Source organism: Erithacus rubecula (assembly GCF_903797595.1).
Source record: "Erithacus rubecula genome assembly, chromosome: 16".
Classification (NCBI taxonomy): Eukaryota; Metazoa; Chordata; class Aves; order Passeriformes; family Muscicapidae; genus Erithacus; species Erithacus rubecula.
Window position 1 is genome coordinate 1,919,541 of NC_136668.1, and position 284,359 is coordinate 2,203,899.

The 284,359-nt window shown below is 54.0% G+C and overlaps 8 protein-coding genes and 20 pseudogenes across 28 annotated transcripts in view; all 28 read right to left on the bottom strand.

Annotated features, from left to right (window-relative positions):
* Nucleotides 1-11,292: 11,292 nt before the first annotated feature.
* LOC306808875 (uncharacterized protein) lies at nt 11,293-122,483 on the bottom strand. Its single transcript, XM_079319887.1, is given in 8 exon segments — nt 11,293-13,726; nt 17,769-17,857; nt 33,560-33,618; nt 106,445-109,257; nt 113,902-113,926; nt 115,523-118,003; nt 119,664-120,418; nt 120,421-122,483. Coding segments are annotated over 8 exon segments (8,157 nt in total). The 5' UTR covers nt 122,129-122,483; the 3' UTR covers nt 11,293-13,499.
* LOC306808659 (protocadherin gamma-B5 pseudogene) lies at nt 53,847-55,969 on the bottom strand (annotated as a pseudogene). The gene has a single exon. The product of its transcript is annotated as a protocadherin gamma-B5 pseudogene (transcript).
* LOC306808786 (protocadherin gamma-B5 pseudogene) lies at nt 63,451-66,628 on the bottom strand (annotated as a pseudogene). The gene has a single exon. The product of its transcript is annotated as a protocadherin gamma-B5 pseudogene (transcript).
* On the bottom strand, nt 73,261-76,105 carry LOC306808784 (protocadherin gamma-B5 pseudogene; annotated as a pseudogene). Its single transcript has one exon. The product of its transcript is annotated as a protocadherin gamma-B5 pseudogene (transcript).
* On the bottom strand, nt 75,844-85,654 carry LOC306808862 (uncharacterized protein; the record flags this gene model as incomplete). Its single annotated transcript, XM_079319882.1, has 3 exons — nt 83,078-85,654; nt 79,139-81,798; nt 75,844-76,141 (listed from the first exon to the last, which is right to left on the bottom strand). The coding sequence occupies exons 1-3, from the start codon at nt 85,526-85,528 to the stop codon at nt 75,844-75,846; spliced, it is 5,409 nt and encodes a 1,802-aa protein (XP_079176008.1). The 5' UTR covers nt 85,529-85,654.
* Nucleotides 88,175-104,543, bottom strand: LOC306808863 (protocadherin gamma-A10 pseudogene; annotated as a pseudogene). The gene is made up of 3 exons (XR_013777839.1): nt 103,401-104,543; nt 89,042-90,364; nt 88,175-88,186 (listed from the first exon to the last, which is right to left on the bottom strand). The product of XR_013777839.1 is annotated as a protocadherin gamma-A10 pseudogene (transcript).
* LOC306808864 (protocadherin gamma-B5 pseudogene) lies at nt 91,557-95,553 on the bottom strand (annotated as a pseudogene). Its single transcript has 3 exons — nt 92,964-95,553; nt 92,642-92,655; nt 91,557-91,797 (listed from the first exon to the last, which is right to left on the bottom strand). The product of its transcript is annotated as a protocadherin gamma-B5 pseudogene (transcript).
* On the bottom strand, nt 98,924-103,394 carry LOC306808865 (protocadherin gamma-A2 pseudogene; annotated as a pseudogene). Its single transcript has 2 exons — nt 102,078-103,394; nt 98,924-98,947 (listed from the first exon to the last, which is right to left on the bottom strand). The product of its transcript is annotated as a protocadherin gamma-A2 pseudogene (transcript).
* A 6-nt stretch (nt 122,484-122,489) lies between the features above and the next one.
* LOC306808876 (protocadherin gamma-A12 pseudogene) lies at nt 122,490-128,138 on the bottom strand (annotated as a pseudogene). Its single transcript has 2 exons — nt 125,673-128,138; nt 122,490-122,525 (listed from the first exon to the last, which is right to left on the bottom strand). The product of its transcript is annotated as a protocadherin gamma-A12 pseudogene (transcript).
* A 328-nt stretch (nt 128,139-128,466) lies between these two features.
* On the bottom strand, nt 128,467-132,482 carry LOC306808877 (protocadherin gamma-B5 pseudogene; annotated as a pseudogene). The gene is made up of 2 exons: nt 129,990-132,482; nt 128,467-128,667 (listed from the first exon to the last, which is right to left on the bottom strand). The product of its transcript is annotated as a protocadherin gamma-B5 pseudogene (transcript).
* Nucleotides 132,483-132,571: 89 nt separating this feature from the next.
* Nucleotides 132,572-141,512, bottom strand: LOC306808878 (protocadherin gamma-A5 pseudogene; annotated as a pseudogene). Its single transcript has 2 exons — nt 139,047-141,512; nt 132,572-132,811 (listed from the first exon to the last, which is right to left on the bottom strand). The product of its transcript is annotated as a protocadherin gamma-A5 pseudogene (transcript).
* Nucleotides 141,513-141,703: 191 nt separating this feature from the next.
* Nucleotides 141,704-146,614, bottom strand: LOC306808879 (protocadherin gamma-B5 pseudogene; annotated as a pseudogene). Its single transcript has 2 exons — nt 143,665-146,614; nt 141,704-141,847 (listed from the first exon to the last, which is right to left on the bottom strand). The product of its transcript is annotated as a protocadherin gamma-B5 pseudogene (transcript).
* A 2,212-nt stretch (nt 146,615-148,826) lies between these two features.
* LOC306808880 (uncharacterized protein) lies at nt 148,827-166,568 on the bottom strand (the record flags this gene model as incomplete). Its single annotated transcript, XM_079319888.1, has 5 exons — nt 163,905-166,568; nt 156,134-158,944; nt 154,697-154,878; nt 152,105-154,601; nt 148,827-148,835 (listed from the first exon to the last, which is right to left on the bottom strand). Exons 1-5 carry the CDS (start codon nt 166,395-166,397, stop codon nt 148,827-148,829), a joined length of 7,992 nt encoding a protein of 2,663 aa, XP_079176014.1. The 5' UTR covers nt 166,398-166,568.
* On the bottom strand, nt 166,550-171,102 carry LOC306808881 (protocadherin gamma-B5 pseudogene; annotated as a pseudogene). Its single transcript has 3 exons — nt 168,523-171,102; nt 167,008-167,020; nt 166,550-166,692 (listed from the first exon to the last, which is right to left on the bottom strand). The product of its transcript is annotated as a protocadherin gamma-B5 pseudogene (transcript).
* Nucleotides 171,103-176,284: 5,182 nt separating this feature from the next.
* On the bottom strand, nt 176,285-193,580 carry LOC306808882 (uncharacterized protein; the record flags this gene model as incomplete). The annotated part of the gene is made up of 4 exons (XM_079319889.1): nt 190,922-193,580; nt 182,469-184,616; nt 177,488-178,009; nt 176,285-176,302 (listed from the first exon to the last, which is right to left on the bottom strand). The coding sequence occupies exons 1-4, from the start codon at nt 193,385-193,387 to the stop codon at nt 176,285-176,287; spliced, it is 5,154 nt and encodes a 1,717-aa protein (XP_079176015.1). The 5' UTR covers nt 193,388-193,580.
* A 2,956-nt stretch (nt 193,581-196,536) lies between these two features.
* On the bottom strand, nt 196,537-199,344 carry LOC306808883 (protocadherin gamma-B5-like; the record flags this gene model as incomplete). Its single annotated transcript, XM_079319890.1, is given in 2 exon segments — nt 196,537-197,290; nt 197,292-199,344. Coding segments are annotated over 2 exon segments (2,472 nt in total). The 5' UTR covers nt 199,010-199,344.
* Nucleotides 199,345-202,902: 3,558 nt separating this feature from the next.
* Nucleotides 202,903-235,432, bottom strand: LOC306808787 (protocadherin gamma-A5-like). The gene is made up of 2 exons (XM_079319765.1): nt 232,956-235,432; nt 202,903-202,973 (listed from the first exon to the last, which is right to left on the bottom strand). The coding sequence occupies exons 1-2, from the start codon at nt 235,419-235,421 to the stop codon at nt 202,968-202,970; spliced, it is 2,472 nt and encodes an 823-aa protein (XP_079175891.1). The 5' UTR covers nt 235,422-235,432; the 3' UTR covers nt 202,903-202,967.
* Nucleotides 205,378-208,876, bottom strand: LOC306808866 (protocadherin gamma-A5 pseudogene; annotated as a pseudogene). The gene has a single exon. The product of its transcript is annotated as a protocadherin gamma-A5 pseudogene (transcript).
* LOC306808867 (protocadherin gamma-A2 pseudogene) lies at nt 212,478-221,822 on the bottom strand (annotated as a pseudogene). Its single transcript has 2 exons — nt 218,913-221,822; nt 212,478-212,732 (listed from the first exon to the last, which is right to left on the bottom strand). The product of its transcript is annotated as a protocadherin gamma-A2 pseudogene (transcript).
* Nucleotides 235,433-237,866: 2,434 nt separating the features above from the next.
* LOC306808884 (protocadherin gamma-B1 pseudogene) lies at nt 237,867-240,525 on the bottom strand (annotated as a pseudogene). The gene has a single exon. The product of its transcript is annotated as a protocadherin gamma-B1 pseudogene (transcript).
* Nucleotides 240,489-245,626, bottom strand: LOC306808885 (protocadherin gamma-A12 pseudogene; annotated as a pseudogene). The gene is made up of 2 exons: nt 242,609-245,626; nt 240,489-240,677 (listed from the first exon to the last, which is right to left on the bottom strand). The product of its transcript is annotated as a protocadherin gamma-A12 pseudogene (transcript).
* A 3,402-nt stretch (nt 245,627-249,028) lies between these two features.
* Nucleotides 249,029-251,563, bottom strand: LOC306808792 (protocadherin beta-15 pseudogene; annotated as a pseudogene). The gene has a single exon. The product of its transcript is annotated as a protocadherin beta-15 pseudogene (transcript).
* A 2,094-nt stretch (nt 251,564-253,657) lies between these two features.
* Nucleotides 253,658-256,370, bottom strand: LOC306808886 (protocadherin beta-15 pseudogene; annotated as a pseudogene). Its single transcript has one exon. The product of its transcript is annotated as a protocadherin beta-15 pseudogene (transcript).
* Nucleotides 256,371-258,920: 2,550 nt separating this feature from the next.
* Nucleotides 258,921-261,510, bottom strand: LOC306808887 (protocadherin beta-15-like; the record flags this gene model as incomplete). The annotated part of the gene is given in 3 exon segments (XM_079319891.1): nt 258,921-260,036; nt 260,038-260,082; nt 260,084-261,510. Coding segments are annotated over 3 exon segments (2,445 nt in total). The 5' UTR covers nt 261,368-261,510.
* A 2,326-nt stretch (nt 261,511-263,836) lies between these two features.
* On the bottom strand, nt 263,837-271,228 carry LOC306808806 (protocadherin beta-15-like; the record flags this gene model as incomplete). Its single annotated transcript, XM_079319793.1, is given in 3 exon segments — nt 263,837-265,737; nt 270,645-271,068; nt 271,070-271,228. Coding segments are annotated over 3 exon segments (2,439 nt in total). The 5' UTR covers nt 271,184-271,228.
* Nucleotides 271,229-273,440: 2,212 nt separating this feature from the next.
* On the bottom strand, nt 273,441-275,886 carry LOC306808888 (protocadherin beta-15 pseudogene; annotated as a pseudogene). The gene has a single exon. The product of its transcript is annotated as a protocadherin beta-15 pseudogene (transcript).
* Nucleotides 275,887-278,340: 2,454 nt separating this feature from the next.
* LOC306808889 (protocadherin beta-15 pseudogene) lies at nt 278,341-280,788 on the bottom strand (annotated as a pseudogene). Its single transcript has one exon. The product of its transcript is annotated as a protocadherin beta-15 pseudogene (transcript).
* A 2,255-nt stretch (nt 280,789-283,043) lies between these two features.
* The window catches only part of LOC306808890 (protocadherin beta-15 pseudogene), a 2,543-nt pseudogene continuing 1,227 nt past the window's right edge, over nt 283,044-284,359 (bottom strand). The window contains exon 1 of the transcript in view: nt 283,044-284,359. This exon is cut by the window's right edge and continues 1,227 nt beyond it. The product of the transcript in view is annotated as a protocadherin beta-15 pseudogene (transcript).

Here is a 284,359-nt window from a genome sequence, read left to right on the forward strand (position 1 = left end):
CAGGATGCACAGGGAACACAATGGGATGCACAGGGAATTCACAGGATGTACTAGGAATGCACAGCATGCACTGGGGAGCTCTCCTTTTGGAACCTTAAAGTCTGGGAATTTTAAACTTTCTGTGTTTTCTGACCCCTTGGAGAACACTGCTTTTGACTTAAGGCCTTGGAGAAGGCTTCCAAATTTGAGTAATAAAGTTAAAATCACTGGTGTGTAATTAGAATAGAAGTGTGTGATTTCACATAGTGAAGGGTTTTAAATTTGAGGGTTTAGAATACAGTAGTAAGTATAGAACAAGATGGATATTCTTAAGCATCGTCCCTTTCTTCCTTCTCATTCCTTCCTCTTCATGATTTCAGGTAGTAGTTTTTGGTTAGATAGAAAGTACTGCAGTGGGGCTCCTAGGTGTTAGGTTATTGAGTCAAAAGTATAAATAATATAGATGTTAGCTTTTAATTGAGTAGTTAGGCTTCAAAAGACCTAGAACTTAAAGACAGAAGAACTAGATACATCCCCATTCTCTCACTTTTGGCTTGATGGCTAAAAGTGCTGAAAAACTCTCTGTACTTTAAATAAGATTTAATAATCAACCGAGTCCAAACAAGAAATCCACATCTTGAGCTTTCAATCCTGACTCAAATTAAAGACAAAAAAAAAAAAAATCCTAACCACTATCACTGTCCCAGATCAGAGGGTGCCAATGCCTTTTCTCCAGGTCCATTCCAGTCCTATTTCCTCCTCCACATTCCCAGCTCTTACCCAGGCTGGGATCAGCCTGCCTCACATCAGGGAGGTGACAGCAGCCAGGCTCTGTGCCGGTCCCAGGTGATGCTGGATCCCTCCATTACCTCAGGTTATAAATATATGAAATCAGAACAAGAAAAGAACTCAAAATATGTAAAACACAAGCTGGGGCAGAGCTGTTTTCACTGTTAACTCCACCAGGAGCCAGAACACTGTAAGATCAGACCTGGAGTCCCCAGGTGTCACCCCAGCACCGAGTGATGTGGCTTTGCCCTGTCCCTGCCTTTCTGCCCAGAACCACAGATGATTTTCCTCTCCTTGGCTGAAGCCTTTGACCCTCCAGCTGCTGGGATAGACCCAGAGAGCTAAAAATGCACAAACCCTGCTGCAAACAGCCCCAAGAGCCAGAAGGGAAATAAAACACTCTTCCCAACCATGCACAGGCCCCAGAGTGAAACTTTATTTTACTTACTGGAAGCTCATTGGGTGCAGCAGCTTTCTGCCTTTTAATGTCCAGGGATGCTCCATTCCTTGTCACCTCGCTGGCTTTGCTGAAAACAAGGTGATGGTAAAAATGGGGGGAGAAGCTTGCCCAGGCCAATTCTGGCACAGACCTTGCCCAGGGGCAGCCTGGGCTGGGGGAGCCACTAGATCTGGGGACACTGGGGGCACTGGGGGCACTGGGGACACTGGGGAGCACAGACACTCCCACCACGGGGTCAGGCCTGCAAAGTTCACCATGTTCAGGGTTCAGCATCCCCCTGTTTTCACCCCAACCCCAGAGAACCCCAGAGCTCACAAGGGCAGCACTATGACCCAGATAGGTTTGGGTTTTGGGGGGACATTAAAGCTCACCTTGTCCTGACCCCTCAACCATGGGCAGGGACACCTTCCACTGAGCAGATTACTCCCAGCGTTTATATTAATTTAAGATCTCAATAGCAGCAATAATTCAATTTTTTTCATAGAATTTGGGGCATTCCTGGGGCACGTTATCACACTGCGGGGTGGAAGCTCGAACAAAAAGCTGAGCGAGCCGAGCACGGCGTGTCCCCTGTCCCCTCCCGGCACGTGGCAGGGCCAGCGTCCCCTCCCGGCGGTGACAGCGCCCGGAGATGCTCTTTGTGCCGGGCACAAAGCTCCCGACGCTCCCTCTGCCATCCCAGGGGCTGCGGCTCCAGCGGAGCCTGAACGCGAAACAGCGAGCGAGCAAGGATGAGCCCTTGGGAGGAGGTGGGGGGCGTTCCTGTGCTGGAAAAGGGAAAGAGAGAGAAATTTTGGTTTTAGAGGGAGGAATTTGCTGTGCTTCAGCCTCTGGCCACAGTGCAGGGACTCCCTGCTGGAAGCTGAGCGAGCCACAGCTCCCGTGTCGCTGCAGGGTGTGGGATGGAGCACTGGACACAGGATGTGACCCCTCCCCATCCCTTCAGGAAGGGGTGAGGGAGTTAAGAAGTGCATGAGGTGCACGGGGGATGCACAGGATACACAGGGAATGCACGGGATGCACAGGGAATACATGAGATGCACAGAGGATGCACGGGATGCACAGGGTAGGACAATTAAGGCATTGGTCCCACTGCTTTCCCAGCACCTGGGGTGTGACAGGGCTCCTGGTGGGGCCAGGAGCTGTGCCACCCTCATGGCAAGGTGCCAGTGCTGCTCAGGGCAGGCAGGAGCTGCCAAATGCCCTGGAAAGCTTCAAAATGAGAGAGAAAATGGGATATGTGAGCTGAATCCAGGCCAGCCTGGAGCTGTGCCTGGGAGTTTGCATTTCCTTGTACCAGCTCCTTTCTTTTCGTGGCTCTGCAGCTGTGGGAAAGGGATGCTCTGAGAGCACGGCGAGAGCTTTTATGTAAAAAAGATGGAGAAATAAATACGATTTTTGGTACAAAAATGTGATTTTTTTTTTTTTTTCTCCATATCATAGTTTTGCTGGTGCAGAGCAGAACCCAGAGCCTTGTGGCACTGAGCTGCAGCACCCAGACTGGAGGGGGCAGCTGGAGCAGCAGCACAGTGGTGGTGGGCTGGGCACTGCCACCACATCCCTGGACAAGGCTGGAAATCCATTCCCTGCCCCAAAAATCCACCTTGGCACAGCAGGTGTGGTGCCTCAGAGGCTCTGGGGGATGGAGGTGTCCTCTTTCCCCCTGCCCACATGTCACCAGGGCTGAAAGGCGGGTGGGTGGCAAGAGGGGGGGACAGGAGCCACCCGTGCTGTCCAGCCACTTGTCATTGCCCAGGGACAAAGCAGCAAGCAGAGCCCTGCTCACAGCACTGGAGCCTTCGTGTCCCCCAGGGTGTGCACAGCTGTGTGACAGCTCTGGGACAGCAGTGTCCCTCCTGGGGACACCCCCTGCCCTTGCAGTCACACCAGGAGCAGCAGCCCAGCCCTGGCTGAGTTTGGAGGTCAAAGCAGCCAGAACTGGGCCAGGCTGCAGCTCCCTGCTGCTCTGCTGGGATGAAGGACATCTTCTCCCAGATGGCCACTTTGGCAGGACAAAGGCTGGTCCAGGTGGCACTGGCTTGGTGGCACGGGAGGGGTTTGTCCTTGGGAGTGGTTCTGAGCACAGGGACATCCCAGCCCGGGCTGTGCCCCTGCTCTGGGGCTCAGTGCTCAGTTTTGCTGCCCAAATCCTGCTGGCACCTCACCTTGGGTGCTCCAAGGGGTGCCCAGTCCCTCCTTCTGGCCAACCCCAAACCCCTCCTACCCAGCCAGAGCTTCTTTGCCCTCTGTCTGAGGTGGGCAGCACCCCTGTCCCCCCTCCCTGACACCAGATCCGTGTCCCAAAATGTCCCTGCCTCTTCCCCAGCCCCTTTCCCGCCCGAGGTGTCCCTGTTCTGCAGAGCTGTGGGATGGAGCCAGCTGAGCAGTACTGGCTCCATGAGGCTTTCAGGAGAGGGTCCCCACAGGCATGGACACACAGGGACTGCTGGGATAATTTAAAAACCAGGGCAGAGACCTGATTATTGCCCTAGTTTGCATCAAAATCTCAGTTTGGGTTTTTTTAAGCAGGCTTTTGATGAGCTTGTCAATGACAAGTTGCTAATTGAGGAGTGGGAGGCCCACAGTGCCCTGTGAAAAGATGAGAGAAAAAAAAGCCAGGATAAAAATAATTGTTTAAACCTGGCACTAGGCCTGGCTGCAGGGACCAGGGGGATGGAGGGAAACCAGGCTGGGGTGGCCTCAGAGAGACCTCGGGGGTGGGGCTCAGTCAGGGGGTGGGGACACCCCAAATCTCTGCAGGGGCTGGGAGAGACCCCATGAGCCTCATCACCCTGGGGTGCTGCAGCAGTGGGGGACTCTTGGTCTCTAACAACATCAGGCACCCCCAGCACTGTGTACAGCTCCAGGCTCCACATTTTTTATTCCACATCCCCCCAGTATATCCACTGATTTATAAATTCCCTACACGCACTGCTGGGCTGAGAAGTACACTTAAAGACAAGCTAAAACATGAGGTAAAAAAGGATGGGGGAGAGATGAAAAAACACCATTTAAAAATATTTTTGAAGTTATTAATGGTACAAAGCATATTTTCTTCCTGCACCCTTGTGGATTATCTCTTGCACTGGGTTGAAAGGAGCCAGCCTGGTCCCCTCCCCTGGCACCCACCAGTCCTTCCTCCATTCCCCTCTTTCCCTGCACAAAGCAGCTTTGTGTCCCTCTTCCTGTCCCTCTGCTCCCATCTGGCCACTGTCCCTCCCTGGCACCCATCCCATCTCTCTCTGCAGCACAAGGACCCTCCTCCTCCATTTATCTGGGGGAGTCCCAGCCCCCCCAGCAGCTCACAGGGCCCCCCATTCTGGGGTGACGGGGAGGATGGCAGGGTCCCCACCCCCACCCTGGGGACCAGCAGTGCAGGTGGCACTGGAGCAAGGGGTGGCACTGCACCCCAAAACCCTCTGGAGTCTTTGGGGGGCTCTTTTCCTCCTGCACCCCTTGGCTGCTCTCCCTTCCCTGTGCCAGGCTGTGTCACTGCTCCTCTGAAATCCCAAATCAAATCCCACCCTGTGGGAGAGGAGGGGAGGCATCCAGGACATGTCTGGGAACCCAGACTGGCAGTGGCACCCAAACCTTGGCCAGCAGGATGTGCTGGGCTCTGTGTCACCCACATCCCTGTCCCCCATGACAGGAACACACCCCAGCACTGCAGGATCCATTTCCTTTTTGTGCTCCCAGAGACCCTGGAAAAGCTTGGGGTGGTTTGGCTCAGCTGAGCCAAAACAAAAACAAGGGTCAGTGAGAGCTCAAAACCACAGTTTTAGACATAATACAATATGGTAAAATAATATCAAAATATAGTTAAAATATGGTGAGAATATTGCTTGCATTTTTCAGATAGAACAGATATGTGTAGATTGTACATAAATTTGCGTACTAAAAATCTAGAATTCTAATAGGTTAAGAAGAAATGCTTCAGATTAATATTTTTAGCTTCTTGGGAAATTTATAAATAAGAATCCTGCATTGGTGAGAGATGCTCTCCTCTCTCTCTCTCTTCATCCACCATCAACATCATCATCACTACCACCACATGAGCAAGAAGAAGAGGAAGAAGAAAAGAACAAAAGAAGAAAATACCAAGGAGCATCTGAGGGGGCCAAAACCCCCCTCCCCAAACTGGGCATGGCCACTTTTGTCATGTGCCAAAGGGAGAAGGGTCAGGCAGGAAGAACCTGGACCTTGCCAGAGAAGCATTTTGGCTTTTCTTGGCTTTTTTGGGGGGTGAGGGTTTTGCAGAGTTCTGCCTTTGCCCCAACTCCCTGTGTTTAATAGGGGCTGGAGGTATCCATGTGGGAATTAATCCTGCCTGGCTCTGTACTTCCAATGACTCCCCAGGGAGGGTTTGGGGGGACAGCCCTGGGTTCTGGGGGAGCAGAGGGATGCTCCTGCCTACAAAGGTGCTGTAGGTTGCAATAGAGGATGTGAGCAGCAGTGTGTATTCTATCACTGCCTGTTGAAATCAAGTGGGGCAGTGCCCCGATCTCCTGGCACATATTCTCTGCTAATGGGCCATCTTTAAACCAGCTGGGCAATCATCTTTATCTTCCCACAGCCCATCCTCCCTCCAGGAGATATCTCCTGTTCATGGCCATTGAGTCCCAGTGCATGACTGATAAAATTCTATCATCCCACTGGGAGATGCTCCAGCCAGGGCAGGAGCCAAGCCTTTCCCACCCAGAGAAAAACTGAGATTTTGGACACCAAGGAACCTTCTTTCCACTGGATTGCAGAGGAAAACCAGACCCTTCCACATCATCCCTGGAGCTTCAGAGGAAGCCGCACCTTCTCCAGGAGCACAGCTCCAGCTGAACCACATCTGCCCCTGCAGGAGGATGCAGCCACCATGGAATGGGACTGCTGCCACCACCCTGACTGACTGATGGGTGTCAGCTTGGATTCTGACTCTGGCAGGGTTGGGATTGTTCTTTGTAATACTGCATTTCTATTTTAATGTTCCTAGTAAAGAACTGTTATTCCTATTCCCCATATCTTTGCCTGAGAGCCCCTTAATTTCAAAATTATAATAATTTGGAGGGAGGGGGTTACATTCTCTATTTCGAAGAGAGGTTCCTGCCTTTCTTAGCACACATCTGTCCTTCAAACCAGGACAAGAGGCAGCAGCAGCCCCTGGCACCAGGCACATGGGCTGGCTCAATGACAGTGACAGTGACCCTGGCAAGTGCCACCCCCAGCACTGCAGGGGCCACAGCGAGTTTCAGCAGAGTGTGGGGAGCTCAGGAGAGGGGACACACACAGGGGTGTGTTGGGAAGGATCAGGATTTGACAGGAAGGTCTCACAGATATGACAGAAAGATCTTTAAATGTAGAATCTGAAGAAATAGAAATGAAAGCTGGTTTTGATATAGAAGAAAGAATTGCTGAACCAGTCTTATATATAACTAGAAAGCAAAGGGTAAAGTGAGTGGAAGTGGTTTTTATGGCTTGGAACAAGGATAAATTCCACCTCAAACTAAAGATGTTTTTACCAAGCAAAAAGATTTCACAAGCAACAGGAAAGTCAATGTTGTAAGTAGTAAAAAGACCTCAAAATTTTCCACTGCAAAGAAACTGAAAAAACAACTTTCAGCTTAAACTGTAACTAACTTTTGTGATTGGAAAATAGTAACAAGAATTTGGTAATGTTAGTAGTTATGATAGGCTATAGGTAATAGTAAAAGTATTGATTGGTTGTCATGTAATAGAATGTTCAGCAAAGGAAGGTAAATAACGCATTGGAATGAGAACTAGAGGGGCTTCAGACGAGCTACAGCTGATGCTGAGCACTGAGGGCTGGGATCTTGTCACCCATGACCAGTGAATTGCTGTATCCTCTGGGTACAATAAACAGCATTTTAAATAATAAATAAATTGCTGTATCCTCTGGATACAATAAACAGCATCCCAAGAGCCATCTGGAAACCCACATCCCTCGTTTAGGCTCTTAGAAGGGTAAAAGCTGAGCCCTTCCAGCCCCTCTGTGTCCTAGCAGATGTGCCCAGAATCTTTGGTTTGCCCTCATCCCTCCCGGCATCGCTCTCCTGCTCTGCCTCTCCTCCCTGCCCTCCCTTCTTCCATGACCTCTGGCTGCTTCCCTGGCACTGATCTCCTCGGGCACCCGAGGGCTGGGATGAGGGGGGACAGACAGATAGACAGACAGACAGAGTGTTCTCCTAGCAGCTCACAGCACAGGCCACCACAAGGTCACACGGGCTGCAAAAGGGCAAAATCCCCACCACATCCTCTTTTGTCCAGCGAGTGGCTGCGGGCTGATCCTGCTCCTCCACGTGAAGGACGAGCCTTGGCAGCACCCGGGTCCCGAGGGGGCCGGCCAAGGGCCAGCAGGGCTCTGCTCCACCCGCTCCTGCCCCGCGGTCACAGGGTCCCACCAGAAAAGGGCAGATTTTATTCCATCTACGCACGCTTTGTTATTGTTATAAATGATAATAAACCACAGCGCCGGGAAGTGGAGTTAAGGAGCAGGAAGGGATGTGGAGGATGGTGAAACACTTCTTGCTTTCCCCACCCCCTACCCCGGGAATGTGAGACGTGAGAGGAATCAGCTGTGTGTGGGGAAATAAGATCCCAAAATCCCAGGGGGTGTCATGGAGGGGAGCAGGGCAGGGCTGCTGTGGATATCCCCTCGCCTTGCACACCCCTGGATCCCTTTAGGATGTTTTATATCCCAAGTATTGCCATTTCCAGGTGCTTTTTGATGGCATTGGCTGCCCTCCCTTGTGAGGTATTTATGGGAGAGAAGCCCCTGCGCCTCCAGCTTCCCGGGGTGGCTTTCTGCTCTGGGCAGGCTCCAGCTCCAGTGTCCGTGTCAGACCCAGGGTGACCTCCCGGTGCCTTTGGGGACCCAAAGAAAGGGGTGAGAGAGAGCTACATGAAAACTCGGCTTTTTTGGTGATTTCCATCCTCCCCCCTGCTTTGCTGAGTGAAGTCGACTGGAGGAGCTGCTGATGTGACTCAGCCCATGACCACAGCCTGATGGAGATTCCAGGCTTACCACCATGGGCCAAGTGACAGCTCAGCTCAGACCACAGATCCAGTGGAAAACTGACTTGGCTCCAGTTTGGTTGTTTGTTTAGTTGGTGGGGGTTTTTTTTTGGTTTTGTTGGTTTTGGGTTGTTTTTTTTTTTGTTTGTTTGGTTGGTTGGTTGGGTTTGGTTTTTGTTTTGTTTTAATATTTATTATTTTCTGTTGAGTTTTGGTTGATTTTCAAGGTCATTTGGGGAAAAACAAAACAATACTGCTGCAAACAAGGGCTCCACAAGTGGTGGCAGGGGACCAGCACTACCTGTGGTATATGGATGCTCCAGCTCTGCCAGGAGCAGGAAGTGAGCTGGGAACAAACCCCAGAGGAGGAATGAAGGAGTCCCTACCACTGTGGGACCTGTTCCTGTACCCACAAGAGCTTCCAGCCTGCTGCCTGTGAAGTCTGAAGGTTCCCTGAATTCCGCGAGGTCCCATGCTGTGAATGTACCCGGGACAATGACAGGGAGGGGCGGGAGAGGTGCTGAGCTAACCCCAGCGGCGAGGGAAAAGGAGATGGGAAGGGGATGAGCAGCAGCAGGAGGGCACCAGGATGGAGGAGAATCCAAGCCCCTCCCTGGCTTTTGAAGGATGCTCAGAGCACCCCAGCATCTGGAACATCTGGAGCTGGCTGGGCATCTCAGAGTTTGCTGGTGAATCACCCACCTGCTCTGAGGGGGACACTCATCCCGCACAGCCAGCACCGGGCACAGAGGCTGTAACCCGCAGCCCCCTCCAGACAGAGCCTTCCGAGAGTGAAAAACCTCCCGCACCCAGGTCACCCTTCCCTGCAGCGATGCCACGAACCCCGCGATGTCCCCAGCGCCTGCCGGGGGCTCTGTCCTCTCTCGCTCCTTGTGTCCTTTTGTCAGGACTGTGACTCTGGCTCTGTTTCTGTTCCATCCTTTCCCCGTGTCACCGCCTCAGCTCGGGAATTCCCCCAGCTCGTCACGCCGCACTGAACACGTCCCCGCTCCCGCCTGTCCCCTCTAATTAGTGCGGCTGACCGGGTTTCCTTCATCACTGCTAATTGGCCAGGTCTGTGTTTGCGGCTTCCCCTTCCTGGCTCTCGCCGTGCCCTGGGGTAATTGCAGCGCAAGAGAGAAGAGAAATGAAATGGAACTCGATGTGCCCCCTCTCACTGCGCTGATCCCGACACCAACACCCGCAGCTGGGACGCGGGGACACCGCGGGTGTCACCGGCGAGGCTGCGCCTCCTCAAGCCAAACCCACCCCTGGAGTTCTGCAAAGCCCCTTTGCTCGCCACCAGTGGTGACTGTCACCCACCTGGGAACCCGCTCGTTTGTCCATTCACCCTCAGCACTCAGCTCCTGGTGCTGTCTGGAAAGGCTGAGCTGGAGCAGAGAGCAGCCAGAGCAAAAGGAATAAAATCTGTATTTATTGAAAGGATCCACCTTGGGCAGTGCAAGAGACCGGCCGGGGCTGCACCCAAATCAAATCCCAGATGGATCCTGGGCACCAGTTTTACACTTTTATCAGTTTTGATTCATCTCCACACTGGGGTCAATGATCCAAGCACAGCCCCAGGCTATGCAGTCTCAGCCCCTGACTTTGCCCCTTTCCCTCGCTGCTGTTTCTGATTTTTGGGTACCAGTTGTCCTTGATTCTCTGGCTAGAAAGGAATTGTTTTATCCAACTCCCCTGTGAAGAGAACTCACTGACACCTAATATGAAGTGTCAGAGTTACACACTGAACAGCAGAGATTCTGTAAAATATAAAAGGCATCACCAGCCAAGAGGGCAGTGATGCCCTGTGCCCTGGGGTGAAGCCACCCCGGCCAGGACAGGTGCTGGGGACAGCCCCCGGGTGGCTGGAAGTGCTTAGCCCTGCTCTGCATTAGCTGCGGGTCGATGGGATTGATCCCCCCCATCCCCCTGGAGCTGTCCCTGATGCACTCCAGGTGATCCAGCACGGGAGACACACCAGCTCCGGGGCTGAGAGCAGAGGACACGATGTCACAGGGACCCCAGAGCAGCAAATCCCTGCCCTGTCACTGCCCGGACCACCGTGGCCTCCCCTGTGACCTGTCCCAAACGAGGATGCTCTGGTTAGACCCTCCGTGTGTGTGTGACCAGGGCTGTCACCACGTGAGGGGGGAGGCTGGATCTGTGGAATGCAGGGGAATTTGGGGAGAGCAATGTCCCTCTGAGAGGTGTACAGGGATTTTCAGGGGTCTCTGTGCGACTGGATGGGGGTTTGGTGTGCTATGGGGCGCTGGGGGATTTGGGAAGGGCAAGGGGGGCTCAGGGGGCAGAACCGGGGCGGGTTTGGGGAGCCACAGAGATGCACCTGGACAGAGACCTGGGTGCGGACAGATGGGAATACAGGGATGGGGCTGTGCCCTGCACACCTGGAGCCTCCTGTGCTCTGCTAACGGGGGCACCTGCCCCAATCCTCAATCCCGAGTTCTGACTGTCTGCCTGTCTCCTGGGACTGCTCTGTCCCCGCCTCCTCCACCCTCCCCCTCACATCTGGCCAGCAGCAGCTGATTTTTTCCTCCAGGGTTGCGACACCCTGAGCCACGGGATGTTTTTCCTCCGCTGTGTTGGATCCCTGCAGGGAGAGGGTGGGAGGATTGTCTTGGCCGGGGAGCTCCGGTCACAATGTCTGAATGTTCCACCCACCGTTCCCAAGCGCGCAGAGGGGACACCACGGAAAGCTAAATCGGGGTTGGAGAAGGGAGAGTGGAAGGGAATGATGGGGAAGGGTGATGGAATCCCAGCTGGGTCTGGTGTTTCCGATCCTCCAGGGCTGGGAAACAGCGACCAGATCCCTGCTGGTGATGGAGAGGGGCAGTTGGATCCTCTCGGGGCTGTAGCTACCGACCCCATCACGCCCTCAGTCATGACCCACAGCCGTGTCATCCTCCACTCAGAGGTGGACCAGAGGATGGAGGTGCCCCAAGAGCATCCCCACTGCTGGAGCACTCCCTGTCAGCAGCACCCCATCTGTACCTCCCTTTTCCCATCAGAATAAATACCATCCATTCAGAAGAAACCATTTTATTATTTTTTTTTTCCCAAAGAAAAAAAGCAATATAAATATTAGAGTATAAAACTTGCGTGTAACACATCGACATTGGTCTATATGGGTATAAGAAGGATATAAGCATATATATAATATATAAGTATAATTCAATATTAGACACATTGAAAGGGCAAACGTGTTTCATTTCACGTACACTCGGAGCACAGACCACATGGAAAGAAGATACAGAGAAAATTGAAAATACTGATGTCCACAAGTTAGTTACCGCGATTAAAAATAACACGCCACTAAATACACGACACTCACTAGGCTACCTCAGATTGCAGATTAAAAAGAAAAATATAAAGACTACGATTCAGCTACAGCATTTCTAGAGGAGGGGCAGGTGGCAGCTGCAGGGGACAGGGTGGGACCCGCTCCCAGTGCAGCCAGTGCCGGAGGTGGCAGGATCCGGATGGAACACGGAGGATGCTCCTGCTGCCCTGGGGCTGGGGAGGGGCAGGGGTGGGGAGAGCCTGGGTGAAAGGGCTGGATCTGCTCAGGTGAGTTACGTGTTAGTGATTAGAAAAGGAAAAAAAAAACAACACACACACCCCCGGGAAACTCGGTGCGGCCCCTTCCCGGGCACCGCAGAGCTCCTCTCCTGGCTCTGGCTACACAAAGCCCCCATCTGCCTCCCCGGGGGCTCAGAGCTGCTTTGCTATGGGAAGCTGGCCTGGTGCTTTGGTGATGGGCACATGGAGAGACTCTAATCCTCATGCTCCAATTCTCCCCACAGGGTGCAAAGCCCAAAGCCAGCAGGATCATCCCCTCCTCTGGGCTGGCCCCACATTGTCTCACCTGACACTCCCCCAATTACTGCCCCCCATTTTGCAGCGTCACCCCCTGCTCTTGGCTCCTTTGTCCGGATCTGGTCCCCAAAGGCCACCAAAACAGCCATCACCTACTCATTCACCACCTCCACCCCAAAGCCATGCACCGGCGGCTCCGCGCATCCCACCCCAAGAGCCGCTTTGTAGAACCGCCCCACCACCCCAAACAGCCTTTGGGGCCCAAACTAGAAGCAACAATGAGTTCCCCCCAGCCCGCCTGAGCCATCCCACCCCCTCCCACCCCTTCCCCAGGGCAGCCCCGGCACGAAGCGCGGGCGCTGCCGGCGCGTTCGCCGTGGGCATGCGAGGATTTGTGCGGGTCCGTGGAGCTACTGCGCTAGTGCAGGTGTGAGGTGAGGGACGTGCATGCAGACACCGTGTGCAGACAGTGAAGCCTCGTCCCCGTGTCCCCCTGGGCGAGGGGGACCCGGCCAGGCCTGGCCGCTGGGGGGAGCGAGGCTCTCTTAGCCTTAATTCCATAAGAACATCGACTGTACATATAAATATTTACTGCAAAAGAAGGTTTGAGATGTGTCTGCTCTTCGGAGACCCCTAGAACCGCCGGGGCAGCTGCTGCACACCTCGGCGTGCTCCTCGTGGAATTCCCTGCCTCTCACACAGCAGGAGGGCTTTTTCCTTATCTTATTTCAGGCCATTAGTGGTTACACTTTAAAAAGACAAATAAACAAAAAAAATGTTTAGGATGCAGCTTTGCCATATTCTCTTTGACTCATGCAATATAAACAATTTTTTTTTTTTCCTGATGACAGGTAAGCAGGAACTGAAGCACTCCCTACCAACTTCAAAATTCCAAAATCCATTGCTATCATTGGCTGGGGGTGAATTTTACGAATGGAAAATTTAAGAGCAAAGAACTGGAGAGTGGGCTCTGAGCTAAGAACTTCCTTTTCCTTTCCAAAAAAACAGCTGAAGGGCTATAAATTAAAAGATTCACATTAAAATTATTTACACTGGGCAAAGCCGAGCACAAGCCTTGTGCCTTTCCTCGGACTAGCTGGGAGCAAATCAGATCCAAAGACATGGCAAAAGACCTTCCGCCCTTGCATATGCTAATACCCGAGGGATTGTATAAAACATTATTCACAGGGCACTTGTTTGCGTTTGCTTTAGATTCCGGATTGGTTTCCATCACGAGACCTGAGAGCAGCGAGCCCCTGCTCTCAGCTCTGATGATGACGAGATACATTCGCAGCATTTCCTACTTTTGCACCACAAAAAAATTTCACATTCGTCCTCCGGCCTGGGCTGTGGTTTTGGGGGGAGTGCTGGAGCCGGCTGCCCTGTAGCTCTAAGGTCTCCTTTTTCTTCTTCACTACTTCTTCTCCTTCTTCCCGGATTTTTTCTTGTTGCCTCCGGCGGGGGCGGCGTTCTTGGCGTCGCGCTTGCCGGCGGCGTTGGTGAGGGTGGCGTTGCTGCCCGGGATGTAGACGTTCTGCCGGTAGTCGGGGACGTGCTGCAGGGTGAACTGGGGGCCGTAGCGGGCACTCAGCCCCATCGTGCCATTGCCACCACCCAGGGTCGAGTTACCATCGGCAGCTTCTGTGGGGAACACCGGGAAAGGAGGAAAGAGAAGAGCAGGATGTTAAAACCCAGCTGGAGACCCCCCACCCCAAGCCAGCAGCCCCACAGGGTGTCAAACCCAAACCATCACCCTTCAGCTCCCCACAGGGCTGTCCTGGCACAGAACCCCTCCCCCCGAGAATGCCCTTTACAAACATATTGTGCAGTCACCATTAGTGATGCATTAAAGGAAATCCAATATTTATTTATTTTTCCGCCGCATTTAAAACCCTGCCCGCGGTATTTTTTCTCCAGCCAGGTTTATTCAGGGAGCGGGACACAGGAGATGAGAAAGAAAACCCCTCCCCTGCAATACCACAAAATGGCTCTAGGAAGCCGAGCACGAAGGAAATCAATGCCAGAGCGTGTCTGATGGTCCAGATCTGGGAGCAGGGGGAGGGGAAGGCAGATTCATTCCTGTCGCTATGCAAAGCTTCAGCACGGAGCGAGGAGGGGCACAGGCTCCCCCCGGAACGCTGGGGCTCTGCTGGATGCTGGAGACCAGATGGAGACAGGGGGGATGCGTGGAGGCAGGGGGAGAAATGAGCACGGGGGGCTGGCAGGGCTCGGGGGATGCTGTTGCCATGAGCTCGGTCTGCTCCACTGCAGCTGCCTGTGAGAGGCTCGGGGTGGGATCCTCGCACAGCCCTGCCCAGAAATGGTTTGCTGAAACTCAGCCTTTGTACGAAAGACTGTGGCTCCCACCTCAATCTTTAACTGCTCGTGGCTGGGGCCAGGCTCTCCTGGAGGATGGGGACACCCAGCAAGGGCACCCAAGGCAGAGCCCAAGGGTGCTGCTCCCTCCTTGCACAGGCAGAGATTGTGAGAACAAAGAAAAACAATGAGCAGAGGTTGTGGGCTGGGTCCCTTCGGGTTTCTCCTCACTCCAGACCAGCTCTGTGCATGCCTCTGGGTTGCCTTTGCTTTTCCCTAAGCAGATGGAGGTGGCTAAGCCAGCCAGAAAGCTGGACAAAAAGCTGGCCCACATCCCACCATCGCCCTGAATGATGGCTGTGTACACATTCCCTTTGCAGGGGTCGGAAGGATGAAGCAACTGCAGTTTTGAAAAGTTGCAGCTGCTCTGTTGGAGCGGGAGGGGAGGAAAACACAGAGAGGCCAGAAACACCGGGGTGGGGGTGAACAAACACAGCGTCCCAGCGCGGGGAAATGCCTTTCACTTCCTGCTCTGGAAGCATTCACCACAGGAGAGTGGTGGACTTCCTCCAGAGTCCCCATGAAATGGGTACCAGTCCTAGCAGGGCTGGGAGGACCCAGTGCTGGGGAGATGTGGCTGTAATTAGTGATATTTATTGCTAATCCTCACTCGCCTAAGCAGCAGCTTATTTCATTAGCAACCAACTCAAGCCCACACCTATGGAGCTGTTAGAAATTATAACCAAGGGATGGGATGACTGGAGATGTGCAGGTAGCATCTCACAGGTGGACTAGAGCCTCCATCCACGGCAGAATTGTTATTTCTGGATTGTCCCAGCCCAGTGGGTGGACTTGGGCACCTTCTCCTCCCTGGGTATTGCTGCCCTGGCCCATCCCAGGGCTCTGAGCAGTGAGGGGCTGGGGGCTGTCAGCAGCACCCAAGTCCCCATGAATTAATTTGCAGTCTCAGCACACTTCCACCAGGGAGAACAAGGAGAAAAGGCACTGGTGAAGTTCCCAGCCTGCCAGGCAGTCCCGGGTAAGGGCGCCCGGCTGTTTCTAGGTAACACTGACATTAAGGCTGAAAAGAAGAGAGAACAGGAACAATGGAGGGTTATAAATGGGCACCGAGGCGCTCTTGCCAAGCAAAGCACTCCAGCTCTTGTTGCTGCAAAGGTCGCACTCAGCCTCAACCAGCAGCCTGTCATTATCCCAAACAGCCCTGAGGAGGAAAACAGGAATTTGGGCTTTGGCAAAAATAACCAGCGAGTGGCTCCATCGCCCCGCGGGCAGAGGGGAGGCAGGGGGCAGCCCCAGAGCATGTGTTGCTGCAGCTGCTGGAGGGGTTTTTAGGGCACCCAATATAGCTGTGTGTCCCTGCCTGGGGGACAAGGACTGCCCCGGGTGCCTTTCTGTCTGCTCCCCCACCGTCCCGTGGCACGTCTCTGAATTCTCGCTGGGAGCCAGAGTATTTTAAGGACAGGATGTCTGTCCTTGTGTCTGGCGTCCTGGAGCATCTGTGCTCCTTGGGCTGTCCTAGCAGCTGCCTCTGCCCATTCAGATCGCTCAAAACTGGTTTTTCATATGCTCCCAGTTGCAGAGCAGCAAGATCCAGAGGAAGTGTGGCTGGGAACGGAGACAGAACCCTACAGCAAAATCAAGGTCCAGGGGGAAAATCAGATCCCCAGATGACTTGAGATGGTAATTTAACCATTGGGAAAGGGATTTAATCCTCTAAGGACTGGATGGTGCAGGCTTGGCCTGGCACTGAGGCCAAGGAAAACCACTGATCCAGAGTAAGGATGCATCCAAGGCATCACGTGTGTCACTGTGTCCATCCGGGGCTCAAACACAGCTCAGTGGGTGACAGGGAAAGCTAAGGATTATTTTAAAGGCCAGGAAATCACACCCAGGGATGGGTAGCACAAAGCTTAATGGGCAATTAGCGCTGCCCCTAATCAAAGCATGCTCCAATCAACACTATTGGCTGAAAGAGAGAGCAGAAAGGGAGGACAGAGTGAGGGTGACACGAAAACACTGCGCTGGGGGAAAAAAATCTTGTGCTGTGGCCCCATCCACACATGCAGGACAGAAAGGGCTTGCAGAGGATGGATAAGGGAAAGCCACGATCTGCAGGAGGGATTTGATTTGCATCACCCCCTGGAGCCGTGGGAGAGGGTAGGACCGTGCGAGGCTGGGGGATTGGGGCAGGTTTGCTGCAGCAGGGCCCGGGGCTCCGTGAAAGTCAGTGCTTAACCTGAAGGGACCCGCTTAGCTCTGATCCTGGGGATTGCTGGAGCAGCAGCCAGAAAAACAGCTTTATTTACCAGCAAGGAAACCGGATCTGGAGACACTGGGTGATGACAACCACATGCAACCCCAAGGGCTATTTTTCCGTGGTCGTTTTTCAGAGCAAAGACACATTTTCACATTGTTTCTTTCTCTTGAGTGTAAACAATTCCCTGGGCCCAGACCTTCGTCCCCCTCCCCAGCCACGGCAGCTGTCTCCTGGTGTCTGCAGAGCAGCAAAGTTCAGCTGCAGCAGCTTTCCAAGAAAGCAACACCAAAGCCATTCCTCCTCCCTCAGATTCCTTCTCTCCCCACAGCTCAAAGGAAACATCCCAAGCATTTTGCACGGGGTTTTATGGCTGTGCTGCTATTTTTAAGTCAAGGGGAGAAAGACTTGGAAGTATTTATAAATAAAGGCTCTATGAAAACCAGGCTCTTTATCCATAGTGTTGCACAGAGTGAGAATTGTCCTTGTTTCTTGCAAAGCCACGGACACTGGGGGTGTGTGGGAACATCCCACCCAGCCATAAACCAGAACAATCCGACCCAAAATGACCCCAAACCACCCTCCTGTGACTACAACTTCCAGTGGGGGAAACCTTGGTGAGTCCGTGGCTCAGCAGAGGAATTCTGCACACAAGGTTTTTTGGGAATATTGAGTCAGGCATTTGCTGTTTCCCTGCTCCAGCCTCCAGCCACACACAGACTTCCAGCCTTCCTTCCTTTCTCCTCACCTTCCAGCAAGTTAAATTTACTGTGACTTTCTGGAACCAAGTAGTGGATATAACATCATCTCCAGACTGGCTCTTTCGTGTAACACAAGCACAGCACAGCCAGGTGGTGTTTCAGTACAAAGCAAAGAGAGTTTGGGTGGAAGAGGTGCCCCTGCCTACAGGAACCTACAGGATCCTTCCTGACCCCTCTCAGTATTTTTCCACCAGCTTTTGGATCTGTGCAAGCAGAACTTTTGCAGCTAACCCAGTTAAGTCTGTCCCACAGCATCTTCTCTATCAGCATGACCCCGAGATGGCCCCACAGAGCAGGAGCCAGGGTTTTCCCAGGAGTGATGGACACCAACCATTGGCTGAAGCCAGGATCATGGCTTGGAGCATCTCCGTGTCAAACTGGTTGTTGGGCCAGGCTCCAGCTTCCTCTCCATTCTGGGAGCTGTGGGAAAAGAAAACAAACAGTAAGTTACTCCAGTTCAGTCAGGAGGAGTGGGTTGGACCAGTGCATGCTTTAAATCCTCCTAAACAGCACTCAGGAGCCAAGAGCCTTTCAGAGGTGTCCATCCCTCACCAGGCTCTTGAAGAAAAATCACAAAAGCACTTGGGGACTCAGTGGTGCTTCTAGCAGCTCCTTCCACTCCTGCTGCATTCAGAGGCTACAGCCAAGCATCTCATCTCCTCAAAATCCCACCAATGTGGATTCACAGAATGATTTGGGTCAGAAGAGAACTTGAAAATCATCTATTTCCAGCCCCCTGCCATGGGATATAAAGTAATCCATTGCCAAAATTACAGTGTAATATAAAACCTGAAGTCCTAAAGGCCCAGAGGTGCAGATTCACCCTTGTAGGACCAGATTCTGTGTCCTTCTGCAGGCTGGGAGTGGATGCACCTCTCAAGTTCTTCCAGGTTACAACTCCATTTTGCAGCTTCCTTCACGCGATGGAGGGTGAGAAAACCCCATGGTGTGCTGAGATTTGGGAACACCACGGAGCAGCTGCCTGGCACCACAGAATTTACTCTGAAAAGAGCCCAAGATCAGTGCTGGGGAGGCTGGAGCAGCAGGGAGAGGAGAGCAGGGAGTATTTGGGCATCTCCTTCAGTTCCCCTTGGCTGCTGGGGGTGCTGAGCACCACAGATCTGCCTGGGAAAGCTCGGGGCTTTGACAGGCTTTGGCTGAGGAGATTTTGTGGCCAAGGCTACAATCATTGCTCTATGTGCAGGCTAACAAGCCCTGCTTTCATGTCTGCCAGGTGTCAGCTGTGCTCAGCCACCCCTCAGTGCCCAGGGCTGTGATCCCAGAGCCCCTCCAGAGCCTCCACACTTCCTGAACACCTCAGCAGCATCCTGGGGTCCCCTCTGCTCTGTCCCTGAATGCCCTCACCACTCAGATCACCACTGTCTCCTCTCCCAGTGCCTGCTCTGACTACCCACAGCCCTCTCCATCCATTGGAATGCCAGGATTTACCCCTTGGCTGTGTGCTGGCTGCCTTGGCATCAGGCTGCCCTGCTCTTGCAGCTGGGAGCTCTCCTGAAGTGAGACAGGGGAGGATGGGGGCTTGGAAAGCCCTTCCCATGAAGAGACACTTCCCCATTTCCCAGGAACGTGTTCAAAGCACCAGGCTACAAGGCACAGAAGTGGCCTCCTCCACCACTGTGGTCCCAGCCCTTATACCCAGGAGTTGCCAGACCCCAACACCCTGCTCAGACCTCAAAACTCTGCCAGATCCCAAAACCCCACTCAGAACTCAAGACCCTGCTCACACCCCTATGCCCTGCTCAGACACCAACACCCTGCTCAGACCTCAACATTCTGTTCAGACCCCAACATCCTGCTAAGATCCCAAAATACTGTTTAGACCCCAAAACTCTGCCAGACCCCAACGCCCTTCCCAGATCCCAACACCCTGCTCAGACCTCAAAACTCTGCTCAGTGTTGGAGTCAGTGAGTTGGGGGTCTTTGAATTTTCAACAGAGAAATTAGAGTGTAGGGATTGAATTAAAGCTTGTGCATAGATTGAAGTATATTTAGTCACCCACACATAAGGTAGAGGTGTAAGTTTAAGTTTTAGAATAAGTAAGTTTAGTATGAGCTTTAGTGTTTTTAGTAAGTGAAAAGTTTAAATACTAAAGTAGAAGTGAGAGTTTTAGTGAAGGCTGAAAAACATTCATGTTTTCAGTAGAGGCTCTAGGACTGTAGTTGTAGATAGCACTTAGACATAATAGTTACAGTAAGAATATTGTTTACATTTTTCAGATAGAACAAGATAAGCTGTATGCATAGTTTATACATAACTTAGCATGTTAAAAAACTAAAATTTTAATAAGTTAAGAAGTGGTAGTCTGAGTTTGCGTCAGCTTGTTAAAAAGATTTTATGTAAGAGTTAGTATTGGGGAGAGTTAGTGTCTTCTCTGCTTTTTTGCTATTGCTTTTTTCTGCTTTTGTTCGTTGTCAACACTTGAGAAGAAAATAGGAGCTGCTGTAGCAACATTGGCTTTACTGGGACTTCTGCAAACAGTTTTTGTTTCTATTTGAGACTTTAAGCTAAAACTTAACAGGGACTTTAATGTCTGTGACTGTGCTTTTTGAGGCTGATGTGCTTCTGCAATAAACAGCTTTTTAGCAACCATTAGCTGCTTTGCTCATTTTAGAAGATAACAAAGTTGGTGCCTAGAGCACCGGAGGTCGTGACCCCACACTCGTCTGTGCACAGGGTGCCCAGAGAAGCTGTCCAAGGATCCCTGGAAGTGTCCCAGGCCAAGGTGGACAGGGCTTGGAGCAGCCTGGGATAGTGTAATGTGTCCCTGCTCATTGCACGGGGTGAAATGAGATGCCTGTGAGGTCATTTCCAACCCAAACCACTCTGAAATTCTGAATATACATCCAACCTCCCTTTGAAACACCATACCTGACCGTAAGGATGCTGTGCAGACACTCCCAGGTGCTCTGCAGAAAATCTGGTCTTTAACAACTTATCCATAGACGTGCAGGACCTGAGCCAGGAGCACAGGACCATCCCTCCCCTGCTGCATCCCGTGCCTGATCCACCCCCAGCCGGGCGCAGGGCGCTGCTCTCACGCCAGTTAATCTTTAGAGGATGCAAATAACCACGAACGGAGCAGAAGCTGCCCCGGCACGACCCTGCCGCAGCACCCTGAAATACCTGCCGAGTGTCCCAGCGCCCCTGGGCACTATTCCCAGCCCTCCTGCCTGCCCTGCAGGGTAGCACGCTTTCAAAAAATCCACAAGTGAGGCGTGCTCGCCTCCCAGATTGATTCCTGCCGGTGCTTTTGCCGAGACTCCGCCGGTGCTCGGCGCTCGGTGCCGTGCCAGGACAAGGTGGGGACAGCCCTGGGGCTGCAGTGACCTGTTAATGTCACAGCCAGGGCTGGGAATAGAGCCCCGGGCTAGATCCAATAAAGGACTTAGGAACCTGAACTCCATTGCAAACCACAACCCATTCAGCCACCCGTTAACCCTAGCAGCTCCTGCCCCACCCCCAGCTGGAAGATGAGGTTTCCAGGTTTTTCAGGGCTTCGGGAAAGCTGCTCAGAAATATCCCTGAGCCTCCCAGCCGCTGATCCTGGCTCTGGGAGCTGCACTAACATGATGGTGGCACCCAGAGATGGGGAGAGGCAAAGCACAAGAAAGTGCCAAATAAATTTTGGGTGTTTTTGTAAATTGTAATATTCCGGTGGTTTGAACTCTATTTTGAAATCAGAGGCTCAGGTTCAGCTCCCTCTTTGATGTGGCAGTGCCAGCATCACATTTTCCACCTCCCAAAAGAACTCTTCCCTCCTCAGGCAATTCCTTCAGGCTTCCCTGTACAGAAATTCTTCCTGCCTCCTGTCACAGCCTCCGTGCCCTATGAAAATGGGAATGCACAGAAGGAAAGGCTCATGGTGTGGTCAGGAAATTCACCTGAACCAGAACTCCTGACCCCACCAAGCTCCCTCCCCATCCCAATAACCCTTGGCCCAGGGCTGTGGAAGCAGACAGGAAAGCTGGCTCCACTGGGCACCAGACTTGGCCAGGAATGGGTTGGAATGGGAGGGATGAAGGCTCTGGGCAATCCCTGCAGCCTGGGAGGGGTTTGAGTGGCACAGTCCAACCCTCCCAGTGCCCAAGAAACATGGATCTTGCTCAGGTTGTTTTGAGCTCCTGGTTTAGAGCTGTGTGTCCCAGGGACAGAGAACTGTGCATCACCAGCTCAGGATGGGCAGCAATTCAGACCCTTTTCCTTCCTTATGGCTTTAGTGAGGGATGAACACATGAACTCCTGGCATGAGCCTCACCAGCCCCTCCATTACCCCACTGTCTGGGGTAAACCAAAGCCCTACACCCCCTTAATTCCCTGTGAGATCACAAAAAGACTGGAAGAGGGGCATAAATCATGGAATCCTACAATGGTTTAGGTTGGAAGGGTCCTTAAGGGTCCTGCAGTGCTCCTAGGTCCCACACTTCCAAGCAGAAAGAATTCTCTCAGCCTTTCCCACCTTCCTGCCATATGGTCCTGCTTTTGTTGCAGTGAAGAGCCCAAAACTGGGCACAGTGCTCCAGGTGTAGATCTCTGAGTGCCACAGGAGAAATGAGGGCAACTTCTTGTCCTGCAGGCTACAACCTGACCAGCAAAACCTTGCTCCATCACAGCAAGATTCATGTTCAACCTGACACCCCTATGTCCTTTTATTCACCCTTACTGCACCCAGTGTTCCCGAATTTTGCACAAAGCTGCATGCCTGCTCTTCATGACGCCACGTAGCAAAGCTATTTTAGAATTGCCTTAGCATTGCAAAAAAAAAAAAAAAAAAAAAAGGTATTGAACTCACTTTTCTAAGCAGGAAATTGAAGTGTCTCAATTACTTGCAGCGCAATCATCCAGAATTCAGAGGCACAGAAAAAAAACCCGAGGGCTGTAATCTAAAAACATCCAAAAATAACTCCTCACAGAGGAGAATGCACACAGCTGATGGCCAGACCTGGCTGCCTTCCACGCCCATAGGATGGGGCTGTGAGTCACAGCTGTGAATCACCGACTCAATAATGAGCAGCCTTCCCTGCCCGGGGAGGGCACACCCCTGAACCCCCCCTGAACCCCCCTTCCCACTGCTCCCCATTCGTCCCCGGCTTTGGATGCTGCTGCAGGGAGCCTGCCCGGAACGGGAGGGCTGGATTCTATGGAAATACTCCAAGGGCTCGCTGGTTTTAATACAAATGCTGTTGATTCAATCGGCTGTTTTTCTAAAAACCCATCCCCCAAAAGATAGATTTTTTTTCTCTCTCTCTGTTCAGTTCTACTCTACACTTCAAAGCTTAGAAAAGAGCTGGCTTTCATTTTTGGGAATGCTTCCAGCATAGCTAGAAGTGGAGAGAAGGAATCAAAGCCACATTTGAGACAAGGCCAGGGGTGCAGCATCTTCAGGGGCTCAGGGCAGGGTGGACACGGAGCCGTGTCAGGAGAGGAAGGTACAGCTTCTGGAGCTGCCTTCAACATGGAAATCATGGAATAACCAGACAAAAAAGGCTTTTCTGGCACTTCATCCATCTGCATCCCAACCGTGCCCCATTACTGAGAGCTGCCACAAGCACCCACACCGGGGGGGCACTTGGCTGCTTTGCTCATCAGCTAATTTGCAGCAACCTCAGCCATCAGGTCCCTGTTCATCTTCCACTCCCAGCACAAAATTATTCCGCTTCGAGCACAGAATTATTCATTTCCTTGCGGGGTTGCCATGGAGCTCGTCACTATGGCAGCCAAAGGCCTCGCAAACATTTATTTGCACAATCGCCCGACGGATTCCTGAAAAATTGTTTTCCTTGCTCTGCAGCTGGAAACACGAGTCGCAGCAGCGCCACAACAAGCTGGGAGAGTTCATTGTGCCAGAGCAGCCCCAGGGGATGGAGAGGGCAGCTCAGTGCCCCGAGGACGAGACCTCGGCACTCCGAGGCGCTGGCAGGGCTGTGGGCAATGCCCGGGACGGGGATTTTCCCGGGACCCACTCAGCATCCTCTCTCCTCTCTTATTCGGGGTTTTCTGGCTCCTATTTCTGGCAGTGCCCTCTCCCAACCCGTGGTCCCGGCTGCTCCACTCGGGGCAAGGGGATGTGACTGGGATGTACTTCTCCTCCTTTCACCCCCATTTACACGCCAGCCCTGGATGCTGTTCCCAATTTCCCGGGCAGCACCCAGCCCCCGGAGCCGGGGCTATCTTCAAACCCGTTTCTCCAGCCCCATTCCCGAGCGGCCCCTGCTCGCCTCAGGCTGCCCCCCTGCACTTCTCCTTCCTCCCCATCCCCCTCGCTGCCTCCCACACACGGCTCCAGCCGGAGGCAGCAGCAGCAGCAAAATCTCAGCCCGAACATTCCCAGGCTGGCAAAGTGACAAGTGGGAGGGAGCAGATCTGTCCCTGTCGGTGCTGAGCCTCCGCTGTGCTCGAGGCGTACGGGGACACAGCCCGAGCCCTGGGGACACAGCCCCGAGCTTTGGGGACACAGCCCCTAGCCCTGAGGACACAGCCCGAGCCTTGGGGACACAGCCCCGAGCCTTGGGGACACAGCCCCGAGCCCTGGGGACACAGCCCGAGCCCTGGAGACATAGCCCGAGCTTTGGAGACACAGCCCGAGCCCTGGGGACACAGCCCCGAGCTTTGGGGACACAGCCCGAGCCCTGGGGACACAGCCCCGAGCTTTGGGGACACAGCCCGAGCCCTGGAGACATAGCCCGAGCTTTGGGGACACAGCCCCGAGCCCTGGGGACACAGCCCCGAGCCTTGGGGACACAGCCCCGAGCCCTGGGGACACAGCCCGAGCCCTGGGGACATAGCCCGAGCTTTGGAGACACAGCCCCGAGCCCTGAGGACACAGCCCCGAGCTTTGGAGACACAGCCCGAGCCCTGAGGACACAGCCCCGAGCTTTGGGGACACAGCCCCGAGCCCTGAGGACACATCCCCGAGCTTTGGGGACACAGCCCCGAGCCCTGGGGACACAGCCCCGAGCCCTGGGGACACAGCCCTGAGCCCTGGGGACACAGCCCGAGCCCTGGGGACAACACAGCCCCGAGCCCTGGGGACAACACAGCCCCGAGCCCTGGGGACACAGCCCCGAGCTTTGGGGACACAGCCCGAGCCCTGGGGACACAGCCCCGAGCTTTGGGGACACAGCCCGAGCCCTGGAGACATAGCCCGAGCTTTGGGGACACAGCCCCGAGCCCTGGGGACACAGCCCCGAGCCTTGGGGACACAGCCCCGAGCCCTGGGGACACAGCCCGAGCCCTGGGGACATAGCCCGAGCTTTGGAGACACAGCCCCGAGCCCTGAGGACACAGCCCCGAGCTTTGGAGACACAGCCCGAGCCCTGAGGACACAGCCCCGAGCTTTGGGGACACAGCCCCGAGCCCTGAGGACACATCCCCGAGCTTTGGGGACACAGCCCCGAGCCCTGGGGACACAGCCCCGAGCCCTGGGGACACAGCCCTGAGCCCTGGGGACACAGCCCGAGCCCTGGGGACAACACAGCCCCGAGCCCTGGGGACAACACAGCCCCGAGCCCTGGGGACACAGCCCCGAGCTTTGGGGACACAGCCCCGAGCCCTGGGGACACAGCCCCGAGCCCTGGGGACACAGCCCGAGCCCTGGGGACAACACAGCCCCGAGCCCTGGGGACACAGCCCTGACCCCTGGGGACACAGCCCTGAGCCCTGGGGACACAGCCCCGAGCCTTGGGGACAGAGCCCGAGCCCTGGGGACACAGCCCCGAACCCTGGGGACAACAACCCCGAGCCTTGGGGACACAGCCCCGAGCCTTGGGGACACAGCCCGAGCTTTGGGGACACAGCCCGAGCCCTGGGGACACAGCCCCGAGCCCTCGGGACACAGCCCCGAGCCCTGGGGACACAGCCCCGAGCTTTGGGGACACAGCCCCGAGCCCTGGGGACACAGCCCCGAGCCTTGGGGACACAGCCCGAGCTTTCGGGACACAGCCCCGAGCCTTGGGGACACAGCCCCGAGCCCTGTGGACACAGCCCCGAGCCCTGGGGGCACAGCCCAGGGCGAGCATCCCCCTGTCCTACTTCCCACGCCAGCATCCCGCAGCCCACCACCCTCCCCCAGCCTCCGAAAAAAAAAAAAAAAAGTAAAACACGGGATCAGCTCCAGAACTGCCACAATTTCCCATCTTCCCTTCCCTGACAGAGGATGCTGCCGGCCCTTCCCCCACACTCCCTCGGCTCCACGCATTCCCGTCCACTTCTGTAATGCAATTACGAGGCCTGGAGGGAGCCTGGATGAAGCCCAGCTTTAAGATCATGACTTTGCAAAGATGCAATTGAAAATGTTAGCAAGGAAGTGTGAGTGGGGGGTGGGGAAGGCTTTTCTTCCAGCCTGTGGAGCTGCTGGGTTGCTGCTCTGCTGGATAAAGGCAGAACAAAAACCCCACAATGTTCCTAAAAGTGGGATCAGGGCAGTGTTTCCTTCCCTGGAACTCTTCTAACATTCCTGAAGGACACAGAGCCCAGACCAATAATTGTTCCCCCCAGGCCATCCTGCCACCACCCGTGTCCCAGACATGCCAGGAAGGATATTTTGAGAAATTCTTTGGAAAGGTTATTGTGCCTGTTTTTCAGATCCATCTCTGCAGCCGGCCATGGCATGTGCTCAGCTGCACAGGAAGCAGATGGAGAGAGAAAAATTAAACCAATACATGTAGCACCTGTTAAATTACCTAAAATAGCTTTTCTATACATAAAACCGGTGATGAAACCCCTGATATTCTTGGGGGCTCTCCACAATGAGAAACACTCCCATCACTTGGTTATTGCCTTTTCTTTTTACAGCTTTTGTCCCACTTGGCAGGACCTGGAGGGTTCAGACTTTAAGGACCATGACAAATGCAAATAAAGGGTATATGGGCCCAAAATGGTCCATAATAAGGGAAGGAAATAGTTTTAAAGGGCTACTTGAGGTAGAAAGAAGCCCAAATACTGAATCTGCTGGGATGGACAGGACACATCTCTACAAAAACCTTCAGCTTCCAATCCCTTGATCAGATCAGCTCTGCAGGAAGAGGGAGAGGAGTTATCCAGGGACAAGTCCCAGCATCAAAACAGCTCCTGCCTGCCCCAGCAACCCAAATCCACTCCAGAACTGCACCACGAGGCTGCAGCCCCTGCTCAGAGCATAGGCAGGCTCTGAGCAGCCTCACAGTCCTTTAAAAGCAGTGTTTTGTGTGCAGGGTTGATAGGAAACCCCAGTAATTAAATCAGAGAATTGCTAGGTTGGAAAAGTCCTCTGAGATCATTGAGTCCTACCATTAATCCAGCACTGACAACTTCAGCATGAACCCAAGCATCAGGTGCAACATCTGCACAACTTTTAAATCTCCTCAGGGATAGAGACTCCACCACTGCCCTGGCAGTCTGTTCCAACACCTGAGCACCCTTTCAGGGAAGAAATTGTCCCTGATATTCAATCTAAACCTCCCCTGGTGCAATCTGAGGTCTTTTCCTCATCCTGTTCCCTGTTCCCAGAGCCCGACCCCCCCGGCTGTCCCCTCCTGGCAGGGAGTTGTGCAGAGCCACAAGGGCCCCTGAGCCTCCTTTGCTCCAGCCTGAGCCCCTGCCCAGCTCCCTCAGCCTCTCCTGGGGCTCCATTCCCTGCCCTGGACACGCTCCAGCCCATAAGTTGTCTTCAATCTTTTCTATTTCACAACCCACCAGGTCAAACCTGACAGGTGAAACAGCCTGGCCCCTCCTGGGCTTCTGTGGTTCCCTTCAAGGTGTTTGCTGAGCCAAAGCCACACAAACAGGCTGGGAACTGGTGTGGCCTTCATCAACCCACAAACCACCACTCCAAATATCCCCAAAGAGGCAACTTCTCTCACAGGCTCCCCAGGACATGGCAGAAATTACTGATTTGAGCTGTTCAGCCCCAAGGATTTGGCAGGGGGAAATCCTGTGAGAATCAGAGCTCCTCCACTGGCACAACTCCTCCTGCACTCAGAGATTCACAGCCCACATTAAAGCCCAGCAGCTCTCACTCTTAGGAGAACAATGTCACTTAGATTATGGTTACTCCTTCAAAGTGATGCTCCCTAATAGATTTTCAGAGGCTGCTGTGTTTTTTCAGGCTGCAGGGCTCCACTCACACCTTCCCCAGGCCTTGGGGAGGCAGCTGAGAGCAGCTCCACCCTCCACATGCTGCAAGAGTTGTGGAGGAATCACTACTACTGAATACTGAACAGGCAAACAAACACAATCCAGTCAGAAGAAGGAGGGATTTTAGCCCAGAGACTGTTACAACTTTATAATTCACCTGCAAAACATGTGGGACCACACTTGGCAAAGCAAATACTACTGCTGGCTTCACCCTGGGGTGCATTTGGGATGGCAATGGGAGTGAGAATTGTAATTATTTCCTACACTTCCCCCAGCAGCACTTTCCTCTGCTGCTCCTTATTGCTCCTGTCACTGAGAAGCTGCAGCCTGTCCAGCAGCCATGCCTGGCATCTCCACATGCCCATTTCCACATTTTCCATGAATGAGCAGAAAATCCATCATTGTTAATCTGCACAGCCCCACTGGTGCTTGGTAGCACCCGCTCCTGGATCCACTACACCACGACACAGACTCACAGCGTAAATTCCTCAGCGTTTACAATGCCCACAGACACTCCTGTGGCTCCTGGGTCTGCCATTATTTATTTTTAGGAAGGATGTGGGCAAAGCCTGCAGCTGTGGCCAGTTGTCCTTCTGGTGGTATCCACCCCCGTGCTGTGTAAGCCCAGGAATGTTGTATTTCCCTCTCGGCCCAGACACACAGGTGGGGTCAGTGTCCTGGCACACTGTCATGTATTAATTTTCATCTTTTTTTTAACTCTCCTGTCAGAGTCAGGATTGAAGCACGAGAGATGGAGTTTTATGTTGGGACTTGGTTGTTTATTAATTCTTACCTATAGTACAGTGAGTGCCACAGCACTTGTAGCTAACAAGCTAAAAATGAAGAAATGGTGACGTATTTCATTTGTTACAAGTTCTTTTAAGGCCTAATTGTCCAATTAAAAGCTAACATCTGTATTATTTATACTTTTGACCTGATGACCAAACATCCATGACCTGCAGTGTTCTTTATCCAATTTAAAAATACCACCTAAACCCAAGAAGAACAAGAAGAAAGAAAAACTAACACCCTAAAATGTCCATCTTGTCCCATACCTATCACTATATTCTAAAAACCCCAAACTCCAAACCCTTCACTACGTGATATCACACACCTCTATTCAAACTGCACACCAGTGATTCCAGTGCTATCATTCTATTTTGGAAGCCTTCTCCAAGGCCTTAAGTCAAAAGCAGTGTTACCTGGAGGGTCTGTATCTGCCTGCACAGAAAATTCCAAACTCCCATGTTTCAGGGCTCCAACAGTCATGCACCCCAAAAACACATCACAAGCCCCTCCTTGGCAATACCTGCATGCTTTGAGCCACAAGAACACCCCTGAGAGCTCCAAACTTATTCTTTATTCCTCTCCCCAGGCCCCAGCACACACAGGCAGCCTGTTGATAGACCAACTCTTGAAGTTCTTGTATGAAAACAAAACAAAGAATGAAAAAAAATTTTAAAATCCGATTTTCCTTCCTGGCTGTCTCTTGCTGCAGAATCTCCACTATCAGCCCCAAGTGCTGTGGGAGGGGGGATGAAGCTGGGGCCAGACAGGGCAGATGTGATGCTGTTTGATAAACAAGGGAAGCCAAGTGAACATCACCATTGGCTGTGCTCAGCCAGGGAGGGGAAACCTGGCTAGCAACAGCTTCAGGAAGCATTAACAAAGGGGGATTTGGGATTGGAGAAAAGGAATGGAAGGGGGGTGTGAAATGGCAACTCTGCATATTCTCCACACGCTGTGCTCCTCCCTCGCTGGAGTTGCCATGGATTCTTACACTGCTTCCCACCCCTGTGAGTCCCCTGCTGCTGTCTCTGGGGTGTTTCCTGCCCGGCATCTCCTCCCAGCCCATCCACAAAGCCCAAAGCTGCCCTCAATCCTGCCATGAGATGCCTCCCAGGCCTGTCTCATCTCCTCATGCCCACCTGTGAGCAGCACAGAGCCCTCCCCATCCTCCAGGAAGGAAATCCTGACTCCAGCCCGGTGTTTTCCTGAACAAATCATCACACAGACACCAAAACAAAGAGCATCCAGGCTCAGGCAGCACCATGAACAGGCAGAGCACAACAATGAAAACAAACCAGAACAACAAGAGGGATCCTTAGCACCAGCCCCAGTCCCTGCACTCTCCTCCCAAACACCTCCAGCCTCCCCCCCAGTGAAACCCCACAGCGATGATCCCACAGGGATATGCTGAGGTGCTGCTGGACCATTCATTTACTCCACTTTGGCCAATTCATCACCATAATCTGCGCTGCAGCCACTGATCTGATTTATCTGGGAATGGCATCTGCTGCTCAGAATCAGTCTGGCTTCATTTACATTTGCCCAGAGACAGCATGGGTGTGGGTTTTTTTGTTGTTTTTTTTTTTTTTAAGAAACCAACCACAAACATCATTAAATTAATCATCCTATCCTCCTATTTCTCCCAAACAAGATTAATTCCGTTTTGCTCAAGTCTGCCTCGCTACCACATTTTCAGAGCATATTGTCTGAGCTCCTCTCTCCTGAGCATGTGCACCAGAGCTCTCCCGTGTTTCAGAACAAAGAGCAGATTCCCTTTGTTGTCCTGGAGCAGCAGGGATGTACAAGATCCCTGCCTCATTGAGCTTCCCCTGTTCTGCCTGGATCCAGGTGCCCAGAGCCATGAGGGATTTGTTGTGATGGGCTGGCCTATGTGAGAAAAGACAGGATTGTTTCTTCCTCAGCTCCCATGGAGACAGCAAGGGAGAAATCCCAGCATGGGCTCTTGTTTCTGGCTTAGGGTCCGTGCCAGGCTCGCCCCATGCTCCATCCAAACCCCTGTCCTAAGCTGCTGTGTCTTTATTGTTCTTTAATTTGGGTCAAATAGAGTTAAGAGCACGTCCCTTTGTTTTTATTTTCAGCTAAAAGGAGGGCTGTGCTCCCCTAGCAGAGCCCTGCAGTTCAGAGAGCTCGTGGTGCTACAGAGCTTCACCTGTCAGCAGGAGACACGTTTGTACAGGTTTAACAGCAGGGAGAGAACAGTGAGCTGGGCTCAGGAAGCTGCTCTTGCCCCCTCTTTAATGCCTGTACTACCAAGCAGTGCCTGGGGAATTCTCACACCAGGCATCAAAACGCTGGGAAGAGCACGGGAACAGCACAATGGGGAGTGGGCTGCTTTCCAGGAGCTGCCTGTTTGATCAGCAGGGAGATGTCAGGGCTGGGCACTGAACATATGAGAGCACTTTCTATTTCCATCCTTTAATAGTTTGCATTAAAAACATCCCCCTTCATTTAACTTAAATCAGGATGAAAGAAACGGGAAAAAAAATCTGCAAGAGCCGTTTTGTTGCAAATGTGGACACAGGCAAGTGGGGGAAACCAGCAGGAATTTAAATCCACTGAGTTTTCCCAGTTATTTCAGCAGCAGCCTGTGCTTGGCAAAGTCTCTTTCCAAAGTCAGGGTTCAGCCCATGGTATGGAAATGGCTCAGGGCAACCTGGTCCAGGACAAGGTGTCCCTGCTCATGGCAGGGGTGGAATTGGACGAGCTCTAAGGTCCCTTCCAACCCAAACCATTCTGTGATGGAAGAGCAGCTGTTTCAGGGACTGTCCTGGGCACTCAGGTCACAGCAGTGATATCACAGAACATCCTTCAGCTCCCCACAAACAGGCTGAGGCTGCCTTTCCTCCTGCCCTTTCTCTTCCCACGCCACAAGCTGCTGCTGCCTCTGAGGCACTGGGAAGGGGATGGAGCTTGAGAAGAGATCCAGGCAGCGGCTGGGAGCTGGGCTGAGTGTCACTGTCCCATGACCTGAGAAAAGTCCCTGTCACTGAGCTGAGGGGGGCTGGACTGCATCAGCTCTGTGCCCTGCAGAGCCCCAGCACGATGCTGGAAGAGGGAGCAGCAGAGCCTGCTCTGATGGGGCTCATTTGCTGCCTCCTCACAGCAAAACAATTACAGCAGCTGCAGAGCACTTCTGCATTAACAGGGCTTTGTTAATTGTCATTTGAACTAGAGCGGAAATGCTTAGAAAGATTTTCCTTGATTAAAATGTTGTCAGTGATGGGGAACTCAACAGACCTCTGAGAAAACTATTGCAGCTATAGCTTTGCTTCAAGTCCAAGGCCAGTTTCTACTATGAACACTTTATCTAATTACATCAAACCCTCACTCCATTTTAGCTTTATCAGCTGGAATAGCAAAGTTTAATCACTTCAACAAGTTGCCTATAGCAATCTCTTAATTTTCTGATAAGATAAATTATTGAGCCAGACCCAGCGAAAGTCAGGCACGAGCAGCTGCTGCAGATGTTTAATTGCAAGCCCTGACACCAAAATCCAGCACCCACTACTCCCATGTTGCTATTTTAACCTCCACAGGAGCTGCCCAAATGGCCTCCAGAAATGGCAAAGCACAGATACAGAGCCTGAGGCAGCCAGATGAGGAAGACAACACCCAAATTTACTCCTGATTTTTCAGGGAGTATAACCCTCAGGTCTGCCCCAAAAGATAGAATCTTTTCACATATAAATTACCCTGGAGCCAGTCTCTTCATACACAGCAACCTCTGGTTGAGGTATTCACAGAGAAAGGTGGAACTCTGTCAAAATTCTCTCTTTCAAGGGAGTTCACCCTCTGAAGGGGATCCCTGTTCCTGCTCACAGGAAAAGATGGGAGGGGCAAAGAACAACATTTTGTTGTCAGTGACAAGCAAACCTTGGTGGGCCAGAGGCCAAGAGAGCACCAAGAGCAGGGCACTGACTTGGGAGGTCCCTGCTCTGCTGCTGGGGCTTCTTTTCTGACCTCACACACACCTCACACAGAGAGCTGTGGAATCTCCCTCTCTGGGGATATTCCAGAACTGCCTGGATGTAAATGGGTTAACTGCACCACCTTATTAGTGGCTTGTATTTGTTTTGGGTTGTTTTTTTTTTCTTTACTCAGAATCAGGATTCAAAACACGAAGGAAATTAATTGCTCGTGGTCGGATGTGGTTGTTTATTAAATCTTATCTAAAGTACAGAGAGTTTTGCAACACTTCTGGATAGCAGCTAAAAGTGAGCAAAATGGAGGTGAATTTAGTTAGTTACAAGGGTTTTTAAAGCTAAACAGTCAAATAAAGGACTAACATTTGTATTATTTATACTTTTGACCTAATAACCCAATACCTGTGACCCACAGTGTTGTACTAACTATCCAACCAAAAACTACTACTTGGAATCATGAAGAAGAAGGATGAAGACAGAAAGAGAGAACACCCAAGAAAATTCATGTTGTCCCATAGTTATCACTATATTCTAAAAACCCCAAATTCAAAACTTTTCACAATGTGATACTACACACTTCTATTCTAACTACACACCAGTGATTTTAACTCCATCACTTAAATTTGGAAGCTTCTCTATACCCTCAAGTCAAAAGCAGTATTCTCCTGGGGGGTCAGTGTCAGAAAGCACAGAAAGCTCAAAACTCCCAGGCTTCAGGGTTTCAACATCTGGACACAGTCCTGTGCTGTGTGCTTTGGGATGGCCCTGCTGAGCAGAGAGGAGGGGCAAGGTGAAGCTCTGAGGCTCCCTGACCCATCCTGTGGTTCTGTGAACAAATCTCACCAGCACAGAGCTCAAGGTGTCACAGCTGATAAAGAGAGTGATTTCCAGTGGCCTCCGTGAAGGGAGAGGAATTAAGATTTTTGACTCAGGACAGAATTTACCTGCTCAGAATCTGCTTTAGCAAAGAGGCTTTTCTCTGTGAAACCCAGTGTCCAGTCCTTCAACCATCTCCTGACTTCACCTGGAATTCTTTCCAGTTCCTGAGGTGCAGACACCAAACTCTGACACACCACTGCCAAAAGCAGCTGTCACACCCCCACCAAACACAGCTGACACAGGAGCAGCCCTATTTCTGCCTCCATCAATGGCAGGGACACTGTCAGAGCTGCCACTCTTGGACTTTCCAGCACTGAAACTGGCACACAGAGAAAAGAAACCTTCACCACACAAATAAATGAAGGTATAGCCACTTACCCACTTGTTCCAGGTCTCTGGGTCTGAGAGAAGCGCCAGTCTGTGTTAGGCTGAGCTTGCTGCAAAGAAAAAGAAGAGTTTTAATACCTCCATTCTTGCCTTTGAAAATGATCCTGGATTATTTCAGTCTGGAATATCAGCATGTTCTGTCCAAGTGAAGCAAATCAATTAGAACAAAGAGAAAGCTCCCCCCTTCCCCTTTCTTGAGTATTTCTGAAGCAGCATGAATACCAAAAAGCATGACAAAAACTGTTCAGAGAATAATCTTCCAAAGCAGCTCAGGAAACCAGGCTGTGAAAGAAATGAAGCATGAAATAAACTGATAAGGGCATGAATTCAGCAGGAGCAGTGGTACCACAGTAATGAGCTTGGAGGAGGAAGGGGGGTGTGAGGGGGTGGCAGAGTTAATTGATACTGAGAAAGATGCTCTTAATACTCTAAGGTAAAATGGTAACAGACCTTCCTAATCTCTCCTTCTTCTGTCCTTAAAAAGGCCTGCCTGAGATCTTGCTCTCATGCTTTGTGGCTGAATGACTTCTCCTAGCTGCTGTGGCCTTGGAGCACTACAATATTTTTTCTGTCCACAGAGAAAAGAATAAACTTCCGGCAGCAAGAGGAAAAAGCATTATTTGTTTAGGAGACACAATAACCTTCAGACACAGCAGCACACTTTGGAACCTCATCAATAAGCCCCCATATCGCTCTCTGCCCGTGTTGTTTTACAAGCAGACAATGAACATTTTGTAAATAAGGAAGGACATGGAGCAAGCTTGTATATTCCTGTTTGAATCATGCCTTTGTGGAAAGCACTAAATAGCACAACTGTTTCTGTCAGGAAAATACACACACTTCCGAAAATCATGATCATCTTAATTAACTCCAGAGCGATGACATACTACCTGGAAAGGACAACACTTCCCTCAGCTATTTCAGGAAGGAGCAGTTCATAGTGGAACATCAGTTTTATAGGATTATTCTGCTTGTACATGCAATTACTAAGGAAAAGTGAAGACGAGTAGAGCTGACCTAGATTTTTATTTAGTAGATGTGCTCTCACTAATTTCTCTGCAGCTTTGATGATGCTCATGGAAGAAGATATTAGAATAAATTACTCCCCTAAAATAGATGCCCCACTGGTCCCCATGCTGCATGCAAATGAAGCTGTTTCAAGACTTGCCCTCCATATTTCAGATATGCATTTTTGCACACACTGACACACAATACTGCACAAGACAAGCCCTCCCCAATTTTTTGAATAGCCCTTCCATTTTCTGAATTCCTGTTGTAATTACCATTTTCAAATTTAGGGCAGGCATTTGTGACACAAAATTGCTTTACTTTTTATATCCCAAAGTTATAAAAGCTCTAGCTAAACACAGTCACCTACATCTATATTTAGGCATCTGAGTACAAACAACTCAAATTTTCAAAGCTTGCTGCTCCTCAACCTCTGCAAGCCCAAGGGCACATAAGGTCACCAGGATCTTTGTGAATAATGTCACTCCTGACATTTCAGTATTTTAGTGCTGAATACCGAATTCAGCTCCTTGCTCAACATGACCAAGCTGCAAAATGATCCCTTGCCGAGGCACAGCCAGTAATTAATAACACTTGGGGTTTGAGAAAGGAGAAATTTCTACAATGCACCTCTAAAACTGAGCAAAAGAGACACAGGCAGACTTTCAGATAACCTCCTCCGCACCACAGCTCATGTGCTGTGCAGGAAAAAGGAGTTTAACAGAACCAAGAAGTTAAATGCAAAAAAAAAAATCTTCTCCTGACCACACTAGGATCACTTGAAACAGAAGCAAGAAGGAGCGGGGCCAAGGGGAAACTCTCCACTGCTACAAACACAGAGTCATTGATTCCACAACTCTGCCCAGCCCCTTCCCCCACCTTCACCAAGCCAAGCCAAAACTTTCACCTGCCACCTCCCAGGAGATGACAGTGACACGTGTTCCCTGAGGTCACCGTCCTGGGAGGAAGGACAGATGGAGAACAGCCAGCTGGCCCGGATATGACAAACTGTTGCACTCAGCAGAGAGGACAGTAAGAAACTCTTACCCCATCACAGGGACTCGCTAAGGTGCTGGTCACCTGCTCATAGGCAGCCACGGTCTCTGCAGTGCTGGAATGGCTGAAGGGCTTTACAAAGAGGAAATCGCTCTGCTCAGACATGGGTGAGAAACAAGAGGTGTAATTCTGTGCCTGGGAGGTCAAGCCCGCTCCTCCCACGTCCAGGTACTTGATGAAGCCATCTGGCTTCATCTGCCCTCGGAAATGGGAGGCGGGTTTGCGGCCAGTCCCTCGGCAGCAACCCGCCAATGTCCAGCTGGCACTGCCAGCTTTGAGGCAGCGGGCAGCCACCAGCCCGAACATCACACAGGACACCAGGGAGATGGACACCAAGGAGATGATGAGGTAAAGAGTTAGGTTGGTGTCCTCGGGAGAAGACGGGGGGAGGTCCAAGGACTTGGAGAAGTCCTGCACGCTGTTCTCCTCCCGAGAAATGACTATAACCACGGAGGACGAGAGAGACGGCGTGCCATTGTCCCTGACTTCCACCACCAGCCTGTGGGAATCTTCTGACTCCCTGAGAGCCTGTGCAAGCCTTATCTCTCCAGAGCGGCGTTCCACTTGGAAAGGCAAAGCCTCAGCAGACTGCTGCAGCTGGTAGGACAACCAGGCATTATGGCCACTGTCAGCATCAACTGCTACGATTTTAGTTACCAGATAGCCAGGCTCTGCCAAGGCTGGGATGGCTTGGTGGAAGGCAGAACCCTTGGGGACAGATGGGTAAACAATGCTGGGAGCATTGTCATTTTCATCCAGGACAAACACATGGACCACAGCAGTGCTACTCAGAGCAGGAGACCCAGCATCCTTCACCTCCACAGGCACCTGGAACACCTTGTCCTGCTCGTAATCCAGAGCTCGCACGGTGTAGATGGTGCCATTGTCCTGGTCGATTCGGAAGTAGGTTGAGATAGGTACATCCTGCATCCCATTGTCCAGGATGGAGTAAGACAGCTTGGCATTGCTACCCTCATCAGGATCTGATGCTGACACTGTAAACACAGAAGTTCCAGGGAGGGAGTTTTCCTGAACGTGAGCTGTATCAAAAGGGCTGGAGAAATTCGGCGCGTTATCATTCACATCAGCGATGCGGAGATAAAAGGTTTTTTGTGTGGCCCTCTGGGGGGACCCTGAATCCACAGCCCTCACTGTGATGTTGTATCCACTGGCTTTCTCCCGATCAAGGGGACCGCTGGTGACCAGCGAGAAATGCTCTTTAAAAGATGACACTAATTTGAACGGGAGCTCTTTTGCTATCTGCAGATGGACCTGCCCGTTGTCACCGGAATCGCTGTCCTTCACACCGATGAGGGCGATCACCGTGCCCGGGGCTGCATCCTCCTGCACTGGGCTGGAGACAGAGGTCAGCAGGATCTCTGGGCTGTTATCATTGATATCAATTAATTCCACTCGCAGGTGACAGTGGCCTTCCATGGCTGGGGATCCCTTGTCCCTGGCTCGAACCGCAATTTCATAAGCACTGGATTCCTCATAATCCAGTGGGGCTTTGGTTCTGATCTCCCCTGTACGAGCATCTAAGGAGAACAGTTTGGTGAATTTACCTGGTGCATTATTGCTGGTTTTGAAAGAATATTCCACATCCCCATTGGGACCTTCATCCAGGTCGGTGACATTCAGCTTGGTGACCAGAGTGCCCACTGGCACATTCTCCTCCAGAAGCACCTTGGATATGGGTGGGTCACAGACAGGAGGGTTGTCATTTGCATCCAAGACATGGATGGTAACTCTGGCAGTGCCAGATTTCACAGGATTCCCTCCATCCAGGGCTGTCAGTGTCAGATGATGAACAGGCACTTTCTCTCTATCCAGGGCTTTTTCAAGTACAATCTCGGGCATTTTAACACCATCTCCTCTCACATTGATGCTCAGGGCAAAATGCTTGCTGGGGCTGAGCTCGTAGGTGGAGATGGAGTTGGAGCCCATATCCGGGTCTTCTGCTACCTCCAAGGGCAGCCGAGTCCCAGGGTTGGCTACCTCAGTGATCTCCAACAGCACCTCTGGCTTGGGGAACTGGGGCGCGTTGTCATTCACGTCGAGGACATCCACCTCAATACGGTGGAGCTGGAGGGGATTCTCCATGACGAGCTGGAGGTGCAGAGAGCACGTGGGGCTCTGCCCACACAGTGCCTCCCGGTCCAGCCTGCTGTCCAGGAGCAGCACACCGGCCGCCAGGTCCACCTGGAAGTGCCGCTGCCCCCCCTCGCTCACCAGGCGCAGGTTGCGGGCGGCCAGGCTCCGCACCTCCACCCCTAAGTCCTTGGCCAGGTCGCCCACAGAGAAGCCCGGCTCGCGATCCTCGGGCACGGAGTAGTGGAGCTGGGCGCAGCTGGGAGCCGGCAGGCAGAAGAGGGCTGCAAGCAGCAGCGGGAGCTGCCATGGCAAACTCTGTCCCGCCAGCATCCCGTGCCGAGTGTGCGAACGGAGCAGCGCGGAGAGCAGCGGCGGCGGCTCCGCGCAGCCTCCCCCTCCTCCCCGCCCCCGAAGCCGGCCCCGGCAGCCGGAACCCCTGAGTCCCGGCGGGGTCCGAGCGGGTCGTGCAGGGAGGAAGCCGCCGCCGGAGCCGCCGGAGCCGGACGGGGAGGGATGGAGGAGGCGGGGGAGGGGGTGAGCGCAGCCCGGCCGGCTGAACCGCTTCTCGATACGCAAAGACACACAAAGTCGGCGAGCGGAGGGGATGGACCGAGTGACAGTTTTACGTCTCTCCACAGCCCCCTCCTCCTCCTCCTCCTTTTTCTCTCCCTCCTCCTCCCCTTCTCCATCTCACCGCCTTCCCCAAAATACGCACGGCGTAGCCCCCCCGCTTCCCCCGCTGCCTCCACTCCGCCCCCGCAGCGCCGGGAGGGCGCCGGGGACTCCCGGCAGCGGGAACTCCGCTCCGCCCCGCCCGGCTGCTGGCACCGAGCACCGGCGGACACCCCATCCCCAAAGCCGGCCGGTTCGGTGCCGAGCCCCGCGAACACCGGGTTGTGATGAGGCTGGAGACCGCACCCACGAGCTCACCTCGCCGCACAGGGTGGGATCCGCGGAGGGTTTCACAAACATGAATTCGCTGATATCCGAGACTGGCGAAAAGCAGGAGCGGTAACGAGGGGCAGGGGGTGCCGTTGCTGTCACCTGCACGCCCATCACAGTGTCCCCTTTCTTAGGCTCATAGTGCAAGTGCCCAAAGATGTGGCTGGGAGGAGGCTGAAGCGTGTTCACGCTCTCCACGCAGCAGCCCTGGTTGGCAGGAGCAGAGCCCCGCCGGAGCCACCGAATGCCCAGCGCTGCCAGTCCCACCAGCGAGACGCTGGAGATGAGGACGAGGGACACAATCAGATAAAGCGTAATAGGAGGCAAGCCCCCACCATCAGCGGCCCGAGCCTCGGAGCCCTGCAGGGCCTCTGGACCCTTCTCCTCCACCAGCACCACCAGTGTGACCGCTGTGGAGAGCGGGGGCTCCCCAGCGTCCCGGACCACCACCAGCAGTTCGTGCTCAGAGGGGTCCGTCTCCTGCAGAGCCCGCGTGATCCGGATCTCCCCGGAACGCAGGGCCACGCTGAAAAGCCCCAGGTCTGTGGCTTCCACGAGGTTGTAGGACAGCCAGGCATTGCGCCCCGAGTCCGCATCTATTGCCACCACCTTGGTGATGAGGGCAGGAGGGACGATGGAAGGGGAAATTCGGAACTGAGTAGCAGAGTCCTCCCCAGCCCTGGGGAAATGCACCCGTGGGGCGTTGTCGTTCTGGTCCACCACAAAAACATGAACCAGTGTTCTGTTCCTCAGGGCCGGGGAGCCACCATCAGAGACCTCCACATGGAACTGGAGATAGGTGGTTTGCTCATAGTCAAAAGGAAATTTGGCAGTGACCTGCCCATTCGTGGGATGTATCGAGAGATAGCGAGTAGGATCCAGGCCTGGATCTGTCCCACCAGCTCGCAGGATGGAATAGGACAGGCGGGAATTCTGCTCCGAGTCCGGGTCGGCAGCAGAGACTGTTACCAGCACACTGCCCACTGGGTTGTTTTCTGCCACCAGCACTTCATAGGACGCTTGCTCAAACTGGGGAGCGTTGTCATTGACATCTATCAGGGTGATTGGCAAGATGGTGTGGCGGGAGAGAGGGGGATTGCCCAGGTCTGAGGCAGAGACGGTGACATTGTAGTAGGCAACGTGCTCCCGGTCCAAACGGGTGCTGGTGAGCAGCGAGTACTGGTGTTCGTAGTCCTTACGCAGCTGGAAGGGAAGATCTGGAGACACGTGACACAGGACCTTGCCCTGCTCGCCAGAGTCCCTGTCTCTGACGTGTATCACGGCCACCACTGTGCCCGGCAGGGCGTCCTCGCTCAGGGTGCTCGAGAAGGAGGTAAGAATGACCTCAGGGGCGTTGTCATTGACATCGGTGATTTCCACCACCACGCTGCAGTGCTCCTCCATTGTGGGCGACCCCATGTCCTTGGCCTCCACTTCGATCTCGTACACTGTCGCCTCCTCAAAGTCCAGGTTGCCCTGGACTCGAATCTCTCCAGTTTGCTCATCGATGGCAAAGATCTGGCGTAAGGCAGCCGAGTTATGGCTGCTGAGGGAGTAGCGGATGTCTCCGTTGGGTCCTTCGTCCACATCAGTGGCATTTAACTTCACCACGAGGGTGCCCAGCGGCGAGTTCTCCACCAAGCGTGCTCCGTAGGATGGTCTGTCAAAGACGGGGTGGTTGTCATTGGCATCCAGGACCTGAATAGTGATGCGTATCTTGCTGGACTGTGGGGGAGAGCCCCCATCCTCAGCAGTCAGGACCAGGTAGTGGAAAGCTCTGAATTCCCGGTCCAGAGCCCGCTCCAGCACCAGCTCAGGGAACTTCCCACCATCAGTACGGGCCTTCACGTTGAGGTTGAAGTTGTCATTGGCACTCAGGTGATAGGTCTGCAAGGTGTTGGTGCCCACGTCGGGGTCCTGGGCTGGCTGGATGGGGAAGCGGGCACCCAGAGACGCCAGCTCGTAGATGCGCAAGGAAACCTCATCGCTGGGGAACTCTGGGGGGTTGTCATTGATATCCAGGATCTCCACCTCGATACGGTAAAACTCCACTGGGTTCTCGATGGCAAGTTTCAAGTGGAGGAAGCAGCGTGGGTTCTGCCCGCAGAGCTGCTCCCGGTCTATCCTCTCGCTGACCATAATAACCCCAGTGTTCACATTGACAGAGAAGTACTGGGAATCCGAATCCGACAGTACCTGCAGATTAGCTGCCGCCAGTTTGGCCACATCCGTGCCCAGGTCCTTGGCGATATTGCCCACAAAGGCACCCCGTGTGAGCTCCTCAGGGATGCTGTATCGGATCTGAGCAGATGAGCTGTGCAAGAACAAGCAGAAGGAGAAGACACGCGGCAGCCCCAGGGACCGGCGCGCCTGCCCTACCCTCGGCATCCTTGCCGGGTGGCCGGCCGGGGAGCGATGCCCTCGGCGCCGGGGGCCGCGCTCAGCGCTCGCCGCTCCCATTCATTGTTTGGGGCGGACGCGGCTCGGCGGGGCGGGGGGAGCGCGGCCGCGCAGCCGCCCCGCCATTGGCTGCGGGCGCGGCGGCGCCGCTCCAATCGCCGCGCTCCTTCCCCAGGACAGCAACACCGGCGCCAATCACGGCCCGCGCACCGGCGCCGCGCGCCGCGCACCGGAGCGGCCGCGCCGCGCCCCCCGCGGGGCCCGCACCGCCGGACCCCGCCCCGGCATCGCCGCTCACCTGGCCGCGGTCCCGCAGCGTGCCGGCGGCGGGCAGGAAAGCCCCGCTCTCCCTCGGCAGCGTGGCGGGGGTCGGGCAGGGCCGCAGGAAGGTGAAGTCGCTCCGCTCGGAGCCGGGGGAGTAGCAGGTGCTGTAGCGCTGGGATGGGGACTCGGTGGGTCGCAGTGTGACCTCCATGTACTTAAGGGTGCCGTCGGAGCTGAGCTGCAGCTTGGGGCTGGAGTGCTTGCAGAAGTCCCGGGAGGGCGACTCGCTGAGCCAGCAGCAGCAGTAGGGTGAAACGGCGGCTCGGCCCTTGCGCCGAAGGCACCGGGCGGCCAGGAGGGTGACAGTGGCCAGTGCCACCGTGCTAACGGCTGCCAGCGCGATGATCAGGTAGAAGGTCAGGTCCGGCTTCTCCTTGGCACCAGCCAGGAAATCCTGAGGCTTGAAGCTCTCCTCCAGGGCTGCCTCCTCCAGGGCCACGGTGATGGTGGCAGTGGTGGAGAGTGGGGGGTCACCGTTGTCCGTCACCAGGACAACGATCTGCTGCACGGCCATGTCGCTGTCCTGGAAGACACGAGCCGTCCGCACCTCCCCTGTGTACAGCGACACATGGAACAAGGAGGGGTCGGTGGACTGGGGCAACAGCCGGTATGAGAGCCAGGCGTTGTGCCCAGCATCTGCATCCACTGCTGTCACCTTGGCCACCAGGTAGCCCGGTGGGGCAGACAGCGGGACCCTCTGGGGTGCCGGCACATCGCTGTCACTGCCAGGGTACAAGATGGTGGGGGGATGGTCATTCTGGTCCAGGACAAAGATGTAGACGGTAACATTGGCATAGAGCGGGGGGGACCCCGAGTCCCTCACTACCACGGACACCGGCAGAACCTGCAGCAGCTCGAAGTCGAAGGTGCGCTGAGCATAGAGATTACCATTGTCAGGGTTGATGTGGACAAAGGAAGAGATGGGCGCATTCTGCACTTGGCCACTCTCTACGGAGTAAACAAGCCGGGAATTATCCCCGTCGTCAGGATCTGAGGCAGACACGGTGCACAGCAGGGAGCCAGGCGGGTTGTTCTCCTGGAGAAAGGCGTCGTAGGAGGGCTGCGAGAAGCGTGGGGGGTTGTCATTCACATCAGATATATTGAGGAGCAGCGTGAGTGTGGTGGTGAGGGCAGGAGAGCCACCATCCTGAGCGATCAGCTCCACTGCGTACTGTGAGGTAGACTCTCGGTCCAGGCTCTTCTGGGTGACCAGGGAGAAGTGGTTCTGAAGGGACCTGATGGCAAAAGGCACATCGGGGGAGATGTCCAGGCTCACATGCCCGTTGGCCCCTGAGTCTCGGTCCCGTACGTTGAAGAGCCCCACAACAGTCTCCGGTGGGGTGTCTTCTGGCACCGGATTCAACAGGGAGGTGAGCAGCACCTCCGGGGGGTTGTCATTGGCATCCTCCACTTGCACCTGCAGCACACAGTTGCCCTCCATCTCTGGGACCCCTCCATCGTGGGCTCGCACATAGATCTCGTAGAAACGTGATTCCTCAAAGTCCAGGGCCCCGCTCACACGGACCTCGCCGGAGTGGGGATCTAGAGCAAAGAGCCTCCGCACCGAGTCGGAGGTGTGAACCCCGAAGGAGTACTGTATCTCCCCATTGGGACCCTCATCGGGGTCGGACGCATTGACCCGGAGGAGCACAGCCCCCACAGGTGTGTTTTCCGGGACTTTCACCCTGTATGTGGTGTGGTCGAAGGTGGGAGCGTTGTCGTTGACATCCAGGACCTGGATCGTTATCTGTGCCGTGCCCGAGCGTGCTGGGCTTCCCCCGTCCACAGCTGTCAGCACCAGCTGCACCTCTGGCTGCTCTTCCCGGTCCAGCGCGCGCTCCAGCACCAGCTCCGGGAAGAGTTTGCCATCCGGCTGCTGTTTGACATCCAGAGAGAAGTGGGAGTTGGGGCTCAGCCGGTAGGAGCTCACAGCATTGCTGCCCACGTCGGGGTCCTGCGCGCTCTCCAGGGGGAAGCGCGCAGCCACCGTGGCAGACTCGGCGATGCGCAGGGTGCGGTGGGCAGTGGGGAAGCTCGGGGAATTGTCATTCAGATCCAGGATCTCCACTTCCAGGCGGAAGAGCTGCAGGGGGTTCTCTGTCACCACCTGCACCGACAGCACGCAGCTGGCAGCTGCTCCGCACAGACGCTCGCGGTCCAGCCGCTGGCTCACCACCAGCGTGCCGCTGTCCAGGCGCACGGCGAAGTAGCGCAAGCTCTCCTCTGAGCCCAGGCGCAGCCTGCGACCTGGCAGCTCCTCCACCTTCAAGCCCAGGTCCCGGGCCACGTTCCCCACCACGGTTCCCAACTCTGACTCCTCAACCACCGAGTAGTGGATCTGCCCGGAGACCCAGCCCCAGCCGCAGAGCAAAAACAAACTCAGTACTTGCCATTTCCAGGCGGATCGCTGGAGGCTGACACTCTCCATGTCCGTGCGCATCCGGCCCGGGACACAGCAGGCACTGAGGAACTGCGAATAAATCCCGGGGTCTCTCTTCCACGGCTTAGAAAACAGCTCCGGGGCTCCGGCAGGCTGCGGCTCCAACTGTCAGCCTCCAAGCAGAGGGGGTGGGCTGGGGGAGGGGAACTGAATCACAGCCCCAGCGCGGAGGTGGGAGGGGGGGGGGGGAGAAGAAGCCGATTTCCCCCCCTCCCTTCAGATCAGCGCCCAATTGGCCGAGAGCTCCATCCCCTCTCGGCCAGCAGTGGCTCCGGAGGTGCGGGAAGCAGGGGCCTGAGCCGGCAACAGTGGGGCTGCCACCCCCGGCCTCCCCTCTGCCAGCCTGACTCACTTGCTCCGACAGCTCGCTTTGCGTTCACAGGGAAACTGCACGTCCTGGCAGCCTGGAAGCAAGGTACAAGCCCTCCCTGTGTGCTCCCCCTCCACAATGGTGGCTTCACATCATACCCACAGACAAAGGGCAGCTGTCATGAACACAGGCCAAAGGACTTTTCATGCCCGATGAAAAGGTGCTTGTTAGAGCCCCGAGGTGCCAGGGGCTCTTCTCTCACCCCTCTTCTTTCCCTCAGCTATTGCTTTGGCTGCTGCCTGCACCCCATGATTGCCTCTCTGAGTGAGGCATCACTGCCACCAGTATGACCACCAGCCAGGAGACCTTGCACTGAGAGGGGGATGCCCCCCCTGCCAGCCCACGGTGGGAGTAGGAGGCTGAAGGTGGAAAAGCGAAGACAGGTGAGCCATTCAAAGCCAAAATACAATTGCACTCAATGCACACCTGACTGGAAGCCACCTCCTCACCCTGGGGTGAGGAAGGGGTCAGACTTCACAGTACCCAAATCACTGCAAACACACAGAGCCAGACAATAAGGCCACTAGATCACCACAGGATCACACCACCGGGTCGGGATGTCAGAGTGGGAAGGAAGCCCAAGCCTCCCAGCTGGCAGACACACACACACTGATACTCTGGCAGGGCCAGCCTTGCAGTCAGTCTCTTGAGGGCAGGAGCAGGGCTCTTAGACTCCCCAGGGGGAACACAGTAATGTCCTGCTCTCCCTGACCCAGACAATATCGGCAAGCTGCAGATTTTTAGTTCAATTTGCATCCCTGCAGAAGCCTTGTGCAGTCATAGAGTTGCAGAACGACCTGGGTTGGAAGGCACCTTATAGATCATCTCGTTCTGACCTCCTGCCATGGGCAGGGACACCTGCACTAGACCAGGTTGCTCAGAGCTCAATCCAGCCCAGCCTTTAACACTTGCAGGGATGCAGCAGCCACAGCTTCTCTAGGCAACCCATACCAGTGCCTCACCGCCCTGATAAGGAAGAATTTTTATACCTGTTATCTAATCTAAACCTTCTGTCAGTTTTAAACCATTCCTTCTTTTTCTGTCACTGCATGCTGCTGTAAAAAGTCCCTCTCTGTCTCCTGTCCTCAATCATTGAAGGCCACCCTGACCCTGCCCTGGGTGCACACAGACCCTGAGGGCTGGGGGCTGCAGTGGTGTGGCAGACAGGGGACCCAGCACCAGCCTGGGATCCTGCCTGTCCCTACCACCTGGACACCAGAGGTGGGGTGTAGGTGAGAGAGGCTGATGCCCGGCACGGTGGGTGGTAACAGGGACAGCATCCTTCTGGCGAGGACAGGGACAGCGAAGGTGCTGCAGCCGAGGGTCCTCCCTCCCGTCTGCAGCACCTCCCTGACCATTCTGAGAGCCGTGAGGCGGGACCACCCTGCTGCCAGTCAGGGAGAGACACCGGGAGGAACCTTAGGAATGGTGAGAACACTGCCCGGGTCCCACCTACTGCCGGCTCCGGAGGAGGGGGGGAGGCATGCTTAAAGAGACAATGCAGGAAAACACCGGACTAGGGATTCCTCAGCACACAGAGACCAGTTCCTTCTTGTACATACTCATTCCCCCAGGGCTCCTGACGGTGCCACCAGCAGGAAGCTGTCACAGTAATCTTGGCTGTGGAATGTGCCCTGTCCCCATCCCAGGCCAGTCCGAAACAGCACAGCTGGGTGCCAGAGCTTTCCACTGGCACTACACGGTGCTGCACCCCTGGGAATGGGTTTGATGCTGCTGCAGAAGTCCCCTGCAAAGCCCACACAGCCTGGGAGAATCCACTCAGTGTTCTGAGACGCCTCAGCCTCCAAGGAGCTGGAGCAAGGGCTTTACATGGGAATCCTGCTGCTGTTTGGGTCTGTCAAACCTGGGATGGGGACAGTGTGACAAGGCAGGAAGGGTTTGGGGTGTCTAAGATAGAGAAGGAGATGTTGCTTATTCCACAGGGTCAGAGCTCACTCTGTGGAAAGGCACCAAACCAGACAACCAAGGGATCACTGAAAATCCCGCAGGGTAGGATTCCTCATGGATCCCTGCAGGGTAGGATCCCTATCCTCAGGGTAGGATCTGCAGGACACATCACCTGCTGCAGACAGGGCCAACACCCTTCCCACTGCATCACTTTTGAGGGCTGGGTGTGCCCTGCAGAGCAAGGAGGTGTAAAGCCTTTGCAGGCTTGACACTGTTGTCACCACAAAGACTGAAAATCCAGGACCCAGAGCCAGCCCAGCTGATTCCTCACTGCCAGCATCTTTCCAGTGCAGTACTGGAGAAAAGGAAGGAATCATGGCTGGGGCTCAGGCTTGCTGCCCTCCTTCCACCCCCAAAGGAGGTGATTTGACACTCTCAAATAATTTATTGCCCTCACCACCAGAGGTATCTTGCCAGCACGTTTTGGTGGAGGGGACATCCTTGTCCCCAGCCTTAGCACAGCCCACACAATGCAGAGGAACACTTGCTCCTGCAGCTGCTGCAGCCATTCTCACCTGCCACAAATCAGAAGTGCTGAGTCTGAGCAGTGACGCAAGCAGGGGGGAAAAAAAAAAAAAGGCATAAAATAATTCTGAGAGGTTTCTGCCTCCGTCTGTGATTTGGCCACACTGAGCAGGCAGCACACGCAGCCTCACAGCCATGAACAGCTTCCGCTGCACCTCACTTCCTTCTGCTCTGAGGAACCGGTCGCTCCTACCCACTGCCTCCCAGGAAGGACAAATCACCAGCACCAACGACCTTGGAAATCCACCTGATCCACACTCCCCCTCCACTGGGTCCACTACCTGGCCTCACCTCTGAAGACTGAAGCATTCTGTGATTGAAAGCTTTCAAATTAAGCAGCACAATTCCCATCGGGAGAGAAGCACAGAAGCTGCTGCCATGCGCAAACGCCTTCCAGCCTGCAGTTTGTTCGGTCAGGACATCAGACATCACCCAGACAGCATATTACGACTCATGCAGAGCTTTCTAAAGGGTTTTTGAACAACATCTGAGTGGAGGAATCACCACCCTGCTCAGAGCCAAAGTCCAGCTCAGCAGAGCCCTGCAAGCAACTGGAGCAGTCTGCAATCCCACCCCCTCCCCCAAAGCGAACCTCAGCACAGAACTTCCATGGAAATAAAACCAGAACCGTTCAAGAGTCAAACACAAGGAGCAGCAGAGATGGGAAGGACTGCTTTGTGACCATGGTCTGTCTGTCCAGCAGCATCCTTCAGCTTTGCATGCTGCACTGTGAGAGGAGACACCGATCCCCAGCTCCCAGCCCCATCTACATCAGCACCTCGCCAGCCCCCACCGAGTCACGACGCACAGAGATTACGTTCCCCCGCAGTGCAAGTGCTCCCCTTGGCTCTCCTTTTGCAAAGGGAAGGAAATACCATGAACAACAAACTTAGTGCCAAGGATTAACAAGTGTTTTCAAGCTGACCTCAGCCTCCACCGGTTACTCATGCAAGGCGTGCCCAAAACTGTGTCCAAAAGACGCATCATTGACAAAAGGAACAAACTGACTCACTTGATCCTGCTCACCACACTGCAAAAGTCATCAGCCCTCAGGATGGCTCATTTGACTCCAAAGAACACCTGTTCAGCTGGAGCTGAACTCTTTAGGGGCGTGGCACGACTGGATATCCCTCCCAGCCCCGACACGCAACCACAAGCAAACAGCACAAACGAACCGTGGCTCTGCCCAGCGCTGGGACATGCCAAGGAAGGAGCTACATTACCTCAGCAGGTGTGGGGAGCCGGCTGGCAGTGCCCACAATCTGGTGGTACAGCCCTGGCTCACCATTCCTGATGGTGCCCTGGCGGCTCCCCAAGGGGCTGGAAGTGAAGGGCTTTTTACACAGGAGGTCACTCTGGCGAGAGTCTGTGGTGAGATAGACCTGGTGGTAGAAGCTGGGTGGTGTGAAGCCACCCCGCACGGCATCGATGTGGTGGAAGGGCCCTGGTGTCCTGTACGTAGTACTCCTGGAGCTGTTGTACAGCTCTTTTGACTTCCTCCACTTGTAGCACTTGAAGATGCCCACGGACAACATGGTGATGAAGAAGGCTGCTGACACCAAAATCACAGCCAGGATGAGATAGAAAGTCACATGTCTCCTGGGATCACTGGCAGGGGCCACATCAGTGAGGTCAGTGAGCACCTCTTTGACCATCTCAGCCACAGAGATGGAGATGGTGGCACTGGTGGACAGCACAGGCTCCCCATGGTCTTTCAGCAGGATGATTAAGGTGTGCTCGGGAGCATCATCCTCGCGGAGCTGGCGGGCCGTGAAGATCTCCCCGTTGTGCAGCCCCACCTTGAAGAGGCTGGGGTCAGTGGCCTGCAACAGGGTGTAGGAGATCCAGGCATTGTACCCTGCATCCGCATCCACCGCCACCACCTTGGTGACCATGTGCCCGGCAGGAGTGCCTGGTGCCACCACATCAGTGTAGCTGGCGGTGCTGTTGGGGTGAGGGTACAACACCGTTGGGGCATTGTCATTGAGGTCAGTGACAAAGACACTGACTGACACATTAGTGGCCAGAGGCGGAAAGCCGCCATCCTGGACCTGCACCATCATGCTGAACTCCACCTGGTCCTCATGGTCCAGGGAGGTGAGCAGGTAGAGGGTGCCATTCTCCCGGTTGATGGAGAAGAGGTGGCCAAAAGCGGTGTCACCCTGCAAAAGGGTGTAGGAGAGGTGGGCATTGCGCCCGAGGTCCGGATCCGTGGCGCTCACGTTAAGGATGGGGATGCCGGGCACGTTGTTCTCTGGAACATAGACATCATAGGAGTCCTGGGATGCCTTGGGGGCGTTGTCATTGACATCTGACACCTGCACCAGGATGTGTTTTACTGCAGACAGGGGTGGTGAGCCTGAGTCCTTGGCTGTGATAGTGATGTTGTACTCTGCTGCCTTTTCCCTGTCCAGAGCTCCTTCTGTTTTCAATGTGTAGTAATTTTTGAGGGAGGAGCTGAGCATGAACGGGATCCCAGGGGAAATAAAGCAGTTCACCAGGCCGTTGTCATGGGAGTCCAAGTCTGTTACACTCAGCAGAGCTACGACTGTCCCTGGGGCTGCATCTTCAGGCACAGGGCTGTACACAGAAGTCACTGTCACCTCTGGAGCATTGTCATTCACATCCACGACTTCCACCAGCACTTTGCAATGAGCCACACCAGGAACGGCTCCCTTGTCTTTAGCCTGTAAGTAAATCTCGTACAACTTTGCTTCCTCATAGTCCAGCTGTCCCTTGACCCTCAACTCCCCTGTGGCTGAGTCCAGAGCAAAGAGTTCTCGTACCTTGGCGGGGGTGTGGCTGCTGAAGGAGTAGACGATGTCTCCGTTGGGCCCATCATCCAGATCATAGGCACTGATCCTGGCGACCAGGGTACCGCTGGGCGTGTTCTCCCTCACACTCGCCTTGTAGGTGGACTGGTTGAAGACCGGGGCATTATCGTTGGCATCTACAACGTCAATGTGGATCTGCACGTGAGCCGACCGTGGTGGGCTGCCTCCATCCAGCGCGGTCAAGACCAAATTCAGCTCCCTTTGCTCCTCCCTATCTAGTTCCTTCTCTAACACTAGTTCCGCATACTTGCTGCCATCCACCCTCGTCTGCACGTCGAGCGCAAAGTTCGGGTTGGCGCTGAGCTGGTAGGTCTGCAAAGAGTTAACTCCCACATCGGGATCTTGCGCGCTCTCTAGCGGGAAGCGCGCTCCGGCAGCCACCGACTCACTGATTTCCAGCCTCGCCTGGCTGCTGGGAAAAGCCGGGTCGTTGTCATTGATGTCCTGGATCTCTACGGTGCCGCTGTACAGCTCGAGCGGGTTTTCCACCACGATCTCAAAGCTGAGGGAGCAGGGAGAGAGCGCGCCGCAAAGCTCCTCCCGGTCTATCCTCTCGTTCACCAGCAGCGCCCCGCTCTTCAGATCCACCCCGAAGTACTTCTTGTTGCCGCCGGACACCACCCGCAATCGGCGCCCCGGCAGCCGCCCGAGGTCCAGCGCCAGGTCCGCTACCACATTCCCCACCGCGGAGCCTCTCCGCGCCTCCTCGGGGATCGCATAGCGAATCGCGGCGGAAACCCAGTCGAAAACGCCGAACAAAAGCAAGAGGCTCAGTACCTGCCCCGTCGTCACCCCGCGGCTCCTTACAGCAACGCCGTTCATCGCACAGGACGGCCGCGCTCTCCGCTTCACCCCCGCCCCGGCTAGAAACTCTCAGCTCGCCCCGTCATGCCGCTGCCCAGCGGCCCCGGGAAGCGGCGGCGGCGGCGAGGAGCCGGGCATCGCTCGGCGGGCTCGGCGGTGACTCACTCACAGAGTCTCTGTGAGACCGTCTGCGCCTCATCCCGGCTCCGAGCGGGGCCGGGCCGCCAGTTCCCCCCCGCTCCATCATTGGCCGACAGCGGCACACAGAGTCCCGGCCAATAACTGCACAGAGCGCAGGGCGCCGAGCCCCGCCGCCACCGAGCCCCGCCGGAGGCAGCGCGGCCACCGAGGACAGCGGGGCTCGAGAGGGGCAGAACTGAAGGGAGAGCGCGGCCCGGAGAGAAACCCCGCTATAACAACAGCCGGGCGCGGGGAGCGCTGGTATAGGCAGGGTAGATCGGGCACAGGGTGTGTGGGCAGGAAGCTGTAAAAATTGGCATAGATAGTGACGCCAAAAGGGGCGATACGGAGACGTGGAGTGTTTGGGGTGCGTGTCCCGGGAATACCTCGCTGGAATGAGGCAGCGGGAATAAGGGGAAGTGGAGAGGGCGGGATGATTCTCCAGGATCGCAGGTGCCAGGGAGAGCTTGGCACGATGCGCCAGCTCCCAGTGTTTCTCAGGACCTTTAAGATGCGGTTCTCCCACCCAAATGCTTCCTGGGAGGCCCCTTTCAAGGCGTCGGGATGACGCTGCTGCGTAGCCTGCAAAGCGACACTAATTTCGTGCTGCCGAATTACGAGCAGCTCCTCCGGCCGCAACACAGAGTGTCACCGCGGGGCGGCTCCCGCCGCTAGATTTCCAGGAGCATCGCCCCTCCTGCGGGATCCCCACCGCCACCACTATTCCAGCACGCGTCTGCCCCGAAAAACCGCAGAAATCTCTGTTTAATATACCCTCCTACTCTCGCCATCTCCAGGGTTGCTCCCCAGTACTTTTTTCCACCAGACAGACTAAGGGAAATCGCGCTCTGCGACCTGCGGTGCAGGTTCACCGGGGTGGGAACCGATCCCGTTCCTGTGCAGCAAGAGCCTGGCAGGTCACAGCATCGGCAGTGCCTGGTCGGAAACCTGCCCTTGGGTTGTTGTTGCTGTCATCAACAACTCCTGCTAGTGCTAGCAAGTTGAGTTTTCCGACTTTCCACCCACTCATAAGGATAAAATAACAGAAATTCCGGCATTTGTCACCCGCAGAACTGCTCGGCTGTCATGGGGTAATGAAAAGGGGACAACGAAGCTTGATAAGGGAGCACCAGGAGCTCTGTGAAAACCCAGCTGTGCTACAGAGCCCAGATGTCATCCCACAGCCGACATTGATAAGGAAATGACGACGACGTCCGGCAAAAATCGGACTGGAAATCAGCGCCCACTCGTTCATTCACTCACAGAGGCTCTCAAAACCTTGCAGAACTGGCTGGGAAAGTTGCGGTGGGTTATTACCCCCTAATTGTGGTGGCTGAGCTCGTAGGGGCTGCAAAATCACCCGCACCAGCGCTGGACAGTGACATTCGCCAGAGCGAGAGGGATCTCGACTCTGCGTGTCCTCGCCCCGCACAATCCTAAAAGCTGCCATGTGCACATGGGATCCGCCCAGAGACGCAGTAGTTCTGCGCTTACATGAAGAGTCGGCAATATCAAAAGAATCTGTGCAATCTGTCCTATCTACATGCTCAACTATTTCCTTTTCTCGTGATTAATCGCTGTCAAAAGATAAACTTTATAAGAGCTACTTATCATTCTTATCACCTGTCGCAGAATGTGATAAAAGTTCACATAGCATTCACATGTGATAGGGTTTCACACAGATAAAATCCAATATTAGTAATCTAAAGTTCCCAAAGCACTTATTTTCTCACAGAAAACCAAGTCTGAATTTTCTTTCTTTCTTACATATAATCTAAAACCAAGAAAATCCACAGCTCTCTTCCACCCAAATTTTGAAATAGCGACTTATTTCTCTGAAATAAACTGAATCCTTTTTCCAATCACTGTAAGCTCTGAATCTTTTTTCCGATCACTGCCCATTTCAGGCTTTTCCTACACGCGATTTACCACACAATTTCTAGAACGTGAGGACCTCATTTCTCAAATGATTTCCCTTCCTATGAGTGCACACATCACTCGTACGAGAGTACCTTCTCCGTTTAATGTCAGCAGTAATGGGATGGCCAAGCAGCGGAGGCATGAGTAGAAAAGAGATCTCGGGAAAGGCATGGAAGACAGAACAGCTCCATCTACCGTGTCTCGATTAATTTGGAGACATTATATCGCCTCCACCTAAATGAGAAGCCTGAATATTGCAGACGACGCTTCAGAGCGCCTGAAAGCGCCATTTTGAGGGAGAGGAGTGGAAGAGTAAAACAGCTAAGGGGGAAGATGCCTTCCCCTGCACCAGGAATTCCTTCGGGGACGGGTTCAAGCCAAATCCCAGCCTGAGCCGCTCATTTCAGCATTTTTCTCGACTCCGCTGAGGCTCCAAAGAAGCCGGCGGCAGCAGGAAACAAAAAAGCTCCTTCTGCTTGTTGCCAGGCTTGGAGCTACACGGAAGCAGCAGATCCGGCTGTACAGAGAGTGGGAAAAAGGTGAGTTACAGGTGTACACAACACCTTCTGTTAGAGGACTTGAAAGCGCTAAAGAACCGAGCTTGCCAGAAAAGGAGAGAGCTACAGCGTGGCTGCCCCCTCTGAGTAAACGCCGGGATAGATCACACATCATTATCACATGAAAGTGCCCAAATGTGGCTGAGGCAATTAGTGACCACTAAACCAAGGAGAAAGGGTTGTCTCAGCTTCAGATTCCACGACACTTTTGTTCCTGCTGCACATCAGCAGTCCAGCTCGGTGAAACTCGCATCTGTCTGTCCTTCTTCAGGATAGACAAAAATATTGACAATATTCGCGTGGATCCTCGGGGAAAATCAGCAATTTGCGGATAAAGCTTGGCAGGTCAAAAGGATGAGTCAGGATCTCACATACACACCCACTCATTCACATCCCCACGCCCCGGAGTTATTGAGCAGTGCGCCGTCACGTTCAGATCGGACGGTTCCCCACTGATCACCGCCAGCAGAACAAGGAAAAAAAAAAAGATTCACAAAAACGCACGGAGAGGGACCGTAGGACAGAAGCTCACCTGTGCCGAGCTCCCGGGACTAGGAGGGTCCTGCCCAGAATGAGTGCCTGAGCCGGGATCAGCGGACTGGAGACCGGCAGGCAAGGGTGCCGCCCCTGGTCTCAGGAACGTGAAATCCTTCTGCCCCGACTCGGAGGCTAAACATACCTCGTAGGAATACGGCAAAGGCAGCGTGCTACTGCAATAGCTGTACGGTGCTTTTGAGCCCAAGGTGGAATACAGTTCCTTATCAGAAGTTATAAAAATGGGAGGCTTCCTCGACTGTCGACATTTAAAGAAAAAAACAAAAATGACCGTGGAAACGAATAATAAAGACACGATGGAGAGCGACACAACAAGAATAAGATTCACATCAGACATCAGCTCAGACACAGAGTCTCTGTCGCTCAGCTCCGGCAGCGCCTCCTGCAAGCTCTCGGCCAGCACCACGTGCAGCGTGGCCGTGGCCGACAGCGCCGGCTGCCCGTGGTCCTTCACCACGGCCACCACTCGCTGCTTGGCCGCGTCCCGCTCGGACATGGCGCGCGCCGTGCGCACCTCGCCGCTGTGCAGCCCCACGCGGAACAGCGCCGGCTCCGACGCCTGCACCAGCTCGTACGACAGCCACGCGTTGCGCCCCGCGTCCGCGTCCACCGCCACCACCTTGGCCACCAGGTAGCCGGCCTCGGCCGAGCGCGGCACCACCTCGAACGCCGCCGCTGCCGGACCCTCTCCCGCCGCGCCCGCCGCGCCGCCGCCGGCCAGAGCACCCGCGGCGCGTTGTCGTTGCGGTCCAGCACGAAGACGCGCACCGTGGCCGTGGAGCTGCGCGCCGGCGCGCCGCCGTCCTGCGCTCGCACCGCCACCCAGAACTCGCGGCACTGCTCGTAGTCCAAGGAGCGCTGCGCGTACAGCGCGCCGCTCCGCGCCTCCACCGACACGAGCGGCGCCGCGCCCGCCGCGCCCGCGCTGCCGCCCGCCAGCCAGTAGCTCACGCGCCCGTTGGCGCCCGCGTCCGCGTCCCGCGCCTGCACGCGCAGCACCAGCGCGCCCGCCGCGTTGTTCTCCGCCACGTACGCGCTGTACGCCGCCTCCTCGAACACCGGCGCGTTGTCGTTCACGTCCGACACCTCCAGCACCAGCTCCGTGCTGCTCCACAGCGCCGGCCTGCCCCGGTCCCGGGCCACCACCGTCACGCGCTGCTCGGACGCCTGCTCGCGGTCCAGCGCGCTCGCCGTCACCACCTTGTACGAGCCGCCCGACAACGCGATGATCGACAGCGGCGCCTCTCCCGACAGCTCGCACGACACCTGACCGTTCTCACCGGAGTCCAGATCGTTCACATTCAGCAGGGCCACCACGGTGCCGGCCGGCGAATCCTCGGACACGGGGCTTGACAGAGACAGAACCGTGATCTCGGGAGCGTTGTCGTTCACGTCCAGCACTTCCACCTCCACCTTGCAGTGCGCAGCCAAACCGCCTCCATCCCTCGCCTCCACCAGCAACGTGTACCCTCGCGTGTCCTCAAAATCCAGGCCCTGCTGCAGACTAATCATCCCGCTCTCTGCATCCACCAAAAACTTCTGAATCACCTTGCCCGGCATTTTCCCGAAGCCGTAGGTGATGCGGGCATTGGTGCCGGCATCATCATCGGAGGCAGAGATATTCAGCACCGTCGAACCCGGGACAGCGTCCTCGCGCAGGCTGACGCGGTACCGATTCTGCGCGAACACGGGTGGGTTGTCATTGGCGTCGGTGACGTTTATCCACAGCTGGGCGGTGCCAGACCGGGGCGGGTCTCCGCCATCCACCGCAGTCAGCATGAGACGCAGACTGCTCTCGCTCTCCCGATCCAGCGCGCGTCTCAGCACCAACTCCGCGAACTTTCTGTCTTCCTGGCTCTCCTTCACCTCCACAGAGAAGTATCCGTTGGCCTCCAGCTTGTAGTCCTGAAGCGAGTTACTGCCCACGTCTGCGTCTTCGGCCACATCCACGGAAAAACGGGCGCCGGGAGGCGTAGACTCAATGATATCGAAATAGATATTTTCCTTAAGAAAGCGCGGCGCGTTGTCATTCACGTCCTCGATGGCCACCTCGACGCGGAAAAGGTTCAGCGGGTTGTGCACCAGCACCTCGAAGCTGACAGAACAGGTCGCCGACTCGCCGCACATCTCCTCCCGGTCCAGCCTCTCGTTCACGTACAGGTTCCCGTTCTCCTCATTCGCTGTGAAGTATTTCAGCTGCTTCTTGCCGGCAGACGCCACTTGCAGCTTGCGCGCCGGCAGCTCGTCCGCGCTGAGCCCCAGGTCCCGCGCCAGCGGCCCCACGAGCGAGCCTCTGCCCAGCTCCTCGGGGATGGCGTAGCGGACCCGCTCGGCCGCCGCCCGCCACCACACGCACAGCAGCACCGCGCCCAGCAGCGCTCGCCCGCCGCCCGGCCCGAGCCTCTGCCGCCGCCTCACCGCCATTCTCTGCCGCCACAGCTCGCCGCGCTCCTGCCTCCTGCCGCTGCCCTGCCTCCCTTGCAGCCGCTCTCGCCACACCGCACGCACCGCTCACAGGCAGCGCAGCCAGCCCGCTCGGGCCGCCTCGGACGCCGCCGCTCCCCGCCAAGGGCCGCCTCTCGCCGCCTCTCGCCGCCTCTCGCTGCCGCTGCCGCTGTGTCCGGCGCCGGGCGAGCGAGCAGCCTGCGGGGGCAGGACGCTGCGGCGGCGGCGGCTCCAGCGCCGCTCGGCGGCGGCCAACAGCGACACCCGGAGGCGCCGCCGCGCCACTGCAGCCGCCGCACGGCCGCGCTCAAGGGGTCTCCCGCCGGCTGGCAGCTCACATCCATCAGATACCGAAAAGCGCGAGTCAGAGTTCAATTTGGCGAGTTTTTTTCATACCCCTGAAAAAGGGACTCGAGGTGCTCTGTCCCGAAGCAAAAATGCAGAGTCTGTCTGGGGAACGTTTAGTGGAGTAGTGGAGGATCACGCAGACTTCGTACAAGTCAGCACAGGTGAGTACTGGCAAGTAGAAGCAGCTACTTTGCATTAAATACTTTGCAGATTCCTCTCCTTTCTATTTCTGCTGTGGGCTCTCTTTACCCAGTTCCTTTATTTCATTTCTACCCTCTCTGTAAAGCATTGTCTACGAAATACTTGAGAAGAGATGCCTGTGTAGAAGAGAGGCACCAGAAGCAACATTTTCTTTCCGGAGATTCTTGTTTATGTCCCTTTTATTTTATATCCCTCGCACAGTAACTGTGACTGAGCGGAAATGGCAAATCTTATTGTCTAGAACAGCATTATCTTTACACGTTACGAATCATGGAGATTACCACAACTTATTGTCATAGAACTGGGAAGAATGACCTCTTAAAGCATTTCTTCGAAACGTTTTTTTCAGTGAACGGCATAAGTAAGTAGTTCTAAGAACGTGGACAGACTGTAAAAAGCTATAATTGCTCGCAGGATACTTCAGTTACAGCGCGCTGGATATTTAACTCAGAGAATTCTTTAAAAGGAGAGCTCTTACTCGTGCTGATGCCCGAGGCATACATGAAATGTCAGCTACCTTTGCCAGGACAGAGACTTTGAGATAAAAAACGACCCAAAAAAAAGTCACAATAAGGAATCTTAAAAGGGCAAATCTAGAGAAGGCAGTTCACCCAGAGCTCAAACACACTGACGGGTCCTGTACTACCATAAAACACTGAACGCTCCCGACGTGGTATGGTCAGAAGACAGAAATGATAAAACACTCTTGAGAGCAACGCCTATGAAAAAATACTTGATCCACCTCGGTGCCTGTTTGTACTGACCCCACCTCTCTGCAACAACCAAAGGAAATCACGAAATAAATACTCTTCACAAAAAGCTCACGTTTCATGACCTTGTAGAGAGCAGGACACGTTATGATCAGCTGAACCCTTCCAAGCGCTGCACAAAACAGGTTTTGGGAAACCGCAGCAGGTATTTCCAACACTCCTATTGCTCAAGAAAGAACTCCATTAATTTTTACTGTGCCCATTAACAGAGTCCTGGTGATAACTCGGTTCCCAATTATGCACTCTTGCCATGTCTCGATAGAAACAAAGACGGAAACGACAAGATTTTGATTTTATCTCCCAAGCTTCTTCTACTGTAGCTGTTATTAGGAAACGATCATTCAGCCTCAACATTGCTGTGAAAACAGGATCTGATGCAGCCACACTCCGGCTTAGTGACGAAGTTTTAAATAGAATCTCGCCGTTTCTCACCCTTTGTTGCATTACATAAATTAGACACTGTTTGGTTGGTTTTCTTTTTTTCAAATCATTAACGTTAATTGAAAACTCGTGTTGTATCGTGTTGTACGATAACTGTGATAAATACAGAAACGGATTACTAAGTTTTGGAAAAAACCTTCAAGGAATAAACAGTTCACGATGAAAATACCTGTGAATGTCTAAGAGTCCAGAACTGTAAGCAACGCTGTGATCAAGAAATGAACATTGGCAAACGAACTTTCGGCACATTAGGACCTACTGTCGCTACACCCTTGGCTACAACAACATTTGTATTTACATCTCTCTGAAAAAGGCGCAACGGCCAAGAATAAAATAGACAAAAATTGCCCATGGAACAGACATAATCCTTCAGAAATCAACTTTTGTTTTGGAGAGGAGGCTTCTCGTGGACAATCGGGTTATTCTGACAAAATCACTCACACCGATTTTAAACACTTGGCATGGAAGCATCAAGAGCTGCTACACGAGAGAACGATACAGAACAAGATTTAAGGCGATGTAAAAAGCACAAACGAGCAACCCTTCACACATGCGTATCTCGACTTTCCTTGGGGTGCCAGATCGTCTGTAACGAATCTGAGCAGAAATCTCGACAATGCGCTCTAATTTATTGGTATTAACCCGTAGTTTGAAGGAATAAAAAGAGGCAAATGATTTCTAATCTCAACCTTCTGTCTGGGAACATGCAATTCTTTGACTCCATCTTTGCAGGAACACAGTAATAACGCACACACGAGGTGAGAAACCTGTCGTAACACTTATATTTCAGATTTAACAATCTCAAAAACGAGCGATTGCGCTACTCTTCCACCATCTCTACTCCCTTCCGAGTGTGAAGCTCACTTTTTACTCAACCAAAAAATCTCTCGCAAGCTAAATCGAAGAATGGTTGGGAATGCATTCCCGGAAAACACAGTGCTACACAAAGCTGGCATTACTGCAACTACTGGATAAGGAACACGCTGTATGAGGCACTTTCAGAAGTAAAAAAAGTAACAAACCCAAAACAAAACAGGCAAACACGGATCCGCGTTCAATTTCAAACAATGGCTTATATTTCTTCTAAATATATTTCAAGGAAAGGAATATGGAAAGAGTGATAATTAAGTATACCAAAGACAGACTTAAGAAAAGTGCCGCTGTTAAAAAATTGCTACCACAGTGCAGTTCATACTCTGTTTTCAACGATAATATAATAATAATATAAATACATTATTATAATTATATATATTATATTATATATGTTTTATATATTATATACTATATATATAAAATATATATTATAATATAATATAAATAATAAGTCATTTAAAAAGAAAAACATAAGATCAACTGGCACTATATCCACGAACAACTAATGATGTGGGGGCGTAGGGGTGAAAGGAAAAAATAAGCCTTAACATTGTATACAAAGCTAAAAATACTATTGGGAACTTAAAATTTCTAGACGAGAACACAAATGTCCAGTCATAGAACTCAAGCACGTGCGTTGTCAAAAACAGACCTCAAAATGCAAACAAAGCAAAATCTCACTTTTCTAAAACGCAATACAATAGAATAGCAGACCGAATACGGGCGAGATAACCGGAATTAAATAAACTGGACTAATACAAGCAACAGGTCTCAACCACAGAATCTCCAGCAGAGAAGAGCCTGAATTCTCCTGAACGGCTCACAACACCGTAACACTGAGATCCCACTTCTATGTTCAACTCCCTGCAGCAAGAGGCAGCAGGACATTGATCACTGAGGCTGTCACTTACTTGTGAGCATATTTACCTACTCAGAAAATAGATCATCGGGTAAAAGGACAGGGAAGCAGAAGAAAGGAACGCGGACAGCATGAGACCTGAGGGACTCACCGCAGGAACGGCGGGATCCACGGGGAGGGCGCCGGCAGGGTCCTCGTCCCCCAGCAGCGGCGCGGGCTCGTCGGGCAGCGGCCGGGCCGGGAGGGTGTCGCAGCAGCTGCCGCTGGCCGAGAAGCGCAGCTGGCTCTTGCGCGAGTCGGCCGTGAGCGACACGTCGTGCGAGTAGGACTGCAGGAAGGCGCGCACGCCGTCGATGCCCACGAAGTGCGAGACGGGCACGCCGCGCAAGGCGCCGCCGGCGGGCGGCAGCAGCTGCTGGCGGCGCCAGCGGCGCAGGCGCAGCGCCAGCAGCAGCAGCAGGAAGGCGACGAAGAGGCAGGAGACGGCGGCCACGGCCAGCACGAGCCAGCGCGTCAGGCTCACGGCCTCAGGCTCGCCCGGCGCCGCCGCCTCGTCGGCCGCGCTGCCCAGCTCGGCCAGCAGCTCGGCCACGCTCTCGGCCAGCACCACGCTCAGCGTGGCCGTGGCCGACAGCGCCGGCCGCCCGTGGTCCTTCACCACCACCACCAGGCTCTGGCGCGCCGCGTCGCGGGCCAGCGGCGAGCGCGCCGTGCGCACCTCGCCGCTGTGCAGCCCCACGCGGAACAGCCCCGGCTCCGTGGCCTTGGCCAGCTCGTACGACAGCCACGCGTTCTGACCCGCGTCCGCGTCCACCGCCACCACCTTGGCCACCAGCGCGCCCGCCTCCGACCAGCGCGGCGCCAGCTCCACGCCCGACCACGCGCCGCCCGAGCCCGAGCCCGCCCGCAGCGCGGCCGGCGGCGGGTACAGCACCTGCGGCGCGTTGTCGTTCTCGTCCACGACCAGCAGCAGCACCGACACGTTGCTGCTCAGCGCCGGCGCGCCGCCGTCCTCCGCACGCACCCACAGCCGCAGCTCGCGCACCTGCTCGTAGTCCAAGGAGCGCAGCGCGTACAGCGCGCCCGTCTCCGCCTGCACCGACACGTACGACGACAGCGGCGCGCCCCGCACCCGCCCCTCCGACAGCCGGTAGCGCACGCGCGCGTTCTGCCCCCAGTCCGCGTCCGTCGCGCGCACCGTCAGCACCAGCGCGCCCGCCGCGTTGTTCTCCGCCAGCCGCGCGCTGTAGCGCTCCTCCGCGAACACCGGCGCGTTGTCGTTCACGTCCAGCACGCGCAGCGCCAGCACCGCGCTGCTCTGCAGCGCCGGCGACCCGCCGTCGGCCGCCCGCACCGTCACGTTGTACTCCGACACTTGCTCTCGGTCCAGCTCTCTCGCTGTCACCACGCGATAGTAATCATTAAAAGACTTCTCCAGCCGGAACGGGCCATCCCCTTCAAGCGAACAACGCACCTCGCCGTTAGCCCCGGAGTCGTGGTCCTGCACGTACAGCAGGGCGACCACAGTCCCCGATGTGGCGTCTTCAGAGATCTCACTTAGCGCAGACCGCACAGAAATCACCGGTGCATTATCGTTCATGTCTGTGACAGCGATCGCGACTTTGGCAGTGTCGAAAAGACCCCCGCCATCCCTTGCCTGAACATCCAGCTCGTAGGCATGGCCTTCCTCGAAGTCCAGGCTCTTCAACAGAGTGATCGCTCCACTCTCAGATTCCAGATGGAAAATAGTTGGCTCCGCCTCTTTCTTCAACGAGTATTTAATTTTCCTGTTCACCCCCTCGTCGGCGTCGGTGGCTGTGACGGTGACGAGTGTTGAGCCCACGGGCACGTCCTCGGGCACACGCACCGTGTACTCCGCCTGGCTGAACACCGGCGCGTTGTCGTTCGCGTCCAGCACCGTCACGCGGATCCGAGCCGTCCCCGTCCGTGCCGGATCGCCGCCGTCCATCGCCCTCAGCACCAGCTCGTGAAACGCCGCCTCCTCCCGGTCCAGCGCCTTCGCCAGCACCAGCTCGGGACGCTGATCGCCGCCGGGGCCCGCTTGCACGGCCAGCGAGAAGTGCTCGTCACCGCTCAGCTCGTAGCTCTGCAGGGAATTACGGCCTGAGTCAGGATCGTAAGCTCTGGCGAGGGGGAACCTTGAACCTGGTGCTGTCGTCTCGCTAATCATCTCCTCAACCTCACTTTCTTTGAAGCTGGGGGGGTTATCGTTAATGTCCGCGATCTCCACTTCGATTCGGTAAACCTGCATTTCGCCCTCCACTATCAGCTCACAGCGCAGCACGCATTTCTCCAGCACCCGGCACTGCTGCTCTCTGTCGATCCTCTCCGCCGTCACTAAATGTCCCGTCTTCCCTTGAAGACCGAAATACTGAGTGCTACCTTCGGAGACAATCCGGGCACCGCGATGGATGAGCTCCGGCAGCTGCAGTCCCAGGTCCTTGGCCACGTCGCCCACGAACGAGCCCTTGGGCATCTCCTCAGGCACCGAGTAGCGCAGCTGCCCCCACGCCGCCTCCCACGCCGCCAGCAGCATCACCCAGAGCAGAGCTCGCTGCCGCCGCCCCCAGCGTCTCCCCGCCGTGCACATCTTTGTAGTGCCACCGCTCCTCCGTCTGCAGCTCCTTGCCGCCAACCCAGACACCTCCGGCTCCGACTCCGCTCCCACCTTTTGCACCTTATTTCAGCCACCGGCTCCTTTGTCTTGCTACAGAACGGTTCCGCACCGCGGACACGCCCGCAGACCTCCCGCCGGCCGAGCCGGGCACGGAACAAGTGAGTGATCGAGCGGGTCCGCAGCGGGCGGGGCTGCAGCGCTCCGAGCTTCCTCTCGCTCCTCTCGGTCAACAGCGGCGCCCGCAGCCTCCTCCCGGCACTGCAGCACCGAGCGCTGCCCGCCCTGCCTCGCCCACGGGCGGCTCGCGGGGCGGGACATAACCGCTAAGACATCGCTCTTCGCCCAGCGCGGAGCTCCCGCTTTGGCTTTTGACCACCTAATCTCTGGTTTCATCCTATACCGATTACGGGCGGACAGAAGTTACACGCCTCCTGTGATTATGCTAATTCTGCCGTCTGGGATAAGGAATTTATCATGATCGTGTAACAGGGATGGAAGCATTTCTCAATATAACGTCTGGGATGTCACGAGGTTTACTGCTTACATCCGAAAGCACAAACTCCTCCAACCATTACAGTTTTTACCCGGCTCGTGCGCGAAGAACAGCCTTTCAGCAGATTAAAACAGTGTTATGGAATAGAAAAACTAACAGTCACCGTGTTCACAATGGTCACCGAGTAGGGCGGTCGTTGCAGTTTTCCTGCACGTCAAACACCACTCTGAATAACTCTGCATTATTCACCGTCCTCCAATGACGACTTCGCAATTTTCCATCACAATCTTACTCGATACAGACATGACAGTGATCACTCTCATGACTCAGTACTTCCACACAGGGTTTTTTAAAACCCTAAATTAAATTGAACCCTATAGTATTCCAAAAGCAGTCTTCACTTAAAGAATTGGTTTGGTCAACCGACCAGAAGGTCCAAATACAGACCTTCGACAAAAAAATGTCAAGGAAAACCCTCAATACCAAGCCAAATATGCACATCACATCCTACACAATAAAGATCTCCCGCTTTCGTTAATAAGAAACAACAAGTAGGAAAACATAATTTTCTTAAAGAAAATCTTTCAGATAAACCCCAATATGAATCGAATGTGATTCAAAACTGTTGAACGCTAAGAACCTCACACTGAGCCTAAAAATCTTAGAGCTGATGAGTCAGCAATTGCGCGTTCGCAACACTTGATGCAACAAGACACACGAGAAGCGATTATTTCACGTAATGGGAAAAAATACAACAACCAATAGACTCGGAGAAGAAAAACCACAAAAGCTCGCAGCCACAAGCGTTACTTAAATTCGCAGAAGGAAGGAATTCGCTTAACAAACCTGAGTGGTGTCCAGGTCGGCGGGTGGCTCTCCAGCCACGGAGCTACTACCCAGGCTCGGTTTCTCGCAGTCATCCCCGCCCAGAAGCTCCTCCGCCGACAGCACGGGCACCGGCGGCGGCGGCCAAGCGGCCTCGGGCGCGGCGCGGGCCGGCGCCGCCACGCACAGGTTGTAGGAGTAGGGCAAGGTGCCCTCGCAGAAGTCGGCCGGGAAGGCGGCGCCGGCCAGCGAGAAGCGCTGCGCGCCCAGGCAGCGCAGCACGGCGGGCGGCCCGGCCCGGCGCAGCCGCGCCAGCACGGCCAGCGCCACGCTCAGCACCAAGAGCGCCGACAGCAGCGCCAGCGCCAGCACCAGGTAGAACTGCAGCTCGGCCGCCGCCGCCGCCTCGGCGCCCGCCGGCCGCTCGCTCAGCTCCGGCAGCGCCTCCTGCAAGCTCTCGGCCAGCACCACGTGCAGCGTGGCCGTGGCCGACAGCGCCGGCTGCCCGTGGTCCTTCACCACGGCCACCACTCGCTGCTTGGCCGCGTCCCGCTCGGACACGGCGCGCGCCGTGCGCACCTCGCCGCTGTGCAGCCCCACGCGGAACAGCGCCGGCTCCGACGCCTGCACCAGCTCGTACGACAGCCACGCGTTGCGCCCCGCGTCCGCGTCCACCGCCACCACCTTGGCCACCAGGTAGCCGGCCTCGGCCGAGCGCGGCACCACCTCGAACGCCGCCGCTGCCGGACCCTCTCCCGCCGCCGCCGCCGCGCCGCCCGCGCCCGCCGCCGGCCAGAGCACCCGCGGCGCGTTGTCGTTGCGGTCCAGCACGAAGACGCGCACCGTGGCCGTGGAGCTGCGCGCCGGCGCGCCGCCGTCCTGCGCCCGCACCGCCACCCAGAACTCGCGGCACTGCTCGTAGTCCAAGGAGCGCTGCGCGTACAGCGCGCCGCTCCGCGCCTCCACCGACACGAGCGGCGCCGCGCCCGCCGCGCCCGCGCTGCCGCCCGCCAGCCAGTAGCTCACGCGCCCGTTGGCGCCCGCGTCCGCGTCCCGCGCCTGCACGCGCAGCACCAGCGCGCCCGCCGCGTTGTTCTCCGCCACGTACGCGCTGTACGCCGCCTCCTCGAACACCGGCGCGTTGTCGTTCACGTCCGACACCTCCAGCACCAGCTCCGTGCTGCTCCACAGCGCCGGCCTGCCCCGGTCCCGGGCCACCACCGTCACGCGCTGCTCGGACGCCTGCTCGCGGTCCAGCGCGCTCGCCGTCACCACCTTGTACGAGCCGCCCGGCGACGCCACGATCGACAGCGGCGCCTCGCCCGACAGCTCGCACGACACCTGACCGTTCTCACCCGAGTCTCTGTCCCGCACTTTCACCACGGCCACCACGGTGCCGACTGGAGCATCCTCGGACACGGGGCTTGACAGAGACAGAACCGTGATCTCGGGTGGGTTGTCATTCTCGTCGGTGATGTCGATATGCACTTCGCTGTGGTCCGTAAGCCCGCCGCCGTCTGCTGCTTCCAGGCTGAAGATATATTTACTATTCTCTTCGAAATCGAGAGGTCCCGCTGTCCTTACTTCTCCGCTCTCACTGTCGATAGCGAACAATGCCCTGATGGAGTCCGGGACGCTGCCAAAAGAGTAGGACACTCGTCCGTTCGAGCCTGCATCTGCATCTGTCGCCCTTACCCGCACCACCAGCGACTCCACTGGAAGATTCTCGGCTACTCTCGCCTCGTAGACGCTTTTACTGAACACGGGCGGGTTGTCGTTGGCATCTGTCACGTTAATCCGAACCTGGACAGTGCCAGACTTCGCGGGGTCCCCACTGTCGATTGCCGTCAGCAACAACTCAAAGGAACTCTGCTTCTCACGGTCCAACACTCTTTCCAATACCAATTCCGGCTGCTTCCTTCCACCCGGCATTTCCTTCATTGACAGTGAGAATGACGGGTTGCTGGATAGTTGGTAAGTGAGCAGCGAATTCCTTCCTGCGTCTGCGTCTCGGGCCATCTCCAGGGGAAATCGACCACCGGGAGGGATTAATTCCCCTATCTCCAGGTCCAGAATAGCCTTGCTGAAGACCGGGGAGTTGTCATTCACGTCCTCGACCGCCACCTCGACGTAGAAAACGTTCAGAGGGTTGTGCACCAGCACCTCGAAGCTGACAGAACAGGTCGCCGACTCGCCGCACATCTCCTCCCGGTCCAGCCTCTCGTTCACGTACAGGTTCCCGTTCTCCTCATTCACTGTGAAGTATTGCTTCTCCTCGCTCAGCCGCAGCTTGCGCGCCGGCAGCTCGTCCGCGCTGAGCCCCAGGTCCCGCGCCAGCGGCCCCACGAGCGAGCCTCTGCCCAGCTCCTCGGGGATGGCGTAGCGGACCCGCTCGGCCGCCGCCCGCCACCACACGCACAGCAGCACCGCGCCCAGCAGCGCTCGCCCGCCGCCCGGCCCGAGCCTCTGCCGCCGCCTCACCGCCATTCTCTGCCGCCACAGCTCGCCGCGCTCCTGCCTCCTGCCGCTGCCCTGCCTCCCTTGCAGCCGCTCTCGCCACACACCGCACGCACCGCTCACAGGCAGCGCAGCCAGCCCGCTCGGGCCGCCTCGGACGCCGCTGCTCCCCGCCAAGGGCCGCCTCTCGCCGCCTCTCGCTGCCGCTGCCGCTGTGTCCGGCGCCGGGCGAGCGAGCAGCCTGCGGGGGCAGGACGCTGCGGCGGCGGCGGCTCCAGCGCCGCTCGGCGGCGGCCAACAGCGACACCCGGAGGCGCCGCCGCGCCACTGCAGCCGCCGCACGGCCGCGCTCAAGGGGGCCCGGCTTTGGGCGGGGCTCAGCGCCCGCACCGGATCCGGGATCGCTCCTCCACTGCAAACCGCGAGCCCAGATCCTGTATCTCGGTGTGACTCCAAAGGCGTTTTTAACTGAGGTGCTCTGTCAAGCGCTTTTTAGTCATCTCTTTAATCACATTGAATAGTCATGACTAAGTATTCGTTGCAGAGCAATACGGAAAGGATCTCAGCTGCTTTTTATTAAATCGTTTTGGAAGAGCAAGAAAATATATTCTGGAAATGGATTCTTTAAGCTCTCCGTCATCTATCTTCAATTCCAGTTTTGTTACATGGGATAGATTAACCTGCAAAAAGGATCAGCTTAAAGCGAAGTTTAGAGCTAGGACAGAATAACACTATTTTTCTCTGATCCATCTATGTTCCTTATTTTTTGTCTCCATACTGGAGAGCCTGATAGTAGGAAAATGAAAAGGCATTTTTGTGTCTTTCATAGAGACAAGAAAATATGTTTAACATTGGAATTACAAAGCCGTTACATCCCAGCAATATATTTAATTATTGCTGGATGCGTGCCATTTAATTTCAGCAAAGGAAACTATTGTCACAGTGGGAAAATGGGACAGGCCTGGACACCAGGCATAAAATCTAACCTTTTCCCAAAAACCTCATTTGCACGCCTATTTCCCTGGATCAGAGCCAGTCCCTCTGCCCACTCACAATGCACTCCAAGGCTTCAGACACGCCCAACTTGGGTCGCGTATTTTGACAACGCTCTTAGAAAAGTCATCACAATGTATAAATTGGTATTTGCTCTCCTGTCACTTGTTTTAGATACATAACAAATAAAGTTGTCTCATACTGAGTACACCAGAAAGTCACAGAGAACCTCAAACCTCACACCCCAGCCATAGTCATTCACTTGGACCATGAAAAAAGGAAAAAACTTGGAACCACAGGCGAGGGTCTCATCTAATCACAAGGAAAAATGACAATTTATACATCTCTTTCATATATTTCAAACCATAGCACAGTTATCTCCTACCCTGGCCCTGTCTCTGCATACACGGAGTTCTCTCAGTCATCACAGACCATAAATGCAAATTCTGAAGGCAGACACTATTAAAAGTTGCTCTCACCACTTCACAGATCCCAAGGATCACAATATGAATACATGCACAGTGTTTTTTCTGCTCATCACAATAACTTCAACTATTCAGAAATGTTGTAAAGGCTAAAGACATCAGTAATTCAATTTCTGATTGAGTCACCAAAGTATCACTCAAAGGTAACATCCTCTTTCTCCAGCACACGGGTTCATTGGATGGTGTGTCACTCTCCTACTCTGAATGCAAGGTTTTCATCTGTGCCCAAGAATTACCATTCACGGAAAACATCATCAAACAGAAAACCGAAATGGTGAATACACAAACTGGACCTTTGTGTCCAAATTATAGGATATCAAATATTGAAGACACCTTTAGACAATTTTCAGCAGGTCATGAGTAAACACATGAATCAAAAAAACACAGGCCTGGTCTCCAACATTACCTTCTCACAAACAAGTCTGTCCTCAGTCCAAAGAGACTCCACCAAAAGGAAAGTTCCTCACACACTTTCCCATTGCTGGAAAATCTTTAACTTCTCAGCCTCAGTACGTGACAAGGATGAGAATTTATTCCAGTAACTTGTTAAAAACTCTGCTATTAAAACGAGTGAGGCAAGAGGTTTACATCTGCAGAAAGGAAGGGATCAACACAGACTCTTGATGATGATGGCACTAAGCTCAGTCACAGAGTCCAGGGACTTAGCTGGCAATGATTAAAGAGTTGCCTCCACCCAAAATTCCCTTTATGCCACTTGCCATAAAAACTTAATTAAACCATTCATATAAAAAACCACAACAACCTGCAAACACACAGGAGGAAGCTCCCAGGGGCGCCCACACATCTGAACTAAGATCTGTTAGGACAAACTGACCATGTTAGCAGAAAGTCACATTACACAGAATAGGGCTGAATACTGAACAAAGAAGAGAGAAAAAAGCGTTTCTTCTGCTTCAACAAACCTACAAACACAGGCTACAGGACTCTTGTCTCCAGCCCTGCAAAATTCCACGGTATTCCCTAACCCTCATACTTTACAATACCATGTAATCAAACCCCAGACAAAACATATTTAACATCCACCACCACCACCCACGGACATTTACCAGGAAGGGGAATTCGTGTTCTCTGCAAGGTTCAACAGACTGACATTTTAGATAAAACCAACAGTAGTAGGTACAAGAGAAGGGTATCTAGGGAGTAAAACGTCCACTCAACACTCACAAACGTGGTCAGACCAATGGCCACGCCCACAGGTCCTTTCTTTGTACAGTAAAAGGAAAAAAATGCCTGGAACAAAACTATGGGTCTCATACAAAAAAACAAAAAAAAAAACCAAAAAAAAAAAAAAAAAAACAAACAAAAAAAACCCAAAAAAAACCAAACAAAAAAAACGCAGCAAAATTTAGTCTCCCCTGTATCTGCACAGATTTTTCATCCTGCACAAACATTACGCAACACGAAATCCACACCTGCAGTCACATTTGAAAGAAAAGCGCTACCAAAACCTCTCACTGTCTATGAATGATCACTGATACCCAAAACAAATGAGCGCTACTAACTAAAATAAAGTGTTCTCAAGCACATCAGACATATGCAGCTCTAACAGCACCCAGTCACCCCAGTAACTGCTCATCCTACCTGAGCACATGGCTACCCAGAACATAGATGATTCTCAAAGTCTAAACTGATGTGACACGGGGCCACTCAGTGTTATTTCAAAAGAACTCCAACCTACTCATGAACATGTGCTATCAGGTAAAGACCTGACCCTGCAAAATTCGAAAATTCCAAATGCATGTAATGCAACACATCCACTGAAAATACGAAATGCTGAGAGGATTACACGTCTTGGACGACATAAAGCAGAAAAGAAAAGCTACTTGATAAAAACACAAAGAACCAACCTCCGCCAAAGAGCAACCTCGTTTCTAGTACCTCACTCAAGTCAAATTGAAAAGCGACTTAACGGCCACCCGTCTGCAGCAAAAGAAAGCAGAAAACAGCGTCCAGATAAACGGAGCTTTACTTTATATGTCTGCACATCTTTCAACGCAATACACGGACCACGAGAAGAAATGAGAGTAAGCACTGAAGACAAGCGCCGCAAAAATAATTTGGACCCAGAAACTCACCGAGGGAGCAGCGGGATCCACGGGGAGGACGCCGGCAGGATCCTCGTCGCCGAGCAGCGGCGCGGGCTCGTCGGGCAGCGGCCGGGCCGGGAGGGTGTCGCAGCAGCTGCCGCTGGCCGAGAAGCGCAGCTGGCTCTTGCGCGAGTCGGCCGTGAGCGACACGTCGTGCGAGTAGGACTGCAGGAAGGCGCGCACGCCGTCGATGCCCACGAAGTGCGAGACGGGCACGCCGCGCAAGGCGCCGCCGGCGGGCGGCAGCAGCTGCTGGCGGCGCCAGCGGCGCAGGCGCAGCGCCAGCAGCAGCAGCAGGAAGGCGACGAAGAGGCAGGAGACGGCGGCCACGGCCAGCACGAGCCAGCGCGTCAGGCTCACGGCCTCAGGCTCGCCCGGCGCCGCCGCCTCGTCGGCCGCGCTGCCCAGCTCGGCCAGCAGCTCGGCCACGCTCTCGGCCAGCACCACGCTCAGCGTGGCCGTGGCCGACAGCGCCGGCCGCCCGTGGTCCTTCACCACCACCACCAGGCTCTGGCGCGCCGCGTCGCGGGCCAGCGGCGAGCGCGCCGTGCGCACCTCGCCGCTGTGCAGCCCCACGCGGAACAGCCCCGGCTCCGTGGCCTTGGCCAGCTCGTACGACAGCCACGCGTTCTGACCCGCGTCCGCGTCCACCGCCACCACCTTGGCCACCAGCGCGCCCGCCTCCGACCAGCGCGGCGCCAGCTCCACGCCCGACCACGCGCCGCCCGAGCCCGAGCCCGCCCGCAGCGCGGCCGGCGGCGGGTACAGCACCTGCGGCGCGTTGTCGTTCTCGTCCACGACCAGCAGCAGCACCGACACGTTGCTGCTCAGCGCCGGCGCGCCGCCGTCCTCCGCACGCACCCACAGCCGCAGCTCGCGCACCTGCTCGTAGTCCAAGGAGCGCAGCGCGTACAGCGCGCCCGTCTCCGCCTGCACCGACACGTACGACGACAGCGGCGCGCCCCGCACCCGCCCCTCCGACAGCCGGTAGCGCACGCGCGCGTTCTGCCCCCAGTCCGCGTCCGTCGCGCGCACCGTCAGCACCAGCGCGCCCGCCGCGTTGTTCTCCGCCAGCCGCGCGCTGTAGCGCTCCTCCGCGAACACCGGCGCGTTGTCGTTCACGTCCAGCACGCGCAGCGCCAGCACCGCGCTGCTCTGCAGCGCCGGCGACCCGCCGTCGGCCGCCCGCACCGTCACGTTGTACTCGGACACCTGCTCTCGGTCCAGCTCTTTCGCTGTTACGACTCGGTAGTAATCGTCAAAGGATTTCTCTAGCCGGAACGGGCCATCCCCTTCGAGCGAGCAGCGCACCTCGCCATTCGCTCCTGAGTCATCGTCCTCCACGTGGATTAGAGCGACCACGGTCCCAGACGGGGCATCCTCAGAGATCTCACTGAGCGCCGACCTCACCGATATCTCGGGTGCATTATCGTTTACGTCTGTGACGGATACAGTGACTTTGGCAGTGTCGAAAAGGCCTCCGCCATCCCTTGCCTGCACCTCCACTTCGTAAGAGTCGACTTCGTCAAAGTCCAGGCTTCGAAACACACTGATCGCTCCACTCTCAGAGTCCAGATGGAAGGTATTCGATGCCATGTCGGACACTTTTTTCAACGAGTATTTCACGTTCCCGTTCTGACCCTCGTCTGGGTCGGCGGCCGTGACGGTAACGAGTGTTGAGCCCACGGGCACGTCCTCGGGCACACGCACCGTGTACTCCGCCTGGCTGAACACCGGCGCGTTGTCGTTCGCGTCCAGCACCGTCACTCGGATCCGAGCCGTGCCCGTCCGTGCCGGATCGCCGCCGTCCATCGCCCTCAGCACCAGCTCGTGAAACGCCGCCTCCTCCCGGTCCAGCGCCTTCGCCAGCACCAGCTCAGGACGCTGATCGCCGCCGGGGCCCGCCTGCACGGCCAGCGAGAAGTGCTCGTCACCGCTCAGCTCGTAGCTCTGCAGGGAATTCCGGCCCGTGTCGGGGTCGTGAGCACCTGTCAGGGGAAACCGTGACCCTGGAGCTGTCGTCTCGGTTATTCTCTCTTCAAGTTCAATTTCCTTGAAGCTGGGGGCGTTGTCGTTAATGTCCGTGATTTCCACCTGGACACCGTACACCTGCATCTGTCCCTCCACTATCAGCTCACAGCGCAATACGCATTTCTCCACCAGCCGACAAAGCTGTTCTCTGTCGATCCTCTCCGCAATCACTAAATGTCCCGTCTTCTCGTGAAGACCGAAATACTGCGTCCTACCTTTGTTCAGGATACGCATTTTGTGATCGCTGAGCTCCGGCAGCTGCAGCCCCAGGTCCTTCGCCACGTCGCCCACGAACGAGCCCTTGGGCATCTCCTCGGGCACTGAGTAGCGCAGATGCCCCCACGCCGCCTCCCACGCCGCCAACAGCATCACCCAGAGCAGAGCTCGCTGCCGCCGCCCCCAGCGTTTTCCCGCCGCGCACATCTCCGCCTTGGCACCGCTCCTCCCTCTGCAGGTCTTCACCGCTAAGCCAGACACCTCCGGCTCCGACTCTGCTCCCACCTTCTCCACGGTATTTCAGCCACCTACTCCTCTGTCTTGCTACAGAACGGTTCCGCACCGCGGACACGCCCGCAGACCTCCCGCCGGCCGAGCCGGGCACGGAACAAGTGAGTGATCGAGCGGGTCCGCAGCGGGCGGGGCTGCAGCGCTCCGAGCTTCCTCTCGCTCCTCTCGGTCAACAGCGGCGCCCGCAGCCTCCTCCCGGCACTGCAGCACCGAGCGCTGCCCGCCCTGCCTCGCCCACGGGCGGCTCGCGGGGCGGGACATAACCGCTAAGACATCGCTCTTCGCCCAGCGCGGAGCTCCCGCTTTGGCTTTTAACCGCCTAATCTCTGGTTTCATTCTATACCGATTACGAGCGGACAGAAGTAACACGCCTCCTGTGATTATGCTAATTCTACCGTCTGGGATAACGAATTTATCATGATCGTGTAACAGGGATGGAAGCATTTCTCAATATAACGTCTGGGGTGTCACGAGGTTTACTGCATACATCCGAAAGCACAAACTGCTTCAATCATTACAGTTTTTACACGGTTTGTGCGTGAAGACCAGCCTTTCAGCAGATTAAAATAGTGCTACGAAATAAAAAAGGTAACAGTCACCGTGTTCACAATGGAAACCGAATCCATTGCAGGGGCAGTCGTTGCAATTTTGCACCTGCACGTCAGACACTACTCTGAATAACTCCGCATTACTCCCCATTCTCCAATCACGACATCGCAATTTTCCATTTCAATCTTACTCCATACAGGCATGACAGTGCTCACACTGATGAATTAGCAGGACCACACATGGTTTTTTTTAAATCCTAAAGTAAATCGAATACTACAGTATTCCAACAGCATCCTTCACTTAAAGAAGGAGTTTACTCCACCGATCAGAAGGTCCAAATAAAGACTTTCGACAAAAAACTGTCAAGAAGGAAAACTTTCCATACCAAGCCCAACATGCAAATCTCATCCTAAACAATAAAAATCTGCCTCTTTCGTTAATAGCAAGAAACAAGTAGGAAAACATAATTTTCCTAAAAATAATCTTTCAGACGAACCAGAATGTGTCATTAATCGAATGTGATTCAAAACTGTTGAATGTTAAGAATCTCCCACTGAGCCTCGCAATCTTACAGCTGATTAAAATTGCCCGTTCGCAACACTTGAAAGCACGAGAGGCGATTATTTCACTTCATGGGAAAAAATACAACTATAGACTCAAAGAAGAAAAACCACAAAAGCTCACTCCCACCATCGTTACTTAAATTCGCAGAAGGAAGGAATTCGCTTTACAAACCTGAGTTGCGTCCGGATCGGCGGGCGGCTCTCCAGCCACGGAGCTACTACCCAGGCTCGGTTTCTCGCAGTAATCACCGCCCAGAAGCTCCTCCGCCGACAGCACGGGCACCGGCGGCGGCGGCCAAGCGGCCTCGGGCGCGGCGCGGGCCGGCGCCGCCACGCACAGGTTGTAGGAGTAGGGCAAGGTGCCCTCGCAGAAGTCGGCCGGGAAGGCGGCGCCGGCCAGCGAGAAGCGCTGCGCGCCCAGGCAGCGCAGCACGGCGGGCGGCCCGGCCCGGCGCAGCCGCGCCAGCACGGCCAGCGCCACGCTCAGCACCAAGAGCGCCGACAGCAGCGCCAGCGCCAGCACCAGGTAGAACTGCAGCTCGGCCGCCGCCGCCGCCTCGGCGCCCGCCGGCCGCTCGCTCAGCTCCGGCAGCGCCTCCTGCAAGCTCTCGGCCAGCACCACGTGCAGCGTGGCCGTGGCCGACAGCGCCGGCTGCCCGTGGTCCTTCACCACGGCCACCACTCGCTGCTTGGCCGCGTCCCGCTCGGACACGGCGCGCGCCGTGCGCACCTCGCCGCTGTGCAGCCCCACGCGGAACAGCGCCGGCTCCGACGCCTGCACCAGCTCGTACGACAGCCACGCGTTGCGCCCCGCGTCCGCGTCCACCGCCACCACCTTGGCCACCAGGTAGCCGGCCTCGGCCGAGCGCGGCACCACCTCGAACGCCGCCGCTGCCGGACCCTCTCCCGCCGCCGCCGCCGCCGCCGGCCAGAGCACCCGCGGCGCGTTGTCGTTGCGGTCCAGCACGAAGACGCGCACCGTGGCCGTGGAGCTGCGCGCCGGCGCGCCGCCGTCCTGCGCCCGCACCGCCACCCAGAACTCGCGGCACTGCTCGTAGTCCAAGGAGCGCTGCGCGTACAGCGCGCCGCTCCGCGCCTCCACCGACACGAGCGGCGCCGCGCCCGCCGCGCCCGCGCTGCCGCCCGCCAGCCAGTAGCTCACGCGCCCGTTGGCGCCCGCGTCCGCGTCCCGCGCCTGCACGCGCAGCACCAGCGCGCCCGCCGCGTTGTTCTCCGCCACGTACGCGCTGTACGCCGCCTCCTCGAACACCGGCGCGTTGTCATTCACGTCCGACACCTCCAGCACCAGCTCCGTGCTGCTCCACAGCGCCGGCCTGCCCCGGTCCCGGGCCACCACCGTCACGCGCTGCTCGGACGCCTGCTCGCGGTCCAGCGCGCTCGCCGTCACCACCTTGTATGAGCCGCCCGGCGACGCCACGATCGACAGCGGCGCCTCCCCCGACAGCTCGCACGACACCTGACCGTTCTCGCCGGAGTCTCTATCCCGCACTTTCAGCAAGGCCACCACGGTGCCTGCCGGGGCATCCTCGGGCACCGGGCTCGACAGAGATACAATAGTGATCTCTGGCGCGTTGTCATTCTCGTCGGTGATGTCGATCTGCACTTCGCAGTGACCGGTTAGCCCGCCTCCGTCCTTCGCCTCCACCCCGAAGATGTATTTGCTCTTCTCTTCGAAATCGAGAGTACCCTCGGACCTGATCTCACCACTCTCTCTGCCGACAGTGAATAATCTGCGAATTCCGTTTGGGACGTTTCCGAAGGAGTAGAAAACTCGCCCATTGGAGCCTACATCTGCATCCGTGGCAACCACCTGTAGCACCAGCGAACCCGCCGGAAGATTCTCCGGCACTCGCTCCTCGTAGATGGTTTTGCTGAACACGGGCTGGTTATCATTTGCATCTGTGACGTTGATGCGAACCTGGACTGAACCGGACCTCGGAGGTTCCCCTCCATCTACCGCCGTCAACAACAACTCAAAGGAGCTTTGCTTCTCCCGGTCCAATGCTTTCTCCAGCATTAATTCAGGCTGCTTCTTTCCTCCCGGCTTCTCGTCGAAGATGAGAGAGAAGGACGGATTGCTGTCGAGCTGGTAAGTCAGCTGGGAGTTACTTCCTACGTCTGCGTCTAGGGCCATCTCAAGGGGAAAACGAGCACCCGGAACCGTCAACTCTATAATTTCCAGTTCCAAAGTAGCCTTGCTAAATACTGGGGAGTTGTCATTCACGTCCTCGATGGCCACTTCGACGCGGAAAATGTTCAGAGGGTTGTGAACCACCGCCTCGAAGCTGACAGAACAGGTCGCCGATTCGCCGCACATCTCCTCCCGGTCCAGCCTCTCGTTCACGTACAGGTTCCCGTTCTCCCCATTCACTGTGAAGTATTGCTTCTCCTCGCTCAGCCGCAGCCTGCGCGCCGGCAGCTCGTCCGCGCTGAGCCCCAGGTCCCGCGCCAGCGGCCCCACGAGCGAGCCTCTGCCCAGCTCCTCGGGGATGGCGTAGCGGACCCGCTCGGCCGCCGCCCGCCACCACACGCACAGCAGCACCGCGCCCAGCAGCGCTCGCCCGCCGCCCGGCCCGAGCCTCTGCCGCCGCCTCACCGCCATTCTCTGCCGCCACAGCTCGCCGCGCTCCTGCCTCCTGCCGCTGCCCTGCCTCCCTTGCAGCCGCTCTCGCCACACACCGCACGCACCGCTCACAGGCAGCGCAGCCAGCCCGCTCGGGCCGCCTCGGACGCCGCTGCTCCCCGCCAAGGGCCGCCTCTCGCCGCCTCTCGCCGCCTCTCGCTGCCGCTGCCGCTGTGTCCGGCGCCGGGCGAGCGAGCAGCCTGCGGGGGCAGGACGCTGCGGCGGCGGCGGCTCCAGCGCCGCTCGGCGGCGGCCAACAGCGACACCCGGAGGCGCCGCCGCGCCACTGCAGCCGCCGCACGGCCGCGCTCAAGGGGGCCCGGCTTTGGGCGGGGCTCAGCGCCCGCACCGAATCCGGGGGCTCGCCTCCACAGCAAACAGGGATGAGAGATCCACGAACCCGGTGTGCCTCAAAAGGCTTTTCTAACTGAGATGATCTGTCGAGAGCTTTTCGGTCACATCACATTGAACAGACATAATTAAACATTCGCGGCAGTGCAACACAGAAAGGATCTCGGCGACTTTCACTAAAATTGTTATGTAAGAGCAACAAACTCAATTATGGAAAGGGATGAACTCTTGAGCCTTTAACCTCTCTGTCATCTATTTGAATTCTGCTTTGCTTACATGGGATAGATTAACCTATAAAAAGAATCAGCCTAAAGCAAAGTTTAGATCTCTGTGCTAAGATAGAATAGCATTATTTTTCTCTGATTCATGTTCATTCCTTATTTTCTATATTCATACTAGAGAACCTGAAAGTGGGAAAATAAAAAGTCATTTTTGTGCCTTTCATAGAACCAAGTGAAAGATCGTTCATATTGGAATTAAATCTACTCCGCCCCAGCAATATTACTTATTATTGCTGGATGACTCTCGTTTAATTTCAGCGAAAGGAAATTAGGATCACAGAGAGGGAAAAGGCACAGGTCTGGATGCAAGGCATCTAAAATCTAGCCACTTCTGAAAAAAACTCTTTTGCACACCTATTTCTCTGGATCAAAGCCAATCCCCCTGCCTACTCTCAACGCACTCCAAGGTTTCTGACACACCTGATTTGGGTCACGTACTTAGACAACACTCCTGAAAAAAACCACAATGTTTAAATTCGTATTTGTTATTCTGTCAGTGCTAGAAGGTACTCAACAAATAAAATTGTCGTGTACTGAGTACACAGAAAGGTTACACAGAACCTCAAACCACACACACCAGCCACAGTCATTCCCTTGGACTATGAAGAAAGGAAAAAACTGGAAACACCAGTGGGGTTCTCATCTAACCACAAAGGAAAATGAAACTTTATAAACCTCTTTTATCCATTTCAAACTATATCACAGTAAATTCCTACACTGGCCATGTCTATGGAAACACTTATCTATGTCATCACACAACAAGTAAGCAAATTTTGGAGACAGACATTACTAAGATTGGCTCTCACCACTTCTCAGATCCCACGGATCACAACACAACTTCATGCGCAGCAAATTTTCTGCTCATCACACTAACTTCAACTATTCTGTAATGTTGTAAAGACTAAAGATATCTGCAGTTCAGTTTGCGATCCAGTCACCAAAGTGTCACTCAAAGGTAGCATCATCTTTCTCCAGCACACGAGTTCTTTGGAAAGTGTGTCACTCTCTTACTGAAAGCAAGGTTTTCATCTGTGCCCAAGAATTACCATTCACAGAATACATCATCAAACAGGAAAGTTAAATGGTGGACACACAAACTGTCCATTAGAGTCCAAATAATGGGATACCAAATAACAAAAACACTTTAGAAAACTTTAGGAAGGTCAGGAGTAAACACATTAATCAAACAAACACATCTGTTCTCTCCAACATTACCTTCTCACAAACAAGTCTGTCCTCAGTCCAAAGAGACTCAGCAAAAGAATAGTTCCTCACACAGCTTCCCATTTCAGTGGATAATATTTCACTTCTCAACCTCAGTAAAAGAGTGAGGCAAGACGTTTAAAGTCTGCAGAAAGGAGGGGATCAACACAGACTCTTGATGATGATGGCACTAAGGTCAGGCACAGAGTTCAGGGATTTAGCAGGTCGTGAATACAGAGATGGCTTCACCCAAAATTCCCTTATCCACAGGCCATATGAACCTAATTAAACCATTCATTTTAAAACCACAGTAACCTGCAAACACACAGGAAGCTCCCAGGGCTCCCCACACAGCTCAAGTAAGATCTGTTAGGACAAACTGATCATGTCAGAAGAATGATGATCAAACTGCAAAAAATAGGACTGAACACTGAACAAGGAAGAGAACAAACAGTGTCTCTCCTATTTCAAAAGACCTCCACACACAGGCCACAGAACTCTTGTCTCCACGATGTGCTCTGTGCACATTCCACGATGTGCTCTGACCCTCATAATCTGCAAGAACATGTAATCAAACCCCAGGCAAAACAACTTTAACATCCAGCACCATCGGACCTTGTACATTTACCAGAAAGGGGAGTTGGAATTCTATGCAAGGTGCACTACCCTGACATTTCAAATTATCCCACCAGTAGTAGGTACAAGAGAAGGGTCTCCAGGGGGTAAAACGGCCACATGCCCACAGGTCATCAATGTAATTCCTTTATACATTATAAAAGGAAAAAATGACAGAAACAACAACTGTGGGTCTCAAAGAACAACAAAGTCAAACTGAGCTTCTAAACCATCCGTACACATTTTGGAATTTTCGAAAAAAAAAAAAAAATCGCAGTAATTTTTACTCAGCCCTGTATCTGCGCCAAGAGATTTTTCAACCTGGCCAAACATTACACACAAGGAAAGCTCCATTCGCAGTCAGACTCCTTAGAAAGAAAAGCAGTACACACGACTTTTCATTGTCTGAGAACGATCACAGACACCCAAAGGACATGTCCGCAACTAAATAAAATAAACCACTCTCAAGTGCATAAGCGACACGCACCTCTAAATGTACCCAGTCATCACAATAACTGCTCATCCTACTTCAGCACATAGAACTTGGAAGGTACATAGTAATCAAAGTCTAAACTGATGTTACACAAGGGGCCATGAAGTGTTGCTTCAAAAGAACTTCAAACTACTCATGCAGACGAGCTGTCAAAGCAACAGCTGACCCCACAAACAATGTAAATACCACTTTCATATAATACAACACAACAACTGGAACTATTAAATGCTGAGACAAATTACACTTCTCAGAGGAAATGAAGCAGAATGCAAAAGAAACATGATAAAAACGCAAAGAAACAGCCTCAAGCCAAGATCAAATTCCATTCCTCTACCGCGATCAACTTAAGTCAGAAAAAGGAGCCAACCTCCCCGAAACAAGAAGAACCAGTAGACAGAGTTCAGATAAACGTGGATTTACCGCCAATGTCTGCAAATAATTCTATGCACTGCACGGACCATGAGAAGAAAAGAGAGTAGAGCAGCGAAGAGAAGCGCCGCACAAAGAATTTGGATCCAAAAACTCACCGAGGGAGAAGCGGGATCCAAGGGGAGGGCGCCGGCAGGGTCCTCGTCCCCCAGCAGCGGCGCGGGCTCGTCGGGCAGCGGCCGGGCCGGGAGGGTGTCGCAGCAGCTGCCGCTGGCCGAGAAGCGCAGCTGGCTCTTGCGCGAGTCGGCCGTGAGCGACACGTCGTGCGAGTAGGACTGCAGGAAGGCGCGCACGCCGTCGATGCCCACGAAGTGCGAGACGGGCACGCCGCGCAAGGCGCCGCCGGCGGGCGGCAGCAGCTGCTGGCGGCGCCAGCGGCGCAGGCGCAGCGCCAGCAGCAGCAGCAGGAAGGCGACGAAGAGGCAGGAGACGGCGGCCACGGCCAGCACGAGCCAGCGCGTCAGGCTCACGGCCTCAGGCTCGCCCGGCGCCGCCGCCTCGTCGGCCGCGCTGCCCAGCTCGGCCAGCAGCTCGGCCACGCTCTCGGCCAGCACCACGCTCAGCGTGGCCGTGGCCGACAGCGCCGGCCGCCCGTGGTCCTTCACCACCACCACCAGGCTCTGGCGCGCCGCGTCGCGGGCCAGCGGCGAGCGCGCCGTGCGCACCTCGCCGCTGTGCAGCCCCACGCGGAACAGCCCCGGCTCCGTGGCCTTGGCCAGCTCGTACGACAGCCACGCGTTCTGACCCGCGTCCGCGTCCACCGCCACCACCTTGGCCACCAGCGCGCCCGCCTCCGACCAGCGCGGCGCCAGCTCCACGCCCGACCACGCGCCGCCCGAGCCCGAGCCCGCCCGCAGCGCGGCCGGCGGCGGGTACAGCACCTGCGGCGCGTTGTCGTTCTCGTCCACGACCAGCAGCAGCACCGACACGTTGCTGCTCAGCGCCGGCGCGCCGCCGTCCTCCGCACGCACCCACAGCCGCAGCTCGCGCACCTGCTCGTAGTCCAAGGAGCGCAGCGCGTACAGCGCGCCCGTCTCCGCCTGCACCGACACGTACGACGACAGCGGCGCGCCCCGCACCCGCCCCTCCGACAGCCGGTAGCGCACGCGCGCGTTCTGCCCCCAGTCCGCGTCCGTCGCGCGCACCGTCAGCACCAGCGCGCCCGCCGCGTTGTTCTCCGCCAGCCGCGCGCTGTAGCGCTCCTCCGCGAACACCGGCGCGTTGTCGTTCACGTCCAGCACGCGCAGCGCCAGCACCGCGCTGCTCTGCAGCGCCGGCCACCCGCCGTCGGTCGCCCGCACCGTCACGTTGTACTCGGACACCTGCTCTCGGTCCAGCTCTCTCGCTGTCACCACGCGAAAATAATCGTCAAAAGATTTCTCTAGCCGGAATGGGACATCACCGTCGAGCGAGCAGCGCACTTCACCGTTGGCCCCTGAGTCCCGATCCTGCAGGTCCAGCAAGGCCACCACAGTCCCCGATGGGACGTCTTCTGAGATCTCACTTAACGCAGACCGCACAGAAATCACCGGTGCATTATCGTTTATGTCTGTGACAGCGATCGCGACTTTGGCAGTGTCGAAAAGGCCCCCGCCATCCCTTGCCTGAACATCCAGCTCGTAGGCATGGCCTTCCTCGAAGTCCAGGCTCTTCAACAGAGTGATCACTCCACTCTCAGATTCCAGATGGAAAATAGCTGGCTCTTCCTCTTTCTTCAACGAGTATTTAATTTCCCCGTTCACCCCCTCGTCGGCGTCCGTGGCCGTGACGGTGACGAGGGTGGAGCCCACAGGCACGTCCTCGGGCACACGCACCGTGTACTCCGCCTGGCTGAACACCGGCGCGTTGTCGTTCGCGTCCAGCACCGTCACTCGGATCCGAGCCGTGCCCGTCCGTGCCGGATCGCCGCCGTCCATCGCCCTCAGCACCAGCTCGTGAAACGCCGCCTCCTCCCGGTCCAGCGCCTTCGCCAGCACCAGCTCGGGACGCTGATCGCCGCCGGGTCCCGCCTGCACTGCCAGCGAGAAGTGCTCGTCACCGCTCAGTTCGTAGCTCTGCAGAGAATTACGGCCCGAGTCAGGATCGTAAGCTCTGGCGAGGGGGAACCTTGAACCTGGTGCTGTCGTCTCGCTAATCCTTTCCTCATACTCACTTTCCTTGAAGCTGGGCACGTTGTCGTTAATGTCCGTGATCTCCACTTCGATTCGGTAAACCTGCATTTCGCCCTCCACTATCAGCTCACAGCGCAGCACGCATTTCTCCACCACCCGGCACTGCTGCTCTCTGTCGATCCTCTCCGCCGTTACTAAATGTCCCGTCTTCCCGTGAAGACCGAAATACTGCGTCCTATCTCTTCCTGTAATGCGGACACCGCGATGGATGAGCTCCGGCAGCTGCAGCCCCAGGTCCTTGGCCACGTCGCCCACGAACGAGCCCTTGGGCATCTCCTCGGGTATTGAGTAGCGCAGCTGCCCCCACGCCGCCTCCCACGCCGCCAGCAGCATCACCGAGAGCAGAGCTCGCTGCCGCCGGCCCCAGCGCCTCCCCGCCGCGCACATCTCCGCAGTGGCACCGCTCCTCCCTCTGCAGCTCCTCGCCGCCAACCCAGACACCTCGGGCTCCGACTCTGCTCCCACCTTCTCCACGGTATTTCAGCCACCGGCTCCTTTGTCTTGCTACAGAACGGTTCCACACCGCGGACACGATCGCAGACCTCCCGGCGGTCCAGCCGCACACCGAGTGAGCGAGTGATCGCGCGGGTCCGCAGCGGGCGGGGCTGCAGCGCTCCGAGCTTCCTCTCGCTCCTCTCGGTCAACAGCGGCGCCCGCAGCCTCCTCCCGGCACTGCAGCACCGAGCGCTGCCCGCCCTGCCTCGCCCACGGGCGGCTCGCGGGGCGGGACGTTAAGTCCTGGGACTTAACGCTTTTAGCCGAGCGCGGACCTTCCTCTTTTACTTTTGACCCCCTGATCTCTGGATTCATCCTCCACCGGTGAAGAGCGGACAGAAATAACACGTTTCTGTGATTATGCTATTTCTACCGCCTGGGAAAATGTTTTTAATATGATCACGCAACAGGGATACAACCGTCTCTCAATATAACATCTGGGGTGTCACGAGTTTTACTGCACATATCCGAAAGTGCAAACTCCTCCGACCATTACAGTTTTACCCGGATCGTGCGTGAAAAACAGCCTTTCAGCAGATTAAAATAGTGTTATGAATAGATGAACTTAAATCGCCGTGTTCACAATGGTCACCGAATCCAGCACTGCAGGGGCGGTCGTTGGAATTTTGCACCTGCACATCAAACACCACTCTGAATAACTCTGCTTTACGCCCCATTCTCCAATCACCACATCGCAATTTTCCATTATAATCTTACTCCATACAGGCATGACAGTGCTCACGCTGATGAATTGGCACTTCCACACAGGCTTTTTTTAAAATCCGAAATTAACCCGACACAGTACTGTAAGCATTCCAAAAGCAGCCTACACTTAAAGAAGGAGTTTAGTCCACCGATCAGAAGGTCCAAATACAGACCTCCGACCAAAAACTGTCAAGAAGGAAAACTCTCCACACCAAGCCTATCAGGTACATCTCAACCGACACAATAAAGATCTGCCTCCTTCGCAAATTACAAGTAACAAGTAGGAAAACATAATTTTCCTTAAAAAAATCTTTCAGATTAACCGGAATGTGATTCAAAACTGTTGAACGGTACAAACCTCCAAGTGAGCCTCCCAACCTTACAGTTGATGAGTCAGGAATTGCCCGTTCGCAACACTAGATGCAACAAGACACACGAGAAGCGATTGTTTCACTTCATGGGAAAAAACATACAACAGACTCAGAGAAGAAAATCCACAATGCTTCGCTCTCACTAATGTTACTTAAATTCGCAGAAGGAAGGAATTCGCTTTACAAACCTGAGTTGCGTCCGGGTCGGCGGGCGGCTCTCCAGCCACGGAGCTACTACCCAGGCTCGGTTTCTCGGAATCATCCCCGACCAGAAGCTCTTCCGCCGACAGCACGGGCACCGGCGGCGGCGGCCAAGCGGCCTCGGGCGCGGCGCGGGCCGGCGCCGCCACGCACAGGTTGTAGGAGTAGGGCAAGGTGCCCTCGCAGAAGTCGGCCGGGAAGGCGGCGCCGGCCAGCGAGAAGCGCTGCGCGCCCAGGCAGCGCAGCACGGCGGGCGGCCCGGCCCGGCGCAGCCGCGCCAGCACGGCCAGCGCCACGCTCAGCACCAAGAGCGCCGACAGCAGCGCCAGCGCCAGCACCAGGTAGAACTGCAGCTCGGCCGCCGCCGCCGCCTCGGCGCCCGCCGGCCGCTCGCTCAGCTCCGGCAGCGCCTCCTGCAAGCTCTCGGCCAGCACCACGTGCAGCGTGGCCGTGGCCGACAGCGCCGGCTGCCCGTGGTCCTTCACCACGGCCACCACTCGCTGCTTGGCCGCGTCCCGCTCGGACACGGCGCGCGCCGTGCGCACCTCGCCGCTGTGCAGCCCCACGCGGAACAGCGCCGGCTCCGACGCCTGCACCAGCTCGTACGACAGCCACGCGTTGCGCCCCGCGTCCGCGTCCACCGCCACCACCTTGGCCACCAGGTAGCCGGCCTCGGCCGAGCGCGGCACCACCTCGAACGCCGCCGCTGCCGGACCCTCTCCCGCCGCCGCCGCCGCCGCCGGCCAGAGCACCCGCGGCGCGTTGTCGTTGCGGTCCAGCACGAAGACGCGCACCGTGGCCGTGGAGCTGCGCGCCGGCGCGCCGCCGTCCTGCGCCCGCACCGCCACCCAGAACTCGCGGCACTGCTCGTAGTCCAAGGAGCGCTGCGCGTACAGCGCGCCGCTCCGCGCCTCCACCGACACGAGCGGCGCCGCGCCCGCCGCGCCCGCGCTGCCGCCCGCCAGCCAGTAGCTCACGCGCCCGTTGGCGCCCGCGTCCGCGTCCCGCGCCTGCACGCGCAGCACCAGCGCGCCCGCCGCGTTGTTCTCCGCCACGTACGCGCTGTACGCCGCCTCCTCGAACACCGGCGCGTTGTCGTTCACGTCCGACACCTCCAGCACCAGCTCCGTGCTGCTCCACAGCGCCGGCCTGCCCCGGTCCCGGGCCACCACCGTCACGCGCTGCTCGGACGCCTGCTCGCGGTCCAGCGCGCTCGCCGTCACCACCTTGTACGAGCCGCCCGGCGACGCCACGATCGACAGCGGCGCCTCGCCCGACAGCTCGCACGACACCTGACCGTTCTCGCCCGAGTCCCGGTCCCGCAATTTCAGCAGGGCCACCACGGTGCCAACTGGTGCGTCCTCAGGCACGGGACTCGACAGCGACAGAACCGCGATCTCGGGTGCGTTGTCGTTCTCGTCGGTGATGTCGATCTGCACTTCGCAGTGATCGGTAAGTCCGCCGCCGTCCGTAGCATCTAAACCAAAAATGTATGCATTTTCCTCCTCGAAATCGAGGGCACCCGCTGTCCTTATCTCGCCGCTCTCGCTGTCGATCGTAAACAACAAGCGGACTCCATCCGGGACGTTGCCGAAGGAGTAGGAGACTCGACCATTGGAGCCCGCGTCTGCATCTGTGGCCCGCACCTGCAGTACCAGCGATCCCGCCGGAAGATTCTCTGCCACTCGAGCCTCGTAGACGCCTTTACTGAATACAGGTGAGTTGTCATTTGCATCTGTCACGTTGATGCGAACCTGGACAGTCCCGGACCTCGCGGGGTCCCCGCCGTCCACTGCTGTCAACACCAGTTCAAAGGAACTCTGCTTCTCCCGGTCCAAGGCTCTCTCTAGCACTAATTCCGGCTGCTTCTTTCCACCCGGCTTTTCCTTCATTGACAGTGAAAACGACGGATCGCTGGTGAGTCGATAAGTCACCAAGGAGTTGCTTCCCACGTCCGCGTCTCGGGCCATCTCCAGGGGAAAACGGGAATCGGGAACCGCCCATTCTCCTATCTCGAGGTCCAGAGCGGCTTTACTGAACACGGGGGAGTTGTCATTCACGTCCTCGATGGCCACTTCAACGTGGAAAATGTTCAGAGGGTTGTGCACCAGCGCCTCGAAGCTGACGGAGCAGGTTGCAGATGAGCCGCACATCTCCTCCCGGTCCAGCCTCTCGTTCACGTACAGGTTCCCGTTCTCCTCATTCACTGTGAAGTATTGCTTCTCCTCGCTCAGCTGCAGCCTGCGCGCCGGCAGCTCGTCCGCGCTGAGCCCCAGGTCCCGCGCCAGCGGCCCCACGAGCGAGCCTCTGCCCAGCTCCTCGGGGATGGCGTAGCGGACCCGCTCGGCCGCCGCCCGCCACCACACGCACAGCAGCACCGCGCCCAGCAGCGCTCGCCCGCCGCCCGGCCCGAGCCTCTGCCGCCGCCTCACCGCCATTCTCTGCCGCCACAGCTCGCCGCGCTCCTGCCTCCTGCCGCTGCCCTGCCTCCCTTGCAGCCGCTCTCGCCACACACCGCACGCACCGCTCACAGGCAGCGCAGCCAGCCCGCTCGGGCCGCCTCGGACGCCGCTGTTCCCCGCCAAGGGCCGCCTCTCGCCGCCTCTCGCCGCCTCTCGCTGCCGCTGCCGCTGTGTCCGGCGCCGGGCGAGCGAGCAGCCTGCGGGGGCAGGACGCTGCGGCGGCGGCGGCTCCAGCGCCGCTCGGCGGCGGCCAACAGCGACACCCGGAGGCGCCGCCGCGCCACTGCAGCCGCCGCACGGCCGCGCTCAAGGGGGCCCGGCTTTGGGCGGGGCTCAGCGCCCGCACCGAATCCGGGGGCTCGCCTCCACTGCAAACAGCGAGCGCCGATGCAGATATTTAATGTTACTCTGTTTGAGATGTGCTTTTGGGTACATTCAGTTAATCTCGTTTAGTCCCACTCAATTATGAGACTTACGAATTTGTGGGAAGAACAATAAGGAATGGAACTCAGCTTCTCTTCAAAAAATCGAGGTTCAAATATAAGAGTATGTGTTCTATGACGCTATACAATGGGATGACTTTGGGAGCCTATCAGCTCTCCATCACGTATCTTGAATTCTACTCCCCTTACACAAGATAAATTAACCTGAGAAAGAGATCAGTCTAAAGCAATGTTTAGAGCTTTATGCTAAGAATTAATAACTTTAATGATTTTTTTCTGAATCACGAAATTTCTTCTTTTTTGTCTCTGTACTGGAGAACCGGACAGATAAAAAGTGCAAAGCTATTTCTGACTCTATTTTAAAACCAAATAAAGGTGTTTCACAGTGGAATTATAAACCATTCTATCCAAGCAACACAGTTCATTATTGCTGGGTGACTGTCATTTACTTTCAGCAAAGGGATCGCATGGAAAAAAATGGCACAACCCTTAACCCCAGACATGAAATCTAACTATTTTCCAAACAAAACCCGTTTGACACACCAATTTCCAGTCTCTCAATCTACTCGAACTGCATTGTAAGTCTACAGACACACCCAATTTAGCATGGGTATTTAGACTGTGCTCCTGAAACCACCACAATGTATAATTTCATATTTCTTATGCTGTCACTTGTAGAAGATAGACAACAAAGCAAACTGTCTTCTACCACGTACACAGGACCTCAAATCATCCACCCCAGCCACAGTGATTCCCTTGGACCATGAAAAATGAAACAACTTGGAACCACAGGTGTGGGTCCCATTTAAATACCAGGATAAATGGAACTTCAAACATCACTTTTATCCATTTCAAACCATACCACAGTAAACTGCTACACTGGCCCTGTCTCTGCATAGACAGAGTTCTCTGTGGCATCACACAACAAAAAATCAAATTATGGACACTATTAAAAGTTGCTCTCACCACTTCTCAAATCCCAAGGAACACAGCAATAATGTACGTACAGTTTTTTCTCTGCTCATCACAATACTTTCAACTATTCTTAAAAGTTGAAAAGTCTCTATGACATCAGTAATTCATTTCCTGGTCCAGTCACCAAAGTATCACTCAAAGGTAACATCATCTTTCTCCAGCACACGGGTTCTTTGGAGAGTGCACCACTCTCCAACTTTGAATGCAAGGTTTTCATCTGTGCCCAAGAATTACCATTCACAGAAAACATCATCAAACAGGAAAGTGAAATGATGAACACAAAAACTGTCCCTTTGAGTCCAAATTATGTGATATCAAAAAAAAGAAGATAAGACAAATTTCAGCAGGTCATGAGAAAACATATGAATCAAAAAAAACACAGGCCTTGTCTCCAACATTACCTTCTCACAAGTAAGTCTCTCCTCAGTCCAAAGAGACTCTACTAAATAAAAGGTCCTCACACAGCTTCCCATTGCTGTGGGTAATATTTCACTTCTCAGTCAGAGAATGTGAAACCGTGAGAATTTCTTCCAGCAATACTTCAAAAAACACTCCTATTAAAAGAAGTGATGCAAGAGGTTTACATCTGCAGAAAAGAAGTGATCAACATAGACTCTTGATGATGATGATGATGGCACTAAGGTCAGGCGCAGAGCTCAGGGACTTAGTTGGCAATGCCTCCACCCAAATTTCCTTTACGACACTGTCCATAAGAACGTAATGAAACCACACTTTAAAAAAACCAGAACAACCTGCAAACACACTGAGAAAAATCCCAGGGCTCCTCACTCAGCTCAAGTAAAATCATTTAGAACAAACTTATCATGGTAGAAGAAAATCACATTGCACAGAATAGGACTGCACACTGAACAAGGAAAAGAGCAAACACTGTCTCTTGTCTTTCACCAAACCTCCATACTCAGGCCAGAGGATTCTTGTCTCCAGCCCTGCACAGTTGCACGGTATTCTCAGACCCTCATAATCTGCAAGAACGTGTAATCAAATCCCACATAAAACATCTTCAATATCCACCACCATCAGCTCATTTACCAGTAAGGGGAGTTGGATTTCTCTGCAAGGATCAATAGGCTGACATTACATATTAAACCAACAGTAGTAGGCACAAGAGAAGGGTATATAGGTAGCAAAACGCCCAGAAAATACCAACACAAGAACTTTCAGCAATGGCCACGCCCACACATCGTCAATGAAATTCCTTTGAACAGCAAGAAAAGAAAAAATGCCTGGAACCACAAGTGTGGTCTCATAGAACAACCAGGACAAACTATATTTCTACACCATCTTTTCACCTTCTCGAATTTAAAAAGAAAAAAAACTGCAGCAGATTTTTATTCTCCCCTGTATCTGCAAAAAGAGATTTTTCACCCTGCCCAAATGTTATGCAACACAATAGCTACATCTGCAGGCAGTTCCCAGTGAAAGAACAGCAGTACACAGAACCTGTCACTGTCTGAAATCGATCACTGATACCCAAAGGAAATGTCTGCTACTAACTAAAAATACACTCGACAGATCACGCGATACACATCTCTAACAAGGACCCAGTCATTACAGTTACTGCGCATTCTACTTCAGCTCGTTCCTAACTTCGTAGGTACGTATGATTCTACCACTGGGGCCATTAAGTGTTGTTTCAAAAGAACTTCAACCTGCTCATGCACATGTGCTCTACGGGAAACACCCGACCCTGCAAACGATGTAAATTCCACTTGCATGTAATGCAACACATCCACTAAAAATAAGTAATACTGGGAGGAATTCTTAAGGCATAAAAAGGAGGAACAAAATGTGAGCTGTTAAAAATACAAAGAACCAACCTCCACTCAAGAGCAACCTTCCATCTCCGACTGTGACCATCAAATTTAAGACTGAACACGAATCCCATGTGCAATAGCCCGAAACAAGAAACAGCAGAACACAGAGTGCCGAGAGTAGGACTTGCACTCCATCACTGCAAATCTTGCAACGCAATACGTGGACCACGAGAAAAAAATGTGAGTAGAACACCGAAGAGAAGCGCCGCACAAAGAATTTGGATCCAAAAACTCACCGAGGGAGAAGCGGGATTCTCGGGGAGGGCGCCGGCAGGGTCCTCGTCCCCCAGCAGCGGCGCGGGCTCGTCGGGCAGCGGCCGGGCCGGGAGGGTGTCGCAGCAGCTGCCGCTGGCCGAGAAGCGCAGCTGGCTCTTGCGCGAGTCGGCCGTGAGCGACACGTCGTGCGAGTAGGACTGCAGGAAGGCGCGCACGCCGTCGATGCCCACGAAGTGCGAGACGGGCACGCCGCGCAAGGCGCCGCCGGCGGGCGGCAGCAGCTGCTGGCGGCGCCAGCGGCGCAGGCGCAGCGCCAGCAGCAGCAGCAGGAAGGCGACGAAGAGGCAGGAGACGGCGGCCACGGCCAGCACGAGCCAGCGCGTCAGGCTCACGGCCTCAGGCTCGCCCGGCGCCGCCGCCTCGTCGGCCGCGCTGCCCAGCTCGGCCAGCAGCTCGGCCACGCTCTCGGCCAGCACCACGCTCAGCGTGGCCGTGGCCGACAGCGCCGGCCGCCCGTGGTCCTTCACCACCACCACCAGGCTCTGGCGCGCCGCGTCGCGGGCCAGCGGCGAGCGCGCCGTGCGCACCTCGCCGCTGTGCAGCCCCACGCGGAACAGCCCCGGCTCCGTGGCCTTGGCCAGCTCGTACGACAGCCACGCGTTCTGACCCGCGTCCGCGTCCACCGCCACCACCTTGGCCACCAGCGCGCCCGCCTCCGACCAGCGCGGCGCCAGCTCCACGCCCGACCACGCGCCGCCCGAGCCCGAGCCCGCCCGCAGCGCGGCCGGCGGCGGGTACAGCACCTGCGGCGCGTTGTCGTTCTCGTCCACGACCAGCAGCAGCACCGACACGTTGCTGCTCAGCGCCGGCGCGCCGCCGTCCTCCGCACGCACCCACAGCCGCAGCTCGCGCACCTGCTCGTAGTCCAAGGAGCGCAGCGCGTACAGCGCGCCCGTCTCCGCCTGCACCGACACGTACGACGACAGCGGCGCGCCCCGCACCCGCCCCTCCGACAGCCGGTAGCGCACGCGCGCGTTCTGCCCCCAGTCCGCGTCCGTCGCGCGCACCGTCAGCACCAGCGCGCCCGCCGCGTTGTTCTCCGCCAGCCGCGCGCTGTAGCGCTCCTCCGCGAACACCGGCGCGTTGTCGTTCACGTCCAGCACGCGCAGCGCCAGCACCGCGCTGCTCTGCAGCGCCGGCCACCCGCCGTCGGTCGCCCGCACCGTCACGTTGTACTCCGACACCTGCTCTCGGTCCAGCTCTCTCGCTGTCACCACTCTGTAGTAGCTGCCGTGGGAGCTCTGCAGCCGGAACGGGACATCTCCGTCGAGCGAGCAGCGCACCTCTCCATTAGCTCCGGAGTCCCGGTCCTGCACATGTAGGAGGGCTACAACCGTCCCCGACGGAGCATCCTCGGATATTTCGCTTATCGCCGACCTCACCGAAATCTCTGGCGTGTTGTCGTTGACGTCTGTTACGGAGATAGTAACTTTGGTCCTATCAAAAAGGGCTCCACCATCATGTGCCTGCACCTCCAGTTCGTAGGAGTCGCCTCCCTCGAAGTCCAGACTTCTCAATAGCGTTATCTCTCCTGTCTCATAATCCAGAACGAAAATATTCGACACTTTTTTAAAAGAGTATTTAATTTCCCCGTTCAACCCCTCGTCGGCGTCGGTGGCCGTGACGGTGACGAGGACGGAGCCCACTGACACGTCCTCAGGCACACGCACCGTGTACTCCGCCTGGCTGAACACCGGCGCGTTGTCGTTCGCGTCCAGCACCGTCACGCGGATCCGAGCCGTGCCCGTCCGTGCCGGATCGCCGCCGTCCATCGCCCTCAGCACCAGCTCGTGAAACGCCGCCTCCTCCCGGTCCAGCGCCTTCGCCAGCACCAGCTCGGGACGCTGATCGCCGCCGGGTCCCGCCTGCACGGCCAGCGAGAAGTGCTCGTCACCGCTCAGCTCGTAGCTCTGCAGGGAATTCGGGCCCGAGTCCAGGTCAAGAGCGTCTGGCAGAGGAAACCGCGCTCCCGGGGTTGTTGTCTCACTCATTCTAACTCCTCTTTCTGCCTCTGGGAAGCTGGGCGCATTGTCGTTAATGTCTGTGATTTCCACTTCGATTTCATAAAACTTCATTTCCCCCTCCACTATTAGCTCACAGCGCAGCACGCATTTCTCCAGCACCAGCGGGCAAAGCTGCTCTCTGTCGATCCTCTCCGCCGTTACTAAATGTCCCGTCTTCCCGTGAAGACCGAAATACTGCGTACTACCTTCAGACACCACTCGGTCGCCGCGATCGCTCAGCGCCAGCAGCTGCAGTCCCAGGTCCTTGGCCACGTCGCCCACGAACGAGCCCTTGGGCATCTCCTCGGGTATTGAGTAGCGCAGCTGCCCCCACGCCGCCTCCCACGCCGCCAGCAGCATCACCCAGAGCAGAGCTCGCTGCCGCCGGCCCCAGCGCCTCCCCGCCGCGCACATCGCCGCCGCGGCACTGCCGGCACCGCAGGAACGCGAGCAGCTCCCCACCACCGACTTGCTATCCGACCTCCTTCACCCAGATGCTTCTGCCGTCCCCTCCGTCTCGCTCAGCCCGGTTCCGCACAGCGAGGATGATCGCAGACCACCCGCCGCTGATCCAGTCAGTTAGCCGGGAACCGATGGAGTCGTTAGCAGCGGGCGGGGCTGCAGCGATCCGAGCTTCCTCTCGCTCCTCTCGGTCAACAGCGGCGCCCGCAGCCTCCTCCCGGCACTGCAGCACCGAGCGCTGCCCGCCCTGCCTGGTCCACGGACAACTGCCGGGGTGGTTCCGTAGCCAGACACAGTTTGCTTTTCCCTTGCTGATCTCTTCTTGATGCTCCAGTTGATGACGAGCAGGGAAAAGCAATACGTCTCTCGTGGTTTTCTTATTTCCAGCACAAGGGAAATTGTTTTATTTTAGTGATATCACAAGGAAATATATCTCTCTTAATATTACATTCTGAAAACCATTACTTGGATTGCATGAGTACCGAAGCACAAATCCCCCCACAAAGCTTTTATACTACTCGTGTTTGAAGAACTCTTTGCTTAGCCTTTCCACAGAACAAAACAGTGTTATGGTCTAGGGAAACTACTGGTGAACAGTCGCAATCCCCGCATTTCACATTGCAGGGACGGTTCTTACTTTGCACCCGCACATCCGATTACCATAAAAAAGTTTGTATTGCTCCCCATTCTCTGGCTACGATTTCGGAATTCTTCGTTAAAAGCTTACTTAGCACAATACCGAAGGTGAACCAACAGAGAACCCTACTCTGAGGACTCAGTCAAGAAGATTTTTAAGATTCTAAATTCACCCAACTGGGTAGAGTAAGCTTTTCTACAGCAGCCATCACACAAAAGACGGGAATAAACACGCCGTGGTGGAAATTCCTAACGAAATTAACAGAGCCATATACAACATTCCCATTAGAGTCTAACACCGTAAAAACATTTACTAGCTAAGTTTTCTCCACCAACTAAATGCCAAAAAAGTGTCGGGAAGGAAAGTTCTCAAATCCAAGCTCCTCATCTTCTCGTTCTACACAATAAGGATCCGCCTCTTACTGCCACAAAGCAATTCAGATAATTTAATTTTCTTACGGAAAGCCATTAATCTGAGTCAGGATATGGGGTGAACGAAAGGAGTTTAAAAGCCCTACGTACATTCTATGCAACAGAAATAGAAAAGGAAGAACGTGCCAATGACCATACATGTCTAAAAGCTGATTTGCCTGAAACTGCAAACAGTTCAGGTTGGAAGAACAGAAAAATATTAGACATGGAACTATTTAATGTGTTTACAGGAAGCACAAATGGGCAATAAAAGACTCAGGAAAAAAAAAAAGCAGCCGTCATGAGAGTACTACCTGTATCACACCATTGAGGAAGGGGTCAAAGGGGAAAAGGGCGCGGCTTTACAGACCTGCGTTGCGTCCTGGCCGGTGGACGGATCTCCCGTCAAGGACCTGCAGTTCGGACTCAACTTCTCACACGAATCGGCGCCCAGAAGCTCCTCCGCCGACAGCACGGGCACCGGCGGCGGCGGCGGCCAAGCGGCCTCGGGCGCGGCGCGGGCCGGCGCCGCCACGCACAGGTTGTAGGAGTAGGGCAAGGTGCCCTCGCAGAAGTCGGCCGGGAAGGCGGCGCCGGCCAGCGAGAAGCGCTGCGCGCCCAGGCAGCGCAGCACGGCGGGCGGCCCGGCCCGGCGCAGCCGCGCCAGCACGGCCAGCGCCACGCTCAGCACCAAGAGCGCCGACAGCAGCGCCAGCGCCAGCACCAGGTAGAACTGCAGCTCGGCCGCCGCCGCCGCCTCGGCGCCCGCCGGCCGCTCGCTCAGCTCCGGCAGCGCCTCCTGCAAGCTCTCGGCCAGCACCACGTGCAGCGTGGCCGTGGCCGACAGCGCCGGCTGCCCGTGGTCCTTCACCACGGCCACCACTCGCTGCTTGGCCGCGTCCCGCTCGGACACGGCGCGCGCCGTGCGCACCTCGCCGCTGTGCAGCCCCACGCGGAACAGCGCCGGCTCCGACGCCTGCACCAGCTCGTACGACAGCCACGCGTTGCGCCCCGCGTCCGCGTCCACCGCCACCACCTTGGCCACCAGGTAGCCGGCCTCGGCCGAGCGCGGCACCACCTCGAACGCCGCCGCTGCCGGACCCTCTCCCGCCGCCGCCGCCGCCGCCGCGCCGCCCGCGCCCGCCGCCGGCCAGAGCACCCGCGGCGCGTTGTCGTTGCGGTCCAGCACGAAGACGCGCACCGTGGCCGTGGAGCTGCGCGCCGGCGCGCCGCCGTCCTGCGCCCGCACCGCCACCCAGAACTCGCGGCACTGCTCGTAGTCCAAGGAGCGCTGCGCGTACAGCGCGCCGCTCCGCGCCTCCACCGACACGAGCGGCGCCGCGCCCGCCGCGCCCGCGCTGCCGCCCGCCAGCCAGTAGCTCACGCGCCCGTTGGCGCCCGCGTCCGCGTCCCGCGCCTGCACGCGCAGCACCAGCGCGCCCGCCGCGTTGTTCTCCGCCACGTACGCGCTGTACGCCGCCTCCTCGAACACCGGCGCGTTGTCGTTCACGTCCGACACCTCCAGCACCAGCTCCGTGCTGCTCCACAGCGCCGGCCTGCCCCGGTCCCGGGCCACCACCGTCACGCGCTGCTCGGACGCCTGCTCGCGGTCCAGCGCGCTCGCCGTCACCACCTTGTACGAGCCTCCCGGCGACGCCACGATCGACAGCGGCGCCTCGCCCGACAGCTCGCACGACACCTGACCGTTCTCGCCGGAATCTGGGTCGTCCACGTTCAGTACGGCCACCACGGTGCCGACTGGCGCGTCTTCGGGCACCGGGCTCGACAGAGATAGAATGTTGATCTCGGGCGCGTTGTCGTTCTCGTCGGTGATGTCGATCTGCACTTCGCAGTGATCGGTGAGCCCGCCGCCGTCTGTTGCTTCTAAGCCAAAAACGTATTTATTTTCCTCCTCGAAGTCGAGTGGACCCACAGTCCTGACCTCGCCACTCTCGCTGTCGACAGTGAACAACAAGAGAACTCCATTCGGAACATTGCCGAAGGAGTAGGAGACTCGCCCGTTGGTTCCCGTGTCCGCATCTGTCGCCTGCACCCGCAACACAAGAGATCCCACCGGCAGATTCTCTGCCACTCGCGCTTCGTAGACGCCTTTGCTGAACACGGGTGGGTTGTCATTTGCATCTGTCACGTTGATGCGAACCTGGACAGTCCCGGACCTCGCGGGCTCCCCGCCGTCCACTGCTGCTAGCGTCAACTCAAAGGAACTCTGCTTCTCTCGGTCCAACGCTCTCTCTAGCACTAATTCGGGCTGCTTCTTTCCACCTGGCTTTTCTTTCATTGACAATGAAAATGATGGATCGCTGGTGAGCTGGTAGGTCAGCAAGGAATTCCTTCCTACATCCGCGTCTCGGGCCATCTCCAGGGGAAAACGAGCACCGGCTTGGATTAATTCACCTATCTCGAGGTCTAGAGCAGATCGACTGAAGACCGGGGAGTTGTCGTTCACGTCCTCGATGGCCACGTCTACGCGGAAAACGTTCAGCGGGTTGTGCACTAGCACTTCGAAGCTGACAGTACACGTTGCAGATGCGCCGCACATCTCCTCCCGGTCCAGCCTCTCGTTCACGTACAGGTTCCCGTTCTCCTCATTCACTGTGAAGTATTTCAGCTGCTTCTTGCCGGCAGACGCCAGCTGCAGCTTGCGCGCCGGCAGCTCGTCCGCGCTGAGCCCCAGGTCCCGCGCCAGCGGCCCCACGAGCGAGCCTCTGCCCAGCTCCTCGGGGATGGCGTAGCGGACCCGCTCGGCCGCCGCCCGCCACCACACGCACAGCAGCACCGCGCCCAGCAGCGCTCGCCCGCCGCCCGGCCCGAGCCTCTGCCGCCGCCTCACCGCCATTCTCTGCCGCCACAGCTCGCCGCGCTCCTGCCTCCTGCCGCTGCCCTGCCTCCCTTGCAGCCGCTCTCGCCACACACCGCACGCACCGCTCACAGGCAGCGCAGCCAGCCCGGTCGGGCCGCCTCGGACGCCGCTGCTCCCCGCCAAGGGCCGCCTCTCGCCGCCTCTCGCTGCCGCTGCCGCTGTGTCCGGCGCCGGGCGAGCGAGCAGCCTGCGGGGGCAGGACGCTGCGGCGGCGGCGGCTCCAGCGCCGCTCGGCGGCGGCCAACAGCGACACCCGGAGGCGCCGCCGCGCCACTGCAGCCGCCGCACGGCCGCGCTCAAGGGGGCCCGGCTTTGGGCGGGGCTCAGCGCCCGCACCGGATCCGGGATCGCTCCTCCACTGCAAACCACGAACAAAGAAACACTGGCTAATTTCGACTCCAAGGCATTTCTATCTGACATGTGCAGTCGGATGCTTTTAGGGCATTTGTGTGAGTCACACCGAAGGGTCGCAAGCAAATATTAATGGCAGGGCAGTAAAGAAAGGAATCCGGCTGCTCCTTACAAAATAAATGTACATCTAGTGAGCAGAAAACGATAATATAGGGAAGATTTGAAGAGTTTTCTCGCACTTCGTCACATAATGATTTTTTCCTTTCATTATCTGGGATGAATTTCACTGGGATATAGATCAACCTAAAGCAATGCAATAAAACCCCAATGGAAGGATAGCTGAATAACATATATGCTACTCTTTATGACTCATTGAAGTTGCTTATTCTGCATCTGCATATCTGAGTTTCTGACAAGAGAAAGCGCAAACCAATGCTGGGTCCTTCATACAGCTAAACAGTGTTTTCAGTTTCCAACACAAACTTTTCTTTAAAGGTCATTTAATCCACACCTCTGCCATAAACAGGAATACTTTCTGATAGACTTGAATGTTGGAGGCATATCCAAAACTGCTCTGAGCAAAACGTTCCATATTCTGACAAACCACACTGTAAAGCATTCTTCTAATCAAAACCTCCTTTCTTTCTAGTTAAAATGCTTGTGTGCTGTCCTATGACCACTGGCCTTGGTAAAAACTGCTTTGTTCATATTTCCTATAAGCTTATGAGTAAATTAAAACAGAAAAACCAATACTTTGGAAAGTCTGAACGCAGATATTTTTCTCCAGGCTTGAAGAAATAAACTCCTTCAGTCCTTCTGCATCACAGATGCGTTCCAACCATTAAACCACTTCCATGACCCATCTGGGAACACTAGCGCGCACAATTGGGATATTGGCCCAAGAAATTCATGCACTCTATGGTCTCACAAAAAGATTAGAGAGGGGGTGAAGAACCTCCCTGGACCTGCTGGTCCGAGTCCTTGTTATGCAGTGTAGAACACATTTTGAGCAGCAGGTGCCCATTTGCAGTTCAAGTCCCGTCTTATCACCCACCAAGAACCCAAAGTACTCCTCTGCAAAGCTGTTCCCTAAACCCTGCTCTCTGTTTAAACTGAGGATCGCATTGCACTAAGCCATGTGCAGGACCTTTCCCTTTACCCTGTTCAAATCCATGATGTTTGCCTGGGATCACTTCTCCAGCCCATCCCTCGTTGGTATCTTTTCTTCTCTTGAATCAATTCAAATTTGTGTTGCTACAAATTTTCTGAAGGTGCACTCAATCCCATTGTCCATGAAGGTACTAAAATGATCACTACTGGAAAGTACTGGTCCCAGGAAGGACCCTTGAGGGACAACACAAGATACTGATTTCCATCTGCACATTGAGCCACTGTCTGTGACTCTTTGGCGGTGACTCTCCAGCCTGTTCCTCAGCCATTTCACAGCCTCCAGATGATTGCCCAGAATGTTCTTCTGGGTGATGATGTGGGGGACACTGCACACGTTCTCCCAGTGGCCCCTGGACTGTTCATGGAAACCTTGACTGGGCTGGGTGGCCGCTCTGCACTTGGAGGACTGCAGCAGAGATGCTTCTGCTCTATTACACTACACAAAAAAATATTGCTGGGTGAGCATAAATGTGCTTAGGGAACCTTCTTTACAGCTGTAAACATCACAGGTGTGTGTGTGGGAACTGCACCTGAACTCTGACAATTAAGACAGAGGAGACCTTCCTCATAAGATCAGACACATGGAGCTTGAGCTCATGACACCAAGCAATGCAAGAAACAGATTGAAATATAGAGATGCAATAACATCCTGTAGGCCTCAACTGCTCTACAGAAGCATCTCAAATCACACCACACTCCATGAGGCACAGGCTTGTGTTATCTGTGACACACGATGAGCAAGGGAATGCACGAGTTCTTCTCCAGCCTCACACACTGAGCTCCCCTGCCTTCTTTTCCTTCTCTGCCATGCAACTGGAAGGTTTTGCTTGTGTCTCCTCACCAGTCACAGTTATCATGAAATGATAATGCACTACAGGCACACCCAGAAGAGAGGTGCATTTGCTCACCACAATTATGATAGGGAACTGAAGGATTCTAAAGCACACAAATGATAAACAACCATACTAAAAGATCAGCAGATATACAAGGGAGAATAGCTCATCAAACCATGGGCTTAAAGGGAATCTCCTCCCTATCTTCATCACACACTATTTTCCACAAAGATGCAATGTCTGCTAAAGGTGTGTTTACATCTATTTCTCCCAAGAGTAACAGAACACAGAGTCACTGTCATATCTCCTGTCTCCCACTAGAACAAGAGCAAGCGACAATAACACACCACACATGGGCAAAAATGGTAGGTTGCTAATAATAGTAAATATACCCACGTACAGAATAAATCACAGAAAAACACAGTGAAGAAAAAAACCCTGCAGATAAACCTAAAACATGAATCAGAGAAGGCAAAGAAGCATTAGAACAAGTTATGAGAGGTGCCCAGAGTGAAGTCTTCTAGGCCTTGATTTCAGACCTTAAAATTCATCCCTGAGATTGCCTGGAAGTCACTGAGGTCTCAAGCTGTAATGAAGGCCCTAAAGACTTACACTGAAGAACAGGATAGGAGAGCTCATTTGAAGAAAGAATCATTCCCCTCTTCATCAACGATTTCTACTGTGTGGCCTGCACAACTTGGACAATCATTAAACTACCATTTTCAAGAGATTCTCATCGGCATCCTTCTCAAGTTAAATTTTGTCATGAGTTACACTGGATTCTCTTACATTTTCTGTTTCCTATTCTTCCTATTACCTACACACATACAATTGTTTCCAAGGTGGCAAGGAAAGGATTTGCTGCAAAACAACACTCACTGCTTCAAATTTAAAAACACTGACCAGGACAGTGTAAAGGAGCTGCAACCTTCCTGGAAACAAAGGCTAGATTGGAAGTGAAATTACAACACAGGAGAAAATCTACATCCCAATGTTGCAAAAAGATACAGCTGTATAATGGAGGTTTCACACAGGACTAATTATCTGTTTTAGACAATAATTAGGGCTCTATATGAAAAGTTACAGTGGAAAATGCTACTCTTGGAAGACTGTCATTGTCTGTAATGAGAGAGAAAACAGAATCAGAACAGAACACAAATGGTACTGGCCTTGGCACCAAGCATGAAATCACATCATTTCTCAGCCAAACCCACACCGAGTCACCGATTTTCCTGACACAGAACAGAGTTCTCACCCTCCTCACTCTGCATTCACAGCCTTTAGTTTCACCATCAACATATTCCAAGAGTTTGGCTGTACATTGTCCATAAAGAAAAGAACACCTCGGGGAAACATATATTTATGAAGTGGTATTTGTTTAATGAAATATTCAAGGTCAGACTGAGTGGGGCATTGAGGAACCTGGTCAAGTGAAGATGTCCCTGCCAATGGCAGAGCAGTTGTTACAGGATGATCTTTAAGGTCCTTTTCAATACAAATCTTTCTATGATGTTGTGTTTCTACGAGTCTATGATTATACGTACAGCTCCAAGGCATGTATGAAACATTCCATCCCTATGGGATAAAAATGCTTTGGAGTTGGCAGAACTGCCAGGCACAATGAGGACCAACTTTACTCCTACACAAATAAACAAGCAACAAGCAAACAAACAACCCAACACAACCAAAACCTCAAAAAAAACCAAAAAAAAAAAAAAAAAAAAAAAAACCAACCAAAACCCCACAGCCCAAAAAAAAAAAAAAAAAAAAAAAACCAAAAAAACTCTTAAAAACCCCCCAAAAATAAAATCCAACCTTAATCAATCCAGCAAAGAATGGGAAAACACCAACTGGGTATCAATCATGGACTCGCATTTCAAATTTTGCCAACTGTAGTGTACACACACCATAGGAAACTCGATTGCAACTGATACACAGGAGGCCTCACACAGGAGCTCACTACATAGACCACACACAGTCATTTCCTTGTACGGGAAGAGAAAGAAAAAGCTTTGAACCACAGCTATGAGCCTCATCTCACTACTCTAGGACAAACAGACACAATTCATTCTTTCATTTAGAGATATATCACAGTGAAATCCAGCACCAGCCCTGGCTCTGGCTCTGGATAGACAGACTTCTCTCTGTCCAAACATAACATGAAAGCAAATTTTGCATACAGACAGCATTAGAAGAAAAGCTCTGTGCACAGCTTCTCTCATCCCAACCATCACAATTAAGATTTTGCTGTTCCTCCCCATTATATGAAAAAGCAGAAAGTGTTTTATAGGCCATAAATTCACAGCTCTGTCCACGACTCAGCCATCCAAGCATCAGCCCAAACGCAGCATCCCCATTCTTCAGCACATGGACTCCTCACAACATGTGTGACTGCCATTCTTCATGCAAAAGAACATAGAACCCAAACTAGGCCATGCGAATCCAAACCACACAATATAAAGTAATAAAACTCCTCTGGAATAATTTTCATAAGGCCAGCAGCAACCCTAGGGATGAACAAAACTCATGCCAGGTCTGCACCAGCACTTCCTCACACACCACACCGACAACACTTCCCCTTAACAATTCACAGCTCACATGGTTATCACAGACCTCTAGAATTTAGAGAGACTCCAGCAAAAGGAAGGTTGTCCAGGCAATATTTCCTTACCATGCATATTTGATATCTTGCCCTAGCCATGCAAAACAAAAAAACGTTTCTTACAGAGACATTTTAAAGAAACATGTCTATGAAGATCTCTCTCTTCAGACCTATAAAGAGGAAAGAACCATCTTCAGATCATCAGATGAGTGAGACAGAAACTGAAGATCTGCAGAATTCAAGAGCTCACAACACTCTTCTGGGTTATAGCACTCAGAGCAGATGACTAATAACGTTGTTTATAGAGACTGATTACATAGCTTGCTCTTTCAATATGGCACCTTGCACAAGCACAAAATTAAAATTTTAGGTTAAAACATTATGATGACATGCAAATAATTAGCAAGGACCTCCCAGAGTTCTCCCAGCTGCTGGAATACAGATCTTCTAGACAATTTAAGAAGAAAAACCTCACATTGCTTCATAGTAGACCTAGGATCTGTACAGGGAACAGAGGAAAACATTCCCTTGAGCCTTCCAGCAGACATTCACACAAAGCTCACAGGACTCAAATTTCCAACCCTTCACATCATCCCTGGTGTTCTTTTACCCATATATCCTATAAACATGTGACAGTCGAGGCACAGTTCTTCAGATCATTTTTCTTCCCCCCACCAGTTCCACACAGATATCTTTACAACTCTGCACCATGGAAGCTACACTTGCCTGCTCACTGAAATTGTGTGAAGAGACTTCATAGGTCTGAAAGGAAAAGGTGAGCAGACTTCCAGGAGACACTGAGCCAGGGAATATGTGCACTGGGGGAATTCAGCCCGCCTTAGAATTCCCACTGCACCTTGAATCTCCCTGTCTAGGTAATTCCCTTGTCATGCTAAGTACTTAATGGTCAAGGCTCATCCAGCTGCATTGGACATAACTGTACCATAAAACCAAAAAAGAGACAAAGAAGTGTCGTCATTTTTCCTGCACATGCAGCCACCCACAGGTTTGCAAAGAGTCACAACTTCAAGATGGTCCTTCATCTTCTCAATAAGCAAACAGAAATCATCAAGGACCACTTGTTGTCTGGCCCAATCCATTGCTGGGAACAAAGATCAAAGCATGGATGACGCAGAGACTTTTCCTGCTGACCTCCACTATCCATCATGAAGAACGATATAGGCAGAGAACAACATTCACAGAAGTTCCACGCAAAGCCATCACCGTATTCTTTGACCCACCCAACTTATTCAATCACATGTGCTGCAAAAAAGGTGAATTTCTTACTAACGCAATACATCAAATAAGAAGATCTAATACTAACAGGAACACAGCTGCTACACCGCACAGGAGACATACCGGAAGAATACCTGGGACCTGATCAATACCCAAACTTCTGACCTAACGAAGAGCCTGCCAACAGCCTTCTCCCTACTTCCTAATTCAGTAACTGCAAGGCTGAGTACAGACCCCATGTCCACGAAATGGCAGCAAAAGGATCAATCCTTCAGGACGTCACCGAAGGAAAATTTTAGCTTGCTTCTAAGCAAAACCTCCCTCCTACGCAAGCCACACAACAGGCAGGGGAAAGTAGAGGGCAGCATCAGGGGAAACCGTCGTGGAGAAAATCTGAACACTGCAACTCACCGAGGGAGGGGTGGAATCCACAGGGAGGGCGCCGGCAGGATCCTCGTCCCCCAGCAGCGGCGCGGGCTCGTCGGGCAGCGGCCGGGCCGGGAGGGTGTCGCAGCAGCTGCCGCTGGCCGAGAAGCGCAGCTGGCTCTTGCACGAGTCGGCCGTGAGCGACACGTCGTGCGAGTAGGACTGCAGGAAGGCGCGCACGCCGTCGATGCCCACGAAGTGCGAGACGGGCACGCCGCGCAAGGCGCCGCCGGCGGGCGGCAGCAGCTGCTGGCGGCGCCAGCGGCGCAGGCGCAGCGCCAGCAGCAGCAGCAGGAAGGCGACGAAGAGGCAGGAGACGGCGGCCACGGCCAGCACGAGCCAGCGCGTCAGGCTCACGGCCTCAGGCTCGCCCGGCGCCGCCGCCTCGTCGGCCGCGCTGCCCAGCTCGGCCAGCAGCTCGGCCACGCTCTCGGCCAGCACCACGCTCAGCGTGGCCGTGGCCGACAGCGCCGGCCGCCCGTGGTCCTTCACCACCACCACCAGGCTCTGGCGCGCCGCGTCGCGGGCCAGCGGCGAGCGCGCCGTGCGCACCTCGCCGCTGTGCAGCCCCACGCGGAACAGCCCCGGCTCCGTGGCCTTGGCCAGCTCGTACGACAGCCACGCGTTCTGACCCGCGTCCGCGTCCACCGCCACCACCTTGGCCACCAGCGCGCCCGCCTCCGACCAGCGCGGCGCCAGCTCCACGCCCGACCACGCGCCGCCCGAGCCCGAGCCCACCCGCAGCGCGGCCGGCGGCGGGTACAGCACCTGCGGCGCGTTGTCGTTCTCGTCCACGACCAGCAGCAGCACCGACACGTTGCTGCTCAGCGCCGGCGCGCCGCCGTCCTCCGCACGCACCCACAGCCGCAGCTCGCGCACCTGCTCGTAGTCCAAGGAGCGCAGCGCGTACAGCGCGCCCGTCTCCGCCTGCACCGACACGTACGACGACAGCGGCGCGCCCCGCACCCGCCCCTCCGACAGCCGGTAGCGCACGCGCGCGTTCTGCCCCCAGTCCGCGTCCGTCGCGCGCACCGTCAGCACCAGCGCGCCCGCCGCGTTGTTCTCCGCCAGCCGCGCGCTGTAGCGCTCCTCCGCGAACACCGGCGCGTTGTCGTTCACGTCCAGCACGCGCAGCGCCAGCACCGCGCTGCTCTGCAGCGCCGGCGACCCGCCGTCGGCCGCCCGCACCGTCACGTTGTACTCCGACACCTGCTCTCGGTCCAGCTCTCTCGCTGTCACCACGCGATAGTAATCATTAAAAGACTTCTCCAGCCGGAATGGGACGTCCTCTCCCAGCAAGCAGCGCACCTCGCCGTTGGCTCCCGAGTCGCCATCCTGCACATGCAGGAGGGCCACAACTGTCCCCGGCGGGGAATCCTCGGAGATTGCACTCACAGCGGAGGATACTGTCAGTTCGGGGGAATTGTCATTGACATCTGTCACAAAGATCGCCACTTTGGACGTGTCAAAAACCTCTCCTCCGTCATATGCTTGCACCTCCAGTTCGTGGGAGGAGCTCTCCTCGAAATCCAAGTCATCTTTAACAGTTATTACTCCTGTCTCAGAGTCCAGATAAAAGAGTTCCATGGCTCGGTCTGAAATTTTATGGAAGCTGTATTTCACCTGCCCGTTCAGACCCTCGTCGGCATCCGTGGCCGTGACGGTGACGAGGACGGAGCCCACGGGCACGTCCTCGGGCACACGCACCGTGTACTCCGCCTGGCTGAACACCGGCGCGTTGTCGTTCGCGTCCAGCACCGTCACTCGGATCCGAGCCGTGCCCGTCCGTGCCGGATCGCCGCCGTCCATCGCCCTCAGCACCAGCTCGTGAAACGCCGCCTCCTCCCGGTCCAGCGCCTTCGCCAGCACCAGCTCGGGACGCTGATCGCCGCCGGGGCCCGCCTGCACTGCCAGCGAGAAGTGCTCGTCGCCGCTCAGCTCGTAGCTCTGCAGGGAATTTCGGTCTGAGTCCGGGTCCCGAGCCTCAGCAAGGGGAAACCTCGACCCCGGGGCTGTGGTCTCGCTAAGTCTCAATTCTTTTTCTGCCTGTCGAAAGCTAGGGGCGTTATCGTTAATGTCTGTGATCTCCACTTCGATTCCGTAAACCTGCATCTGTCCCTCCACTATCAGCTCACAGCGCAACACGCATTTTTCCACCAGCAGGCAAAGCTGATCTCTGTCGATCCTCTCCGCCGTCACTAAATGTTCCGTCTTCCCGTGCAGAACGAAATACTGACTCCTACCTTTGTTCAAGATGCGCATTCTGCGATCGCTCAGCTCCGGCATCTGCAGTCCCAGGTCCTTAACCACGTCGCCCACGAACGAGCCCTTGGGCATCTCCTCAGGCACCGAGTAGCGCAGCTGCCCCCACGCCGCCTCCCACGCCGCCAGCAGCGCTCCCAACACCAGAAGTCTCTCCCGCCGCCCACAGCGTCTTCCTCCCATGCACATCTCGGTCGCGATAGGGTCGATCCTGCTCCAGTTTCCGCTCTCTTCGGCTTCCCCCTATCAGCCGCTGCCGCCGGCCACTCTGTCTCACCGCAGCATGGCTCCCCACCGAGAGGTCCACCGCAGTCCGTCCACCGGCGTGCCAAAGAGAGTGATCGCGCGGGTCCGCAGCGGGCGGGGCTGCAGCGCTCCGAGCTTCCTCTCGCTCCTCTCGGTCAACAGCGGCGCCCGCAGCCAAATCCCGGCACTGCAGCACCGAGCGCTGTGGCCCTTTCCTGCTACATGCAGGGGAAAGTCGCTACGGGGACGTAGTTTTCCGTCCAGCTCCGATCTCCTGCCTCCGCATTTCTCCCGCCGTTCCCTGCCTTGATTCTCCAGGGCATCAAGCTCGGGAGGAAGGCAGAGGCATTCCCTGGCTGTGGTACTTTAACCACACGGAAAACTAATCACTCACTAATCGCATTATAGATAAATTGAAACACATTATTCGTATTTTACCCTTTATCTTTTTCTTAGTCTTCCTCTTCTTGTTTAAAAGGATCTACAACTATAGTCTCAGCGAGAAAACGGAAAGATACCACATCCCGAAAAAACACAGTTGTCAGCTTCATTAACACAAGTGGGACGAGAACAACTGCATGATTCCTTAAATCAGGAACCTAATTGCTACAGGATTATTACACGTTCAAATAAAGATGCAGCTTAAAATCTCAACGGAAAGTTTAAGGCTCCAAATCTTTGATATCACTTCCTAAGATAAACCGAATGTTTCCTTAGCTCATGCAGATTTACATTTAATCAAGACATTCTAGGTTTCCTTTTTTTTCCCCAAAATTATTTACTAAAGCATTGAAGATCGTAAGTAAACTATCCATGTAAGTATTTCTCAATCCCGTTGGTAGGATATATTTTCAAGAAAAGAGTTAGATAAACACACTACCAAAGCACAGGTCTTAAATCTCTGCTGACCACTAATCAATATACAGATACCTACATCGTCGTCTGGACAATCTTTCTGATATGATCTCTTCGTATCTCAGATGTCCACCCTAGTCAAGAGACTGGAAAATATTTACTGTTCTCCATGTACCCGAGTTCTCCTAAATCCCCCAAATCTCTATGTAAAAAAGATAGAGAAAAAGTCTATGAAACAGAAATTATTCATCACTCTCACCAGTGTACGAAATAAAGACCATGAAGAGCAAAACACAACGAACTGCCAGCATAAAAGTAGCCATCTAGTCCCACTACCGTAATCCCCCACAAAACGGGCAAAAATCTCTGTGTTTCCTAAGTTTGGAGAATGGAACTGTCCACATCCATTTCCTTTCTAAACCAAACAGGGACTAAGTTTAAGGAACAGGTTTGCATAAAGCTAGACACGAGTTCCAAGCACACCCTTTCTGAACAAATCAGTCAGAAAGGAAAAAGCTCCAACATCAAGCATCTGTGCTCTGTATTTCCTCCTCGACAAAGTCTTGTGGAATCAGTTGTTCCCCCTCCATAGAACAGCAATCTACTTTCAGTACTTCAAGTCTGGAAGACATTACCTCTCTGCTGAAGTTGAAACTTTGAACAAGGAGGAATCAAGTCTATCCAACTCTCCTCCATACATAGACTCCGGGACAGACCATTCCTCATTTCCATCCACCACGGAGCCAGGAAAGTGCAACTGACAAACACAAGACACCAGGAAACATGGCAAACCACGGCTACTACCAAAAAGGGGAACTGTAGCCAGAGCAACACAGTTGCATCTCTTACCAAGGAGAAATCAAAAATTTCCGCGGCTGAGTAGAGACGCAAATAAGGACTCCCACCTAATACCACCCAGAGAAAACCAGGGCTAAAATGCCAAATTTCCGGAAAGCCGTAAATAGAGGACGACTTCATGCTTTACAGACCTGCGGTGCGTCGGGGTCAGCGGGCACCTCTCCCTCGACAGCGCTGCAGTTTAGGTTCGGTTTCTCACAGCAATCACCGCCCAGAAGCTCCTCCGCCGACAGCACGGGCACCGGCGGCGGCGGCCAAGCCGCCTCGGGCGCGGCGCGGGCCGGCGCCGCCACGCACAGGTTGTAGGAGTAGGGCAAGGTGCCCTCGCAGAAGTCGGCCGGGAAGGCGGCGCCGGCCAGCGAGAAGCGCTGCGCGCCCAGGCAGCGCAGCACGGCGGGCGGCCCGGCCCGGCGCAGCCGCGCCAGCACGGCCAGCGCCACGCTCAGCACCAAGAGCGCCGACAGCAGCGCCAGCGCCAGCACCAGGTAGAACTGCAGCTCGGCCGCCGCCGCCGCCTCGGCGCCCGCCGGCCGCTCGCTCAGCTCCGGCAGCGCCTCCTGCAAGCTCTCGGCCAGCACCACGTGCAGCGTGGCCGTGGCCGACAGCGCCGGCTGCCCGTGGTCCTTCACCACGGCCACCACTCGCTGCTTGGCCGCGTCCCGCTCGGACACGGCGCGCGCCGTGCGCACCTCGCCGCTGTGCAGCCCCACGCGGAACAGCGCCGGCTCCGACGCCTGCACCAGCTCGTACGACAGCCACGCGTTGCGCCCCGCGTCCGCGTCCACCGCCACCACCTTGGCCACCAGGTAGCCGGCCTCGGCCGAGCGCGGCACCACCTCGAACGCCGCCGCTGCCGGACCCTCTCCCGCCGCCGCCGCCGCCGCCGCGCCGCCCGCGCCCGCCGCCGGCCAGAGCACCCGCGGCGCGTTGTCATTGCGGTCCAGCACGAAGACGCGCACCGTGGCCGTGGAGCTGCGCGCCGGCGCGCCGCCGTCCTGCGCCCGCACCGCCACCCAGAACTCGCGGCACTGCTCGTAGTCCAAGGAGCGCTGCGCGTACAGCGCGCCGCTCCGCGCCTCCACCGACACGAGCGGCGCCGCGCCCGCCGCGCCCGCGCTGCCGCCCGCCAGCCAGTAGCTCACGCGCCCGTTGGCGCCCGCGTCCGCGTCCCGCGCCTGCACGCGCAGCACCAGCGCGCCCGCCGCGTTGTTCTCCGCCACGTACGCGCTGTACGCCGCCTCCTCGAACACCGGCGCGTTGTCGTTCACGTCCGACACCTCCAGCACCAGCTCCGTGCTGCTCCACAGCGCCGGCCTGCCCCGGTCCCGGGCCACCACCGTCACGCGCTGCTCGGACGCCTGCTCGCGGTCCAGCGCGCTCGCCGTCACCACCTTGTACGAGCCGCCCGGCGACGCCACGATCGACAGCGGCGCCTCGCCCGACAGCTCGCACGACACCTGACCGTTCTCGCCTGAGTCCGGGTCGTTCACGTTCAGCACGGCCACTACGGTGCCGATTGGTGCGTCCTCAGGCACCGGGCTCGAGAGCGACAGAACTGTGATCTCAGGCGCATTGTCATTCACGTCCTGCACGTCCACCTCCACCTTGCAGTGAGCAACCAAGCCACCACCGTCTATCGCTTCCACAGCCAGGCTGAAAGCTCGCGTGTCTTCGAAGTCCAGTGCCTCCTGCAGCGTTATCGTTCCTCTCTTGGCATCCACCGTGAACTTCTGAAGCACCTTGCCCGGCATTTTCCCGAAGCCGTAGGTGATGTGGGCGTTGGTGCCGGCGTCCGCATCAGAGGCGGAGACGTTCAGCACCGTCGTTCCCGGGGCAGCGTCCTCACGCAGGCTGACACGGTACCGATCCTGCGCGAACACGGGTGGGTTGTCATTGGCGTCGGTGACGTTTATCCACAGCTGGGCGGTGCCAGACCGGGGCGGGTCTCCACCATCCACCGCACTCAGCATCAGTCGCAGGCTCGGCTCGCTCTCCCGGTCCAATGAGTGGCGCAAGACCAGCTCCGCGGATTTACTGCCGTCTTGGCTCTCCCTTACCTCCACAGCGAAGTACCCGTTGGCCTCCAGCTCGTAGCCTTGCAGCGAGTTACTGCCCACGTCCGGATCCTGTGCCACGCCCAAGTAAAACCGGGCGCCGGGAGAAGTAAACTCGTTGATTTCCAGCTGAAATTTGTTCTCCAGAAAGCGCGGCGCGTTGTCATTCACGTCCTCTATGGCTACTTCGATTCGGAAAACGTTCAGCGGATTATGCACCAGGGCCTCGAAGCTGACAGAACAGGTCGCAGATGCGCCGCACATCTCCTCCCGGTCCAGCCTCTCGTTCACGTACAGGTTCCCGTTCTCCTCATTCACTGTGAAGTATTTCAGCTGCTTCTTGCCGGCAGACGCCACCTGCAGCTTGCGCGCCGGCAGCTCGTCCGCGCTGAGCCCCAGGTCCCGCGCCAGCGGCCCCACGAGCGAGCCTCTGCCCAGCTCCTCGGGGATGGCGTAGCGGACCCGCTCGGCCGCCGCCCGCCACCACACGCACAGCAGCACCGCGCCCAGCAGCGCTCGCCCGCCGCCCGGCCCGAGCCTCTGCCGCCGCCTCACCGCCATTCTCTGCCGCCACAGCTCGCCGCGCTCCTGCCTCCTGCCGCTGCCCTGCCTCCCTTGCAGCCGCTCTCGCCACACACCGCACGCACCGCTCACAGGCAGCGCAGCCAGCCCGCTCGGGCCGCCTCGGACGCCGCTGCTCCCCGCCAAGGGCCGCCTCTCGCCGCCTCTCGCCGCCTCTCGCTGCCGCTGCCGCTGTGTCCGGCGCCGGGCGAGCGAGCAGCCTGCGGGGGCAGGACGCTGCGGCGGCGGCGGCTCCAGCGCCGCTCGGCGGCGGCCAACAGCGACACCCGGAGGCGCCGCCGCGCCACTGCAGCCGCCGCACGGCCGCGCTCAAGGGGGCCCGGCTTTGGGCGGGGCTCAGCGCCCGCACCGGATCCGGGGGCTCTCCTCCACTGCAAACCACGAGAGAAAAAGCACTTTCTTAATTCGACTCCATGGCGTTTCCACCTGACATGTGCAGTCGGATGCTTTTAGCGCATTCTTTTGAGTCACACTGAACAGTCACAAGCAAATATTAATGGCAGGGCAGTTAAGAATGGAGTTCAGCTGCTCTCAGTAAAATCTCTGCACATCTACAGAAATAAGAAACGATAACATTGAGAAGACATGAAGTGCTTTCTCGGACTTTGTCACATCTTGAATTGTCCCTTTATTATCTGGGACAAATTAATTTCGGTTATATATCACCTTAAAAAAGTAAGCTGTGGCAAGATAGCAGAATAACATATACTCTTCTCTTTCTGACTACTTGAAGTTGCTTATTCTGCATCTCCATATCTGAGTTTCTAACAATAGAAAGTGGAAAAAAGTTCTGAGTCCTTCATACAGCCAAAAAATATTTTCAGTTTCCAAATTAAGCTTTTCTTTAAAGGTCATTAAATCCACACCTCTGCCATAAACAGGAACACTTTCTGATAGACTTGAACGTTGTAGGCATATCCAAAATAGCTCTGGGCTAAACGTTCCATATTCCCGCAAACCACAGTGTAAAACATTCTCCTAATCAAAACTTGCCTTCCTTTAGTTTAAACAGTCCACTCCTGTCCTATGACCTCTGGCCCCGGTACAAACAGCTCTGTTCATATTTTCTATAAACTTATAAGTAAATTCAAGCAGGAAACAAAAAACAAACAAACAAACAAAAAACAGAAATTAAGAAAAATAAATTAAAATACCACACACAGGTATCTTTTCTCCATGCTTGAAGACCTAAACTCCTCAGTACTTCTGCATAGATGTTCCAACCCTCAGACCACATCCATGATCCTTTGGGGAAATCTAGCATGTCCGTTTGGGATATTTGCCTAAGATCTGCATGCAGACTATCCTCTAATGAAAAGATTTTATACGGGGTGAAGAACCTCCCTGGACCTGCTGGTCAGAGTACTTGTTATGCAGTGCAGGACACAAATTGAGAAGCAGGTGGCCATTGGCAGCTCATGTCCATTTTATCACCCACCAAGAACCCACAGTACTTATCTACAAAGTTGTTCCCTAAACCCTGCTCTCTGTTTAAACTGGGGACTGTCCTAAGCCAGGTGCCTTACCCTGTTCAACTCCATCATGTTTACATGGGGCCACTTCTCCAGCCCATCCCTCGTTGGCATCTCTGCCCTCTCGTGAGTCAACTCAAATTGGTGTCAGCTGCAAATTGTCTAAAGGTGCACTCAACCCCATTGTCCATGAAGGTACTAAATTGGTCACTACTGGAAAGTACTGGTCCCAAGAAGGACCCTTGAGGGACAACAGAAGTTACTGATTTCCACCTGCACATTGAGCCACTGTCTGTGACTCTTTGGACGTGACTCTCCAGCCTGTTCCTCAGCCATTTCACAGCCTCCAGATGATTGCCCAGAATATTCTTCTGGGTGATGACGTGGGGGACACTGCACACGTTCTCCCAGTGGCCCCTGGACTGTTCATGGAAACCTTGGCTGGGCTGGGTGGCCGCTCTGCACTTGGAGGACTGCAGCAGAGATGCTTCAGCACTATTACAATACAAACAACATACATCTGGTTGAGCACAAATGTGCTTAGGAAACCTTCCTCTTTACAGCTGTAAACATCTAAGGTGTGTGTGTGGGAACTTCACCTGCATTTCAACAATTGGGACAGAGGAGACCTTCCACATAAGATCAGACACATGCAGTTTGAGCTCATGACAACACATCATGAAATTGTTAGAATCATCTAGAAACTAACAGATGCAATAACATCCTCTAAGTCTCACTTGCTCTATAGAATCAACTCAAATCACACCACACTCTATCAGGCACAGGCTTGTGTTATCTGTGACACATGAAGAGCAAGGGAATGAACGAGTTCTTCTCCAGCCTCACACACTGAGCTCCTCTGCCTTCTTTTCCTTCTCTGCCATGCAACTGGAAGGTTTTGGATGTGTCGCCTCACCAGTCACAGTTATCATGAGAGGATAATGCACTACAGGCACACCCAGAAGGGAGGTAAGTTTGCTCATCACAATTATGATAGAGAATGGAAGGATTCTAAAGCACACAATAATGATGAACAACCATACTAAAAGATCAGCAGTCTTCCAATGGAGAATGACTAATCAAGCCTTCGGCTTAAAGGGAATCTCCTCCCTTTCTTCACACTATCACACACTATTTCCCACAAAGATGCAATGTCTGCTAAAGCCATATTTACATCTATTTCTCCCAACAGTGACAGACACAGAGTCACTCTCATATCTCCTGTATCCTACTCCCACTGGAACAACAGCAAGAGACAATAACACACCACGCATTGTTAAAAATGGTAGGTTGTTGATAATTGTAAATACACCTACATATGGAGTAAATCAAGGCAAAAAAAAAAAAAAAGAAAAAAGCAAAACATGAATCAGACAAGGCAAGGAAACATCAAAAAAGTTGTGTCAGAGATGCTAAAAGTGAAGTCTTCTGGGCCTTAATTTCAGGCTTTAAAATTCATCCCTAAGAGCACCTGGAAGTCACTGAGGTCACAAGTTGCCAGGAAGGCTCTTAAGATTTACACTGGAGAAAGAGATAGGGGGGATCATTTGAAGAAGTAGTTCTCTCCTCTCCGACTTCTTCTACTGTGTGGCCTGCTCACACTGTACAATCATTAAACCATCATTTTAAACAGATCCTCATCAGCCTCTTTATCAAGTTAAATCTCCTCATAAATTAAAACAGATTCTCCTATTGCTTATACTTCCTATTCTTCCTATTCTCCACACACACAGTTCTTTCCAAAGAGGCTAGGAAAGGATTTGCTGAAAAACGACAGTCGCTGTTTCACATTTAAAAACACTGAGCAGGACAGTGAAATGGAGCTGAAACCATTCTCAAAACAAAGCCCTGTATCAGAGTGGAATTACAACTCTGAAGAAATTCTACACCACTATGTTGCCTAGAGTTACAGAGGGATAATGGAAGTTTCACACAGGATTAATTAGCTGCTCTAGACAAGAATTATGGTTCCATATTAACAGTTACTGTGGAAAATGTTATGGTTGGGGGACTGTCATTCTCTTTCATGAGAGAGAAACCAGAATCAGAACAGAGCAGAAATGGCACTGACCTTGGCACCAAGCATCAAATCAAATAATTTCTCAGCCAAACCCACACTGAGTCACCGATTTTCCTGGCACAGAACTGAGCTCTCACCCTCCTCACTCTGCATTCACAGCCTTTAGTTTCACCATCAACATATACCAAAAGTTTGGATGTACATTGGCCATTGAGAAAATAACACCTTGGGGAAACATATGTTTATGAAGTGGTATTTGTCTAATGAAATATTCAAGGTCAGGCTGAGTGGAGCTCTGATCAACCTGGTCTGGTGGAAGATGTCCCTGCCTGTGGCAGAACAGCTGGAACAGGATGATCTATAAAGTCCTTTTCAACAAAAAATCATTCTGTGATTCTGTGTTTGAAAATCATGAGTCTCTGATTACATGTATGGCTTCAAGGTATGGATGAGAGATTCGCTGCCTGCTGGATAATTATGTTTTGGAGTTTGCAGCATTGTCCGGCACAATGAGAATCAGCTTCACTCCCTGAAAAATATCAAAGCAAACAAACAAACAACCAACCAATGCAATCCAAACCAAAAGTCCAAAAGAAACACTACATCTGCGCAGTCAAGCATGGAGAGTCACCAGAAAAGTATCAATCATGGCCTCACATTTCAAATTGTGCCAACTGCAGTGTACACACAAGACAGGAAACTCAATTGTAACTGATACACAAGAGGCCTCACACAGGAGCTCACTACATAGACACCACACAGTCATTTCCTTGCATAAGAAGACAAAGAAAAAGCTTGGAACTACAGCTGTGGGCCTAATCTAACTGTTGGAACAAACAGACACCATCCATTCATTCCTTTTGAGCATTCATTCCTTTTGAGTGAAATCCAGCACCGGCCCTGGCTCTGGATAGACAGACTTCTTCTCTCTGCCCAAACATAACATGAAAGCAAAATTTCCATACAGTCATCATTCAAAGAAAAGCTCTGTGCAGCAGCTTCTCTCATCCCAAGCATCACAACTAAGATTATTCTGCTCCTCCCCATTATATGAAAAAGTGGAAAATGTTTTACAGACCATAAATTATTACCAGCTCTTTCCAAGACCCAGGTATCCAAGCATCAGCTCAAAGGCAACATCTTTATTCTCCATCATATGGACTCCTCAAAACATGTGTTACTGCTACTCTTAATGCGAAAGAATATGGAACCCAAACTAGGCCATTTCAGGCCAAAACACATGATATAAAATCATAAGACTCCTCCTGACTCATCTTCATGAGGACAGCAACAGCCCACAGGATGAACAAAACTCATGCCAGGTCTGCACCAGCACCTCCTCACATGCCACACACCAACATTCCCCACTAACCCTTCATAGCTCACATGGTTATCACAGATCTCTTAGATTAGAAGGAGATTCCACCAAAAGGAAGGTTGATCAGGCAGTATCTGCTTACCATGGATAATATTTGATTTCTTGCCCTAGACATGTGACAAGAAAAAGCATTTATTACAGAGACATTTTAAAGAAACATGTCCATGAAAATCTGTCTCTTTTCACCTATAAACAGGAAAGAACCACCTTCAGATCATCAGGAGAGCGAGATAGAAAGTGAACACCTGCAGAATTGAAGAGCTCACAACACACTTCTGGATTACATAACTCAGAGTAGATGATTAATAATGTTGTTTATAGGCATAGAGTGTATTGCTTGCTCTTCCCATACAGCATCTTCCATAAGCAGAAAATTGAACTTTGAAGTTATATAATTATGATGACATGCAAATACTTAGTAAGAACCTCCCAGGGTTCAAACTAATGCTGGAATAAATATCGTCTAAACAACTAACTTGAGAAGATAAACCTTGCATTGCTTCATACTAGAGATAGGAACTGGAAAGGAAAAACATTTCCTTGAGACGTTCAGCAGACATTCACACACAGCTCACAGAACACAAATTTCCAACCCTTCACGTTGTCCATAGCATTCCTTCACCCATGCATCTTAAGAAAATCTGAAAGTGGAGACCCAGTTCTCCAGACCGTTTTTCTTCCCACCACCAATTCCACACAGATATTTTTACATCTCTGTACCATGGAAGCTGCATTTGCCTGCTCTCTGAAATTCTGTGAAGAGACTTCTTAGGTTTGAAAGGAATAGCTGAGAAGGCTTCCAGAGACACTGAGTCAGAGAATATCTGCACTGGGGGAATTCAGCCGGCCTTCTATCTCCTAGTGCACCTTGAATCTCTCCCTCCCCATTCAGGCAATTCTCTTGCCATGCTAAATATTTTATAGCCCAGGCTCATCCAGCTTCCTCTGACGTAGCTCCACCATGAAAATAAAGAAAAAGAAAAAGCCATTCTGCCATTTCCTCCTTCATTTCCTTCTCCACTTGCAGCCGCCCAAAAGTTTCCAAAGAGTCAACACCTCCAGAGGATCCCTCATCTTCACAACAGGCAAACAGATACCATCAAGGACCACTTCTTGCCAGTACCAACCCTCTACTGGGGATAAAGATCAAAGCATGCATGATGCAAAGACTTTTTCTGCTGACCACCACTATGTATCATGCAGAACAATAAAGGCTGAGAACAACATGCTGAAAAGTTCCACGCAAAGCCATCAGCTTTTTTTTTTTCTTTGAGACATTCAAACTATTTAAGCACTTGTGCTATTGGAAAGAAACATGAGCCTGATAAAAAGGTGAATTCCTTAATAACGTGATACATCAGTTCAGAAGATCTCTCCTAACAGGAAAACGGATTCTACACAGCACAGGTGACATAGGGAAGGGGTACCCAGAAGCTGATCAATACCCAAACTTCACACATAAAGGACAGCCTGAAAACAGCAGTCTTTTCTCTCCTTCCTTCTTGAATAACTAGAAAGTGGAGGACACACCTGATGATCCCTGAACGAGAGGAATGGGCAGCATCACCCAGAATGTCACCGAAGAAATTTTTACTTAGCTGTCGAGAAAAATCTCCTATACAAGGCATCGTACACGGCGGGGAAAAGGCAAAGCAGTACCATGAGGAAGTGTCGTAGAGAAAATCTGGGAAAAAATACCTCACCGATGGCACGAGGCTATCCGAGGTTGGGGCGCCGGCAGGATCCTCGTCCCCCAGCAGCGGCGCGGGCTCGTCGGGCAGCGGCCGGGCCGGGAGGGTGTCGCAGCAGCTGCCGCTGGCCGAGAAGCGCAGCTGGCTCTTGCGCGAGTCGGCCGTGAGCGACACGTCGTGCGAGTAGGACTGCAGGAAGGCGCGCACGCCGTCGATGCCCACGAAGTGCGAGACGGGCACGCCGCGCAAGGCGCCGCCGGCGGGCGGCAGCAGCTGCTGGCGGCGCCAGCGGCGCAGGCGCAGCGCCAGCAGCAGCAGCAGGAAGGCGACGAAGAGGCAGGAGACGGCGGCCACGGCCAGCACGAGCCAGCGCGTCAGGCTCACGGCCTCAGGCTCGCCCGGCGCCGCCGCCTCGTCGGCCGCGCTGCCCAGCTCGGCCAGCAGCTCGGCCACGCTCTCGGCCAGCACCACGCTCAGCGTGGCCGTGGCCGACAGCGCCGGCCGCCCGTGGTCCTTCACCACCACCACCAGGCTCTGGCGCGCCGCGTCGCGGGCCAGCGGCGAGCGCGCCGTGCGCACCTCGCCGCTGTGCAGCCCCACGCGGAACAGCCCCGGCTCCGTGGCCTTGGCCAGCTCGTACGACAGCCACGCGTTCTGACCCGCGTCCGCGTCCACCGCCACCACCTTGGCCACCAGCGCGCCCGCCTCCGACCAGCGCGGCGCCAGCTCCACGCCCGACCACGCGCCGCCCGAGCCCGAGCCCGCCCGCAGCGCGGCCGGCGGCGGGTACAGCACCTGCGGCGCGTTGTCGTTCTCGTCCACGACCAGCAGCAGCACCGACACGTTGCTGCTCAGCGCCGGCGCGCCGCCGTCCTCCGCACGCACCCACAGCCGCAGCTCGCGCACCTGCTCGTAGTCCAAGGAGCGCAGGGCGTACAGCGAGCCCGTCTCCGCCTGCACCGACACGTACGACGACAGCGGCGCGCCCCGCACCCGCCCCTCCGACAGCCGGTAGCGCACGCGCGCGTTCTGCCCCCAGTCCGCGTCCGTCGCGCGCACCGTCAGCACCAGCGCGCCCGCCGCGTTGTTCTCCGCCAGCCGCGCGCTGTAGCGCTCCTCCGCGAACACCGGCGCGTTGTCGTTCACGTCCAGCACGCGCAGCGCCAGCACCGCGCTGCTCTGCAGCGCCGGCCACCCGCCGTCGGTCGCCCGCACCGTCACGTTGTACTCGGACACCTGCTCTCGGTCCAGCTCTCTCGCTGTCACCACGCTGTAATATCTTCCGTTGGAGCTCTGCAGCCGGAACGGCAGATCTCCTTCGAGTGAGCAGCGCACCTGGCCGTTGTCCCCCGAGTCCTGGTCCTGCACGTGTAGGAGGGCTACAACCGTCCCGGACGGAACGTCTTCAGAGATCTCATTCAGGGCTGACGATACTGTTATTTCTGGTGCGTTGTCGTTTACGTCTGTCACGGTTATCGTGAGTTTGGCCGTGTCGAAAAGGGCTCCACCATCATGTGCCTGCACCTCCAGTTCATAGCAGTCGTCTTCTTCAAAGTCCAAGCTGCGCAACAGACTGATGGCTCCTGTATTGACATCCAGATAATACATCCGCGAGATTTTTTCTGTGGTTTTCTTTAACGAGTATTTCACTTGTCCATTCAGCCCTTCATCTGCGTCTGTGGCTGTGACGATGACGAGGAGGGAGCCCACGGGCATGTCCTCGGGCACACGCACCGTGTACTCCGCCTGGCTGAACACCGGCGCGTTGTCGTTCGCATCCAGCACCGTCACTCGAATCCGAGCCGTGCCCGTCCGTGCCGGATCGCCGCCGTCCATCGCCCTCAGCACCAGCTCGTGAAACGCCGCCTCCTCCCGGTCCAGCGCCTTCGCCAGCACCAGCTCGGGACGCTGATCGCCGCCGGGGCCCGTTTGCACGGCCAGCGAGAAGTGCTCGTTACCGCTCAGCTCGTAGCTCTGCAGGGAATTCGGGCCCGAGTCTGGGTCGTGAGCGCCAGCCAGGGGAAATCGCGATTCCGGGTCTGTCATCTCGCTCATTCGAAGCTCTACTTCTGCCTCTGGGAAGCTGGGTGCGTTGTCATTAATGTCTGTGATTTCCACTTCGATTTCATAAAACTTCATCTCCCCCTCCACTATCAGCTCACAGCGCAGCACGCATTGCTGCACACGCTCGCACCGCTGCTCTCTGTCGATCCTCTCTGCCGTCACTAAATGTCCCGTCTTCCCGTGCAGAGCGAAATACTGACTCCTGCCTCTTTCTATTAAGCGAAAATCACGGTCGCTTAGCGCCGACAACTGCAGTCCCAGGTCCTTCGCCACGTCGCCCACGAACGAGCCCTTGGGCATCTCCTCGGGCACCGAGTAGCGCAGCTGCCCCCACGCCGCCTCCCACGCCGCCAGCAGGATCAGCCAGAGCAGAGCTCGCTGCCGCCGGCTCCAGCACCTCCCCGCCGCGCACATCTCCGCCGCCGGCAACTCTCCGCCGCCGATCACGGATGATCCTTACGCTTTCAGCCGCTGCTGCCGTTCCCCCCGGTTCGCTGCAGCTTATTTCTGCGCTGCTGGAACTATCGTAGACAGCTCAGCAACCGAGCTAGAAATCTAGCGATCGTGTGATCGAGTCTACCCTCAGCGGGCGGGGCTGCAGCGCTCCGAGCTTCCTCTCGCTCCTCTCGGTCAACAGCGGCGCCCGCAGCCTCCTCCCGGCACTGCAGCACCGAGCGCTGCCCGCCCTGCCTCGCCCACGGGCGGCTCGCGGGGACGGGACATTCGCCACGGAGATATCGCCCGCGCTTCGGCTTTTCTACAGCCGATCCACAACCCTAAACTGATCATCAGAGAGAAAAATGTAAATTCCCTCTGTGGTTATGCTATTTCCACCACGCGGGAAAAGTCATTAGTGTGGATATAACTTAAGTAAAAAAGATTCTCATTATATAACGAGCACAGTATTATCAATCTTAATTTACTACTCCAAAATTACAATCTCCATCACGAATTTTTGGAGCACTCATCATTGACTATACCAAAGAAACTGGCTCTAAAGCAGGGAATATGATAATTAGACCATTTCCCGCAGAACTACAGCTATCAGGCTCACTAGCATATATTTTCCTAAAGCACAGGACATGGATTGCTTTTAGTACGTCGTTCCTACCCCACTCTTCTGGTTTCAGGGAAGCAAATAAAATAAATAAAAAATACCGAACAACAACCCATCAAGCAACAGCAGATTAAGTAAGACATCTCTGGGCTACAATTCTTGCAGATACCTTATCTTAAAACTTAGCCTACATTCTCCTCATTGAGAAGGGATGAAAGACCAATAACTTCCCTGTCGTGAACACGTATATTTGTCGGAGAAGAAAAAAAAACTCCAGCAGCAAGCTTCAATTCCAATTTCCCCACTCTGTTATTCCAGAACCTCATATCTGATCATATAGAAAAACAGTTAGTGTTCAATAGTAAAATGAGAAACTGCTCGAAGACCTACGAAAATTCGTGCCTGGATTAAAGCTATCCATTCCATTAAAGCTGTCACCAATGTAGCAGTCTTGTGCAAAACTTCGGAAGACACATGATAATATGGGAACATTGTCTAGCAACCTATAATATTCCTCTGAAAAACAGCAATACCAACGATTTCCCATTACAGAAACAATGTCCGGAAGAAAACAGCCTAGTGCTACCATTTTTGCATCAGACTTAGAGCAAAACATGAGACGGCAATCCGCGGTGCTTTCATAGCGATGTAACACCCAACAGCGCAAAAGCATTGGTCAGCTTTTGTTCAGACGTGAGATACGTTCAAGTACACGAGTTTGGGGAAAAGGATATTCGAAGAAAAAGTTTCAAACACGAAGAATCAAACTTAGATTTTTTAATGGCAGATCACCAAACTACTACGTTCAGGACTCAAAAGGAAACCTCTAGTCAATACCTCTAAGGTACTACCATCAAATAACTAAATGCAAAGTCCGGTTACCTGCTGAAAGTGGTAGGAAGACACAGAACTGCATTCTTTCAAGACTTAAAATATAATCCGAAAAACAACAGGCGAAAAAACAAAGGGAAAAGAGGAGTATGTCACAAAAAGGAACAAGGCGAACATAAAGGAGTATTCAGGTTTACAGACCTGCGTTGCGTCGAGCTCGGCGGACACCATTCCCACAACGGCGCTGCTGATCGGGCTCGATTTCTCGCAGGAATCGGCGCCCAGAAGCTCCTCCGCCGACAGCACGGGCACCGGCGGCGGCGGCCAAGCGGCCTCGGGCGCGGCGCGGGCCGGCGCCGCCACGCACAGGTTGTAGGAGTAGGGCAAGGTGCCCTCGCAGAAGTCGGCCGGGAAGGCGGCGCCGGCCAGCGAGAAGCGCTGCGCGCCCAGGCAGCGCAGCACGGCGGGCGGCCCGGCCCGGCGCAGCCGCGCCAGCACGGCCAGCGCCACGCTCAGCACCAAGAGCGCCGACAGCAGCGCCAGCGCCAGCACCAGGTAGAACTGCAGCTCGGCCGCCGCCGCCGCCTCGGCGCCCGCCGGCCGCTCGCTCAGCTCCGGCAGCGCCTCCTGCAAGCTCTCGGCCAGCACCACGTGCAGCGTGGCCGTGGCCGACAGCGCCGGCTGCCCGTGGTCCTTCACCACGGCCACCACTCGCTGCTTGGCCGCGTCCCGCTCGGACACGGCGCGCGCCGTGCGCACCTCGCCGCTGTGCAGCCCCACGCGGAACAGCGCCGGCTCCGACGCCTGCACCAGCTCGTACGACAGCCACGCGTTGCGCCCCGCGTCCGCGTCCACCGCCACCACCTTGGCCACCAGGTAGCCGGCCTCGGCCGAGCGCGGCACCACCTCGAACGCCGCCGCTGCCGGACCCTCTCCCGCCGCCGCCGCCGCGCCGCCGCGCCCGCCGCCGGCCAGAGCACCCGCGGCGCGTTGTCGTTGCGGTCCAGCACGAAGACGCGCACCGTGGCCGTGGAGCTGCGCGCCGGCGCGCCGCCGTCCTGCGCCCGCACCGCCACCCAGAACTCGCGGCACTGCTCGTAGTCCAAGGAGCGCTGCGCGTACAGCGCGCCGCTCCGCGCCTCCACCGACACGAGCGGCGCCGCGCCCGCCGCGCCCGCGCTGCCGCCCGCCAGCCAGTAGCTCACGCGCCCGTTGGCGCCCGCGTCCGCGTCCCGCGCCTGCACGCGCAGCACCAGCGCGCCCGCCGCGTTGTTCTCCGCCACGTACGCGCTGTACGCCGCCTCCTCGAACACCGGCGCGTTGTCGTTCACGTCCGACACCTCCAGCACCAGCTCCGTGCTGCTCCACAGCGCCGGCCTGCCCCGGTCCCGGGCCACCACCGTCACGCGCTGCTCGGACGCCTGCTCGCGGTCCAGCGCGCTCGCCGTCACCACCTTGTACGAACCTCCTGACGACGCCACGATCGACAGCGGCGCCTCGCCCGACAGCTCGCACGACACCTGACCGTTCTCTCCAGAGTCCGGATCTTTTACGTTTAGTACGGCTACTACGGTGCCAACTGGCGCGTCCTCAGGCACCGGACTCGATAGAGACAGTATTGTAATTTTGGGTGCATTGTCGTTCTCGTCCGTGATTTCTATTTGCACCTTACAGTGTGACACTAAACCCCCGCCGTCCCTCGCCTCTAGACCGAAGCTGTATTTACTCTTCTCCTCGAAATCGAGGGCATCCGACGTCCTGACCTCGCCGCTCTCACTGTCGACAACGAAAAACTCGCTGATGGCGCCTGGAACATTGCTCAAGGAGTAGGTGACTCGCCCATTGATGCCGGCGTCCGCATCTGTCGCCTGCACCCGCAACACAAGAGATCCCACCGGCAGATTCTCCGGCACTCGAGCCTCGTAGAAGCTTTTACTGAACACTGGCGGGTTGTCATTGGCGTCTGTCACATTGACCCCAATCTGGACAATCCCGGACCTCGCGGGCTCCCCGCCGTCCACTGCTGTCAGTACCAACTCAAAGGAGCTTTGCTTCTCTCGGTCCAGCACTCTCTCCAGTACTAATTCCGGCTGCTTGCCTCCATCGGGGCTCTCCTTTAAGGACAGAGAGAAGGACGGGTTGCTGTCGAGTTGGTAACTCAGCAGCGAGTTACTTCCAACGTCCGCATCATGGGCCATCTCCAGGGGAAAACGAGCACCGGGTTGGATTAATTCACCTATTTCGAGGTCCAGAATAGCCTTGCTAAAGACTGGGGAGTTGTCGTTCACGTCCTCAATCACCACGTCTACATGGAAAACATTTAGAGGGTTGTGCACTAGCGCCTCAAAGCTGACAGAACAGGTCGCCGATTCGCCGCACATCTCCTCCCGGTCCAGTCTCTCGTTCACGTACAGGTTCCCGTTCTCCTCATTCACTGTGAAGTATTGCTTCTCCTCGCTCAGCCGCAGCCTGCGCGCCGGCAGCTCGTCCGCGCTGAGCCCCAGGTCCCGCGCCAGCGGCCCCACGAGCGAGCCTCTGCCCAGCTCCTCGGGGATGGCGTAGCGGACCCGCTCGGCCGCCGCCCGCCACCACACGCACAGCAGCACCGCGCCCAGCAGCGCTCGCCCGCCGCCCGGCCCGAGCCTCTGCCGCCGCCTCACCGCCATTCTCTGCCGCCACAGCTCGCCGCGCTCCTGCCTCCTGCCGCTGCCCTGCCTCCCTTGCAGCCGCTCTCGCCACACACCGCACGCACCGCTCACAGGCAGCGCAGCCAGCCCGCTCGGGCCGCCTCGGACGCCGCTGCTCCCCGCCAAGGGCCGCCTCTCGCCGCCTCTCGCCGCCTCTCGCTGCCTCTCGCTGCCGCTGTGTCCGGCGCCGGGCGAGCGAGCAGCCTGCGGGGGCAGGACGCTGCGGCGGCGGCGGCTCCAGCGCCGCTCGGCGGCGGCCAACAGCGACACCCGGAGGCGCCGCCGCGCCACTGCAGCCGCCGCACGGCCGCGCTCAAGGGGGCCCGGCTTTGGGCGGGGCTCAGCGCCCGCACCGGATCCGGGGGCTCTCCTCCGCCTGCAAACCGCGAGCGCAGACGCAGATATTTCATGCGACTACATTTGAGATGTGCTTTTGGGTACATTCAGTTCATCTCTTGTACTTCCACTGTATGTAAGTAAGACTTAAGAATTTGTGGCAGAGCAATAAGGAAAGGAACACAGATGCTCCTTTAAAAACCGTAATAGAGCTATTAGAGCCAGGGCTTTGTGATAACTACTGTAAGCGATGAGTTTTGGAGCCTATCAGCTCTCCATTATGTATCTTGAATACTACTTTTCTCACATGGGATAAAGTAACCTCTGAAAGAGATGAGTTTAAAGCAAATTTAGAGCTTTATGTAAGAATGAATAACGCTTTTTTTTTGCCTCAATTATGAAATCTTTTTTGTATTTTTGTGAACATACTTGATAGTTTTGTACTGGAAAAGTGCAAAGCCATTTCCAAGCCTTTCAAAGAACCAAATAAAGATGTTTCACATCCCGTTAAAAACTATTCCGTCCATAGTTCAATATTGCAGAATGACAGTCATTGACCTTTTGCAAAGGCATGGCAGGGAAACAATGACACAGGCCTACACCCCAGGCATGAATCTAACTATTTTTAAAACAAAAAAATCTTTTGGTACAACAATTTCCTGGATCTAAACCAGTCTCTCAATCTACTCAAACTGCAATCCAAATCTCCAGAGAAACTAAACTTGGTCTGGTTATTCTGACAACAATCCTGCGACCACCACAATGCATGAATTAATGTTTCTTACTCTGTCAGTTGTAGTAGATACACAACAAGAGAAACTCTCTTGCACCACATACACAAGACCTCAAACTGCACACGCCAGCCACTCATTCCCCTGGGCCATGAAAAAAGGAAAGTGCTTGCAACCATAGTTTAGGGACTCATCTAACCACCAAGAAAAAAAAGGAACTTTATAGGTCTCTTTTATCCATTTTGAACTATACCACACTAAACTTCTGCACCTGCCCTCTCTATGGAAAGAATTATTTCTGTCATCACACAACACGAAACCAAATTTAGGAGAGAGACACTATTAAAAGTTGCTCTCACGACCTCTAAGATCCCAGGGATCACAAACAAGAATGCATGCACAGTGATTTTTGTGCCCTTCACAATAATTTCAATAATTCTGGAATGTTGTAAAGGCTATAACACCTCAGCAGCTCAAATTGTGATCCAGGCACCAAATATTACTCAAAGGTAACATCATCTTTCCCCAGCAGATGCGATCTTAGGAGAGTATGTGACTCTCCGACTCTGAATACAAGGTTTCCATCAGTGCCCAAGAATTACCATTCACAGAATACATCATCAAACAGAAAATCAAAATGATGAAGACTCAAACTGGCCAAATTATGGGATATCAAATAAGGAAGACACCTTCAGACAATTTTCAGAACATCAAGAATAAACTCTGTGAGTCTACAAAGCACAGGCCTTGTCTCCAACATTACCTTCTCAGAAACAAGTCTATCCTCAGCCCAAAGAGAATCCAACAAAACAAGTGTTTCTCGCACAGCTTCCCATTGCCATGGATAATATTTCACTTCTAAACCTGTCTATATTAAAAGGATGAGAATTTCTCCCAGTAACATTGAAAAGGACTTCTCTAAAATCGAACAAGACATAAGGTTTACATCCACAGAAAAGACGGGATCAACACAGACTCTTGATGATGATGGCACCAATGTCAGGAGCAGAGTTCAGGTACTTAGCAGGTGATGAATACAGAACTTGCTTCACACAAAGTTCCTTACCCACAGGCCATAAGTACCTAATTAAACCATTCATTAAAAACAAAAACAACAACAAGCACACAGTAGGACACTCCCAGGGCTCCCCACACAGCTGAACTAAGACCTCTTAGGGCAAACTTATCATGGTAGAAGAAAATTTCACAGAATAGGCCTGAACACTGAGCATGAAAAGAACAATGTCTCTCCTGTTTCGACAGACTCCACAGTCAGGCCACAGGTCTCTTGTCTCCAGCCCTGCACAATTCGATGGTATTCTCTGAAAAACATAATCTGCAAGAACGTGTAAATCTCACATAAAACATCTTTAACATCCACGACCATCAATCCATGTACATTTACCAGGAAGGGGAGTTGGACATCTCTGCAACGTTCAACAGCCTGACATTTCCGATTATCCCAACAGTAGCAGGTACAAGAGAAGGGTATCCAGTGAGTAAAATGCCCACACAGCGCCAACACAAGAGATCACACTAATGCCCACTCACGCAGGACCTTAATGTAATTTCTTTCTACAGTATAAAGGAAAAGAAAAAAAAAAAAAAAAAAAAAAAGCCTGGAACCACAAGTGTGGTCTCGTACAACAACAAACAAACTGAATTTCTACACCATCTTTACACCTTCCACATTCTCGAATTTTCCAAACAAAATCGCAGCAGACTTTGAGACACCTCTCTATATGCACAAGCAGATTTTTCACCCTGCCGAAACATTACGCGACACGAAAGCTACAACTGCAGAGTCTCTTGAAAGAAAAACAGTACAGAAAACCTCTCACTTTCTGAGAACGATCACTGATACCCAAAGGAAATGTCCGCAGCTAAATAAAATAAACCACTCCCAAATGCAGAAGCCATAGGACTCTATAACAGCATCGAGTAATCACAAAAACTGTTAATCCTATTTCAGCAAAGGGCTAACATGGAAGGTTCATGATTCTCACAGTTTAAAATTATGTTCTACACGAAGCCACTACGTGTTGTTTCAAAAGAACTTCAACCTGCTCATGAACACGTGCTATCAGGGAAAGACATCACCCTGCAAAACCCGCTAATTCCAAATGCATATAATGCAACACAACCATTCAATATCCGAAATTCTGAGAGGAATTACACTTCTCAGAGGAAACGAAGAAGAAAAGAAATGAAACTTGATAAAAACACAAAGAAGACCTTCACGCAACAGAAACCTCGTTTCTCCAACCCGTCCAAGTCAAACTGAAAAAGGACTCCACGTCCACTGGCAGCAAGAAGCACCAGAAAACAGCGTCCAGATAAACGAGGATGTACCTTCCATGTCTTCAAATATGTCTATGCAGTACACGGACGAGTAAAAATGTGAGTAGAGCAGCGAAGAGAAGCGTCGCACAAACAAGATGAACCCAGAAACTCACCGCGGGAGAAGCGGAATCCTCTGGAAGGGCGCCGGCAGGATCCTCGTCCCCCAGCAGCGGCGCGGGCTCGTCGGGCAGCGGCCGGGCCGGGAGGGTGTCGCAGCAGCTGCCGCTGGCCGAGAAGCGCAGCTGGCTCTTGCGCGAGTCGGCCGTGAGCGACACGTCGTGCGAGTAGGACTGCAGGAAGGCGCGCACGCCGTCGATGCCCACGAAGTGCGAGACGGGCACGCCGCGCAAGGCGCCGCCGGCGGGCGGCAGCAGCTGCTGGCGGCGCCAGCGGCGCAGGCGCAGCGCCAGCAGCAGCAGCAGGAAGGCGACGAAGAGGCAGGAGACGGCGGCCACGGCCAGCACGAGCCAGCGCGTCAGGCTCACGGCCTCAGGCTCGCCCGGCGCCGCCGCCTCGTCGGCCGCGCTGCCCAGCTCGGCCAGCAGCTCGGCCACGCTCTCGGCCAGCACCACGCTCAGCGTGGCCGTGGCCGACAGCGCCGGCCGCCCGTGGTCCTTCACCACCACCACCAGGCTCTGGCGCGCCGCGTCGCGGGCCAGCGGCGAGCGCGCCGTGCGCACCTCGCCGCTGTGCAGCCCCACGCGGAACAGCCCCGGCTCCGTGGCCTTGGCCAGCTCGTACGACAGCCACGCGTTCTGACCCGCGTCCGCGTCCACCGCCACCACCTTGGCCACCAGCGCGCCCGCCTCCGACCAGCGCGGCGCCAGCTCCACGCCCGACCACGCGCCGCCCGAGCCCGAGCCCGCCCGCAGCGCGGCCGGCGGCGGGTACAGCACCTGCGGCGCGTTGTCGTTCTCGTCCACGACCAGCAGCAGCACCGACACGTTGCTGCTCAGCGCCGGCGCGCCGCCGTCCTCCGCACGCACCCACAGCCGCAGCTCGCGCACCTGCTCGTAGTCCAAGGAGCGCAGCGCGTACAGCGCGCCCGTCTCCGCCTGCACCGACACGTACGACGACAGCGGCGCGCCCCGCACCCGCCCCTCCGACAGCCGGTAGCGCACGCGCGCGTTCTGCCCCCAGTCCGCGTCCGTCGCGCGCACCGTCAGCACCAGCGCGCCCGCCGCGTTGTTCTCCGCCAGCCGCGCGCTGTAGCGCTCCTCCGCGAACACCGGCGCGTTGTCGTTCACGTCCAGCACGCGCAGCGCCAGCACCACGCTGCTCTGCAGCGCCGGCGACCCGCCGTCGGCCGCCCGCACCGTCACGTTGTACTCCGACACCTGCTCTCGGTCCAGCTCTCTCGCTGTCACCACGCTGTAGTAGCTGCCTTGGGAGCTCTGCAGCCTGAACGGGACATTCCCTTCGAGTGAGCAGCGCACCTCGCCGTTAGCTCCTGAGTCCCGGTCCTCTACGTGCAGCAGGGCCACCACAGTGCCCGAGGGGGCATCCTCAGATATCTCAGTCAGGGCTGACGATACTGTTATTTCCGGAGCATTGTCGTTGACGTCTGTTACAGTGATCGTGAGTTGTGCCGCGTCGAAAAGTCCCCCACCATCATGTGCCTGCACCTCCAGGTCATAAGATTTACCTTGCTCGAAATCCAAGTTTCTTAATAGCTTGATCGCTCCTGTGTTGCCGTCCAGCTGGTATGTCTGTGAGACTTTTTCTGTTATTTTCTTTAAAGAGTATCTCACGTGTGCGTTTAGCCCCTCGTCGGCGTCAGTGGCTGTGACGGTGACGAGGACGGAGCCCACGGGCACGTCCTCGGGCACACGCACCGTGTACTCCGCCTGGCTGAACACCGGCGCGTTGTCGTTCGCGTCCACCACTGTCACTCGGATCCGAGCCGTTCCCGTCCGTGCCGGATCGCCGCCGTCCATCGCCCTCAGCACCAGCTCGTGAAACGCCGCCTCCTCCCGGTCCAGCGCCTTCGCCAGCACCAGCTCGGGACGCTGATCGCCGCCGGGTCCCGCCTGCACGGCCAGCGAGAAGTGCTCGTCACCGCTCAGCTCGTAGCTCTGCAGGGAATTTCGGCCCGAGTCCGGGTCGTGAGCCTCAGCAAGGGGAAACCGCGACGCTGGGACTGTCGTTTCGCTAATTCTGAGTTCTTCTTCTGCCTCTCGGAAGCCGGGCGCGTTGTCGTTAATGTCTGTGATTTCCACTTCGACTTGATAAAACTTCATTTCCCCCTCCACTATTAGCTCACAGCGCAGTATGCATTGCTGAACACCCTCGCACAGTTGCTCCCTGTCTATCCTCTCGGCCGTCACTAAATGTCCCGTCTTCCCGTGAAGAGCGAAATACGGCGTCCTACCTCTCTCTATTAAGCGAAAGCCATGGTCGCTTAGCGCCGACAACTGCAGTCCCAGGTCCTTGGCCACGTCGCCCACGAACGAGCCCTTGGGCATCTCCTCGGGCACCGAGTAGCGCAGCTGCCCCCACGCCGCCTCCCACGCCGCCAGCAGGATCAGCCAGAGGAGAGCTCGCTGCCGCCGGCCCCAGGGCCTGCTCGCTGCGAACATCTCCGCCGCTTCACCTCACGACTTCCGGCTGTTCCCTCCTCCGACTAATTATCCGCCTCCTTTTTCAATTCAGGCCCCAGATCAGCGCTCCCAGCATCTGCCGCAGATCCTTCTGTCTCGTTGTAACACGGGTCCGCACTGCGGGGACTCCCCCACTCCGCCCGCCTCCGAGTGTGACAGGGAATGGCCGATTGAATCTCTCCTCGGCGGATTATCCTCAGTGTTTCAGCCGCTGCCGCTGTTTCCCCCGCTTCGCTGCAGCTCGGTTCTTCCCCGCCGGAACTATCGTAGACCGGTCAGCCACCGAGCTAGAAATCCAGCGATCGAGTTATCCGTTCCGCAGCGGGCGGAGCTGCAGCGCTCCGAGCTTCCCCTCGCTCCTCTCGGTCAACAGCGGCGCCCGCAGCCTCCTCCCGGCACTGCAGCACCGAGCGCTCCCTCGCCCACGGGCAGCTTGCGGGGACGGGACATTCGCCACGGAGTCATCCACCCTGCTTCGGCTTTTCTCCAGCCGATCCCCAACCCTGAACTGATCAGCATAGAGAAAGATGTAGAGTCCTCCTGTGGTTATGCTATTTCTACAGCGCGGAAAAAAATCCATTTGTGTGGATATATCATAAATAAATAAGATTCTTATAATATGAAGCGCATAGTATTATCAATCCTATCTTACTACTCCAAAATTATAATCTTCATTACGAATTTTTGGATCAATCATTATCAAATCGAGCAAAGAAACTGGCTCTGAAGTAGGAAATGTGATACTCAAGGCCTTCCCCGGAGAACTACAGCTTGCAGGGTCATTAACACATATTTGCCTAAAGCACTTAAAATGCATTGCTGAAGTACGTCATTTCTATCACATTTTTCTGATTTCAGGGAACCCAAATTAAAAAAAAAAAAAAAGCACCAAGCAACTGCAGATTAAAAAGAGTGCCTGAGATAATTAACCTTCTAACTAAGTCTTCTCTGAGCTACAATTCTTGCAGACACCTTATCTTGAAACACGGCCTACATTCTGCTTCAGAACGGAGGCAAGACCAATAACTTCCCTGTCGTGAACACGTACACATCACGAAGGAAAAAAAATATCATCAAGCATGAATTCCATTTTTCCTATTCTGTCATTCAAAATCATCGTACCTGATTACACAGAATAAGAATTAGTATTCTATATTAAAATGAGAAGCTGCTCGAAGACCTACGAAAATTCATGTGTGGATAAAACCTATCCATCCTTTAACGCTGTCATCTATGCAGCAGCCTTGTGCAAAATTTCGGAAGATACGTGGCAAAACAGGGGAACATTGTCTAGGGAGGAGCAACCTGTAATATTCATTTGGAAAACAGCAATACCAACGATTTCCCATTGCAGAAACAATGCCTGGAAGAAAGCAGCCTAGTGCTACCATTTCTGCATCAGCATTACAGAAAAACATGGCACGACCCTCCGCAGAATTTTGATACGGATTATGTAACTTCCAAAGGCGCAAAAGTAGTGGTCAGCTTTTGTTCATCTGTGAAACAGGTTCAAGTACACGAGTTTCGGGAAATGAGAGTCGAAGAAAAAATTTCAAACACGAAACACCTTAGATTTTATAATGGCAGACCACCTAACTACCCGTTCAGGACTCGAAACGAAATCTCTAGTCTGTACCGCTCAGGTACTACCATCAAATAATTAATGTAAATGGCTGGCTGCTTGCTGAAAGTGGTAGGAGGATACATAACGGCACGCTTCTAGAACTAATAAATAACCCAATCAACACCAGACCGGAACACCAACGAAGGAACACGTCCATGCCTCAGAAAGGCACAAGTAGAACTAAAGGAGTTTTCAGGTTTACATACCTGTGGTGCGTCCGGGTCGGCGGGCGGCTCTCCAGCCACGGAGCTACTACCCAGGCTCGGTTTCTCGCAGTCATCCCCGCCCAGAAGCTCCTCCGCCGACAGCACGGGCACCGGCGGCGGCGGCCAAGCCGCCTCGGGCGCGGCGCGGGCCGGCGCCGCCACGCACAGGTTGTAGGAGTAGGGCAAGGTGCCCTCGCAGAAGTCGGCCGGGAAGGCGGCGCCGGCCAGCGAGAAGCGCTGCGCGCCCAGGCAGCGCAGCACGGCGGGCGGCCCGGCCCGGCGCAGCCGCGCCAGCACGGCCAGCGCCACGCTCAGCACCAAGAGCGCCGACAGCAGCGCCAGCGCCAGCACCAGGTAGAACTGCAGCTCGGCCGCCGCCGCCGCCTCGGCGCCCGCCGGCCGCTCGCTCAGCTCCGGCAGCGCCTCCTGCAAGCTCTCGGCCAGCACCACGTGCAGCGTGGCCGTGGCCGACAGCGCCGGCTGCCCGTGGTCCTTCACCACGGCCACCACTCGCTGCTTGGCCGCGTCCCGCTCGGACACGGCGCGCGCCGTGCGCACCTCGCCGCTGTGCAGCCCCACGCGGAACAGCGCCGGCTCCGACGCCTGCACCAGCTCGTACGACAGCCACGCGTTGCGCCCCGCGTCCGCGTCCACCGCCACCACCTTGGCCACCAGGTAGCCGGCCTCGGCCGAGCGCGGCACCACCTCGAACGCCGCCGCTGCCGGACCCTCTCCCGCCGCCGCCGCCGCCGCGCCCACCGCCGCGCCTCGGGCGTCCGCCGCCGGCCAGAGCACCCGCGGCGCGTTATCGTTGCGGTCCAGCACGAAGACGCGCACCGTGGCCGTGGAGCTGCGCGCCGGCGCGCCGCCGTCCTGCGCCCGCACCGCCACCCAGAACTCGCGGCACTGCTCGTAGTCCAAGGAGCGCTGCGCGTACAGCGCGCCGCTCCGCGCCTCCACCGACACGAGCGGCGCCGCGCCCGCCGCGCCCGCGCTGCCGCCCGCCAGCCAGTAGCTCACGCGCCCGTTGGCGCCCGCGTCCGCGTCCCGCGCCTGCACGCGCAGCACCAGCGCGCCCGCCGCGTTGTTCTCCGCCACGTACGCGCTGTACGCCGCCTCCTCGAACACCGGCGCGTTGTCGTTCACGTCCGACACCTCCAGCACCAGCTCCGTGCTGCTCCACAGCGCCGGCCTGCCCCGGTCCCGGGCCACCACCGTCACGCGCTGCTCGGACGCCTGCTCGCGGTCCAGCGCGCTCGCCGTCACCACCTTGTACGAACCTCCTGACGATGCCACGATCGTCAGCGGCGCCTCGCCCGACAGTTCGCACGACACCTGACCGTTCTCTCCAGAGTCCGGGTCGTTTACGTTCAGGAGAGCCACCACGGTGCCAACCGGAGCGTCCTCAGACACGGGACTCGAAAGGGATAGAATGTTGATCTCGGGCGCGTTGTCGTTCTCGTCGGTGATGTCGATCTGCACTTCACAGTGATCGGTGAGTCCGCCGCCGTCCGTAGCCTCTAAGACAAAAACGTATTTATTTTTCTCCTCGAAATCCAGGGCACCCGCCGTCCTAATCTCGCCACTCTCGCTGTTGACAGTAAACAAGAGGCGCACTCCATCTGGGACGTTGCCAAAGGAGAAAGTCACGCGCCCATTGGAGCCCGCGTCCGCATCTGTCGCCCGCACCTGCAGCACCATCGATCCCGCCGGAAGATTCTCTGCCACTCGAGCCTCGTAGACGCTTTTACTGAACATGGGTGGGTTGTCATTAGCGTCTGTCACGTTGATGAGAACCTGCAATGTCCCGGACCTGGCAGGCTCCCCTCCGTCAACTGCTGTCAGCATCAGATCGAAGGAACTCTGCTTCTCCCGATCCAACGCTCTCTCCAGCACTAATTCCGGCTGTTTCTTTCCACCCGGCTTTTCCTTCACTGACAGTGAAAATGACGGGTCGCTGGTGAGATGGTAAGTCAGAAGGGAATTACTTCCTGCATCAGAATCTCTGGCCAACTCCAGCGGAAAACGAGCACCCGGAAGCGTCAACTCCAAAATTTCCAGTTCCACAGAAGCCTTGCTGAAAACTGGGGAGTTGTCGTTCACGTCCTCGATGGCCACCTCGACGTGGAAAATATTCAGCGGGTTGTGAACAACGGCATCGAAGCTCACCGAACACGTCGCCGACTCGCCGCACATCTCCTCCCGGTCCAGCCTCTCGTTCACGTACAGGTTCCCGTTCTCCTCATTCACTGTGAAGTATTTCAGCTGCTTCTTGCCGGCAGATGCCACCCGCAGCTTGCGCGCCGGCAGCTCGTCCGCGCTGAGCCCCAGGTCCCGCGCCAGCGGCCCCACGAGCGAGCCTCTGCCCAGCTCCTCGGGGATGGCGTAGCGGACCCGCTCGGCCGCCGCCCGCCACCACACGCACAGCAGCACCGCGCCCAGCAGCGCTCGCCCGCCGCCCGGCCCGAGCCTCTGCCGCCGCCTCACCGCCATTCTCTGCCGCCACAGCTCGCCGCGCTCCTGCCTCCTGCCGCTGCCCTGCCTCCCTTGCAGCCGCTCTCGCCACACACCGCACGCACCGCTCACAGGCAGCGCAGCCAGCCCGCTCGGGCCACCTCGGACGCCGCTGCTCCCCGCCAAGGGCCGCCTCTCGCCGCCTCTCGCCGCCTCTCGCTGCCGCTGCCGCTGTGTCCGGCGCCGGGCGAGCGAGCAGCCTGCGGGGGCAGGACGCTGCGGCGGCGGCGGCTCCAGCGCCGCTCGGCGGCGGCCAACAGCGACACCCGGAGGCGCCGCCGCGCCACTGCAGCCGCCGCACGGCCGCGCTCAAGGGGGCCCGGCTTTGGGCGGGGCTCAGCGCCCGCACCGGCTCCGGGATCGCTCCTCCACCGCAAACCGCGAGCAAAGAAACACTGGCTAATTTCGACTCCAAGGCATTTCTATCTGACATGTGCAGTCGGATGCTTTTAGGGCATTCTTTTGAGTCACACCGAAAGGTCACAAACAAATATTAATGGCAGGGCAGTAAAGAATGGAATCCAGCTGCTCTTTATAAAATAAATGTACATCTAGTAAGCAGAAAACGATAATATAGGGAAGATTTGAAGAGTTTTTTCGCACTTCGTCACATGATTTGCTCCTTTCATTATCTGGGATGAATTAATTTCGGATATAGATCAACCTAAAGCAATGCAATAAAACCCTATGGAAGGATAACTGCATAACATACACTCTACTCTTTATGTCTCATTGAAGTTGCTTATTTTGCATCTCCATATCTGACTTGTTGACAAAACAAAGCACAAAGCAATGCTGGGTCCTTCATACAGCTAAATAGTGTTTTTAGTTTCCAACTTAAACTTTTCTTTAAAGGTCATTTAATGTACACCTCTGCAATAAACAGGAATACTTTCTGATAGACTTGAACGTTGGAGGCATATCCAAAACTGCTCTGGGCAAAACGTTCCGTATTCTGACAACCCACACTGTAAAGCATTCTTCTAATCAAAACCTCCGTTCTTTTCGTTAAAACACTTGTGTCCTGTCCTATGACCACCGGCCCTGGTAAAAACTGCTTTGTTCATATTTCCTATAAGTTTATGAGTAAATTAAAACAGAACAACCAATACTTTGGAAAGTCTGAACGCAGATATTTTTTTCTCCAGGCATGAAGAACTAAACTCCTTCAGTCCTTCTGCATAGCAGAGTTGTTCCAACCTTTAGACCACTTCCATGACACTTCTAGGAACTCTAGCATGGGCAGTTGGAATATGCGCCCAAGAAATTCATGCAGTCTACATTTTCACACGAAGATTTGAAAGGGGGTGAAGAACTTTCCCGGACCTGCTGGGCAGAGGACTTATTATGCAGTGCACAACACAATTTGAGCAGCTGGTGCCCATTGGCAGCACACGTCCCATCTTATCTCCCACCAAGAACCCAAAGCACTTCACTGCAAAGCTGTTCCCTATCCTCAACCCTATGTTTAAACCGGGGATTGCTCTAAGACAGGTGCAGAACATTGCCCTTTGCCCTGTTCAACTCCATCATGTTTGCAAGGGGCCACGTCTTCAGCCCAAACCTCATCGGTATCTCTGCCCCCTCATGAATCAAATCAGATTGGTGTCAGCTGCAAATTATCTGAAGGTGCACTCAACCCCACTGTCCATGAAGGTACTAAACTGGTCACTACTGGAAAGTACTGGTCCCAGGAAGGACCCTTGAGGGACAGCACAAGTTACTGATTTCCACCTGCACATTGAGCCACTGTCTGTGACTCTTTGGAGGTGACTCTCCAGCCTGTTCCTCAGCCATTTCACAACCTCCAGGTGATTGCCCAGAATGTTATTCTGGGTGATGACCTGGGGCACACGGCACACGTTCTCCCACTGGCCCCTGGTCTGTTCGGAAACCTTGTCTGTGCTGGGTGGCTGCTCTGCACTTGGAGGACTGCAGCAGAGATGCTTCTGCACTATTACAATACAAAGAAAATATTTCTAGTTAAGCACACCTATGATTAGGAAAACTTTCTCTTTACAGCTATAAACATTACAGGTGTGTGTGTGGGAACTGCTCCTGCACTGCTAACAACTGGGACAGAGAAGACCTTCCACAGAATATCAGACACACTGGAGTTGAGCTCATGACAAGCAAGCGTTAGAACCATGTAGAAATTAACAGATGCAATAACATCCTCTAAGTCTCACTTGCTCTAAAGAAGAAACTCAAATCACACCACACTCCATCAGGCACAGGCTTGTGTTATCTGTGACACATGACGAGCAAGGATATGAACGAGTTCTTCTCCAGCCTCACACACTGAGCTCCCCTGCCTTCTTTTCCTTCTCTCCATGGAACTGGAATGTTTTGGTTGTGTCTCCTCACCAGTCACAGTTATCATGAGATGATAATGCACTACAGGCACACCCAGAAGGGAGGTGCATTTGTTCACCACAATTATGATAGGCAACGGAATTATTTTAAAGCACACAAATGATGAACAATCATACTAAAAGATCAGCAGTCATCCAATGGAGAATGGCTCATCAAACCATTGGTTTAAAGAGAATCTCCTCCCTGTCTTCATCACACACTATTTCCCACCAAGATGTAATGTCTGGTAAAGCCATATTTACATCAATTTCTCCCAACAGTGACAGAACACAGAGTCACTCTCATATCTCCTGCCTTCCTCTCCCACTGAAACAAGAGCAAGAGACAATAACAGGCCACACATTGCTGATAAAGATAGATTGTTGATAATAGTATATATACTCACTCACAGAGTAAATCAAGGAAAAACAAGACAAAGAAAAAACCTGCAGAAAAACTAAAATATGGATCAGATAAGGCAAGGAAATATTAGAAAAAGTTGTCAGAAAAGCCCACAGTAAAGTCTTCTAGGCCTTGATTTCAGGCCTTAAAATTCATCCTTGAGAGCACTTCGAAGTCACTGAGTTCTCAATCTTAAAAGGAGTCCCAAAAACTTACACTGAAAAATACGATGTGGGGCTCATTTGAAGAATTACTCCTCCCTTCATCAACTTTTCCACTGTGTGGTCAGCTTACCTTGCACAACTATTAAGCCATCACTTCAAACAGATTCCCATAGGCCTCATTCCCAATCTTCTCATATATTACAAATTCCCTTCTTGCTTTGCTACCTATTCTTACTATTCCCCACAAACACAGTTTTTTCCTAGGTGGCTCAAGGAAAGATTTGCTGGAAAAAAAAAACCAATCACTCTTTCAAATTTTAAAGTACTGACCAGTACAGTGAAAAGGAGCTGCAACCTTCCTGGAAACAAAGGCCTGAATGAAAGTTGAATTAAAACTCTGAAGTAATTCTACATCACAATGTTGCATAGAGATACAGATGGATAATGGAGATTTCACACAGGATTAATTAGGTGTTCTACAGAAGAATGAGGGTTCTATATGAATACCTATGGTGGAAAGTGTTATGGTTGGAGGACTGTCATTGTCTTTCATGACACAGAAACCGGGATCAGAACAGAACAGAAATGGCACTGGCCTTGGCACCAAGAATCAAATCAAACTGTTTTCAGCCAAACCCACACTGAGTCACCGATTTTCCTGACACAGAACTGAGCTCTCATCCTCCTCACTCTGCATTCACAGCCTTTAGTTTCACCATCAACATATACCAAAAGTTTGGTGTACGTTGGCCATAGAGAAAAGAACACCTTGTAAAAAAATATGTTTATGAAGTGGTATTTGTCTAATGAAATATTCAAGGTCAGGCTGGGTGGGGAACTGAGCAACCTGGTCTGGTGGAAGATGTCCCTGCCCATGGTGGAGCAGTTGCAACAGGATGAACTTTAAGGTTCTTTTCAATACAAACACAAAGTATTCCATGATGCTGTGTTGAAAATCATGAGCTTATTATTACATTTATGGCTTAAAAGTATGAATGAGGGATTCTCTGCCTGCTGGATAATTATGTTTTGGAGTTTGCAGCTTTGTGAGGATCAATAAGGATCAGCTACAATCCTTGAAATAAATCCAGGCAAACAAACAAAAAAACAATGCAATCCAAACCAAACCTCCAAAAAAACCCCCTCTACATCAATCCAGTCAAGGATAGAGAAATACCAGAAGAATATCAATCATGGCCTTACATTTCAGATTGTGCCAATCATAGTGAACACACAACACAGGAAACTCAATTGTAACTGATACACAGGAGGCCTCACACAGGAGCTCACTACATAGACACCACACAGTCATTTCCTTGCATAGGAAGACAAAGAAAAAGCTTGGAATTACAGCTGTGGGCCTAATCTAACTGTTGGGACAAACAGACACCATCCATTCATTCCTTTTGAGCATTCATTCCTTTTGAGTGAAATCCAGCACCAGCCCTAGCTCTGGATAGACAGACTTCTTCTCTCTGCCCAAATGTAACATGAAAGCAAATTTTGCATACAGACATCATTCAAAGAAAAGCTCTGTGCATAGCTTCCCTCATCCCAAGCATCACAACTAAAATTATTCTGTTCCTCCCCATTATAAGAAAAAGTGGAAAAAGTTTTATAGACCATAAATTGTTACCAGTTCTGCCAAAGACCCAGGTATCCAAGCATCAGCTCAAAGGCAACATCTTTATTCTCCATCACATGGACTCCTCAAAACATGTGTTACTGCCACTCTTAATGCGAAAGAATATGGAACCCAAACTAGGCCATTTCAGGCCAAAACACATGATATAAAATCATAAGACTCCTCCTGACTCATCTTCATGAGGACAGCAACAGCTCTGAGAATGAACAAAACTCATTCCAGGTCTGCACCAGCACCTCCTCACACGCCACACACCAACATTCCCCACTAACCCTTCATAGCTCACATGGTTATCACAGATCTATTAGATTAAAAGGAGACTCCACCAAAAGGAAGGTTGCTCAGGCAGTATCTCCTTACCATGGATAATATTTGATTTCTCGCCCCAGACATGTGACAAGAAAAAGCATTTATTACAGAGACATTTTAAAGAAACATGTCCATGAAAATCTGTCTCTTTTCACCTATAAACAGGAAAGAACCACCTTCAGATCATCAGGAGAGCAAGGCAGAAACTGAACACCTGCAGAATTGAAGAGCTCACAACACACTTCTGGGTTACATAACTCAGAGTAGATGATTAATAATGTTGTTTATAGCATAGAGTGTATTGCTTGCTCTTCCCATACAGCATCTTCCATAAGCAACAAATTAAACTTTGAAGTTACATAATTATGATGACATGCAAATACTTAGTAAGAACCTCCCAGGGTTCAAACTAATGCTGGAATAAATATCGTCTGGACAACTAATTTGAGAAGATAAACCTCGCATTGCTTCATACTAGAGATAGGAACTGCAAAGGAAAAACATTTCCTTGAGACGTTCAGCAGACATTCACACACAGCTCACAGAACACAAATTTCCAACCCTTCACATTGTCCATAGCATTCCTTCACCCATACATCTTAAGAAAATCTGAAAGTGGAGACCCAGTTCTCCAGACCGTTTTTCTTCCCACCACCAATTCCACACAGATATTTTTACATCTCTGTACCATGGAAGCTGCATTTGCCTGCTCTCTGAAATTCTGTGAAGAGACTTCTTAGGTTTGAAAGGAATAGCTGAGAAGGCTTCCAGAGACACTGAGTCAGAGAATATCTGCACTGGGGGAATTCAGCCGGCCTTCTATCTCCTAGTGCAGCTTGAATCTCTCCCTCCCCATCCAGGCAATTCTCTTGCCATGCTAAATATTTTATAGCCAAGGCTCATCCAGCTTCCTCTGACGTAGCTCCACCATGAAAATAAAGAAAAAGAAAAAGCCATTCTGCCGTTTCCTCCTACATTTCCTTCTCCACTTGCAGCCACCCACAACTTGCAAGGAGTCAACACCTCCAGAGGATCCCTCATCTTCACAACAGGCAAACAGATACCATCAAGGACCACTTCTTGCCAGGCCCAACCCTCTACTGGGGACAAAGGTCAAAGCATGCATGATGCAAAGACTTTTTCTGCTGACCACCACTATGTATCATGCAGAACAATAAAGGCTGAGAACAACATGCTGAAAAGTTCCACGCAAAGCCATCAGCTTTTTTTTTTCTTTGAGACATTCAAACTATTTAAGCACTTGTGCTGTTGGGAAGAAACATGAGCCTGATAAAAAGGTGAATTCCTTAATAACGTGATACATCAATTCAGAGGATCTCTCCTAACAGGAAAACGGATTCTACACAGCACAGGTGACATAGGGAAAGGGTACCCAGAAGCTGATCAATACCCAAATTTCACACCTAAAGGACAGCCTGAAAAGAGCAGTCTTTTCCCTCCTTCCTTCTGGAATAACTAGAAAGTTGAGGACACACCTGATGATCCCTGAACGAGAGCAATTAGCAGCATCACCCAGAATGTCACCGAAGAAATTTTTACTTAGCTGTCGAGTAAAATCTCCTATACAAGGCATCGTACACGGCGGGGAAAAGGCAAAGCAGTACCATGAGGAAGTGTCGTAGAGAAAATCTGGGAAAAAAACCTCACCGAGGGAACCAGGTTATCCGAGAGTGGGGCGCCGGCAGGATCCTCGTCCCCCAGCAGCGGCGCGGGCTCGTCGGGCAGCGGCCGGGCCGGGAGGGTGTCGCAGCAGCTGCCGCTGGCCGAGAAGCGCAGCTGGCTCTTGCGCGAGTCGGCCGTGAGCGACACGTCGTGCGAGTAGGACTGCAGGAAGGCGCGCACGCCGTCGATGCCCACGAAGTGCGAGACGGGCACGCCGCGCAAGGCGCCGCCGGCGGGCGGCAGCAGCTGCTGGCGGCGCCAGCGGCGCAGGCGCAGCGCCAGCAGCAGCAGCAGGAAGGCGACGAAGAGGCAGGAGACGGCGGCCACGGCCAGCACGAGCCAGCGCGTCAGGCTCACGGCCTCAGGCTCGCCCGGCGCCGCCGCCTCGTCGGCCGCGCTGCCCAGCTCGGCCAGCAGCTCGGCCACGCTCTCGGCCAGCACCACGCTCAGCGTGGCCGTGGCCGACAGCGCCGGCCGCCCGTGGTCCTTCACCACCACCACCAGGCTCTGGCGCGCCGCGTCGCGGGCCAGCGGCGAGCGCGCCGTGCGCACCTCGCCGCTGTGCAGCCCCACGCGGAACAGCCCCGGCTCCGTGGCCTTGGCCAGCTCGTACGACAGCCACGCGTTCTGACCCGCGTCCGCGTCCACCGCCACCACCTTGGCCACCAGCGCGCCCGCCTCCGACCAGCGCGGCGCCAGCTCCACGCCCGACCACGCGCCGCCCGAGCCCGAGCCCGCCCGCAGCGCGGCCGGCGGCGGGTACAGCACCTGCGGCGCGTTGTCGTTCTCGTCCACGACCAGCAGCAGCACCGACACGTTGCTGCTCAGCGCCGGCGCGCCGCCGTCCTCCGCACGCACCCACAGCCGCAGCTCGCGCACCTGCTCGTAGTCCAAGGAGCGCAGCGCGTACAGCGCGCCCGTCTCCGCCTGCACCGACAAGTACGACGACAGCGGCGCGCCCCGCACCCGCCCCTCCGACAGCCGGTAGCGCACGCGCGCGTTCTGCCCCCAGTCCGCGTCCGTCGCGCGCACCGTCAGCACCAGCGCGCCCGCCGCGTTGTTCTCCGCCAGCCGCGCGCTGTAGCGCTCCTCCGCGAACACCGGCGCGTTGTCGTTCACGTCCAGCACGCGCAGCGCCAGCACCGCGCTGCTCTGCAGCGCCGGTGACCCGCCGTCGGCCGCCCGCACCGTCACGTTGTACTCGGACACCTGCTCTCGGTCCAGCTCTCTCGCTGTCACCACGCGATAGTAATCGTCAAAAGACTTCTCCAGCCTGAACGGGACATCCCCTTCGAGCGAGCAGCGCACCTGTCCGTTGGCACCAGAGTCAAGGTCCTGCACGTGCAGCAGGGCTACAACAGTTCCTGGCTTGGCGTCTTCCGAAATATCGTTCAACTGTGATGATACTGACAGTTCGGGCGCATTATCGTTCACATCCGTTACAACGATCGCGACTTTTGCAGTGTCTAAAAGAGCTCCACTATCATGTGCCTCCACCTCCAAATCGTAAAAATAGCATTCCTCGAAGTCTAGGCTCTGCAACAGACTGATCACTCCAGTTTCAGAGTCCAGGAGGAAAATATCCGTTGCTATGTTGCTCACTTTCTTCATAGAGTATTTCACCTGTCCGTTCAGTCCCTCGTCAGCGTCGGTGGCTGTGACGGTGACGAGGACGGAGCCCACGGGCACGTCCTCGGGCACACGCACCGTGTACTCCGCCTGGCTGAACACCGGCGCGTTGTCGTTCGCATCCAGCACCGTCACTCGGATCCGAGCCGTGCCCGTCCGTGCCGGATCGCCGCCGTCCATCGCCCTCAGCACCAGCTCGTGAAACGCCGCCTCCTCCCGGTCCAGCGCCTTCGCCAGCACCAGCTCGGGACGCTGATCGCCGCCGGGGCCCGCCTGCACGTCCAGCGAGAAGTGCTCGTTACCGCTCAGCTCGTAGCTCTGCAGGGAATTCTGTCCCGTATCGCGGTCATGAGCCCTAGGCAGTGGAAATCGCGCCCCGGAGGCTGTCGTCTCGCTCATTCTCCGTTCCGTTTCTCCCTCTCGGAAGCTGGGTGCGTTGTCGTTTATATCCGTAATTTCTACTTCGATTCTGTAAACCTGCATTTCCCCCTCCACTATCAGCTCACAGCGCAGCACGCACTGCTGCACACTCTCACACAGCTGCTCTCTGTCGATCCTCTCCACTGTCACTAAATGTCCCGTCTTCCCGTGCAGAGCAAGATACTGACTCCTACCTCTTTCTGCAATGCGTACGCCGCGCTCGACCAGCGCCGGCAGCTGCAGCCCCAGGTCCTTGGCCACGTCGCCCACGAACGAGCCCTTGGGCATCTCCTCGGGTATTGAGTAGCGCAGCTGCCCCCACGCCGCCTCCGACACCGCCAGCAGCATCACCCAGAGCAGAGCTCGCTGTCGCCGGCCCCAGCGCCTCCCCGCTGAGCACATCCCCTCCGCGGCACCGCAATACGGCGGGCAGTTCGTCCGTTCGTCCGTCCCTCCTACAGCCGATCTGCAATCTACTCTGGCTTCCGCTTCTGGTGTAATTTCTTCTCCTTCTCGCCCCTCCCAGCCGCTTTCGCTGGCCCCTCTGCACCGATCCACACCGCAGGTACGATCCAAACCCGGCGTTCGCCGTGTCAGAGAGGGAGCGGGCGAGAGATCCCATCCGCAGCGGGCGGGGCTGCAGCGCTCCGAGCTTCCTCTCGCTCCTCTCGGTCAACAGCGGCGCCCGCAGCCTCCTCCCGGCACTGCAGCACCGAGCGCTGCCCGCCCACCCGTAGCTAAACAGGAAGACAATCGTCGCAGACACCTCTCGCTTTTCCAGCTGTGGCTCGAAAGCAACACGACCGTGAAGAAGGCTGAGGTTTCTCGTGATCGGAGTTTTTCTAACTCAGCGAAAAATATACTTTAACGCTGGTAGCAAATTAAAATATGTTGTCTGATTTTTTCGTGTACAAAAGTCTTAATCCTATCCTATTCGTCTAAAAACACGAGTTGAAGACGAGCTGCTTGAATGACTAATGTAACAACATCAAAATCAAAGAGGCTTACAAATACAGAACGCGATGATCAAACACACTACCGTGTCCATAGGACTAGCTAAGATACCAGGTTAATTGACCCAATGGCCGGAAATTTTCTTTAAGTTTTTCCGTTCATACAGAAGACGGTCTAAATTACCCACTGCACAATGACTGACTAAGAAGAGGTGTTTAAAGGCAGAAGAAGGTGGACTCTAACACAGCCCCTTACAACTGCCGTGAAGTCTGATTGCTCAGACACCTGCCAGGTGCTCTGGGATGTCTCCCATTAAGATATTAATGGGAACAGACGACAGTAGGAGAAGCCCTGGATACTCAAAGATGATTATCTCTAACCTCCGATTTCACACTGTAGTTCCCTGCAGCAGTTTTCGCCAAATGCACTACAACTAAGGCAGAGCCAGGAAGTACCTACAGTGAACCTTGCTAGAATATTCTAAGTTAATACGCACTTACAATCAGTCATTCTATAGCGACAAGAAAGTATTCAATTTTCTTAAAACCCAAGGTGCAAGGAATTGAAGCTTGTTATTAAAATATTAAACTAATTCTTTGTCATTCATGATGCCAATACGTATTTTCACCAAAATACTGTAGAATAGAAGAAGAGCCGCATGCCCTAATTGGCGGGGACCATGGATTAATGTGGAAATTGACTTGATTCAAGTACTTAAATCGCTATTTGGGCCGATTCTTTTGACATTTGATGAAGGTTTTCTCGATCTCACCACCCTATCTTTGAAAAACCGATGTAAAAGATATTGGGAAAAAATGGATGACAAGTTAAATAAGGTACAAAATATCGTCGCCTTCTGCAAAACGCAGAGAGAAAGAAAACTAATTTTTTGGGTTTTGCTATTTTTCTTCACCTTTTACACTTTGACTTGTGAATGAAAGAAATATCAGAATCGTGACAAAATATTAAAGTACCAAACAGGATGGAAAAACACTATTAACTACAGCTAAATGCTCCCACTAATGTTGCCATTCCTAAAATTTCTGCAGCAGAACTTCCCAAAGAATTAGAGACATTTCCATCTTCCACAACTGGTGAATTGTCTGACAGTCTCCCATAAATGGAATCCCAGTCTCAAGCTCCCTTTAGGACATAATAATGACATGGAAGAAATAACACAGGTGTTTGTGTTTTGCCATGCACAACACCCAAAATTATATTTTATATATATAAAAATATAAATTAGGAAAGAAAAATCTCCAGCACCAAGTGTCAAATTTGTTTTTCACAAACCCGTCAAGCAGATTCAGAGCATCTTCGTCTATAGAGAAAGGATTCACCTTCACCATAACTACTAATACAACTTAAGGCAACGTAAAAACACCAGACAGCAACTTGCATTTGAATATGAAACTGTGATCACCGAAAAACCAATAACTGCCACCACGAAATACGTACTCCTAGAGGGAAGAGTGACCCAAATTTCACGCAGAAACATACCAGCACACTTCAGTAGACACTCCGGGAAAAATAAAAGGAAAAAAGGATAACGTTTCGAAAAGCCTCAAGGACAACAATGGAAACACGCAGATTTACAGACCTGAGCTGCGTCGGGGTGCGCGGGCACATCTACCAAATCGGCGCTGCAGTTCGGGCTCGATTTCTCGCAGTCATCCCCGCCCAGAAGCTCCTCCGCCGACAGCACGGGCACCGGCGGCGGCGGCCAAGCCGCCTCGGGCGCGGCGCGGGCCGGCGCCGCCACGCACAGGTTGTAGGAGTAGGGCAAGGTGCCCTCGCAGAAGTCGGCCGGGAAGGCGGCGCCGGCCAGCGAGAAGCGCTGCGCGCCCAGGCAGCGCAGCACGGCGGGCGGCCCGGCCCGGCGCAGCCGCGCCAGCACGGCCAGCGCCACGCTCAGCACCAAGAGCGCCGACAGCAGCGCCAGCGCCAGCACCAGGTAGAACTGCAGCTCGGCCGCCGCCGCCGCCTCGGCGCCCGCCGGCCGCTCGCTCAGCTCCGGCAGCGCCTCCTGCAAGCTCTCGGCCAGCACCACGTGCAGCGTGGCCGTGGCCGACAGCGCCGGCTGCCCGTGGTCCTTCACCACGGCCACCACTCGCTGCTTGGCCGCGTCCCGCTCGGACACGGCGCGCGCCGTGCGCACCTCGCCGCTGTGCAGCCCCACGCGGAACAGCGCCGGCTCCGACGCCTGCACCAGCTCGTACGACAGCCACGCGTTGCGCCCCGCGTCCGCGTCCACCGCCACCACCTTGGCCACCAGGTAGCCGGCCTCGGCCGAGCGCGGCACCACCTCGAACGCCGCCGCTGCCGGACCCTCTCCCGCCGCCGCCGCCGCCGCCGCCGCCGGCCAGAGCACCCGCGGCGCGTTGTCGTTGCGGTCCAGCACGAAGACGCGCACCGTGGCCGTGGAGCTGCGCGCCGGCGCGCCGCCGTCCTGCGCCCGCACCGCCACCCAGAACTCGCGGCACTGCTCGTAGTCCAAGGAGCGCTGCGCGTACAGCGCGCCGCTCCGCGCCTCCACCAACACGAGCGGCGCCGCGCCCGCCGCGCCCGCGCTGCCGCCCGCCAGCCAGTAGCTCACGCGCCCGTTGGCGCCCGCGTCCGCGTCCCGCGCCTGCACGCGCAGCACCAGCGCGCCCGCCGCGTTGTTCTCCGCCACGTACGCGCTGTACGCCGCCTCCTCGAACACCGGCGCGTTGTCGTTCACGTCCGACACCTCCAGCACCAGCTCCGTGCTGCTCCACAGCGCCGGCCTGCCCCGGTCCCGGGCCACCACCGTCACGCGCTGCTCGGACGCCTGCTCGCGGTCCAGCGCGCTCGCCGTCACCACCTTGTACGAGCCGCCCGGCGACGCCACGATCGACAGCGGCGCCTCCCCCGACAGCTCGCATGACACCTGACCGTTCTCGCCGGAGTCTCTGTCCCGCACTTTCAGCAGGGCCACCACGGTGCCGACTGGAGCGTCCTCGGGCACGGGACTCGACAGCGATAGTACAGTGATCTCGGGCGGGTTGTCGTTCACGTCCAGCACCTGCACATCCACCTTGCACTGCGCCACCAAACCCCCTCCGTCCTTCGCTTCGACAACCAGGCCAAATGCGCGCGTGTCCTCGAAGTCCAAAGCCTCATGCAACGTGATAGATCCACTCTCCGCATCGACCGCGAATTTCTGAAGTACCTTAATCGGCAATTTCCCGAAGCCGTAGCTGATGAGGGCGTTGGTGCCGACGTCGGCATCTGAGGCTGACAGGTTTAGCACTTCCGAGCCTGGCGGTGTGTCCTCGCGCAGGCTCACACGATACCGGTCCTGAGCAAATACGGGCGGGTTGTCGTTGGCATCCGCCACGTTAACCCGAATGTGGACAGTCCCGGACCTCACGGGATCCCCGGCATCTACTGCTGTAAGCATTAACTCAAAGGAGCTCTGCTTTTCTCGGTCCAGGGCTCTCTCCAGGACCAGTTGCACTTTGCTTCCGTCAGAACTATCCTTCATGGCCAGAGAGAAGGACGGGCTGCTGGTGAGATGGTAAGTCAGCAGCGAATTACTCCCCACGTCTGCATCATGGGCCATCTCCAGCAGAAAACTAGTCCCGGGAAGCGTCCATTCACCTATCTCGAGGTCTAAAGCAGCCTTGCTGAAAGTCGGGGCATTGTCATTCACGTCCTCGATGGCCACTTCCACGTGGAACATGTTTAGTGGGTTTTGCACGACCGCCTCGAAACTGACAGAACAGGTCGCCGAATCGCCGCACATCTCCTCCCGGTCCAGTCTCTCGTTCACGTACAGGTTCCCGTTCTCCTCATTCACTGTGAAGTATTGCTTCTCCTCGCTCAGCTGCAGCTTGCGCGCCGGCAGCTCGTCCGCGCTGAGCCCCAGGTCCCGCGCCAGCGGCCCCACGAGCGAGCCTCTGCCCAGCTCCTCGGGGATGGCGTAGCGGACCCGCTCGGCCGCCGCCCGCCACCACACGCACAGCAGCACCGCGCCCAGCAGCGCTCGCCCGCCGCCCGGCCCGAGCCTCTGCCGCCGCCTCACCGCCATTCTCTGCCGCCACAGCTCGCCGCGCTCCTGCCTCCTGCCGCTGCCCTGCCTCCCTTGCAGCCGCTCTCGCCACACACCGCACGCACCGCTCACAGGCAGCGCAGCCAGCCCGCTCGGGCCGCCTCGGACGCCGCTGCTCCCCGCCTCTCGCCGCCTCTCGCCGCCTCTCGCCGCCTCTCGCTGCCTCTCGCTGCCGCTGTGTCCGGCGCCGGGCGAGCGAGCAGCCTGCGGGGGCAGGACGCTGCGGCGGCGGCGGCTCCAGCGCCGCTCGGCGGCGGCCAACAGCGACACCCGGAGGCGCCGCCGCGCCACTGCAGCCGCCGCACGGCCGCGCTCAAGGGGGCCCGGCTTTGGGCGGGGCTCAGCGCCCGCACCGGCTCCGGGATCGCTCCTCCACCGCAAACCGCGAGCAAAGAAACACTGGCTAATTTCGACTCCAAGGCATTTCTATCTGACATGTGCAGTCGGATGCTTTTAGGGCATTCTTTTGAGTCACACCGAAAGGTCACAAACAAATATTAATGGCAGGGCAGTAAAGAATGGAATCCAGCTGCTCTTTAAAAAATAAATGTACATCTAGTAAGCAGAAAACGATAATATAGGGAAGATTTGAAGAGTTTTCTCGCACTTCGTCACATGATTTGCTCCTTTCATTATCTGGGATGAATTAATTTCGGATATAGATCAACCTAAAGCAATGCAATAAAACCCTATGGAAGGATAGCTGAATAACATATACTCTACTCTTTATGTCTCATTGAAGTTGCTTATTTTGCATCTCCATATCTGACTTGTTGACAAAACAAAGCACAAAGCAATGCTGGGTCCTTCATACAGCTAAATAGTGTTTTATTTTCCAACTTAAACTTTTCTTTAAAGGTCATTTAATCTACACCTCTGCCATAAACAGGAATACTTTCTGATAGACTTGAACGTTGGAGGCATATCCAAAACTGCTCTGGGCAAAACGTTCCGTATTCTGACAACCCACACTGTAAAGCATTCTTCTAATCAAAACCTCCGTTCTTTTCGTTAAAACACTTGTGTCCTGTCCTATGACCACCGGCCCTGGTAAAAACTGCTTTGTTCATATTTCCTATAAGTTTATGAGTAAATTAAAACAGAACAACCAATACTTTGGAAAGTCTGAACGCAGATATTTTTTTCTCCAGGCATGAAGAACTAAACTCCTTCAGTCCTTCTGCATAGCAGAGTTGTTCCAACCTTTAGACCACTTCCATGACACTTCTGGGAACTCTAGCATGGGCAGTTGGGATATGCGCCCAAGAAATTCATGCAGTATACATTTTTCACACGAAGATTTGAAAGAGGGTGAAGAACTTTCCCGGACCTGCTGGGCAGAGGACTTATTATGCAGTGCACAACACAATTTGAGCAGCTGGTGCCCATTGGCAGCACACGTCCCATCTTATCTTCCACCAAGAACCCAAAGCACTTCACTGCAAAGCTGTTCCCTATCCTCAACCCTCTGTTTAAACCGGGGATTGCTCTAAGACAGGTGCAGAACATTGCCCTTTGCCCTGTTCAACTCCATCATGTTTGCAAGGGGCCACGTCTTCAGCCCAAAACTCATCGGTATCTCTGCCCCCTCATGAATCAAATCAGATTGGTGTCAGCTGCAAATTGTCTGAAGGTGCACTCAACCCCACTGTCCATGAAGGTACTAAACTGGTCACTACTGGAAAGTACTGGTCCCAGGAAGGACCCTTGAGGGACAATACAAGTTACTGATTTCTACCTGCTTTCTACCTGCACATTGAGCCACTGTCTGTGACTCTTTGGAGGTGACTCTCCAGCCTATTCCTCAGCCATTTCACAGCCTCCAGATGATTGCCCAGAATGTTCTTCTGGGTGATGACATGTTGGACACTGCACACGTTATCCCACTGGCCCCTGGACTGTTCATGGAAACCTTGGCTTTGCTGGGTGGCTGCTCTGCACTTGGAGGACTGCAGCAGAGATGCTTCTGCACTATTACAATACAAAGAAAATATTTCTAGTTAAGCACACCTGTGATTAGGAAAACTTTCTATTTACAGCTGTAAACATCTAAGGTGTTTGTGGGAACTGCACCTGCACTGCCAACAACTGGGACAGAGAAGACCTTCCACAGAATATCAGACACACTGGAGTTGAGCTCATGACAAGCAAGCGTTAGAACCATATAGAAATTAACAGATGCAATAACATCCTGTAGGTCTCACTTGCTCTACAGAAGCAACTCAAATCACTCCACACTCCATGAGGCACAGGCTTGTGTTATCTATGACACATGATGAGCAAGGATATGAACGAGTTCTTCTCCAGCCTCACACACTGAGCTCCCCTGCCTTCTTTTCCTTCTCTCCATGGAACTGGAATGTTTTGGTTGTGTCTCCTCACCAGTCACAGTTATCATGAGATGATAATGCACTACAGGCACACCCAGAAGGGAGGTAAGTTTGCTCGTCACAGTTATGATAGGCAACGGAAGGATTCTAAAGCACACAAATGATGAACAACCATACTAAAAGATCAGCAGTCATCCAATGGAGAATGGCTCATCAAACCATAGGATAAAGGGAATCTCCTCCCTGTCTTCATCACACACTATTTCCCACCAAGATGTAATGTCTGGTAAAGCCATATTTACATCAATTTCTCCCAACAGTGACAGAACACAGAGTCACTCTCATATCTCCTGTCTCCTACTCCCACTGGAACAACAGCAAGAGACAATAACAGGCCACACATTGCTGATAAAGATAGATTGTTGATAATAGTATATATACTCACTTACAGAGTAAATCAAGGAAAAACAAGACAAAGAAAAAACCGGAAGAAAACCTAAAATATGGATCAGGTAAGGCAAGGAAACATTAGAACAAGTTGTCAGAGAAGCCCACAGTGAAGTCTTCTAGGCCTTGATTTCAGGCCTTAAAATTCATCCTTGAGAGCACTTCGAAGTCACTGAGTACTCAATGTTTTAAGGAGTCCTTAAAAACTTACAATGAAGAATACGATGGGGGCTCATTTGAAGAATTACTCCTCCCTTCATCAACTTTTCCACTGTGTGGTCAGCTTACCTTGCACAACTATTAAGCCATCATTTCAAACAGATTCCCATAGGCCTCATTCCCAATCTTCTCATATATTACAAATTCCCTTCTTGCTTTGCTACCTATTCTTACTATTCCCCACAAACACAGTTTTTTCCTAGGTGGCTGAAGGAAAGATTTGCTGAAAAAAAACCAATCACTCTTTCAAATTTTAAAGTACTGACCAGTACAGTGAAAAAGAGCTGCAACCTTCCTGGAAACAAAGGCCTGAATGAAAGTGGAATGAAAACGCTAAAATAATTCTTCATCACAATGTTGCATAGAGATACAGATGGATAATTGGGATTTCACACAGGATTAATTAGGTGTTCTACAGAAGAATGAGGGTTCTATATGAATACCTATGGTGGAAAGTGTTATGGTTGGAGGACTGTCATTGCCTTTCATGACAAAGAAACCAGGATCAGAACAGAACAGAAATGGCACTGGCCTTTCAAGCATCAAATCAAACCATTACTCAACCAAACCCACACTGAGTCACCGATTTTCCTGGCACAGAACTGAGCTCTCATCCTCCTCACTCTGCATTCACAGCCTTTAGTTTCACCATCAACATATACCAAAAGTTTGGTGTACGTTGGCCATAGAGAAAAGAACACCTTGTAAAAATATATGTTTATGAAGTGGTATTTGTCTAATGAAATATTCAAGGTCAGGCTGGGTGGGGAACTGAGCAACCTGGTCTGGTGGAAGATGTCCCTGCCCATGGTGGAGCAATTGCAACAGGATGAACTTTAAGGTTCTTTTCAATACAAACACAAACTATTCTGTGATGCTGTGTTGAAAATCATGAGCCTATGATTATATTTATGGCTGAAAAGTATGAATGAGGGATTCTCTGCCTGCTGGATAATTCTGCTTTGGAGTTTGCAGCTTTGTGAGGATCAATAAGGATCAGCTACAATCCTTGAAATAAATCCAGGCAAACAAACAAAAAAACAATGCAATCCAAACCAAACCTCCAAAAAAACCCCCTCTACATCAATCTAGTCAAAAATAGAGAAATACCAGAAGAATATCAATCATGGCCTCACATTTCAAATTGTGCCAACCGTAGTGTACACACACCCCAGGAAACTCGATTGTAACTGATACACAGGAGGCCTCACACAGGAGCTCACTACATAGACCCCACACAGTCATTTCCTTACATAGGAAGAGAAAGCAAAAACTTTCATCCACAGCTGTGAACCTCACATAACTACTCTAGGGCAGATACAATTCATTCATTCATTTTGAGCTATATCACAGTGAAATCCTGCACCAGCCCTTGCTATGGATAGACAGACTTGTCTCTACCCAAAAAGAACATGAATGCAAATTTTGCACACAGACATCATTACAAGAAAAGTTCTCTGCATAGCTCGTCTCATCCCAAGCATCAGCCCTAAGATTATTCGGTTCCTTCCCATTATTTGAACAACTGGAAAATATTTTATAGCCCATAATTTATTATGAGGTCTGTCCAAGACCCAGGTATCCAAGCATCAGCCCAAAGGCATTATCCCCATTCTTCAGCACATGGACTCCCCACCAGATGTGTGACTGCCACTCTTGACGCAAAAGAACATAGAACCCAAACTAGGCCATATGAGTCCAAACCACACAATATAAAATCATTAGACTTTTCCTGACTCATCTTCATAAGGCCTGTAATAGCCCTGAGGTTGAACAAAACTCATGACAGGTCTCCACCAGTAGCTCCCCACACACCACACCCACAACACTCCCCTCTAACCCTTCACAGCTCACATGGTTATCACAGATCTTCAGAATTCAGAGAGACTATACCAAAAGGAAAGTTGTCCATATTATATCTCCTTACAATGGATATTTGATTTTTTGCCCCAGCCTTGTGTCTTGAAAAAGCAGTTAATACAGAGATATTTTAAAGAAACATGTCTATGAAAGTCTCTTTCTTTTCCCCTATAAAGAGGTAAAAAACATCTTCAGGTCATCAGAAGAGCAAGACAGAAAGTTAACATCTGCAGAATTGAAGAGCTCACAAGACACTCCTGGGTTACATAACTCAGAGTAGATGATTAATAACGTTATTTATAGAACAGAGTACATTGCTTGCTCTTCCCATACTGTATCCTCCATAAGCAGAAAATTAAGCTTTGAAGTTATATAATTACAGTGACATGCAAATATTTATTAAGAACCTCCCACGGATCTCCATGCTGCTGGAGAACAGATCTTCTATACAATCACTTTGGGAATAAATATCCATTGAGAGAAAAGCAGTACAGAAAACCTCTCACTGTCTGAGAACGACCACTGAGACCCAAAGGAAATGTCCGCAACTAAATAAAATAAACCACTCCCAAATGCATAAACATCCAGTCATCATAACAACGGCTCATCCTACTTGAGCACAGGGCTGACTTGGAAGATTCATGATTCTCACAGTTTAAAAGGATGTGACACGGAGCCACTACGTGTTGTTTCTAAAGAACTTCAATCGGCTCATGAACACGTGGTATCAGAGAAAGACATCACCCTGCAAAACACGCTAATTCCAAATGCATATAATGCATCACACCCATTGAAAAATACAGAATGCTGAGAGGAATTCCACTTCACAGAGGAAACGAAGCAGAAAAAAAAAAGAAACTTGATAAAAACACAAAGAAGCAACCTCCACCCAAGAATAACCTCGTGCCTCCTACTGCGCCAAACTACAGCTGAAAAAGGATTCCACGACCACTGGCAGTAAGAAGCACCAGAACACAGCGTCCTGAAAAAGCAGGATGTACCTTCCAAGTCTGCAAATGTTTCTATGTAGTACTCGGACCACGAGAAGAAATGAGAGCAAAACAGGGAAGAGAACGCGCCGCACAAAGAATTTGCACCCAGAAACTCACCGAAGGAGCGGCGGGATCGACGGGGAGGGCATCGGCAGGATCCTCGTCCCCCAGCAGCGGCGCGGGCTCGTCGGGCAGCGGCCGGGCCGGGAGGGTGTCGCAGCAGCTGCCGCTGGCCGAGAAGCGCAGCTGGCTCTTGCGCGAGTCGGCCGTGAGCGACACGTCGTGCGAGTAGGACTGCAGGAAGGCGCGCACGCCGTCGATGCCCACGAAGTGCGAGACGGGCACGCCGCGCAAGGCGCCGCCGGCGGGCGGCAGCAGCTGCTGGCGGCGCCAGCGGCGCAGGCGCAGCGCCAGCAGCAGCAGCAGGAAGGCGACGAAGAGGCAGGAGACGGCGGCCACGGCCAGCACGAGCCAGCGCGTCAGGCTCACGGCCTCAGGCTCGCCCGGCGCCGCCGCCTCGTCGGCCGCGCTGCCCAGCTCGGCCAGCAGCTCGGCCACGCTCTCGGCCAGCACCACGCTCAGCGTGGCCGTGGCCGACAGCGCCGGCCGCCCGTGGTCCTTCACCACCACCACCAGGCTCTGGCGCGCCGCGTCGCGGGCCAGCGGCGAGCGCGCCGTGCGCACCTCGCCGCTGTGCAGCCCCACGCGGAACAGCCCCGGCTCCGTGGCCTTGGCCAGCTCGTACGACAGCCACGCGTTCTGACCCGCGTCCGCGTCCACCGCCACCACCTTGGCCACCAGCGCGCCCGCCTCCGACCAGCGCGGCGCCAGCTCCACGCCCGACCACGCGCCGCCCGAGCCCGAGCCCGCCCGCAGCGCGGCCGGCGGCGGGTACAGCACCTGCGGCGCGTTGTCGTTCTCGTCCACGACCAGCAGCAGCACCGACACGTTGCTGCTCAGCGCCGGCGCGCCGCCGTCCTCCGCACGCACCCACAGCCGCAGCTCGCGCACCTGCTCGTAGTCCAAGGAGCGCAGCGCGTACAGCGCGCCCGTCTCCGCCTGCACCGACACGTACGACGACAGCGGCGCGCCCCGCACCCGCCCCTCCGACAGCCGGTAGCGCACGCGCGCGTTCTGCCCCCAGTCCGCGTCCGTCGCGCGCACCGTCAGCACCAGCGCGCCCGCCGCGTTGTTCTCCGCCAGCCGCGCGCTGTAGCGCTCCTCCGCGAACACCGGCGCGTTGTCGTTCACGTCCAGCACGCGCAGCGCCAGCACCGCGCTGCTCTGCAGCGCTGGTGACCCGCCGTCGACCGCCCGCACCGTCACGTTGTACTCGGACACCTGCTCTCGGTCCAGCTCTCTCGCTGTCACCACGCGAAAGTAATCGTCGAAAGATTTCTCCAGCCGGAACGGGACATCCCCTTCGAGCGAGCAGCGCACCTCGCCATTCGCCCCCGAGTCCCGGTCTTGCACATGCAGCAGGGCCACTACAGTTCCCGTTGGGGCGTCCTCAGAAATCTCGTTGAGCGCTGACCGCACAGATACCAGAGGTGCGTTATCGTTTATGTCTGTGACCGTGACCTCGACTTTGGCAGTGTCGAAAAGACCTCCGCCGTCTCGTCCCTGTATCTCCAGCTCATATAAGTCGCCTTCTTCGAAGTCCAGATTTTGTAAGAGAGTGATTGCACCCGTATCTTGGTCGAGCTGCAGCATTTTCAAAGCTTTTCCCGTGCTTTTCTTCAACAAGTATTTCACATTCCCGTATCCCCCCTCGTCGGCGTCCGTGGCCGTAACGGTAACGAGTGTTGAGCCCACGGGCACGTCCTCGGGCACACGCACCGTGTACTCCGCCTGGCTGAACACCGGCGCGTTGTCGTTCACATCTACCACCGTCACGCGGATCCGAGCCGTGCCCGTCCGTGCCGGATCGCCGCCGTCCATCGCCCTCAGCACCAGCTCGTGAAACGCCGCCTCCTCCCGGTCCAGCGCCTTCGCCAGCACCAGCTCGGGACGCTGATCGCCGCCGGGGCCCGTTTGCACGGCCAGCGAGAAGTGCTCGTCACCGCTCAGCTCGTAGCTCTGCAGGGAATTCCGGCCCGAGTCCGGGTCGTGAGCCTCAGCAAGGGGAAACCGCGACCCCGGGGCTGTAATTTCACTTATTCTCTCTTCCAGCTCAATTTCCTTGAATTTGGGTGCGTTATCGTTAATGTCCGTGATTTCCACTTCAATGCGGTAAACTTTCATTTCCCCCTTTGCTAACAGCTCACAGCGCAGCACGCATTGCTGCACACTCTCACACAGCTGCTCTCTGTCGATCCTCTCCGCCGTCATTAAATGTCCCGTTTTTCCGTGCAGAGTGAAATATTGAGCACTACCTTCGGAAACTACGCGGACGCCTCGGTCTCGAATCTCCGGCAGCTGCAGCCCCAGGTCCTTGGCCACGTCGCCCACGAACGATCCCTTGGGCATCTCCTCGGGTATCGAGTAGCGCAGCTGCCCCCACGCCGCCTCCCACGCCGCCAGCAGCATCACCCAGAGCAGAGCTCGCTGCCGCCGGCCCCAGCGCCTCCCCGCCGCGCACATCTCCTCCGCTGCCGCTTTTTCCTGCCTCCGTCTACCGATATGCCTCCTTCTTCAACTCAGGCCCCAACTCAGCTCTCCTGGCTTCTGCCGCCGGTCATTCTGTCTCGTTGAAGCACGGATCCGCACCGCGGGGACCCTCGCACACCGCCCGCCGCCGAGCCTGACGGGGAACGACCGATCGAGTCTGTCCGCAGCGGGCGGGGCCGCAGCGCTCGGAGCTTCCTCTCCCTCCTCTCGGTCAACAGCGGCGCCCGCAGCCTCCACCCGGCACTGCAGCACCGAGCGCTGCCCACGGTGTTCACGGGCAGCTCTCGGAGGCGCCAAAGTCCTTACGGAGATGCAGTGTCCAGTCCAGAGGGACAAAACCACTAATTTCTCCAGCCGCCTTTTAGCAGACATGGAATACCACCAAGCTGAAATTCCATTAGGGAAGAACTGTTATGTTCCCTGTCTAGTTCACCAACGAACCTACACTAATAGAGTAATTATTCAGCACCACCCAAGTCCCAGTACGGGCCTTCCGGAAAGATGGATCAGAAAGGAAAAATATTCACTCACATTTCCTGAGAACATCATGTAAAATTATCAGGTCTTACTTTATGGATAAAGATCCCTTTGGAATTTCAGCAATTCCTACCAAGCTTTGTAGACAATTTTTCCCCACTGTACCTGAACACGCGTGATGTAAAAAAAAAAAAAAAAATCAAAAACCCGAACAATACATGTTAGTAATTTTGGACAGCACAAATTGAACGAAAACCTCTCCACTACCCGTCTGACAGCTAATGAGGTAGGCAGTGACATGGACCAGGCCAATTTCTTTTGTTCACTGAAGCTTGCCATTTACACAACTACCTTCCATCAAAAGAATGAGGCCACACGGAACACGGGAGGAGAATTCATTTTGAAGGAAAGGCCTGCTACTTCTCCATTCACAGATCCAAATTTGCGTTTCACTTTGGGCTGCAACATCAAAAGAGCAGTAAATAAACATCTTTTTTTTCCTACACCTGTTCCCTAGGCGATCATCAAGAAAGCAAAGTCGGAAAGCCAGAATTTTAAACTTCAAACATCTCCTTCTACACACAGAAAATTTGCCTTCATCATTAAAAAGCCCCAATGATTCAGAGAAGTTCCATTATAAAGTTATTGAGCTAAACCTCAACATGTCATAAGGAAAAAGCTGCCAACTAAATGTGCCTGGTCAAAGTAGAAACGAAAATGAAGGAAATGGAAAGGGAACTCAGAGCATCACCAGTCCTGTACGAATGTCTGCACCACAAGCTAGAAAGTACAGACATTCCACTAAGCCTACAAGTGCGACAGCTGATTAAAACAGAATTGCCCGTATGAAGCCCTGCCTTTTAGGACACAAGGGACATGACTTTTTGGAGAGTTCTTTGTAACACAGACCTCTAGGAATGCTAAAAACAAAGAAAAAAAAAACAAAAAAAAACCCCAAAAAACAAAAAACAGACAAAAAAAAAAAAACCCCACGAAAAAAGTAACGTCGCACGATCATAGGAAATGCTCTGGAAGGAAGACTAGAATGGATTTACAGACCTGAGGTGCGTCCGAGCCTGAGGACGGATTTCTCACAATGGTGCTGCTGCTCAGGCTCGGCTTCTCGCAGTCATCCCCGCCCAGAAGCTCCTCCGCCGACAGCACGGGCACCGGCGGCGGCGGCCAAGCCGCCTCGGGCGCGGCGCGGGCCGGCGCCGCCACGCACAGGTTGTAGGAGTAGGGCAAGGTGCCCTCGCAGAAGTCGGCCGGGAAGGCGGCGCCGGCCAGCGAGAAGCGCTGCGCGCCCAGGCAGCGCAGCACGGCGGGCGGCCCGGCCCGGCGCAGCCGCGCCAGCACGGCCAGCGCCACGCTCAGCACCAAGAGCGCCGACAGCAGCGCCAGCGCCAGCACCAGGTAGAACTGCAGCTCGGCCGCCGCCGCCGCCTCGGCGCCCGCCGGCCGCTCGCTCAGCTCCGGCAGCGCCTCCTGCAAGCTCTCGGCCAGCACCACGTGCAGCGTGGCCGTGGCCGACAGCGCCGGCTGCCCGTGGTCCTTCACCACGGCCACCACTCGCTGCTTGGCCGCGTCCCGCTCGGACACGGCGCGCGCCGTGCGCACCTCGCCGCTGTGCAGCCCCACGCGGAACAGCGCCGGCTCCGACGCCTGCACCAGCTCGTACGACAGCCACGCGTTGCGCCCCGCGTCCGCGTCCACCGCCACCACCTTGGCCACCAGGTAGCCGGCCTCGGCCGAGCGCGGCACCACCTCGAACGCCGCCGCTGCCGGACCCTCTCCCGCCGACACCGCCGCGCCCGCCGCCGGCCAGAGCACCCGCGGCGCGTTGTCGTTGCGGTCCAGCACGAAGACGCGCACCGTGGCCGTGGAGCTGCGCGCCGGCGCGCCGCCGTCCTGCGCCCGCACCGCCACCCAGAACTCGCGGCACTGCTCGTAGTCCAAGGAGCGCTGCGCGTACAGCGCGCCGCTCCGCGCCTCCACCGACACGAGCGGCGCCGCGCCCGCCGCGCCCGCGCTGCCGCCCGCCAGCCAGTAGCTCACGCGCCCGTTGGCGCCCGCGTCCGCGTCCCGCGCCTGCACGCGCAGCACCAGCGCGCCCGCCGCGTTGTTCTCCGCCACGTACGCGCTGTACGCCGCCTCCTCGAACACCGGCGCGTTGTCGTTCACGTCCGACACCTCCAGCACCAGCTCCGTGCTGCTCCACAGCGCCGGCCTGCCCCGGTCCCGGGCCACCACCGTCACGCGCTGCTCGGACGCCTGCTCGCGGTCCAGCGCGCTCGCCGTCACCACCTTGTACGAGCCGCCCGGCGACGCCACGATCGACAGCGGCGCCTCGCCCGACAGCTCGCACGACACCTGACCGTTCTCGCCCGAGTCTCTATCCCGCACTTTCAGCAGGGCCACCACGGTGCCGACCGGCGCGTCCTCTGGCACGGGGCTCGACAACGAGAGCGTCGTGATCTCGGGCGCATTGTCGTTCTCATCGGTGATATCTATTTGAGCCTTACAGTGAGCCGTTAACCCGCCTCCGTCTGTCGCCTCCAGACCGAAGATGTATTTATTCTTCTCCTCGAAATCGAGTGGTCCAACCGTGCGGATATCGCCGCTCTTGCTGTCGACAGTGAACAAAGCGCGGATGCTTTCCGGCACGTTGCCGAAGGCGTAGGTGATGTGCCCGTTGGATCCCGTGTCCGCATCTGTCGCCCTAACTTCTAGCACCAGCGACCCTGCCGGCAAATTCTCTGCTACTCTTGCCTCGTAGACTTTTTTGCTGAACATGGGCGGGTTGTCATTTGCATCAGTAACATTTACGCGAACCTGGACAGTCCCAGATCTAGCGGGGTCCCCGCCATCCACTGCCGTCAGCTCCAGCTCAAAGGAGCTCTGCTTCTCTCGGTCCAACGCCTGGTCGAGCACCAAAACTGGTTGCTTGGTTCCGTCGGGGTTCTCTGTCAGAACCAGTGTAAAGGATGGGTGGCTGGTGAGCTGGTAATTCAGCTGAGAGTTGCTTCCTGCGTCCTCATCTCGGGCCATCTCCAGAGGAAAACGAGCACCCGGAAGCGTCCATTCACCGATCTCGAGGTTCAGAGCAGCTTTGCTGAAGACTGGGGAATTGTCATTCACGTCCTCGATGGCCACCTCGACATGGAAAATGTTCAGTGGATTGTGCACCAGCACCTCGAAGCTGATGGAGCAGGTCTCCGATTGACCGCACATCTCCTCCCGATCCAGTCTCTCATTCACGTACAGGTTCCCGTTCTCCTCATTCACTGTGAAGTATTGCTTCTCCTCGCTCAGCCGCAGCTTGCGCGCCGGCAGCTCGTCCGCGCTGAGCCCCAGGTCCCGCGCCAGCGGCCCCACGAGCGAGCCTCTGCCCAGCTCCTCGGGGATGGCGTAGCGGACCCGCTCGGCCGCCGCCCGCCACCACACGCACAGCAGCACCGCGCCCAGCAGCGCTCGCCCGCCGCCCGGCCCGAGCCTCTGCCGCCGCCTCACCGCCATTCTCTGCCGCCACAGCTCGCCGCGCTCCTGCCTCCTGCCGCTGCCCTGCCTCCCTTGCAGCCGCTCTCGCCACACACCGCACGCACCGCTCACAGGCAGCGCAGCCAGCCCGCTCGGGCCGCCTCGGACGCCGCTGCTCCCCGCCAAGGGCCGCCTCTCGCCGCCTCTCGCTGCCGCTGCCGCTGTGTCCGGCGCCGGGCGAGCGAGCAGCCTGCGGGGGCAGGACGCTGCGGCGGCGGCGGCTCCAGCGCCGCTCGGCGGCGGCCAACAGCGACACCCGGAGGCGCCGCCGCGCCACTGCAGCCGCCGCACGGCCGCGCTCAAGGGGGCCCGGCTTTGGGCGGGGCTCAGCGGCTTAACGTGATTTCAAATGCATTTAAAGCTTAGCTGCGCTCTTTAATGATTTTCTATTATCTTTTTGAGTAGCAATGCATTTTTCCACATAACATCAGACACTCTGTGGTGAGCTTATGACAACACATGAGAGTTAGAAACATTAGGAAGTGTACGGATCGGATGCTACAACATTTTGTAGGACAGACTACCTAAGCAAAAGCAATTGCAAGTGCATGGCCCTCCATCAGGCACAAGAATGTATTCTGTATGACGTACAACAAACAAGGAAAATTACCAACTCTTCTTCTACTCTCAAATAGAGTGGATTCCTGTCTTCTCTCCAATGCTGCACAGCTCTCTTTTTGGTACTGCCCCTTAACATCTCTGGCAAAATTTATCACGAGGGAATAAAGTACCATGATCACATGAAGCAGAGAGGTACATTTATCTTATCGCCAGCATTCTGAGAAGAAACTGAAGGATTCAAAACACATGAATGATAAACTGCCAAACTAAAAGATTAGCAGTCATCCAACAGAGAATGGCTTTTCTCACTAATGGCTCAGAGGAATTCTTCTGCCCTCTTTTATCACACACCGTGTTCCATAGAGATATTTCTAAGGTGATGTTTACCTCCCTTCTCACAGACAGAAACAGAACTCAAAGGTACCCTCACCTCTCCTGCCTTTCACACCTGCTGTAGCATGAACAAGAGGTACTAATACACGATGCATTGCCGAATGAAGCAAGGCTGATAATTTCAATGAAACTTTCCCAGACAGAAAGCGAGGAAACAAAAAACAAAAAAAAAAAAACAAAAAAAAAAAGAAAAAAAAAAACCCAAGAAAAAAAAACCAACAAAAAACCAAAAAAACCCAAAACCAAAAACAAGCAAAGAAAACCAAAATTAAAAAAACCCAAACAGACAAAAAAAAACCAAAAACCAAAACTAAACAAAAAACAACAACAACAACAACAACTACAAAAAAAAAAAAAAAAAAAAAAAAAAAAAACCCAAAAAATTAAAAAAAAAAAACCACCAGAAAAAATAAAAACAAAAAAAACCAACCCAAAAAACATATATCAAACAAGCAAGGCAACAAAGCATTAGAAGACACGGAGCAGTTCGAGAAATTTGCCAGGAAATCCCCTTGGTCTTCACTGTGGGCATTGCAATTCATCTCCGTAAACACCTGGAAGTCACTGAGGCCTCCAGGTGCAAGTGCAGCCCAAAAGTTATACATTGAAGTAAGAGGTGTTTAAGTATAAGTAAATAAGTAAGTAAATGTAGTAGTGGGGTATATTACAAAAACTAAGCATCAGCTCTAAGCATTTCTATTACATGAACTCCCAAAAATATGAAATATCTGAGGTCTCTTTCTGAACTTTAGCTTTCTAAGAAATTCCAACAGATTTCCTTTTTCCTTTTACTTCATATTTCTCTCACACAAAATTCTGTCCTTGCTGGCTGAATTAGGTATTTGCTGCCAAACTTGAGTCAGAATTTCAGAAGAAGCACTCACCAGAAATGAGTAAAAAGACAAGACCTGGAAGTCTAATCACACCTATGAAGACACATTACATCTCTGTGCTCCTGGGAGCTGCCAGCGAATAATGAGATTTTTATACGGGAATTATAAGCCATTCTACACAAGGATCATGGCTTCAACTGCATAGTTCTTCAGGAAATACTTCACTGCTGGAGGACCGACATTGCCTTTCAAGAAAGAGATACCACGATGAATGAAAAAAAGCATAGACTTTGGCACTGACCTTCGCATGAAGCACGAAACCCAACCATTTTCCAGGCAAAGTCATACCAACCCATCAATTTTTTTGCATTCAAATCCAGTTTCTCATTCTCCTGGCTCCGCATTCCCAGCTCTTTTTTTTGGCATTGTGGACAATAACCACAATAAGCTTCTAACCACTTATCAGCCACAGGGAAAACCCATTAGATTCTACCTCATTTGAGGGAAACATAAATTTAGCTGACATTCACCTTAATGGTATGGATGAGAGCTGCTTTTCCATCATGATAATTATAAGTCATCTTTTGGTGTTTCACATGATCACAGAATCATCAGAGTTGGAAGAGACCTTCAAAATCATCTAGTCCAGACCAGCACTGCCGTAATAACGCTTGAACAGTATCTCCAAGTTCCACCTTCAGGAGCCTCTCAAACACCTCCACAGACGGTGACTCTTCCACTTCTCTGGGCAAGTTACTCCAATGGCTTTCAAGAAAAATATTCAAATATCTGATCTGAACCTCCCCTGGCACAAATCAAGGCCATTTCCTCTTGGCCTTTCACTTGAGCCATGAAAGAAGAGACCAACCCCCACCTCACTCCAACCTCCATTAAAGTAGTTACAGAGAGCAATGAGGTTCCTCCTGAGAATCCCCTTTTCAAGACTAAACAACTCCTCTTCTTCTCACAAGTTTTACCAGCTTTAATTTGTTTGCAGGATTGCAAGGCAAAATGAGGTCCAGCTTTACTCCTTCACAAGGAACAAACAAATTAAACATGAAAAGACTGAGAAACCATCAGAAGAGCATGAACCATAGATTCACATTTTAGATCACGTCAGCTGACTTAGGTTTATAAAATAAAGGAGTTTGTAAGAAGTATTCAGGATGCTCATACCATACATCCCATATACAGTCAGATCTTAGACCTTCAAAACAAAAAAAAAGCTTACAACCACAGCTTTGGGCCTTGTTTAAAATCCAGGACAAACTGCACATTTACACCTTCCTTTGAGCCACTTCGCTCTCCTGTGCAGGCCCTGCCTCTGGACAGAGGAAACTCTTGCCCTACTCCAAACACCACACAAAGGTAAGTTAAGTCTGCAAGCAAATTTTGTTGTAAGAAAAGCTGCACACACAACTTCTCAGATCCCAAGCATCACAACAAAGATTATTCTGTTCCTCTAAGTACTTTGAACAAATGTAAAATGCTATAAAGACCATAAATTATTACCAGCTCTATTAAAGATCCAGTCATCAGAGTATAAGCTCAAAGAAAGCATCACATGTGAGCTCTCTGAAGAGCTCTGAAGGTTGTGTGACTTCATCACTTGTAATGCAAGAGAATGCTGAGTCAAAAACTAGGCCATTTTAGTCCAAACCACTTAATGTAAAAAAATTCTTCTCCAGAGTTACTTTCAGAAAGCCAGGTTTAATCAACAGAACATATGTCATGTTTCCACCAGTACCTCCTCACACAGAGCACTCCCAACAATCCCTGCAGACTCAGATCTTCACAGATGTTACCACAGATCTTCAAAACTGGCAGAGGGACTCCACCAAAGGAAGAGCTGCTCAGAAGTCTCCTTACCAGGGTAATGTTTGGCTAATATATGGTAATATTTGATTGTTCACTGTGTGCATGCACAAGCAACAGCATTTACTGCAGACATTAGAAACGTTAAAGAAACGTCTATGAATATCGTTTTATAGCTGTAAACATGAACAAAACAGCCAGACAAATACAACAGACACGATCTTCTACACACTTGCAGAGAGAAAGAACCATCTTCAGATCATCAGAGAGCAAGGAAGGAAACAAACACCTATAGAAAGGAAGAGATCGTGACATAGCCTTCTTGATTGTGTAGCTAAGAGTAGGTAATTAATAGAGGTGTTTACTAAGCAGTGAATGCACCAACTGCTCTTCCTAAAGCTCCCACATGACCTTGGTCATGATAACATAATAAAGCTGTTAAATTACACAGTTTTGACCAGCTGCAAACACACACTAATATTCCCAGGGTATTCCATAGGCCTGGAATTACATGTCATGGTACCAAATATTCAGGGAAGGAGGACATCACATTGAGTGATATACAAATGGAAAATGAAAAGATAAACTAAAAAAGCATTCCCTTCTGACCTTCAACAGATTCTCATGTAGAAATACAGGACTCAAATCTCCAATCCTTCACAATGCCCAGGCTGGTCTTTAACCCATCTAATTTACATGCACATGACATATAAGGCCCAGTTTCTCAAGAGCACTTATTTTCATACCAATTTCACACAGATACCTTCACATCACTTTATAAAGGAAGCTGCATTTCTCTGCACATTGGTCTTCTGTGAACAAACTTCAGACAGCTAAAAGGAAAAGAGGAATAGTGCTCCAGGAGAAGCTGGATCAATGAACGTCTGTATAGGGGCAATCACTCTCTCCTTATGTTTAACCCTGTACCTTGGATCCTTCCATTCCCACTCTTGCCAAGGCTCATGCCATGACCTGCATTTTACAGCCAAGGCACACCCAGTTCAACTTGACTTAGGTCAGCTTTTAAAGACAGAAACCAACAAAGCGCCTCTGCCATTTATTTCTGTATAATTTCCTCTTCCACATGAAGCCACCCACCGGTAGGTGGCTTTCAACAGGACCCATCAGCTTCCTAACAGTCACACAGACATCGTCAAGAGAAGAGCTGGACCATTGTCCTCCAGGGCTAGACAAAGATATTTCCTGCTAACCTGCATCCACACATAAAGGCTGAGAAGAGTACAAAGAATGAGCAGCAAAGTTACACTCAGAGGTGTCAAGATTACAATCTAGAGACTCGCGCCACAATAAAGTGTATGTAGGCATGGGAAGACACCTAAAGCAGAAAAGAAACAAAACTACAGCTTGCTACTTATGAAATCATCCATTTAGAACAACTAATACTGAAATGATCATGGGTATTACACATGTAACGGCACAAAAACTACTTGGTGCCCGATGAAACCACACAGACTCAAAGGACATTCTAACCAAAGGCAGCCTCACTATGACAACCTTCCCATGCAACCGGATATCAGAGCACCAAACCTTTCACCACCTGCCTGCAGCAAGAGACAACAGAACAGAACGCATCAACGAGAGAAGCTCTCCTATCATTGCCAGGAGACCTCTCTACACAGGACAGAGTACACGGGAAGAAAGAGGAGGAGAGCTAAAAAAGAAAAGATTACGAAGACTGTCCTGTCCGAGGAACTCACCGTCAGTGAGGCGGGATCCGCTGGGAGGGCGCCGGCAGGATCCTCGTCCCCCAGCAGCGGCGCGGGCTCGTCGGACAGCGGCCGGGCCGGGAGGGTGTCGCAGCAGCTGCCGCTGGCCGAGAAGCGCAGCTGGCTCTTGCGCGAGTCGGCCGTGAGCGACACGTCGTGCGAGTAGGACTGCAGGAAGGCGCGCACGCCGTCGATGCCCACGAAGTGCGAGACGGGCACGCCGCGCAAGGCGCCGCCGGCGGGCGGCAGCAGCTGCTGGCGGCGCCAGCGGCGCAGGCGCAGCGCCAGCAGCAGCAGCAGGAAGGCGACGAAGAGGCAGGAGACGGCGGCCACGGCCAGCACGAGCCAGCGCGTCAGGCTCACGGCCTCAGGCTCGCCCGGCGCCGCCGCCTCGTCGGCCGCGCTGCCCAGCTCGGCCAGCAGCTCGGCCACGCTCTCGGCCAGCACCACGCTCAGCGTGGCCGTGGCCGACAGCGCCGGCCGCCCGTGGTCCTTCACCACCACCACCAGGCTCTGGCGCGCCGCGTCGCGGGCCAGCGGCGAGCGCGCCGTGCGCACCTCGCCGCTGTGCAGCCCCACGCGGAACAGCCCCGGCTCCGTGGCCTTGGCCAGCTCGTACGACAGCCACGCGTTCTGACCCGCGTCCGCGTCCACCGCCACCACCTTGGCCACCAGCGCGCCCGCCTCCGACCAGCGCGGCGCCAGCTCCACGCCCGACCACGCGCCGCCCGAGCCCGAGCCCGCCCGCAGCGCGGCCGGCGGCGGGTACAGCACCTGCGGCGCGTTGTCGTTCTCGTCCACGACCAGCAGCAGCACCGACACGTTGCTGCTCAGCGCCGGCGCGCCGCCGTCCTCCGCACGCACCCACAGCCGCAGCTCGCGCACCTGCTCGTAGTCCAAGGAGCGCAGCGCGTACAGCGCGCCCGTCTCCGCCTGCACCGACACGTACGACGACAGCGGCGCGCCCCGCACCCGCCCCTCCGACAGCCGGTAGCGCACGCGCGCGTTCTGCCCCCAGTCCGCGTCCGTCGCGCGCACCGTCAGCACCAGCGCGCCCGCCGCGTTGTTCTCCGCCAGCCGCGCGCTGTAGCGCTCCTCCGCGAACACCGGCGCGTTGTCGTTCACGTCCAGCACGCGCAGCGCCAGCACCGCGCTGCTCTGCAGCGCCGGCGACCCGCCGTCGGCCGCCCGCACCGTCACGTTGTACTCCGACACCTGCTCTCGGTCCAGCTCTCTCGCTGTCACCACACGGTAGTAGTCTCTATAGGACTTCTCCAGGCGGAATGGGACATCCCTGTCCATCGAGCAGCGCACCTCGCCATTCGCCCCCGAGTCCCGGTCCTGCACGTGCAGCAGGGCCACAACAGTTCCTGGCTGGGCGTCTTCCGAGATCTCGTTCAGCTTTGACGATACTGTCAATTCCGGAGCATTGTCGTTCACATCTGTCACTCTGATCGCGACCTTTGCAGTGTCGAAAAGAGCTCCACTATCGTGTGCTTCCACCTCCAAATCGTACAAATCGCCTTCTTCGAAATCCAGGCTACGTAACAGGTTGATCGCTCCAGTTTCAATATCCAGACGGAAAATATCCAATACCATATTGTTTGCTTTCTTCATAGAATATTTCACTTGTCCGTTCAGCCCCTCGTCGGCGTCTGCCGCTGTTACAGTGACGAGTGTTGAGCCCACGGGCACGTTCTCGGGCACACGCACCGTGTACTCCGCCTGGCTGAATACCGGCGCGTTGTCGTTCGCATCCAGCACCGTCACTCGGATCCGAGCCGTGCCCGTCCGTGCCGGATCGCCGCCGTCCATCGCCCTCAGCACCAGCTCGTGAAACGCCGCCTCCTCCCGGTCCAGCGCCTTCGCCAGCACCAGCTCGGGACGCTGATCGCCGCCGGGGCCCGCCTGCACGGCCAGCGAGAAGTGCTCGTCACCGCTCAGCTCGTAGCTCTGCAAGGAATTCCGTCCCGTGTCGGGGTCATGAGCCCTAGGCAGTGGAAACCGCGCTCCTGACGCCGTTATCTCGCTCATTCTCAGTTCCGTTTCCGCCTCTCGGAAGCTGGGATGGTTGTCGTTGATATCCGTGATTTCCACTTCGATTCCGTAAACCTGCATTTCCCCCTCCACTATCAGCTCACAGCGCAGCACGCATTGCTGCACACGCTCGCACAGCTGCTCTCTGTCGATTCTCTCCGCCGTCACTAAATGTCCCGTCTTCTCGTGCAGAGCGAAATACTGACTCCTGCCTCTTTCTGTAATGCGGACGCCGCGGTCCATTAGCGCCGGCAGCTGCAGCCCCAGGTCCTTGGCCACGTCGCCCACGAACGAGCCCTTGGGAATCTCCTCGGGCACCGAGTAGCGCAGCTGCCCCCACGCCGCCTCCCACGCCGCCAGCAGGATCAGCCACACCAGAGCTCGCTGCCGCCGGCCCCAGCGCCTCCCCGCCGCGCACATCTCGCTAGCGGCGTTCTAAACACGTCGGCCGGTCCCCGCCGGTCACTGCACCGCTCCTGCTCCTTCTCCGCTCAGTTCTTCCAGCACCGCCGCCGATCCGCGGCGCGGTTCTGCACCACGGGGACGATCGCAAACCAGTCTGTTGCCGACCCTCATACGGAGCGAGCGACCGAGTCGGCCCGCAGCGGGCGGGGCTGCAGCGCTCCGAGCTTCCTCTCGCTCCGCTCGGTCAACAGCGGCGCCCGCAGCCTCCTCACGGCACTGCAGCACCGAGCGCTGCCTTCCCCACAGGTAGCTAAACCGAAAGGAGACATTCGTCCCAGAAACCTTCCGCTTTTACGGCTGAGCTCTTCTTTTACGCTCGAACACATCACGACCGTGAGGAAACCCCAGGTATCTCGTGAGCGGATCTTTTGTAAGTCAGGAAAAAATACAATTTGATTCCAGAGATGAAGTAAAATATCTTGTCTGCTTTTCTTGTGTAGAAATATCTTAGTCCTATCCTGTTAGTCTAATAACACGAGTTGAAGTCGAGCTTCTTGAATTGCTGGTTTTACAACAGCAAAACTAAAGAGGCTTACAAATCCAGAATGCGATGATCAAGCAATACCGTGTCCATAGGACTAGAGGAGATATCAGATTAACTAACCCAATGGCCGGAAATTTACTTTAAGTTTTTCAGTTCATACAGAAGACGGTCTGAATTACCCACTGCACTATGCTTGACTAAGAAGAGGAGTTTAAAGGCAGAAGAAGGTGGACTCTAACACAGCCCCTTACAACTGCCGTGAAGTCTGATTGCTCAGACACCTGCCAGGTGCTCTGGGATGTCTCCCATTAAGATATTCGTGGGAACAGACGACAGTAGGAGAAGCCCTGGATACTCAAAGATGATTATCTCTAACCTCCGATTTCACACTGTAGTTCCCTGCAGCAGTTTTCGCCAAATGCACTGCAACTAAGGCAGAGCCAAGAAATACCTGCAGTGAACCTTGCTAGAATATTCTAAGTTAATAAGCACTTACAATCAGTCATTCTATAGCGACAAGAAAGTGTTCCATTTTCTTAAAACCCAAGGTGCAAAGAATTGAAGCTTGTTATTAAAATATTAAACTAATTCTTTGTCATTCATGATGCCAATACGTATTTTCACCAAAATACTGTAGAATAGAAGAAGAGCCGCATGCCCTAAATGGCGGGGACCATGGATTAATGTGGAAATTGACTTGATTCAAGTACTTAAATCGCTATTTGGGCCGATTCTTTTGACATTTGATGAAGGTTTTCTCGATCTCACCACCCTATCTTTGAAAAACCGATGTAAAAGATACTGGGAAAAAATGGATGACAAGTTAAATAAGGTGCAAAATATCGTCGCCTTCTGCAAAACGCAGAGAGAAAGAAAACTAATTTTTTGGGTTTTCCTAATTTTTTTTCACCTTTTACACTTTGACTGGTGAATGAAAGAAATATCAGAATCGTGACAAAATATTAAAGTATCAAACAGGATGGAAAAACACTATTAACTACAGCTAAATGCTCCCACTAATGTTGCCATTCCTAAAATTTCTGAACAGAACTTCCCAAAGAATTAGAGACATTTCCATCTTCCACAACTGGTGAATTGTCTGACAGTCTCCCATAAATGGAATCCCAGTCTCAAGCTCCCTTTAGGACATAATAATGACATGGAAGAAATAATACAGGTGTTTGTGTCCTGCCATGAACAAGCACGCAAAACGATATTATATATATAAAAAAATCAATTAGGAAAAAAAAAATCTCCAGCACCAAGTGTCAAATTTGTTTTTCACAAACCCGTCAAGCAGATTCAGAGCATCTCCGTCTATAGAGTAAGGATTTACCTTCACCATAACTACTAATACAACTTAAGGCAACGTAAAAACACCAGACAGCAACTTTCATTTCAATATGAAATTGTTACCACCGAAAAACCAATAACTGCCACCACGAAATACGTACTCCTAGAGGGAAGAGTGACCCAAATTTCACGCAGAAACATACTACCACACGTCAGTAGACACTCCGGGAAAAATAAGAGGAAAAAAGGATAACGTTTCGAATCGCCTCAAGGACAAAAATGGAAACACGCAGATTTACAAACCTGAGCTGCGTCGGGGTGCGCGGGCACATCTCCCACATCGGAGATGAAGTTCGGACTCGGTTTCTCGCAGTCATCCCCGCCCAGAAGCTCCTCCGCCGACAGCACGGGCACCGGCGGCGGCGGCCAAGCCGCCTCGGGCGCGGCGCGGGCCGGCGCCGCCACGCACAGGTTGTAGGAGTAGGGCAAGGTGCCCTCGCAGAAGTCGGCCGGGAAGGCGGCGCCGGCCAGCGAGAAGCGCTGCGCGCCCAGGCAGCGCAGCACGGCGGGCGGCCCGGCCCGGCGCAGCCGCGCCAGCACGGCCAGCGCCACGCTCAGCACCAAGAGCGCCGACAGCAGCGCCAGCGCCAGCACCAGGTAGAACTGCAGCTCGGCCGCCGCCGCCGCCTCGGCGCCCGCCGGCCGCTCGCTCAGCTCCGGCAGCGCCTCCTGCAAGCTCTCGGCCAGCACCACGTGCAGCGTGGCCGTGGCCGACAGCGCCGGCTGCCCGTGGTCCTTCACCACGGCCACCACTCGCTGCTTGGCCGCGTCCCGCTCGGACACGGCGCGCGCCGTGCGCACCTCGCCGCTGTGCAGCCCCACGCGGAACAGCGCCGGCTCCGACGCCTGCACCAGCTCGTACGACAGCCACGCGTTGCGCCCCGCGTCCGCGTCCACCGCCACCACCTTGGCCACCAGGTAGCCGGCCTCGGCCGAGCGCGGCACCACCTCGAACGCCGCCGCTGCCGGACCCTCTCCCGCCGCCGCCGCCGCGCCCGCCGCCGGCCAGAGCACCCGCGGCGCGTTGTCGTTGCGGTCCAGCACGAAGACGCGCACCGTGGCCGTGGAGCTGCGCGCCGGCGCGCCGCCGTCCTGCGCCCGCACCGCCACCCAGAACTCGCGGCACTGCTCGTAGTCCAAGGAGCGCTGCGCGTACAGCGCGCCGCTCCGCGCCTCCACCGACACGAGCGGCGCCGCGCCCGCCGCGCCCGCGCTGCCGCCCGCCAGCCAGTAGCTCACGCGCCCGTTGGCGCCCGCGTCCGCGTCCCGCGCCTGCACGCGCAGCACCAGCGCGCCCGCCGCGTTGTTCTCCGCCACGTACGCGCTGTACGCCGCCTCCTCGAACACCGGCGCGTTGTCGTTCACGTCCGACACCTCCAGCACCAGCTCCGTGCTGCTCCACAGCGCCGGCCTGCCCCGGTCCCGGGCCACCACCGTCACGCGCTGCTCGGACGCCTGCTCGCGGTCCAGCGCGCTCGCCGTCACCACCTTGTACGACCCGCCCGGCGACGCCACGATCGACAGCGGCGCCTCGCCCGACAGCTCGCACGACACCTGACCGTTCTCACCAGAGTCCCGGTCCCGCACTTTAACCAAGGCCACCACGGTGCCGACTGGCGCGTCCTCAGGCACCGGACTCGACAGCGACAGAATTATTATCTCAGGAGCGTTGTCGTTCTCGTCCGTGATGTCGATCTGCACTTCGCAGTGACTGGTCAGCCTGCCGCCGTCCGTAGCCTCCAAAGCGAAGATGTATTTAGTATTCTCCTCGAAATCTAGGGGACCCACGGTCCTAACCTCACCACTCTCGCTGTCGACAGTGAACAATTTGAGAACTTCGTCCCGGACGTTGCCGAAGGAGTAGGTGACGTGCCCGTTGGATCCTATGTCAGCATCTGTGGCCGCCACCCGCAGAACCAGCGACCCCACCGGCAGATTCTCCGATACTCGCGCCTCGTATATTCTTTTACTGAACACGGGCTTGTTATCATTCGCATCTGTAACGTTTATGCGAACCTGGACACTCCCGGACCTCCCGGGATCACCCCCATCCACCGCCGTCAGCAATAACTCAAAGGAAGTCTGCTTCTCTCGGTCCAATGCTTTCTCCAGCACTAATTCGGGCTGCTTCTTTCCGCCCGGGTTTTCACCCAATATAAGAGAGAAGGACGGACTGCCGGTGAGATGGTAAGTCACCAAGGAGTTGCTTCCAATGTCCGAGTCTCGGGCCATCTCCAGCGGAAAGCTAGTCCCGGGAAGCGTCCATTCACTAATCTCGAGGTCAAAAGCACCCTTACTAAAGGTCGGGGAATTATCATTCACGTCCTCAATGGCCACCTCGACATGGAAAATATTCAGCGGATTGTACACCAGCGCCTCGAAGCTGACTGAGCAGGTCGCCGATGCGCCGCACATCTCCTCCCGGTCCAGCCTCTCGTTCACGTACAGGTTCCCGTTCTCCTCATTCACTGTGAAGTATTGCTTCTCCTCGCTCAGCTGCAGCTTGCGCGCCGGCAGCTCGTCCGCGCTGAGCCCCAGGTCCCGCGCCAGCGGCCCCACGAGCGAGCCTCTGCCCAGCTCCTCGGGGATGGCGTAGCGGACCCGCTCGGCCGCCGCCCGCCACCACACGCACAGCAGCACCGCGCCCAGCAGCGCTCGCCCGCCGCCCGGCCCGAGCCTCTGCCGCCGCCTCACCGCCATTCTCTGCCGCCACAGCTCGCCGCGCTCCTGCCTCCTGCCGCTGCCCTGCCTCCCTTGCAGCCGCTCTCGCCACACACCGCACGCACCGCTCACAGGCAGCGCAGCCAGCCCGCTCGGGCCGCCTCGGACGCCGCCGCTCCCCGCCAAGGGCCGCCTCTCGCCGCCTCTCGCCGCCTCTCGCTGCCTCTCGCTGCCGCTGTGTCCGGCGCCGGGCGAGCGAGCAGCCTGCGGGGGCAGGACGCTGCGGCGGCGGCGGCTCCAGCGCCGCTCGGCGGCGGCCAACAGCGACACCCGGAGGCGCCGCCGCGCCACTGCAGCCGCCGCACGGCCGCGCTCAAGGGGGCCCGGCTTTGGGCGGGGCTCAGCGCCCGCACCGGATCCGGGATCGCTCCTCCACCGCAAACCGCGAGCAAAGAAACACTGGCTAATTTCGACTCCAAGGCATTTCTATCTGACATGTGCAGTCGGATGCTTTTAGGGCATTCTTTTGAGTCACGTTGAACAGTCACAAGCAAATATTTACGGCTGGGCAGTGAAGAATGCAATTTTGCTGCCTTTATTAAAATCCCTGCACATCTACAGCAACAACAAACATAATATAGAGAAGACTTCAAGAACTTTCTCGCCCTTTGTCACATATCTTAAGTTGTTCTTTCACTGTCTGGGATGAATTAATTTGGGATATACATCAGCCGAAAGCAATGCAAGAACCCCCTAAGCCAAGATAGCAAAATAACCTTTACTCTTTCTGACTCATGTAACTTATTTCATTTTCATCTCCATATCTGAACACCTGAAAATGGAAAGTGCAAAGCAATGCAGACTCCGTTATCGAGCTACACAATGTTTTCAACTTAACTTTTCGTTAAAGGTCGTTTAACCCACACCTCTGCCATAAGCAGGAACACTTTCTGCCAGAATTTAACATTGGAGGCATATCCAAAACTGCTCTGAAAAATATATTCCATACTTTGACCACCCACACTGTAAAGCATCCTCCTAATCAAAACCTCCATATTTTCACATGAAAATACTTGTCTGCTGTCCTATGGCACTGCAAGTGCTAAAAACAGCTCGGTTCATATTTCCTCTAAACTTACTCATAAATTTAAACAGAAAGAAAAACCTATGAAATGGCCACACACAAGTACCGTTATGCTTGAAGACCTAAACTCCTCAGTCCTTCTGCACAGCAGACATGTTGTAACCCTCAGACCACATCCATGATCCTTCTGGGAACTCTATCATGTCCATTTGGGATATTGACCCAAGATCTACATGCAATCTACGCCCTCACAAAAAGATTTTAGAGGGGGTGAAGAACCTCCCTGGACCTGCTGGTCAGAGTCCTTGTTATGCAGTTCAGGACACAATTTGAGGAGCACGGGTCCCTTGGCAGCACATGTCCCATCTTATCACCCAACAAGAACCCACAGTACTTATCTACAAAGCTGTTCCCTAAACCCTGCTCTCTGATTAAACTGGGGACTGTCCTAAGCCAAATACAGGAGCTTTCCCTTTACCCTGTTCAACTCCATTATGTTTACACGGGGCCACTTCTTCAGCACATCCTTTGATGGCAACTCTGTCCTCTCGTGAATCAACTCAAATTCATGTTGCTACAAATTGTCTGAAGGTGCGCTCAATCCCATTGTCCATGAAGGTACTAAACTGGTCACTACTGGAAAGTACTGGTCCCAGGAAGGACCCTTGAGGGCAACACAAGTTACTGATTTCCACCTGCACATTGAGCCACTGTCTGTGACTCTTTGGAGGTGACTCTCCAGCCTGTTCCTCAGCCATTTTACAGCCTCCAGGTGATTGCCCAGAATGTTCTTCTGGGTGATGACCTGGGAGACACTGCACAATTTCTCCCACTGGCCCCTGGACTGTTCATGGAAACCTTGACTGGGCTGGGTGGCTGCTCTGCACTTGGAGGACTGCAGTAGTGATGCTTCTGCTCTATTACACTACACACAAAATGTTCCTGGGTGAGCATAAATGTGCTTAGCAGACCCCTCTTTTTACAGCTGTAAACATCAGGTTTGTGTGTGGGAACTGCACCTGAACTCTGACAACTGGGACAGAGGAGACCTTCCCCATAAGATCAGACACACTGAGGTTGAGCTCATGACAACAAGGAATTGAAGAAACATATAGAAATTAACAGATACAATAATATTCTGTAGGTCTCACTCTACAGAAGCAACTCAAATCACACCACACTCCATCAGTCACAGGCTTGTCTTATCTGTGACACATGACGAGCAAGGGAATGAACGAGTTCTTCTCCAGCCTCACACACTGAGCTCCCCTGCCTTCTTTTCCTTCTCTCCATGCAACTGGAAGATTTTGCTTGTGTCTCCTTGTTGGTCACATTTATCATGAGATGATAATGCACTACAGGCACTCCTAGAAGTGAGGTGCATTTGCTCACCACCATCATGATAAGGAACTTAAGGATTCTAAAGCACAGAAATCATAAGCAACCATACTAAAAGATCAGCAGTCATCCAATGGAGAACGGCTCATCAAACCATTGGTCTAAAGGGAATCTCCTCACTGTCTTCATCACACACTCTTTTCCACCAAGATGCAATGTCTAGCAAAGCCATATTTACATCTAACAGAATACAGAGTCACTCTCATACCTCCTGCCTTACACTCCTACTACAACAAGAGCAAGAAACAGTAAGACACCACAAATTGCCTTAATAGATACGTTGTTGATAATAGCACATATACCCACGTACATAGTAAATCAAGGAAAAACTAAAACAACGGAAATAAACTCGCAGAAAAACCTAAAACGTGGCTGAGATACGGTGAGGAAGGGTTAGAGGAAGTTATCAGAGATGCCCACAGTGAAGTCTTCTGGGCCTTGATTTCAGGCCTTAAAATTCATCCCTGAGACCATCTGGAAGTAACTGAGGTTTGAAGTTGTAATGGAGTCCCTAAAGACTTACACTGAAGAACAGGATAGGGGGGCTCATTTGAAGAATTACTCCTCACTTCAACAACTTTTCTACTGTGTGGCCTGCACATTTTGGACAATCATTAAGCCATCATTTTAAACAGCTTCTAATTGGCCTCTTTTTCAAGTTAAATCTTCTCATTAATTTCATCAAATTCTTGTATTGCTTCTGTTTTCTATTCTTCCTATTTCCCCACACATACACTATTATTTCCTAGCTGGCTAAAGGAAAGGGTTTACTGAAAAACAACAGTCACTGTTTCAAATATAAAGGCACTGGCCAGTACAGTGAAAAGGAGCTGAAACCTTCCTGGAACAAAGGCCTGAATGAAAGAGGAATTACAAATCTGAAGAAACTCTACATCACAATGTTGCATAGAGATACAGATGGATAATGGAGTTTTCACACAGGATTAATTGGCGGTTCTAGACAAGAATTAGGGTTCTACATCAAGAATTACTTTGAAAAATATTATTGTTCGTGGACTGGTGTTGTCTTTCATGACAGAGAAAGCACAGCCAGAACAGAACAGAAATGGCACTGGCCTTGGAACCAAGCACCAAATCAAACCATTTCTCAGCCACACCCACACTGAGTCACCGATTTTCCTGACACAGAAATAAGCTCTCACCCTCCCCACTCTGCATTCACATTCTTTAGTTTCACCATCAACATAGACCAAGAGTTTGGCTGTACATTGTCCATAGAGAAAACAACACCTTGGGGAAACATATATTTATGAAGTGGTATTTGTTTAATGAAATACTCAGGGTCAGGCTGGATGGGGCTCTGATCTACCTGCTCTGGTGGAAGATAACCCTGCCCAAGCAGAGGAGTAAGAAGAAGATGATAATTTTAAGGTGCTTTTAAGCACAAACCATTCTAGGGTTCTGTTTTCCTATCAATCTATATTTACATATACAGCTTCAAGGTATGAATAAGAGATTCTCTACACACGGGATAATTATATATTTTGGAGTTTGCGGGACTACCATGTACGAGGATCAACATCCCTCCGGGAATAAAATTAAAGCAAACACAAAAACAACCAACCCAACACAATCAAAACCTCATAAAAACCTTAATCAACCCAGGCAAGGATGGGAAAACACCTGAAGAATATCAATAATGGCCTCACATTTCAGATTGTATCAACTGCAGTGAACACACAACACAGCAAACTCAATTGTAACTGATAGACAGGAGGCCTCACACAGGAGTTCACTACATGGACCCCACACAGTCATTTCCTTGCATAGCAAGACAAAGCTTGGAACCACTCCTGTGAGGCCCATCTAACTTCTCTAGGACAGACACAATTCATTCATTCTTTTTGAGCTATATCACAGTGAAATCCAGCACCAGCCCTGGCTCTGGATAGACAGACTTCTCTCTGACCAAACGTAACGTGAAAGCAAATTTTGCATGCAGACAGCATTAGAAGGAAAGCTCTATGCACAGCTTCTCAAATCCCAAGCATCAACCCTTAGAGTATTCGGTTCCTCCCCATTATAGGAACAAGTGGAAAGTGTTTTACAGACCATAAATTATTAACAGCTGTGTCAAAGACCCAGCCATCCAAGCATCAGCTCAAAGGCAACATCCCCATTCTTCAGCACAGGAACTTCTTATGAGTTGTGTGACTGCCACTCTTGATGCAGAAAACACAATCCCAACTAGGACATTTTAGTCCAAACCAGACAATATAAAGTCATAAGACTCCTCCTGACTCATCTTCATAACGCCAACAGCAGTCCAGAGGATGAACAAAACTCATGTCAGGTCTGCACCAGCACCTCCTCACACACCACACCCCCAACACTCCACCCTCAACCTTCACAGCTCACATGGTTATTCCAGATTTTGAGAATTGAGAGAGACTCTACCAAAAGGAAGGTTGCTCAGGCACTATCTCCTTACCATGAATGTTTGATTTCTTGCCCTAGCCATGCGACAAGAAAAAACATTAATTACAGAGACTTTTTATAAAAACACGTCTATGAAAGTCTCTCTCTTTTCCCCTATAAACAGGGAAGAACCATCTTTAGACCATCAGAAGAGTGACACAGAAATTTAACACCTGCAGCGTTCAAGAGCTCACAAAACTCCTGTGGATTATCACAGGAGATGATTAAAAATGTTGTTTATAGGCACCACATATATCACTTGCTCTTCCCATACGACGTCTTCCATAAATACAATATTACATTTTAAAGATAAACAATTATGATGACATGCAAATACTTAGTAAGAACCTCCCAGGGTTCTCGATGCTGCTGGAATACAGATCTTTTAGACAACTAATTTGAGAAGAAAAACCTCGCATTGCTTCATACTAGAGACAGGAACTGCAAAGAGAAAAGAGGAAAACATTCCAGTCAGTCTTTCAGCAGACAATTACACACAGCTCACAGGATTCAAATTTCCAACCCTTCACGTCATCCATGGTGCTCCTTCACTCAGACATCTTAACAAAATGTGACACTGGAGGCCCAGTTCTCCAGACCATTTTACTTCCCACTACCAATTCCACACAGATGTCTTTACATCTCTGTACCATAGAAGCTGCATTTGCCTGCTCAATGAAATTCTGTGAAGAGACTTCACAGGTCTGAAAGCAAAAGCCAAGCCGACTTCCAAGAGAGACTGGGTCAGGGAATATCTGCAGTTGGGGAATTAAGCCCACCTAGTATCTCCCACTGCTCCTTCAATCTAACCTTTCCCATCCAGGCAATTCTCTAGCCATGCTAAATACTTTATAGCCAAAGCTCATCCAGCTCCCTCTGAAGTAGCTCTACCATGAAAATGAAGAAAAAGACAAAGCCATTCTGCCCTTTCCTCTGTCATTTCCTCCTCCACATGAAGCCACCCACAGGCTTTTCAACGACTCACAGCTTCCAGAGGATCCCCCATCCTCACAAAAGTCAAAAAGACATCATCAAGGACCACTTGCCGCCAGGCCAAATCCTCTGTTTGGGACAAAGAACAAAGCATGGATGACGCAAAGACTTTTCCTGCTGACCACCACGATGTATCATGCAGAACAATGAAGGTTGAGAAAAATATGCACAGAAGTTCCACGCAAAGCCATGAGCATTTTATTTGACACATTCAACCAATGCAAGCACAAGTATAGCTGAGAAGACACAAGGCTGCTAAAAATGCAAATTTTTTAATAATGCGATACATCAAATCAGAAGATTTAACACCAACAGGAGCAAAGATTCTACACGGCATGGTGATATACAGGAAGACTACCTGGAACCCGATCAATACCCAAACTTCAAAACTAAGGAAGGGCCTGCCAACAGCAGCCTTCTCCCTCCTTGCTTCTTCAATAACTAGAAAGCTGAGGACAGACCCCATGATCAGAAAACGACACAAACAGGCACCAGCCTTCAGAACGTAACCAAAGAAAAAATTAAAAGGCTTTTAAGAAAGATCCTCTAGGCAAGCCAGAGAACAAGGAGGAGAAAGACCATAACACAATCAGGAGAAATTATCGTGGAAAGAATCTAAATGGAGAAACTCACCGAGGGAGAAGCGGGATCCACGGGGAGGGCGCCGGCAGGGTCCTCGTCGCCCAGCAGCGGCGCGGGCTCGTCGGGCAGCGGCCGGGCCGGGAGGGTGTCGCAGCAGCTGCCGCTGGCCGAGAAGCGCAGCTGGCTCTTGCGCGAGTCGGCCGTGAGCGACACGTCGTGCGAGTAGGACTGCAGGAAGGCGCGCACGCCGTCGATGCCCACGAAGTGCGAGACGGGCACGCCGCGCAAGGCGCCGCCGGCGGGCGGCAGCAGCTGCTGGCGGCGCCAGCGGCGCAGGCGCAGCGCCAGCAGCAGCAGCAGGAAGGCGACGAAGAGGCAGGAGACGGCGGCCACGGCCAGCACGAGCCAGCGCGTCAGGCTCACGGCCTCAGGCTCGCCCGGCGCCGCCGCCTCGTCGGCCGCGCTGCCCAGCTCGGCCAGCAGCTCGGCCACGCTCTCGGCCAGCACCACGCTCAGCGTGGCCGTGGCCGACAGCGCCGGCCGCCCGTGGTCCTTCACCACCACCACCAGGCTCTGGCGCGCCGCGTCGCGGGCCAGCGGCGAGCGCGCCGTGCGCACCTCGCCGCTGTGCAGCCCCACGCGGAACAGCCCCGGCTCCGTGGCCTTGGCCAGCTCGTACGACAGCCACGCGTTCTGACCCGCGTCCGCGTCCACCGCCACCACCTTGGCCACCAGCGCGCCCGCCTCCGACCAGCGCGGCGCCAGCTCCACGCCCGACCACGCGCCGCCCGAGCCCGAGCCCGCCCGCAGCGCGGCCGGCGGCGGGTACAGCACCTGCGGCGCGTTGTCGTTCTCGTCCACGACCAGCAGCAGCACCGACACGTTGCTGCTCAGCGCCGGCGCGCCGCCGTCCTCCGCACGCACCCACAGCCGCAGCTCGCGCACCTGCTCGTAGTCCAAGGAGCGCAGCGCGTACAGCGCGCCCGTCTCCGCCTGCACCGACACGTACGACGACAGCGGCGCGCCCCGCACCCGCCCCTCCGACAGCCGGTAGCGCACGCGCGCGTTCTGCCCCCAGTCCGCGTCCGTCGCGCGCACCGTCAGCACCAGCGCGCCCGCCGCGTTGTTCTCCGCCAGCCGCGCGCTGTAGCGCTCCTCCGCGAACACCGGCGCGTTGTCGTTCACGTCCAGCACGCGCAGCGCCAGCACCGCGCTGCTCTGCAGCGCCGGCGACCCGCCGTCGGTCGCCCGCACCGTCACGTTGTACTCCGACACCTGCTCTCGGTCCAGCTCTCTCGCTGTAACCACGCGAAAGTAATCGTCGAAAGATTTCTCCAGCCGGAACGGGACATCCCCTTCGAGCGAGCAGCGCACCTCGCCGTTCGCCCCCGAGTCCCGATCCTGCACGTGCAGTAGGGCCACAACAGTTCCTGGCTGTGCATCTTCCGGGATCTCGTTCAGCTTTGACGATACTGTCAGTTCGGGCGCATTGTCGTTCACATCAATCACTGTGATCGCGACCCTTGCAGTGCTGAAAAGAGCTCCACTATCATGTGCCTGTACCTCCAATACATACGAATCGCCTTCCTCGAAATCCAAGGTCCTCAACAAATTGATCGCTCCTGTTTCAATATCCACATGGAAAATATCTGATGCCATGTCGGTCGCTTTTTTCAAGGAGTATTTCACGAGGCCATTCAAGCCCACGTCGGCGTCGGTAGCCGTGACGGTGACAAGGACGGAGCCCACGGGCACGTCCTCGGGTACACGCACCGTGTACTCCGCCTGGCTGAACACCGGCGCGTTGTCGTTGGCATCCAGCACCGTCACGCGGATCCGAGCCGTTCCCGTCCGTGCCGGATCGCCGCCGTCCATCGCCCTCAGCACCAGCTCGTGAAACGCCGCCTCCTCCCGGTCCAGCGCCTTCGCCAGCACCAGCTCGGGACGCTGATCGCCGCCGGGGCCCGCCTGCACGGCCAGCGAGAAGTGCTCGTTACCGCTCAGCTCGTAGCTCTGCAGAGAATTCCGGCTTGTATCGGGGTCACGAGCCCCGGGAAGTGGAAATCGGGCCCCCGGGGCGGTCGTCTCGCTCATTCTCAGCTCTGTTTCTGCCTCTCTGAAACTCGGGGCGTTGTCGTTAATGTCCGTGATTTCCACTTCGATTCGGTAAACCTGCATTTCCCCCTCCACTATTAGCTCACAGCGCAGCACGCATTTCTCCACGAGCCTGCAAAGCAGCTCTCTGTCGATCCTCTCCACTGTCACTAAATGTCCCGTCCTCCCGTGCAGAGAAAAGTACTGAGTCCTACCTCTTTCTGTAATGCGGGCACCGCGCTCGATCAGCTCTAGGATCTGCAGCCCCAGGTCCTTGGCAACATCGCCCACGAACGAGCCCTTGGGCATCTCCTCGGGCACCGAGTAGCGCAGCTGCCCCCACGCCGCCTCCCAGGCCGCCAGCAGGATCAGCCAGAGTAGAGCTCGCTGCCGCCGGCCCCAGCGCCTCCCCGCAGCGATCATCTCCGCCCCGGCACCGCACCACAGTCGATCGAGCTCCCGGTACCACTCAATGCTCTCAGCTTCTTCACGGTCCGCAGTCGCCGGTCCCTCCGTCTGGCTGCAGAATGTATCGGCACCGCGGAGACGATCGGGCGGCAGGGTAGGACAAGGAACGATAAACCGAGCGAACCGTTCCGAGGCGGGCGGGGCTGCAGCGCTCGGAGCTTCCTCTCGCTCCTCTCGGTCAACAGCGGCGCCCGCAGCCTCCTCCCGGCACTGCAGCACCGAGCGCTGCCCGCCCTGCCTTGCACTAGTGGGGACTGGATTGGATATTTTACACGGAGACCCTTTTCCGCGCAGAACTGACCTCCTTCACTGGTTTTTCTCCAGCCGATCTTCGCTTTGATCCTTCAGGGCATCACGATGGGGCAGAATGTATATGCCTTCCGTGGGCGAGGTGCTTCAGCGGCAGGAGATATTAATAATTCAGTATCGGCAATATATGCAAATTAAAGCATATGTTTCCCATTTCGACCTCTAGATTGCCATCAGTTTTACCTTATTTGCTAAGAAATTTCTTCAGCAACGGGATCTTAGATTAAAAACATACACACCCAAACCCACACACACGCAGGGATTACCTGAAATATCAGGCTCATTAAAATAAACTGGACGAGAGCAATTCCAAGCTTCTTGAAATCAGGGATTTAATTGTTTTATGAATATGATAGGCAGAAATAAAGATACAGCTAATAGTCCCAAAGTAAAATCTGAAGAAATCAAGATTCAAATGTTTGAATCTCACAATCCTCAGTTATATTTCGTGTTTCCTTACCTTTTACACATTTGCACTAATCAACTAATTATGTAGCCACAAAAAAGATAATTTGGCAGTAATAAACCTGTAAAACACTGAAGCGTGTTAAGAAAGTATCACAGGAACACTTTTTTAATCAGGTTGGTTCATTTTCAAGGAAAGAATTCTAGAACAGCAGAAGAAAAGCCCAGCTGCCCACACGAAACTCTGCTGACCCAGGATAAATGTACAAATGGTGACAAATGATTCAGGTGACTGAACTGCCATTTGGAAATTCTCCTCGATACCTGTTACTCTCATGTATTCATATCTCAGATGTCTATCCTTGTAAAAAGTCAGAAGTTTAAAACCCTGCTGTTCTCCAAAAACCCCTCATCTCCATACATCGCAAACTCATAGGGTAAAGAGAAAAGGAAAAAGAAACACATGTGAAACAAATCTTTCTGCACATTCACCTCTGTATGAAATAAATATCGTGAAGACTAAAATAGCGAAGTACTAGTCAGGCTGCAAAAAGGAAGACAGCCCACTACCTGATTGTCCCCTAAAACGGTCGACATTTCTTTTTTTCACTCAGGACACAGAACGTAACATTGCACCACATTTCCTTTGTGAGTCCAACAGGCAAAAACATCCCTAAAACCCGTTAATGAACGCATTTGTTTGAAGCTACGAACCATTTCCAAATAAACTCTTTCTGAACAAAATCAGGAAACAAAAAAGGTACAACATCACTTGTTCGGATTTTTCTCCATCACTCAAAATCAATGGATCTCCGACAGAGTAAGCTTCCAATATACATGCTGCGAATATTTTGAAATTTTTACAGCAATAATGTTGAAGAAAAAATGGCTCCACTAAACTTGACACTTATCAAGGACGACACAAGGGCCACAGCTAGCTTCCTGATCTCCATGGCAGAAGGAAAGCCCTTTCCTTAACTCAGACATTTATGCAGACAGGTGTGTGCATCCCACAACTCTATAAGCCCGGAAAACCGGGAATATTACAGCCAGTAAAAAAGAGTTATAAACAAAGAACCTCGGCTGAATCGGAAACAGTTACTAAGGAAAAATTAAAACTATCCGCGGCTACGTGGAAACACGAATGAGAACTTCTCATCGAAAACATGCCGAGAAAACAAGGTGAGAAAGGATGACGAAAGGAAGGACTCAATAAAAAGAACTAGTGCACGGCTTTACAGACCTGAGCTGCGTCCAAGTCAGCGGGGAATTCTCCCGCGACAGCGCTGTGGTTCGGGCTCGGCTTCTCGCAGTCATCCCCGCCTAGAAGCTCCTCCGCCGACAGCACGGGCACCGGCGGCGGCGGCCAAGCGGCCTCGGGCGCGGCGCGGGCCGGCGCCGCCACGCACAGGTTGTAGGAGTAGGGCAAGGTGCCCTCGCAGAAGTCGGCCGGGAAGGCGGCGCCGGCCAGCGAGAAGCGCTGCGCGCCCAGGCAGCGCAGCACGGCGGGCGGCCCGGCCCGGCGCAGCCGCGCCAGCACGGCCAGCGCCACGCTCAGCACCAAGAGCGCCGACAGCAGCGCCAGCGCCAGCACCAGGTAGAACTGCAGCTCGGCCGCCGCCGCCGCCTCGGCGCCCGCCGGCCGCTCGCTCAGCTCCGGCAGCGCCTCCTGCAAGCTCTCGGCCAGCACCACGTGCAGCGTGGCCGTGGCCGACAGCGCCGGCTGCCCGTGGTCCTTCACCACGGCCACCACTCGCTGCTTGGCCGCGTCCCGCTCGGACACGGCGCGCGCCGTGCGCACCTCGCCGCTGTGCAGCCCCACGCGGAACAGCGCCGGCTCCGACGCCTGCACCAGCTCGTACGACAGCCACGCGTTGCGCCCCGCGTCCGCGTCCACCGCCACCACCTTGGCCACCAGGTAGCCGGCCTCGGCCGAGCGCGGCACCACCTCGAACGCCGCCGCTGCCGGACCCTCTCCCGCCGCCGCCGCCGCGCCCGCCACCGGCCAGAGCACCCGCGGCGCGTTGTCGTTGCGGTCCAGCACGAAGACGCGCACCGTGGCCGTGGAGCTGCGCGCCGGCGCGCCGCCGTCCTGCGCCCGCACCGCCACCCAGAACTCGCGGCACTGCTCGTAGTCCAAGGAGCGCTGCGCGTACAGCGCGCCGCTCCGCGCCTCCACCGACACGAGCGGCGCCGCGCCCGCCGCGCCCGCGCTGCCGCCCGCCAGCCAGTAGCTCACGCGCCCGTTGGCGCCCGCGTCCGCGTCCCGCGCCTGCACGCGCAGCATCAGCGCGCCCGCCGCGTTGTTCTCCGCCACGTACGCGCTGTACGCCGCCTCCTCGAACACGGGCGCGTTGTCGTTCACGTCCGACACCTCCAGCACCAGCTCCGTGCTGCTCCACAGCGCCGGCCTGCCCCGGTCCCGGGCCACCACCGTCACGCGCTGCTCGGGCGCCTGCTCGCGATCCAGCGCGCTCGCCGTCACCACCTTGTACGAGCCGCCCGGCGACGCCACGATCGACAGCGGCGCCTCGCCCGACAGCTCGCACGACACCTGACCGTTCTCGCCTGAGTCCGGATCTTCCACGTTCAGCAGGGCCACCACGGTGCCGACCGGCGCGTCCTCAGGCACGGGGCTCGACAGTGTCAGAACCGTGATCTCGGGTGCATTGTCATTCTCATCCGTGATTTCAATTTGCACCTTACAGTGTGACACTAAACCGCCGCCGTCCCTTGCTTCCAGACCGAAACTATATTTACTCTTGTCCTCGAAATCGAGGGCACCCGCCGTCCTGACCTCGCCGCTCTCACTGTCCACAGTGAACAACTCGCTGATGGCGCCTGGAACGTTGCTGAATGCATAGGACACCTGCCCGTTAGATCCTGTGTCAGCATCTGTCGCCCGCACCTGCAGCAGCAGCGAACCCACCGGCAGATTCTCCGGCACTCGCGCCTCGTAGAGGCTTTTACTGAACACGGGCGGGTTGTCGTTGGCGTCTGTCACACTGACCCGTATCTGGACAGCCCCGGACCTCTCCGGTTCCCCACCGTCCACTGCTGTCAGCACCAACTCAACGGAACTTTGCTTCTCTCGGTCCAGGGCTCTCTCCAGTACTAATTCCGGCTGCTTGTTTCCATCGGGGTTTTCCTTTAAGGCCAGAGAAAAGGACGGGTTGCTGTCGAGCACGTAACTCACCAGTGAGTTACTTCCAATGTCCGCATCTCGGGCCATCTCCAGGGAAAAACGAGCACCGGGAAGCGTCCATTCACTAATCTCGAGGTCCAGAGCAGCCTTGCTGAAGACTGGAGAGTTGTCGTTCACGTCCTCAATGGCCACCTCGACGCGGAAAATGTTCAGCGGGTTGTGCACCAGCACCTCGAAACTGACAGAACAGGTCGCAGATACGCCGCACATCTCCTCCCGGTCCAGCCTCTCGTTCACGTACAGGTTCCCGTTCTCCTCATTCACTGTGAAGTATTTCAGCTGCTTCTTGCCGGCAGACGCCACCTGCAGCTTGCGCGCCGGCAGCTCGTCCGCGCTGAGCCCCAGGTCCCGCGCCAGCGGCCCCACGAGCGAGCCTCTGCCCAGCTCCTCGGGGATGGCGTAGCGGACCCGCTCGGCCGCCGCCCGCCACCACACGCACAGCAGCACCGCGCCCAGCAGCGCTCGCCCGCCGCCCGGCCCGAGCCTCTGCCGCCGCCTCACCGCCATTCTCTGCCGCCACAGCTCGCCGCGCTCCTGCCTCCTGCCGCTGCCCTGCCTCCCTTGCAGCCGCTCTCGCCACACACCGCACGCACCGCTCACAGGCAGCGCAGCCAGCCCGCTCGGGCCGCCTCGAACGCCGCTGCTCCCCGCCAAGGGCCGCCTCTCGCCGCCTCTCGCCGCCTCTCGCTGCCGCTGCCGCTGTGTCCGGCGCCGGGCGAGCGAGCAGCCTGCGGGGGCAGGACGCTGCGGCGGCGGCGGCTCCAGCGCCGCTCGGCGGCGGCCAACAGCGACACCCGGAGGCGCCGCCGCGCCACTGCAGCCTCCGCACGGCCGCGCTCAAGGGGGCCCGGCTTTGGGCGGGGCTCAGCGCCCGCACCGGCTCCGGGGGCTCGCCTCCACTGCAAACAGCTGGCACAGAAACACTGGCTAATCTCGACTCCAAGGCATTTCTATCTGAGATGTGCATTCGGATGCTTTTATGGCATTATTTGTGTCACATTGGACAGTTAGAAGCAAACATTGATGGGAGGGAATCCGGCTGCTCTTTATAAAATACCTTCACATCTAGTGCAGCAGAAAGCAATAATATAGGGCAGATTTGTAGAGTTTTCTCGCACTTTGTCACATAATGATATGTTCCTTTCACTGTCTGGGATGAATTAATTTGGGATATAGATCAACCTAAAGCAATGCAATAAACCCCTATGGAAGTATAGCTGAATAACGTATACTCTACTATTTCTGACTCATTGAAGTTTCTTATTCTGCATCTCCGTATCTGAGTTTCTGACAATAGAATGCGCAAAGAAATGCTTGGTTCTTTATACACCTAAACAGTGTCTTCAGTTTTCAACTTAAACTTTCTTTAAAGGTCATTTAATCCACACCACTGCCATAAACAGGAATACTTTGTGATAGACTTGAACGTTGGAGGCACATCCAAAACTGTTCTGGGCAAAACATTCCATATTCTGACAACCCACACTCTAAAGTATTCTTCTAATCAAAATCTCCCTTCTTTTCGTTAAAACACTTGTCTCCTGTCCTATGACCACTGGCCCTGGTAAAAACTGCTGTGTTCATATTTTCTAAAAGCTTATTAGTAAATTTCAATAGAAAAAAAATTCAAAAGGCTACATACAGATATCTTTTCTCCATACTTGAAAATGTAAACTCCTTCAGTCGTTCCACATAGAAGAGGTGTTCCAACACTCAGATCATTCCCATGATTCTTCTGGGAACACTAGCATGTCCATTTAGGATATTGGCCCAAGATCTCCATGCAGTCTATGCTCTCATATAAGGATTTAAAGAGGGTGAAGAACCACCTTAGGCCTGCTGGGCAGAATACTTGTTATGCAGTGCAGAACATAATTTGAGCAGCAGACGACCATTGGCAGCTCATGTATAATGTTATCACCCACCAAGAACCCAAAGTACTTCACTGCAAAGCTGTTCCCTAAACCCTGCTCTCTGTTAAAACTGGGGATTGCATTGCCCTAAACCAGGTGCAGGACCTTGCCCTTTGCCCTGTTCAACACCATCATGGTTGCATGGGGTCACTTCTCCACCCCATCCTTCGTTGGTATCTCTGCTTTCTCGTGAATCAACTCAGATTGGTGTCAGCTGCAAATTGTCTAAAGGTGCACTCAACCCCATTGTCCATGAAGGTACTAAACTGGTCACTACTGGAAAGTACTGGTCCCAGGAAGGACCCTTGAGGGACAGCACAAGTTACTGATTTCCACCTGCACATTGAGCCACTGTCTGTGACTCTTTGGAGGTGACTCTCCAGCCTGTTCCTCAGCCATTTCACAGCCTCCACATGATTGCCCAGAATGTTCTTCTGGGTGATGACGTGGGGGACACTGCACACATTCTCCCACTGGCCCCTGATCTATTCATGGAAACCTTGACTGGGCTGGGTGGCCACTCTGCACTTGGAGGACTGCAGTAGTGATGCTTCAGCATTATTACACTACACACAAAAAATTTCTGGGTGAGCACACATGTGCTTAGGAAACCTTCCTCTTTACAGCTGTAAACATCACAGGTGTGTGTGCGGGAACTGCACCTGCACTTAGACAATTGGGACAGAGGAGACCTTCCACAAAAGATCAGACACACTGGGGTTAAGCTCATGACAAGAAGTGATGCAAGAGTTAGAAACACATACAAATTAACAAATGCAATGACATCCTGAAGGCCTCGCTTGCTCTAAAGAAGCAACTCAAATCACACCACACTCCATCAGGCACAGGCTTGTCTTATCTATGACACATGAAGAGCAAGGGTATGAACGAGTTCTTCTCCAGCCTCACACACTGAGCTCCCCTGCCTTCTTTTTCTTCTCTACATGCAACTGGAAGGTTTTGGTTGTGTCTCCTTGCTGGTCAAGTTTATCATGAGATGATAATGCACTACAGGCACACCTAGAAGTGAAATGCATTTGCTCACCACCATTATGATAGGGACCTGAAGGATTCTAAAGCACATAAACGATAACCATACTAAAAGATCAGCAGTCATCCAAGGGAGAATAGCTCATCAAGCCATTTGATTAAAGGGAATCTCCTCCCTGTTGTAACCTCACACTCTTTTCCACCAAGATGCAATGTCTACTAAAGTCATATTTACATCTATTTCTCCAGCAGTAACAGAACACAGAACCGCTCTTGCATCTCTCGCCTTCCACTCCCACGGGAACAAGATCCAGAGACAATAACACACCACACATTGCTACGAAATATAGGTTGGTGATAATAGTAAATACACCCACTTACAGAGTAAATCATGGTGAAAAAAATGCAGAAAAAAAAGCTGCAAAAAACACTAAATCATGGATCACACAAAGCTGGAAAGCATTAGGACAAGTTGTTAGAGAATCTCACAGTGAAGTATCGACTGAAAGCCTTAAAATTAATCCCTGAGAGCATCTGTAAGATAATGAGGTCTCAAGCTGTATAGGTTGGGGGGCTCATTTGAAAAGTTAATTACTCCTCTTCTCAACAACTTCTTGTGCTGCGTGGCCTGCTTACCCTGCAGAATTATTAAACCATCATTTTAAACAGATTCTCATCGGCCTCTTGCTCAAGTTAAATCTTCTCATAGATTTCAACAGAATCTCTCATTGCTTCTGCTTCCTATTCTTCCTATTCCCCCCACACACAATTCTTCCCTAGGTGGTTGTAGGAAAGATTTTCTGAAAAACAACTGTCATTGTTTCAAATAGATAATTACAGACCAGTACAGTGAAAACAAGCTGCAACCTTCCTGAAAACAAAGGCCCGAAAATTATTGGAATCACGAAGTGGAATTACTCTGAAGAAATTCTACATCACAGTCTTGCTTAGAGATACAGATGAATAATGGAAGTTTCACACAGGACTAATTAGCTGTTCTAGCCAAGAATTAGGGTTCTACAAGAACAGTGACTATGGAAAATGTTATTGTTGGAGGACTGTCTTTGTCTTTCATGGCAGAGAAACCACAGCCAGAACAGAACAGAAATGGCACTGGCCTTGGCACCAAGCACCAAATCAAACTATTTCTCAGCCAAACTCACATTGAGTCACCAATTTTCCTGACACAGAACTGAGCTCTCACCCTCTTCACTCTGCATTCACAGCCTTTAGTTTCACCATCCACATAGACCAAAAGTTTGGTTGTACATTGGCCATAGAGTAAAGAACACCTTGGGGAAAAATATATTTTTACGAAGTGGTATTTGTTTAATGAAATATTCAAGGTCAGGTTGGATGGGGCTCTGATCAGCCTGGTCTGGTGGAAGATTTCCCTGCCCATGGCAGGGCAGTTGGAACAAGATGATATTTAAGGTCCTTTTCAACACAAACCATTCTATGATTATGTGTTTCTATGAGTCTATGATTGCATGTCCAGCTTAAGGTATGAAGGAGAAATTCTCTGCCTGCTGGATAATTATGTTTTGGAGATTGCAATGTTGTCATGCAAAATGAGGATTGACTTCACACCTTAAAAATAAATTGAAGCAAACAAAAAACCAAACAATCCAGCGCAAAGAAAACCTCCAAAACACCTTAATCAACCCAGTCAAGGATTGGAAAACACCAACAGAGTATCAATCATGGCCTCACATTTCAGATTGGGTGAACTGCAGTGTACACACAGAACAGGAAACTCAATTGTAACTGATACACAGGAGGCCTCACACAAGAGCTCACTACAGACCCAACACAGTAATTTCCTTGCATAGAAAGACAAAGAAAAACCTGGAACCACAGTTGTGAGGTTCATCTCACAACTCTAGGACAAACAGACATAATTCATACATTCATTTTGAGCTATATTCACAGTGAAATCCAGCACCAGCCCTGGCTTTGGATAGACAGACTTCTTCTCTCTGTCCAAACATAACATGAAAGCAAATTTTGCATACAGACATCATTAGAAGAAAAGCTCTGTGCACAGCTTCTCTCATCCCAAGCATCACAACTAAGATTATTCTGTTCCTCCCCATTATACGAACAAGTGGAAAGTATTTTATGGACCATAAATTATTAACAGTTGTGTCAAAGACCCAGCCATCCAAGCATCAGCTCAAAGGCAACATCCCCATTCTTCAGCACATGGACTCCTCACAACATGTGTAACTGCCACCCTTGATGCAAAAGAACATAGAACCCAAACTAGGCCATTTAAGTCCAAACTACACAATATAAAATCATAAGACTCCTCTTGACTCATCTTCATGAGGACAGCAACAGCTCAGAGGATGAACAAAACTCATGTCAGGTCTGCACCAGCACCTCCTCACATAATATACCCCCAACACCTCCCCCTAACCCTTAAGACCTCACATAGTTATAACAGATCTTCAGAATCTAGAGAGACGCTACCAAAAGGAAAGTTCCAGAAATAATATCTCCTTGCCATGGATATTTGAGCTTTAGCCCTAGCCATGAAACAAGACAAAGCTTTCGTTACACAGAGATTGTAAGGAAATATGTCTATGAAGGTCTCTCCCTTTTCCCCTATAAACAGGAAAGTGCCAGCTTCAGATCATCAGAAGAGTGACAATGTTAACACCTGCAGAATTGAAGAGCTCACAACAATGTTCTATAACTCAGAGGAGATTATTAAAACAATGTATTTTTTTTAGACACTGCATACGTCTTGCTCTTCCCATACTGCATCTTCCGTAAGTACGAAATTAAAATTTTAAGTTACACAATTACGATGACATGCAAATAGTTAGCAAGAACCTCACAGGGTTCTCCCGGCTGCTGAAATACAGATCTTGTAGACAATTACTTTGGGGAGAAAAACCTCACATTGCTTCATACTAGAGATAGGAACTGCACAGGCAACAGAGGAAAACATTCCCTTGAGTCTTCCAGCCGACATTCACACACAGCTCACAGGACTCAAATTTACAACCCTTCACATCTTCCATAGTGTTCCTTCACCCATATGTCTTCAAAACAGGTGACAATGGAGGCCCAGTTCTCCAGACCCATTTTCTCCCCACCACCAGTTCCACACAGATACCTTTATATCTCTGTACCATGGAAGCTACATTTTCCTGCTCAATGAAATTCTGTAAAGAGACTTAACAGGTCTGAAAGAAAAAGTCGAGCAGCCTTCCAAGAGAGACTGAGTCAAGGAATATCTGCGCTTGCAGAATTAAACCAAGCTTCTATCTCCCTCTGCATCTTGAATCTCTCCCTCTCCATCTAGGTAATTCCCTTGCCATGCTAAATATTTTATGGCCAAGGATAATCCAGGTGCATTTGACATTGTTCTACCATTAAAAAAAAAAAAAAAAAAAAAAAAAAAAAAGGGACAAAGAAATGTTGCCATTTTTCCTGCACGTGAAGCCACCCACATGTTTGCAAAGAGACACAACTTCAAGAGGGTCATTCATCTTCACAACAGGCAAACAGAAATCATCTAGGACCACTTGTTGCCTGCAACAATCCACTGTTGGGGACAAAGATCAAAGCATGGATTAGGCAAAGACTTTTTTTGCTGACCTCCACTATCTATTATGCAGAACGATATAGGCTGAGAACAACATCCATAGAAGATCCACGCAAAACCATCAATATTATGTTCAACACATTCAACTTATTCACTCTTGTGTGCTGCTAAAAATTTGAATTCCTTACTAACATGATATATCAGTTCAGAAGATTTAATCCTAAAAGGAGCACAGATTGTACACAGTAGAGGTGAGATACAGAAAGAATACCTGGAAAGTGATCAATACCCAAACTTCTGATCTAATGAACAGGCTGCCAATAGAAGCCTTCTCCCTCCTTACTTCTTCAATAAGTGGAAAGCTTACGGCGGACCTCATGATCACAGAACGAAAGCAAGGGGCACCAGCCTTCAGAATGTCACCGAATGTAACCTTACCTTGATTTTTAAAAAATCTCCTATGAAAGCAGAACAGGGTGCGGAAAGGGCACAGCAGTATCAGGAGAAAGGGTCGTAAAGAAAATGTTGAGAGAACAACTCACCGATGGCACAGGGCTATCCGAGGGGAGGGCGCCGGCAGGATCCTCGTCCCCCAGCAGCGGCGCGGGCTCGTCGGGCAGCGGCCGGGCCGGGAGGGTGTCGCAGCAGCTGCCGCTGGCCGAGAAGCGCAGCTGGCTCTTGCGCGAGTCGGCCGTGAGCGACACGTCGTGCGAGTAGGACTGCAGGAAGGCGCGCACGCCGTCGATGCCCACGAAGTGCGAGACGGGCACGCCGCGCAAGGCGCCGCCGGCGGGCGGCAGCAGCTGCTGGCGGCGCCAGCGGCGCAGGCGCAGCGCCAGCAGCAGCAGCAGGAAGGCGACGAAGAGGCAGGAGACGGCGGCCACGGCCAGCACGAGCCAGCGCGTCAGGCTCACGGCCTCAGGCTCGCCCGGCGCCGCCGCCTCGTCGGCCGCGCTGCCCAGCTCGGCCAGCAGCTCGGCCACGCTCTCGGCCAGCACCACGCTCAGCGTGGCCGTGGCCGACAGCGCCGGCCGCCCGTGGTCCTTCACCACCACCACCAGGCTCTGGCGCGCCGCGTCGCGGGCCAGCGGCGAGCGCGCCGTGCGCACCTCGCCGCTGTGCAGCCCCACGCGGAACAGCCCCGGCTCCGTGGCCTTGGCCAGCTCGTACGACAGCCACGCGTTCTGACCCGCGTCCGCGTCCACCGCCACAACCTTGGCCACCAGCGCGCCCGCCTCCGACCAGCGCGGCGCCAGCTCCACGCCCGACCACGCGCCGCCCGAGCCCGAGCCCGCCCGCAGCGCGGCCGGCGGCGGGTACAGCACCTGCGGCGCGTTGTCGTTCTCGTCCACGACCAGCAGCAGCACCGACACGTTGCTGCTCAGCGCCGGCGCGCCGCCGTCCTCCGCACGCACCCACAGCCGCAGCTCGCGCACCTGCTCGTAGTCCAAGGAGCGCAGCGCGTACAGCGCGCCCGTCTCCGCCTGCACCGACACGTACGACGACAGCGGCGCGCCCCGCACCCGCCCCTCCGACAGCCGGTAGCGCACGCGCGCGTTCTGCCCCCAGTCCGCGTCCGTCGCGCGCACCGTCAGCACCAGCGCGCCCGCCGCGTTGTTCTCCGCCAGCCGCGCGCTGTAGCGCTCCTCCGCGAACACCGGCGCGTTGTCGTTCACGTCCAGCACGCGCAGCGCCAGCACCGCGCTGCTCTGCAGCGCCGGCGACCCGCCGTCGGCCGCCCGCACCGTCACGTTGTACTCCGACACCTGCTCTCGGTCCAGCTCTCTCGTTGTCACCACACGGTAATAATCGTCAAACGACTTCTCCAGTCGGAACGGGAGATCCCCATAGAGCGAGCAGCGCACCTCGCCGTTGGCTCCCGAGTCCTGGTCGTCCACGTACAACAGGGCCACTACCGTTCCCGACGGGGCGTCCTCAGAAATCTCGTTGAGCGCTGACCGCACATAAATCACAGGTGCGTTATCGTTTATGTCTGTGACCGTGACCTCGACTTTGGCAGTGTCAAAAAGGCTTCCGCCATCCCGTCCCTGTACCTCCAGCTCATATGAGTCGCCTTCTTCGTAGTCCAGGCTTTGATATAGTGTGATTGCACCAGTCTCTGGGTCAAGCTTCAGCACTTTCAAAGCTTTTCCAGTGGTTTTCTTCAACAAGTATTTCACCCTCCCGTGAACCCCCTCGTCGGCGTCGGTGGCCGTAACGGTAACGAGTGTTGAGCCCACGGGCACGTCCTCGGGCACACGCACCGTGTACTTCGCCTGGCTGAACACCGGCGCGTTGTCGTTCGCATCCAGCACCGTCACTCGGATCCGAGCCGTGCCCGTCCGTGCCGGATCGCCGCCGTCCATCGCCCTCAGCACCAGCTCGTGAAACGCCGCCTCCTCCCGGTCCAGCGCCTTCGCCAGCACCAGCTCGGGACGCTGATCGCCGCCGGGTCCCGCCTGCACGGCCAGCGAGAAGTGCTCGTTACCGCTCAGCTCGTAGCTCTGCAGGGAATTCCGGCCCGAGTCAGGGTCGTGAGCCTCGGCCAGAGGAAATCGTGATCCCGGGGCTGTCATTTCGTTTATTCGCTCTTCCAAAACAACTTCTTTGAAGCTGGGCGCGTTGTCATTAATGTCTGTGATTTCCACATCGATTCCGTAAACCTTCATTTCTGCCTCTGCTACCAGCTCACAGCGCAGCACGCATTGCTGCACACTCTCACACAGCTGCTCTCTGTCGATCCTCTCCGCCGTCACTAAATGTCCCGTCTTCCCGTGCAGAGAGAAGTAGTGACTCCTAACTCTTTCTGTAATTCGGAAGCCGCGCTCGATCAACGCCGGCAGCTGCAGTCCCAGGTCCTTGGCCACGTCGCCAACGAACGAGCCCTTGGGCATCTCCTCGGGCACAGAGTAGCGCAGCTGCCCCCACGCCGCCTCCCACGCCGCCAGCAGCATCACCCAGAGCAGAGCTCGCTGCCGCCGGCCCCAGTTCCTCCCCACCGCGCACATCTCCCCCTCTCCACCGCTTCACGGCAGGCTGCTCCCCGCCTCCTATTACCGATCCGTCTACTTCTTCAACTCAGGCCCCAGAACAGCGCACCCGGCTTCTGCCGCCTCCCCTTCTGTCTCGTTGTAGCACGGATCCGCACAGCAGGGACCCTCGCACACCGCCCGCCGCCGAGCCTGACGGGGAACGACCGATCGAGTCGTTCCGCAGCGGGCGGGGCTGCAGCGCTCCGAGCTCCTTTTCGCTCCTCTCGGTCAACAGCGGCGCCCGCAGCCTCCTCCCGGCACTGCAGCACCGAGCGCTGCCCACGGTATTCACGGGCAGCTCTCGGAGGCGGCCAAAGTCCTTACGGAGATGCCGTATCCAGTCCAGAGGGCCAAATGCGTTCATTTCTCCAGCCGCCTTTCAGCAAACATGGAATCGCACAAAGCTGAAATTCCATTAGAGAAGAACTCTTATGGTCCCTGACTAGTTCACCAGCTAACCAGCACTAACAGAGTAATTATTCAGCACCACCCAAGTCCCAGTACTTGCCTTCCGGAAAGATGGATCAGGAAGGAGAAATATTCATTCACTTTTCCTGAGACCGTCATGTAAAATTAGCTGATCTTATTTTATGGATAAAGATTCGTTTGGAAATTCTGCAATTCTTACCAAGCTTTGTAGACAAATTTTTCCCACTGAACCTGAACATGCGTGACGCGACAAAAAAAAAAAAAAAAAAAAAAAAAAAAAAAAACAAAAAAAAAAAAAAAAAAAAAAAAAAAACCACAAAAATAAATCCCCCAAAAAAAACCCGCTACCTGCAAATAATTTTGGACATGAGGTAGGCAGTGACATGGACCAGGCTAATTTCTTTTGTTCACTGAAACCTGCCATTTCCACAGCTACCTTCCGCCAAAAGAGTGAGGGCACACGGAAGAGGGGAGGAGAATTCATTGTGAAGGAAAGACCTGCTACTTCTCGATTCATTGATCCACAGGGGCGTTTCACTTTGCACTGCAACACCAAAAGCGCAGTAAATAAATACCTTATTTTCCTGCATCTCTTACAGAAGAACGAATCGAGAGAGCAAAGCCAGAAACCAAGAATTTTAAACTTCAAACATCCCCTTCTACGCACTGAAAATCTGCCTTTCAAAAGAGGCTCTAGGCCTTAAAAACCCGCAATATTTCAGACAAGTTCCAAAACAAAGTTGTTGAGCTGAACCTCAACATGTCATGATGAAAAAGTCGTGAATTAAACGTGCCTGGTCTAAGTAAAAGAAAAATGAAGAAAAGAAAAAGGGGAATCAGAGTATCACTGATCCTGTGCGATTTTCTGCACCACAAGCTACAAGGTAGACGCATTCCATTAAGCGTACAAGTGCGACAACTGACTAAACCAGATCCGCCCCTTCGCATTGCTGACTTTTAAGAGACAAGGGAAAGGATTTTTATGGGGGTTCCTTCTAACATGGACCTGTAAGAAACCTAAAAAAAAAAAGAGTCGAAAAACAGAACGCGGCACGATCATAGGAAAAGATCAGGAAAGAAGACTATAATGGTTTTACAGAACTGCGGTGCGTCTGTTTCGGCGAGCGGCTCTCCCACAACGGTGCAGGTGTTCGTGCTCGGCTTCTCGCCAGAATCGGCGCCCAGAAGCTCCTCCGCCGACAGCACGGCGAAACCAATCTCAAAATAATTCCATTATATGTGAATTGTAACGCATTTTTCTCATTTTACCCGTTACCTTATTGTTAGTCTTCTTCTTGTTTAAAAGCACCTATAACTTTAGTCTCGGCAAGAAAACGTGAAGATACCACATCCCGAAAAAACAGAGCTGTCAGCTTCATTAACACAAACGGGACGAGAACAACTGCAGGATTCCTTAAGTCAGGAACCTAATTGCTACAGGATTGAATTACACGTCCAAATAAAGATACAGCTTAAACTCTCAAAGGAAAGTTTAACGCTCCAAATCTTTGATACCACTTCCTGAAATAAACCGAATATTTCCTTAGTTCATACAGATTTACATCTAATCAAAGCATTCTATGTTTCCTTTTTTTCTGAAAGCGTTGTGTAAAGCCTTGAAGATCCTAAGTAAACTATTCATCTAAGTATGCATGAATCGAGTCGGCACGATATGTTTTCAAGAAAATAATATAGAAACGCAGAACCAAAGTTCAGCTCTTGAGTCTGTGCTGAACACTAAACAATGTGCAAATAATTCAAGTGCCTAAATCGTCGCCTGGCTAATCTCCCTGATATGTGACCCCTCCGTATCTCAGTTGTCCACCCTAGTAAAGAGAGTGGTAAATATTTGCTATTCTCCATATACCTGAGTTCTCCTAAATCCCCCAAACTCACTATGTAAAGAAGATAGAGGAGAAGTCTCTGAAGCAGAAATCATTCATCACTCTCACCAGTGTACGGAATAAAGATAATAAAGAGCAAAACAGAACGAACTGCCAGCATAAAAGAAGCCATCTAGTTCCACTACCGTAATTCCCTACAAAACGGGCAAAAATCTCTTTGTTTCCTAAGTTTGGATAATGGAACAGTCCACATTCATTTCCTTTCTAAACGAAACAGGTACAGACAAAGTTTAAGGATCAGGCTTGCATAAAGATCTACACGAGTGTCAAGCACGCTTTTTCTGGAGAAATCAGTCAAGAAGAAAAAATCTCCAACAACAAGCACCAGAGCTCTGTATTTTCTACTCGACTCCGTCATGCAGAATCGGCCGTTCTGCTTCCATAGAATACGAACCTGCTTTCATTACTACCAACATATCCTAATTTATAGAATTTAAGTGTAGAAGACAAAACCTATCTGCTGAAGTTGAAACTTTGAACAAAGAGGACATAAGTCTATACAACTCCCCTCCATGCATAGACTCCGTGATAGACCATTCCACATTTCCATCCACCACGGAGCAAGGAAAGTGCAACTGACAAACACAAGACACCAATAAACATGGAAAACCACTGATACTACCACAAAGTGGAATTGTACTCAAAGCAATTCAGCTGCAGCTTTTACCAAGGAGAAACCAAAACACTTCGCGGCTAAGTAGAGACGCAAATGAGGACTCCCAACTAATACCAACCAGAGAAAAACAGGGCTAAAAGGACAACATTTCGGAAAGACATAAATAAAGAGGCAGCTCACGCCCTACAGACCTGCGGAGCGTCGGGATCGGCAGGCACCGCTCCCTCGACAGCGCTGAAATTCGGGCTCGGTTTCTCGCAGTCATCCCCGCCCAGAAGCTCCTCCGCCGACAGCACGGGTACCGGCGGCGGCGGCCAAGCGGCCTCGGGCGCGGCGCGGGCCGGCGCCGCCACGCACAGGTTGTAGGAGTAGGGCAAGGTGCCCTCGCAGAAGTCGGCCGGGAAGGCGGCGCCGGCCAGCGAGAAGCGCTGCGCGCCCAGGCAGCGCAGCACGGCGGGCGGCCCGGCCCGGCGCAGCCGCGCCAGCACGGCCAGCGCCACGCTCAGCACCAAGAGCGCCGACAGCAGCGCCAGCGCCAGCACCAGGTAGAACTGCAGCTCGGCCGCCGCCGCCGCCTCGGCGCCCGCCGGCCGCTCGCTCAGCTCCGGCAGCGCCTCCTGCAAGCTCTCGGCCAGCACCACGTGCAGCGTGGCCGTGGCCGACAGCGCCGGCTGCCCGTGGTCCTTCACCACGGCCACCACTCGCTGCTTGGCCGCGTCCCGCTCGGACACGGCGCGCGCCGTGCGCACCTCGCCGCTGTGCAGCCCCACGCGGAACAGCGCCGGCTCCGACGCCTGCACCAGCTCGTACGACAGCCACGCGTTGCGCCCCGCGTCCGCGTCCACCGCCACCACCTTGGCCACCAGGTAGCCGGCCTCGGCCGAGCGCGGCACCACCTCGAACGCCGCCGCTGCCGGACCCTCTCCCGCCGCCAGCCGCCGCGCCCGCCACCGGCCAGAGCACCCGCGGCGCGTTGTCGTTGCGGTCCAGCACGAAGACGCGCACCGTGGCCGTGGAGCTGCGCGCCGGCGCGCCGCCGTCCTGCGCCCGCACCGCCACCCAGAACTCGCGGCACTGCTCGTAGTCCAAGGAGCGCTGCGCGTACAGCGCGCCGCTCCGCGCCTCCACCGACACGAGCGGCGCCGCGCCCGCCGCGCCCGCGCTGCCGCCCGCCAGCCAGTAGCTCACGCGCCCGTTGGCGCCCGCGTCCGCGTCCCGCGCCTGCACGCGCAGCACCAGCGCGCCCGCCGCGTTGTTCTCCGCCACGTACGCGCTGTACGCCGCCTCCTCGAACACCGGCGCGTTGTCGTTCACGTCCGACACCTCCAGCACCAGCTCCGTGCTGCTCCACAGCGCCGGCCTGCCCCGGTCCCGGGCCACCACCGTCACGCGCTGCTCGGGCGCCTGCTCGCGATCCAGCGCGCTCGCCGTCACCACCTTGTACGAGCCGCCCGGCGACGCCACGATCGACAGCGGCGCCTCCCCCGACAGCTCGCACGACACCTGACCGTTCTCTCCCGAGTCTCTGTCCCGTACTTTCAGCAGGGCCACCACGGTGCCGACTGGAGCGTCCTCGGGCACGGGACTCGACAGCGACAGAATCGTTATCTCGGGAGCGTTGTCATTCTCGTCGGTGATGTCGATCTGCACTTCGCAGTGATCAGTGAGCCCACCACCGTCTGTCGCCTCCAGACCGAAGCTGTATTTACTCTTCTCCTCGAAATCCAGGAGTCCTGCTGTACTAAGTTCCCCTCTCTCACTGTCGACAACGAACAGCGCCGTGATGGAATCCGGGGCACTGCCAAAACTGTAGGACACTTTTCCATTCGAACCTGCATCTGCATCCGTCGCCCTTACCCGCAGAACTAGTGATCCCGCCGGCAGATTCTCTGCCACTCTCGCCTCGTAGAGGCTTTTACTAAATACTGGCGGGTTGTCGTTGGCATCTGTCACGTTGATCCGAACCTGGACAGTCCCGGTCCTCGCGGGGTCCCCTCCGTCCACCGCCATCAGCACCAACTCAACGGAGCTCTGCTTCTCCCGGTCCAGCACTCTCTCCAGTACCAATTCCGGCTGCTTCTTTCCTCCCTGCTTTTCCTTCATGGATAGTGAGAAGGATGGGTTGCTGGATAGTTGGTAGGTTAGCAGGCAGTTACTTCCAGCGTCTGAATCTCGGGCCACCTCCAGCGGAAATCGAGCACCAGGAGGGATTAATTCTCCAATCTCGAGATCAAGAACAGTCTTGCGGAATGCCGGGGAGTTGTCATTCACGTCCTCAATAGCCACCTCGACGTTGAAAATATTCAGTGGGTTTTGCACCAGCACCTCGAAGCTGACAGAACAGGTCGCCGAATCGCCGCACATCTCCTCCCGGTCCAGCCTCTCGTTCACGTACAGGTTCCCGTTCTCCTCATTCACTGTGAAGTATTGCTTCTCCTCGCTCAGCCGCAGCTTGCGCGCCGGCAGCTCGTCCGCGCTGAGCCCCAGGTCCCGCGCCAGCGGCCCCACGAGCGAGCCTCTGCCCAGCTCCTCGGGGATGGCGTAGCGGACCCGCTCGGCCGCCGCCCGCCACCACACGCACAGCAGCACCGCGCCCAGCAGCGCTCGCCCGCCGCCCGGCCCGAGACTCTGCCGCCGCCTCACCGCCATTCTCTGCCGCCACAGCTCGCCGCGCTCCTGCCTCCTGCCGCTGCCCTGCCTCCCTTGCAGCCGCTCTCGCCACACACCGCACGCACCGCTCACAGGCAGCGCAGCCAGCCCGCTCGGGCCGCCTCGGACGCCGCTGCTCCCCGCCAAGGACCGCCTCTCGCCGCCTCTCGCCGCCTCTCGCTGCCGCTGCCGCTGTGTCCGGCGCCGGGCGAGCGAGCAGCCTGCGGGGGCAGGACGCTGCGGCGGCGGCGGCTCCAGCGCCGCTCGGCGGCGGCCAACAGCGACACCCGGAGGCGCCGCCGCGCCACTGCAGCCGCCGCACGGCCGCGCTCAAGGGGGCCCGGCTTTGGGCGGGGCTCAGCGCCCGCACCGAATCCGGGATCGCTCCTCCACCGCAAAAACCAAGGGCAGAAGCTCTTCCTTAATTTTACTCTAACGCATTTCTATCTGACATGTGCAGTCGGATGCTTTGAAGCCATTCTTAGGAGTCACACTGAACAGTCACATGCTAATATTAATGACAGGTCAGTAAAAAATGGAATTCAACTGCTCTCGATAATTCTCGAATTCAACTGCTCTGTGAATCTACAGAAACAATAAATGATAATATAGGGAAGACTTCAAGAGCTTTCTCGCGCTTCATCTCCTGACTTGTCCTCTCCTTTTATTATATGGGATGAATTAATTTGAGATATAGATAAGCCTAAAGAAATGTGAGCAACCCCAATGCAAAGACAGCAGAATAACCTTTACTCTTTTGTTTCTGACTCATTGAAGTTGTTTCAAGTGCATCTCCATATGTGAGTTCCTGACAATGGAAAGTGAAAAGCAGTGCTGAGTGCTTCATAGAGCTACACAATATTTTCAGTTTACAACTTAATGTTTCTTTTAAAAATAATTTAATCTCCACTTCTGTCATAAGCAGGAACACTTTCTGCTAGACTTGAATGTTGGACGCATATCCAAAACTGCTCCGGGAAAAATGTTGCATATTCTCACAACTCAAACTATAAAGCATTCTTCTAATCAAAACCTCCCTTCTTTTAGTTAAAACACTTGTCTCCTGTCCTATGACCACTGGCCGTGATAAAAAACTGCTCTGTTCATATTTTCTAAAAGCTTATTAGTAAATTTAAATTGAAAACATAGAGCCTTCTAAACACTACACACAGATATCTTTTCTTTATACTTGAAGAAGTAAACTCCTTCAGTCCATCCACATAGAAGAGATGTTCCAACCCACAAATCACTCCCATGATCCTCCTGGGAACTCTAACTTGTACATTTGGGATATTGGCCCAAGATCTCCATGCAGTCTATGCTCTCATATAAGGATTTAAAGGGGGTGAAGAACCTACCTGGGCCTGCTGGGCAGAGAACTTTTTATGCAGTGCAGGACACAATTTGAGCAGCAGGTGTCCATTGGCACCTCATCTCCCAAAACCCAAAGTACTTCTCTGCAAAGCTGTTCCCTAAACCCTGCTCTCGTTTAAAATGGGGATTGCATTGCACTAAGCCAGGTGCAACTCCTGTTCAACTCCATCATGTTTGCACGGGGCCACTTCTCCAGCCCATCTATTACTGGATCACTGCCCTCTCGTGAATCCAGTAAAATCAGTGTCAGCTGCAAATTGTCTGAAGATGCACTCAACCCCATTGTGGATGAAGGTACTAAACTGGTCACTACTGGAAAGTACTGGTCCCAGGAAGGACCCTTGAGGGACAGCACAAGTTACTGATTTCCACCTGCACATTGAGCCACTGTCTGTGACTCTTTGGAGGTGACTCTCCAGCCTGTTCCTCAGCCATTTCACAGCCTCCAGATGATTGCCCAGAATGTTCTTCTGGGTGATGATGTGGGGGACACTGCACACGTTCTCCCACTGGCCCCTGATCTATTCATGGAAACCTTGACTGGGCTTGATGGCCACTCTGCACTTGGAGGACTGCAGCAGTGATGCTTTTGCACTATTACACTACACAAACAAAATATTTCTGGGTGAGCACAAATGTGCCTCGGAAACCTTTCTCTTTACAGCTGTAAACATCACAGGTCTACGTGGGAACTGCACCTGCACTTTGACAATTGTGACAGATGAGATCTTCCTCATAAGATCAGACACACTGGGTTTGAGCTCATGACAAGAAGTGATGCAAAAGTTAGAAACACGTGGAAATTAACAGATGCAATAACATCCTGTAGGTCTCGCTCACTTTCTCTACAGAAGCAACTCAAATCACAGCACACTCCATCAGGAACAGGCTTGTCTTATCTATGACACACGATGAGCAAGGGAATGAACGAGTTCTTCTCCAGCCTCACACACTGAGCTCCCCTGCCTTCTTTTCCTTCTCTGCCATGAAACTAGGAGGTTTTGCTTGTGTCTCCTTGCCGGTCAAGTTTATCATGAGATGATAATGCACTACAGGCACACCCAGAAGGGAGGTACATTTGCTCACGACCATTATGATAAGGAAGTGAAGGATTCTAAAGCACATAACTGATAAACAACCATACTAAAAGATCAGCAGTCATCCAATGGAGAATGGTTCATTAAATCATTGGTTTAAACGGAATAATGTCCCTCTCATTATCACACGTTCTTTTTTAGCAAGATGCAATGTCTACTAAAGTCCACTCCCACTGGAACAAGAGCAAGAGACAATAACACACCACACATGGGCAAAAATGGTAGGTTGTTGATAATAGCAAATATAGCCACATACAGAGTAAATAACGAAAAAACACAGTGAAGGAAAAAAACCCCTGCAGACAAATCTAAAACATGAATCAGAGAAGGCAAGGAAGCATTAGAACAAGTTGTCAGAGATGCTCACAGTGAAGTCTTCTAGGCCTTGATTTCAGGCCTTTAAATTCATCCCTCAGAGCATCTGGAAGTTACTGAGGTATCAAGCTGTAAGGGAGGTCCTTAAAACTTACACCGAAGAACAGGATAGGGGGATGCAATTGAAGAATTATTCCCCTCTTCATCAACTTTTTCTACTGTGTGGCCTGCACAATTTGGACAATCACTATACCACCATTTTCAAGAAGTTCTCATCAGCCTCTTTCTACAGATAATCTTCCCATAAATTACACCGGATTCTCTTACTGCTTCTGTTTCCTATTCTTCCTATTTCCCCCCACACACACTATTCTTTCCTAGGTGACTAGGAAAGGATTTGCTGAACAACAACAGTCACTGCTTCAAATTTAAAAACACTGACCAGGACAGTGAAAAGGAGCTGCATCCTTTTTGGAAACAAATGCCTGAATAAAAGCGAAATTAAAATTCTCAACAAAATTTACATAACAATGTTGCATAAAGATATAGATGGATAATGGAGGTTTCACACAAGATTAATTAGTTGTTCTAGACAAGAATTAGGGCTCTATATGAACAGTTACAGTGAAAAATTATACTCTTGGAGGACTGCCATTGTCTTTCATGACACAGAAACCAGGATCAGAACAGAATAGAAATGGTACTTGCCTTGGCGCCAAGCATCAAATCAAACCATTCCTCAGACAAACCCACACTGATTCAGCGATTTTCCTGACACAGAACTGAGCTCTCACCCTCCTCACTCTTCATTCACACCCTTTAGTTTCACCATCAACATATACCAAAATTTGGCTGCACATTGGCCATACAGAAAATAACACCATGGGGAAACATAAATTTATGAAGTGCTATTTTTTTAATGAAATATTCAAGACCAGGCTGGAAGGGGCATTGAGCAGCCTGGTCTGGTGGAAGATGTCCCTGCCCATGGCAGCACAGTTCTTACAGGATGATCTTTAAGGTCCGTTTCAACACAAACCATTCTATGATTCTGTGTTTCTATGAGTCTATGATTACATGTACAGCTTCAAGGTATGGGTGAGAGATTCTCTGCCTGCTGGAAAATTATGGTTTGGAGTTTGCAGAATTGCCAGGCATAATAAGGATCAACTTTATTCCTGAAAAAGAAAACAAGCAACAAACAAACAAACAAACACCTCAACACAACCAAAACCTCAAAAAAAAAACATTAATCAACCCAGCAAAGAATGGAAAATACCAACCAGGTATCAATCATGGCCTCACATTTCAAATTGGGCCAACTGTAGAGTACACACAATGCAGAAAACTTGATTGTAACTGATACACAGGAGGCCTCACACAGGATCTCACTGCATAGACCCCACACAGTCATTTCCTTGCATAGGAAGAGAAAGAAAACTTCGAAGCACAACTGTGAGCCTCACCTAACTACCCTAGGCCAAACAGACAAAATTCATACATTCATTTTGAGCTATATCACAGTGAAATCCAGCACTGTCTCTGGCTCTGGATAAACAGACTTCTCTCTGACTAAACATAACATGAAAGCAAATTTTCCATAAAGACATCATTTGAACAAAAGCTGTGTGCACAGATTACCAGATCCCAGGCATCACAACTAAGATTTTACTGTTCCTCCCCAATATACAAACAAGTGGAAAGTATGTTATAGACCATAAATTATTAACAGCTCTGTCAAAAACCCAGCTATCCAAGCATCAGCTCAATGGCAACATCCTCATTCTTCAACACATGGACTCCTCACAACATGTGTAACTGCCACTCTTGATGCAAAAAATATAGAACCCAAACTAGGCCATTTGAGGCCAAAACACATAACATAAAATATTAAGATTCTTCTTGACTCATCTTCATGAGGACAGCAACAGCTCTGAGGACGAACAAAACTCATGCCAGGTCTGCACCAGCACCTCCTCACATAACACACCCCTAACACCTCCCCCTAACCCTTCAGAGCTCACATGGTTATCACAGATCTTCAGAATTCAGAGAGATTCTACCAAAAGGAAGGTTTCCCAAGCAATATTTCCTTACCATGCATATTTGATTTCTTGCCCTAGCCGTGCAAAACCAAACAGCGTTTATTACAGAGACATTTTAAAGAAAGATGTCTATGACAGTCTCTCTCTTTTCACCTGTAAACGAGAAAGAACCATCTTCAGATCATCAAATTAGAGAGACAGAAAGTGAACATCTGTAGAAATGAAGAGCTCACAACACTCTTCTGGGATATGCAACTCAGAGTAGATGATTAATAATGTTGTTTATAGGCACTGAATACATCTCTTACTCTTCCCATATGGCATCTTCCATAAACACAAAATTAAAATTTTAGGTTAAAACATTATGATGACATGCAAATAATTAGCAAGGACCTCCCAGGGCTGTCCCAGCTGTTGGAATACAGATTTCTAGACAATTAATTGAGAAGAAAAACCTCACATTGCTTCATAGTAGACATAGGAACTGTACAGGGAACAGAGGAAAACATTCCCTTGAGTCTTCCAGCAGGCATTCACACACAGCTCACAGGACTCAAATTTCCAACCCTTCACATCATCCCTGGTGTTCTTTTACCCATATATCCTATAAACATGTGACAGTCGAGGCACAGTTCTTCAGATCATTTTTCTTCCCACCACCAGTTCCACACAGATATCTTTACAACTCTGCACCATGGAAGCTACATTTGCCTGCTCACTGAAATTGTGTGAAGAGACTTCATAGGTCTGAAAGGAAAAGGTGAGCAGACTTCCAGGAGACACTGAGTCAGGGAATATTTGCACTGGGGGAATTCAGCCCAACTCACATCTCCCACTGCACCTTGAATCTCCCTGTCTAGGTAATTCCCTTGCCATGCTAAATATTTTATAGCCAAGGCTCATCCAGCTGCATTTGACATCGCCCTACCATAAAAACAAAAGAGACAAAGAAGTGTCGTCATTCTTCCTGCACATGCAGCCACCCACAGGTTTGCAAAGAGTCACAACTTCAAGATGGTCCTTCATCTTCTCAACAGGCAAACAGAAATCATCAAGGACCACTTGTGGTCTGGCCCAGTCCACTGCTGGTGACAAAGATCAAAGCATGGATGACACAAAGACCTTTCCTGCTGACCACCACTATCCATCATGAAGAATGATATAGGCAGAGAACAACATTCGCAGAAGTTCCACGCAAAGTCATCACCGTTTTCTTTGACACATTCAACTTATTCAAGCACATGTGCTGCAAAAAAGGTGAATTTCTTACTAACGCAATACATCAAATAAGATCTAATACTAACAGGAACACAGCTGCTACAGAAGCACAGGAGACATACAAGAAGAATGCCTGGGACCTGACCAATACCCAAACTTCTGATCTAAAGAAGAGCCTGCCAACAGCAGCCTTCTCCCTCCTTCCTTAGTCACTAACTGGAAAGCTGAGGGCTTAACCCATGTCCACAAAAGGACAGTAAAAGCATCAATCCTTCAGAACGTCATCGAAGGAAACTTTACCTTGCTTCTAAGCAAAATCTCATACACAAGTGAAAACAGGCCGGGGAAAGTACAGGTAAGCATCAGGGAAAAGCGACGTGGAGAAAATGTCAACACTGCAACTCACCGAGGGAGGAGCGGGATCCACGGGGAGGGCGCCGACAGGGTCCTCGTCGCCGAGCAGCAGCGCGGGCTCGTCGGGCAGCGGCCGGGCCGGGAGGGTGTCGCAGCAGCTGCCGCTGGCCGAGAAGCGCAGCTGGCTCTTGCGCGAGTCGGCCGTGAGCGACACGTCGTGCGAGTAGGACTGCAGGAAGGCGCGCACGCCGTCGATGCCCACGAAGTGCGAGACGGGCACGCCGCGCAAGGCGCCGCCGGCGGGCGGCAGCAGCTGCTGGCGGCGCCAGCGGCGCAGGCGCAGCGCCAGCAGCAGCAGCAGGAAGGCGACGAAGAGGCAGGAGACGGCGGCCACGGCCAGCACGAGCCAGCGCGTCAGGCTCACGGCCTCAGGCTCGCCCGGCGCCGCCGCCTCGTCGGCCGCGCTGCCCAGCTCGGCCAGCAGCTCGGCCAGCAGCTCGGCCACGCTCTCGGCCAGCACCACGCTCAGCGTGGCCGTGGCCGACAGCGCCGGCCGCCCGTGGTCCTTCACCACCACCACCAGGCTCTGGCGCGCCGCGTCGCGGGCCAGCGGCGAGCGCGCCGTGCGCACCTCGCCGCTGTGCAGCCCCACGCGGAACAGCCCCGGCTCCGTGGCCTTGGCCAGCTCGTACGACAGCCACGCGTTCTGACCCGCGTCCGCGTCCACCGCCACCACCTTGGCCACCAGCGCGCCCGCCTCCGACCAGCGCGGCGCCAGCTCCACGCCCGACCACGCGCCGCCCGAGCCCGAGCCCGCCCGCAGCGCGGCCGGCGGCGGGTACAGCACCTGCGGCGCGTTGTCGTTCTCGTCCACGACCAGCAGCAGCACCGACACGTTGCTGCTCAGCGCCGGCGCGCCGCCGTCCTCCGCACGCACCCACAGCCGCAGCTCGCGCACCTGCTCGTAGTCCAAGGAGCGCAGCGCGTACAGCGCGCCCGTCTCCGCCTGCACCGACACGTACGACGACAGCGGCGCGCCCCGCACCCGCCCCTCCGACAGCCGGTAGCGCACGCGCGCGTTCTGCCCCCAGTCCGCGTCCGTCGCGCGCACCGTCAGCACCAGCGCGCCCGCCGCGTTGTTCTCCGCCAGCCGCGCGCTGTAGCGCTCCTCCGCGAACACCGGCGCGTTGTCGTTCACGTCCAGCACGCGCAGCGCCAGCACCGCGCTGCTCTGCAGCGCTGGTGACCCGCCGTCGGTCGCCCGCACCGTCACGTTGTACTCCGACACCTGCTCTCGGTCCAGCTCTCTCGCTGTCACCACACGGTAGTAGTCTCTATAGGACTTCTCCAGGCGGAATGGGACATCCTTGTCCATCGAGCAGCGCACCTCGCCATTCGCCCCCGAGTCCCGGTCCTGCACGTGCAGCAGGGCCACAACAGTTCCTGGCTGGGCGTCTTCCGAGATCTCGTTCAGCTTTGACGATACTGTCAATTCCGGAGCATTGTCGTTCACATCTGTCACTCTGATCGCGACCTTTGCAGTGTCGAAAAGACCTCCACTATCGTGTGCTTCCACCTCCAAATCGTACAAATCGCCTTCTTCGAAATCCAGGCTACGTAACAGCTTGATCGCTCCAGTTTCAATATCCAGACGGAAAATATCCAATACCATATTGTTTGCTTTCTTCATAGAATATTTCACTTGTCCGTTCAGCCCCTCGTCGGCGTCTGCCGCTGTTACAGTGACGAGTGTTGAGCCCACGGGCACGTCCTCGGGCACACGCACCGTGTACTCCGCCTGGCTGAACACCGGCGCGTTGTCGTTCGCATCCAGCACCGTCACTCGGATCCGAGCCGTGCCCGTCCGTGCCGGATCGCCGCCGTCCATCGCCCTCAGCACCAGCTCGTGAAACGCCGCCTCCTCCCGGTCAAGCTCCTTCACCAGCACAAGTTCGGGACGCTGATCGCCGCCGGGTCCCGCCTGCACGGCCAGCGAGAAGTGCTCGTTACCGCTGAGCTCGTAGCTCTGCAAGGAATTCCGTCCCGTGTCGGGGTCATGAGCCCTAGGCAGTGGAAACCGCGCTCCTGACGCCGTTATCTCGCTCATTCTCAGTTCCGTTTCCGCCTCTCGGAAGCTGGGATGGTTGTCGTTGATATCCGTGATTTCCACTTCGATTCCGTACACCTGCATTTCCCCCTCCACTATCAGCTCACAGCGCAGCACGCATTGCTGCACACGCTCGCACAGCTGCTCTCTGTCGATTCTCTCCGCCGTCACTAAATGTCCCGTCTTCTCGTGCAGAGCAAAATACTGACTCCTACCTCTTTCTGTAATGCGGACGCCGCGGTCGATTAGCGCCGGCAGCTGCAGCCCCAGGTCCTTGGCCACGTCGCCCACGAACGAGCCCTTGGGAATCTCCTCGGGCACCGAGTAGCGCAGCTGCCCCCACGCCGCCTCCCACGCCGCCAGCAGGATCAGCAACACCAGAGCTCGCTGCCGCCGGCCCCAGCGCCTCCCCGCCGCGCACATCTCGCTAGCGGCGTTCTAAACACGTCGGCCGGTCCCCGCCGGTCACTGCACCGCTCCTGCTCCTTCTCCGCTCAGTTCTTCCAGCACCGCCGCCGATCCGCGGCGCGGTTCTGCACCACGGGGACGATCGCAAACCAGTCTGTTGCCGACCCTCATACGGAGCGAGCGACCGAGTCGGTCCGCAGCGGGCGGGGCTGCAGCGCTCGGAGCTTCCTCTCGCTCCTCTCGGTCAACAGCGGCGCCCGCAGCCTCCTCCCGGCACTGCAGCACCGAGCGGTTTGGCCTTGCCCTGCTACATTCAGGGCAAAGTCGCCACGAAGATGTCGCTTTTCGTTCAGTCCAATCTGCCTCCGCATTTCTCCCACTGATCTCTGCTTTGATCCTCCAGGGCATGACGGTCGGCAGGAAAGCAGAGGCATTACCTGGCCGTGGTTCTTTAACCACACTGGAGACTAATCACTTACTAACACCGTTATATGTTAATTAAAACAATTGTTCGTATTTTACCCTGTACTTTACTTTTAGTCTATCCTTTTTTGTTCAAAGGCATCTTCAACAAAAGGCTCTCTGCGAGCAAACGGGAAGATACCGAATGCTGAAAAAAATAGAGCTGTCAGTTTCATTAACACGAAGGGGAGAACAACTGCATGCTTCTAAAACTCAGGGAGCTGATTGTTACAGAATTGAATTACACGTACAAATAAAGATGCAGCTTAAACTCTCAAAGGAATGTTTCAGAATTTCAAATATTTTATATCCCTTCCCAATATAAACCGGTTCCTTAGTTTATAAGGAATTACATTTAATCAAGTCATTCTAGGATTCCTTTTTTTCTGAAATCAATGTGTAAACCGTTGATTTACCTTAGTGAATGATTCATCTATGTATTTTTTTTTTTATCGCGCTGGTACGATACATTTTGAAGAAAAGAATTATAGAACTGTAGAGATAAAGTACATATTATTATAGAATATTATTATAAATATTGTAATATTTACATAAAGTAAATATTTGTGCTGACCACTAATCAATGAGCAAATGGGCTTGATTCAAGTGAATAAACCGTGGTCTTGCTAATCTCACTGATAAGTGATCCCTTCGTATCTCAGTTGTCCATCTTAGTAAACAGAATTGCAAGTTTGCTGTTCTCGATTTACTCGAGCCCTGCTAAATTTCCCAAATTCGCAGTGTAAAGAGGATCGAAAAAAATTATCTGAAACAGAAATCATTTAACACCCTCACCAGCGAACCAGCAGTGACATGAAGATCATGAGGGATAAAGTAGAGAGAACTGCCAGCATAACAGAAGCCATCTACTCCCACTACTACATTACCACACAGAACTCGCTATAACGTCTTATTTCTCTAAGTATGGAAAACAGAACTTCCCACATTCTTTTCCTTTCTCAATCTAATAGGGACAGAACAAGTTTAACGAACAGATTTATGTGTAGTTACTCACGAGTTCAAGCACATCATTTCTGAACAAATCAGTCATGGAGAAAAAACCTCCAAACCAAATTATCAGTGCCTCCTTTTTTTCCCTCAGATCCATCATGTAGAATCAGGTGTTCTCCTTCCACAGAATGCGCATCTGCTTTCAATACTACAAACATATTCTAATTTAAAGAGTTCAAGTGTTGAAGGCAAAACCTCTCTGCTGCAGTTGAACATTTGACCAAAGAGGAAACAAGTCGATCGAGCTACCCATAGAGACGGGATAGTCCCTCCCTCATTTCTATCCAACACGGAGCCAGGAAAATGCAAATCACAAAAATAAGCCGCAGGAAAACATGGAAAAGCATGGCTACTACGTCAAAGGGGAGTTATACTCTAAGCAACTCAGGTGAAGTTATGAAGGAGCAAGCCACTACGCAGAGCAGCAGATGAGGACTACCGATTGACACCAGCCAAAATAAACCAAGGTAAAATGGACAACCTTCTAGAAAGCCGCAAAAGAAAAGGACCTCAGAGTTTACAGACCTGCTGTGCGTCGGGGTCGGCGGGCGGCTCTCCCACGACGGCGCTGGTGTTCGGGCTCGGTTTCTCGCAGTCATCCCCGCCTAGAAGCTCCTCCGCCGACAGCACGGGCACCGGCGGCGGCGGCCAAGCGGCCTCGGGCGCGGCGCGGGCCGGCGCCGCCACGCACAGGTTGTAGGAGTAGGGCAAGGTGCCCTCGCAGAAGTCGGCCGGGAAGGCGGCGCCGGCCAGCGAGAAGCGCTGCGCGCCCAGGCAGCGCAGCACGGCGGGCGGCCCGGCCCGGCGCAGCCGCGCCAGCACGGCCAGCGCCACGCTCAGCACCAAGAGCGCCGACAGCAGCGCCAGCGCCAGCACCAGGTAGAACTGCAGCTCGGCCGCCGCCGCCGCCTCGGCGCCCGCCGGCCGCTCGCTCAGCTCCGGCAGCGCCTCCTGCAAGCTCTCGGCCAGCACCACGTGCAGCGTGGCCGTGGCCGACAGCGCCGGCTGCCCGTGGTCCTTCACCACGGCCACCACTCGCTGCTTGGCCGCGTCCCGCTCGGACACGGCGCGCGCCGTGCGCACCTCGCCGCTGTGCAGCCCCACGCGGAACAGCGCCGGCTCCGACGCCTGCACCAGCTCGTACGACAGCCACGCGTTGCGCCCCGCGTCCGCGTCCACCGCCACCACCTTGGCCACCAGGTAGCCGGCCTCGGCCGAGCGCGGCACCACCTCGAACGCCGCCGCTGCCGGACCCTCTCCCGCCGCCGCCGCCGCCGCCGCCGGCCAGAGCACCCGCGGCGCGTTGTCGTTGCGGTCCAGCACGAAGACGCGCACCGTGGCCGTGGAGCTGCGCGCCGGCGCGCCGCCGTCCTGCGCCCGCACCGCCACCCAGAACTCGCGGCACTGCTCGTAGTCCAAGGAGCGCTGCGCGTACAGCGCGCCGCTCCGCGCCTCCACCGACACGAGCGGCGCCGCGCCCGCCGCGCCCGCGCTGCCGCCCGCCAGCCAGTAGCTCACGCGCCCGTTGGCGCCCGCGTCCGCGTCCCGCGCCTGCACGCGCAGCACCAGCGCGCCCGCCGCGTTGTTCTCCGCCACGTACGCGCTGTACGCCGCCTCCTCGAACACCGGCGCGTTGTCGTTCACGTCCGACACCTCCAGCACCAGCTCCGTGCTGCTCCACAGCGCCGGCCTGCCCCGGTCCCGGGCCACCACCGTCACGCGCTGCTCGGAAGCCTGCTCGCGGTCCAGCGCGCTCGCCGTCACCACCTTGTACGAGCCGCCCGGCGACGCCACGATCGACAGCGGCGCCTCGCCCGACAGCTCGCACGACACCTGGCCGTTTTCGCCTGAGTCCGGATCTTCCACGTTCAGCAGGGCCACCACGGTGCCGACCGGCGCGTCCTCAGGCACGGGGCTCGACAGTGTCAGAATCGTAATCTCGGGTGCATTGTCATTCTCGTCCGTGACGTGTATTTGCACCTTACAGTGTGACACTAAACTGCCGCCGTCCCTTGCTTCCAGACCGAAGCTGTATTTGCTCTTGTCCTCGAAATCGAGGGCACCCGCCGTCCTGACCTCGCCGCTCTCACTGTCCACAGTGAACAACTCGCTGATGGCGCCTGGAACGTTGCTGAATGCATAGGACACCTGCCCGTTAGATCCTGTGTCAGCATCTGTCGCCCGCACCTGCAGCACCAGCGAACCCACCGCCAGATTCTCCGGCACTCGCGCCTCGTAGAGGCTTTTACTAAACACCGGCGGGTTGTCGTTGGCGTCTGTCACACTGACCCGTATCTGGACAGCCCCGGACCTCTCCGGTTCCCCACCGTCCACTGCTGTCAGTACCATCTCAACTGAACTTTGCTTCTCTCGGTCCAGGGCTCTCTCCAGTACTAATTCCGGCTGCTTGTTTCCATCGGGGTTCTCCTTTAAGGCCAGAGAAAAGGACGGGTTGCTGTCGAGCACGTAACTCACCAGTGAGTTACTTCCAATGTCCGCATCTCGGGCCATCTCCAGGGAAAAACGAGCACCGGGAAGCGTCCATTCACCAATCTCGAGGTCCAGAGCAGCCTTGCTGAAGACTGGAGAGTTGTCGTTCACGTCCTCAATGGCCACCTCGACGCGGAAAATGTTCAGCGGGTTGTACACCAGCGCCTCGAAGCTGACAGAACACGTCGCAGATGCGCCGCACATCTCCTCCCGGTCCAGCCTCTCGTTCACGTACAGGTTCCCGTTCTCCTCATTCACTGTGAAGTATTTCAGCTGCTTCTTCCTCGACTCAGCCTGCAGCTTGCGCGCCGGCAGCTCGTCCGCGCTGAGCCCCAGGTCCCGCGCCAGCGGCCCCACGAGCGAGCCTCTGCCCAGCTCCTCGGGGATGGCGTAGCGGACCCGCTCGGCCGCCGCCCGCCACCACACGCACAGCAGCACCGCGCCCAGCAGCGCTCGCCCGCCGCCCGGCCCGAGCCTCTGCCGCCGCCTCACCGCCATTCTCTGCCGCCACAGCTCGCCGCGCTCCTGCCTCCTGCCGCTGCCCTGCCTCCCTTGCAGCCGCTCTCGCCACACACCGCACGCACCGCTCACAGGCAGCGCAGCCAGCCCGCTCGGGCCGCCTCGGACGCCGCTGCTCCCCGCCAAGGGCCGCCTCTCGCCGCCTCTCGCCGCCTCTCGCTGCCGCTGCCGCTGTGTCCGGCGCCGGGCGAGCGAGCAGCCTGCGGGGGCAGGACGCTGCGGCGGCGGCGGCTCCAGCGCCGCTCGGCGGCGGCCAACAGCGACACCCGGAGGCGCCGCCGCGTCACTGCAGCCGCCGCACGGCCGCGCTCAAGGGGGCCCGGCTTTGGGCGGGGCTCAGCGCCCGCACCGGATCCGGGATCGCTCCTCCGCCGCAAACCGCGAGCAAAGAAACACTGGCTAATCTCGACTCCAAGGCATTTCTATCTGACATGTGCATTCGGATGCTTTTATGGCATTATTTGTGTCACATTTGACAGTTGCAAGCAAACATTGATGGGAGGGAATCCAGCTGCTCTTTATAAAACACCTTCACATCTAGTGCAGCAGAAAGCAATAATATAGGGATGATTTGAAGAGTTTTCTCGCACTTTGTCACATAATGTTTTGTTCCTTTCCTTGTCTGGGATGAATTAATTTGGGATATAGATCAACTTAAAGCAATGCAATAAACCCCTATGGAAGGATAGCTGAATAACGTATACTCTACTATTTCTGACTCATTGAAGTTTCTTATTCTGCATCTCCATATCTGAGTTTCTGACAATAGAAAGCGCAAAGTAATGCTTGGTTCTTCATACAGCTAAACAGTGTCTTCAGTTTTCAACTTAAACTTTTCTTTAAAGGTCATTTAATCCACACCTCTGCCATAAACAGGAATACTTTGTGATAGACTTGAACGTTGGAGGCACATCCAAAACTGTTCTGGGCAAAACATTCCATATTCTGACAACCCACACTCTAAAGTATTCTTCTAATCAAAATCTCCCTTCTTTTAGTTAAAACACTTGTGTGCTGTCCTATGACCACTGGCCCTGGTAAAAACTGCTGTGTTCATATTTTATAAAAGCTTATTATTAAATTTCAATAGAAAAAAAATCAAAAGGGTACATACAGATATCTTTTCTCCATACTTGAAGATGTAAACTCCTTCAGTGTTTCCACAGAGAAGAGATGTTCCAACCCTCAGATCATTCCCATGATTCTTCTGGGAACACTAGCATGTCCATTTAGGATATTGGCCAAGGATCTCCATGCAATCTATGCTCTCATATAAGGATTTAAAGGGGGTGAAGAACCACCTTGGGCCTGCTGGGCAGAATACTTGTTATGCAGTGCAGAACATAATTTGAGCAGCAGACGACCATTGGCAGCTCATGTCCAATGTTATCACCCACCAAGAACTCAAAGTACTTCTCTGCAAAGCTGTTCCCTAAACCCTGCTCTCTGTTAAAACTGGGGATTGCATTGCCCTAAACCAGGTGCAGGACCTTGCCCTTTGCCCTGTTCAACACCATCATGGTTGCATGGGGTCACTTCTCCACCCCATTCTTCGTTTCTGCCCTCTCGTGAATCAATTCAAATTTGTGTTGCTAAAAATTATCTGAAAGTGCGCTCAATTCCATTGTGGATGAAGGTACTAAACTGGTCACTACTGGAAAGTACTGGTCCCAGGAAGGACCCTTGAGGGCAACACAAGTTACTGATTTCCACCTGCACATTGAGCCACTGTCTGTGACTCTTTGGAGGTGACTCTCCAGACTGTTCCTCAGCCATTTCACAGCCTCCAGATGATTGCCCAGAATGTTATTCTGAGTGATGACGTGGGGGACACTGCACACATTCTCCCACTGGCCCCTGGACTGTTCATGGAAACCTTGGCTGGGCTGGGTGGCCACTCTGCAGTTGGAGGACTGCAGCAGAGATGCTTCTGCATTATTACACTACACACAAAAATGTTCTGGGTGAGCACACATGTGCTTAGGAAACCTTCTTCTTTACAGCTGTACACATCACAGGTGTGTGTGGGGGAACTGCACCTGCACTTTGACAATTGGGACAGAGGAGACCTTCCACAAAAATCAGACACACTGGGGTTAAGCTCATGACAACAAGTGATGCAAGAGTTAGAAACACATACAAATTAACAGATGCAATAACATCCTGAAGGTCTCACTTGCTCTAAAGAAGCAACTCAAATCACACCACACTCCATCAGGCACAGGCTTGTCTTATCTGTGACACATGACGAGCAAGGGTATGAACGAGTTCTCCAGCCTCACACACTGAGCTCCCCTGCCTTCTTTTTCTTCTCTCCATGCAATTTGAACGTTTTCTTGTTACTTCTTGCTGGTCAAGTTTATCATGAGATGATAATGTACTACAGGCACACCCGGAAGTGAGGTGCATTTCCTCACCACCATTATGATAGGGACCTGAAGGATTCTAAAGCACATAAACGATAACCATACTAAAAGATCAGCAGTCATCCAAGGGAGAATAGCTCATCAAGCCATTTGATTAAAGGGAATCTCCTCCCTGTTGTAACCTCACACTCTTTTCCACCAAGATGCAATGTCTACTAAAGTCATATTTACATCTATTTCTCCCAACAGTAACAGAACACAGAATCGCTCTTGCATCTCTTGCCTTCGACTCCCACAGGAACAAGATCCAGAGACAATAACACACCACACATTGCTACGAAATATAGGTTGGTGATAATAGTAAATACACCCACTTACAGAGTAAATCACGGGAAAAAAAATGCAGAAAAAAAGCTGCAAAAAACCCTAAATCATGAATGACACAAAGCAGGAAAGCATTAGGACAAGTTGTTAGAGAATCTCACAGTGAAGTATCGACTGCAAGCCTTAAAATTAATCCCTGAGAGCATCTGTAAGATAATGGGGTCTCAAGCTATAAGGGAGGCCCTAAAGGCTTATACTTAAGTCTAGGTTGGGGGGTTCATTTGAAAAGTTAATTACTCCTCTTCTCAACAACTTCTTGTGCTGCGTGGCCTGCTTACCCTGCAGAATTATTAAACCATCATTTTAAACAGATTCTCATCGGCCTCTTGCTCAAGTTAAATCTTCTCATAGATTTCAACAGAATCTCTCATTGCTTCTGCTTCCTATTCTTCCTATTCCCCCCACACACAATTCTTCCCTAAGTGGTTGTAGGAAAGATTTTCTGAAAAACAACTGTCATTGTTTCAAATAGATAATTACAGACCAGTACAGTGAAAACAAGCTGCCACCTTCCTGAAAACAAAGGCCCGAAAATTATTGGAATCACGAAGTGGAATTACTCTGAAGAAATTCTACATCACAGTCTTGCTTAGAGATACAGATGAATAATGGAAGTTTCACACAGGACTAATTAGCTGTTCTAGCCAAGAATTAGGGTTCTACAAGAACGGTTACCATGGAAAATGTTATTGTTGGAGGACTGTCTTTGTCTTTCATGGCAGAGAAACCACAGCCAGAACAGAACAGAAATGTCACTCGCCTTGGCACCAAGCACCAAATCAAACTATTTCTCAACCAAACCCACACTGAGTCACCGATTTTCCTGACACAGAACTGAGCTCTCACCCTCCTCACTTTGCATTCACAGCCTTTAGTTTCACCATCAACATATACCAAAAGTTTGGTTGTACATTGGCCATAGAGTAAAGAACACCTCGAGGAAACATATATTTACTAAGTGGTATTTGTTTATCGAAATATTCAAGGTCAGGTTGAATGGGACTCTGATCAACCTGGTCTGGTGGAAGATCACCCTGCCCATGGCAGAGCAGTTGGAACAAGATGATCTTTAAGGTCCTTTTCAACAAAAAATATTCTGTGATTCTGTGTTGAACATCGTGAGTCTCTGATTACATGTATGGCTTCAAGGATCAGAGTTTCTCTGCCTGCTGGATAATTATGTTTTGGAGTTTGCAGCATTGTCCAGCATAATGAGGATCAGCATCACTCCTTGAAAAAAATCCAAGCTAAGAAGCAAAAAGCAATGCAATCCAAACCAAAAGTCAAAAAATAACCCTACATCAAGCCAGTCAAGCATGGGAAAATGCCAGAATATTATCAATCATGGCCTCACATTTCAAATTGTGCCAACTGTAGTATACACACGACACAGGAAACTCAATTGTAACTGATACACAGGAGGCCTCACATGAGAGCTCACTACATAGACTCAACACAGTCATTTCCTTCTTGCATAAGAAGAGGATGAAAAAGCTTGGAACCAAAGCAGTGGGCCTCATCCAACTACTCTAGGACAAACAGACACAATTCATACATTCATTTTGAGCTATATTCACAGTGAAATCCAGCACCAGCCCTGGCTCTGGATAGACAGACTTCTCTCTGACGAAACGTAACGTGAAAGCAAATTTTGCATACAGACATCATTAGAAGAAAAGCTCTGTGCACAGCTTCTCTCATCCCAAGCATCACGACTAAGATTATTCTGTTCCTCCCCATTATACAAACAAGTGGAAAGTGCTTTATAGACCATAAATTATTAACAGCTGTGTCAAAGACCCAGCCATCCAAGCATCAGCTCAAAGGCAACATCCCCATTCTTCAGCACATGGAGTCCTCACGAGAGGAGTGAGGAGGTGTGACTGCTCCTCTTAATGCAAAAGAATATGGAACCCAAACTAGGCCATTTGAGTCCAAACCACACAATATAAAATCATTAGACACCTCCTGACTTGTTTTCATATGGCCAGCAACAGCCCAGAGGATGAACAAAACTCATGCCAGTTCTGCAGCAGCATCTCCTCACACACCATACCCCCAACACTCCCCCCTAACCCTTCACAGCTCACATGGTTATCACCAATCTTCAGAATTTAGAGGTACTCCATCAAAAGGAACGTTGCAGAGGTAATATCTCCTAACCATGGATATTTGATTTTTCACCCAAGCCATGCGACAAGAAAAAGCTTTCATTACACAGAGATTTTAAAAAATCATGTCTATGAAAGTCTCTCTCTTTTCCCCTATAAATAGGAAAGAACTATCTTCAGATCATCAGAAGAGTGAGACAGAAAATTAACAACTGCAAAATTGAAGAGCTCACAACAATGTTCCGAGTTATATAACTCAGAGTATATTATTAAAATAACATTGTTTATAGGCACTGAATACATCACTCGCTCTTCCCATACGGCATCTTCCATAAGTACAAAATTTATCTTTTAAGTAACACAATTATGATGACATGCAAATACTTTGTAAGAACCTCCCAAGGTTCACCCTGCTGCTGGAATACAGATCTTCTAGGCAATCGCTTTGGGAAGAAAAACCTCACAATACTTTATACTAGAAACAGGAACTGTACACGAAGCAGAGGAAGACATTTCCTTGAGTCTTTCAGTAGTCATTCACACACAGGTCACATGACTCAAATTTACAACCCTTCACATCGTCCATAGTGTCCCTTCACCCATACATCTTAAAAACATGTGACACTGGAGACCCAATTCTTCAGATCATTTTACTTCCCAACACCAGTTCCACACAGATATCTTTACATCTCTGTACCATGGAAGCCACATTTGCCTGCACACTGAAATTCTGTGAAAAGACTTCACAGGTCTGAAAGGAAAAGCTGAGCAGACTTCCAAGAGACACTGATTCAGAGAATACCTGCACTGTGGGAGTTCAGCCCACCTTGTATCTCCTTCTGCACCGTTAATCTCTCCCTTCCCATCCAGGCAATTCTCTTGCCATGGTAAATATTTTTAGACAAAGCTCTTGCAGCTGCATTTGACATGGTTCTCCCATAAAAACCAGACACAGACAAAGAAGGGCCGCCATTCTTCCTGCACATGCAGCCACCCACAGGTTTGAAAAGATTCACAACTTCAGGAGGACCCCTCATCTTCACAACAGGCAAACAGAAATCATCAAGGACCACTTGTTGCCTGGGACAAAGATAAAAGCTCACAGGACTGGATGACACAAAGCCTTTTCCTGCTGACCTCTGACATGTATCATGCAGAACAATAAAGGCTGATAACAATATGAACATAAATTCCTCGGAAAGCCCTGAGAATTTTGACCAAAAAACTCCGCTTATTCAAGCACATGCGTCGTTGGGAAGACACATGAGGCTGACAAAAAGGTGAATTTCTTCATAAAGGGATACATCAAATCAGAAGATCTAATACTATCAGGAATGCAGATCCTACACAGCATAGGTGACATAGGGGAAGAATATCTGGAACCTGGTCAGTACTCAAACTTGCATCCAAACGAACAACCAGCCAACAGCAGTGGTGTCCCTCCTCCCTTCTTCATTAATTGGAAAGCTGACGACAGACCCCATGATCACCGAACGACAGCAAGCGGCACCAGCCTTCAGAAGGTGACCGCAGAAAACCTGACCTTGCTTTTAAGCAAAATCTCCTGTGATAGCCAGAGGACATGGAGGGGAAAGAGAACAGCATGAGAAAGTGTGGTAGAGAAAAAAACAGAGAAACTCACCGAGGGAGCAGCGGGATCGACGGGGAGGGCGCCGGCAGGGTCCTCGTCGCCCAGCAGCGGCGCGGGCTCGTCGGGCAGCGGCCGGGCCGGGAGGGTGTCGCAGCAGCTGCCGCTGGCCGAGAAGCGCATCTGGCTCTTGCGCGAGTCGGCCGTGAGCGACACGTCGTGCGAGTAGGACTGCAGGAAGGCGCGCACGCCGTCGATGCCCACGAAGTGCGAGACGGGCACGCCGCGCAAGGCGCCGCCGGCGGGCGGCAGCAGCTGCTGGCGGCGCCAGCGGCGCAGGCGCAGCGCCAGCAGCAGCAGCAGGAAGGCGACGAAGAGGCAGGAGACGGCGGCCACGGCCAGCACGAGCCAGCGCGTCAGGCTCACGGCCTCAGGCTCGCCCGGCGCCGCCGCCTCGTCGGCCGCGCTGCCCAGCTCGGCCAGCAGCTCGGCCACGCTCTCGGCCAGCACCACGCTCAGCGTGGCCGTGGCCGACAGCGCCGGCCGCCCGTGGTCCTTCACCACCACCACCAGGCTCTGGCGCGCCGCGTCGCGGGCCAGCGGCGAGCGCGCCGTGCGCACCTCGCCGCTGTGCAGCCCCACGCGGAACAGCCCCGGCTCCGTGGCCTTGGCCAGCTCGTACGACAGCCACGCGTTCTGACCCGCGTCCGCGTCCACCGCCACCACCTTGGCCACCAGCGCGCCCGCCTCCGACCAGCGCGGCGCCAGCTCCACGCCCGACCACGCGCCGCCCGAGCCCGAGCCCGCCCGCAGCGCGGCCGGCGGCGGGTACAGCACCTGCGGCGCGTTGTCGTTCTCGTCCACGACCAGCAGCAGCACCGACACGTTGCTGCTCAGCGCCGGCGCGCCGCCGTCCTCCGCACGCACCCACAGCCGCAGCTCGCGCACCTGCTCGTAGTCCAAGGAGCGCAGCGCGTACAGCGCGCCCGTCTCCGCCTGCACCGACACGTACGACGACAGCGGCGCGCCCCGCACCCGCCCCTCCGACAGCCGGTAGCGCACGCGCGCGTTCTGCCCCCAGTCCGCGTCCGTCGCGCGCACCGTCAGCACCAGCGCGCCCGCCGCGTTGTTCTCCGCCAGCCGCGCGCTGTAGCGCTCCTCCGCGAACACCGGCGCGTTGTCGTTCACGTCCAGCACGCGCAGCGCCAGCACCGCGCTGCTCTGCAGCGCCGGCGACCCGCCGTCGGTCGCCCGCACCGTCACGTTGTACTCCGACACCTGCTCTCGGTCCAGCTCTCTCGCTGTCACTACGCTGTAGTAGCTGCCGTGGGAGCTCTGCAACCTGAATGGGACATCCCCATCGAGCGAGCAGCGCACCACGCCGTTGGTCCCCGAGTCTCGATCACGTACGTGCAGCAGGGCTACGACCGTCCCGGATGGGGAGTCCTCAGAGATCTCACCCAATGCCGATGATATTGTCACTTCAGGGGCATTGTCATTGACGTCTGTCACTAAGATCGTGACTTTAGCCTCATCGAATAGCTCTCCGCCATCCCGTGCTTCCACCCCCATTTCGAGTGAGGAAATTTCCTCGAAATCCAAGTTCTTCTTCAGGGTTATTTCTCCTGTCTTTGATTCAAGGTGAAAGAGTTCGGAACCCCTTTCTGAAATTCTATGAAAATTGTATTTCACTTGTGCGCTAGGCCCCTCGTCGGCGTCCGTGGCCGTGAGGGTTACAAGGACGGAGCCCACGGGCACGTCCTCGGGCACACGCACCGTGTACTCCGCCTGGCTGAACACCGGCGCGTTGTCGTTCGCATCCACCACCGTCACGCGGATCCGAGCCGTGCCCGTCCGTGCCGGATCGCCGCCGTCCATTGCCTTCAGCACCAGCTCGTGAAACGCCGCCTCCTCCCGGTCCAGCGCCTTCGCCAGCACCAGCTCGGGACGCTGATCGCCGCCGGGTCCCGCCTGCACGGCCAGCGAGAAGTGCTCGTCACCGCTCAGCTCATAGTTCTGTAGGGAATTCCGGCCCGAGTCTGGATCGTGAGCATCTGGCAGAGGGAACCGCGCCCCCGGGGTTGTCATCTCACTCATCCTCTTTTCCACGTCCATTTCCTTGAAGCTGGGTGCATTGTCATTAATGTCTGTGATTTCTACTTCGATTTCATAAAACTTCATTTCCCCCTCCACTATCAGCTCACAGCGCAGCACGCATTGCTGAACATTCTCGCACAGCTGCTCTCTGTCGATCCTCTCCGCCGTCATTAAATGTCCCGTCTTCCCGTGCAGAGCAAAATACTGCGTCCGATCTCTTTCTATTAAGCGAAAGCCACGATCACCTAGCGCCGGCATCTGCAGCCCCAGGTCCTTGGCCACGTCGCCCACGAACGAGCCCTTGGGCATCTCCTCGGGTATTGAGTAGCGCAGCTGCCCCCACGCCGCCTCCCACGCCGCCAGCAGCATCACCCAGAGCAGAGCTCGCTGCCGCCGGCCCCAGCGCCTTCCCGCTACGGACATCCCCGCCGAAACTCCCATCACCGCTTTCAATTCAAGCTTTTATTCGGTGTTCCCGGCTGCTTTCCCTAGCCTTTTTGCCTCCCTGCAGAACGGCTCTGCAGAGCGAGGACGATCGCACACCGCCCGCCGCTGATCCTGTCGGGTAGCCAGCAACCGATGGAGTCGTTCCGCAGCGGGCGGGGCTGCAGCGCTCCGAGCTTCCTCCCGCTCCTCTCGGTCAACAGCGGCGCCCGCAGCCAAATCCCGGCACTGCAGCACCGAGCGCCGTGCTCCTGCCTTGCTACATTATGGGGAAAGTCGCCACGGAGAAGTAGCTTTTCGTCCAGCCTCATCTCCTGCCTCCGCATTTCTCCCGCCGATCTCTGCTTTGATCCGACAGGGCATTCGGATCGAGAGGCAGACAAAACGATTCATCGCTTTGTTTCTTTAACCACACGGGAAACCAATCACATAATAATTCCATTATATGTGAATTGTAACGCATTTTTCTCATTTTACCCGTTACCTTATTGTTAGTCTTCTCCTTCTTATTTAAAAGCACCTACAACTTTGGTGTCGGCAAGAAAATGTGAAGATACCACATCCCGAAAAAACAGAGCTGTCAGCTTCATTAACACAAGTGGGACGAGAACAACTGCATGATTCCTTAAGTCAGGAACCTAATTGCTACAGGATTGAATTACACGTCCAAATAAAGATACAGCTTAAACTCTCAAAGGAAAGTTTAACGCTCCAAATCTTTGATACCACTTCCTGAAATAAACCGAATATTTCCTTAGTTCATACAGATTTACATCTAATCAAAGCATTCTATGTTTCCTTTTTTTCTGAAAGCGTTGTGTAAAGCCTTGAAGATCCTAAGTAAACTATTCATCTAAGTATGCATGAATCGAGTCGGCACGATATGTTTTCAAGAAAATAATATAGAAACGCAGAACCAAAGTTCAGCTCTTAAGTCTGTGCTGATCACTAAACAATGTGCAAATAATTCAAGTGCCTAAATCGTCGCCTGGCCAATCTCCCTGATATGTGACCCCTCCGTATCTCAGTTGTCCACCCTAGTAAAGAGAGTGGTAAATATTTGCTATTCTCCATATACCTGAGTTCTCCTAAATCCCCCAAACTCACTATGTAAAGAAGATAGAGGAGAAGTCTCTGAAGCAGAAATCATTCATCACTCTCACCAGTGTACGGAATAAAGACCAAGAAGAGCAAAACAGAACGAACTGCCAGCATAAAAGAAGCCATCTAGTCCCACTACCGTAATCCCCCACAAAACGGGCAAAAATCTCTTTGTTTCCTAAGTTTGGAGAATGGAACTGTCCACATCCATTTCCTTTCTAAACCAAACAGGTACAGACAAAGATTAAGGAACTGGTTTGCATAAAGCTCTACACGAGGTTCAAGCACGCTTTTTCTGGAGAAATCAGTCAAGAAGAAAAGATCTCCAACAACAAGCACCAGAGCTCTGTATTTTCTCCTCGACTCCGTCATGCAGAATCAGCCGTTCTGCTTCCATAGAATACGAACCTGCTTTCAGTACTAGCAATATATCCTAATTTATAGACTATAAGTGTAGAAGACAAAACCTCTCTGCTGAACTTGAAATTTTGAACAAAGAGGAATCATGTCTATACGACTCTCCTCCATACATAGACTCCGTGATAGACCATTCCACATTTCCATCCACCACGGAGTAAGGAAAGTGCAACTGACAAACACAAGACACCAGGAAACATGGCAAACCACAGCTACTACCACAAAGTGGAATTGTACTCAAAGCAATTCAGCTGAAGCTTTTACCAAGGAGAAATCAAAACACTTCGCGCCTGAGACGCAAATGAGGACTCCCAACTAATACCAACCAGAGAAAAACAGGGCTAATCGGGCAACATTTCGGAAAGCCATAAATAAAGAAGCAGCTCACGCTATACAGACCTGCGGAGCGTCGGGATCGGCAGGCACCTCTCCCTCGACAGCGTTGCAATTCGGGTTCGGTTTCTCGCAGTCATCCCCGCCCAGAAGCTCCTCCGCCGACAGCACGGGTACCGGCGGCGGCGGCCAAGCGGCCTCGGGCGCGGCGCGGGCCGGCGCCGCCACGCACAGGTTGTAGGAGTAGGGCAAGGTGCCCTCGCAGAAGTCGGCCGGGAAGGCGGCACCGGCCAGCGAGAAGCGCTGCGCGCCCAGGCAGCGCAGCACGGCGGGCGGCCCGGCCCGGCGCAGCCGCGCCAGCACGGCCAGCGCCACGCTCAGCACCAAGAGCGCCGACAGCAGCGCCAGCGCCAGCACCAGGTAGAACTGCAGCTCGGCCGCCGCCGCCGCCTCGGCGCCCGCCGGCCGCTCGCTCAGCTCCGGCAGCGCCTCCTGCAAGCTCTCGGCCAGCACCACGTGCAGCGTGGCCGTGGCCGACAGCGCCGGCTGCCCGTGGTCCTTCACCACGGCCACCACTCGCTGCTTGGCCGCGTCCCGCTCGGACACGGCGCGCGCCGTGCGCACCTCGCCGCTGTGCAGCCCCACGCGGAACAGCGCCGGCTCCGACGCCTGCACCAGCTCGTACGACAGCCACGCGTTGCGCCCCGCGTCCGCGTCCACCGCCACCACCTTGGCCACCAGGTAGCCGGCCTCGGCCGAGCGCGGCACCACCTCGAACGCCGCCGCTGCCGGACCCTCTCCCGCCGACACCGCCGCCGCGCCGCCCGCCGCCGGCCAGAGCACCCGCGGCGCGTTGTCGTTGCGGTCCAGCACGAAGACGCGCACCGTGGCCGTGGAGCTGCGCGCCGGCGCGCCGCCGTCCTGCGCCCGCACCGCCACCCAGAACTCGCGGCACTGCTCGTAGTCCAAGGAGCGCTGCGCGTACAGCGCGCCGCTCCGCGCCTCCCCCGCCACGGGCGGCGCCGCGCCCGCCGCGCCCGCGCTGCCGCCCGCCAGCCAGTAGCTCACGCGCCCGTTGGCGCCCGCGTCCGCGTCCCGCGCCTGCACGCGCAGCACCAGCGCGCCCGCCGCGTTGTTCTCCGCCACGTACGCGCTGTACGCCGCCTCCTCGAACACCGGCGCGTTGTCGTTCACGTCCGACACCTCCAGCACCAGCTCCGTGCTGCTCCACAGCGCCGGCCTGCCCCGGTCCCGGGCCACCACCGTCACGCGCTGCTCGGACGCCTGCTCGCGGTCCAGCGCGCTCGCCGTCACCACCTTGTACGAGCCGCCCGGCGACGCCACGATCGACAGCGGCGCCTCGCCCGACAGCTCGCACGACACCTGACCGTTCTCGCCTGAGTCCGGATCGTTCACATTCAGCACGGCCACCACGGTGTCCACTGGCGCGTCTTCGGGCACGGGACTCGAGAGCGACAGAATTGTGATCTCGGGCGCGTTGTCATTCTCGTCAGTGATGTCGATCTGCACTTCGCAGTGATCGGTGAGCCCGCCGCCGTCTGTTGCCTCCAGGTCGAAGACGTATTTACTCTTGTCCTCGAAATCGAGGGCACTCACTGTCCTGACCTCACCAGTATCTCTCTCGACAGCGAATAACTCCGTCACAGTGTCCGGGACGCTGCTAAAGGAGTAGGAGACTCGCCCATTGGAGCCGACATCAGCATCCGTGGCCTCCACCCGCAAAACCACAGACCCCACTGGCAGGTTTTCTGACACTCGCACCTCATAGACGCCTCTACTAAACACGGGCGGGTTGTCGTTGGCGTCTGTCACATTGACCTGAATCTGGACAGCCCCGGACCTTGCGGGTTCCCCACCATCTACTGCTGTCAGTACCAACTCAAAGGAACTCTGCTTCTCACGGTCCAAAGCTGTCTCCAGCATTAATTCTGGTTGCTTTTTTCCACCCGGCTTTTCTTTCATGGACAGTGAGAATGACGGGTTGCTGTTGAGCTGGTAAGTTAGCAACGAATTCCTTCCTACATCAGCATCTCGCGCAACCTCCAGGGGAAAACGAACACCTGGAACTGTCCATTCTCCAATCTCGAGCGGCAAGACAGACTTGCTGAAGGTCGGGGAGTTGTCATTCACGTCCTCGATTGACACATCAACGTGGAAGACGTTCAGCGGGTTGTGCACCAGCACCTCGAAGCTGACAGAACAGGTCGCCGAATCGCCGCACATCTCCTCCCGGTCCAGCCTCTCGTTCACGTACAGGTTCCCGTTCTCCTCATTCACTGTGAAGTATTTCAGCTGCTTCCTGCCGGCAGACGCCACCTGCAGCTTGCGCGCCGGCAGCTCGTCCGCGCTGAGCCCCAGGTCCCGCGCCAGCGGCCCCACGAGCGAGCCTCTGCCCAGCTCCTCGGGGATGGCGTAGCGGACCCGCTCGGCCGCCGCCCGCCACCACACGCACAGCAGCACCGCGCCCAGCAGCGCTCGCCCGCCGCCCGGCCCGAGCCTCTGCCGCCGCCTCACCGCCATTCTCTGCCGCCACAGCTCGCCGCGCTCCTGCCTCCTGCCGCTGCCCTGCCTCCCTTGCAGCCGCTCTCGCCACACACCGCACGCACCGCTCACAGGCAGCGCAGCCAGCCCGCTCGGGCCGCCTCGGACGCCGCTGCTCCCCGCCAAGGGCCGCCTCTCGCCGCCTCTCGCCGCCTCTCGCTGCCGCTGCCGCTGTGTCCGGCGCCGGGCGAGCGAGCAGCCTGCGGGGGCAGGACGCTGCGGCGGCGGCGGCTCCAGCGCCGCTCGGCGGCGGCCAACAGCGACACCCGGAGGCGCCGCCGCGCCACTGCAGCCGCCGCACGGCCGCGCTCAAGGGGGCCCGGCTTTGGGCGGGGCTCAGCGCCCGCACCGGCTCCGGGATCGCTCCTCCGCCGCAGAAACCAAGGGCAGAAACTCTTCCTTAATTCGACTCCAAGGTATTTCTATCTGACATGTGAAGTAAGATGCTTTTAGGGCATTCTTTGGAGTCACACTGAACAGTCACAAGCTAATATTAATGACAGGTCAGTAAAAAATGGAATTCAACTGCTCTCGGTAAAATCACAGTGCATCTACAGAAACAATAAATGATAGTATAGGGAAGACTTCAAGAGCTTTCTCGCACTTCGTCTCCCGTCTTGTCCTCTCCTTTTATTGTATGGGATGAATTAATTTGAGATATAGATAAGCCTAAAGAAATGTGAGCAACCCCAATGCAAAGACAGCAGAATAACCTTTACTCTTTTGTTTCTGACTCATTGAAGTTGTTTCAAGTGCATCTCCATATGTGAGTTCCTGACAATGGAAAGTGAAAAGCAGTGCTGAGTGCTTCATAGAGCTACACGATATTTTCAGTTTACAACTTAATGTTTTTTTTAAAAATCATTTAATCTCCACTTCTGTCATAAGCAGGAACATTTTCTGCTGAATTTGAATGTTGGAGGCATATCCAAAACTGGTCCGGGCAAAACATTCCATATTGTCACAACTCAAACTATAAAGCATTCTTCTAATCAAAACCCCCCCTTCTTTTAGTTAAAACACTTGTCTCCTGTCCTATGACCACTGGGCCTGGTAAAAACTGCTGTGTTCATATTTTCTAAAAGCTTATTAGTAAATTTAAATTGAAAAAAAAAAAAAACACCTAACCTTCCAAAGGGCGCATACAAATATTTTTTCTCCATACTTGAAGATGTTAACTCCTTCAGTGCTTCCACATAGATGTTCCAACACTCAAATAATTCCCATGATTTTTCTGGGAACACTAGCATGTCCATTTAGGATATTGGCCCAAGATCTCCATGCAGTCTATGCTATTATATAAGGATTTAAAGTGGGTGAAGAACCACCTTGGGCCTGCTGGGCAGAGTACTGGTTATGCAGTGCAGGACACAATTTGAGAAGCAGGTGCCAATTGGCAACTCATGTCCCACCTTATCACCCACCAAGAACCCAAAGTACTTCTCTGCAAAGCTGTTCCCTAAATCCTTCTCTCTGTTTAAACTGAGGATTGCTCTAAGCCAGGTGCAGTGCCTTGACCTTTGCCCTATTCAACTCCAGGATGTTTGCATGGGGCCACTTCTCCAGCCCATCCCTCTTTGGCATCTCTGCCCTCTCGTGAATCAACTCAGATTGGTGTCATCTGCAAATTGTCTAAAGGTGCACTCAACCCCATTGTCCATGAAGGTACTAAACTGGTCACTACTGGAAAGTACTGGTCCCAGGAAGGACCCTTGAGAGACAACACAAGATACTGATTTCAGTGGCACATTGAGCCACTGTCTGTGACTCTTTGGAGGTGACTCTCCAGACTGTTCCTCAGCCATTTCACAGCCTCCAGATGATTGCCCAGAATATTCTGGGTGATGACATGTGGGACACTGCACACGCTCTCCCACTGGCCCCTGGACTGTTCATGGAAATCTTTGTGCTGGGTGGCCACTCTGCACTTGGAGGACTGCAGCAGAGATGCTTTTGCACTATTACACTACAAAACCAAAATATTTCTGGGTGAGCACAAATGTGCTTAGGAAACCTTTCTCTTTACAGCTGTAAACATCACAGGTGTGTGTGTGGGAACTGCACCTGCACTCTGACAATTGGGACAGAGGAGACCTTCCACAAAAGATCAGACACACTGGGGTTAAGCTCATGACAAGAAGTGATGCGAGAGTTAGAAACATGTGTAAATTAACAGATGCAATAACATCCTGTAGGCCTCACTTGCTTTACAGAAGCAACTCAAATCACAGCACACTCCATCAGGCACAGTCTTGTCTTATCTATGACACATGACGAGCAAGGGAATGAACGAGTTCTTCTCCAGCCTCACACACTGAGCTCCCCTGCCTTCTTTTCCTTCTCTGCCATGCAACTGGAAGGTTTTGCTTATCTCTCCTTGATGCTCACATTTATCATGAGAGGATAATGTACTACAGGCACACCCAGAAGTGAGGTGCATTTGCTCACCACCATTATGATAGGGAACTGAAGGATTCTAAAGCACACAAATAATAAAAAAACATACTAAAAGATCAGCAGTCATCCAATGGAGAATGGCTCAACAAATCTTTGGATTAAAGGGGATCTCCCCCCTTTCTTCATCACACACTATTTTACACAAAGATGCAATGTCTACTAAAGTCATATTTACATCTATTTCTCCCAACAGTAACAGAACAGAGAGTCACTCTCATATCTCCTGCCTTCCACTCCCACTGGAATAAGAGCCAGAGACTATAAGACACCACACATTACTTCAAAAGATATGTTGTTGATAAGAGTAAACACACCCACTTAAGAAGAAAATCAAGGAAAAAAAAGAAAACAAAAATAAAAAAACAAAACATGAATCAAATAAGGCAGGGAAGCATTAGAACAGGTTTTCAGAGATGCTCACAGTGAAGTTCTAGGCCTTGATTTCAGGCCTTCAAATTAATTTTTGAGAGCACCTGGAAATTACTGAGGTATCAATCTGTAAGGGAGGTGTGAGAGTCCATCCGAGCCTCTCGTCTGTCTCTGCCCAACGACCCTCGCCTGAGGCCTGTGCTGGCCAGGGATGGGAGGAACGCCAAGTGACTGTTCTGCAGGTGGTGCCGACCAGGACTGGTTTCTCATGACAACTAGTCATGGGACGCTGACTCAACAAAGCTCCCACAGACGGAAGAACAATGGACTGGTCAGTATGGCCTGCCCTGCGTGTGTCCATAACAACAAAGATGGTTTGATGTGCCTTGAAACGTCATGTTTTCACCTGTTCCTCAGGGTAACGATCTCCACATACAGTAGTCCATAAATCTTCCCACCTTTTGGCCAGAAGCCACTCGCTTTGGGAAAGGACTATAAAAGTGACTTTCTCAGAGGAGACCCCTGAGATCTCCCCAGACGGCAACAGACATCTACTGGCTGGCTCCACGAGGATTCGTCTCCCCGTCTTGGTAGCTATAATCCTGACCCCCCCCCTCTCTTTCTCTATCTCTCTCTCTCTGTCCCACTATCACATTTTGGTTGGCACTAAATAAAGTGCATTTCTGTAAAAGTAAAATGGTTTTGTCCCCTGCTGTGTCTTTTGCGCCTGTGATCCATAAAAGAACCACTCACGACTCCCACCTGGGATGAGTGGATCGTGACAGGAGGTCCTAAAGGCTTACACTGAAGAACAGGATAAGGGAACTCTTTTGGAGAAGTAATTATCTCCTTACCATCTTCATATACTGCATGGCCTGATCACCTTGCACAATTATTAAACCATCATTTTCAACTGGTTCTTATCAGCCTCTTTCTCAAATTATTCTCCTGACATGTCACACCAAATACCCCTATCGTTTCTACTTCCTATTCTTCCTATTCCCCACAAACATAATTCTTTCCAGCTGGCTGAAGGAAAAGATTTCCTCAAAAACAAGAGTCACTGTTTCAAATTTAAAAGCACTGACAAGGACAGTGAAAAGGAGCTGCAACCTTCTTGGAAACAAAGGCTTGAATCAAAGTGGAATTGCAACTCTGAAGCAATTCTACATCAAAATGTTGCATAGAGACACAGATGGATAATGGAGGTTGCACACGGGATTAATTGGCTATTCTAGACAAGAATAAGGGGACGACAAGAACAGTTACTATGGAAAATGTTATTGATGGAGAACTGTCATTTGGTTTCATGTAAGAGAAAACACGATCAGAACAGTACAGAAATGGCACTGGCCTTGGCACCAAGCATTAAATCAAACTATTTCTCAGCCAAACCCACATTGAGTCACCGATTTTCCTGACACAGAACTGAGCTCTCACCCTCCTCACTCTGTATTCACAACCTTTAGTTTCACCATCAACATATACCAAAAGTTTGGTTGTACATTGGCCATAAAGAAAAGAACACCTTGGGGAAACATATATTTATGAAATGATATTTGTTTATCGAAATATTCAAGGTCAGACTGGATGGGCTCTGAGCAACCTGGTCTGATGGAAGATTTCCCTGCCCATGGCAGATCAGTTGTTACAAGATGATCTTTAAGGTGCTTTTTAACAAAAAACATTCTATGATTCTGTGTTTCTATGAGTCTATGATTACATGTCCAGCTTGAAGGTATGGAGGAGAAATTCTCTGCGTGCTGGATAATTATGTTTTGGAGATTGCAATGTTGTCAGGCAAAAAGAGGATCGACTTCACACCTTAAAAATAAATTGAAGCAAACAAAAAAACAAACAATCCAGCTCAAAGAAAACCTCCAAAACACCTTAATTAACCCAGTCAAGGATTGGAAAACACCAACAGAGTATCAATCATGGCCTCACATTTCAGATTGGGTGAACTGCAGTGTACACACAGAACAGGAAACTCAATTGTAACTGATACACAGGAGGGCTCACACAAGAGCTCACTACAGACCCAACACAGTCATTTCCTTGCATAGAAAGACAAAGAAAAACCTGGAACCACAGTTGTGAGGTTCATCTCACAACTCTAGGACAAACAGACACAATTCATTCATTCATTTTGAGCTGTATCACAGTGAACTCCAGCACCAGCCCTGGCTCTGGATAGACAGACTTCTCTCTGTCCAAACATAACATGAAAGCTAATTTTGAAAAAAAAAAAAAAAATTCGTAGAAAAGCTCTGTGCACAGCTTCTCAGACACCAGGCAGCAAAACCAAAATTATTCTGTTCATCCCCATTATACGAACAAGTGGAAAGTGTGTTATAGACCATAAATTATTAACAGCTGTGTCAAAGACCCAGCCATCCAAGCATCAGCTCAATGGCAACATCCCCATTCTTCAGCACATGGATTCCTCACAATATGTGTAACTGCCACCCTTGATGCAAAAAATATAGAACCCAAACTAGGCCATTTGAGGCCAAAACACATAATATAAAATCATAAGACTCCTCTTGACTCATCTTCATGAGGACAGCAACAGCTCTGAGGACGAACAAAACTCATGCCAGGTCTGCACCAGCACCTCCTCACATAACACACCCCTAACACCTCCCCCTAACCCTTCAGAGCTCACATGGTTATCACAGATTTTCAGAATTTACAGAGATTCTACCAAAAGGAAGGTTTCCCAAGCAATATTTCCTTACCATGCATATTTGATTTCTTGCCCTAGCCGTGCAAAACCAAACAGCGTTTATTAAAGAGACATTTTAAAGAAAGATGTCTATGAAGGTCTCTCTCTTTTCACCTGTAAATGGGAAAGAACCATCTTCAGATCATCAGATGAGAGAGACAGAAAGTGAACATCTGTAGAAATGAAGAGCTCACAACAGTGAGCTGGGTTATGCAGCTCAGAGTAGATGATTAATAACGTTGTTTATAGACACTGAATACATCTCTTACTCTTCCCATATGGCATCTTCCATAAACACAAAATTAAAATTTTAGGTTAATACATTATGATGTCATGCAAATAATTAGCAAGGACCTCCCAGGGTTGTCCCAGCTGTTGGAATACAGATTTCTAGACAATTCATTTGAGAAGAAAAACCTCACATTGCTTCATAGTAGACATAGGAACTGTACAGGGAACAGAGGAAAACATTCCCTTGAGCCTTCCAGCAGACATTCATACACAGTTCACAGGACTCAAATTTCCAACCCTTCACATCATCCCTGGTGTTCTTTTACCCATATATCCTATAAACATGTGACAGTCGAGGCACAGTTCTTCAGATATTTTTTCTTCCCACCACCAGTTCCACACAGATATCTTTACAACTCTGCACCATGGAAGCTACATCTGCCTGCTCACTGAAATTGTGTGAAGAGACTTCATAGGTCTGAAAGGAAAAGGTGAGCAGACTTCCAGGAGACACTGAGTCAGGGAATATTTGCACTGGGGGAATTCAGCCCAACTCACATCTCCCACTGCACCTTGAATCTCCCTGTCTAGGTAATTCCCTTGCCATGCTAAATATTTTATAGCCAAGGCTCATCCAGCTGCATTTGACATCGCCCTACCATAAAAACAAAAAAGAGACAAAGAAGTGTCGTCATTCTTCCTGCACATGCAGCCACCCACAGGTTTGCAAAGAGTCACAACTTCAAGATGGTCCTTCATCTTCTCAACAGGCAAACAGAAATCATCAAGGACCACTTGTGGTCTGGCCCAATCCATTGTTGGGGACAAAGATCAAAGCATGGATGACACAAAGACTTTTTCTGCTGACCTCCACTATCTATCATGCAGAATGATATAGGCAGAGAACAACATTCGCAGAAGTTCCACGCAAAGCCATCACCGTTTTCTTTGACCCAATCAACTTATTCAAGCACATGTGCTGCTAAAAAGGTGAATTTCTTACTAACGCAATACATCAAATAAGATCTAATACTAACAGGAACACAGCTGCTACAGAAGCACAGGAGACATACAAGAAGAATACCTGGGACCTGATCAATACCCAAACTTCTGATCTAAAGAAGAACCTGCCAACAGCAGCCTTCTCCCTCCTTCCTTAGTCACTAACTGGAAAGCTGAGGGCTTAACCCAGGTCCACAAAAGGACAGCAAAAGGATCAATCCTTCAGAACGTCATCGAAGGAAACTTTATCTTGCTTCTAAGCAAAATCTCCTATGCAAGCAACACAATAGGCGGGGAAAGTACAGGTAAGCATCAGGGGGAAACGTCGTGGAGAAAATCTGAACAGAGAAACTCACCGAGGGAGCAGCGGGATCGACGGGGAGGGCGCCGGCAGGGTCCTCGTCGCCGAGCAGCGGCGCGGGCTCGTCGGGCAGCGGCCGGGCCGGGAGGGTGTCGCAGCAGCTGCCGCTGGCCGAGAAGCGCAGCTGGCTCTTGCGCGAGTCGGCCGTGAGCGACACGTCGTGCGAGTAGGACTGCAGGAAGGCGCGCACGCCGTCGATGCCCACGAAGTGCGAGACGGGCACGCCGCGCAAGGCGCCGCCGGCGGGCGGCAGCAGCTGCTGGCGGCGCCAGCGGCGCAGGCGCAGCGCCAGCAGCAGCAGCAGGAAGGCGACGAAGAGGCAGGAGACGGCGGCCACGGCCAGCACGAGCCAGCGCGTCAGGCTCACGGCCTCAGGCTCGCCCGGCGCCGCCGCCTCGTCGGCCGCGCTGCCCAGCTCGGCCAGCAGCTCGGCCACGCTCTCGGCCAGCACCACGCTCAGCGTGGCCGTGGCCGACAGCGCCGGCCGCCCGTGGTCCTTCACCACCACCACCAGGCTCTGGCGCGCCGCGTCGCGGGCCAGCGGCGAGCGCGCCGTGCGCACCTCGCCGCTGTGCAGCCCCACGCGGAACAGCCCCGGCTCCGTGGCCTTGGCCAGCTCGTACGACAGCCACGCGTTCTGACCCGCGTCCGCGTCCACCGCCACCACCTTGGCCACCAGCGCGCCCGCCTCCGACCAGCGCGGCGCCAGCTCCACGCCCGACCACGCGCCGCCCGAGCCCGAGCCCGCCCGCAGCGCGGCCGGCGGCGGGTACAGCACCTGCGGCGCGTTGTCGTTCTCGTCCACGACCAGCAGCAGCACCGACACGTTGCTGCTCAGCGCCGGCGCGCCGCCGTCCTCCGCACGCACCCACAGCCGCAGCTCGCGCACCTGCTCGTAGTCCAAGGAGCGCAGCGCGTACAGCGCGCCCGTCTCCGCCTGCACCGACACGTACGACGACAGCGGCGCGCCCCGCACCCGCCCCTCCGACAGCCGGTAGCGCACGCGCGCGTTCTGCCCCCAGTCCGCGTCCGTCGCGCGCACCGTCAGCACCAGCGCGCCCGCCGCGTTGTTCTCCGCCAGCCGCGCGCTGTAGCGCTCCTCCGCGAACACCGGCGCGTTGTCGTTCACGTCCAGCACGCGCAGCGCCAGCACCGCGCTGCTCTGCAGCGCCGGCGACCCGCCGTCGGTCGCCCGCACCGTCACGTTGTACTCCGACACCTGCTCTCGATCCAGCTCTCTCGCTGTCACCACGCGATAGTAATCGTCAAAAGACTTCTCCAGCCGGAACGGGACATCCCCGTCGAGGGAATAGCGCACCTCGCCATTCGCCCCCGAATCTCTGTCCTGCACGTGCAGCAGGGCCACGACAGTTCCCGATGGGGCGTCTTCAGAGATCTCACTAAGTGCCGACCGGACGGAAATCTCCGGCACGTTGTCGTTTACATCTGTCACAGTAACCACGACTTTCGTCGTGTCAAAATGGCCTCCCTCATCATATGCCTGCACCTCCAATTCGTAAGAATCTCCTTCTTCGTAATCCAGGCTCAGTAACAGTCTGATCGCTCCCGTTTCACTGTCCAGCTGGAAAGTCTGCGAGGATTTCTCTGTGATTTTCTTAAACGCGTAATTAACTTCCCCGTTCACCCCCTCGTCGGCGTCGGTGGCCGTGACGGTGACGAGGACGGAGCCCACTGACACGTCCTCGGGTACACGCACCGTGTACTCCGCCTGGCTGAACACCGGCGCGTTGTCGTTCACATCTACCACCGTCACGCGGATCCGAGCCGTGCCCGTCCGTGCCGGATCGCCGCCGTCCATCGCCCTCAGCACCAGCTCGTGAAACGCCGCCTCCTCCCGGTCCAGCGCCTTCGCCAGCACCAGCTCGGGACGCTGATCGCCGCCGGGGCCCGTTTGCACGGCCAGCGAGAAGTGCTCGTCGCCACTCAGCTCGTAGCTCTGCAGGGAATTCCGGCCGAAATCCCGATCATGAGCGTCGGGAAGTGGAAACCGCGACCCCGCGGCTGTCGTTTCGATAACTTTCACCTCTGCTTCAATATCTCGGAAGCTGGGGGGATTGTCATTTATATCCGTGATTTCCACCTGGATTCCGTACACCTGCATTTCCCCCTCCACTATCAGCTCACAGCGCAGCACGCATTGCTGCACATTCTCGCACAGCTGCTCTCTGTCGATCCTATCCGCCGTCACTAAATGTCCCGTCTTCCCGTGCAGAGCAAAATACTGCGTCCTACCTTCAGAGACAATGCGGGCGCCCCGGTCTCGGATCTCAGGCAGTTGTAGCCCTAGGTCCTTGGCCACGTCGCCCACGAACGAGCCCTTGGGCATCTCCTCGGGCACCGAGTAGCGCAGCTGCCCCCACGCCGCCTCCCACGCCGCCAGCAGCATCACCCAGAGCAGAGCTCTCTGCCGCCGCCCCCAGCGCCTGCTCGCCGCACACATCTCGGTAGCGTCACTGCCGGGTCCACAACAGGGCCTGCAGCTTCTCGGCGCAGACTTGGAGGCGACTTCTTCTTCCCAAGGGTCCCTCCGTTTTCCTTCAGCACTTTTTCTCTCTGCGGCGGTTCTCTCAGACCGCTCGGCCGCCGAGCCAGGCACCGAGCAACGACCGAGTCTGCCCGCAGCGGGCGGGGCTGCAGCGCTCCGAGCTCCTTTTCGCTCCTCTCGGTCAACAGCGGCGCCCGCAGCCTCCTCCCGGCACTGCAGCACCGAGCGCTGCCCGCCCTGCCTTGCACACGGGAGGCTCTCGGCGGCGGCAGAGCCGTCACTGAGCCGTGGCGTCCCTTCTGCGGGGATCACCTGTCTTGTGCTTTTCTCCAGCAGATCTCTTCTAGCCTTTAGCTAATCCCGATCAAACCTCCTTTAAAGAACTCCTTCGATTCTTCTGTATTTGCCGCATCGGAACATATCATTGAGATGCTGGTTCATTATGAAATTCTTCTAATTTGACTTGTAGAATATGACAGCTCTTCCCTTATTCGTTAAAATCCCCGATTTCTGACACGAATGCCACAGCTTTTGCGGCTGTCTTGCTTAATTTACTTTTTCTCTGCATTTGTACAAACCAAGACGGTACCACAATTTTATATCATCAATGGCATTCGTCTACCAAACCCCACCAATACCAGAATGCAATGATGGCGATCTCAGCTCAAAAATAAACTTCCTAAGGGATCAGCTCTCCTTATAGACTTAAAAATATTTCACCTGATCATCGTCGGATGCTCTGAATCAATCTACATTGCTTTGCCTTCTCCAACCATCATTTTAAATTGTTCATTTTAGTCTGGCACACGACTGCTCGTGATTACACACATTACTCGATTATACAGTGCTTTCTTAGAGAGCTGCAATAATGAAGAGGAATACGATGATTCACTCCAAAATAAATTCAAAACCCAACATAAACCAAATGTCTCTTTGGGATAAGAAGCAGACAAACAGAGAACAGGCACTGTAGTGCAAAGCACAGCTTTTTGCTTTTGGGGATTCCATTCTAAGGCTTAGCTCCAGCAGCATAATGACTGAACAAAATGAATCCGTAGTCATAACGGATAATTGAATCCATAGTCATAACCATTTCCTCAACGCCTCAAAAGATGGGAAGGCACATGGCATAGGAACGAGCTGTAAATTCCTCTTCACGATTCGCCACGCACTTTCTCTTGGGAGTCTAATATCTCATGAGCATTAACCGACGGGGTTTTGTCCAACTATAAACCAGGTCCAAGTACATCGCTTCCATAAGCACAGATCAGGAATAATTTCAATTTATGGAGTAAAATAACAACAAAAATATTCGTGACAAATATTCTCGGCTGAACCTGAATGTGTGACGAAACACAAGAGGAGCTTCAAAACACTTCTAATATTTTACTCAGCAGAAGTAAAACGCCAAAAATATCCTTACTGAGCCTATACCTGAATTTTATAATTTTGCTTTCGGTATCCTATTCTGCACCTTCACTGTATCTTCAATACAAGAAACTACTACTGCGAGTGGAAAAGAGAGAAAAAAAAACCCCAAAAAACCAATAACAAACAAACCAAATAAACAGACAATCAGAAGAAAAATATCTGCAGAGAAGAACAATGCCTGGAATACTAGAATAGATAACTTGTCCCGCTTAGGCTCCCCGTTCTGCAAAATTCTAACCGCAGAACATGGCAGACACTGTCGTACATCATCACGAAGGAACAATCTTTAATGGTAAAAATACATACATTTCAGGGGAAAAGAAATCCTACTCCAAACGTGAATTCCTTTAACAGAAGTCCGCCATGAAACAACAGTGTTCCGTGAAAGTAATTGACAATCCAATTCTGTAGATTAGCGAAAAATCTTTACAAAGATCGGAAAAAGCTAGACCTGGATAGAATCTTTCAATCCCACCATTTTGGTAGTAGCCTTCTGCAAAAGACTGAAAGACACACAGCAAAAACAGGAAATATTCATAAGGGAGGAGAAATCTATAACATCTACTTGTGAAAAAGCGCTCCCAAACCATTGCTATCGAAGTAATCCTCGAAAATAAAGCCACTCTCAGTAAAGCTGTCATTTCTACATGCATACATGCAAATCATGTGAAAATAAAGTGAGCTAGTAACCAGAGGTAACTTCCTGATTCATGGAGTCAAAAGAATGATTTGTTTATCTGTCCTACACCAAAACATTATTAACAACGCAGCTGACAAAGAGGTCAGCAACATCATCAAGTTGTGGAACCAGAGATCGAAGGAAAAAAAAGCCAACAGCGAATTATAAATGGGGGAGGTAATCAAAGACCCTAACCTGAACCAGATACTGCAACCATGAAAGGAGAATGGAAGCTCGGGTATTCCACAAGGACACACCACACAGAAACAGAGGATAAGGAGGATGAAGGTTTAAAAATGCTCACTGCTTGCAGCGCAACGCGAAGCTTTACAGACCTGCGGTGCGTCTGTGTCGACGGGCGGCTCTTCCACAACGGCGCTGCTGCTCAGGCTCGGCTTCTCGCAGGAATTCCCGCCCAGAAGCTCCTCCGCCGACAGCACGGGCACCGGCGGCGGCGGCCAAGCGGCCTCGGGCGCGGCGCGGGCCGGCGCCGCCACGCACAGGTTGTAGGAGTAGGGCAAGGTGCCCTCGCAGAAGTCGGCCGGGAAGGCGGCGCCGGCCAGCGAGAAGCGCTGCGCGCCCAGGCAGCGCAGCACGGCGGGCGGCCCGGCCCGGCGCAGCCGCGCCAGCACGGCCAGCGCCACGCTCAGCACCAAGAGCGCCGACAGCAGCGCCAGCGCCAGCACCAGGTAGAACTGCAGCTCGGCCGCCGCCGCCGCCTCGGCGCCCGCCGGCCGCTCGCTCAGCTCCGGCAGCGCCTCCTGCAAGCTCTCGGCCAGCACCACGTGCAGCGTGGCCGTGGCCGACAGCGCCGGCTGCCCGTGGTCCTTCACCACGGCCACCACTCGCTGCTTGGCCGCGTCCCGCTCGGACACGGCGCGCGCCGTGCGCACCTCGCCGCTGTGCAGCCCCACGCGGAACAGCGCCGGCTCCGACGCCTGCACCAGCTCGTACGACAGCCACGCGTTGCGCCCCGCGTCCGCGTCCACCGCCACCACCTTGGCCACCAGGTAGCCGGCCTCGGCCGAGCGCGGCACCACCTCGAACGCCGCCGCTGCCGGACCCTCTCCCGCCGACACCGCCGCCGCGCCGCCCGCCGCCGGCCAGAGCACCCGCGGCGCGTTGTCGTTGCGGTCCAGCACGAAGACGCGCACCGTGGCCGTGGAGCTGCGCGCCGGCGCGCCGCCGTCCTGCGCCCGCACCGCCACCCAGAACTCGCGGCACTGCTCGTAGTCCAAGGAGCGCTGCGCGTACAGCGCGCCGCTCCGCGCCTCCACCGACACGAGCGGCGCCGCGCCCGCCGCGCCCGCGCTGCCGCCCGCCAGCCAGTAGCTCACGCGCCCGTTGGCGCCCGCGTCCGCGTCCCGCGCCTGCACGCGCAGCACCAGCGCGCCCGCCGCGTTGTTCTCCGCCACGTACGCGCTGTACGCCGCCTCCTCGAACACCGGCGCGTTGTCGTTCACGTCCGACACCTCCAGCACCAGCTCCGTGCTGCTCCACAGCGCCGGCCTGCCCCGGTCCGTGGCAGTGATGGTGATATTGTAAGCGGAGGCCTTTTCTCTGTCCAGTGCACTGGCTATTATTAGTTTGTACGTGTTCTCTGATGAAGTTTCTAATCTGAAAGGCAAATTTCCGTCCATTATACAGCTCACCTCTCCATTTTCTCCCGAATCTCTGTCACGGACGTTGATCACAGCTACAACTGTGCTTGAGATTGAGTCTTCGGGTATGGGGTTCAGGATAGGCAGGAGAGAAAGAGTTGGTGCATGGTCGTTTACGTCTATAATGTCTATGTGTACTTTGGCGTGTGCAGTTAACCCACCCCCATCCTTTCCTTCAACACTCACTTCGTAGTATTTCCTTTCTTCATAATCTAAGGGTCCTATAACCTTCACGTCCCCTGTCCTAGGGTCCAGAGTGAAGAGCTGGCGGATACTTTTTGCTGTGTCGCTGAAAGAGTAGGTAATTTCTGCATTTGTACCTTCGTCATTGTCAGTAGCTTGCACCTGAAAAGCTAAGGAGCCCTCTGGCAGGTTTTCCATCAGTCGAACCGTGTAGATTTCTTTGGTGAATACTGGTGGGTTGTCATTTGCATCGGTTACATTAATCTTAATCTGGGCAGTCCCGGATCGGACTGGATCCCCACCATCCACTGCCGTCAGTATCAAATTGTGATTTCTTTGTTTTTCTCGGTCTAAGACATTCTCCAGTACCAGCTCCGCATATTTTGTCCCATCAAGGCTCTCCCTGACTAAGAGGGAGAAGAGTGTGTTTGGGGTAAGTTCGTAGTTCTGCAAAGAGTTCTCTCCAAAGTCAGGGTCTCTGGCACTGCCCAGTGGGAACCTGGTTCCAGGAGGCGTCGACTCGATCATTTCTATGGTAACGAGTTCTTCGTCAAACTGCGGTGCATTGTCATTGATATCCTGGATAGTAACACTCGCATGAAATATATCGAAAGGGTTTTCCACGACTGCCTCCAAACTGAGGACACACGGCGACACGGCCCCACAGATGCCTTCTCGGTCTATCCTGTCGTTTACACGCAGATTCCTATTATCTTCCTGGAGACTGAAGTACTGCTTCTCGTCACCAGCGACTATCCGCAGCTTGCGCTCCGGCAGCTCGTCCGCGCTGAGCCCCAGGTCCCGCGCCAGCGGCCCCACGAGCGAGCCTCTGCCCAGCTCCTCGGGGATGGCGTAGCGGACCCGCTCGGCCGCCGCCCGCCACCACACGCACAGCAGCACCGCGCCCAGCAAAGCGACCCGCCCAGCGCCTGCCCAGCCCTGCACTGCCGATCTGACCTCCATCCCCTGCTTTCCTCCAGGGTATTCTGCGGGCAATTTAATATTAGGATTTTCGCGTAGCTGAATCACTATCCGAGAGAAATAAATACATGAAATCCCTGTTGCCGGTCAGAGGACGAGCTGAGTCGAGCGGTTCCTGCTTTTCTCTCTGCTCTGGAGCAGGGCTACGCGGGTGCGGGGGAGGAGCCGACGGCTGAGCACCTTCTTCGCCTTGGCCAACAGTGACACCCTGAGTCTGCGCCCAGGAACCGCAACGTCCGGTAAAAAGGACAGCCGGTAGGTCCTGCTCTGCACTCCCTTTAATCGCGGAGAATTGGAAAACACAGGTGTTGTCAGAAGCGAGAAACAGAAAATCTCTATCAGTACGGAAACCGTACATCTAGGATTCAACAGTTCCTGCTGTCTGAATAACTTGCGCTTGCAAGTCTTATGTCGGACAGATCCTCCCCCGTTTCTCGAGGGATGTGGGGTAGGACTTTGGACTCTGCCCAGCTGTCAGCTCGTGTTGTCAGGTCTCTCGGTATCCCCGCTGCCATGGTGCCTCCTCCGTGAGGGAAAAGGCAAGGTGGATCGAAGGCTGAAACACTGCTTGTGGGTTGTGGATTTATTTACGACAGCTGAGAGAACCCCAGCTAACACTAAGCTTTCCAGCTTTTAACAGTGGTTGATGGACAAGGGAAGCCAGAAATCACAGACACTGAGAACACCACAGCGGTCACATCAGACCTGATCCAATCTGTTTTTGACGTTCAAAGCACAGCATCATTTTATCAGTACCCATAGAACCCAACCCCGAATTACTATTGTGTGTATTCCACAAAACACTCCCTGATATCTTAATCAGGCCGATACTGCAGCTGGTCTCAGGCGTTCAATAACATTTCCTGAGAAATGTCGGCGGCAGTTAAGGTTTTTAAAGCAACCGATATAAAACAGACAGATTCCTTACGAAAAGCCTTTTTATTTTACCTGCAAATTAGAACCTCGTCTCTCTTACGGTAAAGAAAAAACCTCCAAACACACAAACAGAAAAATAACAGCAAAAAGCCCTGTGTATCATCACATTCCCTTGTGAAGAAGACAATGAGAGGTTAGAAAACTCTCCATACTATCTACTAGATGAAGTTGCTCTGGCACATTCACCAGTCTCTGCTGATGCCAATGTCAAGATATTCTCCCCGGAGCAGTGATGTCTCGTTAGAAAATATGTTTTCCTGCGAACTGTGGTATTTCATCTTGTGAAGGATAATTCCTTTCTCTCCAGATGCACCTATACAACACTTATGTTAATGAATTAGCATTCTGTCAGAACAAGACATGAATTTGAATTTGTAATGTTTCAGAAGCCACACAAGACTGTGAGGATCTCCACAAGATTCGACAGATGGGTGTGGTTGTTTACAGGGGGACAGGGGAATTCTTTTGAAATATGTCTTGGTCAATTCACTGCATCCTATAAGGCGAGAATTGCCTGCAACAACCCAGACACACCGAAAGCCTGTCCAAATCCATGTTTTCAAGGTTAACTCGCATTCGAATAGCAGCTACATTATAAATAGGTACTGATGAATTATACTTCGCATTTAAGTATTTTTGCATCTATATTCTTGAACTTATACTTTATTTCAATGACTGTGCCTGCACAGTAATCGGCAACTACCTTTTTATTGAATCCAAAGGTTAAGTCACGAAACCAAACAGTGAAAAAAAAAAAATAGTTCAGAGGAATTTTTCACCATTTAATACGAATCTCTTCAAAAGCCCTTAAGAGGCATTGAATAATTAGTTTGTTGAAGGTAGATATGGAAGAAATTCGACACATTAAAGTGTCGGCTTTAACCTATGAGATCCAGCAATTTAACCGGAATTTGAGAGATGACACAGGGGATTACAACTGAATGCTGGGAACAGGGTACAAGCAAGTATTTAAACAATTTCAAAGAACGGTCAGAGATTTCAGAATGAGAACAGAATGATATTTCCTTGTGAAGTTGCACACGCAACAGAAACTTCCAGCCTTGGGGAAAGCTATATAAAAAGAACTCTGACAAACAGTGGAGAACATGGCACAAGAAATACGCAAGGCAGACTCAGCACGTAGTCAAGAGATGATATTCATGAGCGGGTGACTGCCTAAAAACCTGGTTTCCAAGCTGTGAAACATCTGCGGCTCCCTTAAGAATCCTAAAAAAAGGCGTCCACGAAAGAGAGTTTAAAAATTAACGTACCTGAAAGGCAGCTTGCTCACCGATTTCGGCAGCTTGGTCTCCTGATGGGACAAGATCTCCCGAAGCCTCATCTGGTGGCCGGGCCGGGAGGGTGTCGCAGCAGCTGCCGCTGGCCGAGAAGCGCAGCTGGCTCTTGCGCGAGTCGGCCGTGAGCGACACGTCGTGCGAGTAGGACTGCAGGAAGGCGCGCACGCCGTCGATGCCCACGAAGTGCGAGACGGGCACGCCGCGCAAGGCGCCGCCGGCGGGCGGCAGCAGCTGCTGGCGGCGCCAGCGGCGCAGGCGCAGCGCCAGCAGCAGCAGCAGGAAGGCGACGAAGAGGCAGGAGACGGCGGCCACGGCCAGCACGAGCCAGCGCGTCAGGCTCACGGCCTCAGGCTCGCCCGGCGCCGCCGCCTCGTCGGCCGCGCTGCCCAGCTCGGCCAGCAGCTCGGCCACGCTCTCGGCCAGCACCACGCTCAGCGTGGCCGTGGCCGACAGCGCCGGCCGCCCGTGGTCCTTCACCACCACCACCAGGCTCTGGCGCGCCGCGTCGCGGGCCAGCGGCGAGCGCGCCGTGCGCACCTCGCCGCTGTGCAGCCCCACGCGGAACAGCCCCGGCTCCGTGGCCTTGGCCAGCTCGTACGACAGCCACGCGTTCTGACCCGCGTCCGCGTCCACCGCCACCACCTTGGCCACCAGCGCGCCCGCCTCCGACCAGCGCGGCGCCAGCTCCACGCCCGACCACGCGCCGCCCGAGCCCGAGCCCGCCCGCAGCGCGGCCGGCGGCGGGTACAGCACCTGCGGCGCGTTGTCGTTCTCGTCCACGACCAGCAGCAGCACCGACACGTTGCTGCTCAGCGCCGGCGCGCCGCCGTCCTCCGCACGCACCCACAGCCGCAGCTCGCGCACCTGCTCGTAGTCCAAGGAGCGCAGCGCGTACAGCGCGCCCGTCTCCGCCTGCACCGACACGTACGACGACAGCGGCGCGCCCCGCACCCGCCCCTCCGACAGCCGGTAGCGCACGCGCGCGTTCTGCCCCCAGTCCGCGTCCGTCGCGCGCACCGTCAGCACCAGCGCGCCCGCCGCGTTGTTCTCCGCCAGCCCGCGCGCTGTAGCGCTCCTCCGCGAACACCGGCGCGTTGTCGTTCACGTCCAGCACGCGCAGCGCCAGCACCGCGCTGCTCTGCAGCGCCGGCGACCCGCCGTCGGCCGCCCGCACCGTCACGTTGTACTCCGACACCTGCTCTCGGTCCAGCTCTCTCGCTGTCACCACGCTGTAGTAACTGCCGTGGGAGCTCTGCAACCTGAATGGGACATCCCCGTCGAGTGAGCAGCGCACCTCGCCATTCGCCCCCGAGTCCCGGTCCTGCACGTGTAGGAGGGCTACAACCGTCCCTGACGGGGCGTCCTCAGAAATCTCATTCAGTGCTGAGCGCACGGAAATGAGTGGCGCATTATCATTTATGTCTGTGATTGTGATCGCGACTTTGGCAGTGTCGAAAAGGCCTCCACCATCTCGTCCCTGCACCTCCAACTCGTATGAGTAGCCTTCCTCGAAGTCCAGGCTTTGCAACAGTGTGATTTCTCCACTCTCAGAGTCCAGATGGAATATCTTCGAAGCTCTATCTGTTATTTTCTTTAACGAGTATTCCACGCGCCCATTTACCCACTCGTCGGCGTCCGCCGCTGTTACAATGACGAGTGTTGAGCCCACGGGCACGTCCTCGGGCACACGCACCGTGTACTCCGCCTGGCTGAACACCGGCGCGTTGTCGTTCACATCCAGCACCGTCACGCGGATCCGAGCCGTGCCCGTCCGTGCCGGATCGCCGCCGTCCATCGCCCTCAGCACCAGCTCGTGAAACGCCGCCTCCTCCCGGTCCAGCGCCTTCGCCAGCACCAGCTCGGGACGCTGATCGCCGCCGGGGCCCGTTTGCACGGCCAGCGAGAAGTGCTCGTCGCCACTCAGCTCGTAGCTCTGCAGGGAATTCCGGCCCGAGTCAGGGTCGTGGGCCTCAGCAAGTGGAAACCGCGATCCCGGGGCTGTCATTTCGCTTATTTTCTCCTGCACCTCAATTTCCTTGAAGCTGGGGGGGTTGTCGTTAATGTCCGTGATTTCCACTTCGATTTCATAAAACTTCATTTCTCCCTCCACTATCAGCTCACAGCGCAGCACGCATTGCTGCACATTCTCGCACAGCTGCTCTCTGTCGATCCTCTCCGCCGTCACTAAATGTCCCGTCTTCCCGTGCAGAGCAAAATACTGCGTCCTACCTTCGGAGACAATGCGGACGCCGCGGGCTCCAGACTCCGGCAGCTGCAACCCCAGGTCCTTGGCCACGTCGCCGACGAAGGAGCCCTCGGGCATCTCCTCGGGCACCGAGTAGCGCAGCTGCCCCCACGCCGCCTCCCACGCCGCCAGCAGCATCACCGAGAGCAGAGCTCGCTGCCGCCGGCCCCAGCGCCTCCCCGCCGCGCACATCTCCGCAGTGGCACCGCAACACGGCGGGCAGTTCGTCCGTCCCTCCTACAGCCGATCTGCAATCCACTCTGGCTCCCGCTTCTGCTGCAATTTCTTCTCCCTCTCACCTCACCCAGCTGCTGCCGCTGGCCCCTCTGCACCGATCCGCACCGCGGGTACGATCCCAACCCGGCGCTCGCCGACTCAGAGAGGGAGCGGGCGAGAGATCCCGTCCGCAGCGGGCGGGGCTGCAGCGCTCCGAGCTTCCTCTCGCTCCTCTCGGTCAACAGCGGCGCCCGCAGCCTCCTCCCGGCACTGCAGCACCGAGCGCTGCCCGCCCTGCCTCGCCCACTGTCAGTTCGTGGGGACAGCACAGCCCCACGGAGACATCGGGCCCCGTCCAGTGGGGTCCTCTTCCCTTTGCTTTTCTCCAGCCCATCTCTTCTTTGATTAGCTGATCAAGACCGGTGCTGTTTCTACCGCACAGGAAAATGTTTTTGTAATGGTAATACAAAATTAATGTAAAGTTCTCTTATTAGACATAGCCCATTAGTTCAAAACCACAGTTCCCCCCACTCCCCAATTGCCCAGCTTTTTCAGCAGTCATGGTGGGATGACCCTTTTATTCCACTCACCTTTTTTGCCAATATATCTTAATATTGGAATGCCATCTGCAACCTCAGATTTCCAAACCCCATGTGATAGCACAAGCCAGCAGCCGACTTTTCTTAGTGCATGCTCCTCCGGTGGTCTCGAATCTGATCTTCTCTTACAATGGGAGGCACTTTTTCCCCGAGTCCCAGCCTTGAGCTTAATCCACTTGACAGGTGTGGGAAGAGACCTTGTCAGTGGTGACTGAGACAAAGACATGACTAAGTACCTCAGACTTCTTGTGGTCTGTTTTTGTCAGTTTGTCAGTTGTGTTCATCAGGAGACATAGAGGAATTTTATAACTTACTTCTTCTAGTCTTACTTACCAGTATAAGCCCTTCTTGCTGTTCTCTGCATTCTTTGTAGAATTTGGTTCCATCATGCCTTGGCTGAGCTGACCCTATCCCAACACAACCAGCCCATATCCCTATACTCTTCCCAGGAAACCTGTCCCTGATCCCACTGCTGCCCATTTCTTTCTTGCCCCTCAGTTTGTCCAGCAAGTCTTCCCTCAGCCATGCTGGTCTGTTCCCTTCTTTTCCTGATTTCCTACACATGTGTTCAAGAGGTCATGCACTGTATGGAAAGCTTCCCTTAAAATCTGCCAGGTTTGTTCTTCTCCCTCGTCCCTCATGGCATTTTCCGTTGAGGGGCTCCATTGACCAAATCCTTTAAGAGCTAGAAGTTTGCTTTCCTAAAATTCACAGTCCTGACTTTGCTCTTTGCCTGATCCATATCCCTGAGGACTGTGAACTTAACCAGTGCATGATCACGGCAGCCCAGGCTGCCACCAACCTTGATGTTCCTGTTTAGCTCACATGTGTTGATGACCACCAGGTTCAGAGAAGCATTTACTCTGGTAAGAACTGGGCTAAGGACTTAATCCTTCCTAAAGGGCACCTCCACTGAGCTTCTTGGGAGAACTCAGCAGTGTGTTCAGGCCTTTTAAGACAGGACACTGCCTCCCTCTCTCACAGGGTAAAAGCCGTAATAAACCATCTGTTTATGAACTGCCTCAGACACTTGAAGCCTCAAACTGGAATGACCCAAACCCCAGAAGTTCAAGAATGGAAAGTGATGGTCCCTAATGATCTCAGTAAGAGTAACAGCCCAAGTCTGTTTTATAACATACATTAGTGGCAGAGATCAGCACAGGTAATCCTACATCCCTTTAGAAGTGGAAAACATGTAGTATAAGTAACGGGACACAGGAATCCAGCCACACACAGAATGCCAAGCAGATCCTGGTTCCAGAAAAGGAAGAATGCCCCTGTTCCATTCAGTCAAAACATCACAGAACTTTCACACAGTAAATCAGTTTTATTAATAGTTTTTAGAGTTCCAGTAAAAGAAGTTTGCATGCAGACTTCTTGATCACAGGTGGCTTTCTCACCAGTGGGAAGGTGAAACCTACCTGCAGGTTCCTTGGTTAAAATGAGATTAATCTAACCCTCCACTGATGTATTTGTCGAGGAGAACACAGCACAGTCTGTGTCTTTCCAGATTAACTGGATTATGGACCACTTTTTCATTATGTTCATCAACCTTCTGGTCAGAATCACTACACTATTTCCACCCCAGGACTTACCTATTCATCTAGGCCTTGTGGAAGTAGTGCTGCTGTAGTCTTCTGCATTTCATTATACCAAAGCTTCTCCCTGGTAGCAGTCTTTACTCATCAAATTCCCACCTCCAGACACTCCTTAAAAATAATTCCCAGGGGAAGTACTTCCTATTTTTGTGCTATTCTTTTCCAGAATTCCTACACCTGAGGTGTTACAAACACCTTGTAATTGCCATCTGTGGGTGCAGCTCTCAGAAGATTTGAGAAGGTCACTCCCCTTCATCACAGCTTTACAAAGGTAGAGCACACCTAGGGCCTCTGTTGAGTGAGGGCCCAGTTTCCCCTGACTTGCCTATTACTAGCCTCCATCTCAGCCAGAAGGTCACTACTCAAAAGAACAATAGAGGCCTGATAGCAATTCCATTGATCTCCCAATTGTCCTGAATGCTATTTCAGCATCATCTTGAAACAGGAAAAATGTGTCCACTCACCCACTACCTATACAAAGGAAAATGCAAAGACTACCGCCACACAAGGCATTCAGGTGTTCTCTTTATTTCAGTTTGACACTCAGGGTTTCCAAGTTTATAATGTTAAATGTTAAACTTCATTACTTCAATAAAACACAGTGTGAGGCTTTCTGAATATTCCACACATCACAGACATCATTCAAATAATCAGTTATTATACATGTGGTGGCAGTCCTTAAGCAGAAAAGGAAGGACAATGCTCAAACTCACTTCAAAGAGAAGAAAAAGCAAAAATGGGAATGAAAATGCTCTAACACAGATGGAGAAAATCACGTGGGGACAACTTTCTACTCCCAACAAGAAACCACTGTATATATGAACAATAAGAAGACCAACATAAATCTCCTTTTCACCATTCCATGTTAATTCTACACTTCAGAAAATGCTCTCCAAAGGATGTAGGAAGTTTTCTTGAAATGTAGCAAAAGGAAATGAACATGTTTTCAAAACTTTAAACCATCACACTAAACCAAACACCATTTGTGCTGTTATATATCTGTATTTGAAGGAGACAGAACACCAAGCACTACTTTATTAGGTAAAAGAATATTTTGTTGCACATTTTACTGCACTTCTCTGCCCTGAAGAAGATGAGATTCCTATACTCAGAGGGTCAGAATACTCTTCTTGCGAGCTGAGCTGCAATTGCATTGCAAAGGTTAGATGGGAGCAACTCAACAATTCACTGGGCAGCACTAGTGAAAAATATGCAGACACACAGTATCTGTATTGACTGAAATCAAAGCACGTAGAAACCACACGTCAGACAGAGGCATCCAGAACCCAGGGAAGGAAGATCCCAGTTCTCACACTGGCATTATGACAATATGCTCCAAATATCTCTGCTTTCATGATCTGGGAAAGGGATTTTGTAAATTTTTTAAGGAGAAGATTTGCCTGCCAAACTGTGCCTTTGTTTGACAGGATACAAGAAAATATATGCAATATTGTTGGGAGAAAGAGAGACGGGACCATAGATGAAGAACTAAGCCCAAACTAAAACGCTAACAGAAATAATAAAGCTGAAACATACCTCATGTGGGGGAACTTCAGATCACTTGCTATGTTTGTTTGTCTTGTTAGATGGGACGACAACTTTTATTCTGATATAGAATTTGCAGGGAGTTGGTTAAAAAGATTGCAAATAGAGACATAATCTGGAGAAACCACCGTTACACGTGGCAGTTTGGATCCCTTTGTCTCGGGAGCCATGAAGGCCCGGCTATGCACACCACGAACTAGGTAAAGGAAAGAGCGTTGAACTGCCGTGTAGAGAGAGTCCCAGCATTGTCTGGTGCCGTATCCTCTGTGCTGACAGGGACACAGGGGAAATCCTGTTCCTGTTCCGGGGGCCCCTGGCCCGTGGCACAGTGCTGTGCTGGCAGGCTGGGCAGGATGGGCTTGAGGAACTGGAACTCGCTGTTGCCCGAGCCCGTGGTGAGGCTGATCTCGTAGCAATAGGCGCGGGGCAGGGTCCCTGCAGCGGCTGCATCGGCCAGGCCGCTCTGCGGGTTGTGGGCACCAGAGAGCACATGGGCAGCCTTCAGCTGCTTGCTCTTGCACACCTTGCGAGCCACAAAGAGCGCGGAGGAGATGAGGAAGAGGAGCGAGACAAAGACCAAGGAAACGATTAAATAGGTGGTCAGGGAGTCGCCCTGCTCGTCTGTGGGCGGGCTGCTGTGCGGGAGGCGCACGTCCGAGAAGTCCTTGAGCAGGAGCGCGCTCAGAGCCGCCGTGGCTGACAGTGGGGGCTTGCCGTTGTCTCTGACCAGGACAAGCAGCTTGTGCTTCACGCTGTCCCTCTCTGTCACCGGCCTCTTGAGACGAACCTCGCCGCTCTGCACACCCACGCTGAACAGGCCGGGCTCGGTGGCCCTGAGCAGGTGGTACGAGAGCCAGGAGTTCTGCCCGGAGTCGGCATCGACGGCCACCACTTTGGTGACGAGGTAGCCCGGCTCAGCCGACACGGGCACCAGCTCGCTGGACGCTGGGCTGCTGTCCTGGGCTGGGTAGAGCACGAGCGGTGCGTTGTCATTCTCGTCCAGCACCACCAGGCGCACGGTGACGTTGGCTCGCAGGGGAGGAGAGCCCGCGTCAGAGGCGCTGACCGTCACCTCGCTCTGCCGCAAGCGCTCGTAGTCCAGGGGCCGCAGCACAAACACGTGTCCGTTCTCAGAGTTCACCGAGATGCAGGAGCACGAGGGCCGCTCTGCCGCCGGCACCGGCGCCAGCGAATAGGTCACCTTGGCGTTGAGCCCCACGTCAGCATCTGCAGCACTCACGGCTCCCACAAACACCGTGGGCGCGTTGTTCTCCCGCACGTACATGGTGTAGGAGGTCTGGTTGAAGACGGGCGCGTTGTCGTTGACGTCCGAGATGTCCACGGTGAAGGTGTGCGTGCTTGTGAGAGGAGGCGAGCCCGCATCTGCTGCTGTGACCCTGAGCACGTAGCGAGCCGTGTGCTCGCGGTCCAGCGCGCTCACTGTCACCAGCTCATAGTAATTCTTATAGGCTGGCCGCAGCGAGAAGAAGAGCTGATCGTCCAGGGCACACGAGATCTTCCCGTTGGCACCAGAATCGCGGTCCCTCACCGTGAACAGGGCGACCACGGTGCCGGGCACCGTGTTCTCGGGGAGGGGACTGCTGAAGGAGCTGACCGCCAGCTCCGGGGCATTGTCATTCACATCCACCACCTCCACCAACACTTTGCAGATGGCTGAGAGCCCCCCACCGTCTGTAGCCCTCACACTGAGCTCGTGAGTGCCTGCTTCCTCAAAGTCCAGGGGTTTTGTGATTTTAATTTGACCAGTTCTGGGATCAATCACAAATCCTGCGTCGCTCTGTCCCACTGCCTGGGTGAGTTGATAGGAGATGTCTCCATTAACCCCTGCATCGTTATCAGTTGCCAGCACAGTCAGAATCACAGAGCCCTCAGGCATGTTCTCCAGGACCTTTCCAATATACACCTGCTGTGTGAACACAGGAGCATTGTCATTTGCATCTAGAATGACAATTTTCACTTCAGTACTGCCACTTCTGGGAGGAGAGCCCCCATCTTCAGCAATTACATGGAAACTCATCTCTGCCTGTTCCTCCCTATCTAGCGGCTTTTCCAAAACCAATTCTAGAAATTTGTTATCCTCACTCTGAGTTCCAAAAAAGAGACTGAAGTACTCGTTCTGCGGAGAGATTCTGTTCGCCTGGATGCTATTGCTGCCAATATCGAGATCCCGAGCCCCCTCCAGTGGGAAACGAGAGCCTGGCTCGGCCGTTTCAGGGATTCTGAATGTGACTAGATGTTCACGAAAAACAGGCGAATGGTCATTTACATCGTTCAGAGTCACTTCCACCCGAAAGAACTGCAGGGGGTCGGAGAGCAGCAGCTCGAAGGGGAGCATGCAGGTGCCCGAGTGGGCGCACAGCTCCTCCCGGTCGAGCCTCCCCGCCACGAGGAGGCGGCCGGAGCCGCGGTCTAAGCGCAAATGCTGCCGGCCGTCCTCCGAGAGCAGGCGGGCGCGGCGAGCCGAGAGCTGCGGCGGCGTCAGCCCCGCGTCCTCCGCCAGCTTGCCCACCAGGGAGCCGCTTTCCGCCTCCTCGGCTACGGAGTAGCGGATGGGCTCGGCGCGAGCGAGCGGCAGCGCCAGGAAAGCAGAGAGACAAAGCACTTGCCTTGCGATCGCCATGGCGCGGCGGCGGCGGCGGCGGCCGGGCTCGGTGTGGGGGATGTCGCGGGCGATGGGTGGCGGAAAGCGGCGAAGTGGGAGACGGACGCCTTCCCTGGCTGGGTGAGATTCCGCCGTTGGTCCGCAACGGAGCCGGGGTGTTCCGACAGCGGGTGACACGGGGCAGCGCTGGCTGCCACCTCTGCCCGGCTCGGCCGGTCCGGGCTGGGCTGTGACAGACTGGGCTGGGCACTGCGGGTCCTCTCTGTGCTCTCCTGGGCTGGTCTGTCCTGTGCTGTGCTACTGTGCTCTGCTGGGCTGGTCTATGCTCTGCTGGGCTTGGGCTGGGCTGCGCTCCGCTGGGCTGGGCTGTGCTGGGCTGTGCTCTGCTGTGGTGAGCTGTGCTCTGCTGGGCTGGGCTGTGCTCTGCTGGGCTGGGCTGGGCTCTGCTGTGCTGGGCTGGGCTCTGCTGGGTTCCGCTGCCGCAGCCGCTCGGCGCCGCCTTGGCCGATGGCTCCACCCAGCGGTGCGCGCTGGGACTGCACCCGCCGCCGCTCGCAGCCCGCGCTGCCGCTCGGCCCGGCCCGCGATTCCAAACCTTCCGACACACCCGGCCGCAAGAACCGAACCAGGCCTTTCCCAGCCCAGCCTAAAGCCGAGGCTCAGAGGGACCAAGCCACATCTATCATCAGGACAAACCTCACAAAGATAGAGCAACGATGACAGCACAGGAATGCCAATGAACACTCTCCCGCCTGCACATTCCAACTCAGGAACTGTACCCACCCTGTATTGCTTCTCTAAAGGGACATAGTGTATAAAACACTCACAGAGTTTTGAATTGCTTGACGGAGCTTTGTAGCAAAGAACGTGCCTGCCAAGACTTCTATCTCCACTAAAGCATTTAGGTTGTTATCTTTCTTTCACTTCTGCATATATTTTCAATTTTTAAACTCAGAGGTGTGCCAGTTTACAATTTTAAACTCTATAACTTCCACACAACACAGATTGGGAAAAATCTTTCTGATTATTCCATGCATCATAGACATAATTCAAACATCCAGTTATTATAGATGGGGTGGCAGTTCTTGTCTGGACGAACAGGCTCACTCTAATGCTCAGTACAGTTCAGACAGTGGAAGGAGAAAGAGAAAAAATGGGAATGCAATGACTCCAACAGAAGCAGAGATAATCCTGTAGGGACAGATTTCTTGTCCTAAGAAGAAGCCTCTGAATTTGGAAGAAGAATGAGGGAACAAAACTGCAAGTCCTGTCTTGGTGTTCTTCTTGATTCTAACTCCAGAAAATTATCTGCGATGGACATGTGTCGTTTTCATGCACACCAATACAATGAATAAGTTTTCTTGACTCTACAGTGTAGGCTACTGTAAAACATCTGCAGTTGCTCCATTTCGTAGAAAACCTGAGAGAGACAGCGCACCAAACACACAGATATTTCAAAGGAAATATTTTGTTGTGTATTTTTTCTCATCCTCTCTGCCTTGAAGATGAAAATTCGGGACTCATAGAGACAAAATAGCCTTTAACTCTGCAGAGCGGGAATTGCCAGCATTGCAATGGCTGGATGGAATAAATTCAATTTTTCTCTGGTCTCAAGTAATGAAGCACCTGCAGATGCACAAGGGCCGTATAGATAGACATACTGAGAAGGAAACGTAACACACTGAGCCCACCCATCTCAGACAGAGAAATCCAGAACCCCAGAAAAAAAAAAAAAAAAAAAAAAAAAAAAAAGCCGTTAGTTAAGAGATTATCAAGACACAGTGTTGAGAACTACCTGGATTTTATGAGCTGAGAAAAGAGATTTGTGCCCTTTCCGAAAGTGTGAGATTAATCTACCCAACAATGGCATTGATCTAAACAACGATAAGGACTCCAATTACCGGTCTGACAGCAAGAGGCACGAGAGCAAGCTGGGAAAACATTATTAAAGCCTAGAAGAAACGGCTGTGACAGAAGTAAAAATTACAATTATCTGAGGAATGGTATCTGAGTATCTTTTTTTTCTTATTACTGTTTGTGCAGTAGAAGACAATATTTTCTCTTTCTTCGAATTTCCAGGAAAATTCATATAACAATTGAGAGCACGAATTTCTCTAGAGGAACAATTGTCACACAATGTAGCCGCAATCTACACCTCCCATGATTCATGAAGCCCCCGGCTGTGCACACCTCGACCTAGTTAAAAGAAAGAGCATTGAACTGTCGTGAAGAGAGAGTCCCAGTATTATCTGGTGCCGTATCCTCTGTGCTGACAGGGACACAGGGGAAATCCTGTTCCTGTTCCAGGGGCCCCTGGCCCGTGGCACAGTGCTGTGCTGGCAGGCTGGGCAGGATGGGCTTGAGGAACTGGAACTCGCTGTTGCCCGAGCCCGTGGTGAGGCTGATCTCGTAGCAATAGGCGCGGGGCAGGGTCCCTGCAGCGGCTGCATCGGCCAGGCCGCTCTGCGGGTTGTGGGCACCAGAGAGCACATGGGCAGCCTTCAGCTGCTTGCTCTTGCACACCTTGCGAGCCACAAAGAGCGCGGAGGAGATGAGGAAGAGGAGCGAGACAAAGACCAAGGAAACGATTAAATAGGTGGTCAGGGAGTCGCCCTGCTCGTCTGTGGGCGGGCTGCTGTGCGGGAGGCGCACGTCCGAGAAGTCCTTGAGCAGGAGCGCGCTCAGAGCCGCCGTGGCTGACAGTGGGGGCTTGCCGTTGTCTCTGACCAGGACAAGCAGCTTGTGCTTCACGCTGTCCCTCTCTGTCACCGGCCTCTTGAGACGAACCTCGCCGCTCTGCACACCCACGCTGAACAGGCCGGGCTCGGTGGCCCTGAGCAGGTGGTACGAGAGCCAGGAGTTCTGCCCGGAGTCGGCATCGACGGCCACCACTTTGGTGACGAGGTAGCCCGGCTCAGCCGACACGGGCACCAGCTCGCTGGACGCTGGGCTGCTGTCCTGGGCTGGGTTAGAGCACGAGCGGTGCGTTGTCATTCTCGTCCAGCACCACCAGGCGCACGGTGACGTTGGCTCGCAGGGGAGGAGAGCCCGCGTCAGAGGCGCTGACCGTCACCTCGCTCTGCCGCAAGCGCTCGTAGTCCAGAGGCCGCAGCACAAACACGTGTCCGTTCTCAGAGTTCACCGAGATGCAGGAGCACGAGGGCCGCTCTGCCGCCGGCACCGGCGCCAGCGAATAGGTCACCTTGGCGTTGAGCCCCACGTCAGCATCTGCAGCACTCACGGCTCCCACAAACACCGTGGGCGCGTTGTTCTCCCGCACGTACATGGTGTAGGAGGTCTGGTTGAAGACGGGCGCGTTGTCGTTGACGTCCGAGATGTCCACGGTGAAGGTGTGCGTGCTTGTGAGAGGAGGCGAGCCCGCATCTGCTGCTGTGACCCTGAGCACGTAGCGAGCCGTGTGCTCGCGGTCCAGCGCGCTCACTGTCACCAGCTCATAGTAATTCTTATAGGCTGGCCGCAGGGAGAAGAAGAGTTGATCGTCCAGGGCACACGAGATCTTCCCGTTGGCACCAGAATCGCGGTCCCTCACCGTGAACAGGGCGACCACGGTGCCGGGCATCGTGTTCTCGGGGAGGGGACTGCTGAAGGAGCTGACCGCCAGCTCCGGGGCATTGTCATTCACATCCACCACCTCCACCAACACTTTGCAGATAGCCGAGAGGCCCCCACCATCTGTAGCCTTGACCCGGAATTCATGATGCCCTGAATCCTCGAAATCCAGGGGCTTTGTGATTTTAATTTGACCAGTTCTGGCATCAATCACAAATGCTGTGTCTCTCTTACCCTCTCCCTGACTGAGTTCATAGGAAATTTCCCCAAACCTTCCTGCATCCTGATCGGTTGCCAGAACAGAGAGAATCTCGGAACCTTCTGGCATGTTCTCCAGCACCTTTCCAATATACACCTGCTGCGTGAAGATGGGAGCATTGTCATTTACATCTAGAATGACAATTTTCACTTCGGTGGTGCCACTCCTGGGCGGAGAGCCCCCATCCTCAGCAATAACATGGAAACTCATCTCTGTCTGCTCCTCTCTGTCTAGCGGCTTTTCCAAAACCAATTCAAGATATTTGTCATCGTCACTCCGACTTCCATAGGCGACACTAAAATACTCGTTTTTGGGGGAGATGCTGTATGCCTGGATGCTATTGCTGCCAATGTCAAGATCCCGAGCCCCCTCCAGTGGGAAAAAAGAGCCCAAGTCACTCCTTTCTGGAATTTTAAAAATTACTCGTTCCTTTGGAAAGACAGGTGAATGATCATTGATGTCCTCTAGAACTACCTCGACCCGAAAGAACTGCAGGGGGTCGGAGAGCAGCAGCTCGAAGGGGAGCATGCAGGTGCCCGAGTGGGCGCACAGCTCCTCCCGGTCGAGCCTCCCCGCCACGAGGAGGCGGCCGGAGCCGCGGTCTAAGCGCAAATGCTGCCGGCCGTCCTCCGAGAGCAGGCGGGCGCGGCGAGCCGAGAGCTGCGGCGGCGTCAGCCCCGCGTCCTCCGCCAGCTTGCCCACCAGGGAGCCGCTTTCCGCCTCCTCGGCTACGGAGTAGCGGATGGGCTCGGCGCGAGCGAGCGGCAGCGCCAGGAAAGCAGAGAGACAAAGCACTTGCCTTGCTATCGCCATGGCGCGGCGGCGGCGGCGGCGGCCGGGCTCGGTGTGGGGGATGTCGCGGGCGATGGGCGGCAGAAAGCGGCGAAGTGAGGGACGGGCACCTTCCCTGGCTGGGTGAGATTCCTCCGGCGGTCCGCAACGGAGCCGGGGTGTTCTGGCAGCGGGTGACACGGGGCAGCGCTGGCCAGTGCAGACTCTGCAACCTCCGCCCGGCTCGGCTGGGCTAATCCTCTATGCGCTGAGATGAGCTGCGCTGTCCTGGGCTGGGCTCTGCTCCGGTAGGCTGGTCTGTGCTCTTCTGGTTTGTGCTCAGCTGTGCTCTGCTCCGCTGGGCTGGTCTCTGCTGTGCTGGGCTGGGCTCTGCTGGGCTGTGCTGCGCTCTGCTGGGCTGGGCTCTGCTGGGCTGGGCTGGGCTAGGCTGGCCTCTGCTGGGTTCCGCTGCCGCAGCCGCTCGGCGCCGCCTTGGCCGATGGCTCCACCCAGCGGTGCGCGCTGGGACTGCACCCGCCGCCGCCCGCAGCCCGCGCTGCCGCTCGGCCCGGCCCGCGATTCCAAACCTTCCGACACACCCGGCCGCAAGAACCGAACCAGGCCTTTCCCAGCCCAGCCTAAAGCCGAGGCTCAGCCCACAACAATCAAGCCTTATAGCCTGGCACGACAAACCGCACAGGCACAGGGCGATGGTGATAGCACAGGAATGTCAATGAACATTTCTCCTGCTTCATCTGCAAACCCAGGAGCTGTACCCACCCAATATTGCTTCTGTCAAGAGAGATAGCTAGAAAGTAACTCTCAGAATTTGAAAGAATCTTGCCTGCACTTTTCCAGAAAGATTAAATAATTCGATGTCCATAAAAAGATTTATAGTCTTGTCTTTACTTCGGTTCCATGTATTTTTGAAATTTTAAATTCTTAGGAATAGCAATTTACAATGTTCAAGTACATAACTTCAGTGCAACACAGCGTGAGGGAGACTTTCTGAGTGTTCCATGCATCATATACATTATTCAAACAATCAGTTATTACAGATATTGTGGCACTTCTTGTCTCGATGAACAGGCTCAGTATAATGCTCTATATATACTACAGAGGGTAGAAGGAGAAAGGGCAAAATGGAAATGCAAATGCTCAAAGAAAAGTTAAAAAAACCCAAAATCTGTCAGGACTTCTTTCTCCTCCCAAAAAGAAACAGCCACTGATTTCAGAAGAGGAATGAGGAATCAAAACTTAATGCCCTCTTTTCAAGGTCTTCTTGATTCTAACTTCAGGAAATTATCTTTGCTGAATTTGACACATTTTCATGCCCACAAAGACAATGAATAGTTTTTCATGGCTCTCTACAGTTACTCCCTGCCCTAGCACATCTGCTGTTGCTGTATTTGCAAGAAAATTTGCAGGGGATAGAACATCAAACCCACACAAAGGCGGAAAAATTATTTTATTGTGCATTTTCTTTCTCATCTCTGCTTTGAAGAAGATGAGTCCCTGGGGCTCCGGGTGAAAATAGCCTTTGACTCTGCAGAGCAGGAATTGCCAGCCAGCAATGGCTGGACGGGACAAGTTCACTGTTTTACTGGGCAGGAGTAGTGAAGCATCTGCAGATGCACCAGGGCCACATAGACAGGCACACTGAGAAAAAAGACTTAAAACACTCAGAACCCACCCATCTTAGACAGAGACATCCAGAAGCTCAGAAATAGAAATCTGTGTGCTAACAGAACATCATGACACAGTATTCAGAACTACCTTGCTTTTCTGTACTGGGAAGAAGTATTTTGAGTAAGTTAAGCAAGCGTGAGATTTGTCTACTCAACTTTGGAATTTAGCTATAACAAAGAGTAAGAGGTCCAATGTCTGGTCTGACAGCAAGAGACACAAGATCAAAGGTAGGAGTGCATTATTAAAACCGATTAGAATTGGCTCTGACAGAGTTTAAAAACACTGGTTTCTGAGGAAGAAAACCACAGTATCTTTTTTTCCTTAATAGCATTTTGGAGTGGATGACAAATTTTGACACATCACATTCTGCCTCGAAATTTGCAGGAAATTTGCTATGCCAATTGGAAAAAGGGGTTTTCTCTGCAGGAAACATTGCCACAGACTGCACACTGGATCTTTGTTGTGCATTTTCCTGTTCTGCTTATGCTTGTAGAGAATGAAACCTCTGTACATCTAAGCTCAAAATAGCCTTTTCAATCTGCAGAGTAGGAATGGCCAGCATTGCAGAAGGTGGGTGGGACAAATTCAGTGTTTCACTGGACAGAAGCAATGAAGAATCTGCAGATGCACTAGGGCCACACAGACAGATATACTGAGAATAAGAATTATGAAGAGAGCCACCTATCTGAGACAGACACATCCAGAACCCCAGAAAAAAAAAGCTGCATGTTAACAGAACATCATGACACAGTATTCAAAACTAACCTGCTTTTTTAAGAAGGCAAAAGGATTTTGGGCCATTTTAGAAAGTGTGAGATTTGTCTATACAATTTTCCCATTGAGCGATAAAAAGGTAGAGGAATTCAAAGACCTTGTCTGACAGCAAGAGACTAAACAGCAAAGCTGGGAATACATGAATAAAGTTGATCACAAATAGCTGTGAAAGAGGAAGAACAGACTATTGCCTGAGGGAGGGAATCTGAGAAAGATTATTTTCCTTATTTCTGGATTTGGTGTGAAAGACAAGTTTTACTCCGACAGGGAAATGGTAAGAAATTTGTTATGCAAACAGGATGCATAGGTTTTCTCTGGATGAACCATGGCCACATGTATCAACTTGAATTCTTTCCTCCCATGAGCCATGAAACCCCTGGCTATGCTGATCCCGAGTTAGTTAAAAGAAAGAGCATTGAACTGTTGTGAAGAGGGAGTCCCAGCATTGTCGGGTGCCATATCCTCTGTGCTGACAGGGACACAGGGGAAATCCTGTTCCTGTTCCTGGGGCCCCTGGCCCGTGGCACAGTGCTGTGCTGGCAGGCTGGGCAGGATGGGCTTGAGGAACTGGAACTCGCTGTTGCCCGAGCCCGTGGTGAGGCTGATCTCGTAGCAATAGGCGCGGGGCAGGGTCCCTGCAGCGGCTGCATCGGCCAGGCCGCTCTGCGGGTTGTGGGCACCAGAGAGCACATGGGCAGCCTTCAGCTGCTTGCTCTTGCACACCTTGCGAGCCACAAAGAGCGCGGAGGAGATGAGGAAGAGGAGCGAGACAAAGACCAAGGAAACGATTAAATAGGTGGTCAGGGAGTCGCCCTGCTCGTCTGTGGGCGGGCTGCTGTGCGGGAGGCGCACGTCCGAGAAGTCCTTGAGCAGGAGCGCGCTCAGAGCCGCCGTGGCTGACAGTGGGGGCTTGCCGTTGTCTCTGACCAGGACAAGCAGCTTGTGCTTCACGCTGTCCCTCTCTGTCACCGGCCTCTTGAGACGAACCTCGCCGCTCTGCACACCCACGCTGAACAGGCCGGGCTCGGTGGCCCTGAGCAGGTGGTACGAGAGCCAGGAGTTCTGCCCGGAGTCGGCATCGACGGCCACCACTTTGGTGACGAGGTAGCCCGGCTCAGCCGACACGGGCACCAGCTCGCTGGACGCTGGGCTGCTGTCCTGGGCTGGGTAGAGCACGAGCGGTGCGTTGTCATTCTCGTCCAGCACCACCAGGCGCACGGTGACGTTGGCTCGCAGGGGAGGAGAGCCCGCGTCAGAGGCGCTGACCGTCACCTCGCTCTGCCGCAAGCGCTCGTAGTCCAGGGGCCGCAGCACAAACACGTGTCCGTTCTCAGAGTTCACCGAGATGCAGGAGCACGAGGGCCGCTCTGCCGCCGGCACCGGCGCCAGCGAATAGGTCACCTTGGCGTTGAGCCCCACGTCAGCATCTGCAGCACTCACGGCTCCCACAAACACCGTGGGCGCGTTGTTCTCCCGCACGTACATGGTGTAGGAGGTCTGGTTGAAGACGGGGCGCGTTGTCGTTGACGTCCGAGATGTCCACGGTGAAGGTGTTGCGTGCTTGTGAGAGGAGGCGAGCCCGCATCTGCTGCTGTGACCCTGAGCACGTAGCGAGCCGTGTGCTCGCGGTCCAGCGCGCTCACTGTCACCAGCTCATAGTAATTCTTATAGGCTGGCCGCAGCGAGAAGAAGAGCTGATCGTCCAGGGCACACGAGATCTTCCCGTTGGCACCAGAATCGCGGTCCCTCACCGTGAACAGGGCGACCACGGTGCCGGGCACTGTGTTCTCGGGGAGGGGACTGCTGAAGGAGCTGACCGCCAGCTCTGGGGCATTGTCATTCACATCCACCACCTCCACCAGCACTTTGCAGATTGCTGAGAGCCCCCCACCGTCTGTGGCCATCACAATGAGCTCGTGACTGTCTGCTTCCTCAAAGTCCAGGGGCTTTGTGATTTTAATTTCACCAGATCTGGGATCAATCACAAATGCTGTGTCTCTCTGCCCTACAGCCTGGCTGAGTTCATAGGAGATGTTCCCATTAACTCCTGCATCCTTATCAGTTGCCAGAACAGACAGAACCACAGTGCCTTCTGGCATGTTTTCCAGAACCTTCCCAATGTAACGCTCTTGCATGAATATCGGAGCATTGTCATTTACATCTAGAATGATAATCGAAATCTCGACGGTGCCACTTCTTGGAGGAGAGCCCCCATCCTCAGCAATAACACTGAAACTCATCTCTGCCTTCTCCTCCCTATCTAGAGCCTTTTCCAAAACAACGTCAAGATACTTATCCCCATTACTCCGAGTTCCATAAGAGACACTAAAGTATTCATTCTGGGGAGAGATGCTGTATGCCTGAACTGCGTTGCTGCCAATATCGGGATCTCGAGCCACCTCTAGAGGGAACCGAGAGCCCGGGTCACTCGTCTCTGGAATCTTAAATGTTATTTGTTCCTTGGTGAAAACAGGTGAATGGTCGTTTATGTCCTCCAGATCCACCTCGACCCGAAAGAATTGCAGGGGGTCGGAGAGCAGCAGCTCGAAGGGGAGCATGCAGGTGCCCGAGTGGGCGCACAGCTCCTCCCGGTCGAGCCTCCCCGCCACGAGGAGGCGGCCGGAGCCGCGGTCTAAGCGCAAATGCTGCCGGCCGTCCTCCGAGAGCAGGCGGGCGCGGCGAGCCGAGAGCTGCGGCGGCGTCAGCCCCGCGTCCTCCGCCAGCTTGCCCACCAGGGAGCCGCTTTCCGCCTCCTCGGCTACGGAGTAGCGGATGGGCTCGGCGCGAGCGAGCGGCAGCGCCAGGAAAGCAGAGAGACAAAGCACTTGCCTTGCGATCGCCATGGCGCGGCGGCGGCGGCGGCGGCCGGGCTCGGTGTGGGGGATGTCGCGGGCGATGGGTGGCGGAAAGCGGCGAAGTTGGGGACGGGCGCCTTCCCTGGCTGGGTGAGATTCCGCCGGCGGTCCGCAACGGAGCCGGGCTGTTCCGACAGCGGGTGACACGGTGCAGCGCTGGCCTGTGAAGCCTCTGCCAGCAATGCCCGGCTCAGCCGGTCCAGGATGAGGTATCACAGACAGAGCTGGGCTCTGCGGGTCCTCTCTGTGCTCTGCTGTGACAGACTGGTCTATGCTCTGCTGGGCTGATCTATGCTCTGCTGGGCTGGGCTGGGCTCTGCTGGGTTCCGCTGCCGCAGCCGCTCGGCGCCGCCTTGGCCGATGGCTCCACCCAGCGGTGCGCGCTGGGACTGCACCCGCCGCCGCCCGCAGCCCGCGCTGCCGCTCGGCCCGGCCCGCGATTCCAAACCTTCCGACACACCCGGCCGCAAGAACCGAACCAGGCCTTTCCCAGCCCAGCCTAAAGCCGAGGCTGAGAACCGAGGGACCAAGGCACATGGCCCGTCACGATACACCGCACAGGGACTGAGAGATGGTGACAACCCGGGAATGCCAATGTACACCCTACCTGCTGAGCCTGCAGACCCAGAATCGCATCTGTCGAGGGACACCGTGAGAAGTTACCTCGCAAAATTTGGATAAGTAGAGACAGTGATTTTCCAGAAAGAATGTCTCTGCTAAGTATTCGATCTCCACACAAGGAGTCCAGGTATTTTGTTTATTTCAGTTCTACATATTTGTTATATTCTATACCCAGAGTCATAGCAATTTACAAGGTGAAATTGTAAAACTTCAGCACAACATAGTGTAAGGGAGGGTTTCCGAATACTTCAGGCATCACAGACATCATTCACACAATCAGTTATTACAGATGTGGTGGCTGTCTTTGTCTAGAGGAAAGAGGTGAGGTAAGACTCACTACAGTTCAGAAAGTAGAAGGAAAAAGAGTAAAATGGGCATGCATATGCTCTAAGAAAAATTGAGATAATCGTGTAGGGACAGCTTTCTAGTCAAAACAAAAAGCCACCGAATTCTGAAACAAGAATTAGGAAACAAAACTCCAAGTCTTGTTTTCAAGTTGATCTTGATTCTAACTCCAGAAAATTATCTCTCATGGATCTGAGGCATTTTCATGCACACAAATGAATAAGTTTGCCTGACTCCTTACAGTTATAGCCTTCCAGAACTCATTTGCTGCTGCTGTATTTCTGAGAAAGTCCAAGGGGTAGAAAACACCAGACCCACACACGGGCCAAAGAAAGATTTTGTTTTGCATTACCTTTTTTTCTCTCCCTGCAAGAACATGAAACCCCTGTACTCAATGGGTCTAAATAGTCTTTGACTGTGCAGAGCTAGAATTGCCAGCACTGCAGTGACTGGATGGGACAAATTCTCAATTTCACTGGGCAGAACTAGTGAGGCATCTGCAGATGCACAAGGGATGTACAAACAGATATACTGAGAAAAAGGATTAAATACAGAGCTCACCTATCTCAGACAGAGACTTCCAGATGTCCAGAAAAAAATGTCCTGTGGTAACAGATTATCATGACACAGTATTCAGAACAAACTTGCTTTTCTGAGCTGGGAAAAACGGCTTTGTGTCTTCTCAGCAAGTGTGAGATCTGTCTACCCAAGTTTCCCATTGAAGTAGAAAAAAGATCGAGATGTCGAAGTCCAGGGTGTGACAGCAAGAGACACACGAGGAACTCTCAGAATGCATTAATAAAGCCTGTTAAAAAATGGCAGTGCTGGAGGTGGAAAAGACTACAGATGGAAAGAGAGGACCAGACTATCTTTTTTTATTAGTGTTTTAAGAGGGAAAGCAAATTAAAGCTTGACTTAGAATTTGTAAGAAATTTACTATACCAATTGCAGAGAGAGGTTTTCTACGAAGGAAATGTTGCCATATGATACAGGCTGGATCCCCTCCTTCCATGAACCATGAAGCTTCTAGTTGGGCACACCCTGGGCTAGTTAAAAGAAAGAGCATTCAACTGTCGTTGAATTAACTTGCTTTTCTGATCTGGAAAAAATGGATTTGTGTCTTTTCAGCAAGTGTGAGATGTGTCCACTCAATTTCCCCATTGAGCTACAAAAAGGTAGAGGAATTCAAAGGTCCTGTCTGGCAGCAAGGGGCACAAGAGGAAAAGTGTGAGACCATTACTAAAGCAAATCAGAAATGGCTGTGACAGAGATAAAATAGAAAATTGCCTGAGGGAGAGAATCTGAATGAGTGTTTTTCCTCATTTTCGGTTTTGCTGTGGAAGACAAATTTTACTCTGACTGGGAATTGACAGGAAATTTACCATGCAAAGTGGATGCAGAGATATTTTTCTGGAGGAATCATTGTCACATGTAGTATATTGGATCCCCTTCGTCATGAGCCATGAAGCCTCTGGCTGTGCACAACCGGAGCTAGTTAAAAGAAAGAGCGTTGAACTGTCGTGCAGAGAGTGTCCCAGTATTGTCTGGTGCCGTATCCTCTGTGCTGACAGGGACACAGGGGAAATCCTGTTCCTGTTCCTGGGGCCCCTGGCCCGTGGCACAGTGCTGTGCTGGCAGGCTGGGCAGGATGGGCTTGAGGAACTGGAACTCGCTGTTGCCCGAGCCCGTGGTGAGGCTGATCTCGTAGCAATAGGCGCGGGGCAGGGTCCCTGCAGCGGCTGCATCGGCCAGGCCGCTCTGCGGGTTGTGGGCACCAGAGAGCACATGGGCAGCCTTCAGCTGCTTGCTCTTGCACACCTTGCGAGCCACAAAGAGCGCGGAGGAGATGAGGAAGAGGAGCGAGACAAAGACCAAGGAAACGATTAAATAGGTGGTCAGGGAGTCGCCCTGCTCGTCTGTGGGCGGGCTGCTGTGCGGGAGGCGCACGTCCGAGAAGTCCTTGAGCAGGAGCGCGCTCAGAGCCGCCGTGGCTGACAGTGGGGGCTTGCCGTTGTCTCTGACCAGGACAAGCAGCTTGTGCTTCACGCTGTCCCTCTCTGTGACCGGCCTCTTGAGACGCACCTCGCCGCTCTGCACACCCACGCTGAACAGGCCGGGCTCGGTGGCCCTGAGCAGGTGGTACGAGAGCCAGGAGTTCTGCCCGGAGTCGGCATCGACGGCCACCACTTTGGTGACGAGGTAGCCCGGCTCAGCCGACACGGGCACCAGCTCGCTGGACGCTGGGCTGCTGTCCTGGGCTGGGTAGAGCACGAGCGGTGCGTTGTCATTCTCGTCCAGCACCACCAGGCGCACGGTGACGTTGGCTCGCAGGGGAGGAGAGCCCGCGTCAGAGGCGCTGACCGTCACCTCGCTCTGCCGCAAGCGCTCGTAGTCCAGGGGCCGCAGCACAAACACGTGTCCTTTCTCAGAGTTCACCGAGATGCAGGAGCACGAGGGCCGCTCTGCCGCCGGCACCGGCGCCAGCGAATAGGTCACCTTGGCGTTGAGCCCCACGTCAGCATCTGCAGCACTTACGACTCCCACAAACACCGTGGGCGCGTTGTTCTCCCGCACGTACATGGTGTAGGAGGTCTGGTTGAAGACGGGCGCGTTGTCGTTGACGTCCGAGATGTCCACGGTGAAGGTGTGCGTGCTTGTGAGAGGAGGCGAGCCCGCATCTGCTGCTGTGACCCTGAGCACGTAGCGAGCCGTGTGCTCGCGGTCCAGCGCGCTCACTGTCACCAGCTCATAGTAATTCTTATAGGCTGGCCGCAGCGAGAAGAAGAGCTGATCGTCCAGGGCACACGAGATCTTCCCGTTGGCACCAGAATCGCGGTCCCTCACCGTGAACAGGGCGACCACGGTGCCGGGCACTGTGTTCTCGGGGAGGGGACTGCTGAAGGAGCTGACCGCCAGCTCTGGGGCATTGTCATTCACATCCACCACCTCCACCAGCACTTTGCAGATTGCTGAGAGGCCCCCACCATCTGTAGCCCTCACACTGAGCTCGTGATTTCCTGCTTCCTCAAAGTCCAGAGGTTTTGTGATTTTAATTTGACCAGTTCTGGAATCAATCTCAAATTCTGCGTCACTCTGTTCCACTGCTTCACTGAGTTCATAATAAATGTCCCCATATACTCCTGCATCCAGATCGGTTGCCAGAACAGTTAGAACCACCGAGCCCTCAGGCATGTTCTCCAGGACCTTCCCTATATACTCCTCCTTTGTGAAAATGGGAGCATTGTCATTTACATCTAGAACGAGAACATCTATTTCGGTGGTGCCACTCCTGGGAGGAGAACCCCCATCTTCAGCAATAACACTGAATCTCATCTCTGCCTGCTCCTCTCTGTCTAGCGACTTTTCCAAGACCAGTTCAAGATACTTTTTGCCTGTAATCCGAGTCCCATAGAAAACACTAAAGTATTCATTCCGCGGAAAGGTGCTATATACTCGTACTGTGTTTTCTCCAATATCGAGATCCCGAGCCAACTCTAGGGGGAAACGAGAGCCTGTCTCGCTCGTCTCTGGAATCTTGAAAACTACTCGATCCTTAGGGAAAACAGGTGAATGGTCATTTATGTCCTCTAGAATTACCTCGACCCGAAAGAACTGCAGGGGGTCAGAGAGTAGCAGCTCGAAGGGGAGCATGCAGGTGCCCGAGTGGGCGCACAGCTCCTCCCGGTCGAGCCTCCCCGCCACGAGGAGGCGGCCGGAGCCGCGGTCTAAGCGCAAATGCTGCCGGCCGTCCTCCGAGAGCAGGCGGGCGCGGCGAGCCGAGAGCTGCGGCGGCGTCAGCCCCGCGTCCTCCGCCAGCTTGCCCACCAGGGAGCCGCTTTCCGCCTCCTCGGCTACGGAGTAGCGGATGGGCTCGGCGCGAGCGAGCGGCAGCGCCAGGAAAGCAGAGAGACAAAGCACTTGCCTTGCGATCGCCATGGCGCGGCGGCGGCGGCGGCGGCCGGGCTCGGTGTGGGGGTTGTCGCGGGCGATTGGCGGCAGAAAGCGGCGAAGTGGGGACGGGCGCCTTCCCTGGCTGGGTGAGATTCCTCCGGCGGTCCGCAACGGAGCCGGGGTGTTCCGGCAGCGGGTGACACGGGGCAGCACTGGCCTGTGAAGCCTCTGCCAGAAATGCCCGGCTCAGCCGGTCCGGGATGAGATATCACAGACAGGGCTGGGCTCTGCGAGTCCTCTCTGTGCTCTGCTGTGACAGACTGGTCTGTGCTCTGCTGGGCTGGGCTCTGCTGGGCTGGGCTCAGCCGCCTCCGCTGCCGCAGCCGCTCGGCGCCGCCTTGGCCGATGGCTCCACCCAGCGGTGCGCGCTGGGACTGCACCCGCCGCCGCCCGCAGCCCGCGCTGCCGCTCGGCCCGGCCCGCGATTCCAAACCTTCCGACACACCCGGCCGCAAGAACCGAACCAGGCCTTTCCCAGCCCAGCCTAAAGCCGAGGCTGAGAACCGAGGGACCAAGGCACATGGCCCGTCACGATACACCGCACAGTGACTGAGAGATGGTGACAACCCGGGAATGCCAATGTACACTCTACCTGCTGAGCCTGCAGACCCAGAATTGCATCTGTCGAGGGACACCGTGAGAAGTTACCTCGCAAAATTTGGATAAGTAGAGACAGGGATTTTCCAGAAAGAATGTCTCTGCTAAGTATTCGATCTCCACACAAGGAGTCCAGGTATTTTGTTTATTTCAGTTCTACATATTTGTTATATTCTATACCCAGAGTCATAGCAATTTACAAGGTGAAATTGTAAAACTTCAGCACAACATAGTGTAAGGGAGGGTTTCCGAATACTTCAGGCATCACAGACATCATTCACACAATCAGTTATTACAGATGTGGTGGCTGTCTTTGTCTAGAGGAAAGAGGTGAGGTAAGACTCATTACAGTTCAGAAAGTAGAAGGAAAAAGAGTAAAATGGGCATGCATATGCTCTAAGAAAAATTGAGATAATCGTGTAGGGACAGCTTTCTAGTCAAAACAAAAAGCCACCGAATTCTGAAACAAGAATTAGGAAACAAAACTCCAGGTCTTGTTTTCAAGTTGATCTTGATTCTAACTCCAGAAAATTATCTCTCATGGATCTGAGGCATTTTCATGCACACAAATGAATAAGTTTGCCTGACTCCTTACAGTTATAGCCTTCCAGAACTCATTTGCTGCTGCTGTATTTCTGAGAAAGTCCAAGGGGTAGAAAACACCAGACCCACACACGGGCCAAAGGAAGATTTTGTTTTGCATTACCTTTTTTTCTCTCCCTGCAAGAACATGAAACCCCTGTACTCAATGGGTCTAAATAGTCTTTGACTGTGCAGAGCTAGAATTGCCAGCACTGCAGTGACTGGATGGGACAAATTCTCAATTTCACTGGGCAGAACTAGTGAGGCATCTGCAGATGCACAAGGGATGTACAAACAGATATACTGAGAAAAAGGATTCAACACAGAGCTCACCTATCTCAGACAGAGACTTCCAGATGTCCAGAAAAAAATGTCCTGTGGTAACAGATTGTCATGACACACTATTCAGAACAAACTTGCTTTTCTGAGCTGGGAAAAACGGCTTTGTGTCTTCTCAGCAAGTGTGAGATCTGTCTACCCAAGTTTCCCATTGAAGTAGAAAAAAGATCGAGAAGTCGAAGTCCAGGGTGTGACAGCAAGAGACACACGAGGAACTCTCAGAATGCATTAATAAAGCCTGTTAAAAAATGGCAGTGCTGGAGGTGGAAAAGACTACAGATGGAAAGAGAGGACCAGACTATCTTTTTTTATTAGTGTTTAAGAGGGAAAGCAATTTAAAGCTTGACTTAGAATTTGTAAGAAATTTACTATACCAATTGCAGAGAGAGGTTTTCTACGAAGGAAATGTTGCCATATGATACAGGCTGGATCCCCTCCTTCCATGAACCATGAAGCTTCTAGTTGGGCACACCCTGGGCTAGTTAAAAGAAAGAGCATTCAACTGTCGTTGAATTAACTTGCTTTTCTGATCTGGAAAAAATGGATTTGTGTCTTTTCAGCAAGTGTGAGATGTGTCCACTCAATTTCCCCATTGAGCTACAAAAAGGTAGAGGAATTCAAAGGTCCTGTCTGGCAGCAAGGGGCACAAGAGGAAAAGTGTGAGACCATTACTAAAGCAAATCAGAAATGGCTGTGACAGAGATAAAATAGAAAATTGCCTGAGGGAGAGAATCTGAATGAGTGTTTTTCCTCATTTTCGGTTTTGCTGTGGAAGACAAATTTTACTCTGACTGGGAATTGACAGGAAATTTACCATGCAAAGTGGATGCAGAGATATTTTTCTGGAGGAATCATTGTCACATGTAGTATATAGGATCCCCTTCGTCATGATCCATGAAGCCTCTGGCTGTGCACAACCGGAGCTAGTTAAAAGAAAGAGCGTTGAACTGTCGTGAAGAGAGAGTCCCAGCATTGTCGGGTGCCATATCCTCTGTGCTGACAGGGACACAGGGGAAATCCTGTTCCTGTTCCGGGGGCCCCTGGCCCGTGGCACAATGCTGTGCTGGCAGGCTGGGCAGGATGGGCTTGAGGAACTGGAACTCGCTGTTGCCCGAGCCCGTGGTGAGGCTGATCTCGTAGCAATAGGCGCGGGGCAGGGTCCCTGCAGCGGCTGCATCGGCCAGGCCGCTCTGCGGGTTGTGGGCACCAGAGAGCACATGGGCAGCCTTCAGCTGCTTGCTCTTGCACACCTTGCGAGCCACAAAGAGCGCGGAGGAGATGAGGAAGAGGAGCGAGACAAAGACCAAGGAAACGATTAAATAGGTGGTCAGGGAGTCGCCCTGCTCGTCTGTGGGCGGGCTGCTGTGCGGGAGGCGCACGTCCGAGAAGTCCTTGAGCAGGAGCGCGCTCAGAGCCGCCGTGGCTGACAGTGGGGGCTTGCCGTTGTCTCTGACCAGGACAAGCAGCTTGTGCTTCACGCTGTCCCTCTCTGTGACCGGCCTCTTGAGACGCACCTCGCCGCTCTGCACACCCACGCTGAACAGGCCGGGCTCGGTGGCCCTGAGCAGGTGGTACGAGAGCCAGGAGTTCTGCCCGGAGTCGGCATCGACGGCCACCACTTTGGTGACGAGGTAGCCCGGCTCAGCCGACACGGGCACCAGCTCGCTGGACGCTGGGCTGCTGTCCTGGGCTGGGTAGAGCACGAGCGGTGCGTTGTCATTCTCGTCCAGCACCACCAGGCGCACGGTGACGTTGGCTCGCAGGGGAGGAGAGCCCGCGTCAGAGGCGCTGACCGTCACCTCGCTCTGCCGCAAGCGCTCGTAGTCCAGGGGCCGCAGCACAAACACGTGTCCGTTCTCAGAGTTCACCGAGATGCAGGAGCACGAGGGCCGCTCTGCCGCAGGCACCGGCGCCAGCGAATAGGTCACCTTGGCGTTGAGCCCCACGTCAGCATCTGCAGCACTCACGGCTCCCACAAACACCGTGGGCGCGTTGTTCTCCCGCACGTACATGGTGTAGGAGGTCTGGTTGAAGACGGGCGCGTTGTCGTTGACGTCCGAGATGTCCACGGTGAAGGTGTGCGTGCTTGTGAGAGGAGGCGAGCCCGCATCTGCTGCTGTGACCCTGAGCACGTAGCGAGCCGTGTGCTCGCGGTCCAGCGCGCTCACTGTCACCAGCTCATAGTAATTCTTACAGGCTGGCCGCAGCGAGAAGAAGGGCTGATCGTCCAGGGCACACGAGATCTTCCCGTTGGCACCAGAATCGCGGTCCCTCACCGTGAACAGGGCGACCACGGTGCCGGGCACTGTGTTCTCGGGGAGGGGACTGCTGAAGGAGCTGACCGCCAGCTCCGGGGCATTGTCATTCACATCCACCACCTCCACCAGCACTTTGCAGATTGCTGAGAGCCCCCCACCGTCTGTGGTCATCACAATGAGCTCGTGACTGTCTGCTTCCTCAAAGTCCAGGGGCTTTGTGATTTTAATTTGACCAGTTATGGGTTCAATCACAAATGCTGTGTCTCTCTGCCCTACAGCCTGGCTGAGTTCATAGGAGATGTTCCCATTAACTCCTGCATCCTTATCAGTTGCCAGAACAGACAGAACCACAGTGCCTTCTGGCATGTTTTCCAGAACCTTCCCAATGTAACGCTCTTGCATGAATATCGGAGCATTGTCATTTACATCTAGAATGATAATCGAAATCTCGACGGTGCCACTTCTTGGAGGAGAGCCCCCATCTTCAGCAATAACACTGAAACTCATCTCTGCCTTCTCCTCCCTATCTAGCGCCTTTTCCAAAACAACGTCAAGATACTTATCCCCATTACTCCGAGTTCCATAAGAGACACTAAAGTATTCATTCTGGGGAGAGATGCTGTATGCCTGAACTGCGTTGCTGCCAATATCGGGATCTCGAGCCACCTCTAGAGGGAACCGCGAGCCCGGGTCACTCGTCTCTGGAATCTTAAATGTTATTTGTTCCTTGGTGAAAACAGGCGAATGGTCGTTTATGTCCTCCAGATCCACCTCGATCCGAAAGAACTGCAGGGGGTCGGAGAGCAGCAGCTCGAAGGGGAGCATGCAGGTGCCCGAGTGGGCGCACAGCTCCTCCCGGTCGAGCCTCCCCGCCACGAGGAGGCGGCCGGAGCCGCGGTCTAAGCGCAAATGCTGCCGGCCGTCCTCCGAGAGCAGGCGGGCGCGGCGAGCCGAGAGCTGCGGCGGCGTCAGCCCCGCGTCCTCCGCCAGCTTTGCCCACCAGGGAGCCGCTTTCCGCCTCCTCGGCTACGGAGTAGCGGATGGGCTCGGCGCGAGCGAGCGGCAGCGCCAGGAAAGCAGAGAGACAAAGCACTTGCCTTGCGATCGCCATGGCGCGGCGGCGGCGGCGGCGGCCGGGCTCGGTGTGGGGGATGTCGCGGGCGATTAGTGGTAAAAAGCGGCGAAGTGGGAGACGGACGCCTTCCCTGGCTGGGTGAGATTCCGCCGTTGGTCCGCAACGGAGCCGGGGTGTTCCGGCAGCGGGTGACACGGGGCAGCGCTGGCTGCCACCTCTGCCCGGCTCGGCCGGTCCGGGCTGGGCTGTGACAGACTGGGCTGGGCACTGCGGGTCCTCTCTGTGCTCTCCTGGGCTGGTCTGTCCTGTGCTGTGCTACTGTGCTCTGCTGGGCTGGTCTATGCTCTGCTGGGCTTGGGCTGGGCTGTGCTCTGCTGTGCTGGGCTGTGCTCTGCTGGGCTGGGCTGGGCTCTGCTGGGCTGGGCTCTGCTGGGCTGGGCTGGGCTGGGCTGGGCTGTGCTCTGCTGTGCTGGGCTGTGCTCTGCTGGGCTGGGCTGGGCTCTGCTGGGCTGGGCTCTGCTGGGCTAGGCTGTGCTCTGCTGGGCTGGGCTGGGCTCTGCTGGGCTGGGCTCTGCTGGGTTCCGCTGCCGCAGCCGCTCGGCGCCTCCTTGGCCGATGGCTCCACCCAGCGGTGCGCGCTGGGACTGCACCCGCCGCCGCTCGCAGCCCGCGCTGCCGCTCGGCCCGGCCCGCGATTCCAAACCTTCCGACACACCCGGCCGCAAGAACCGAACCAGGCCTTTCCCAGCCCAGCCTAAAGCCGAGGCTCAGAGGGACAAAGCCACATCTATCATCAGGACAAACCTCACAAAGATAGAGCAACGATGACAGCACAGGAATGCCAATGAACACTCTCCCGCCTGCACATTCCAACTCAGGAACTGTACCCACCCTGTATTGCTTCTCTAAAGGGACATAGTGTATAAAACACTCACAGAGTTTTGAATTGCTTGACGGAGCTTTGTAGCAAAGAACGTGCCTGCCAAGACTTCTATCTCCACTAAAGCATTTAGGTTGTTATCTTTCTTTCACTTCTGCATATATTTTCAATTTTTAAACTCAGAGGTGTGCCAGTTTACAATTTTAAACTCTGTAACTTCCACATAACACAGATTGGGAAAAATCTTTCTGATTATTCCATGCATCATAGACATAATTCAAATATCCAGTTATTATAGATGGGGTGGCAGTTCTTGTCTGGACGAACAGGCTCACTCTAATGCTCAGTACAGTTCAGATGGTAGAAGGAGAAAGAGAAAAAATGGGAATGCAATGACTCCAACAGAAGCAGAGATAATCCTGTAGGGACAGATTTCTTGTCCTAAGAAGAAGCCGCTGAATTTGGAAGAAGAATGAGGGAACAAAACTGCAAGTCCTGTCTTGGTGTTCTTCTTGATTCTAACTCCAGAAAATTATCTGCGTTGGACATGTGTCGTTTTCATGCACACCAATACAATTAATAAATTTTCTTGACTCTACAGTGTAGGCTACTGTAAAACATCTGCAGTTGCTCCATTTCGTAGAAAACCTGAGAGAGACAGCGCACCAAACACACAGATATTTCAAAGGAAATATTTTGTTGTGTATTTTTTCTCATCCTCTCTGCCTTGAAGATGAAAATCCGGGACTCATAGAGACAAAATAGCCTTTAACTCTGCAGAGCGGGAATTGCCAGCATTGCAATGGCTGGATGGAATAAATTCAATTTTTCTCTGGTCTCAAGTAATGAAGCACCTGTAGATGCACAAGGGCCGTATAGATAGACATACTGAGAAGGAAACGTAACACACTGAGCCCACCCATCTCAGACAGAGAAATCCAGAACCCCAGAAAAAAAAAAAAAAAAAAGCCGTAAATTAAGAGATTATCAAGACACAGTATTCAGAACTACCTTGATTTTATGAGCTGTGGAAAGAGATTTGTGCCCTTTCCGAAAGTGTGAGATTAATCTACCCAACAATGGCATTGATCTAAACAACGATAAGGACTCCAATTATCGGTCTAACAGCAAGAGGCACGAGAGCAAGCTGGGAAAGCATTATTAAAGCCTAGAAGAAACGGCTGTGACAAAAGTAAAAATTGCAATTATCTGAGTAAGAGTATCTGAGTATCTTTTTTTTTCTTCTTACTGTTTGTGCAGTAGAAGACAATATTTTCTCTTTCTTCGAATTTCCAGGAAAATTCATATAACAATTGAGAGCACGAATTTCTCTAGAGGAACAATTGTCACACAATGTAGCCGCAATCTACACCTCCCATGATTCATGAAGCCCCCGGCTGTGCACACCTCGACCTAGTTAAAAGAAAGAGCATTGAACTGTTGTGAAGAGAGAGTCTCAGCATTGCCTGGTGCCACATCCTCTGCGCTCACAGGGACACAGGGGAAATCCTGTTCCTGTTCCAGGGGCCCCTGGCCCGTGGCACAATGCTGTGCTGGCAGGCTGGGCAGGATGGGCTTGAGGAACTGGAACTCGCTGTTGCCCGAGCCCGTGGTGAGGCTGATCTCGTAGCAATAGGCGCGGGGCAGGGTCCCTGCAGCGGCTGCATCGGCCAGGCCGCTCTGCGGGTTGTGGGCACCAGAGAGCACATGGGCAGCCTTCAGCTGCTTGCTCTTGCACACCTTGCGAGCCACAAAGAGCGCGGAGGAGATGAGGAAGAGGAGCGAGACAAAGACCAAGGAAACGATTAAATAGGTGGTCAGGGAGTCGCCCTGCTCGTCTGTGGGCGGGCTGCTGTGCGGGAGGCGCACGTCCGAGAAGTCCTTGAGCAGGAGCGCGCTCAGAGCCGCCGTGGCTGACAGTGGGGGCTTGCCGTTGTCTCTGACCAGGACAAGCAGCTTGTGCTTCACGCTGTCCCTCTCTGTGACCGGCCTCTTGAGACGCACCTCGCCGCTCTGCACACCCACGCTGAACAGGCCGGGCTCGGTGGCCCTGAGCAGGTGGTACGAGAGCCAGGAGTTCTGCCCGGAGTCGGCATCGACGGCCACCACTTTGGTGACGAGGTAGCCCGGCTCAGCCGACACGGGCACCAGCTCGCTGGACGCTGGGCTGCTGTCCTGGGCTGGGTAGAGCACGAGCGGTGCGTTGTCATTCTCGTCCAGCACCACCAGGCGCACGGTGACGTTGGCTCGCAGGGGAGGAGAGCCCGCGTCAGAGGCGCTGACCGTCACCTCGCTCTGCCGCAAGCGCTCGTAGTCCAGGGGCCGCAGCACAAACACGTGTCCGTTCTCTCAGAGTTCACCGAGATGCAGGAGCACGAGGGCCGCTCTGCCGCCGGCACCGGCGCCAGCGAATAGGTAACCTTGGCGTTGAGCCCCACGTCAGCATCTGCAGCACTCACGGCTCCCACAAACACCGTGGGCGCGTTGTTCTCCCGCACGTACATGGTGTAGGAGGTCTGGTTGAAGACGGGCGCGTTGTCGTTGACGTCCGAGATGTCCACGGTGAAGGTGTGCGTGCTTGTGAGAGGAGGCGAGCCCGCATCTGCTGCTGTGACCCTGAGCACGTAGCGAGCCGTGTGCTCGCGGTCCAGCGCGCTCACTGTCACCAGCTCATAGTAATTCTATAGGCTGGCCGCAGCGAGAAGAAGAGCTGATCGTCCAGGGCACACGAGATCTTCCCGTTGGCACCAGAATCGCGGTCCCTCACCGTGAACAGGGCGACCACGGTGCCGGGCACTGTGTTCTCGGGGAGGGGACTGCTGAAGGAGCTGACCGCCAGCTCCGGGGCATTGTCATTCACATCCACCACCTCCACCAGCACTTTGCAGATAGCCGAGAGTCCCCCACCATCCTTGGCCCTCACACTGAGCTCATGATTTCCTGCTTCCTCAAAGTCCAGAGGTTTTGTGATTTTAATTTGACCAGTTATGGGTTCAATCACAAATGCCGAGTCACTCTGCCCTACAGCCTGGCTGATTTGATAGGAAATGTCTCCATTAACTCCTGGATCCTGATCAGTTGCCAAAACACTAAGAACCACAGTGCCTTCTGGCATGTTTTCCAGAACCTTCCCAATGTAACGCTCTTGCATGAATATGGGAGCATTGTCATTTACATCTAGAATGATAATAGAAATCTCGATGGTGCCTGTCCTGGGAGGAGAGCCCCCATCTACAGCAATGAGACTGAAAATCATCTCCGCCTGCTTCTCTCTGTCTAGTGGCTTTTCCAAAACCAGTTCAAGATAATTTTCACCGTTACTACGAGTCCCATAGGAGAGACTGAAATATTCGCTCTTGGGAGATATTCCATATGCCTGAACTGCGTTGCTTCCGATATCGAGATCCTGAGCCCCCTCCAGTGGGAAACGAGAGCCTGTCTCGCTCGTTTCCGGGATTTCAAAAGTTACTCCTTCCTCATGGAAGACTGGTGAATGGTCGTTTATGTCCTCCAGAGCCACTTCGACCCGAAAGAACTGCAGGGGGTCGGAGAGCAGCAGCTCGAAGGGGAGCATGCAGGTGCCCGAGTGGGCGCACAGCTCCTCCCGGTCGAGCCTCCCCGCCACGAGGAGGCGGCCGGAGCCGCGGTCTAAGCGCAAATGCTGCCGGCCGTCCTCCGAGAGCAGGCGGGCGCGGCGAGCCGAGAGCTGCGGCGGCGTCAGCCCCGCGTCCTCCGCCAGCTTGCCCACCAGGGAGCCGCTTTCCGCCTCCTCGGCTACGGAGTAGCGGATGGGCTCGGCGCGAGCGAGCGGCAGCGCCAGGAAAGCAGAGAGACAAGCACTTTGCCTTGCTATCGCCATGGCGCGGCGGCGGCGGCGGCGGCCGGGCTCGGTGTGGGGGATGTCGCGGGCGATTGGCGGCAGAAAGCGGCGAAGTGAGGACGGGCACCTTCCCTGGCTGGGTGAGATTCCGCCGTTGGTCCGCACGGAGCCGGGGTGTTCCGGCAGCGGGTGACACGGTGCAGCGCTGGCTGCCACCTCTGCCCGGCTCGGCCGGTCCCGGGATGAGATATCACCGACAGAGCTGGGCTCTGCGGGTCCTCTCTGTGCTCTGCTGTGACAGACTGGTCTGTGCTCTGCTGTGCTGGGCTGGGCTGGGCTGGGCTGGCCTCTGCTGGGGTTCCGCTGCCGCAGCCGCTCGGCGCCGCCTTGGCCGATGGCTCCACCCAGCGGTGCGCGCTGGGACTGCACCCGCCGCCGCCCGCAGCCCGCGCTGCCGCTCGGGCCCGGCCCGCGATTCCAAACCTTCCGACACACCCGGCCGCAAGAACCGAACCAGGCCTTTCCCAGCCCAGCCTAAAGCCGAGGCTGAGAACCGAGGGACCAAGGCACATGGCCCGTCACGATACACCGCACAGGGACTGAGAGATGGTGACAACCCGGGAATGCCAATGAACACTCTACCTGCTGAGCCTGCAGACCCAGAATTGCATCTGTCGAGGGACACCGTGAGAAGTTACCTCGCAAAATTTGGATAAGTAGAGACAGTGATTTTCCAGAAAGAATGTCTCTGCTAAGTATTCGATCTCCACACAAGGAGTCCAGGTATTTTGTTTATTTCAGTTCTACATATTTGTTATATTCTATACCCAGAGTCATAGCAATTTACAAGGTGAAATTGTAAAACTTCAGCACAACATAGTGTAAGGGAGGGTTTCCGAATACTTCAGGCATCACAGACATCATTCACACAATCAGTTATTACAGATGTGGTGGCTGTCTTTGTCTAGAGGAAAGAGGTGAGGTAAGACTCACTTACAGTTCAGAAAGTAGAAGGAAAAAGAGTAAAATGGGCATGCATATGCTCTAAGAAAAATTGAGATAATCGTGTAGGGACAGCTTTCTAGTCAGAACAAAAAGCCACCGAATTCTGAAACAAGAATTAGGAAACAAAACTCCAGGTCTTGTTTTCAAATTGATCTTGATTCTAACTCCAGAAAATTATCTCTCATGGATCTGAGGCATTTTCATGCACACAAATGAATAAGTTTGCCTGACTCCTTACAGTTATAGCCTTCCAGAACTCATTTGCTGCTGCTGTATTTCTGAGAAAGTCCAAGGGGTAGAAAACACCAGACCCACACACGGGCCAAAGAAAGATTTTGTTTTGCATTACCTTTTTTTCTCTCCCTGCAAGAACATGAAACCCCTGTACTCAATGGGTCTAAATAGTCTTTGACTGTGCAGAGCTAGAATTGCCAGCACTGCAGTGACTGGATGGGACAAATTCTCAATTTCACTGGGCAGAACTAGTGAGGCATCTGCAGATGCACAAGGGATGTACAAACAGATATACTGAGAAAAAGGATTCAACACAGAGCTCACCTATCTCAGACAGAGACTTCCAGATGTCCAGAAAAAAATGTCCTGTGGTAACAGATTGTCCATGACACAGTATTCAGAACAAACTTGCTTTTCTGAGCTGGGAAAAACGGCTTTGTGTCTTCTCAGCAAGTGTGAGATCTGTCTACCCAAGTTTCCCATTGAAGTAGAAAAAAGATCGAGAAGTCGAAGTCCAGGGTGTGACAGCAAGAGACACACGAGGAACTCTCAGAATGCATTAATAAAGCCTGTTAAAAAATGGCAGTGCTGGAGGTGGAAAAGACTACAGATGGAAAGAGAGGACCAGACTATCTTTTTTTATTAGTGTTTTAAGAGGGAAAGCAATTTAAAGCTTGACTTAGAATTTGTAAGAAATTTACTATACCAATTGCAGAGAGAGGTTTTCTACGAAGGAAATATTGCCATATGATACAGGCTGGATCCCCTCCTTCCATGAACCATGAAGCTTCTAGTTGGGCACACCCTGGGCTAGTTAAAAGAAAGAGCATTCAACTGTCGTTGAATTAACTTGCTTTTCTGATCTGGAAAAAATGGATTTGTGTCTTTTCAGCAAGTGTGAGATGTGTCCACTCAATTTCCCCATTGAGCTATAAAAGGTAGAGGAATTCAAAGGTCCTGTCTGGCAGCAAGGGGCACAAGAGGAAAAGTGTGAGACCATTACTAAAGCAAATCAGAAATGGCTGTGACAGAGATAAAATAGAAAATTGCCTGAGGGAGAGAATCTGAATGAGTGTTTTTCCTCATTTCGGTTTTGCTGTGGAAGACAAATTTTACTCTGACTGGAAATTGGCAGGAAATTCGCCATGCTAAAGTGGATACAGAGATATTTTTCTGGAGGAATCATTTTCACATGTAGTATATAGGATCCCCTTCGTCATGATCCATGAAGCCTCTGGCTGTGCACAACCGGAGCTAGTTAAAAGAAAGAGCGTTGAACTGTCGTGTAGAGAGAGTCCCAGTATTGTCTGGTGCCAGTATCCTCTGTGCTGACAGGGACACAGGGGAAATCCTGTTCCTGTTCCGGGGGCCCCTGGCCCGTGGCACAGATGCTGTGCTGGCAGGCTGGGCAGGATGGCTTGAGGAAACTGGAACTCGCTGTTGCCCGAGCCCGTGGTGAGGCTGATCTCGTAGCAATAGGCGCGGGGCAGGGTCCCTGCAGCGGCTGCATCGGCCAGGCCGCTCTGCGGGTTGTGGGCACCAGAGAGCACATGGGCAGCCTTCAGCTGCTTGCTCTTGCACACCTTGCGAGCCACAAAGAGCGCGGAGGAGATGAGGAAGAGGAGCGAGACAAAGACCAAGGAAACGATTAAATAGGTGGTCAGGGAGTCGCCCTGCTCGTCTGTGGGCGGGCTGCTGTGCGGGAGGCGCACGTCCGAGAAGTCCTGAGCAGGAGCGCGCTCAGAGCCGCCGTGGCTGACAGTGGGGGCTTGCCGTTGTCTCTGACCAGGACAAGCAGCTTGTGCTTCACGCTGTCCCTCTCTGTGACCGGCCTCTTGAGACGCACCTCGCCGCTCTGCACACCCACGCTGAACAGGCCGGGCTCGGTGGCCCTGAGCAGGTGGTACGAGAGCCAGGAGTTCTGCCCGGAGTCGGCATCGACGGCCACCACTTTGGTGACGAGGTAGCCCGGCTCAGCCGACACGGGCACCAGCTCGCTGGACGCTGGGCTGCTGTCCTGGGCTGGGTAGAGCACGAGCGGTGCGTTGTCATTCTCGTCCAGCACCACCAGGCGCACGGTGACGTTGGCTCGCAGGGGAGGAGAGCCCGCGTCAGAGGCGCTGACCGTCACCTCGCTCTGCCGCAAGCGCTCGTAGTCCAGGGGCCGCAGCACAAACACGTGGTCCGTTCTCAGAGTTCACCGAGATGCAGGAGCACGAGGGCCGCTCTGCCGCAGGCACCGGCGCCAGCGAATAGGTCACCTTGGCGTTGAGCCCCACGTCAGCATCTGCAGCACTCACGGCTCCCACAAACACCGTGGGCGCGTTGTTCTCCCGCACGTACATGGTGTAGGAGGTCTGGTTGAAGACGGGCGCGTTGTCGTTGACGTCCGAGATGTCCACGGTGAAGGTGTGCGTGCTTGTGAGAGGAGGCGAGCCCGCATCTGCTGCTGTGACCCTGAGCACGTAGCGAGCCGTGTGCTCGCGGTCCAGCGCGCTCACTGTCACCAGCTCATAGTAATTCTTACAGGCTGGCCGCAGCGAGAAGAAGGGCTGATCGTCCAGGGCACACGAGATCTTCCCGTTGGCACCAGAATCGCGGTCCCTCACCGTGAACAGGGCGACCACGGTGCCGGGCACTGTGTTCTCGGGGAGGGGACTGCTGAAGGAGCTGACCGCCAGCTCCGGGGCATTGTCATTCACATCCACCACCTCCACCAGCACTTTGCAGATTGCTGAGAGCCCCCCACCGTCTGTGGTCATCACAATGAGCTCGTGACTGTCTGCTTCCTCAAAGTCCAGGGGCTTTGTGATTTTAATTTGACCAGTTATGGGTTCAATCACAAATGCTGTGTCTCTCTGCCCTACAGCCTGGCTGAGTTCATAGGAGATGTTCCCATTAACTCCTGCATCCTTATCAGTTGCCAGAACAGACAGAACCACAGTGCCTTCTGGCATGTTTTCCAGAACCTTCCCAATGTAACGCTCTTGCATGAATATCGGAGCATTGTCATTTACATCTAGAATGATAATCGAAATCTCGACGGTGCCACTTCTTGGAGGAGAGCCCCCATCTTCAGCAATAACACTGAAACTCATCTCTGCCTTCTCCTCCCTATCTAGCGCCTTTTCCAAAACAACGTCAAGATACTTATCCCCATTACTCCGAGTTCCATAAGAGACACTAAAGTATTCATTCTGGGGAGAGATGCTGTATGCCTGAACTGCGTTGCTGCCAATATCGGGATCTCGAGCCACCTCTAGAGGGAACCGCGAGCCCGGGTCACTCGTCTCTGGAATCTTAAATGTTATTTGTTCCTTGGTGAAAACAGGCGAATGGTCGTTTATGTCCTCCAGATCCACCTCGATCCGAAAGAACTGCAGGGGGTCGGAGAGCAGCAGCTCGAAGGGGAGCATGCAGGTGCCCGAGTGGGCGCACAGCTCCTCCCGGTCGAGCCTCCCCGCCACGAGGAGGCGGCCGGAGCCGCGGTCTAAGCGCAAATGCTGCCGGCCGTCCTCCGAGAGCAGGCGGGCGCGGCGAGCCGAGAGCTGCGGCGGCGTCAGCCCCGCGTCCTCCGCCAGCTTGCCCACCAGGGAGCCGCTTTCCGCCTCCTCGGCTACGGAGTAGCGGATGGGCTCGGCGGCGAGCGAGCGGCAGCGCCAGGAAAGCAGAGAGACAAAGCACTTGCCTTGCGATCGCCATGGCGCGGCGGCGGCGGCGGCGGCCGGGCTCGGTGTGGGGGATGTCGCGGGCGATTAGTGGTAAAAAGCGGCGAAGTGGGAGACGGACGCCTTCCCTGGCTGGGTGAGATTCCGCCGTTGGTCCGCAACGGAGCCGGGGTGTTCCGGCAGCGGGTGACACGGGGCAGCGCTGGCTGCCACCTCTGCCCGGCTCGGCCGGTCCGGGCTGGGCTGTGACAGACTGGGCTGGGCACTGCGGGTCCTCTCTGTGCTCTCCTGGGCTGGTCTGTCCTGTGCTGTGCTACTGTGCTCTGCTGGGCTGGTCTATGCTCTGCTGGGCTTGGGCTGGGCTGGGCTCTGCTGTGCTGCGCTGGGCTCTGCTGGGCTGGGCTGGGCTCTGCTGGGCTGGGCTCTGCTGGGCTGGGCTGGGCTGGGCTGGGCTGTGCTCTGCTGTGCTGGGCTGTGCTCTGCTGGGCTGGGCTGGGCTCTGCTGGGCTGGGCTCTGCTGGGCTAGGCTGTGCTCTGCTGGGCTGGGCTGGGCTCTGCTGGGCTGGGCTCTGCTGGGTTCCGCTGCCGCAGCCGCTCGGCGCCTCCTTGGCCGATGGCTCCACCCAGCGGTGCGCGCTGGGACTGCACCCGCCGCCGCTCGCAGCCCGCGCTGCCGCTCGGCCCGGCCCGCGATTCCAAACCTTCCGACACACCCGGCCGCAAGAACCGAACCAGGCCTTTCCCAGCCCAGCCTAAAGCCGAGGCTCAGAGGGACAAAGCCACATCTATCATCAGGACAAACCTCACAAAGATAGAGCAACGATGACAGCACAGGAATGCCAATGAACACTCTCCCGCCTGCACATTCCAACTCAGGAACTGTACCCACCCTGTATTGCTTCTCTAAAGGGACATAGTGTATAAAACACTCACAGAGTTTTGAATTGCTTGACGGAGCTTTGTAGCAAAGAACGTGCCTGCCAAGACTTCTATCTCCACTAAAGCATTTAGGTTGTTATCTTTCTTTCACTTCTGCATATATTTTCAATTTTTAAACTCAGAGGTGTGCCAGTTTACAATTTTAAACTCTGTAACTTCCACATAACACAGATTGGGAAAAATCTTTCTGATTATTCCATGCATCATAGACATAATTCAAATATCCAGTTATTATAGATGGGGTGGCAGTTCTTGTCTGGACGAACAGGCTCACTCTAATGCTCAGTACAGTTCAGATGGTAGAAGGAGAAAGAGAAAAAATGGGAATGCAATGACTCCAACAGAAGCAGAGATAATCCTGTAGGGACAGATTTCTTGTCCTAAGAAGAAGCCGCTGAATTTGGAAGAAGAATGAGGGAACAAAACTGCAAGTCCTGTCTTGGTGTTCTTCTTGATTCTAACTCCAGAAAATTATCTGCGTTGGACATGTGTCGTTTTCATGCACACCAATACAATTAATAAATTTTCTTGACTCTACAGTGTAGGCTACTGTAAAACATCTGCAGTTGCTCCATTTCGTAGAAAACCTGAGAGAGACAGCGCACCAAACACACAGATATTTCAAAGGAAATATTTTGTTGTGTATTTTTTCTCATCCTCTCTGCCTTGAAGATGAAAATCCGGGACTCATAGAGACAAAATAGCCTTTAACTCTGCAGAGCGGGAATTGCCAGCATTGCAATGGCTGGATGGAATAAATTCAATTTTTCTCTGGTCTCAAGTAATGAAGCACCTGTAGATGCACAAGGGCCGTATAGATAGACATACTGAGAAGGAAACGTAACACACTGAGCCCACCCATCTCAGACAGAGAAATCCAGAACCCCAGAAAAAAAAAAAAAAAAAGCCGTAAATTAAGAGATTATCAAGACACAGTATTCAGAACTACCTTGATTTTATGAGCTGTGGAAAGAGATTTGTGCCCTTTCCGAAAGTGTGAGATTAATCTACCCAACAATGGCATTGATCTAAACAACGATAAGGACTCCAATTATCGGTCTAACAGCAAGAGGCACGAGAGCAAGCTGGGAAAGCATTATTAAAGCCTAGAAGAAACGGCTGTGACAAAAGTAAAAATTGCAATTATCTGAGTAAGAGTATCTGAGTATCTTTTTTTTCTTCTTACTGTTTGTGCAGTAGAAGACAATATTTTCTCTTTCTTCGAATTTCCAGGAAAATTCATATAACAATTGAGAGCACGAATTTCTCTAGAGGAACAATTGTCACACAATGTAGCCGCAATCTACACCTCCCATGATTCATGAAGCCCCCGGCTGTGCACACCTCGACCTAGTTAAAAGAAAGAGCATTGAACTGTTGTGAAGAGAGAGTCTCAGCATTGCCTGGTGCCACATCCTCTGCGCTCACAGGGACACAGGGGAAATCCTGTTCCTGTTCCAGGGGCCCCTGGCCCGTGGCACAATGCTGTGCTGGCAGGCTGGGCAGGATGGGCTTGAGGAACTGGAACTCGCTGTTGCCCGAGCCCGTGGTGAGGCTGATCTCGTAGCAATAGGCGCGGGGCAGGGTCCCTGCAGCGGCTGCATCGGCCAGGCCGCTCTGCGGGTTGTGGGCACCAGAGAGCACATGGGCAGCCTTCAGCTGCTTGCTCTTGCACACCTTGCGAGCCACAAAGAGCGCGGAGGAGATGAGGAAGAGGAGCGAGACAAAGACCAAGGAAACGATTAAATAGGTGGTCAGGGAGTCGCCCTGCTCGTCTGTGGGCGGGCTGCTGTGCGGGAGGCGCACGTCCGAGAAGTCCTTGAGCAGGAGCGCGCTCAGAGCCGCCGTGGCTGACAGTGGGGGCTTGCCGTTGTCTCTGACCAGGACAAGCAGCTTGTGCTTCACGCTGTCCCTCTCTGTGACCGGCCTCTTGAGACGCACCTCGCCGCTCTGCACACCCACGCTGAACAGGCCGGGCTCGGTGGCCCTGAGCAGGTGGTACGAGAGCCAGGAGTTCTGCCCGGAGTCGGCATCGACGGCCACCACTTTGGTGACGAGGTAGCCCGGCTCAGCCGACACGGGCACCAGCTCGCTGGACGCTGGGCTGCTGTCCTGGGCTGGGTAGAGCACGAGCGGTGCGTTGTCATTCTCGTCCAGCACCACCAGGCGCACGGTGACGTTGGCTCGCAGGGGAGGAGAGCCCGCGTCAGAGGCGCTGACCGTCACCTCGCTCTGCCGCAAGCGCTCGTAGTCCAGGGGCCGCAGCACAAACACGTGTCCGTTCTCAGAGTTCACCGAGATGCAGGAGCACGAGGGCCGCTCTGCCGCCGGCACCGGCGCCAGCGAATAGGTCACCTTGGCGTTGAGCCCCACGTCAGCATCTGCAGCACTCACGGCTCCCACAAACACCGTGGGCGCGTTGTTCTCCCGCACGTACATGGTGTAGGAGGTCTGGTTGAAGACGGGCGCGTTGTCGTTGACGTCCGAGATGTCCACGGTGAAGGTGTGCGTGCTTGTGAGAGGAGGCGAGCCCGCATCTGCTGCTGTGACCCTGAGCACGTAGCGAGCCGTGTGCTCGCGGTCCAGCGCGCTCACTGTCACCAGCTCATAGTAATTCTTATAGGCTGGCCGCAGCGAGAAGAAGAGCTGATCGTCCAGGGCACACG

What these genes read in the sequence shown, in the direction of transcription:
- LOC306808787 (XM_079319765.1), bottom strand. Translation starts at nt 235,421, where the DNA reads ATGTGTGCGGCGAGCAGGCGCTGGGGGCGGCGGCAGAGAGCTCTGCTC.